The following is a 240,179-nucleotide window of genomic DNA, read 5'->3' as shown; positions in this document are numbered from 1 at the left end:
TTTTCTGTATTTTTTTTATCATTTTGTCTGTCACAGTTGAAGTGTACCTACAATACAAAATTACAGACCTCTCCATCCTTTGTAGGTGAGAAAACTTGCAAAATGACCAGTACATCAAATACTTATTTTCCCCACTGTATTTGTCTCCTGGCCCAAACTCCACAGCCTTATAGGAATAAAGTATATGATTCTATTGAGCTTGAGTCAGGTGACTCATGGACAATGAAATATCGATGTGTGATAGCAACTGAAAAAATACATAATAGTAAAATGTTATAAGGTTACAATGATGATCAGTATTGAGTTCTTTACTTATCATAAGGTTGCTTAAAGAGGTTGTCCCCACTACTTAAATCCAAATTTTAATTTAAGGCAGTCTGTGCTGTATTGTAATATACAAGACCCCTATAAATTTAGTTTTTTGTTTCTGCCTTTCGCTCCTCCTGAATTTCACTTCATTGCCTGGCAGTTCTCTGAGCTTTTTATTCTAACCTCACAGCCAGAGCTGGCACCGCCTGACCTCACTGTCCCGCATTGCCCTCTGCCCGCCCACTACATATTCATTAGCTGTCAGTAATCTGCCCAGCCCCGCCCTCTTCACCGCCAACTGCACACACAATGGCTGTCAGTAATCAGCCCCAGCCCCGCCCTCTGACCGCCAACTGCACACACAATGGCTGTCAGTAATCTGCCCCAGCCCCGCCCTCTGACCGCCAACTGCACACACAATGGCTGTCAGTAATCTGCCCCAGCGCTGACCTCTAACATCACTCCAGTATTGCAGGTGACAGACCAGTGACCCTGCTCCTCTCATCTATGGAAAGCAGCACCATCACTCCACTCCACACCATGTCCACAGGGGTGATAGAGCTTCACATGTCCCCACATTACCCCTGAAGTATGAATACTGTGAAGTGAAAAGTCGATAATGATGTGTGTAAGAGTGTGTGTATGACAATATATATACCTCATAATAACCTCATTATACAGCTGCTGCTGAATCTCATAATACATACCTAAGCTGCTGCAAAACCTCATAATTCATGCCTCATCTCCAGCAGAACCTTATAATTCAGAGCTCAGCTGCTGCAGAACCATGTAAGGCTAGTTTCACAGTTGCGTTCAACGCAGTCCGTCACTATGGAGAATAGCGCAGTCCGTTAACGCACTGCGCTATTCTCCATAGACTTGTATGGACGACGCACTGTAACGCAAGTGTCTGCGTTGCATCCGCTGGACGACGCAGCGTCGTTATTTTGACGCTGCGTCGGGCGGATGGAATGCAGCATGTAACGTTTTTCTGCGCTTGGCGGAGTGTCAAAAAAACGCAATCTGCAGGAATCCGTTAGGCGTCCGTTGTTTTTATAATGGATGCCTATGGTGGCGGATTCCGTTAGAATGCGTCATTTGACGGATTCCGTTAACGCACCTGACTTTACACAACTGCGCATGCTCAGATGTGTAAAGTCAAGGAAAAAAAACTACAACGGACTGCGTTATTTTGTACGATCTGTAGCATGCGTTGTGCCACTATATGCAACGCATCCGTTGCATGCGTCACACAATGCAATGCTACGGATCCCGTTCAACGCAAATGTGAAACTAGCCTAATACAGTACATTCTTCCCCTGCTGCAGAGCCTCATAATTCGCACCTCAGCTATTACAGAACCTCATAACACATACCCCAGCAGCTGCAGAACCTCATAATATACACTAGAGCTGCTCCAAAACCTCAGAATACATCTTAGCTGGTATCATTAGATTAAATTGATAAAATGACTTTTATTTCCACATTGAACCATTCCATGGTTATCTGGAGATAGCGGTATGTAATGTGTGATGTGTGATGCTGAGGCTTCCAATGTTATTTTGCCATAAGATAAGGAACAGGAACCTGACAACTGATTCCTCCTGCATGACTTTCGAGCTGCATGAATCAGACAATGGTTCAATTATTGCAGTCATGTATATTTTATTATGAAATTAAATGCTGCCATGTTTCAGAAAAAACATACATTTAATATTGTCCAGTGACTATGATGACAAGTTCAAGACTCTGGTCCCCTGAGGCTTCTTTCTGCTTTGCTCAGTCTGACAGGTGTCCTCCTTTGTTTGTAATTCTGCAAGTTGATAATGACATGCTGAATCCTAAAGGTGTGTAATATGCGCTCTGTTAGGATTTTGCACTACTTGCTGATTCGAGCAGTTGTCACATGATCACTCATGTGATTTGCAGACTTGCGGTCATGTGATGACTGACGTCTCCTCTTGTTTCAATAAAAAATTAGAACAATGAGAGAAGCAGGAGATGTCAGTTGTCACATAACCATGAGTCTCCAAATCACATGTGATAACCGCTCAAATCAGCATGTAGCACAAAATGTTAACAGAGCGCATATTACACACCTTTAGGATTCCGCATGTCAATGATAGCGTTCACAAAGTCCACACTCAGTTTCCCAGGTCCTGACTGAGAGTCCAGCCCCAGTTCGGTAGGCAAAAAATGTTATCCGCAGCCTTCAGTAGAGTCCACACATTGCTCTCGTCTCACAGCACACTGAAAACCCAATGAACCAATTTCCTTGTTCCCAGCCCTTCTTAGAATTAACCCAATCCTACCTGGCTTTGTTACAATAAATATATATACTGTATATTATACACACACCATGCGATTCGGATACTTCAAGTCTGTGGCTGACTGAATGTAACCTGGCTTCTCTCAATGCACTCCTATTAAGAGAAGTCAAGCATGTCTAGGCTGCACATGACCATAACTATGCATATTGCATACATGCTGCCATATGAACGCCCATGTGCTGTGGGAATTCTAGGGAATCCTCACAACATGTGCACCACATGCTCTGGCTGTTCAGCAGTCCACAGTCACTGCAGACTTTTTTGTCAAGCCTGAACAACCCCTTTAATTCCTCCTATATGGCTCCCCTTGTGTCTCCACAGAGGTTTACTACTATTAAAAAAAACAAACAGTCTCTCACCTGTCCCCGGTCCCACACCGAGTGGCTAGTACCTGTTCCTTCTTTTACTGGCTGGCTCCATATAAATAATATTAATGTACATCCTATATTATGCAAAAGATGTAATATATTAGACAGATAAATAGAGATAAAAATAGATATATAATAGATGAATCGATAAAAGATAGATAGATAGATAGATATGGAGCTTGCACTCCAAGCAATATGGCAAAAAAAAGGTGGTTTATTAGCCCATAGTAGCACCTTTTTTTGCCATATTGCTTGGCGTGCTGCTTCTGTTCATTATTTCTTATCTATGTATGTACAGTTGAAACCAGAAGTTTACATACACTATCTAATAAGACACACATGCATGTTTTTCTCACTATCTGACATGAAATGAGAATAAACATTTTCTGTTTTAAATCAATTAGGATTACCAAAATTATTTATATTTGCCAGATTAATGAGAGAGAGAGAGAGAGAGAGAGAGAGAGAATGAATGATTTAAGGTATTTTTATTATTTCTGCAAAGTCAAAAGTTTACAAACATTTCATTAGTATTTGGTACCATTGCCCTTAAACTATATGACTCGGGTCAAATGACGTGGATATCCTTCCAAAAACTTCTCACAATAGTAGGAATTTGGGCCCATTCCTCCTGACAGAACTGGTGTAACTGAGCCATGTTTGTAGGTCGCCTTGCTCGCACCGGCCTTTTCACCTTAGCCCATAAATTTTCAATAGGATTGAGATCAGGGTTTTGTGATGGCCACTCCAAAACATTGACTTTGTTAATCTTAAGCCTCTTTGTAACATGTTTGGCAGTATGCTTCAAGTCATTGTCCATTTGGAAGACCCATTTCTACCCAAGCTTTAAGTTCCTGGCTGATGTCTTGAGATATTGCTTCAGTATTGCCACATAATCTTCTTTGCTCATGATGTCATCTATTTTTTTTAAGTGCACCAGTCCCTCCTGCAGCAAAACAACCTCATAACATGATGCTGCCTCCTCATGTTTCACAGTTGGAATGGTGTTGTTAGGCTTCAAAGCTTCTCCCTTTTTTCCTCCAAACGTAACGATGGTCATTATGGCCAAAAAGTTCAATACTACTTTCGTCAGACCACAATATATGTCTCCAAAAATTAAGATCTTTGTTCCTGTGTGCATTTGCAAACATTAATCTGGCTTTTTTATGTTTCTTTTGGACTAATGGCTTCTTCCTGGCAGAGTGGCCTTTCAGCCTATGTTGATACAGTACTCATTTCACTGTGGATAATGACACAATCTTACCAGCTTTTGCCACCATCTTACCAAGGTCTTTTGCTTTTGTTCTTGGGTTGACATGAACATGTCTGACTAAAACACATTTATATCTGGTTCAAAGAACTCATCTCCTTCCTGAGCGGTATGATGGCTGGACATTATCATCTTGTTTGTACCTGCGTATAATTGTTTGTACAGAAGAACGAGGCACCTTCAAGTATCTGTAAACTGCACTCGAGGATGAATCAGTCTTGTGCAAGTCCAAAATTCTCTTCCTGAGATCTTGGCTGATTTCTTTTGACTTTCCTATGATGCTACACAAAGAAGCAGTGTGTTTCAGGTGTGCATTAAAATACATCCACAGGTGTGTCTATAATTAACTCACTTGTTGGCAATAAACCAATCAGAAGCTTTCAAAGACATGACATCATCATATGGGCTGTCCCATATTGTTTACAGGCATAGTACTCTTCGTGTGTGGTTCCTAATTGACCTAAAATGAGAAAGGTCTAAACTGATTTCATGTCAGATAGTGAGAAAAACAAGCAGATGTGTCCTTTTTTAGTGTATGTAAACGTCTAGTTTCAATTGTATGTATTTATCTATATTACCTACCTACTTATCTATCTACCTATCTATCTTATTTGGATGGGGGTTTTTTTGTCAGGAAGGCTTTGGACCCAACTTATCCTGGTGCTTCTCCTGCTTTTTTTTTTAGATAGTGTATGTACATAGATAGATAGGTGAGAAAAATGCACTGTGTCTATCTATGTAGAAGCCTTTTTCTTCTTTGTGTTTCAGGGGAACATTGGGTGTTCAGCACCTTCTAATTTTTTTCTTCCAGTACATGAAGCTGTCATGTGACAAGAAGATCCTGGCAAGATCTTAAGGCTTTTATGAAATTGAATGGTGAACAAAGAAGCTTTCAGCTTTATTCTCCACCATTAAGTTCAGCAGTATGATTCTGCTGACAGCTGATTGGACGAATCAGACTAATCAGCTGAGTGATTCCACTGCTGCTTGCACTGTATGTGACTCGCCCACCCCAGGGCTTTGGGACACCCGGTGCCCGGCCGGACTAGTCCAGGGGGTAGTAAGTGGTGGCGGGGCCCGACTCCGTGACCCTGGTGGGGTCAACTAATATGGCTGCTGTGTTGGGGGTGATTATTAAAGTTTGTATTCGTGACCCCACCTGTGGTTTGCGGCTATTAAGCCGTCGCTGCTGTATGGGGCCTCCGGGGCTGGTGGAATGGCAGCTTGGATGGTCCTGCTCCCCACAGGTGGAGCGGTGCCCCGGGGCAACCGTTGGTGCTTATTACAGTTTATGGTGCTGTGAAAGGGTGCAGGGCTACTCAGGACAATGAAAAGAACTTTCTTTTACTTGGCAAAACAGTCCAGTCCTGGGAGACCGTCACAGGTGGTGAAGGGGATCCAGTCGGCCTGGAAGTAACTGGGGTGATCTTCTTGACCAGTCGAGTATTGAGGTCTACTCCCTGTTCTTCCTTCACTTCTACAGGACCCTGCACTTTGGGTTTAGCAATGGCCCTCTTGCTGTTGGGACCGGTGGTTTGTCCCTTTCTCCTAGGATAGGCTGTGCAGGCCCTCTCTGATGCTTCCCTGCTGGGGTCCACACCGGGCCCTGATGATGCAGCGGTACCTTCGGCTTGTTTTGGGGGCCAGGAGACTTGCAGTCCTCCTGCCCTTCGGATTCGGCTGCCAGGAAAGGGTTTTTCACCCTGGCAACCACAGACTCTGTCTAATTCTTCTTCTGTGCCTCTTTACAGCCCTTGCTTTCCTGGGTTGAGCTAACCTAGCTCCAACCCCAGCTCACAAGACTGCACTACTCTACGTCCTCTCTCTCCAAACTTCCCTAACAGACTGCCCTAACTCCTCCCCCAGGTCAGGCTTAAGGAAGTGCTCCCTGGAACTCCAGGTTTAGAGCTCCCTCTACTGGCCTGAGAGAGCAACAGTGTTGGATGTTGGTACTTACTGGCCAATGGACCTCCCAATTACCTCCAGGCTCAGCATCAACCCTTTGGAGGGGCAATACTGTTGTGGCAACCAGATCCTGGGGCGCCACACTCCCCCTTAGTTAAAACCAGTACTCCCGGACTGAGGAAAAACATAAACAAGACATAACATGTTAACATTTCATCCCTTTATGGGAGGCGTATTACTTAAACGTTACACACTTAAATAATAACTATAATGAGTCTAGTGTGGCTCCCTGCCGGGTGTCCATTACACTACTCCATGGGGGACCCACCGTGATAAAATCCCCAACGTAGGCTCTGGGCATACGTCAGAGCATCGATGAACCCATTGTATGCACGCCGGACGGGTTTTTCTTCTGGGGTGTTGAGCACACTGGTGCTAACTACATACAAGTAAAGTTTTGGTCACCCATAGTCCAGTGACCCAGTTGTCCATATACTCAATCACCTAAAACAAAAAGCATTTTATACAAGACATTTTAAATAACTATTTACCCTCTGATAGGTATTCTATTTTCTATTCTCTATACTTTGGAGGGGGTTGTCCCCGGGTGCTACGTTGGGACCTGCATAGTACTAGTGTTTGTTCCTGACTACTTGAAGTGTCTGCTACCTCAGTGTTGCTGGTAGGCCTAACCCTTATAGGTATGTGTGATTGTTGCCTACGGGGTCTGAGATTCACCAAGGGTACGACAGGTTCACCACTGGCAGGGGGTTGATTCTCCTGTTCCACTGCTGGCGTGACATCTTGTGTTGGGACTGATAGTTCTTCAGGTGGATCTGGAACTTCTACCGCTGGTACGACTACTTGCGGGAATGTCAATACTGGCCTTATTTATTTTGGTCCATGTTTTGGGGAATTTTCCAAGTATTGTATCTTCCTCTTTTTCTTGAAGTTGGGGACTTTCTTGAACTTCTTCTTGGATTTTACACCGTTCAGGGTATACCTTTAGATGATCTCTTGAAACTGCTTGATAAGTACTGCCTCCATCTTTGCTTATTAGACACGCTTTGCTGTTGTCAAAATTTGAGGGAATAATTGTGTAGGGCTCATTTTCCCACTGGTCGTCTAATTTGTGCATCCTCTGCTTTTTCTTGAGGACCTGTTCTCCAGGTGCTAAGGGAGTTGCTGGAGCTGTTTGATTGTAGTTCTTTTCTTGTCTCATTCTGGCTTGGGACAGGTTCCTTTCCACACATTCCTGAACTTGGCGGTATTGTTGTTGTCGCTCTGTATTCCAATCATCTTTCTGTTGAGCCGCTTCGGGTGACACAGTTCCCATTTCAAAGTCTACAGGTAACTTGCCAGGTCTTGCTCGCATTAAGTAAGCGGGACTGCAGTTGGTGGAATTTACTGTACAATATGATTGTACAAGTCTACTAGATCTGGCAACTTCTCTGGCCATTGGTTTCTTTCTTCTAGAGGTAGAGTCTTGAGCAAATCAATAACCACATGGTTCATCTTCTCGCATAATCCATTGGTTTGAGGGTGGTACGGTGTTGTTCTTATTTTCTTACAGCCGTACATGTTACAGAACTCTTGGAACACTTCTGCCTCAAATTCAGGACCTTGATCAGTCAGTACTCTTTCAGGATAACCGTGGGGTCGACAAAAGTATGCTTGAAATGCCCTAGCTGCTGTTCTGGCTGTTTGGTCTTTCACAGGCACTACTACCAGGAAACGAGAGTAATGGTCCACTATGGTAAGGGCGTAGACATAGCCTGACCGGCTTGGTGTTCGTTTCACGTGGTCCATGGGCACTAATTCAAGGGGCTGCTTCATTATAATTGGCTGCAGGGGAGACCTCTGGCTATTATCATCTTTTCGCCTCAGGTTACACGGACCACAGTCTCGGCACCACTTCTCGATGGCCTTTGTCGTGTACCCAGTAGAACCGATCACGGAGCAGGACTTCCAGCTTCTTCCATCCGAAGTGTCCTGCTTTATCGTGATAAGCGGCTAGGACTATAGTGGCATCCCTCACTATCTGCCAGACGAGTTCATTGGTTCGCCAGTTAACATATCTGTTGCATAACTTGGCTTTGTAGAGAAACAGTCGTCCCCTCTCTTTCCACAGTTGTTGGGCTTCTTGTGGAGCATCTGGACCAAGATTGCTTTCATCTTGTGCTAGCTTTTCTTTGACCAATCGGATGGCTGGGTCACTGTTCTGGGTTTCTTCCCATTTATGGTGGAGTAATGGGTTGCCCGAGACCTCGTGCTGGCTCAAGCGCTTCCCTCTTACAGCATGCTCACACTGGGAGACACATTGGTGATGGAAACTGTGATGAATCCCAAGCACTGAGTCAGATACAGGCCACATGCCTCCTGCCTGCTCCTCTGGGACCCCGTCCCCATGCCATATGCCCTAAAGGCACCTCCTCTACCTCTCCATTAGCTTCTCGCTTCTCCCTGACTCTGGCGAACTACGCCTGAAAAGTAAAAACGCCCTACCCACGGTAGAATCTGTGGACGTTTAACTCGTCCATACTCAATGGTCTCTCATAAAAGCAAGACCTTGACAAAGGCCTAACACAGGCTGAAACGTTGGCTTGGCTTTGCTCTATTGGTAGTGGCATTTTTTCTTTTTGCTTACAATCCACAAAGAAAAAACTTTTGCATTATCCTTGTATCTGACTGAGTGCTTGGGATTCATCACAGTATCTGTAGATTTTTTCCTTTTATAGCACCTCCCCCATATAACAGTTGAGCCCAGCTTTACTCCTACTACCTTGGTGATGGAAAGCCGGTAACTCTATCCCTTCGAGTTCATCCAGGTCTTCTCCAGACTCGGGTAAGTGAGGCATTCTGGACAGCGCATTAGCATTGTTATTCTTTCGGCCAGCCCGGTACTTGATGGTAAAGTCAAAGTTGGACAGTCAGGCCATCCATCGCTGTTCTAGCGCACCTAGCTTGGCTGTTGCCAGGTGTGTCAACAGATTGTTGTCCGTGAAGATGGTAAACTTGGCCGACACCAGATAGTGCTTGAAGTGTTCAGTCACTGCCCGGACAATGGCGAGGAACTCCAGCTTAAAGGAACTGTAGTTTTCTGGATTCCTTTCTGTGGGACGAAGTTTTCTACTGGCGTCGGCTATCACCTTCTCTCTGCCTTTGTACCTGGGACAGAACAAACTGTTGGCCGTAGTCAGGGCAGGCCAGAATTTCTTCTCCAGTGAGAGCCATCTTCAAACCGGACAAAGGATGTTTCTACTTGACTGTTCCATTCGAATGGAGGACTCTGCTTCTTAGCCTTCTTTGGCTGACCCACCAGGAGATCTTGAAGAGGCGCTGCTATTTTCGTGAAACCGTCAATGAACCTTCGGTAGTAGTCCACCAGTCCAAGGAACTGCCGCATCTCCTTTATCGTGGTGGGTCTTGGCCAGTCCTTGATTACTGTGACTTTCTCTGGATCAGGTGCCACACCTTCTGCGCTGACCACATGACCCAGGTACTGTAGCTTTGCCTTCAGGAGGTGGCATTTTGACGGCTTTATCTTCAGGCCATACTTGGACAAGGACTCAAACACTTCTGCTAAGTGCCTCAGGTGGTCCTTCATAGGTCTTCGAGTAGACTATGACGTCATCCAGGTACAATAGCACTGTTTCAAAGTTGTAATGGCCCAAGCAGCACTCCATCAATCAGTTGAACTCAAAGAGGCCCATTGGTGTCGTGAATGCAGTCTTCTCTTTGTCCGCCTCTGCCACGGGAACCTGCCAATACCCACTGGTGAGATCCAAGGGGGAGAAATAGTTAGCTGATTTTAAAGCTGCTAGTGACTCTTCTATTCTGGGTAGTGGATAAGCATCTTTATGTGTAATGCGGTTAATTTGCCTGTAATCAACGCACATTCTCATTGTGCCATCTTTTTTCTTTACGAGCACTAGGGGAGCTGCCCAGGGGCTACAACTATCTCTGATCACCCCAGCCTCCTTCATTTCCTGTAACATCTCTTTGGCACGCTGATACTGAGCTGGGGGTACAGGGCGGTATCTCTCTTTAATGGGATGATGGTCACCAGTGGGGATTTGATGTTTAACCCCTTTTACCTGCCCAAAGTCTAGGGGGTGTTTGCTGAAGACCCGCTCGTATTTCTGTACCACCCGGTAAACTCCATGCTTTTGGTGTGAAGGGGTGGAGTCGGTGCCCACATGTACTCTTTGGCACCAATCCTCCAGCTGTCCCCTTGGAGCTATTGTCCTCCGCCAGGTCGGACGGGATCAAGGGTTCCATGGTTTTTATGGTGTTATTACTGACAGTGTACAGCTTAGCTACAGTGGCGTACCGGGGCAATTTAGCTTCCTCCTCCCCAACAATTCAGGACGCGGACGGGTACTCTTCCCTTGTGGACGTCTGCTACCCCCTGGCTATCAGGACTCCAGGCCTACTGTCTGAATACACAGGTTCTACCAGGGCCTGGTAATCTTGATCCCTGAGGCCTATTGCTGCCTGACACCATATCAACATTTCACTTCTTGGGGGTATTGCAATGGGGAGGGAGTCACTTACCCTCACACTGCCAATTTCTCCTCCGGCCAGCTCTACTTGCTGCCTCCTCATCAGGGCTCTGATCTCCCTCTGTAGGGCATGCTGCTGCCCGGAGCTGGCAGTTTCAGCCGCCTGCTGCAACAAAATTTTCACTTCGGCAAGACAATTTTCCATCACATTTGTACAATTGTTAGCGATGGGTTAGACTCTTTGCGATCAATATCCACAATTATCATCCCCTGAGATGGCAATTCTACCCGCCCTACTTTAATGGTTACTTCTTTATACCCAATTTGAGGCACGGGCTAGCCATTACTAGCTACAATCATTAAATCATCTGGGCCACGGATAATGTCTGAATCAGCCCAATATATTTTGTACAGTATATAAGGTATGGTTGTTACCCTGGGACCCCGTATCTAGGAGGGGCAGTCAAAGGGATCCATCGAGCACAACAGGAAGGACCGGTCGTCCCTCACATACTTGTTGCGCCAGGAGTCGAGCCGGGACGTCTTACACCTGGGGGTTGGCTCCTAACCCCAGGTTCGGCCCGTTTAAAGGACAGTGCCTTGCGCAGTGGCCCGCCTGGCTGCAGCGGTGGCAGATCGGTTGTCCAGCTGAATCATACACGGTCTGTGTCTTTTCCTCGGGTCAGCTGAATCCTCCTCTGTCGCATCCACGGGACGTCATCTGGACTGGAGGCCAACTCGATTCTTGCAGGCGATGGGGTCACTTGTAGAGACTGCAAGGGCAGCCACAGTCTTGGTCAGTTCTTGGACCTGCTGTCTGAGCTCTGTAGCGGGATCCTTATCCAGGGTCTGCGCCTCAGCCCCTGCAGTGGCTCGGGTTGCAGGCACCACCTCTGGGTATGTGATAGCAAGAGGCCGGAGGGGTACTGTGTCATTTTGTGTGGAGTCTCTCAGTACCCGGATGGCCTGGTCCTTAAACTTTGCAAAGTCCAGGGCAGGGTTCTGCAGGACCAGGATACGCAGCTGTGTCCTTTGAGCATCTGACAGGAGTCCTTCTATAAATTGCTCAGTCAGTAGTTTGTCTTCACCACGTACACTCTCTGGGTCCACCTGTTTAACTGCTTTCAGGGCCTCCTGCAAGTTTAAGGTATAGTCCCGTACGCTGTCTTTAGCCCTTTGTTTGCACCCAAAGAATTTCATTTTTATCTCTGCTGCAGTGCGGGTGTCAAAAGTACTCTTCAACTTAGCCAGTATCTGGGTTACTGTCCCTTTATATGTGTCAGGCCAGGACTTTACTTCACGCTGGGCTGCGCCAGTTAACTGTCCCATTATTATGCCCACTTTCTGGCTCTCAGTTAGAGGGTACACTTTAAACAAGCTGTACAGTCTTTCCCTGAAGTCGCTCAGGGTATGTGACTCTCCGGAGTACTGCGGTATCCAGTCCACTCCCAGGAGGTATGGCATTGTGAGCAGCATAACGGGCGCTGCAGCGGGAGCTGGGGCGACGGCGGCTGGAATCACATTTGCCGGTGCTGCTGCATCTTGGGCTATAGCAGCCCCGTGTTCTCCCTCTGGATCGGACATCTTCCTTCCCCCTTAGTGGACCTTACCAGGCTCCGCTCTTTTCAACATCTCCTCAGAGTCGCGCGGGGTTAACGAACCTCCGCTCTGCTGGCGCGCTTTCTTCGCGCTCTTGTCCGGGCACGCCCACCTTCTTCCTGCGCTCGGCGAGGGTAATGGCGGCGGCAACTTTCACAGTTAAACAGTCTTTAAGCACAATTCTTCAAGGCGCGCAGTACCCAGTGGGACCGGGCACGTAATCCTGTTCGTGACGCCAAGGTTGACTCGCCCACCCCAGGGCCTTGGGACACCCGGTGCCGGGCCCGGACTAGTTCGGGGGGTAGTCAGTGGTGGCGGGGCCCGACTCCATGACCCTGGTGGGGTCAACTAATATGGCTGCTGTGTTGGGGGTGATTATTAAAGTTTGTATTCGTGACCCCACCTGTGGTTTGCGGCTATTAAGCCGCCGCTGCTGTATGTGGCCTCCGGGGCTGGTGGAATGGCAGCTTGGATGGTCCTGCTCCCCACAGGTGGAGCGGTGCCCCGGGGCAACCGTTGGTGCTTATTACAGTTTATGGTGCTGGGAAAGGGTGCAGGGCTACTCAGGACAGTGAAAAGAACCGACACAAACAACAGTCTCTTTACCTTAATTTGCTTTTACTTGGCAAAACAGTCCAGTCCTGGGAGACCGTCATAGGTGATGAAGGTGATCCGGTCGGCCTGGAAGTAACTGGGGTGATCTTCTTGGCCAGTCGAGTATTGAGGTCTACTCCCTGTTCTTCCTTCACTTCTACATGACCCTGCACTTTGGGTTTAGCAATGGCCCTCTTGCTGCTGGGACCGGTGGTTCGTCCCTTTCTCCTAGGATAGGCTGCGCAGGCCCTCTCTGATGCTTCCCTGCTGGGGTCCACACCGGGCCCTGATGATGCAGCTGTACCTTCGGCTTGTTTTGGGGGCCAGGAGACTTGCAGTCCTCCTGCCCTTCGGATTCGGCTGCCAGGAAAGGGTTTTTCACCCTGGCAACCACAGACTCTGTCTAATTCTTCTTCTGTGCCTCTTTACAGCTCTTGCTTTCCTGGGTTGAGCTAACCTAGCTCCAAACCCAGCTCACAAGACTGCACTACTCCATGTCCTCTCTCTCCAAACTTCCCTAACAGACTGCCCTAACTCCTCCCCCAGGTCAGGCTTAAGGAAGTGCTCCCTGGAACTCCAGGTTTAGAGCTCCTCTGCTGGCCTGAGAGAGGAACAGTGTTGGATGTTGGTACTTACTGGCCAATGGACCTCCCAATTACCTCCAGGCTCAGCATCAAACCTTTGGAGGGGGCAATGCTGTTGTGGCAACCAGATCCTGGGGCGCCACATATGCTGCACTGAAGGCTGATGGAAGAGGCATGGAGCGGGGTCCTGCAGAGACTGGGTGGAGTCAGTTCTGACGTTACGACCAGTCTCTAGCAGACAGCAAAACACTAGTCGGGGTGTGACCAGCTTCTCCAGAATCAGGAGAGAGCTGGTCACATTCCTAAATATGGTATCTAGACAACAGGGCAGAATTATAACAGTGAGTGCATTATAAAGGAGTGTATTATAAACTGTCTGTATTATGCAACCTAGGTACACACAGAAATTATAGAGAAAACCCAGGCAACCCCTTTTACTTCCTAAAAGATTTCTACTCTTAAAGTGTAACCATCATTTTAATTTTTATTTCAGAAATTAATAGTACACATAAAAATAAGCAACTTTGTAATATATCTTATCAGAAAAGTTTGCCTCTTTCTTTACCAGAATTGATCAGTCATTATTAAAATTTTAAGTTCTGAGGTAAAATCTGTATTCAGTGAAGACTTTCCCATTACTTAGATAGGAGTTGAGAGCCGCTACTGATGAGACTCTATGTATATAAAAGAGGGAGAGGGCAGAGCTCTGCCTCTGAGGCTGGACTCACACGAACATATGGCATCCAATGCGAGAGCATTGGATGCGATATGCTAATGACCCCCGGCTCAGGCTCTGCCGTGAGCATGAGCCGAGTGTCATGCGACTGTAACCCGATCTTGAGATCAGGTCACAGCTGAGCAGCTGAGGGCAGGTGCAGCGGAGGAGATGAAGGGGTTAATCCCCCCATCTCATCCTTGTCAGCCTGTGCGTATATCGCACTGCTCTGGGATAACATCCGAGTGCAATCCGATGTTTCTCTCGCACCCATTCACTTGAATGGGTGCGAGGGATACAGCTCTAGCAGAAAATCGCAGCATGTTGACGCTTTTCTCGCATCCAGAACTATGCGAAAAAAGCTGACCAACTGCTGTCCCTCATTAAGTAACATTGGTCAGAGTGCAATGCGAGATTTTCTCACGTTGCACTTGTCCGATTTTCACGCTCGTGTGAGCGTACCCTGACTCCTCAATCTGCCTCTAGCCTCTCCCTCGTCTATCTACATCGTCTCATCAGCACCAGCTGCCATCTCCTATCTCAGTAATGGGAAAGTCTTCACTGAACACAGATTTTACCTCAGAATTGAGAATTTTGATAATGACTGATCAATTCTGTGAGAGAAAGAAGCAAAGATATACTGTATTACAAAATTGCTTATTGTCATGTATACTATTGCTTTATGAAATACAAATTAAAACTGTGGTTACGCTTTACTGTAATTGCTGAGAATATTCAGGGCAGATTTCCATTGACAATCATCTGTAAAAAGTCCTACAATTTAGTGGAATAATTAAAAAACCCATCTCCTTCACATGCTGCAGAAAACAATCTATGCAAATCTTAGTGCACAATGCGAATAATGAAATCTGCAGCCACCACCACCCTATCTATTGCAGACATTTTCTTGATTAACCACTTACTTGAATGCAGTAAATGATCACTTTTTTATTGATTCAATATGAGAAGCTAATTCAGACGTTTCAGCTTACTGTATATAGCCGAACTTCCTATTATCATAGGTGTAAAAATGAGTTCTAGAAAAATGTTCGTATGAGTCACTGTAAAACAAACTGTAATAAAATTGGTGCAATTTCAACACATTAAGACAAATGAATTTTCCTGCAAAAATAACAATACCTCATATAGCTGCAATGTGGCTCAGAAGAATTTAGCCTTAAGGCCCCGTCACACACAGAGATAAATCTTTGGCAGATCTGTGGTTGCAGTGAAATCATGGACATATTGTTCCATTTGTACACAGCCACAAACCTGGCACTGATTGTCCACAATTTCACTGCAACCACAGATTTATCTCTGTGTGTGACAGGGCCTTTAAAGGGGTTGTCCCATGAACAAGATTTATTTTAATCCTTAGTTCTTGGAATAATAATAGTTTACACAATTGGATATGATTAAAAAAATCTTCGTGTGCTGAGAACCTTATGTATGTGTCCCTGCTGTGTACTGTGTAATGGCCGTGTCTGACTGTACAGGCAAATGATCTGATCATACCACATCTCCTGGGCCGGGGAGGAAGTAAAAAAGTATACAAACATTACATCTTGGGATAGCAAGTAATTCTTTCTTTGAGGTAAAACATGTTTTTAAAAACAGGCAGAGAAATGTATTACCTCACAAAAATAATCAGCTGTGATCCCATGCTGTAATATCTGTATATTTATTTTGTTTTGTGTCCTCCACTGCCCAGGAGATGTGGTATGATCAGACCATGTCCCTGTACGGTCAGACACAGCCATTACACAGTACATAGCAGGGGTACATTTATAACATGTTTTTTAAACACATCCAATTGTGGAAATTATTTTTATTCCAAGATCTATTGATTAAAATTAACTTTAAAATTAACATTATTTGTGACGATGGCGAAAACCCCTTTAACACCCTCTGAGTTTTTGATTCACCATCAAAGGAATAATTTGAAGCTCCTGGAACTCAAGGCAAAATCTGTAGCAGGGTCCCCAATGTTTATTCGTCATTTATAAAACGGATGTATTCCTATTTAACTGAAACTCTTTTGGGACCCTCAGGCACTGAGTTACAGCTCCGACTATTACCTCTGCGCAACCTACGGCTATCCTTTCGCTTACAGGGAATATGTTTTAGCATTCTAAAGTCCAAAATTGACTTAGGACAAAATGTTAATGCTTTCTTGTATAGATTTACACAAAAGTTATTTAGGTTGTGGAAGGCACACAAGGTTCCATCAAAAGCCTAATGGGCTGAAGAAGTACATAGAACCATGTAAATGAAACATATGACAAGTGAAAGTACAGTATTTAGATTTATACTCACTTTGGTTTCCTTGTACTGACTTCAGCGATCCACCACAATTTCACATATGGTAGTAGAGAGGTCCACACATAGAAAGGCAAAGGTTTTCTTGGGAGGCTACCTTTGCCGAAGGACTATGGGCGGCTTTGCACGTTACGACATCGCAAGCCGATGCTGCGATGTCGCATGCGATAGTCCCCGCCTCCGTCGCAGGTACGATATCGTGTGATAGCTGGCGTAGCGAACATTATCGCTACGCCAGCTTCACATGCACTCACCTGCCCTGCGACCGTCGCTCTGGCCGGCGACCCGCCTCCTTCCTAAGGGGGCGGGTCATGCGGCGTCATAGCGATGTCACACGGCAGGTGGCCAATAGCGGTGGAGGGGCGGAGATGAGCAGGATGTAAAATCCCGCCCACCTACTTCCTTCCGCATATCCTACGGAAGCCGCGGTGACGCCGGTAGGAGATGTTCCTCACTCCTGCGACTTCACACACAGCGATGTGTGCTGCCACAGGAGCGAGGAACAACATCGGACCGTCGCGTCAGCGTAATTATGGATTACGCCGACGCTGCACCGATGATACGATTACGACAATTTTGCGCTCGTTAATCGTATCATCTAGGCTTTACACACTACGATGTCGCATGCAATGCCGGATGTGTGTCACTTTCAATTTGACCCCACCGACATCGCACCTGCGATGTCGTAGTGTGCAAAGCCCGCCTAAATAGAATGAGTTAATACAATACCCAAACTTGATGGGCTTCCATGAGATGGGCATTTACCCAGTAGGCAATCCATTCCTTTTATATCTTGTCTTTGTATTCTTTAAATGTATTACAGTATGTTTATATGTGATTTAGAACTTTATATTTACCCCTTGCAATTTTTCGTTTTTGGTCTTTTGTTTTTTCCCCCACTCCCCTTCCAAGAGCCAAACCTTTTTTATTTTTCTGTTTGATACAACCATGTGAGGGCTTGCTTTTTTGCCGCATGAGTTTTACTTTTGACTTACACCATCCATTTTATCATATGATGTAATAGTAAGTGGAAAATTTTTGGGATATAGAGCTGTGTGAGGAATTAATTTTTGTGCCCCGAGCTGATATTTTTTTATTGATATTATTTTATTGTATATACAATTTTTTGATCACCAGTTATTACATTTTTTTCTGTTCTTACAGAGGGCAAAAAACTACAAGTCTGGAGTTTTGATTTTTTTTCTCTCGTTACACTGTTTACCATTACGCTGTTTTATATTTTGATAGATCAGACTTTTATGAATGCAGCCATACCAAATATGTGTACTTTTTATTTCTTAATTTTTAATGTGGCAAAAGGGGGTGATTTGAATTTTTATTTTTTTTCAAAGACAAAGGCGGGAATAGAAAGCAAGACCCGACCCATATATTCCCTTCCAGTTGCAGCTGTAAATGAAAAAGAAGTGCATTGCTGGAACTTGTTCTTGCACATATTTCTGAAATAAAACATCCAATCTCTGAACAAAACGTAGGGTTACATTCAGCATCCTAGTGCCAGTATAGCACTGGCTTTACTTTATATATGAAAATTCTGCTGGTTGTCTCCCTTTAAGAAATATTAGCCACAATATAGCAAACAACTACTGCATTTGTTCATTACACATTCTGTATCTGAGTTGTACTATTAAAATAAAAGTTGATTTAACCCAGAATCTATTTATCCTCAAGGAATACAATACAAAAGTACGGTATGTAGTTGGGTTTTGCTGTGGCTTTTGCCCCAGGTGCTGGACACCACGGGGATGGGTGCCACTTTGCATTGTTAAAAAAGAGCATTGTGAACGAAATCTTTCCTTTGGATGAAGAAAAGCCTGGGTATGACTAAGGACGTTTCTTTTCATGTAAGCACAGCAAATATTCCAAAGCCTTGTTGGGTAAACCTGGTAATCATGTTTCATCTATTAAATAATTATGGTATGTAAGCAATATGGGAAAAATCTCTTTTTTGGCTTCTTTCATTCCACCCTAAATTTTGTTCTGTAACCTAACCTAAATAAAGATTTTTTTTAAATTAAATTGCAAATATAATGTTCTATTTCTTTAAACTGTGTTGGTTCCAAATCAGATTACAGTGGAACTTCGGTTTGCGAGCATTTCACTAAACGAGCAAAGCTTTCTGTAAATTTGTAACTCAGTTTATGAGCAAGCCTTGCCGTACGAGCAAATACTCACTGCATACACTTCCAGTTCCGTACTTTAACCGCACTCTGACCCGCTCTTGTACTCTGCAGTTCCACACACAAACACGCACAAACATGCACGCACACACACATATTCTGCTCACTTTTCTTTCCGTTCCAACGCCGGCCTCATGGTTCTTGTAGTTCGCTGGTACAAGAAGTCTATCGGGTAACCATCGCGATGATGGAGGAACTTCTGCTGTCAGTCGCTACTCAAAGGCAGTACGCTGGCCAATCAGAGGCAAGCATCTCCTGTCTTTGACGTCAGTGCTCTGGCAGCGGACGTTCCTCCATCGTCGCGATGGTTACCCGATACACATCCTGTACCAGCGAACTACAAGAACCATAAGGCCGGCGATGGAACGGAAGGTAAGGTGAGCATAATATGTGTGTGTGCGTGTGTGTTTGTGCGTGTTTGTGTGTGTTTGTGCGTGTGTGGAATGGCACAATAGGGGACCAGGATGGGACATTGAACAAGTTGTGGAACGAATTGTCTGAGCTTGCATTTATTCCTATTGGAAATTTTGCTTTGCTAGACGAGTAACTTGGTTTACAAGCACAGTCCCAGAACGGATTGTTCTCGTAAACCAAGATTCCACTGTATTGGTATAACTATTTCAGTAGATTGTAACACTAGACTAAAAAAAACACATCTGGTAACATAATACACCAGTCTTAATGAAGGCATTGCTTGGAGTTAGATGCACCAAATTTGATAAAAAGCGTACATCTGTTAAAGAATATGGCACATCTTACAACTGCCGAGCACCTCTGCCAGATATGTTTCTCCAGCACATTTCTGGTGTAATTTATGCTTTTTGTGACATAAATTATAATGAATTTGTTCGGCAAGCTTGGGCACACACCTTGCCACCCCAGGGCACAATATCTTTTCAGAAGGATGCATTCCATAACTTTCCTGAAAAAGAGCTAAATAAACGTTAAAAACAATGAACATATACACTGCAATGTAAAAACAACTTGCTGTGCTTGTGTTCTGAATATTTAGTCTCCTTTAAAAGCTTTAAGTTTCCAAAGACTTGAAGCAGTTAAAAGAAGTTTCCTGATCTTTCTTCAAGTTGTTTATACATATGAGTAAAAAAAAAAGTTACTACAAAAGATGATCGAAAAAATAATGCTTTGATAAAAACATCTCTGGCGCTCATCTGCAGCCACTTCTTTTTGAACAACAAACATTTTGTGGCATTTTAAGCAGATTCAATGCAAGAATTCTGGTGTGAACTGCTTGATAAATCACAGCACTTTTTTTTAAATTTGTTTGAATAATGCGGGCTTTACACGAGACGAGCTATCGTGCGATGCATCGTCGGGGTCACGGTTTTCGTGACGCACATCCGGCATCTTTCACGACATGGTCTTGTGTGAAATCTCCGAGCGACGCAGAATCGCTCACAAATTGTGAGTCGTGTACTCACTGAGTTTTAAAAAATTGTTTATTTAACATGGCGCCGGTTGTTCATCGTACCCGGGGCTGCACATATCGCTCCGTGTGACACCCCGGGGACGATGAACACAGCTTACCTGCGTCCCGCGTCCCGCGTCACCCGCCGGCTATGCGGAAGGAAGGAGGTGGGCGGGATGTTTATGTCCCGCTCATCTCCACCCTTCGCTTCTATTGGCCGGCGGCTGTGTAATGTCACTGTGACGCCGAACATCCCTCCCCCTTCAGGAAGAGGATGTTCGCCGCCCACAGCGAGGTCGATCAGCAGGTAAGTACGTGTGACGGCGGTTTAACGACTTTGTGCGACACGGGCAGCGATTTGCCCGTGACGCACAAACGATGGGGGCGGATACGATTGCTAGTGCAATCGCACGATAGATCGTAATGTGTAAAGCCCGCATTAATGTATAATTGGTAATGTTATATGATGTAGCGACAATAGATATTGTTGATCATTATGGCTTTAAGCTTATATGTGGAGTCAAGACCACTACTAACTATTAACATATATTCACTTTTTGTTTTTTTCCTCAAATAGCTTGCACAATGAGTTTATATCGTGTACAAATACTTTATAGGGAACCTGTCACCAGATTTTTCCCAAATAAAGTACGGCCACACTTCTATGTCCTTATTATGTCTAGAATACTGTATGTAGGTCCCTCTGTATAACGTTAAATATAGCTTATATTATACTCATTTATGAGGCGGTCTGGTCTGATGGGCATCTCTGGTGTTGATCTGGCTCCTCTTCTCTTCTTGATTTGTATGGATGACGCATCCTATGTAATCCACACAGTATCCTCTGTTGCGCTCCTGCACATGTGCACTTCTCTCTGCGCTGCCAAGGGCAGAGAAAGTGTTGTAGTGCACATGCGCTGGCACTCTTTGGTATTTTGCTGCGCATGTGCATTACAATGCTTTTCTCTGCCCTGTATTGTAGTGCATATGCATGGGCGCTCCTTGGATTTTCCCTGCACATGTACATTACAGAACTTTGCTATGGCCTTAGTAGGGCAGAGAGAAGTATGCGTGTACAGGAGCGCGATGCTGCAGACTATGTGTATGACATAGAATGTGTCATCCACACGAAGCATGAAGAGAGTGGACGCGGCATGAAGACCAGCAATACTGGTGATGAGTGGATCCGTGGATGTTCAGGTTCGCCAGGATTCGACCAGACTATAAAAAAAGTTTGATTTGGTAACCGGACTTGACCCGAACATACAAGTCAATGTGCATCCGAACTGTGATGAAAAATGGCTGTAAAATGGTCATAGTAAGGGCTGGAGGGATCCAAAAGTAAGCAGAATGGGGATAAGAGCAGGACAATTGCCCTACAAACAAATGTGGATAAGGAAATGACTTAAATTGGTTCTGTCACCCTAGAAATCATGGTTAAATAGCAAGTAAATGAATAAATGAAAAATTTTAACAGTGACCCCCACAGAGACAGATTTCAGAGATTCTCCACAGACCAACAATTTAAAAAAAAAATACCCATACAGAACCTGTTTTCATAGTTAACTCACACAACCAAGAGTGCCAGAGTTTAACCCCACAGCACAAATTTTAAATATAGGCCTCAACACAGCCTCTTTCCTCAGTTGATCAATGCAGCCAACATTTGCCGAGTTTAACCACAGAGCAACAATTTTAAATATAGGCCCCCACAGAGCCTCCTTCCAGGTGACCCACACAACCAAAATTGCCAGAGTTCACCTGCAGAGTAACAATTTAACTTAATAAAAAAAAAACTTACAAAGCCTCTCTCCACAGTTGACCCACACATCCAAAAAACATTACAAAAATGAATGTTCAAAGCAGACAGTGGTGACTGAATGCTATAGCGAAGAATAATTGAATAAGACTCTGTTTCTACTTATTGGTGTAGCGGTACTGGGGCCATGATTAAGAGGGGACCTGGTCATGCTCCAGTGATAGAAGTAAGGATGGCACCTTGTCCTTGTAGTGGGCATCCAGCAGGCACTTGCTTGGCAGTCACTGCAGCATGTGTGACGCCCTGGCACTGCAGGTAGTCACACATAGGCCCCCGCATAACACCTTCCCTCACCTCGGTTACACACAGACAACCAGAAAACCCTAGTCACTTCCCCCAAGGAAAGACAGGCACACCAGAGGACCAGAGGAAAGGGATCTGGAGAGCCCAGGGCAGGGGAAAAAAAAAAAAAAGAGTGAGTTGGTGGAGTCAGGAGGAAGGAGCGAGCAGTGGAGTGGAGTGGAGTCCAAGCCTCTGCTTTAGCCCTGAGGCTGAACTGATAGGTGTCAGGGTCGGAGCCCGGACACATTGGCTAGGTGGCAGACAGTGGGCCCGTAGCTAGCAGGAAACGGGAAGAATGCTCGGCAGATCCGAGGTGGACCGGGACAGGGTTGGAGCCCGCCGGTACCAACACCGGAGACCCGACCAGAAACCATGCACAGAAGGGGGTACTCAGACCCTGAAGCCAGGACCGGAACCAACGGCCTAGCTAATAAATCAATTGAGGGCAGGATTATAGGTCCTGTCCCAACCTAAGTCCCGAAAGAGACAACCACCCACAGAGAGGGATAGGGCATCCGTCAGAGCCTGTAGATCCCACGGCTCAGCGTCAGCGGGCACGGCTCCCAACAGTATTACCGGGAGCGGACTCCCGAGTTCCAGACCAGGAAGTCCACAACACTACAGCACAGTGCAGAGGGAAGAGATACGGACCACCAGCTTGGGTGGGGGACCAGAATACACCCGGCCGCGGCGGCCGACCACCATCACCTTGGTTAACCAATGGACTTGTCTGACTTCTTTAATCATGAGTAAGCTGAGACTCCCTGGTCTGACCAGGCGGACCGATCCCCGCCATCACCGTCCCCTGCACCAAAGCACCGGGTCCCGGGGCCACCATCCCTACCCACGGAGGAGTTAACAACAAGCTGCCATCCCATCGCCCCGGGTGTCCCACAACAGCAGCGGTGGTGCCACATCTCACCACACACGGTGGGTGGCGTCACAGACAGTTTACTACCATCCCCGTACAAATACGTCCCCTTTTAGTCAGAGTGTCTGCGCGACCCACAGGTCCGGCAGAACCCCTCGAGTCACATTGTGGATCCGGATACGAGCAGCCCCGGCTGCTGGCTCAGGGGCAGCACACATGCATTCGCCCATGTGTGCCAAGCTGCCCAGAGATAACGACAAGCTGTCATCAGTGAGAAGTGTATCTTTGTGAAAAATTTGAAGATTTCCCCCATAGAGAAATAATTTAAAAAAGGCACCTACAGAGCCTCTTTTCAGAGTTCTCCACCATAGTAAACATTTAAGTGTTTTCCCTGAAGGAAGCCGCCGTCCCTGTGCTGCTCAAGCGCCATACTCCTTCACCAAGCAGACCTTTGTGACCTTGGGTGGGGTACATAATACTTAATGGTTTCTTCAGGCCAGTGTCCATCACCCCACTGGCAGTAGTCTTAGACAGTTAGTAACACACGCAACACCAGAGCTTGTTTAGCCAACCAGAAACGTTCACTTTTATTCTTCACACTGTTATCACAAATATGGCCTTCCTTTCCTTCCTTCCTGTGAGTTTGGTGTGCTACTCCTCAACCTGTTTCCCTCCTCTTTCTTGGATCTCATCCTCAAGCTCCGGGGCCTGTGTCTCCTTCCCACTTACTCCGTTCACCTTCATCCAATTCGGAGCTCTGGCGCCTCTCTTGTCAGAATAGTCTCTAAGCTCGTTGGGGCCCTGACTTGCCCTAGCTCCAAGGTCATGTCTGCTCTGTCACTTCCAATTTAACCTTGTGTCTTCCATCCTGTGGCTATCTCAGCCCAACCACTAAGTGGTAACAGTCTTGCTCTAGTGTACCAAGAACCTGCATTTGGCTAGCAGCATAACATATATAATTGGTACAACACATAAAATACATGACATAAACAGTACAGGGGCAAGTCCACCCCCTACAACCCCACAGATAAACTATGTTAAAAAGGCACGTACAGAGCGTCTTTTCAGAGCTGACCCACACAGCCAAAATGTGAAGATTCCACCAACAGAGAAACCAATTTATAAAGGTCCCTACAGAGCCTCTTGTCAGAGTTCCCCCACAGCCAAAATATGAAAAAGACCCATACTGTGTCTGGCCACAGCAGCCAACATTGGAAGAGTACCCCCAAAGACCAATAATTTGTAAAAAAAAAAAAAAAAAAAGGCCCCTAGAGAACCTGTTTTGCAAGTTCCCCTACAGAGCCTAATTTTCAGCTGCTGTTCCATACACTATAGCAGTTGCAGTTAAAAAGCTTGTCAATGTATTTTGGATTGAGCTGGTGATCCTCCAGATAGCCTTGCTATTGACAGACCCATCCCATTTCCCTTTGTGCACCTCTCCAATGCTGTTTATTCAATGTCTCAGGGTCCAGAAGTTTTTCCTTTGACTAAACATTGTTATTCAAAGCAGGCAGCCACGCCTGAATACGACAGCTAAGAATAATGGAATAGCACTCCATTTTGATTGTTTGTTATCAGTATCGGGGCCATGATTAAGAGTGGACCAGATGCAAGACAAAGTGAAGTAAGGGTACCGTCACACTTTAGCGATGCTCCAGCGATCCCACCAGCGATCTGACCTGGTCAGGATCGCTGGTGCGTCGCTACATGGTCACTGGTGAGCTGTCAAACAGGCAGATCTCACCAGCGACCAGTGACCAGCCCCCAGCCAGCAGCGACGTGTGGAAGCGATGCTGCGCTTGGTAACTAAGGTAAATATCGGGTAATCAAGCGCTTGGTTACCCGATATTTACCTTGGTTACCAGCGCACACCACTTAGCGCTGGCTCCCTGCACTCCTAGCCAGAGTACACATCGGGTTAATAAGCAAACCGCTTTGCTTATTTACCCGATGTGTACTCCGGCTACTTGTGCAGGGAGCCAGCACTGACAGCGTGAGAGCGGTGGGCGCTAGTAACCAAGGTATATATCGGGTAACTAAGCAGAGGGCTTCGCTTGGTTACCCGATATTTACCTTGGTTACAGCTTACCGCAGGCTGCCAGACGCCGGCTCCCTGCTCCCTGCACATTCAGATTGGTGCTCTCTCGCTGTCAAACACAGTGATGTGTGCTTCACAGCGGGAGAGCAACATCCAAAAAATGAACCAGCTCTGTGTGTAACGAGCAGCGATCTCACAGCAGGGGCCAGATCGCTGCTCAGTGTCACATGCAGCGAGATCGCTAATGAGGTCACTAGTGCGTCACAAAAACCGTGACTCAGCAGCGAACTCGCTAGCGATCTCGCTATGTGAGAAGTACCCCTAACTGTAACTACATTGGGCAAACCCATTACTCACTATGTTCAGAAACGGGTGGACACATATTCTTCCACCATGTTGTTAAAACAATGCCTCCTACTACTATGGAGTGTATCAGGTGGTGGTGCTAAATGTTGTGGCGTGCTGAGAAACCTCCTGTGACCGACATGTGTCGCGGGCGGAGGGGGACGCGCTCGCCACGCTCAGGTCCGGGGCTTCTGCTGCTGCTGCTCGAGCGGTGGGCTGGACCCGGGGACTCGAGCAGCGCTCCTCGCCCGTGAGTGAAAAGGGGTGGTATGTTTAGGGAGATTGTTCGTGACGCCACCCACGGGACGTGGTGATGATGGCACCACCGCTGCTGGTAAGGGGTTCCCAGGAGAGATGGTAGGGTGCAGCTGGGATGTTGTCCCCTCCATGGGTAGGGGGGTTGGTGATCCCGGGGCCCGGTGGTGTAACGGGGAGGCTGGATGGCTGGGGTGCAGGGACTGCGCGGCGCGGTGCCGGACGGCACTAGTGTACTCACTCAGACAATCACTGACAGAGTCGCTGGTAAACCAAAACGGCCGGATGGACGGGTCCCGCAGCCGGCTGCAGTGTTGTTGTTGTGCTCTCCCCGGACGGCTGATGGTGGCTGTCTTTCCCTGCACCTGTTTGAATGTTCTGACTCCTGTGGTTGTCCACCGGTAGTCCGCTCCCCGGCGTATAAGTGCCGTAGGAGCCCGTTTTGCCCGCGGGTGCTGGCCCTTGGATCTCTAGCCTGTGGCGGTGGCTGTATATCCTCACGGTGTGGACTGTTGCCTTCTGTCGGGACTTGGTTGTTGGGGAACCCCTGGGGTTCCTGTCACACTCGGATTTGACTATTGACGGCGGCTACAAGCCTGGTTGGGGTCCGATGGCCCTGCCTGTGTGCTTAGCTTCACTCCGCTCCCCGGTCCGGTACCGGCGGGCAGATGCCCGACCCCGGTACTTACGGTTCCACAGAGTTCCGCTAACACCTGCAGATGGCCACCACCATCTGCCAACCTTGCTGTCAGTGCCTGAGCTCCTACCCAGGCACACGCAGTTTGTGACCTCTCACTTTCACCTTCTGAACAAATCTGCTCCTTTTCCCGCCTCCAGGCCTGTGAACTCCTCGGTGGGTGGGGCCAACCGCCTGGCTCCGCCCCACCTGGTGTGGACATCAGACCCTGGAGGGAGGCAACAAGGGTTTTTGTTTGACTGTTGTAACTGCCTAGGGTGTGGGGTGTGTATGTTGGTATGTATGTGACTACCTGGCTAGTCCAGGGCGTCACACATGCACCAGAGTAAGATGTTTAATATGGGAGCATAGTAGGCACAGATCAACCACATTCTCTCGCTGCAGCAACTACACCTCCACTACCTGTATAGCCATGTCTCATATTTGATGCTCTCCACATTGGTGTGTCTATCTTTTCCTAAGGGGGGGGTGACTAGGGTATCTGGTTGGCTGTATGGAACGGTGACGGAACGGTGTAATGCGGGGGCCTAACTGTGACTACCTGGTTTTGCCAGGGCGTCACACTAGGTCACAGAAGTAGGGAGTTGACAGGTTGTGGATGGCTTTGTGGGTCATAGTTAGGGTTTTGAACTGGAGTCATTGGGCAATGGGAAGCCAGTGAATGGATTGGCAGAGAGGAGAGGTCGGGGAGTAGCCGGGGGTTACAGGTGGATAAGTCGGGCAGCATACTTTAGAATAGATTGTAGGGGTGCAAGACTGTTAGAAAGGAGGCCATAGAAAAGGAGGTTGCTACAGTCCAGCCGGGTTTATAATAAGGACATGCGCTAGGGTTTTAGCAGCTTCTTGGGAAAGGAATGTACGAATCCGGGAAATATTTTGAAGTTGGCAGGAGGTGAAGAGGGTTGGATGTGTGGCTTGAAAGAAAGATCAGAGTCTAGAGTTACTCCCAGGCAGCGAGCACGTGGGACTTGGGAAAGTAAGCAATCATTTACATTGATGGATAGGTCGATTGGGGGCGTTGAGTGAGGAGTAGGAAAGATAATAAATTCTGTTTTGTCCATGTTCAGTTTTAGAAATCAAGCAGAGAAAAAGGATGAAATAGCAGACAGACACTGTGTAACTCTGGTTAGTAAGGAGATGATGTCAGGTCCAGAGAGGTAGATCTGTGTATCATCAGCGTAGAGGTGATACTGAAAGCCGTGGTACTCTATGAGCTGTCCCAGGCTGAAGGTGTAGATGGAGAACAGCATTGTTTCCAAAACTGAACCTTGGGGGACACCGAAAGATAGGGGGCGAGATGAGGAAGTGGTGTGAGAGAGGGAGACGCTGAAAGTTCAGTCAGTTAGGTAAATAAATAAATAAATATTTACAAGTCAGATTTATGTATGAGATAGCCATGATTATTGTCTATGAAATGAGGGTAGTCTCATGCTCAAGGATATAGTGGATGGTGAGATATTTAGCCTGAAATTAAAAAGTTGAAAACGTTGTAACCCTTTTGCTTTGTCACTGTAGTTTCAGACATGTAGCATACCTGGCCACAAGCACTTGTCCACCTGTCGGTGGTTAAGTGGACCTTCCCAGTAACTGCGTTGGTCAGAGCATGGGTGATGTTATGGGACACAGACTTGTGTAAGGTAGGGACGGCACACCGAGAAAAATAGTGGCAGCTGGGTACTGACTATTGAGGGACAGCTGCTGCCATGAGGTTGCGGAAAGCCTCAGTGTCCATATGGAAACATTTCCAGGGTAATCTGGAAATGTGCCTGTTTAGTGATTGTGCCTGTAGATGACTGACTGGGTATTTTTTTTTTCATTCCAAGGTCTGGGGTAGAGACAGCTGAACGCTGAGCTTGGACAAAAAAGTGGACATGGTTGTGTAGCGCCCAGGGAAGGGGGTACTCGGTCCCAGGCGGTAACACATGAGAATGTCACTATGGTGGGCGTTGCCCGGTCCCGCGCCCTGGGTCCCTTTTTGTAAGTGGGGAATATTTACAGGGGTGAATAGAGTTAATGTTATGTGATGCCACCTGCGGGTTGCGGTTAAGGATAGAGAACCGCCGCTGCTAAATGTGGGTACTCCCAGAGCTGGTGGTGTTTGCAGCAATGGTGTTAGGTCCTCCGCAGGTAGGGCCGTGCAAGGGAGATGATGAGGGATAATAACGGAGACCACACCAGGTTGTCTTTAACAGTTTCTACTCACTTGGACCCAGGAGTTGCTGGTTCAGGTCCCATGGAGTATCAGTGCCAATGTAGTGACCCAGGTTGCTCTGTCCCCAGCACTCTCTGTTGGTTGGGTCCCCATTGCATGGAGCGTTTAGGGCCCGACTGTCCCTTTTGGGGTACAGTCTCCTTCTCCGTATGGCGGGCAGTGCGGACCCTACGGGGAGGTAAGTGTCCAAAACCCGATCCTAGTTTACTGCTGATGCTCCCGGATTATTTGGTTCTGGAAAGTCCGTGAAGGTGTCCTCACCGGGCAGGTATTTATCAAGCCATGTAGAACTGGCGCCTGATCTAGGGCCCTGTGCCCTGTGCGTGCTCCGGTCCCAACGGTATCTCCGGTACCCGAAATGGCGACCTCTCTCCTGTGCCCCCGAGTCACCGCTGCACGACCCAGCTCAGGCACGTCTGCACATCACTCCTGTGTGCTACACTCTCTAGACTCTCTACTGACTGCTGACCCCTCCAACTGGGCTGGCTAATCCCAGGGACTCATTCCTTTCCATGGCGACCATCCCCTTACATGGTTAACCCTCTATGCCCGGTGTGGAGTGGAGAACTAGGATTTTGTTTGTGCTTTGGTGGTATCGGCACTAATACTCCAGGTCCCAGGGGGTAGGTCCTGCATCAATTAGAGGATGCAGTTCCCTGTAGTGCCCTGAGGGTCTCAGGGACGCTACAGTTGCTGATGGTGGTTGTGAATGTGCAACGACAGGTGCAGAGTGGGAGGCCTGATATTTAGCCTGAAATTAAAAAGTTGAAAACGTTGTAACCCTTTTGCTTTGTCACTGTAGTTTCAGACATGTAGCATACCTGGCCACAAGCACTTGTCCACCTGTCGGTGGTTAAGTGGACCTTCCCAGTAACTGCGTTGGTCAGAGCATGGGTGATGTTATGGGACACAGACTTGTGTAAGGTAGGGACGGCACACCGAGAAAAATAGTGGCAGCTGGGTACTGACTATTGAGGGACAGCTGCTGCCATGAGGTTGCGGAAAGCCTCAGTGTCCATATGGAAACATTTCCAGGGTAATCTGGAAATGTGCCTGTTTAGTGATTGTGCCTGTAGATGACTGACTGGGTATTTTTTTTTTCATTCCAAGGTCTGGGGTAGAGACAGCTGAACGCTGAGCTTGGACAAAAAAGTGGACATGGTTGTGTAGCGCCCAGGGAAGGGGGTACTCGGTCCCAGGCGGTAACACATGAGAATGTCACTATGGTGGGCGTTGCCCGGTCCCGCGCCCTGGGTCCCTTTTTGTAAGTGGGGAATATTTACAGGGGTGAATAGAGTTAATGTTATGTGATGCCACCTGCGGGTTGCGGTTAAGGATAGAGAACCGCCGCTGCTAAATGTGGGTACTCCCAGAGCTGGTGGTGTTTGCAGCAATGGTGTTAGGTCCTCCGCAGGTAGGGCCGTGCAAGGGAGATGATGAGGGATAATAACGGAGACCACACCAGGTTGTCTTTAACAGTTTCTACTCACTTGGACCCAGGAGTTGCTGGTTCAGGTCCCATGGAGTATCAGTGCCAATGTAGTGACCCAGGTTGCTCTGTCCCCAGCACTCTCTGTTGGTTGGGTCCCCATTGCATGGAGCGTTTAGGGCCCGACTGTCCCTTTTGGGGTACAGTCTCCTTCTCCGTATGGCGGGCAGTGCGGACCCTACGGGGAGGTAAGTGTCCAAAACCCGATCCTAGTTTACTGCTGATGCTCCCGGATTATTTGGTTCTGGAAAGTCCGTGAAGGTGTCCTCACCGGGCAGGTATTTATCAAGCCATGTAGAACTGGCGCCTGATCTAGGGCCCTGTGCCCTGTGCGTGCTCCGGTCCCAACGGTATCTCCGGTACCCGAAATGGCGACCTCTCTCCTGTGCCCCCGAGTCACCGCTGCACGACCCAGCTCAGGCACGTCTGCACATCACTCCTGTGTGCTACACTCTCTAGACTCTCTACTGACTGCTGACCCCTCCAACTGGGCTGGCTAATCCCAGGGACTCATTCCTTTCCATGGCGACCATCCCCTTACATGGTTAACCCTCTATGCCCGGTGTGGAGTGGAGAACTAGGATTTTGTTTGTGCTTTGGTGGTATCGGCACTAATACTCCAGGTCCCAGGGGGTAGGTCCTGCATCAATTAGAGGATGCAGTTCCCTGTAGTGCCCTGAGGGTCTCAGGGACGCTACAGTTGCTGATGGTGGTTGTGAATGTGCAACGACAGGTGCAGAGTGGGAGGCCTCTGCGCCTGAGTCCTGGTCAGGGGATTAGTAAGGACATAGTACAGGAGAAGAGGCAGTAGTTTCATCTACAGACACTGATTGAGGACCCAGGCAGTTGGGTGCTTTGATGACATGTGCTTGAGCATGCTGGCTTTTGGTCAGGTCCCTGCTGATCTTGGTACGGCACAGGTTGCAAACTACTGTTTTTTTATTGTCTGCACTTTTTTGAAAAAAGCGCCTAACTAGGGATCACCTAACCCTTGGCCTTGGAACTTGCCAAATATGGGTGTTGTGGGGAACAGTTGCTTGCCTTCTCCCTCTGGCCACCCCACTGCATCTTCTTGCATATTGCGATGCTGTGGATCCCTCTCTCTGCGCTGCTGTCCTCGCTCTGCATGGCGCCTTCCCAGATTGGGTCAGTGACTTCCTAATACACCACCTCATCTTCTACTTCCGCACTCTGGTCCTCCTGACTTGTTGATATAACAACATCACTTGTTGGCAATAGTGTCTCATCATCATCTAACTCTTGAGACACTAATTGCCATTCCACACTGTTGTCTTCTTGCGACCATGGCTGCTCAAATATTTGGGTATCACTACACACGATCTCCTCATATTCAGTTCCCCATCCTTTACCACACACTTTGCACATATTAAATAAGGTAGATGATATATGCCTGCAAACTTTATGGTATTAATAGGGCTTGGGAATAGAATAGATGTGGCCCTGAAAATGACTTTTGGTTTTAGGGTGCATCAGCAAGGACTATAAGGCTATAATCCCTGCCTATATGCCTGTAATCTTAACCTATTCCTCATCCAGTGTTTAGCCCTACAGTGAATGCAAGTAACTGGTATTAATAGGTAATAGAATAGATGTAGACCTGACAAGGGGCTTTTGGTTTTAGGATGCAACAGCAAGAAGGCTATCATCTTTGCCTATATGCAGATAATCCTAACGTATCTGTAACGTCCTGGTGGTGGATTCACTGGGCCGTGCACTGGACTCCTCCAGTGAGGCAACCCGGAGCTAACCCCTATACAGGGACTGTCCGGTCACCCCGCCAGAGGGCCTTGATGCACGATAGCCGGAACACTAGGGGTACGAGTCCTTCAGGGATCTGCAGGGAGTGTCTCTGAGTCCAAAAGCACCGTCGGCAGGATGGATGGCTGGAACCGTGTTCAGGTGCCGGGTAGGAGCAGCAGACTGGGGTCCGGGTCCAGTTGTAAGACCTAGTGAGCCGTGCAGGCGGATGTACCAGGTATAGTCGGGGATTGGTGACGGGTATATCCTGGCGGGATGGCGGAATGCTCAGCAGATGGTCACTGGGACACCTCCTGGAGAACCGGCAGTCAGGACCAGCGGACGGGCTCTGTGGACGAGATAGTGTTAACGGAGAGACAAAGTACAAGGGGACCTGAGCATCTAGCTCTAAGAACACGTTGATCAGGCACCGCCCACCAGAAAAGGGAAGTCTTATATACCCTGTACCTGTATCTTGTCATATCCTGTTCCCGGGATGCTGGCCCTTTAAGACAAGGTGAGTGAGCACGCGCCCTAATGCGCATGTGCGAGGCGCAGGTGCCAGAGGCCAGTACAGGATGCTGTGAAGGAGATGCAGGGGAGCCAGACAGAGTGTCCTGGATCGCAGGGGGACGCCGGAGCCGGCGGACGGGAGGCACAGAGGACGCAGAGGAGGGGGAGTGAGAGGGGCAGCCGCGGGCAGGAGAACCCCGGGCTGTGAGTGGTAGGCGGCGCCGGGGACCAGGGAGCGTGATAGTACCCCCTCCCTCACGCCCCCCTCCCCGCAACCGGGACAAGAAGTCGCGCTATCAGAGGAGTACCTACGTTCTCCCGGAGTTCTCAAGAGCGGTCTTCGGGACCGTAGACCTCCCAATCAATAAGGAAGATCTGCTTACCCCGCACGATCTTCATGGCCACTATATCTCTTACCGCGTACACATCGTCGTCAGCAATAGGAGGAGAAGTACCGGCATCAGAGGAGAAGGAAACAAGGACGACTGGCTTGAGTAAGGAGACGTGGAAGGAGTTCGGGATCCGCATCGTGGCTGGGAGCTGCAGTTTGTAGGAGACCTCGTTGATCCTCTTGACGACCTTGAAAGGACCGATGTACCATGGAGCCAACTTGTAAGATGGAATCTTCAACCTGACGTATTTGGAGGCAAGCCATACCAAATCCCCAGGAGAAAAGCGAGGAGGGTCAAGGCGTCTCTTGTCCGCGTGTTTCTTCATCTGGGCGGAAGCAAGTTCAAGGGAGGTCTTGACAGAACTCCATATAGCAGAGAAGTCCCTGGACGGGGCATCTGCAGTGGGGACATCTGAGGTCGAGGATACCGGTAATGGAACAGAAGGCTGAAGACCGTAGACAACATAGAAGGAACAACTGGAGGAGAATTCACAGACGTGATGGTTATGGGAGAACTCAGCCCAAGGGAGAGGTGTGGACCAGTCGTCATGATGAACATTGACGTAGTGTCGAAGAAAGGAAGTCAGGACCTGGTTGTTACGTTCCACTTGGCTATTCGACTGGGGATGGTAGGCCGAGGGAAAGTCCAGAGATACTCCCAGATGTTTGCAGAGCGCCCTCCAAAAGCGCGAGGTGAACTGAGTTCCCCTGTCGGACACTATATGTAAGGGAAAGCCGTGCAAGCGGAAGATATGCTGGATGAAGGCATCAGCGAGCTCCTGAGCAGAGGGCAGTCCGACCATGGGGACAAAATGAGCCATCTTCGAGAAACGATGCACCACGACCCAGATGACCGTATGTCCGGAGGACAAAGGCAAGTCTGTGACAAAATCCATAGCTATGTGTTGCCATGGAACGGAGGGAATCAGCAGAGACAGGAGACGGCCATAGGGCAAGTGCTTGGGCGTCTTGTTCCGGGCACAGGATGAACAAGCGGAGACAAAGGAGACGACATCTCTGCGGAGAGACGGCCACCAATAGTGACGGACAATAGCGCTCCATGTTTTCTTCTGACCGGCATGTCCGGCCACTTTTGAAGAATGCCCCCATTGAAGGACTTTAGTTCTGTCGTTCTCCGTGACATACGTCTTCCCAGGGGGTATCTGTGTCAGAGTGATGGGAGCCACCGGGATGACCTTACTGGGACAGATGATGGATTGGTTTGTCTCTTCTTCTTGTTCCACCGGAACAAAGGATCGGGACATGGCATCAGCTCGCACGTTCTTGTCCGCGGGCTGTAAATGGAGTTGGAAGTCAAATTGGGCAAAGAACAGGGACCAACGGGCTTGTCGTGGGTTCAGTCTTCGAGCAGATCGCAGATACTCCAGGTTCTTATGGTCGGTGTAAATAATAACCGGGTATACCGCACCCTCCAACAGGTAACGCATTCCTCCAGAACCAGCTTGACAGCTAGGAGTTCTCGATCGCCAATGGTATAGTTGCATTCAGGTGCCGAGAAGATCTTGGAGAAGAAGCCGCAGGTGACCATCTTCCCGGTAGATGACTTCAGTCCTTCGGGTTGGCCCCCTTCTTGGTCAAAGCGGTGAGAGGCGCCGTCAGAGCAGAGAAGTGAGGGATGAACTGGCGATAATAGTTGGCAAAGCCTAGGAAACGTTGGATGGTTTTCAGTCTGGAAGGAGGAGGCCACTTAAGGATAGAAGACACCTTCTCGGGATCCATCGGCAAGCCCGTGTCGTAGATCACGTAGCCCAGAAAGGGAAGGGACGTCCATTCAAACACACATTTTTCGTACTTAGCGTACAGGCGGTACTCCCTAAGCCTTTGAAGAACGAGTCGTATGTTCCTTCTGTGGGTCGGCAAGTCCAGGGAGTAGACCAGGATATCGTCCAGATATACGACCACACAGACATAGAGAAGGTCCCTGAACACGTCATTCACCAGTTCTTGGAAGACAGCCGGGGCGTTACAAAGACCGAAGGGCATCACACAATACTCGTAGTACCTGTCATGGGTGTTGAACGCAGTCTTCCATTCGTCTCCCGAGCGAATATGGACCAGGTTGTAAGCTCCGCAAAGGTCTAGCTTGGTGAATATACGGGCCCCCCCTGAGCCGATCGAATAGCTCTGGGATCAGAGGTAGGGGATATTTGTTTTTCACGGTGATCTGGTTCAAGCCCCGGTAGTCGTTGCAGGGGCGTAAGTCACCTTCTTTCTTCTTGACGAAGAAGAAGCCTGCTCCAGCAGGAGACGAGGACCTCCTGATGAACCCCCTTGCCAGGTTATCTGCAATGTAGTCCCACATGGCCTGAGTTTCAGCAGGAGACAAGGCATAGATCCGTCCACGAGGAGGAGTAGTTCCGGGTAACAAGTCGATGGCATAGTCGTAGGGTCGATATGGCGGTAATACCTCTGCCTAATTCTTGTCAAAAACGTCCACGAATTACCAATATGCGTAAGGCAGTCCCAGTAGGGACTCCGGAACCGGAGGCTGAGGTACGGGCCGTACGGACTGCAGACAGTTCTCATGACAAGACGGGCCCCAACGGGTAATCTCTCCAGAACGCCAACTGACGACAGGTTCATGTATTCGTAACCAGGTCAAGCCCAACAGGAGCGAGTGAGACATTTTCGGGAAGACATATAGAGCAATCTTTTTGGTGTGCAGAGCACCAATACGGAGTTCCACGGGTTTGGTGATAAACAACACGGAGTCGGATAGGGGTTTCCCATCCACAGAAGCAATCACAAGGGGTTTTGCAAGCGGGATAACAGGTATCTGGTACTTGTCCACCGTAGCCTGTTGGATGAAGTTGCCCGCTGCCCCTGAATCAAGATACGCCTCTTCCGTGAACCAGGTCTCCTCCGTCGTCACTTGGACAGTCCATGTAACTGGGTCTGAGAGAGTTCCGGTACCTAGGGTGGCCTCTCCTACCAACCCTAGGATTTGGAGTTTCCCAGCTTCTCGGGGCAGGAACAAAGCAGGTGGGTACCGCTTCCACAGTAGAAGCACAGGCCCTTGGCGAGCCGTTCTGCTCGGCATTGCTTGGATGGTCTCAGTGGATCTATTTGCATAGGTTCGTGAGTAGAGGTGCCGAACGGCACCGACTGAGAGACGGTGGACTTCTGTGGAGTGGAGGTGTGACGAGTCGGTCGCCTCTACCGGGATACTTCATTGGACCGTTCCTGGAAATGGAGATCAATCTGGGTTGCTAAAGATACCAGGGCATCCAAGGTAGGAGGAACATCACGACCGGCCAACTCATCCTTGATGCGACCGGAGAGCCCCTCCCAGAAGGCTGCTGTTAATGCCTTGTTGTTCCACCCTAGTTCAGAGGCAAGCGTACGGAACCGGATGGCGTACTGGCCAACCGTTAAACTCCCTTGGCGTAGCCAGAGAAGCGAAGAGGCGGATGAGGAGGTACGTCCTGGTTCGTCAAAGGTGTTACGGAAGGCCTCCAGGAATTCCCGGATGTTGGTAGTCACTGGATCTTCCTTTTCCCACAAGGGATTTATCCAGGCCAATGCTTCACCCTCCAGATGGGACATCAGAAAGGCTACCTGTCACAAACCACCGGGGGGGTCACTCAGAAATCCCCCGCGCTGGCTACCAGTACGTCACAATCGGGGGGTAACAAGTGGGGGTCACCCCTACTTTATACCTCCCGACCGACAGACAGAGCACGTGACGCGCTCTCTAGCGCCCCTCTTATAGTCAGGCCAATTATGGAATTGCCCGACAATAAGCAAGGAGGCCGCTATACTACTTATGCCGATTATTGAAGGGTCCCCGGTGAGAGGAGGGTATATATTCCCCCGACCTCCGCGGGCGGAATATATAATATCTTCCCGAATCTCACTGGCCTCCCCACAATAATCCTTGGCACAACTCGCTGCCACCAACCGCTTCACGGTAACTATTAGCCGAACACACAGACGTGGGATTCAAGATCGAGATAACAGAACAGCCCAAGATTAATTATATAATTTAATCGCCTAAAGCACACTAGAACTACAATATATACAATAGGGAATCTACAGAATATACATATGTCAGAGTACAGTTACAGATAAAGCATGGTTTACAAACAGATATGCAATTCAATCAGTTACCTTGTGTGTCTGGCCACAGGGGGGCGCTGTAGACCAGGTTTCTAGGATTCTTCCTCACAGGTCTTTCCCAACCAGGCCCCCGAGCAGAAGAACGCTGGAAAATGGCCGAAGTAGGGTTATCAACCTGGGCAGATCCAGGTCCCCTCCTACCTTAGTGACCTCACAGGGAAGCACTGCCACTCCCCCTGCATGGATCAGAATTATCCAGCAAAGGGGATTTTGGCTATAACTTTGCCTGGGAGCGTCGTAGGCAGACGCCAATGCTCTCATTGTGACAGTTATGAATTTAGCTACAGAACGAGGGGACTCATGACCTGTCTGCCAGTTCCCCATTGGCTGATATCACGCCTGGGGCATTTCCCAATGTCCTGTTCCCATAAAAAGGGGGTGCCGGCATCGTCCACATGCGGAGACACCATTTTTATGGTTGCCATATTTATCGGAAATATGGCTTGCGAGATATGAACCATTTTTTACTGGAGTCGTTCTGTCTGGCTATTTCCATAGCCTTGCTAACTAGCTAGCAGCTCCTACTACAGGGTGACGGCAGGGAGTCATCCTGTGTCCATTGTCCTAAAGCCACCTAATTTCCATATCACAGGACATGGCCATGGATTTGTTGCTAAACCAGTTGTGTGAAGGGAAGGGGGTAGTGACACCAGGAGAGGGCTTCCTGACATGACTTGAATGTCATGATTTATCGTCATATCTCCGGATTTACCTCACACCTCCCCCCTTTTGAGGGCGCTAGGGGGCAGCACACTCCGGTGTTCCCCCGTGCGCCCGTCCGCGACCTCTCCTTGTCGGGACAGCCCGTCTGCGTTACCGTGGTCACGGCCCCTTTTGTGGCGAATGGTGAAGTTGTATTGCTGGAGCGCAAGGCTCCATCGCAACAATCGCCCATTCGTCCCAGAGACGGTGTGCAACCAGCTGAGGGGGTTGTGGTCCGTCTCCACGATGAAGTGGCGCCCGTATAGATAGGGTTGCAGACGCTGCAGGGCCCACACTATGGCCAGGCACTCCTTCTCCATCGTGGAATAGGCAACTTCCCTTGGTAACAGCTTCCTGCTCAGGTACAAGACTGGGTGCTCTTGGCTCGCAGAGTCCACCTGGCTGAGCACCGCACCGAGGCCGAAGTCACTGGCGTCGGTCTGTACTACAAACGGCCGCGTGAAGTCGGCTGCCTGTAGCACGGGCGGGCTGGACAGGGCGTCCTTTAGGGCCCGGAAGGCTGTCTCGCAGTCCATTGTCCAATCGACTGCAGAGGGCAGCTTCTTCTTGGTGAGGTCCGTCAAGGGCTTTGCCAGGCTACTATAGCGTGGAACAAACCTCCTATAGTACCCGGCGGTCCCCAAGAAGGACATCACCTGCTTCTTGGTCCTGGGGGTGGGCCAGGATGCGATGGCTTCCACTTTCTCAGGCTCGGGCTTCAGTGTTCCCCCGCCTACCCGGTGACCGAGGTACTGGACCTCGCTCATGGCCAGCTGACACTTTCCCGGCTTGATGGTCAAACCTGCCCGGTGGATCCGCCTGAGCACCTGTGCTAGATGCTCTAGGTGGTCCTCCCAGGTGGGACTGAAGACGGCAATGTCATCCAGGTACGCGGCCGCGTACCCTTCAAGTCCCTTGAGCAGGGTGTTGACCATCCGCTGGAAAGTGGCAGGGGCATTCCTCATCCCGAATGGCATCACCGTGGACTCGTACAGTCCAAATGGGGTAATAAAGGCAGAGCGTTCCCTGGCCTTGCGAGTCAGGGGGATCTGCCAATATCCCCGGCTCAGGTCCATGATGGTCAGGTACTGAGCCCCGGCCAACTGATCGAGCAGGTCATCGATGCGTGGCATTGGGTACGCATCGGCGACCGTGACAGCATTGAGTCCCCTGTAGTCCACGCAGAACCGAGTGGTTCGGTACTTCTTAGGGACGAGGACTACAGGCGAGGCCCAAGCGCTGTTGGATGCCTGGATCACCCCCAGCTCCAGCATCTCGTCAATCTCCTGGCGCATGTGTTGCTGCACCTCCAGGGAGACCCGATATGCTGAACGCCGGATCGGGGGATGATCCCCAGTGTCCACGTGATGGACAGCCAAGTCAGTCCTTCCGGGCTGGTTGGTAAACAACCCCCGGAAGGGGTGTAGGGTGGCCCACAGCTGGGACCGTTGGTCCTCCAAGAGCTGGTGGCCAACCTCCACATCCTCAATGGATCCGCCTGCCCTAACCTGGGCTAGCATATCCAAGAGGGTTTCCGCTTCTCCCTCCTCGGGCAGGTTGCACACGGGGAGCGCACATGCCTCCCGCTCATGATGTGCCTTCATCATGTTCACATGGAAGGGCTTCCGCCTTCCACGGGCAGGGTCCAGGGTGACCAGGTACGTCACAGGGTTGAGCTGCTGGTACACGAGGTATGGGCCTTCCCAGGCTGCCTGAAGCTTGTCCTGTGGTACGGGGACCAGTACCCACACCTCTTGACCCACTTGGTAGGTCCTCTCACAAGCGTTCTGGTCGTACCAACGCTTCTGATCAGCCTGGGCTTGAGCCATATTGTCGTGTACCAGTTGCGTCAAGGCCTGCATTTTGTCCCGGAAGCGCATGACATACTCGATAACCGACACTCCAGGGGTGGCCAAATCCCCTTCCCAAGCCTCTTTCACCAGAGCCAGGGGGCCCCGCACACGTCGCCCGTACAGGAGCTCAAACGGTGAGAATCCTGTTGAGGCCTGTGGAACCTCCCGGTAAGCAAATAACAGGTGTGGGAGATACCGCTCCCAGTCACGCCCATGGGAGTCGACCAACATCTTAAGCATCTGCTTTAAGGTGCCATTGAACCGCTCGCACAGGCCATTAGTCTGTGGATGGTACGGGCTGGCCACCAGATGTCGCACCTGGACTTGCTTACAGAGGGCCTCCATCAGCTGGGACATGAATTGGGTCCCCCGGTCGGTGAGCATTTCCTGGGGAAAACCCACTCGGGAGAAAATCTCCAGCAATGCGGTGGCCACCTTGTCAGCCCGAATGGACGACAAGGCCACTGCTTCTGGGTACCGGGTGGCATAGTCCACTACCGTCAGTATGAAGCGTTTCCCGGAGCTGCTGGGGATGGCCAGCGGGCCGACCAGATCCACAGCCACCCTCCTGAAAGGCTCATCGATGATGGGCAGAGATACCAGTGGGGCTTTGGGGCGTGGCCCCGCCTTCCCCACTCTCTGACAGGTTTCACACGAACGGCAGTAGGCAGCCACATCGGCCCCCATCTTTGGCCAGTAGAAATGCTGGTTTAACCTGGCCTTGGTCTTAGCGATCCCTAGGTGTCCGGCCATCGGAATCTCATGTGCGATCCGCAACAACTCCGTCCGGAACGGATAGGGTACCACCAACTGTCGGTCCCTGGGCCACGCCTCCGGTGAACCCTGCTGGACCGTGGCCCGGTACAGCCGTCCTTGGTCCCAGACCACTCGCTCCGGGTCCGAGTCCGAGGGAGGCTGTGCCGCCTGCTCCTTTAGAGCTTTCAGGCTGTCGTCAGCTTCTAACGCTGCCTGAAACTCCTGACTAGATGTGGCCAGAATCGACGAGACTGTCACATCTTCAGTCAGTACCCCGGGACCTGTGTCCTGGCCTCCACCTGACTCGGCTGCCACTTGGTCAGAAGGGGAAGAGCTATCGGACCTCCGGGAGGCCCCTTGGCTTCCAGCACTCCCACTGCGGGTGACAGCGGCCACAGCCGCTGCGACCGTGGGTCGTGCCTGCTCCTCCTCCGTTCCTGACCAAGTCGCCGGTTCAGGCAGACCTACCTGGCTTCCTGACACCCCGGTTGTGGGGGAACCATGCACCGAGATCTTACCTGGGAGCACTTCCGCTCCTGGACCGGCCCCAATCTCACCTGCCTGTTCCCCTCCTGCAGCAACAGAACCCCGCTGTGAAATCTCTGGGGACCCCACATTTGCTGTGGTAGCCCCCACCCCACACACTGGTCCTCCCCCTGCAGCACCCTGCTCTCTGCTTATCCCTGCAGAGGGCAACAGATCCCAGCTCACAGGCTGATTACTTGTAGAGGCATTGTCACACCTTTCTCTGACCCCCTCCCATCCTGTCACAGCTGCAGCTGCGTGTGTGTCTATGGTGTCTGTGCAAGCAGAAATATCAGAGTTCACTCCCTCCTCCCTTACATCATTCATAGATAACACATTAACATTGTCAGGAGTCATGTCAGCACTGGCTGAAGGTTCAGCCTTTGGGGCGGGGCCAAACTGGGAGGTTATTTGCCCCAAATCTGTCCCAAGTAGCACGTTTGCAGGGATCCGATCAGTTACCCCCACCTCCCTCACCCCTCGCCCTGCGCCCCAGTCCACATAAATGTCAGCAACAGGCAGCGCCGGGTCAATGCCTCCAATCCCGGAGACAGCGAGGGTTTTTCCAGGGATCAAGTCTTGGGGGGACACCATCTCAGGCCGCACCAGAGTCACCTCCGAGGCGCTGTCTCGCAGTCCTATGGTCACAGACTGGCCGACGGTGACAGGTTGGAAGCTGTCCAGGGACCTACCACCACCCCCACCCACACAATACACCTTGGGCGGCCCTTGGGACGGGGACGGAGCCGGGGCCTTGGGACGCTGAGGGCACATGGCCTTGAAGTGTCCAGGTAGGTTGCACTGGTGGCACCGTCTTGGTTCTGCCACGGGCCTGGAGAGGGGAGTTGAGGGGGACACCCCCTGCAGTCTAGGGGCAGGTGGGGCAGTCGCAGAGTTCATCTTACCCCCTCTCCAGGTGCTGCTGGTGGCTGCTCTCCTGGCTTCAGGAGCCCGATTGTTGGTGTAGTCATCTGCCAGGGCAGCTGTAGCCGTGGATCCCTTTGGCTTCTGGTCTCGGATGAACTGGCGGAGATCCTCAGGGCAGTTCCACAAGAGTTGCTCCGTGATGAACAAGTCCAGGATCTCCGGTCCGGTGGAAAGCTGCAGGCCTTGGGTCCAGTGGTCGGCAGCTCGGGCAAGTGCCCGCCGGTGGTCAGCCCAGGAGTCCTTTGGTCCCTTCTGCAGCGTCCGGAACTTCTTGCGGTAGGACTCCGGGGTGAGGTTGTACTGTTGGATCAGGGCCCGCTTGATGGTGTCGTAGCCCTGATCCGCCTCAGCAGGCAAGTCCCCAAGGATATCCAGGGCCTTACCCCTTAAACGGGGGGTCAGGTATTTGGCCCACTGGTCCTTGTTCAGATGATGCTGCAAGCAAGTCCGTTCAAAAGCAGTCAAGAAAGAGTCCAAGTCTCCATCCTTCTCCAGCACTGGGAAGTCCTCAACACGGACCTTTGGAAGTTTGGTGTCTGGAAGGTCACGGGTGGCTGATGAGGGCCGGAGCTGAGCTAGCTGCAGCTGGTAGTTACGCTCTGCCTGGCGCTCTTCACGCGCTGCTTGCCGCTCACGCTCGGCCATGAGTTCCTTGTAGCCCTCCCGGTCTCCAGCCTGGCGTAGGGCCATAGCCATTTGAAGAAGGCTATCCGAGCCTCCCAGGCTCGGTGGAATGGCACGTGGTGATCTGCGGCCCGCTGCGGAGCCTGGTGCTTCACTGTCCATTGCAGAGCGGAGGGCTGGCGTCTGGCTCGTTGAGGACCCTTGGGCGAGCTGCTCCTCATCTTGTCCAGCAGTGCCCGGTTGTGCAATGTCCTCTGCAGAGCTGTTTTCTGGCGTCGAGCTCCTGGAGGACTCGTGGACAACCTCCTCATCGTCTCTGGCCTGAGCATCGGCCATTCCTTTGGCTTTGCTCCTGGTGCTCTCAGCCATTCTTGCAGACTTTTGGTCACTGACACAGAACTGACACCTGATGCCTCCACACACCTTACAGTATCTGCACTCTGACACTCTAGTGTTGAGCTAGTCTGAAGACCCCAGCAGCCACAGCTGCTGCAGGCAGTCTTTAGTGTCTGGGAGTATGGGTCTCACACTCACACACACTATTATCTCGATCCCACCGCTATGCCACCAATATGTCACAAACCACCGGGGGGGTCACTCAGAAATCCCCCGCGCTGGCTACCAGTACGTCACAATCGGGGGGTAACAAGTGGGGGTCACCCCTACTTTATACCTCCCGACCGACAGACAGAGCACGTGACGCGCTCTCTAGCGCCCCTCTTATAGTCAGGCCAATTATGGAATTGCCCGACAATAAGCAAGGAGGCCGCTATACTACTTATGCCGATTATTGAAGGGTCCCCGGTGAGAGGAGGGTATATATTCCCCCGACCTCCGCGGGCGGAATATATAATATCTTCCCGAATCTCACTGGCCTCCCCACAATAATCCTTGGCACAACTCGCTGCCACCAACCGCTTCACGGTAACTATTAGCCGAACACACAGACGTGGGATTCAAGATCGAGATAACAGAACAGCCCAAGATTAATTATATAATTTAATCGCCTAAAGCACACTAGAACTACAATATATACAATAGGGAATCTACAGAATATACATATGTCAGAGTACAGTTACAGATAAAGCATGGTTTACAAACAGATATGCAATTCAATCAGTTACCTTGTGTGTCTGGCCACAGGGGGGCGCTGTAGACCAGGTTTCTAGGATTCTTCCTCACAGGTCTTTCCCAACCAGGCCCCCGAGCAGAAGAACGCTGGAAAATGGCCGAAGTAGGGTTATCAACCTGGGCAGATCCAGGTCCCCTCCTACCTTAGTGACCTCACAGGGAAGCACTGCCACTCCCCCTGCATGGATCAGAATTATCCAGCAAAGGGGATTTTGGCTATAACTTTGCCTGGGAGCGTCGTAGGCAGACGCCAATGCTCTCATTGTGACAGTTATGAATTTAGCTACAGAACGAGGGGACTCATGACCTGTCTGCCAGTTCCCCATTGGCTGATATCACGCCTGGGGCATTTCCCAATGTCCTGTTCCCATAAAAAGGGGGTGCCGGCATCGTCCACATGCGGAGACACCATTTTTATGGTTGCCATATTTATCGGAAATATGGCTTGCGAGATATGAACCATTTTTTACTGGAGTCGTTCTGTCTGGCTATTTCCATAGCCTTGCTAACTAGCTAGCAGCTCCTACTACAGGGTGACGGCAGGGAGTCATCCTGTGTCCATTGTCCTAAAGCCACCTAATTTCCATATCACAGGACATGGCCATGGATTTGTTGCTAAACCAGTTGTGTGAAGGGAAGGGGGTAGTGACACCAGGAGAGGGCTTCCTGACATGACTTGAATGTCATGATTTATCGTCATATCTCCGGATTTACCTCACACTACCTTTGCTTGATCAGAGGCAAAGAGGTGCGGAAGCAACTTGAAGTGCAGCGAGCATTGATTCAGAAAACCTCTGCAGGTCTTGGGGTCCCCGGAATACCGGGGCGGAGAAGCTAAGCGAAGTTTCGAGGTCGCAGAGGAAGCTCCTACGGAAGCCGCTGCCGTGGTCTGAGTCGACAGGGATGTGGCTGTTGCTCCAAGAGTATTCAGGCGGGTGTCCACTGAAGACATAAAGGCCAGCATGCGAGATTGGGTTGTTGTACCAGTTCTTGCTGTAATCTGGCCAGCTGGGACGCTAGTGCTTCGGCGGAATCCATGGCCTGATCGATCTGTAACGTGCGTCACGGGTAATTTGTTGCCCGTGGCGCACAAAGTCGTTTACCCCCGTCACACGTACTTACCACCCGAATGACCTCGCTGTGGGTGGCGAACATCCTCGTCCTGAAGAAGGAAGGACGTTCGGTGTCACAGCGACGTCACACAGCGGCCGCCCAATAGAAGCAGAGGGGCGGAGATGAGCGGGACGTAACATCCCCCCCACATCCTTCCTACCGCATTGCTGGCGGGACGCAGGTAAGCTGTGTTCGTCGTTCCCAGGGTGTCACATGGAGCGATGTGTGCTGCCTCGGGAACGACGAACAACCTGCGCCCAGAAGGAGGAACGACTTTATGAAAATGAACGATGTGTCAACGAGCAACGATAAGGTGAGTATTTTTGCTTGTTCACAGTCGTTCGTAGCTGTCACACGCTACGATATCTCTAACGATGCCGGATGTGCGTCACGAATTCCGTGACCCCTACGACGTACCGCTCGATATATCGTAGCGTATGACGCCACCCTAAAGGGTGCTCTACACGCTGCAAAATTGCTAGCGATAGCTAGCGATGTCGTGCGCGATAGCACCCCCCCCGTTGTTTGTGCGAAATTTGGTGATCGCTGCCGTAGCAAACATTATCACTACGGCAGTGTCACACGCACATACCTTTTCAGCGACGTCGCTGTGACCGCCGAACAATCCCTCCTTCAAGGGGGAGGTGCATTCGGCGTCATAGCGACGTCACTGCGGCGTCACTAAGCAGCCGCCCAATAGCAGAGGAGGGGCGGAGATGAGCGACCCGGCCGGAACATGCCGCCCACCTCCTTCCTTCCTCATTGCCGGTGGACGCAGGTAAGGAGATGTTCATCGTTCCTGCGGTGTCACACATAGCGATGTGTGATGCTGCAGGAACGACGAACAACCAGCGGCATGCACCACCAACGATATTTGGAAAAGGAGCGACGTGTCAACGATCAACGATTTTTGATGTTTGAGTGATTGTTGATCGTCGCTTCTTGGTGTCACATGCTGCGATGTCGTTAACGGCGCCGGATGTACGTCACTAATGACGTGACCCCGACGATATATCGTTAGCGATGTCGCAGCATGTAAAGCACCCTTTAGGCTATGTTCATATAGTGCATTTTTTCTGAGCTTTTTTGTCTGGTTTTATGCAAATACATGCTAATAAAAAGCTGCTTTTTACAATACTCCAAAAACCGAAGAGATTCCAGAAATCTCATGCACACACTTTTTTTTTTCCTGACTAAAATGGAAAATTGCTGCATTTTTGCTGCGTTTTTGAAAGAAGCACGATGTCTATTCTTTCAGCGGTTTTGCTGCTTTTTTTGACCATTGGCAACAATGAGAGTGAAAGGCAGCTGTTTTTTTGCTGCGTTTTTGCGGCTTTTTTGTTGAATGAAGCTAACTATATTTAAATATATTGTAGACAAATTACACATCAAAAATGCATCAAAACACGCAGCAAATAGAAATAAATGCAGCAAAAACGCACTGTGTGAACATAGGAAAAATGTAAATTCCATCAGAGAAAAACACTAAATGAGCCAATGTGGGAGGGAGAATCCACAATTAGCTAGCAGCAGCTCATCAAGATCATAAACAAGAAAGAAAACTTGAGCAGACATGCTGAACTATATTCAATATTTACAGACTATGGTAATGCCAATATGAGAGACACTCACATATAAAGCCTTTCAAAATATATATTTAATACCAAGTAAGTCATCAGAGATACTGCCTTCTACGTTCCCCCATGATGAAGCTGCCAGTTATGTGCTAAAGGCCGTGAAACGTCCGTCGAGCTTTCTCTACCACCAGACCTTGGTAATGCTTTCTGCACTATGCGGTTAATGTTTCACTCATGCCTAAATTGTTTATATTCCATGTATGTCTTCTTGATCCCTTCATATAAGAAATACGCATGCTACATGACCACTGATGTTACTGGGCATTTTTTCTATCGCCATTTGGCATTATTTTGGGATCTCTGATGACTTACTTGGTATTAAATATATACTTTGAAAGGCTTTATATGTGAGTGTCTCTCATATTGGCCTTACCATGGTCTGTACCCGATATTAATAGTTTTGTTGTCCTCTTTTTCCTCTTTTAATACCATCTCATGTTTTAACTGTGTTTACATTTTTGCACTATGCACTTTAGAATTTTCTTAATAAATATTGAATATAGTTCAGCATTTCTACTCACGTTTTCTTTCTTGTTTATGACTGTGTGAACATAGCCTAAAGCGGGCATTACACGCTGCAACATCGCTAATGCGGAGTCGTTGGGGTCACGGAATTCGTGACGCACATCCGGCCGCATTAGCGATGCCGTTGCGTGTGACACCGATAAGCGATTTTGCATCGTTGCAAAAACGTGCAAAATCGCTAATCGGCGACACGGGGGTCCATTCTCAAATCTCGTTACTGCAGCAGTAACGAGGTTGTTCCTCGTTCCTGCGGCAGCACACATCGCTGCGTGTGACGCCGCAGGAACGAGGAAGCTCCCCTTACCTGCCTCCCGGCCGCTATGAGGAAGGAAGGAGGTGGGCGGGATGTTACGTCCCGCTCAGCTCCGCCCCTCCGCTGTTATTGGGCGGCGGTTCAGTGACGTCGCTGTGACGCCGCACGGACCGCCCCCTTAGAAAGGAGGCGGTTCGCCCGTCACAGCGACGTCGCCGGACAGGTATGTATGTGTGACGGGTGTGACGGCTGTTGTGCGACACGGGCAGCGATTTGCCCGTGTCGCGCAACAGATGGGGGCGGGTACCCACACTAGCGATATCGGGACCGATATCGCAGTGTGTAAAGTAGCCTTTAGGCTACAATCCCTGTCTATATGCCTGTAATCCCACTTATCCCTCCGCCAGCAGCTCTCTCTACACTAAATGCAGAAATCAGCAGTATTAATAGGGAACAGAATAGAATGTAGCCCTGACAAAGTATACACCTATGTCACCTTTTGATGTATACATCTTGTGGTGTAAACGTTTGTAATGTACATTTTTATTTTGTATGCACTTGCACTTTTTTTGCACCCACAGCTGTGTGTACTGTATCTGTTGTCTGTCTTCTTTTAATGCATATCTAATACATTATTGTTTTTATCGATAAAAACATGATTTTCCAGATACTTGTGAGAACCCTTTCACAACCCCCCCAATTGCCCCATAATTTCCCTCATTGCCCCATAATGTCCCCCATAGCTCCATATGACCCATTGTTCATAATGTCCCACACAGCTTCATAATATCCATTATAGCTCCATAATGTCTCCCTCTGCTTCCTAATATCCCCCACTGCTCCATAATGTCCCCATAGTTGCATTATGTCCCCCACTGCTCCATAATGTTACATACAGCTCCACAATATCCCCCACAGCTCCACAATATCCCCCACAGCACCACAATATCCTCCACCTCTCCATAAAATTCCCATTGCTCCATTATGTCCCCTGGAAATTAAGACCAATACTGCAACACATTTTATCTTCAGCTCCTCCTGGTGCACTTACCAGTCCCCGCTACATCCTCTGTGGTCTGGCAACAGCAGCAGTGGAAACTATCATACCATTGTGGAAGGCTGTGGTGTCAATCACACTGTTTGGGAAGTTGTGGAGTCCATCATGCTATGTGGAGACCATCATACTGTGAGGGGAGCAGTGGTGACCACCATGTGGAGTGGGGGCTGGGTTCAACATCATACTATGTGGGGGTGCTAGGTTGAGCAACATACCGTACTGTGTTGTGGTATGTGGGGCCATCATGTATAGGTGGAGTAATTTGGGAACATCATTTTGTATGGGGTCACTTTTTGGGATGTCATACTCTATGAGGGCCATGGAAAAGGTTCCAGAAAATGAGAAAACTAAGGGGTTTCAATATGAGTATTATTTCTATAGGGTGCTGTATAACTGTAAGGAGGCACAAGTGAACATAATTACTATGAGGAATATTGCTGTGTATAGGCACAGAGGGAGCACTTTTATTGTGTGAGACATAATAGAAGGGCACTACTACTACATAGGGCACAGAAGGGGCATTATTACTTTCTAGGGAACTGGCTATAGCCCTGTATGATTTGTGTTGAGGTGGGAGATTGTGAGGAGGGCCATGGAGAAGCAGTAAGCCAATGTGGCCTCTGTATTACAAGCAGAGGTCATCATGGTCTGGGCTGAATTAAAAAGAAAAGGGAAAATGAATGACTACAATCATGAAGAACATCATTGATGACAATCTGTATAGTATATGTGACGCCCTGGGCAAGCCAGGGGTCACAGGTCATAACACCACCACACCCTACACCCCAGTTAGGAACACCAAAGCTAACCCAAAAATCCTTGTTGCCTTCCTCCAGGAGCTGATGTCCACACCAGGGGGTGGGCCAGGCGGTTGGCTCCGCCCACCGAGGAGTTTACAGCTCTGGAGGCGGGAAAACCAGGCAGTCAGCTCAGGGAAGAGCTTGAGTCAAGTTAGGGAAGTGAAGGAGTAAACAGTGAAGTGAAAGTAGAAGGAAGTGAAGTGGTAGAGGAGCTTAGGAGAGAAGCTGAAGTAAAGTGAAAAGTGACAGTTTGTAAAGCCTGAAGTTGGTCCGGGTGTGTGCCCCGGGCTGAGAGACAGCAAGGTCAGCAGACGGCGGTGATTGTCCGCAGGGGTGACTGCTCGGAGGTTGCTGGAAGGACCGCGGACGGGTGGTGACCCGGCGGTCTGGAGCAGTGTACAAGGAACAGTCAGCACCAGGGCAGGGGCCTTTCGGATCCCGGCAAGGCTAGGAGTCGCCATAATTTGCCAAATCCGTCAGTGAAGGGGACGACTGTCTCCCAACAAACAAGTCCCGATTGAAGGCAACAGTCCGACCGTTAAGGGGAGACACCGCCAAGGCACCAGTTTCCCAGGGCCAGCGCCTGCGGGCAAAGTAGGGCTCCTTCGGCCCAGCTTGAAGCCGAGGAGCGGGTTACCGGTGGGAACCCATCGCAACCATCATCATCTTAGGTGCAGGACAAAGGGACCGTCACCGTCAACTACTGGGGAAAAGCAAGTGCAGCCGTCCGTGGGAACCGTCTTTCCAGCCATGTGTTTTACCGAGAACTGTGTCATCGTCTCAGGCTGAGTGAGTACCACAGTGCCGCAAGGCACAGCGCTGCCCCCGCGTCCCTGCGCCCATCAAGCCCTGCATCTCCCACCTCATCACTGGGCCCCGGGATCACCAACCCCTACCCACGGAGGGGCAACACAACAACTAGCTGCGCCATATCATCATTCCCGGGATCCCCATACAGAGCAGCGGTGGTGTCAACAAATCACCACAACCGTGGGTGGCGTCACGGACAATAAACTATATCCCAAAACCCAATCCCCTTTCACTCAGGAGGAGCGCCGCTAGAGTCCCCGGGATCCGGCTCATCGCTCGAGCCACCGAGCAGCAGCAGGCCGCAGCAGCCGCAGCAGCAGCCGGACCCGAGCAGTAGGGAGAGTGCGGCGTCCCCTCCTCCGCCCGCGACAACTTGGCGTCACGAACAGGATCTTACCGCTCTGCCATCTGGTAGAGGTGCGCCTTGTTACCGCCGGAAGTATCCGGCTGAAAAATTTCAGAAGTCGCCATCTTTGGCGCGAAAAGTTCCCGCTCGAGCGTCTTCTCGAGTAGCAGAGGCGCGAAGGCCAAAACCCCGCCCCAATAGAGGAGGGGCCGGAAAGAAGCTAAGGGGGACGGAAACAAGATGTCTGCGCCCGACGGAGCCGCTGGAGGAGCGGTGGTCGCAGCCGCATGTAACTAGCGCTGTAGCGTGCAGGGACGCCACGACTCTGCTGAAACACGTTCCTGGATCCAGAAGCAAGATGTGCCAGAAGCTCCAGGCCCAAGTCCACTTCATGCTGGTGAAGTGGACGTCGGAGATGAAGGGCCCGGCCGCAACCGTTTGGGCATCCGAAGTGGAGGTGGTCTCAGAGGAGCGGGTAAGTGACCCACGCCCCTATGTCCCCGAGGGATCGGTCGATACGGCTGAGGGGCCCGGCCTGCTGCCGTCCACCACGCTACCTCCCTCACTGCCCATGCATGCGGCCAACGCCCCGACCGACCCATTACCCCTGCCACCGGTAGCGGAGCCCGCAGCATCTGTGGGAGAGGGCCCAGACATGCGGCCCCCGGGCCTTACCTTTACCATCGCCCTGGCACCCGTCCCGGCTTCCATCCCAGCCGCGACGGAGATGATGACGGCCCCAGCAGTCCGCCCGGCCGCAGCGGAGGCGATCCTCGATCAAACGCCAACACCGCAAGTCACGTTGACTGCTCCCAGGCACCGGGCCTCGGCTGAGGCACGGGGGGGATGTAGCTGCCAAGCGGCAGAGCAGGCCACGTCACAGCAGGGTCCCTCATTACTGAAGGTGCCGGTCGTAGCCGACACGGAGGGACTCTGGCTGGGTCCGTCCCCCGCACACGCTGAACAGGAGCAAGCAGAAAGTGCTCCAGACTGGGAGCGGCGGCAACAGCAGCTGCGCAGGGAGATCGATGCCCGAGAGGGGTGTAGAGCGGATGTGCATGCCCGCATGTATATGGAAGAAGATCGCCTGCAGCGAGCTACCATTGGGGTCCAGAGCGGTGCACCATGTGAAGGTGGCACTAGAGCCCCACGAGTGGGAATGGACTGTTGAGCCGCAAAAGGCAGCGGAGTGCCACTGCACAGTCCCCGTTGGGACCACAGGTGTGTTTGTTTGAAAGTTTAAAGTAATGATAAGCAACAATGGAACCGAAGCTTCATCTGATTAACCGTGATTTGCAACCGGCCGTTGCCGGCACCATTGTCCCCGTGGGGACCGTTTAAAAAGTTGCATAGAGAACTTTCCATGGACAAGCCCATGAACTTGCAGGGCAACCACAAACGTTGGTGGAATGTAAATAAGTTGTTTTACCGTTACCGTTTCCGCAGTGCCGCCTCCGGAGAGGCAGGTTGGAGGGAGGGCCCGCAGTAGAGCCGGCTGGGGCCCAGCCACCACAGGAACCGGTGGCTACCCTCTGGAGGGGAAGGACAGATCCCGCTCGGGTAACTTGTGCTGGACTTGGGTCAAGGGGTGCTGCTTGGGTTTTAGGGGCAGCATCAAGGCCAGGTTACTTGGGTGGGAGAGAGCGGAGACCGTAACCGTAAACCGTTTGCAACATTTAAGTACTGAACCTCCCGATGTGGGATGATGTCATAAATTGTATATATGTTACCGTTTTACCTTTTATATATTTTCAGAAAATAAAACCGGTGTTGGACGGGCAGCCCGCGGACGGTCTGCATTTTGCTAAGGGGGAATGTGACGCCCTGGGCAAGCCAGAGGTCACAGGTCATAACACCACCACACCCTACACCCCAGTTAGGAACACCAAAGCTAACCCAAAAATCCTTGTTGCCTTCCTCCAGGAGCTGATGTCCACACCAGGGGGTGGGCCAGGCGGTTGGCTCCGCCCACCGAGGAGTTCACAGCTCTGGAGGCGGGAAAACCAGGCAGTCAGCTCAGGGAAGAGCTTGAGTCAAGTTAGGGAAGTGAAGGAGTAAACAGTGAAGTGAAAGTAGAAGGAAGTGAAGTGGTAGAGGAGCTTAGGAGAGAAGCTGAAGTAAAGTGAAAAGTGACAGTTTGTAAAGCCTGAAGTTGGTCCGGGTGTGTGCCCCGGGCTGAGAGACAGCAAGGTCAGCAGACGGCGGTGATTGTCCGCAGAAGTGACTGCTCGGAGGTTGCTGGAAGGACCGCGGACGGGTGGTGACCCGGCGGTCTGGAGCAGTGTACAAGGAACAGTCAGCACCAGGGCAGGGGCCTTTCGGATCCCGGCAAGGCTAGGAGTCGCCATAATTTGCCAAATCCGTCAGTGAAGGGGACGACTGTCTCCCAACAAACAAGTCCCGATTGAAGGCAACAGTCCGACCGTTAAGGGGAGACACCGCCACCGCCAAGGCACCAGTTTCCCAGGGCCAGCGCCTGCGGGCAAAGTAGGGCTCCTTCGGCCCAGCTTGAAGCCGAGGAGCGGGTTACCGGTGGGAACCCATCGCAACCATCATCATCTTAGGTGCAGGACAAAGGGACCGTCACCGTCAACTACTGGGGAAAAGCAAGTGCAGCCGTCCGTGGGAACCGTCTTTCCAGCCGTGTGTTTTACCGAGAACTGTGTCATCGTCTCAGGCTGAGTGAGTACCACAGTGCCGCAAGGCACAGCGCTGCCCCCGCGTCCCTGCGCCCATCAAGCCCTGCATCTCCCACCTCATCACTGGGCCCCGGGATCACCAACCCCTACCCACGGAGGGGCAACACGACAACTAGCTGCGCCATATCATCATTCCCGGGATCCCCATACAGAGCAGCGCTGGTGTCAACAAATCACCACAACCGTGGGTGGCGTCACGGACAATAAACTATATCCCAAAACCCAATCCCCTTTCACTCACGGGCGAGGAGCGCCGCTAGAGTCCCCGGGATCCGGCTCATCGCTCGAGCCACCGAGCAGCAGCAGGCCGCAGCAGCCGCAGCGGCAGCTGGACCCGAGCAGTAGGGAGAGTGCGGCGTCCCCTCCTCCGTTGACTGCAGAGCACTGGTGTAGAACTGATATTACCATTATTTGGTCACTGTATGGTGATAATATCAGTCCTAGTTCAGTGGTTTTGGTTAATGATCAGTATGGTGCGATTATCACTACTGGATGTGCTGGTGATATTTGATTATGCTATGGGGGTATTTGATATACTGCAATATTATTATTGTGGGGTTATTATTATGTTTTATATAGCATTATTATTGGAAACATTTGTCTTGTAGTAAATCTTGAGTAATATAAGTATTAGAGACCCCAAATTGAAAAAGGAGACAGAGCCGAAATGGGCCTGTGTGCTTCCATATGCTGGCGTTAATTTTAGTCCCAGTCTGTCCCCGGTGGGGACGGTCCTTTCAAAAATACAATACTGTTTGTTTTTATGTCTGAAATTTGTTATTACTGCTCTCTATTGTAGTAGTCATACACAGCCTGCTTGTGGCAGTGACTCTTCACTATTTTCTAGCTGCAAAGGCTTTCAGTGATTCACACATTAAGTTTGGAGGCAAGATGACACCTTCTACGTAAGTCTGGAGGAAGGGGGTGGCTAAGATAAAAAAACACTTCCTTCTTACTAGACTATCGAGCTGCAATTCTTTCATGTTGCTTGTAAGTATTTTTTCATAATTATTAGGAAAACTGTATAATTAATAATGTAATTTAACTTTGTTAATATAAGATTAAGCTTTTCTTGTATGCTGCGTGAATATGTGATAAGTGAATTGTATATAGTAGGAACATGTACAGTCATGTTTACCATAGCCATAGCTATCTAGGAACCAATCCTTGGTAACTTGCAGGTGTTTTGCATATACGGAGCAACAGAGCAGGTGAGTTAGTGCTGGAAGACTACATACAAAAGTAACTGTACACACGCCATGCACTACCAGACTAGCTCCCTACCCAGTACATGAGTACAAGTACTTACATTGAATATTATGCATGTGACTTTAGCTTGCGTGAGTGATATTCCCTCTGTTCTATGCCTTTTGAACTCCGTATTAATAAGATTTATTTCATGATCTCTAGGGCAATCAATATAGCACAGCCTTGTACGGTGTACTCAGAGACTTCTTTACTAATAAACATGCAGACCCTTAAAGGGAACCTTTCACCAGATTTAAAGTAGAAAAAAATGCAGCTCACCACTATGGTATCAGCTGCTTCCAGAGTAAATCACTTGATCCAGCACAGAGAGACCCAGGCAGAGGGATCCACAGCAAATAAATGAAATAAAAAAACTCCAGCGGATCATAGACTTGGATGAAGTAAAATCTTACATCTTTATTTGTGCAGGTTTAAAAATCCACATCGCAGGTGGTATCCACAGAATCAGGATAGTATTAGATTATATCATCCAATGCATTTCATGTTTTCTGTGTGGGCGTTTGCATGTTTTCTGTGGTATCACGGCCCTGTGGGCGTGATACTATGAACTTACATCAGCGACGTGACTGTCGCTACTTGAGATCCCAAGCATGGGCACTTACCATTCCCGCAGCCTTGTTCTCTGGGTGCTTGCTTCTCGTCTTCAGACCCGCTCTGGGCGTGACCGAAACCGCAGGAGTTTTCTGAGCATGCACAGAGCATGTCTGAAGACGATAAACAAGCACCCTAATAACAAGGCTCTGGGACTGATAAGTAGGCATGGGATCTCAAGTAGTGACGGTCACCTCGCTGATGTAAATCCATGTTGTCACATCCACGGAAAACATGCAAACGCCCTCAGGGCGATGAGACGCCCATGGGGCTACAGGCCCTGCTCATTTACATAGGGTAAACATAAATAATAAAACACATTTTTATATATTCACATTACACATTAATAAAACACAGTGATGGGTAGGAAGGGTTTAATAACACACACATTACACTGTTTGTAGGTTAGAATGCATAAATGACCTGACAGGTTCCCTTTAAGGGGTCTCGGTGCAATATTTGGACCTGATCCCCCCTATATGTTGGTTAGTTGTACGGGCCCTTGTGGCGTTCTAAATCCTATAAAGACATTCGAGTTGCCCTCCTTAACATTATGTAGCAATGTATCCGATCTTGGTTTAATGTACCCCATCCTGGGCTCTTGGTAAATATGTCCCCATCCAGGGGAGTAACGATCGCGGTCGCAGGGGTCGCCACTGCGACCGGGCCCGGCCCTTCAAAGGGCCCGTCCTGGACCTCAGCACTTAGTTCAGCTGAATGTGAACCCGAGTACCACATCCAACTGACGTGTTGCAGCACTGAACCCAGTCTGGACCCTGTGCTGCAAACTGCGGCGGAACATGGTCACTGCAGCCGCTCTGAAGAGAGTGTACCCTCCCTCCTGCATGTCATCGCTCTGTAGTCGGCACTAGCAGGAGCGGAGGCTCCAGAGGACACAATGGAGCTGTAGTGAGTACTGGAGCTCCCTGAATGATTTCTCTAGCCTCACTGCCCTCTTCTGACCTCATATTTACCCCTCACAGATGCACTCTCTTGCCCGCTCCCTCACTCCTCTCTTCCACCTATCCTCTTATTTGCCCCTCACACCTGCACTATTTTGCCCCCTCCCCACTCCCCTCTTCTCTCCTTCACCTATCCTCCTATTTGCCCCTCACAGATGCACTCTTCTGCCCCCTCCCCCAAAGATGCACTCTCCTGCTCCCTTCCTCACAGATGCACTCTCCTGCCCCCTCCCCCACTGCCGCCCGATGATGCCTCATTGCTGTCCTATGATGGTGGCCTAGCCTCCTCATCTTCATGGTTTGCTGCCAGACATCCAACTTTCTTATTTCTTTGTGTATACAGTGTGTTTAAAAATGCAGACATATACAGTATTTAACATAAATATATAACAAATACTAGCTGTAGTACCCAGGCGTACTGTCTCTCTGTCTCTCTCCCAGTCTCTGTCTGTGTGTCGCTGTCTGTCTGTCTCTGTCTGTCTCTTTCCTTGTCTGTCTGTGTCTATGTCTCTGTCTGTCTGTTTCTATCTCTCTGCCTGTATTTGTATCAGTCTATCTGTCTCCATCTCTGTATCTGTCTGACTCTCTCTATCTCTGTGTCTGTCTCTATGTGTGTGTCTTTCTGTCTCTCTCTTTCCCCGTCTGTCTCTTTCCCCGTCTATCTCTTTCCAGGGCTGTCTGTTTGCCCGTCTATCTCTTTGCCTGTCAGTCTCTTTCCAGGTCTATCTCTTTCCAGGTCTATCTCTTTCCAGGTCTGTCTCTTTCCAGGTCTGTCTCTTTCCAGGTCTGTCTCTTTCCAGGTCTGTCTCTTTGCCTGGCTGTCTCTTTGCCTGGCTGTCTCTTTGCCTGGCTGTCTCTTTGCCCGGCTGTCTCTTTGCCCGGCTGTCTCTTTGCCCACTATCTCTTTGTCCGGCTGTCTCTTTCCAGGGCTGTCTCTTTGCCCGTCTTTCTCTTTCCCGGTCTGTCTCTTTCCCGGTCTGTCTCTTTCCCGGTCTGTCTCTTTTCCGGTCTGTCTCTTTCCTCGTCTGTCTCTTTCCTCGTCTGTCTCTTTCCCGGTTTGTCTCTTTCCCGGTCTGTCTCTTTCCAGGGCTGTCTCTTTCCAGGTCTGTCTCTTTCCCCGTCTGTCTGGTTCCCGGTCTGTCTCTTTCCAGGTCTGTCTCTTTCCCCGTCTGTCTGTTTCCTGGTCTGTCTCTTTCCCTGTCTGTCTATTTCCCTGTCTGTCTCTTTCCCCATCTGTCTCTTTCCCCATCTGTCTCTTTCCAGGTCTGTCTCTTTCCAGGTCTGTCTCTTTCCCCATCTGTGTCTTTCCAGGGCTGTCTCTTTCCAGGGTTGTCTCTATCTCTGTCTCTTCGCCCGTCTGTCTCTTTCTGTCTCTCTCTATCCGTCTCCCCACTGACATCTTATTACCTCACACATAAGCTTCTTATACTAAGTTTATTTTGTTCCTATAGCAACCACTAACAGTTGCTATTAATAGCCTATAGCTTGCAGCTCCACTCAGTATAAGGGAGGCAGGATTTTTGGAGAGTAACTGTAAAGCGCTGGGTTAAATTTTCCCGCCCAAACATAGTCTATGACGTTCACTGAGTCACATGGAGTGTCTGTGTAAAATTTAGTGATTGTAAATGCGACAGTGCGGATTCCTTTAGCAGACATAGACACACACACACACACACACACACACACATACACTCAGCTTTATATATTAGTGTGTATGTCTGCATTTGTGTGAATAAGTGACTGTGTACATGCGACATTTTAGTGATAAAATTCAGACATTAACAAGCATAAATAATACTAAAAGCACCAAAAAACCCTCTAAAAAATGGCAAAACTCGTGTACCATTAAAAAAACAACTACCATTTTATATGCAAAATGAATAAATCTATGATGTTATTTTTAGCACAAATATTCACAGAAAAAAAGGTGAATGGGGCAATATACAAGGACGGAAACATATAGGAGGATGGGGGACAAAGATACAAGCATGGGATGGGAAAACTGGATGCTGATGGAATAAGGCTCTTTCCCTCGGGACCCAGCTTATGCATTCTTTGCTATAAATTTGTGCCTGAACCCCACTTTCCCATGCTCTACTAAACATCTTTCCCTCAACACCCAGCTTTCCATGTTCTATAACACAACTTTCCCTCAGCATGCTCTGCTATACATCTTTCCTTCAGTACCCAGCTTTCCTATGCTCTGTTATCAAGGGCAAGTTGGATGCTGAGGTAAAGATGTACAGCAGAGAATCGGAAAGCTGAATGCTGAGGTAAAGATGCATAGCAGAACATCGGAAAGCTGGGTGCTGAAGGAAAGAGGAATATCAGAGCATGGGATAACTGGGTGCTGAGGAAAATATGTATAGAAGACCATGGGAAGGCAAGGTGCTGAGGGAAAGATCCGAGTGTCAGCATAATTATCCTGTACTCCGAGCTGGGGGGGTGAGAGGAGAAGGGGGAGGGCGGGTCGGAGGGTGGCCCAGGTCAAAATTTTGCACCTGGGCCTATTGAACTCTAGTTACGTCACTGTCTTCATCCTAATCCCCTTCCTGGTTTATACTGTATGTCACCATCCTGGTATACAAGTCCTTATCCTAGGCCCCTTCCTGATATATATGCCCGAATCTTGGTATACATGTCCCCATCCTAGTATATATGTCCCCATCCTCAGGCACACATCCAGCTGAAGCAGGCGCTGAGGCTCAGTGGGCTCCACCACCCCCGGACCTTTGTGACCGTGTTTGCTCCACCCCGTGTGTCTTTTTAGGACTATCCAGTCTCGCCTGAGCTCTTGTGCTCCTGACACTGATTTAGCATCTGGGATTGAAGAATGTACACTATTTAGTTATACAAGGTTTGTACATCACTGGTAAGGCTACCATCCTGCATCTGAAGTCGCTATAATCCTGTCCTAGGTACTAAACCAAAAAGAATTTCAGATAGAGATCTATTTTATCTCTGGCTACTGTGGATAAGAGTGTTAAAACTTAAAACATAACCTTTATTTTATGATATTTAAAATGACAAACACATGTCCACCGTGTACAATAAAGCCAATCCTCATTTGAGGGGACACTTGAATAATATTAAGAAATATATTGTAAGAACTAATCAAATGTGAGTAGCCACACTATCATGAACCCAATCAGTCAGATGTCTCAGGCAGAATGAAGTTATACATAACCCTGGGAAGCAGGCTCGGACTGACCCAAAGGAGAGTAGAAGGATCCTCTGGGGGGGCCTTTTGCAGTAATATGTCACTTACCCCCCAAACTGATCAGTAGTTGTCACAATACACTTGTTTCACTATGTACAGACAAAGTAAGCATCTCATCATTCATTTTACACATTGCTCAGTATATTATTATATGGAAACATAGGTAAATTTGTGAATGTAATATTTGCATTAAGTTGATCAGTGGGCCCCCAGAGTCAATATTACTATTGGACCCCTGCTGCCCCAGTCTGACACTGCTGGGAAGGACCGGGGCCAATTTAGCTAGTGTCTCAGTTAGAAAAGGGGGATACATAACCATAGGGATACCGAGACACCAATCTTCCTGACTATTTTCAATGAGAGCTGTATACCACTATAATGTTAGGGTCTTATTGAATAGGAATTAGTCTGGGTAGTGCAGCACTACTAGTGCTGCAATAATTTGGTCGAGCTGTTATAGTTATCTCCCTTATACGAAGGGCTGAAGTGTAATAATTTCTTGGTTTTTTTTTAAATTAATAAATGGCTCATGGTATACAGCTTTCATTCAGCAAATTTAGGAAGAATGGGGTCAATCTGAATTTGGCACTGGTTATGTATAACCATTTTCTGACTCAGATAGGACGTAAATTAGCCCTGGTCCTTCCCACGGTTTTGTATAACTACAGTATATTTTGCCTGAGACACCATGACATATTAGGTTTATGATAGCATGGCTCCTCAGATTTGATTAGTTCTTACAATATGCTTATTATTATCCAAGTATCCTCAAATTATGATTGGGTTGGATAGGTTTTATTGTTTATGGTGATATATTTGTAATTTTAAATATCATTGAATAAAGGTTATGTTTTAACACTATTGTTCACCTAAGCCAGTGATATTGTTTAAATATACTGGACATATTGAGTCTTATAACGTGTTTTTCCAAAAATAAGACACTGCCTCATTGTTTTTTTGCTCCTAAAAAGCGCTAGGGCTTATTTTTGGAGTATGTCCTATTCTTGGAGAAACATGGTTGGGGTATGTTTACCCCCCAAAAAAGCAGACCCCCCTTCTCAGGAGACTTAAACTTACCAGACCCCGGATGTCTGCGTGGCTCCCAGGTCTTCCCTGTGATCTCTAATGGGCACTCCTGGCAGGTATGCTCCACGCCGTCCTCCCCTGCTTCTGTCCAACACTCACATACAGTATATCAGATCACACTCATACAAACACACATCAGATCACACATACAATCACTGATCAGATCACACACACACTTCAGATCACATACTCATACATACACTTATCAGATCACACACACAATCGCCGATCAGATCGTATACACACACACACACACACACTCACTAGTCACGCACCACATCTGGGGGTACAGAATGCCTCCGGCCACAGGGAAAGATGGATCGCATTGCTGTAGGACTCGGTGGTTGAACGCATCGCATGTCCTGTAAGCATTCCATCCGCAGGTCCTTGCGTTCCACCGCACTGCGGTTCAGGATCCTGCCGGCCAGAAGAAATCAGTATTGCTGGATGTGGTGAGTGTATGTGTACGATATGATGTGTATGTGTGTGATCTGATGTGTACGGGTGTGAGATCTGATGTGTGTAGGTGTGCGATAACTGCAGGTCTTGCCGCTCGGCGTCTGGTGAGTCCGCTTTCTACAATAAAGTGTCCTGCAGTATCTTTAACTTTTTTAGCTGCATGAACACTTCATTATTGAACCACAGCTAGGGCTTATTTTTGGGGTAGGGCCTATATTTAAGCCTTGCTTCAAAAATGCTGAAAATCCTTGCTAGGGCTTATGTTTGGGGGAGATCGTATTTTTGGAAAAACACAGTAGGTCCTCAAAAGTGAGACCTATTTTCTACTTTACTGTATCTTATTAAGGAAAAAATTAAAAACAAGTATTAAGTCCATGGCTTGCCATTCTCCTCCTTTCCTTCTGGATTTTTCTTCATCAGGGAGGGACGATGAAGGTAGATACAGTGCCTTGCGAAAGTATTCGGCCCCATTGAATTTTTCAACCTTTTCCCACATTTCAGGCTTCAAATATAAAGATAAACATTTTAATGTTATGGTGAAGAATCAAGAACAAGTGGGACACAATTGTGAAGTTGAATGAAATTTATTGGTTATTTTAAACATTTATAAAAAATAATAAACTGAAAATTGGGGCGTGCAATATTATTCGTCCCCTTTACTTTCAGTGCAGCAAACTCACTCCAGAAGTTCATTGAGGATCTCTGAATGATCCAATGTTGTCCTAAATGACTGATGATAATAAATATAAGCCACCTGTGTGTAATCAAGTCTCCGTATAAATGCACCTGCTCTGTGATAGTCTCAGTGTTCTATTTAAAGCACAGAGAGCATCATGAAGACCAAAGAACACAACAGGCAGGTCCGTGATACTGTTGTGGAGAAGTTGAAAGTTGGATTTGGTTACAAAAAGATTTCCACAACTTTAAACAAGCCAAAAAGCTCTGTGCAAGCGATCATATTGAAATGGAAGGAGTATCATACCACTGTAAATCTACCAAGACCCAGCCATCACTCAAAAATTTCATCTCAAACAAGCAGAAGACTGATCAGAGATGTAGCCAAGAGGCCCATGATCACTCTGGATGAACTGCAGAGATCTACAGCTGAGGTGGGAAAGTCTGTCCATAGGACAACAATCAGTGGTACACTGCACAAGTCTGGCCTTTATGGAAGAGTGGCAAGAAGAAAGCCATTTCTCAAAGATATCCATAAAAAGTTAGTTTAAAGTTTGCCACAAGCCACCTGACAGACACACCAAATATGTGGAAGAAGGTGCTCTGGTCAGATGAAACCAAAATCGAACTTTTTGGGCACAATGCCAAACGATATGTTTGGCGTAAAAGCAACACAGCTCATCACCCTGAACACACCATCCCCATTGTCAAACATGGTGGTGACACCATCATGGTTTAGGCCTGCTTTTCATCAGCAGGGACAGGGAAGATGGTTAAATTTGATGTGAAGATGGATGGAGCCAAATACTGGACCATTATTGAAGAAAACCTGTGTAAGTCTGTGTGGTGCCCCTGACCTGGTCAGGCACCACTGAGTACTGCACCCACGCTGGGTGAGTACAAACAGGTAATGCCAAAGGCTGAGTAGGGTGTGCACGTACAGACACATAGTGACCAGGCCTCACACACGTCATAGAGGGGACCCCTGGGCAGACCCAGGAGGGGGCGTGGCCTCCACATCTCAGCTAGTGGTGAGTGGAGAAGCTGGAAGCTAGTGAGGCAGTGGCAGTGAGTCAGAGAGAAGCTGTGGAGGAGGACACACAAGCCGAGTCTGAAGCAGAGAGCGGGCACGCAGACACGGTAGTCAGACCCTGCAGGTGTAGTGGTTGTTGGCGGGGGAGTTCGGTTGCCACACAGTCAGCCTGAAAAACACCTCAGGAAGAAGCGAGGTGGTTGAGTACGGGGACTCCTGATAGACCAGGCACGCACAGGGATAGGTCCCTAGAGCCATACATGCATTTAGTGGTCTGCTATAACCTGCCGGTGAGGGCACTCGAGGTGTCTCACCAACAAATACAAAGTCTGCAGCATCAGCAGCAACGAGGGAGCCCATAAGTGAGATAGGGCGAGAAGCCATCTTTACTTGGTCCACGCTGCCAGCAAACGGGCCAGAAATGGGAGAAAAGGCAGTTGCGACTTCCCTGGATAAATCCCATATACTTCAAGTCGGGGGTTATCCGAAACAAAAAGTGCTAGGAAGGCGAGCATACAGTCACCTCTATACCAGCCTGAAGGATACCTGGTTCTCCCTGGTCCATCTCAGTATCGCCCGGGTTACCTCACAAAACCAGCTGAATGTGAGTAAATAAGTTGAAAGACATCCTTGGACTGCGACTGAGTTATTCTGCGACCTATAGTTCCATGCACATACACCCGAGCCCCTGGGGCCAGCCTCACTCTCTGGAAGCCATAACACCAGACTGCAGACACAATCAGCACCAGACTCTCGTTAAACTGCAGTGGCGGTCCCCTATCACCCTGACCGCAAAACCGAGAGTGGCGTCACGACTCCTATGAAAGTGAACCTGACATACATGTTGTCGAAAGGGTTCCTACAGAGAAGTCCCCGCAGTGTCCCACAGGCGACTGCTGCAGCGCTGTGGTGGGCGACTCATCTGCAAAAGACCTGAGACTGATTTGTCTTTCAACAAGACAATGATCCAAAACATAAATCAAAATCTACAATGGAATGGTTCACAAATAAACGTATCCATGTGTTAAGGGGGCTTTACACGCTACGATATCGTAAATGTTTTATTGTCGGGGTCACGTCGTTAGTGACGCACATCCGGCGTCATTAATGTTATCTCAGCGTGTGGCACTTATGTGCGACTTAAAACGATTGCAAAAGTGGCAAAAATCGTTTGCCGTGGAGAGGTCGTCCTAAACCAAAAATCGTTCAACGCTCATTAGCGATATTGTTCCTCGTTCCTGTGGCAGCACACATCGCTGTGTGTGACACCGCAAGAGCGATGAACATCTTACCTGCCTCCACCGGCAATGCGGAAGGAAGGAGGTGGGCGGGATGTTTACGTCCCGCTCATCTCCGCCCCTCCGCTTCTATTGGATGGCTGCCGTGTGACGTCGCTGTGACACCGCACGACCCGCCCCCTTAGAAAGGAGGCGGATCGCCGGCCATAGCAACGTCGCAGGCCAGGTAAGCCGTGTAACGGGGGAGCGAGATTTTGTGCGCGACGGGCAGCGATATGCCCGTGTCGCACAAACGATGGGGGCGGGTACGCACGATAGCGATATCGTTACTGATATCGCTACCGTGTAAAGCCCCCTTTAGAATGGCCAAGTCAAAGTCCAGACCTGAATCCAATCGAGAATCTGTGGAAAAAGCTGAAAACTGCTGTTCTCAAACGCTCTCCATCCAACCTCACTCAGCTCGAGCTGTTTGCAAAGGAACAATGGGTAAGAATTTCAGTCTCTCGATGTGTAAAACTGATAGACACATACCCCAAGTGAGTTGAAGCTGCAATCACAGCAAAAGGTGGCGCTACAAAGTATTAACTTAAAGGGTCCGAATAATATTGCACGCCCCAATTTTCAGTTATTTATTTTATATAAAAGTTTAAAATAAGCAATAAATTTCATTCAACTTTACAATTGTCTCCCACTTGTTGTTGATTCTTCACCATAAAATTCAAATTTTTTATCTATATGTTTGAAGCCTGAAATGTGGGAAAAGGTTGAAAAATTCGAAGGGGCCGAATACTTTTGCAAGGCACTGTATATGGCACTTTAAATATGTGTGGGTCAGTTTACATGTAATCACTATACCTCTTTTTCTAGTTACATCCTTGAGTCCCCCATTTTTATATGATATTTGAGATTTATCTGCATTTGCATCTGTCACTTCAAACATGTAAATGTTATATACTTTTGCGAGACTCTATTACATTATTGTGACATATCTACATTCCTATTGCACCCCTACGTAAGAAGTGTCATCTGCCCAACCACCGCTCCCCTAATTGCATGTTTTTTACTTTTTATTTGTTTTTATGTGTGATCACCAAAACCCCTTTGTTGTTCAATAAAATATGTTTGCACATTGAAACTCCTATTTCTCCTGTCTTTATATTTCCATTATGGAGTTTGTGCCTCCGACAGAGTGGCCCAAAGGTGGCACTCATCTGCAATTATGGATGATATGGTGTTATGGAGATTTGCTTATTTAATCTTTATTAAAATGTCAACACAAATTCAAACAGAATTAAAAACATGTAAAACCACATTAAAAAGAAGCAGCCAATGGAGTACACATAATGAGGTACAACAATAGGTGAACAACAGCATTAATAATAAAAAGGTACACCATAACAAATGAAAATAACACAAGTACTGTGGTTTTAGCCTATAGGCTCCTTCACACACGACATCGCTGAGATTGTTGCTGAGTCATGGTTTCTGTGACACAGCAACGATCTTGCCAGCGATGTTGTTATTTGTGACATCTACCAATGATCAGGGCCCTGCTGTGAGATCGCTGCTCATTCCTGAATATTCTAGTTCATTTTTTGATCGTTGGTGTCCCGCTGCGCCACATACATCACTGTGTTTGACGCCGTAGCAACGACGAGCGACCTCGCTTACGACGCTGAACCCAGCGACGTGGTCGTGTTTTTGCTGTGTATTTTAACAACGCCCTCTCAACTCCGATTGGTGGTCACAATAGCATTGCGATTGGGTGACTTGCCGAAGATGGCAACGTAATAGTGATTCCATTCTTTGTTCCATTCTTTGTTCCTAAGCATTTCAACACGCGGTTTGCGGTAGCGACTTTGTCTGCTCCTGAGGTATATTAGGATTATTTTCTCTTTGCATGTAATAGCATTTGATCTACACTATGCAAGTCTCTTTGCAAATAACCTTGCTATTTAATCCCGTTTGGAGCATTGTACCCATTGACCTGACTATCCTTGTTATCTAGGTGCATATCAGAGTGACATTATTATTGAATATGTTAGGAGTCTTTTTGGCCAGTGTACAAGCCATATGTGTGTGTATTTCTACTGCCTATTTTTCTGAAATAAACCCCCTCTTTTGTGTCCTCGCCAAACTACCTCATATTCTACACAATTGTATTATTAATGTTTGTACTATTTATATAAATGAATAAAATATATGAATTTTACTGATTGGTTATGGCATTTTGTGCCTTGTTTTTTAAAATATCTGTGCATCTGTAGAATACTGCCCTGATGGCGGCCCTGACCTCCACCCAGCCCATTACCCCGCTAATAACTGTATGCAGAATTCATTAAAGCAGGACACAAGTTTGAAGCAAAAGAATATTTTTATACAATCAAATCAAATAAACAGTAAAATAAACACTACGTCATTTGAAATCATTACACAAAATAAACCAACAATCAAACTACAAATCTTGATAATATGACGCAGAATCTCCATATTGTTGCCTTGACAAAGTAAACAGTTGTGAAGATTGCGGTACTATGGGATACTGCGGGGGGCCAAGCTGGAGGTGTTGCAGAGGTTCCATCCTCCTCCTCGGCGTGCTGTACACTTGTGCCCATGAATTCTGCTGACATGGATCACAATCGTACACAGAAGACGAGTTGGTCAGTTTCTTTGCTGCAGCCTTATTTAGCACCTCCATCATGACCCTTTCCGCATGCATGCGTTGATTTTCATCCAGCTTACGGAGTCTTTCATCCGCAAACTGGGCAAATCCGCAAATGGCAGGTTTGTTCTGCTGATCCATTATATGTTTAGCCAAAGCCAAGAGATATGGTGAAGGCGAGGTGGTGGCCTTCCTTTTCCTGCCTGAGGAGAGCCGCCGAAGTAAAGCTTCTTCAGCAGTCTCCTCTGAAGTCCTGGCGATGTCGTCATCTCTGCCACATCTTGGTGTCGACAAAGCTTCACAACGATCCTGCGGGAACAGAAAAATCATGTTAAAGCAAAACCCAAATATCACGAGCAGCAGTCACATGGGTATACATGCCCTGGAAACTAATGTGAGGGGCAGGCTAGTACTACAGTATATGAAATGTCATTAAACGGTATGAAAATTGAGTGGGGTGAAACTAGTAAAGAAGTATGCGTATCTGAACTGGAAGGGATAACTTTTGAAATCTGCAACATTAATCATAGAAAACCAGATTAACTATATTCAATTGAATTATGCCATGTACATACAAAGTTTCAGTGGTATTTATAGGGAAGCAAATAAGGTACTTACATCTCCAACTGGGGTGTCAGGCCGGATTTCAGGCTCTTCTTCCTCACCTAATGTCACCATGCAACCTTGATCGTGGGTGCGAGCAGCTGCGGTCTCCCTCGGAGGAGACTCGCACCCCCGCAGATCAGGACCCGCTGCGTCCAGGACACAGTGAGTCCTGATCTGATGATGAGCACATACTCTAAAAGCTGCTTTACACGCAGCAACATCGCTAGCGATGTCGCTAGCGATCGCACCCGCCCCCGCCGTTCGTGCGTCACGGGCAACTAGCTGCCCGTGATGGACAATATTGGTACTGCGTGTCACACGCACATACCTTACTAACGATGTCACTGTGGCTGGTGAACAACCTCTTTTCTAAGGGGAGGTTCGTGCGGCGTCACAGCGACATCACACAGCGGCCCACCAATAGAAGCGAAAGGGTGAAGAGCTGCCGCATTATCGACACTCCCACCTCGTTGCCGGAGGACGCAGGAATGCTGTTGTTCGTAGTTTCCGGGGTGCCACACGTAGCGATGTTTGCTGCCTCAGGAACGACGAACAACCTGCGTCATAGAAGGTCAATGACATTTGGAAAATGAACGACGTGTCAACGGTCAACGATATTTGAGGTAAGTGAGAACGTTAGCAGTCGCTCGTACATGTCACACGCAACGACGTCGCTAACGAGGCCGGATGTGCGTCACGAATTCCGTGGAGGCCGGATGTGCGTCACGAATTCCGTGACCCCAGTGATATCTGGTTAGCGATGTCGTTGCCTGTAAAGCGGCCTTTAGAGTATGAAGGTCTGGAAATAAATGATGTTCAATGCCACTACTGGCACCACCATCAAAGGGGCCCTGATGTGAAAAAGAGACCTAGATAATGAATCAAGTATAACACATAAGGAAAGAATCCGTCTCATCTAGCAGTGGTGGAAAAAATGAAACATATAACCAAAGGAAAAAAAAATACTTATCAAGGTAAATAAGGAGACAATGTGCTATAAAAAATAAGGCAGCGTGCCCCCACGCGTATCACCACAAAGCAATGTGGCTTTCTCAAGGGCTGGGTTCAGAGTAAGAGAGTTGAGCTGAATACCTCCATATATATATTTTATTATCAGGAAGTCAAGACATGTGGGTTAAAGTATCTTGTGTGGTGTGGTTAAGAGGTTATGACTCAGATAAGTGAACAGGTGATGGATCTAATCATCTTATATGCCTTTGTTTTAACGCTGAAGATATACCCAAAAGTGTGAATGCGCGGGAATATACTTAACCAAGCTATGAATGTGTGATTGTATCTATTAACCATCATAAAAATTGACAACTTTGGGCTAAAAACATTTTAGTGGTAAAATAAAAATGTACTTATTCTTTTTCACTACCCAATGGTATAAACTTCTGTGAGACACATGTGGTATCAGCATGTTTGTGCCACCCCTGCAGCAATCGAACTCCTCGGGTCCGGGGATGCCGTGGCTTGAGGATCTCTGGACCAGGGTGCTTTCGGCCTCTGGAAAAGAAAGGGGAAGTATTTATAGAGGATAAGTGTTCGTGACGCCACCCGATGTTCGCGGTAAGGAGAGTGCCGCCGCTGCCGATGGGAGTACGCGGGGAGATGGAGTGGGGCAGCCAGATGGTGATCCCTCCACGGGTAGGGGAGACTCCGGGACTCTAGACATATAATTGGCGGGTAACGTTGTGCAGGCTGTGCGGGCTGGCAGGACGCAGGGAGTGCAGTGTAATCACTCAGGCTGTGTAGATGTTGGTGCAACCATTAAGCAGACTCTGATACAGAAGTAAACCAAGTCTCTGGGTTCCGCTGCCACTCTGGGGAGCTCGTCCGGGAATCCGTCGCCGCTGGTATTGCTTAGTGGCCCAGAGCCTGCCTCCATGCACATGTAGATAGATGTTTCTGAGTGACCCTTCGGCCTGAAGCGGTCAGGGTCCTGCGCCCTATATTTAAATAGGGGAGCTGTGCTCTCGATGGTTGAAATTTGGGATTTCAGTGGGTCACATAAGCTGGAAAGCCCTATCCCCCTCGTTGTGTTGGTGCCTTTGAGCTCTGAGCTCTTGGGGAAAGTTCATAAAGAGACTATCCTGATCTAGGGTCCTGTACCCCACCGTGCTCAGTACTGGTCTGGTTACTGGACTTTCCGGTACCGACCGTTCTCCAAAGCTAAGTCTGGGCACCCTTCTCCAATACCCTGCCACTGGGTCTCCGACTCCTCCGGTCCCAGACCCCCGTCTGCGACCCAACCAAAGTCACCCAGGGAGCTACAACTCCCTCAGCTCCTCACTCTTTGAGGGCTACTCTAAGGGCGGCTTTGCACACTACGACATCGCAGGTGCGATGTCGGTGGGGTCAAATCGAAAGTGACGCACATCCGGCGTCACCTGCGATGTCGTAGTGTGTAAAACCTTTTTGATACGATGAACGAGCACAAAAGCGTCGTTATCGTATCATCGGTGTATTCTCCGTCATTTCCATAATGCTGGTGCAGCGACAGGTACAATGTTGTTCCTCGTTCCTGCGGCAACACACATCGCTGTGTATGAAGCCGCAGGAGCGAGGAACATCTCCTTACCTGCGTCACGGCTGCTATGAGAAGGAAGGAGGTGGGCGGGATCTTTACATCCTGCTCATCTCCGCCCCTCCGTTGCTATTGGCCGCCTGCCGTGTGACGTCGCTGTGATGCCGCACGGCCCGCCCCCTTAGCAAGGAGGCGGTTCGCCGGCCAGAGCGACGTCGCAGGGCTGCTAAGTGCATGTGAAGCTGCCGTAGCGATAATGTTCACTACGGCAGCTATCACAAGATATCGCACGTACGACGCGGGCGGGGACTATCACACTCGACATCACAGCATCGGCATGCGATGTCGTAATGTGCAAAGCCCACCTAAGGCTAACTATGTCCCTCCCACCAGTCTGTCTGACCCCTAGGCAAGTGGCTCTTTTCCAGCTAGACCACCCACTGGTGTGCCTGACAGGGTGTGGTGCGAGGTGTGGTTAGGATTTCAGTGCTGATGGAAGCAATACCAGTAGTTAGGATCCCAGAATCATGGGGGATGAGTTCTGCACCATAAGATAAAGGAGTGCAGTCCCCTGTGACACCCTGATAGAGTCAGGGGCGTCACATGTTCACTGCACTCCCAGATGAAATCATTGAGGGGTGTTGTTTGTGAAATGCGGTTACTTATTGGGGGTCTGCTTTTCTATCACCTCAGGGATTCTGCCAATGGGACATTTCACCCTCAAACCATTCCAGCAAATCTGCACTGAAATATGACACTCCTTCCCTTCTGAACTTATCATTGTGCCTCAAAAGCAGTTTTCAACCCCATATGGGGTATTGGCGAACTCAAGAGAAATTGTACCATTCATTTTTTCCTATTACCCTTTTGAAAATTAAAACCTTGGGGCCAAAACAACATTCTATTTTCAAAAATGGGAAATTTCATTTACTCAGCCCAATATTATACAATTCTGTGAATCGCCTGAGGGTGAAAAAAGTTCACTATACCCCTAGATAAATTCCTCGAGAGGTGTAACCAAAATGAGTTCACTTGTAAGGGTTTCTGCTGTTTTGTCATGTCAGGGTCTCTTCAAATGTGACATGGTGTCCGCAAACTATTCCAGCGAAAATGAAGCTGCAAAATTCAAATAGTGCTCTTTCCTGTCTGAACCCTGCCGTGTGCCTGAAATGTAGTTTCCCACCACATATAGCATAACGGTGTATACAGGAGAAATTGTTGCACAACAAATTGTAATTGTATGGTCTATTTTCTCCTGTTTCCCTTATCAAAATTAAAAGTTTAGGTTCAAAGCAACATGCTTGTGGGAAAATGTATTATTTTTCATTTTTCCGGCTCAATGTTAAAAAATTCTATGACGCACCTGTGTGATCAAGGTGCTCACCCCATATTTAGATGAATTCCTTCAGGGGTGTAGTTACTAAAATGATCAAATTAGGGGCTTGACAAACGAGACAAGCGCCCGCTATCTATTTCAGCCACTTTTGCAATTAATATGGTGCTTCTTTCCTTACCAACCCTGCAGTATGCCCAAACAGTAGTTTTCCACCACATATGGGGTATCGGTGTACTCGAGAGAAATTGCAAAACAAATTGTCCAGTCCTTTTTCTCCTGTTAGTCTTGTGTAAATTAAAAAAAAATAGGGAAAAAATGTGATGCCCCGGACCCCAGGGGTCACAGGTCACAACATTCATCACATACACCCCCACACTAGAAAGGTACCATCAGTCAACCACAAAGACCTGATTGCCTCCCTCAGTGTTAGACACGCCCCCCGAGGAGTCTGCTGGCCTATGGCAGGAAGACAGTTCAGACAGTAAGTTAGTTCAGACGGTCAGTGCGGACAGACAGTTCAAACAGTCAGGCAGGCAGACGGCAGTGGCCGCCTGCAGGATACCGTGATAACGACCAGCGGAACCGTAAGGGACCGGGACAGGGTAGTGGCCTGCCGGAACCGAACCGGGGAGCTAACTGGATACCGGAGCACCAGGCAGGGTACTCAGACCCCGACTAGGCTATATGCCACCACCATAGTCAGATTAACTGATTGCGGTCTGAACCTCAGGGGTTCATTCCCACCAAAGTCCCGTTTGAAGGCAACAGCCCAACCCGTCCGTATAGTAGCCACCGCCAGAGGCCAGAGATCCAAGGGCCAGCGTCTGCGGGCAACAGGGGCTCCTACGACACATACACGCCGGGGAGCGGACTACCAGTGCCCAGGCACAGTGGTCACACTACAAACACAGGTGCAGGAGAAAGGCGGACACTGCCAACCCGACTAGGAAGCTGCAGCCGGCTGCGGGCCCCGTTCATTCCTCTATGTGGTTTAATCATGAGTACAACAGTGCCATCAGGCACCGCACCGCGCTGCACCACAACACTGCACCCTGCACCCCTGCACACAGCCCGACCGGGCCCCGGGACCAACATCACCTACCCACGGAGGGGTCAACGCCTAGCTGCGCCACTACACCGCTCCCGGGAGTCCCTGTACCTTCACCACAGCGGTGGTGCCCACCATCACCACAACCCATGGGTGGCGTCACGAGCAATCATCCTAAAACCAAATACTTGCATCCCCCGTGTGTAACGCCAACCCCCTTGCAGAGCGATGTGACCCCCGGGTCCGTGAGAGGCTCGAGCCACCACCCGTAGAACGCGAGCACGGATCCGAGCGGCTTGGCGGCCGCAGCCAAGGCCGCGGGGCGGTACAAAAGCAACAAATTTTATGGGGAAATTTTTTTTTTTTTTCATTTGCACAGACAGCTCTACTTTATTAAATTCTGTGAAACAGCTGTGAGTTCAAGGTGTGCACCACACCTCTAAATATATGCCTTGAGAGGTGTGGTTTCCAAAATGGGCTCACTTGTGGGGGGTTTCTACTGTTTATGTAAATCAGGAGCTCTGCAAACATGACATGGCATTCATTATCTATTTCAGACAATTTTGCACTCCAAAAGTTGAATGGTGCTCCTTCCCTCCTGAACCCTGCCATGCACCCAAACAGTAGTGTCCTACCACATATGGGGTATCAGTATATATCATGTATCAGCTATCCTACTCTCTATATAGCTCTCATCTATCTATCTATCTATCTATCCGTCTATCTATCTATCTATGTATATACAGTATGTATATATATTATATACATATATATGTATATATATATAATATATATATATATATATATAGATATATATATATAATAAAAGGAATACTTAAACAAGGATTTTGTATTTTGAAGTTCCCTTTATTTTTTTGAGCAGCATATATATACTGCTCAAAAAAATAAAGGGAACTTCAAAATACAAAATCCTTGTTTAAGTGTTCCCTTTATTATTTATATATATATATATATATATATATATATATATATAATTTTTGCACATATTTAACACTTAAAAATTTGTAATTCTTTGAATGAATTTAATTCTAGTCTGTGTCACAAGGACGGCACACAGATGTCACACGGATGCCATCTGTGTGCTATATGTGTTTTTCATAGATCCATTGACTTGTATAGGTCCATGTGATCCATCCTGCTGTGAAAAAACAGACATTGCCGCCATTTGGATCATACGGACACATTTGTGGTTCACAGGGACACAGTCTGTGATAAAACATGGAGAGGAGAGAATAAACATATTTTAAAGAGTATGTGTGTGAATGTGTCTCTGAGATGTGTGAAAACGGACGCTAAATGTGCAGGAAACACGGACGTGTGAAGGGGGCCTGAAGGAAATATTATTTGTGAAGCAGTCTTGTATGCTGTTGACAGACCTTGTGAGATAATGGTGCTTTAGAAATAAATAATAAAATAATATTTGTAGTCATCCAGCTTTGTTAGTTCTAACTACCTGACCTTAGTCGGATATTTGTATAATTCTACGTGATCTTTATTTCAGGTAGAAATTCTCTATAGAAAATGTAAAAACTATTTCCTTGTTGACGAAAAAGACGAAACGCCTGTTTCCTGTGGATGTCACATGTTAGTTCTGTCCTTTTCCAGCACTAGAAGCTGTCAGTGTATGGTGGAGGGACATGTCTGCTGTTTACTGACCCCGCAGGTCTGTGAGTATATACCAGCTATAACATAGGGTCTTTGTAGCCTGAACTTTGCACTTCTTATCTAAGACCATAAGGTTATACTGACTACTATAGTAGCACACAGCAGGGTGAAAGGTGATAAGTGATACTTTTTGCTTAATAACTTTCTACGGCTTGTTTACAAACTATGGCTATATTATTATTATGCTTTAAGTATACAACATTTTATTATAATGTTTTTTCTATACCATTGTAATAATTCCCTTATTACATTGTTATTCATACAATGACTAGTTCTGCAATATTCAATGCTCCAAGAAAACCTGTATGTTATGGAAGCATATATTATATAATATTTATTCACAATGAAAGTCAGCAACAGCAGCGTACATTGTTTTTTTACAGTTTCTTATATTTTTTTGCATACAAGTGGCAAAGCATGGTGTGAATCGTGTTAATGCATATTTTTTGAGGGAGGATTAATGTTTTTATTTGGGATAAATATATAATTATCATTAATTATAGTTCAGTAATTTTATTTAGCATACACAGAGATAAATTACAATAAACAGCATGATATGGAGAGAAAAAAAATGAAATGAAAAGATTAGTCCAACTTTTAAAAAATTCATTGGCTATGATCCACATGGCTCCAATGCTGGTTGCACTGGTGGTCTAAACGGGACAATAGGAGATTAGCCCCTCCTGGCCACTGAGGCTTCTGAACCTCAGTGAGGTGACGTCATAGTTTAGCACAGAATTGTAGGTATCAGCTTCATTTTTAAATTACTGTACCCTGCCAATTTATTTCAGCAGGTTCCTCTTAATTTTCTCTCTAAGCCTAAGGCCGGCTTTGCACACTAAGACATCGCAGGTGCGATGTCGGTGGGGTCAAATCGAAAGTGACGCACATCCGGTGTCACTTGCGATGTCGTAGTGTGTAAAACCTTTTTGATACGATGAACGAGCGCAAAAGCGTCGTTATCGTATCATCGGTGTATTCTCCGACATTTCCATAATGCCGGTGCAGCGACAGGTACGATGTTGTTCCTCGTTCCTACGGCAGCACACATCGCTGTGTGTAAAGCCGCAGGAGCGAGGAACATCACCTTACCTGCGTCCCGGCTGCTATGAGAAGGAAGGAGATGGGCGGGATATTTACATCCTGCTCATCTCCGCCCCTCCGTTGCTATTGGCCGTCTGCTGTGTGACGTCGCTGTGACGCCGCACGGCCCGCCCCCTTAGGAAGGAGGCGGTTCACCGGCCAAAGCGACGTCGCAGGGCAGTAAGTGCATGTGAAGCTGCCATAGCGATAATGTTCGCTACGGCAGCTATCACAAGATATCGCACATACGACGGGGGCGGGGACTATCGCGCTCGGCATCGCAGCATCGGCATGCGATGTCGTAATGTGCAAAGCCGGCCTAACTCTAAGCATTTTTCCCTATCCAAGTCTTATCAAGCCTGATATCTATTGTAGAATGTATAGAGTTTATCTTGCTAAATCTGGGCTCTTATTCAATAAGGTGTTTTTGTAGTTTTGGTATTTTCGCAACTGTCCCGGCCAGCTGCACCAAAATGGGCAGAGCATGGGCTGGATGGGGCGTGGCTATGCCCTCCCCCCAAATTTGTTAAAATTTATGCACCTTTTGTAGCATGACTTTTGTCAGTAGTGTACTTCAGCCAGTTAAAGGGAACCTGTCAGCAGAATTTTTGCAATTAAACTATAAGATTCCCCTTCTGCAGCTCCTGGGCTGCATTCTGGAAAAGTTCCTGTTGCTACTGTGCCCCTTTGAGACCTAAATAAACACTTTATAAATTCTTACCTTTTTGTATGCAAATGTGTTTTTATGGTCATGGGAGCGGGTTGTATTTCGTCCGTTATTTGCACCCCTGCCGCTGTACGCCATCCCCCATTGCTCATTTACATACATGAGGATGCCCCCTCATGTAACTGTGTCCTCCCAAGGTCTTGCGCATGTCCAGTGGCACTTTCGCGGGACTGAGCACTGTGCAAAGCGTGACCGCTGGTGAGCTGATTGCGCAGGCGCGAGATTATTGGCAGGGCTGTGATTGTCATCAGCAGCGTCATCCAAGTATCCGCCCATAATCTCGTGCCTGCGCTTTTCCCTCTGCCTCCACCGTTATGCGCAAGCGCTGGCCATATGAACCACGTTACCTATTACCCATCTTTCCCTGGAGCTAGAAATAGATGGGAGGAGCAGCACACCACCGATCAATAGAAGAGATGCGCTTGGGCATAACAGTGGAGGCAGAGGGAAAAGCGCGGGCACAAGATTATGGGCGGGTACTTGGATGACGCTGCTGATGACAATCACAGCGCCGCTCATAATCTCGCGCCTGCGCAATCACCTCTCCAGCGTTCAGGCTTTGCACAGTGCTTAGTCCCGCGAGAGTGCCACTGGGCATGCGCAAGACCTCGGGAGGACACAGTTACATGAGGGGGCATCCTCATGTATGTAAATGAGCAATGGGGACGGCGTACAGCGGCAGGGGTGCGAATAACGGATGAAATACAGCCCTCCCCCGTAACCATAAAAAAACATTTGCATACAAAAAGGTAAGAATTTATAAAGTGTTTATTTAGGTCTCAAAGGGGGCACAATAGCAACAGGAACCTTTCTAGAATGCAGCCCAGGAGCTGCAGAAGGGGAATCTTTTAGTTTAATTGCGAAAATTCTGCTGACAGGTTCCCTTTAAGAGATATGCCTAATTTATTAAATACCCCAAAAAATACAAGAGATTTTCTTAAAAATATATTTTTATTAATATTATTAATCAAAATTATTTAAAAATACATAAAAACATGTGCGGTAAGTCAGGATAAATACAGTAGATACAGGACTTTGTATTAAACACGATATACATTGAATACAAAAATTCAGCAGAAAAAAATATCTTTCTTAATCTAACCATTCATTGCTTGCTAAATAAAGGTATAGTTACCCGTGTAAATACAGCCACTGTACAGAGTCCCCCTGACGCGTTTTGCTACAGCCTCATCATGAGGGGTGTAAGATGAAGCTGTCGCGAAATGCGTCTGGTAGACTCTGTACAGTGGCTGTTTTTACACGGGTAACTATACCTTTATTTAGTAAGCAATGAATGGTTTGATTATATACTACATGTGTTCAGCGTTTTTGTGAGAGGAAAATATGTGAGTGTAGCTCTTCTTTTGGTTTGATTTATTTCAATTCTGGATGCCATGGAGTAGCTTTGCAAATTTTTTCTTAGAGTGGGAGTTTAATGAATTTTGTGTCGGGTTTGCAATATTCTCTCTACTGATACTATTTAATCTTTGAGAAAAAACAGGATAATTGTGGTATACTCCGCGCTGCTGTACAAAGAAACACTCCTAAAAATTAAAGCAATGTGGATGGTTTATTATACACGTTTCGAAGAGATATCCCCTCTTCTTCGTCAGGAAAATCCACCAAGGAAGAAGAGGGGAATATCTCTTTGAAACGTGTAGATTAAACCATCCACATTGCTTTTATTTTTTTGAGTGTTTCTTTCTATAGCAGCGCGGAGTACACCACAATTATCCTGGTTTTTGTCTTGCTTCTGCCTTTGGCTCGTGGGATCGGCTGCAGCTGTTATACAGTATGTCTCTATACTGGTTGTGTATTCTCACAACCATTCTAGGTGAGCGGTTTTCCTATTAAGAAGTCAATATATTTTACACTGCTAAGACCTTTTGCGCTCCTTATATCCATAGCTTGTTCCTGACTATTTAATCTTTAGCATTTTTCACTTTATTAGTATTGAAGCAGTTGCTCATTAATTATTGTATGATTCTTTACTTGCACTTTAATATTATGAATTTTATTTATACATATCAGTTTGGACATAATATGCACACTCGACATTTTGATATTATAGCTACAATCTTGCCCCATATTTTGTGTCTATAAAATTATGCATGTCACCTTATTTTGATATAGTTCAATTAACAATTTATTATGGCCCCTATATTTCAACATTTTGATTTACACCCAAATCTAAATCAAAACTACGTTTGAATTGTGTATATTTAAGAAAGAGATTTCCCTATATACATTTTTTTCTGCTGAATTTTTGTATTCAATGTATATTGTGTTTAATACAAAGCCCTGTATCTACTGTATTTATCCTGACTTACCACCCATGTTTTTATGTATTTCTAAATAGTTTTGATTAATAATATAAATAAACATATATTTTTAAGAAAAACTCTTGTCTTTTTTGGGGTATTTATTAATTTATTGAGATTTTATCTATTTTTGGCCATTTCTTTGGGTAAAAGGCCTAATTTATTAAGTGGTGTAGACCTCTTAATGAATTAGGTACATTGTGCTTCAGCTTTTCCAATCATTAAGATTGGGGCATGCAGTGCAACTGTGACGCCCCTGGACTATCGGGTAGTCACAGGGTATTGCACAATCTGCCCTCCCGTGCAGTATCCGCCTCCTCCTTGGTTGTGGGTCTCAACTACATGGTGTTGCCTACATCAGCTGATTAAAGTCCTAAGGTACACTCTGCACCACACCCACCAGACACACCAGTGGACGGCCTGATTGGAATAGGGTCGCCCATTTGGGGGGTTGGTAAGGGGAGGTTAGAAGTGTCAGTGAGTGGAGAGTCGAGTATGGGAAGTGAAGGAGAGAGGAGGTCAGGAGCCGGGCTCCTTGGAGACACCTAGGTAGCAGACGGTCGTCTGGACCTGGTAGGAGCTGGACCCCTGGTCGCAGGGGATCATGACAAGGGGCACGGAACTGTCGAGGAGGACAGCCGGCGGCCTTGTACTACCACCGGGCTGGGACCAGGGCATGACGGGGTACGTGAACCCTAGGTTAGGGAATAGCTTCAGGCAACCTGATAATGTACCCGACGAGAACGGAGCCTTCAAGATCCGCTTCTCCGCCCGCTCCAAAATCGGGGTACTAGCGCAACGAGGGGGATAGGACTTTCCTCAAAAACGGTCCAGAAAATCCCAAGCGTGAACCCTGAGAGCAAGCTCCCTCAGTTAGCCATACTGGGGAGCGGGACCCGACTAGTTTCATGCTACCTGGGCCAACCAAAAAGTGAACTAAGGGCCAGGGAAAAGGTCACAGATCATCAGGCAACACCATCGGAGACGGGACCCAAACGTGCTCCCCTCAGCGGCAGCGGTGTCCAGAACTTTCGTTTACCAAGTTGTCGGTGTCAGCTTTATGGACTGAGTGAGTACGCAAGTGACCCTTTCACCCCCAACAGCACTCCCCAAAACCATCACCGAGTCCCGGAGAATTCCCCCTACCCGTGGAGAGTTCTAACACCAGGCTGCCCCACTCCATCGCCCCCGGGTACTCCCAACTGCAGCGGTGGTACTCCACATTACCACACACCATGGGTGGCATCACGAACTCTAAACACCATCCCCTGTAAATACCCCCTTTATTTGAGTAGCCGCACGACCCCCGGGTCCGGACACCCCTCGAGCCAGCGCGGATCTGGATCCGAGCAGCCCAGCTGCTGGCACGGGGGCGGCACACTACTTTTAATGAATCAGACATTTGAGTTTATAGCATCTTTATATATCTTTGATTCCTTTTTTAATTTGTGCTATATTTTTAAAGGGAACCTGTTACCAATTTTTTGGCATATAAGTTGCGGCCACCACCACCAGGCTCTTATATACAGCATTCTAACATGCCGTTCCTGCGCAGGCGCACTACAATACTTTGATCTGCCCTGCCCACTCGCTGAATGTCGGCGAGTGTGGATGACGTCGGACGCGTCATGCACCGCGGCTAGAGAAAAAGGAGGACGAAGATGGCCGAAAGAGGCGGCGCTGGCAACGGAGAACAGAGATGCCCATCTGGCCAACCGAGCGACTGTTAGGTAAGTATTATAAAGTGTTTTTTATGTTCTCACAGCGGCCTGGGCTTTTATATACAGCATGTTAGAATGCTGTATATAAGAGCCTGGTGGCGGTGGCCGCAGCTTATACGCCAAAATAGTGGTGACAGGTTCCCTTTAAGGTATACCATATTTTAGATAGTGTTTTTGGAAACTCTATGAAGAAACACTACTATGAAAAAAAACATGTTAAATCTGTGTGTGACTCCAGCATGCCTATTGAAACTTGATACAATTTATGCCAACTTTCTTTCCCTCCACAGTATCCAGAAGATTAAATACTTAAATACTACAATCATGAACTGTCAATGGAAATAATTGGCCCAGCAAAAAAAATATTTTTTATATATAATATATAAGCAATGCATAATAAAAAATAAAATATATAAACATTTTAAATCGAGTTGTCCACTACATGGACAACCCTTTATTACATCAAGTAGTCCCCTTTCAAAAATAGAAATAAGATACCTCCTGCAACGGCATCCATCCAGCGACATGCGACATTACATGCCATGTGAGCTCTGCAGCCAATCAGCAACCGTTACTGGGCTGATGGCATTCACTTCCTCCTCTGTTCGTCCTATGGAAGTAAGAGCACAGCGGCCCATTAGCGGCCACTGTTTGGCATAACTATGTAAAAAAAAAACAAGAGGCCCGATGCCGATATCACTGGAATGGCACCAGTAGATGAGGATCTGTTATTTTTATTTTACCATGGGCACTATAAGTATATTTTTTTTTTTAGGTAGTGGACAATCCCTTTAAGTAAAGTTCAGTTCAAGTGCACTAGTGTACCCAACCACCCCCTTACATACTGTATATGTGAATATGACTCAGCTATGACTTTGCATGAACAATGTTGTTTGTGTAATAAAGGAGCACTGAAATACTAAAGGTCAGACCTCAGCGATAATGATGATTTATCTAGAGGGAATGCTTTCTTTGCAGAACACTTTAGTCCTATTAAGTGTGTCTTTATTCGCTTCTATATTTGCAGGTTTGAGGTTTCACTGTCTCGTTACATGTGCCACTGCCAATCATTGAGTGATGCAAAGGCAAATCTGGTGTCACCATTATCATTGTACAAACTGCTAAATGGTTTGGCATAGTTTTTAATAAAGGGGTTTTGGGTGATTGTTGGTGTCTCACTTCTGGGACCCCTATTGATCACTTAGATCTAGATCCTTGTCGTGGTGATCTTTGGAGATATTAGGGTGTATGTATGCTTGTAATTTGCAATAAGCTCTTAAAGGCATAGCCATATGAGAGGAAGTAGTGCATTATAGGAATATTGTCATAGCCATGAATAATGACATATAACAATGTCACCGTTAGGTGCAACTTTACAACCGGTTATGCTATATACAACCATTATATTCCTTCCTTATGTGAAATCCTGTTACTATAAATAGGCAGCCATGGGCAGTTCTTCTGCATGCCACCGTGCAACTAACTGTTGGATACAGTGAGTATATTTATAGAATATATATCTAGAATAGTAAATTTGTAATAATACAATAACATTCATATTATAAGGATGTAAATTATTATTTGTGACTGTGTTAAGTGTGATAAAGGCGTGGGGGGGGGGGATCTGATTGATGTGGCCCCACTGCTGGGTGTCCGGATGGTGCTAGCAAACAACTTTCCAATATCCAAATTTAAAAATTAGTAATATACTGAGATTCTGGAGATTCCTCTATATATGAGAAGACCTGATTTGAAAGACAGACCTAACAAACCTCTCCTGACTTTTAGGGATTTTTGATCCATTAGTAAGGTACATTTGGAGGTACAGAGACATGGGTAGCCATGACCCCTCTTTTGAAACTCACCTCCCCACACACTTTTTCTCTTTCCTTTTCCCTTCACCCAAGTAGTGTTTAGCCCTTATCAACTATAGAACTTGAACTCAGACTTATCAGTCACTATAGCTGTGGCTGTGGTAATTGTCTTACTGGTTTCTCAAAGAAATTATTACAATTTTTCTTCTGTATCTATTATGTTGGGACCTAGATTATTGTTAGGGGAATTGCTGGATACCTGACTCAATTTAATTTCTGTCCATTTAATGTAAAAAAAACAACCAACTTTAGCCCTTTTCTAATACATTTCAGTGCAAATGAAAGTAACACAGCCGCAAGAAGGGACAGTATACTGAATTTACATCAGTACTGACAACCAGCAGGGCCGGGACAAGGGGCAGGCAGGGTGAGCACCCGCTTATGGTGCTACCTTCTGCGGGGCGCAAATTAAAAAACACTGACATTGCTGAATGCCTGCAGCCTCCCAGCACGTTCCTACAGACACACAGCACACTGATGGCTGGGGTGCAGGGACAATGATTTGTGTCAGTCACTGACAACTGTCACCGCTCAGCCCTCTCGCTTTTCCTACACCCTGGCGGTCGCTCCCTTCATGCATTCAATTATATTTACATCTATCAGACGGGAATTCAGTTCATGTAAACGCTGCCCAGGACAGGAGCACGGGAGCTCTAATTCGCTCCCTTCTTCACCAGGAGCTCCATCAGAATGCAGGCTACTTCTCGCCTGCACCCTGCTGGAAACGGCACATGTAGGGGACATCGGGTGGCAACACAGAAGAGTAAATGGCAGCAACAGTCTGCTGGAAGACTGGATTAGGTGACTATAAGCATTTTGTTCCTTATATTATTTGGCCATTAAATGTTGGACATTACAAAAGGGGGCTGTGGGTGACATTATATGATGGGCTGTGAAGGACATGATATGAAGGACTGTGGGAAACATGATATGGACTCTGGGGGACATGATATGAGGGGCTGTGGGGAACATTGTATGAGGGGCTGTGGGGGACATAATATGAGGGGCTGCGGGGGACATTATATGAGGGGCTGCAGGGAACATTATATGATGGGCTGTGAGGGACATCATATGAGGGGCTGTGAGTGATATTATATGAGGGGCTGTGGGAAACATTATTTGACGGTTTGTGGGGGACATCATATAAAGGACTGTGGGGGACATTATATGATGGGATGTGATGGATATTATATGAAAGGCTGTGAGGTACACTATCTGAGGAACTGTGAAGGACATGATATGAGGGTCTGTGGAGTACATCATATGAGGGACTGTGGGGGACATTATATGAGGTGTTGTAGGGGTCATTATTAGAGTTGAGCGCGGTTCGCGGTTCGAGGTTCTCCAGTTCGAGGTTCGAGTGATTTTGGGGGCTGTTCTAGATCGAACTAGAACTCGAGCTTTTTGCTAAAGCTCGATAGTTCTAGATACGTTCGAGAACGGTTCTAGCACCAAAAAGCAGGGCTTTTTACAGCTACTGTGTGCAGGAGCCATCGCTGGCAGCCTGCCACAAGCTGGTAACCAAGATAAACATCGGGTATCCAAGCAAAGCGCTTTGGTTAGTAACCCGATGTTTATCCTAGTTACGTGCAGGAAGCCCACACTTCCCCGCTCAGCTCGCTCCGCCCCCTCCTGCCCGCAGCATGTACACCCGTATACACACACACACATACACACACACACACACACACACACTGCACTCTGCACACATGGTCCCGCTCGGCTTACCTGCGGTGATGAAGTCCCGACCTCAGCGCTGTCACTGTCCTTCATGGCCGCCGCTTGTCACATCACCTTCTCTCGCTTCCGACCCGAGACTGACTAGCGGTGACGTCACGGGCCTCTCGCGATGCTTGGCTGTGAAGGCGGCGGTCATTGAACTCAGTGACAGGTGCTGTCGGCAGTGCTGGAGATCAGCGCAGGTAATGTACCTCGCTGACAGCAGCACTTGTCATCCCCTGCAGTGACCTGGGCTGACCCATTGATGTTAGCTCAGGTCACTGCATTGCTCTCCCAGCCAATGGGGAACATTCTGCTCTTCATTGACTGAGACAGTGTGGATCGTCATGGCAACCCCTTGGATTACACCAGACCTGGATTTGTTTTTCTTTCTAATAAATTGGTTAAAGAGGGAATGTTTTGGGGAGTGTTTTTTCAAATAAAAATGTGTTTGTCGTCTATTTTTTTTTATTACTGACTGGGTTGGTGATGTCGGGTATCTGATAGACGCCTGACCTCACCAACCCCAGGGATTGATGCCAGGTGACATTACACATCTGGTATTAACCCCATATATTACCCCGTTTGCCACCGCACCAGGGCGTGGGATGAGCTGGGGCGAAGCACCAGGATTGGCGCATCTAATGGATGCGCCACTTCTGGGGCAGCTGCGGCCTGCTATTTTTAGGCTGGGGAGAGTCCAATAACCATGGACCTCCCTAGTCTGAGAATATCAGACCCCAGCTGTCTGCTTTACCTTGGCTGGTGATCCAATTTGGGGGGGACCCTACTTTTTTTGTGTAATTATTAATATTTATAAAATAATTATAAAAAAGAGCCTGGGGGGACCTCCACATTGGATCCCCAACCACGGTAAAGCTGCCAGCTGTGGTTTTCAGGCTACAGCCGTCTGCTTTACCCTAGCTAGCTATCAAAAATGGGGGGACCCAACGTCATTTTTTTTTTAACTATTTTTTAAATAGAAAAAATTAATGGGCTTCCCTGTATTTTGATTGCCAACCAAGGTAACGGCAGGCAGATGGGGGTGGCATTATTTATTTAATTTAAAATAACAGCATGGGGTGCCCTCAGTTTTGGATTACCAGCCAAGGTGAGGTTGCCAGCTGTGGTCTGCAGGCTGCAGCCGTCTGCTTTACCCTAGCTGGCTACAAAACTAGGGGGAACCCTACGTCATTTTTTTTTTTCATTTTTTTTGGCTAAATACAAAGCTAAGCACCCCTTAGTGCCACATGAAAGGCACCAAAGGGTGCAAAATTACAAAATGCAGGAGAGTGGGACATTATGTGTCTTTCTGCCATTATAATGACAGAAAAGACTGATATGAAGTGCACAAGCACAAGAAAATCACCAGAGCGCTCTACGCTGTGAAAAGCAGTAGAAAATGGCACTGGAGTGAACATGTGACCGCCTCATGTAGGATGAAGCTATGGATCCTGGGTAAATTTATGCATTTACCCTCCTTCAGTTTTTTTGCAGTACACAAAAAAAACGGAAGGCACACGGATGACAAACAGATGACATACGGACCGTCTACGGAACGGAAACGGATGCCACACGGATGCACCCGTGAAAAAAAACGGACTGTTTTTTGCAGACCGCACAAATGGATCGGTCGTGTTAATGTAGCCTTATTCTGATCTGCCGTTTATAAACAGCAGGCAGAAATAAGTGAATAACGCCCCCCGGCGCCAGAAAATCTCCGGGGTTTCAGGGCTTGCTGAGACCCTGCAGATCATGATTCAGGATGGTTTTTCCGGTCCCCGCTCACGTGATCACAGGTATACACCGTATACCGATGATCACGTTACAGTAAATGACAGCGCCGGTAAAAAATTATTTATCTCCCATCTGGCATGAACAAACACTTCTTCTCCACTTTTTCTCCACCTTTTCTCCACCTTTTCTCCACTATTTCTCCACTATTTCTCCACTATTTCTCCACTTTTTCTCCACTTTTTTTCTCCACTTTTTCTCCACTTTTTCTACATTTTTTTCTACACTTTTTCTCCACTTTTTCTCCACTCTTTCTCCACTTTTTCTCCACTTTTTCTCCATTTTTTCTCCACTTTTTCTCCACTTTTTCTCCACTTTTTCTCCATTTTTTCTCCATTTTTTCTCCATTTTTTCTCCACTTTTTCTCCACTTTTTCTACATTTTTTCTCCACTTTTTCTCCACTTTTTCTACATTTTTTCTCCACTTTTTCTCCACTTTTTCTCCACTTTTTCTCCACTTTTTTCTCCGTTCTTTTTCTATGGTCGGTCTACCCATTAGCTCTGCCATGCATAGTGTAGCTCTACACCTACTGAACATGTTACTTTATGATTGACATCTCTTTCGTACCAGAGCTGTCTAAGCCTACTCTGACCCCATATTTGTCATTACTATATTGTCCTTGTACTGTATTATGACATTTGTATCATGTGTTTCATTTCTTGCTGTGTTGCAATTTTTTTGCTGCATCCCAATTGTACCTCTACATTGTTCGAGTTTGTTATTGTTCTCTCACTCTTATGTGATACTGATTATTGTCATTTTTCAGGATTACATGCAGATAAGTCCAATCTGACGAAGGCTCAGGCCGAAACGTCATTTGTAACTTGTTTTGGACAAAAACATATATGCTTATGAAAATTTTTTTTTTCTTAATACGGACCAATAAAGAGTGATTTTGCATTACTATCCGTTGTGACTTACTGACTTAGTCTGGGAGATTTAGAGTGCCGAGGTTACTCACTAATTTTATCTATTATTACCTCTGAGCACCGATATACCAGTGAGCAGAGCTTCCTCTACAGTAGTTCTCCTGATTAGGCATGCCCTTACCTCATGAGCAGGGCATTGCAGCTTTGGTAGCAACCATTATGACATGGACTCTGCTGCTGTGGACCCGGGGAGAGTGAGTGCAGATTCATTGCACCCACACTCCTCACATGAAGGGTCCGCACTCCTAGAAAATGGGGGATACGTTCCCTGAGTGTCTCCCCCCCATATTCTAGACGGTCCAGAGTCGTCGTGGGACCCCTTTATTTTTTTTCTTACAATAAATTGGTGAAAGAGGAAATGTTTTGGGGACTGTTTTTTCAAATAAATTTCTTTTGTCGATTTTTTTTTTTTTTTTTGTTAGTACTGACAGTTTATGATGTTGGGTATCTAATAGACGCCATGACATCACAAACTGCTGGGCTTGATCTCAGGTGACTTTATAGCTAGTATCAACCCGATTTATTACCCTGTTTGCCACTGCACCAGGGCACGGGATGAGCTGGGGTGAAGCGCCAGGATTGGCGCATCTAGTGGATGCGCCACGTCTGGGGTGCCTGCGGCCTGCTATTTTTAGGCTGTGAAGGCCCAATAACTATGGACCTTCCCACCCTGAGAATACCAGACCACAGCTGACCGCTTTACCTTGGCTGGTGATCCAATTTGGGGGGGACCCTACTTTTTTTGTGTAATTATTAATATTTATAAAATAATTATAAAAAAAAGCCTGGGGTGACCTCCACATTGGATCCCCAACCACGGTAAAGCTGCCAGCTGTGGTCTTCAGGCTACAGCCGTCTGCTTTACCCTAGCTGGCTATCAAAAATGGGGGGACCCAACGTCATTTTTTTTTTTAACTATTTTTTAAATAGAAAAAATTAATGGGCTTCCCTGTATTTTGATTGCCAACCAAGGTAACGGCAGGCAGATGGGGGTGGCAACCCATAGCTGTCTGCTTTATCTGCGCTGAGAATCAAAAATACCGCGAAGCGCTACATCATTTTTTTTAAAGATTTATTTTTACAGCACTGTGATGTCCAGCAATCAAAATACAGGGAAGCCCATTTTGTTTTTAGTTATTTAAATAAATAATTAAAAAAAATATATATGGGCTCCCGCTGCATTTTTTGTATTGCTAGCTAAGGGTAATCCAAGCAGCTACTGGCTGCGCTAACCCCCACTGCTTGGTGTTACCTTCACTGGCAATGTAAAATCCAGGGAAGCATTTTTTATTTTTTTTGCCAAAAAGCTACAAAAAAAGGACGTGAGCTTCGCCATATTTTTGTATGCTAGCCAGGTATAGCAGGCAGGTGCTGGAAGAGTTGGATACAGCGCCAGAAGATGGCGCTTCTATGAAAATGCCATTTTCTGAGGCGGCTGCAGACTGCAATTCGCAGCAGTGGGGCCCAGAAAGCTCAGGCCAACCTGTGCTGCGGATTCCAATCCCCAGCTGCCTAGTTGTACCTGGCTGGACACAAAAATGGGGCGAAGCCTATGTCATTTGTTTTCTAATTATTTCATGAAATTCATGAAATAATAAAAAAAGGGCTTCCCTTTATTTTTGGTTCCCAGCCGGGTACAAATAAGCAACTGGGGGTTGGGGGCAGCCGTACCTGCCTGCTGTACCTGGCTAGCATACAAAAATATGGCGAAGCCCACATAATTTTTTCAGGGGGCAAAAAACTTCTGCATACGGTCCTGGATGGAGTATGCTGAGCCTTGTAGTTCTGCAGCTGCTGTCTGTCTGTATGGAGAAGAGCAGACAGCAGCTGCAGAACTACAAGGCTCAGCATACTCCATCCAGGACTGTATGCAGAAGTTTTTTGCCCACCAAAAAAATGACGTGGGCTTCGCCATATTTTTGTATGCTAGCCAGGTACAGCAGGCAGCCACGGGCTGCCTCCAACCCCCAGTTGCCTATTTGTACCCGGCTGGGAGCCAAAAATATAGGGAAGCCCATTTTTTTTAATTATTTCACTTATTTCATGAAATAATTAAAAAACAAATGACGTGGGCTTCGCCCCATTTTTGTGTCCAGCCAGATACAACTAGGCAGCTGGGGATTGGAATCCGCAGCACAGGTTAGCCCGAGGTTTCTGGGCACCTCTGCTGCGAATTTCAGTCCGCAGCCGTCCCAGAAAATGGCGCTCTCATAGAAGCGCCATCATCTGGCGCTGTATCCAACTCTTCCAACAGCCCTGGAGCCGGGTGGCTTGTTGGGTAATCATGAGTTAATACTGGCTTTGTTTTACTAGCCAGTATTAAGAGAGAGGGGAGCCAGCACGATCTGAAAATGGCATGCATCATATAAAAAGTGCAAATTCACAGATTTATTCCAACTGTACTGTAATATAAATGAGATTTTTAGCAAATAATTGATCAATTCTTTGAGCCACCCCTGCCAACGTCACGGCAAATCTCAATAGGGGGTCCTACTCTATATTCTGTATTTCATGTGCCATGCGGCCTCCTAGATAAAGTTAAAAGCAGAACCATAATGGAGCACACATACCTGTAACCTGTATATATAACCGCTTCTATGTTGCAAAAGAGGCAATTGTGGATAGAGGCCAGCCCAGGTCCCAGCATGTGGAGCAAGCTCTACACATACCAGGACTATATCAGATCTGACCCTCCCAGTGCCAGACAGCAACCATTGATAAAGGCGGACCAGATCCAAGTATGGTGCTTAATTAGCAATGCCTGTGGAAAGGGTGAGGCAACTGAATGTGTACAGCTACCAACAGGAGGAATACATTGCAAACCAAGATCAGGCGTGCATAGCATGGTGGTGACCAGCCACCAGACATTTGTAGCATAACTACAACCAAACAGAGAGAGAGGGGAGCCAGCACGATCTGAAAATGGCATGCATCATATAAAAAGTGCAAATTCACAGATTTATTCCAACTGTACTGTAATATAAATGAGATTTTTAGCAAATAATTGATCAATTCTTTGAGCCACCCCTGCCAACCCTGCCTTTTTTGCAGCATGGAAGCGGCTATATACAGGTTACAGGTATGTGTGCTCCATTATGGTTCTGCTTTTAACTTTATCTAGGCGGCCGCATGGCACATGAAATACAGAATATAGAGTAGGAGCCCCCTATTGAGATTTGCCGTGACGTTGGCAGGGGTGGCTCAAAAAATTGATCAATTACTTGCTAAAAATCTCATTTTTATTTTTTTTTTTATTATAGTACAGTTGGAATAAATCTGTGAATTTTCACTTTTTACATGATGCATGCCAATTTCAGATCGTGCTGGCTCCTTTTTCTTAGCCAGTATTAAGCCAGAGATTCTTAATGTCAGGCACGTTTGACCCGGCCATTAAGAATCTCCAATAAAGGGTTAAAAAAAAGACACTACACAGAGAAAAAATACTTTAATAGAAATAAATACACAGACACATTAGAGACTCCATCTTTATTACCCCCTGTCAGCCCAATAAATGCCCAATAAACCTTGATGAGCTGGGGCACCTCATCCTCACTACAATCCTCACTAGTGTAGTAGTAGTGACGATTGTAGTGAGGATGAGGTGCCCCAGCCCATCACTTGATGAGCTGGGGCACCTCATCCTCACTACAATCCTCACTAGTGTAGTAGTAGTGACGATTGTAGTGAGGATGAGGTGCCCCAGCCCATCAAGTGATGGGCTGGGGCACCTCATCCTCACTACAATCCTCACTACAATCGGGAAGCAGCGTGCAGCCTTCACTCCGTGAGTGATCAGTGCTGCTAGCGGTAACAGCGGTAACGCTGACAGACGCGTTACCATAGCAACGGTGCTCCCGGAGCCGCGGTTAGCGGTGACGTCACCGCTAACTGCATTGCTATGGCAACGGTGATCTCCGTTAATGACCGGCTGTGTCAGCCGGTCCCTAACGGAACGGGGAGTCGACCGTGTGCTAGAGCATATCGCCGGTACACGGCGATACACAAATGTGCACCGTGTACCGGAGAGATGCACTCGCAGGTCCTACATGACGCGTCATAGTCATGTGACCAGTCTGTAGCCAATGAGATAATAGCCACGTGACTGGTCACATGGCTATTTTGACGTCACGATAGTTGCCAGTGCCGGTCACCGGGAGGATTCAGCGATCATCGGATGGAATAGCGGCAGGAGACAGAGGGATCACGGGGACCAGTAAGTGTTATGGCAATGTTTATTTACTGTATGTGTACATTTATAATGCATTTTTATGTGTTTGTGATTGCCTCCCATTATAGCCTATTGGTTCGAGTTCGGTTCGTCGAACGTTCGACGAACCGAACTCGAACGGGAGCTCCGTTCGGCGAACCGCCCTCGAGCGAAACCGCGACCGGTTCCCTCATCTCTAGTCATTATATAATGGGCTGTAAAAGACATTATGTAATGGGCTGTGAGGGACGTTATATGAGGGGTTGTGAGGGACGTTTTATGAGGGGCTGTGAGGAACATTATATGATGGGCTGAGGTAGACATGATATGAAGGACTGTGGGGAACTTATATGAAGGTCCTTGAGGGACATTATATGAGAGGCTGTGAGGGACATTATATGTGGCGCTGTGAGGGAAATAATGAGGTGCTATGGGGGACATTATATAAAGGGCTGTGTGGGGCATTATACCTGGGCTGTACAGATGATACTGGTTAGTGCAAAGTTGGGAATATACTGTATGGGGTGTTGTAGGAGACATTATACTGTATATAAGTGGCTCTGGAGGCCATTATACTGTATTGGGTACTGAAGGGACCATCATACTGCATTGGGGCTGGGATGGTGACCATTCTATATAATGGGGGACTTTGGAGGACATCATACTGTATGGGTTGCTGTGGTGACTAACATAGCATGTAGGAGGACAATGTGAGGATGGGGTACGTTTTGGAGTGGGCAGTGTGGTGGACTGTATGAGGGCATAGAGTGAAGAGTGTCCACAGAATGGATATGGAGAGGAGACAGCATTAAATATGGGCACAGTATGGAGAGAGCTTAGTATGGTGGGGGGGCAGTATGGAGATGTAGAGAGTGTAAGGGAAAATAGGAAAATAGTAGAGCGGGCACAGCTCTGGTATAGGCTGTGGCTCATAAGGGCAGACGGTGTGACAGTTATAGCTAATAATGACAGCCAGTGTTGTAATTATGGCTCATTAAGGCAAACAGTGTGGAGGCCATATACCATAAAAGGCTTATTTAGATTATAGTATGGACAGTTATTTTTGTGCAGAGGGCATTTTAATAATACTCTTATTTTTAAGAGCACTGTATCAGGAAGTGCTGTAGCTGACCGGAGAAGAGGGAAGTCTGCAGAGATGTGCTCTGGATGTGAAAAGTCATCATGGAGTCTGGATAAGATGGAAACGAAAAGAAAAAGAATGACTCAGAGAAGATGTCATCTAAAAGTTACCTGGGTGTAAACGTTTGTGTGATCCTACCTGAATATCATTAGTCCTGTGGTTCCTGTTTGGTCCACAATCTGCAGATGACTGTTAACAACAACTCTCAGTATCTACTTACCATTGTTAAGGACATACTGGGAGCTGTAGGTTTATGCAGTACAAATGTGAATGTGGCTGACTTGACATTACAATTAATTGCTGTACTAAGCTTGGTTCTTCTAGTCATGTGCTAGTGGTGGTTCTGGTTATGTATTTCTGTACTGATGAAGGCTCTGGCGCTGTATTCATGTACTGAAGGTGGTTCTGATGATGTAATTATTTACTGATGATAGTTCTGGTGCTGTATTCATGTACTATTGATGGCCCTTGTGTTCTATTTATGATGATGATTTTGGTTTCGTATTTATATACTGATGATTGTTCTGGTGATAAATACATTAATAGTACCATTATCACTCCAAGAATACATCACCAGCAGTATATCAATACAACAACAGAACCACTATCAGTACAGGAATAAAACACCAGAACCACCATCAATGGAGAAATACGACACCAGAACCACCAGCTTCTGACATTCTATTTATAGCAATAAAGTCAATTCATAAAAGGGATTATCTAGGTTTTTGGGAGATAGGTTTGTATTTATTTAACAGTGGGGTGCCATGATCATAAAACAAGAAAAAAAGCTATATTCAACCCAAGAATCCACTCCACATGCCAGCGTTGGCACTCTAATGTTCTCTACTTATGCAGGCGTCACACGAGACGATCTATCGTGCGATCACATGAGCGATCGTACCCGCCCCCGTCGTTTGTGCATCACGGGCAATTAGTTGCATGTGGCTCACAAAGTCGTTAAACCCCCGTCATACGCACTTACCTGCTGAGCGACGTCGCTGTGGGCGGCGAACATCCACTTCCTGAAGGGGGAGGGACGTATGGCGTCACAGCGACGTCACAGTGGCCGGCCAATAGAAGCAGAGGGGCGGAGATGAGCGGGATGTAAACATCCCACCCACCTCCTTCCTTTAGCATTGCCGGCGGGACTCAGGTAAGCTGTGTTCATCATTCCCGGGGTGTCACACGGAGTGACGTGTGCTGCCCCAGGAACGATGAAAAACAGGACGTGCGATATTTAGAAAATGAGCGACTTGTCAGTGATGAACGAGAAGGTGAGTATTTCTGCTCGTTCATAGCTGTCACACACTACGATATATCAAGCGATGCCGGGTGTGCGTCACGACGTGACCCCGCCGACATATTGCACGATATATCGTCTCGTGTGACGCCCGCATTAAGCTCAAGCGATGACCACAACCATCATTCACCTGACTGCTGCATCCTCTAATTGGTTGCAGCGTCAGGAGACTGGTGGTGTGGTGGTCAGAACTTAATTTGTTCCAGTCCAGTGAAGAAAATCAATGCGGCAGCACTAGAATGGGAAGTGTATTCCCAATTTGAGTATCACTTATTTTTTTTCTTTTATCACCATCACTACCTTCCTGTAAATTAAAAAAAATGCTTGAAAACCACATTAAGTACTTGGTATTTGCATCAATATTTGTAAGCCAAAATCAGAAGATCTACAGAGATAAAATCTATAATTGAAAGATTCACAGCTGATTTTTGGAGCCTAGTTTTGGCTTACAAATACAGAAGAAATTCTCATCTAAAACACCATCCTGTCATAGGGTCGAATTCAGACATCCATTTTTTTCTTATTTACAAACAATTAGCAGCTTTTTATCAGTGTGCTGGATTTAATTTTCTTCACTTAATTTTTTTTGTGTGTGTTTTTGCCATCCATGAGTCATCTGTTGTTTCTTATATGCAAAAAAAACTGATGTAGGTTTTACAAGTTCCTCCAAGAATTTAGTCAGTAAAAAACGAACACCACACAGATGCAACTTAGATGCTCCTGTCTATTTATTTTTTTTGGCAGACAGTCACTTGAATAGGCAACATTAGTCTCAAGATCGGACCAAAGTAGGATGTCTTCAATTTTAATGTAAACTATAGATTACATACACTATAGTTTAAAATTTTAGGGTCACTTAGAGATTTCCTTATTTTTGAAAGAAAAGCACATTTTTTTTCAATGAGGCTAACATTAAATTAAACAGAAATACACTCAATACATTGTTAATGTGGTAAAAGACTATTCTAGCTGCAAACGTCTGGTTTTGAATGCAATATCTACATAGGTGTATAGAGGTTAACAACCACCACTCCAGTGTTCTAAGGCCATGTGTCCACGCTGCAGAAAATGCGCGGATTTTGCCGCGGATTTCTCGCGGAAAAGCCGCGGATTTTCCGAAAATCTGCAGCAGCGGCACTTCCAAGCCATTTCAATGGCATTTTGGAAATGCTGTGTCTATGCTGCAGATTTTTCCGCGGCGGATTTGCCGCGGATTTTGATCCGGAAAAATCTGCAGCATGTCAATTATTGTTGCGGATTTTGATCCGGATTTTGGCTATAGAATGGGGAAAAAAAAAAAAATACGCATCAAAATCCGCGGCAATTCCGCGGTAAATCCGCGGTAAATCCGCAGCAAAAAAAAGGTGCGGATTTGCTGCGAAAGTCGCGGATTTTCATGCAGAAAAATCCGCAGCAACATTCTACCGTGGACACATAGCCTTAGGGTACATTGTGTTTGCTAGCTGTATTAAAAGGCTAATGGATGTTTAGAAATCCCTAAAAAACCCTTGTGCAAGTATGTTAGCACAGCTGAAAACAGTTTTGCTGCATAGAGAAGCTACAAAACTGACCTTCCTTTGAGCTAGTTGAGAATCTGGAGCAATACATTTGTTGGTTCCATTAAACTCTCAAAATGACCAGAAAAAGAGAACTTTCATGTGAAACTCGACAGTCTATTCTTGTTCTTAGATATGAAGGATATTCCATGCGAGAAATTGCCAAGAAACTGAAGATTTCCTACAACGGTGTGTACTAATCCCTTCAGAGGAGAGCACAAACAGGCACTAACCAGAGTAGAAAGAGAAGTGGGAGGCCGCGCTGCACAACTGAGCAACAAGACAAGTACATTAGAGTCTCTAGTTTGAGAAATCGATGCCTCACAGGCCCTCAACTGGCAGCTTCATTAAATAGTACCCGCAACACACCAGTATCAACGTCTACAGTGAAGAGGCGACTCAGGGATGCTGGCCTTCAGGGCAGAGTGGCAAAGAAAAAGTTATATCTGAGACTGGCTAATAAAAGGAAAAGATTAATATGGGCAAAAGAACGCAGACATTGGACAGAGGAAGATTGGAAAGAAGAACATTTGTAAGACGCAGAACAACTGAAAAGATGCTGGAAGAGTGCTTGACTCCATCTGTCAAGCATGGTGGAGGTAATGTGATGGTCTGGGGTTGCTTTGGTGCTGGTAAAGTGGGAGATTTGTACAATGTAAAAGGGATTTTGAATAAGGAAGGCTATCACTCCATTTTCCAATGCCATGCCATACCCTGTGGCCAGCGCTTGATTGGAGCCAATTTCATCCTATAACAGGACAATGACCCAAAGCAAACCTCCAAATTATGCATGAACTATTTAGGGAAGAAGCAGGCAGCTGGTATTATATCTGTAATAGAGTGGCCAGCCCAGTCACCAGATCTCAAACTTATTGAGCTGTTGTGGGAGCAGCTTGACTGTATGGTATGCAAAAAGGGCCCATCAAGCCAATCCAACTTGTGGGAGGGCTTCTGGAAGCATGGGGGGAAATATCTCCAGATTACCTTAGTAAATTAACAGCTAGACTGCCAAAGGTCTGCAAAGCTGGAATTGCTGCATAGGAGCATTCTGTAACGAAAGCAAAGTTTGAGGAAGAAAATTATTATTTCAAGTAAAAATCATTATTAGTAACCTCGTCAATGTCTGGACTATATTTTATACTGATTATGCAAATCCTTTGAGATATAAAAGTATCATTTTTCATGGAAAAGACAAAATTGTCTGGGTGACCCCAAACTTTTGAACTGTAGTGTAGGTAAGCAAAAATGTGGGATTATGCAGTTTTTTTCAATTCCAATAACAGATTGCTATGTTTTCTTATGTTCTCATTTAAAAAAAACTTCTCTTTTTAACTATCACATACGGATTTTGCAAACAACAAGTGTGAAATTACAAGCATGATGAACAAGAAAAATCTTTAATGTATCCAAAAATGAACACAATTTTAAATATATAAATTTATTGAACATTCGTTCTGTAACTTTCTTTCTCCTTTTACTTTTCTTTTCAAAGCTTCCTCTGATAGCTTTTCTCTCATAGAAGGCCTGCAGATCTTCTCTGTGTAGCATCCAGCAGTTGTCCACCATCACGGTCATGAACCATCTACCCTGGTATCATCGTTAGATCTGCTTGATATGCCAATGAAACCTTTCTCCTTGCACTTCGCTTACATCATCAAGGTTTTCAGGAAAGTAGTCCAAATGGGAATGTAAAAAATGTAACTTCAAATTCATCAGACAACCCAAGGCTTTGAAATGTTTAAGCATGTTCTCCATGATGGACTAAAATTTTGGATATTTGTTATTACGTAGAAATTTCTTTACAACTTCTTTAAAAGAATCCCAAGTTATTTTCTCAATAGCTTTCACTTTTGTTTCACACCTGATTTCCTTCATGAGTTTCCAAATATCGGTCCCCACAAAAAAAGCCTTCCTTCAGCTTTTCTTCTGATATTCACTGAAACTCAGTACATAGGTACTTAAAAGTCTCTCCATCTTTCGGTAGAGCTTTCACAAACTGCTTCATTAGTCCAAGCTTAATGTGGAGTGGTCGCAGGAGAATTTTAGTCAGTTAAACTAAACGTTCTGCAACTATATTCTTGAAACCAGGTTGGAAAAATGTTCTTGTTGGCCAACTTTTTTGTTTCCAGTGATGAGTCCTATCCTAGCTGTCCCATTCACACAGAAAAGCATGGGTACTTTGTGTATCCTTGCTGCCAAAGGAGCAAAGAGACAACTTTTAAATCACCACATATTGACCATTCTTGATCCTCGTAGTTAAGATTCTTGAGAATACAGTCTAAATTCTCATAGCTTTCTTTCAACTGTACAGAATGCCCTACAGACACTGAAGCATACTTGCTGCCATTGTGCAGTAGCACAGCTTTAAAACTTGTTAAGAAAATCTTCTCTGCCCATAGGAGCTAATCAAAGCAGAGCGTCCATTAATTTGTAACCAATCTAATAACACCAAACTCATCCACCAAAGGTCATGCAAATGAGACAAAGTATGGCACAACAAAAAGCCTATGGAGTCAGTGTTTATGAAAAAAATGTATGTGATGGAATTTTTTACTGTGTTCTACTATTGAAAGTATCTAAATATCACCTATTACTTTTCAAACAATTTCATGCTTCCAGATCTGTATGTCACGGGGTGGCTGGGGATAGAGGACCAGGGCTCCTAAACTGGTCCTGAGGCTAGGGGGAACTTAGCTGTCCCTGATACCAGGGATACGTCTGATGGTCATGATGTCTAGGACGCTTTCCTACCCCAGCTCCTGACCAGGCCTGATCTAGTATCCTCTCTCTCCCTGCCCCAACGAGAGGGGGGGGCCGGGACAGGAGTATGTAAACACCAACAGTGATAGAAAAACAGGGGAAACAAAACTATCACACAGCACACTCACACAGAGTAATCAGACAACAAGTGACATGGAGGAAAACTAAAGCAGGGAGGAAATAACCAGATGACAGGAGGAATCCACTGCATACTAAGCAACACGCAGTAAATCACCAGACTGGAAAACAACAGCATACGGACCGGTGTAGCAGAAAACTATAGTTGTAAAAGGAAGACAAATTCCTCTATCTTAAAAAGGCACGTAGTACCTGTGATAGGTCTCCCGCAACATGTGATCAAAAAGGTAACAATCAGGCTAGCAGAAATTAAATCCTTCTAGACCAATCACTAATGAGCACACAGCTGGTCAATACCTGAGCCTATCTGTGCAACTCATAAGCACCAGAGAAACCAGAGAAAGTATAGTGAGGAGTGTCAAGAGTTTATGGTCTGAACAGTGTCTGATGCCGCCATGATACTCAGCGTGTCTAAAGCAAACTGCCTTGTGACACTGTGTTATGAATAGTCCTATACACTACAGTGTGTCATTATGCAATCAGTAAAAAACACATACTGCACACGTATGTCAAAAAATGAATCTGTGAATGAGACCTCAGGAAAACTCTTCAAATTGAATTTAAGAAATAGTGCCAGCCAGGTTTCATAACTAAATGACATAAAATTGCCCGTATTTATCAACAAATTGATAAAAGATAATACCTCCAGCAAATAATTAAAATGCCTTTCCTCTATACATACATACAAAAGACACAGTTTTTTCTAGGAATCAATGTACCTAGAACAAGTACAGAAGAACTGAAGAAAAATATGTCTCTGTGTGCATTATATATTTAAAAATCCAGGGGGTGCTGCTGACTTTACTCCCATCAATTCTAAATCGAATCCTCCTACAACTGACTTACCCTCCCATGTAGGAGCTTTCCTTTATGATCTCTTTCTATCGGGACCAATATACTTAAAGTGCATCAATCACCAGTATTTTCGTATATAACCTAAAGCCAGTGCTATACTGGCACTATCAGGCTGATTCTCTACATACCTTTAGTGGTCAGTTCGAATGTATAGGTTTTGAAATCCAAGAAAGTAAATAAAATTTATAAAATCATCAGCTTCTTGAGTGACAGCAGATGAGGATCAGATAATATCTGGAGGGTATTCATAGTTATCCCCCTCCCCCTGTTAGAATTGGCATAAGGATTATACATACGTTTCACTTTTCACTAGCAGGACCTGTGTGAGGTTATACCCATGTGACCAGAAGGGGCTGAGCGTCAGCCAACAAATCTGATACCACGAAGTAACATTTTTCTGTTGTCTGAGGCCCCGCCTCTTCTGGTCACATGGGTATGACCTCACACAGGTCCTGGAAGGGAAAAAGTGAATCATTTGTATAATACTTATGCTAATTCTAACAGGGGGCGGGGATAATTCTGAATATATTATCTGATCCTCAGCTGCTGTCACTCAAGAAGCTGCAGATTTTATAAACTTTACTTTATAGCACTGGCTTTAGGTTATATACGAAAATCCTGATGATTGGTTCCCTTTAACCCCTCCTTTTATAAGTACATAGGAGCAGGACCTTTGCATTACTGTGGCTTGTCATCAGAGAATGAGCAAAAAAATCTTAACATTGACTCCGAAATTGTCTGTGGCTTGTCACAGATTGTCTGACAAGCACAAGAAATCTTGTTTGGATGGTGTAGGTGCCCAACACTTCAACTAGCATGTGGAGCTAGGTAATAAAATCTTTCTCACTGTGCAGGAGAGAAAGAATTGGCAATATCGTTCATTATAGTATCAAACCATTCTGTTTTTATCCTGGTAACAAAATAAAATATCTCAATAACTTAACAGCTACTTCACTGCTAGATGAAGCACAAATCATGGATTGATACTTGTAGGCAGGGCCCTCACTTCTCTTGGTAATACGTTGATTTATATGTTACTTTGTAATGTCTTATTTTGTTTGTACATTTTCCCTCTGAATTGTAAAGTACTATGGAATATGCTGGTGCTATAAAAAAAAAAAATAATATTAATTATTAGAAAATCAAATGCCTCAAATGACAAATTGCACAATGACTATAATTGTTTTGGAACTCCAGCCTTCACACAAGAACTATCCAAATGACTGCTGAAAATATACTTGAGATGCAGAAATAAAAATGCTTTAGATTTGACCACCTAAAAATTTTTGGGGTAGCCAATGCAATTAAAACATTAGGGCTGATCTTACACCGCTTGCTTGTGTGATATCAATGGTTTTTGGTTGTTGGAAGCACTCAATTTCTACCTACACATAGCTATTTATTAATCATATGTCACACGAGACCAACATTTTTGAGAAATTATAGCTACAATTAAGCTGCTTGGTAAAGGGAGCCTGTCAACAGGATGAAATATTCTTAACTGTCTATATGGGTATGTAAGTCATAGGAAGCTGAATAAAATGATACCCTGATATTTGCGATCTGATGTCTTGTTTCAGAGACATCCACATTTTCCTTTTATTTAATTGAGCTGTTCAGATCTATGGGCTGGACACAGATCTCCCTGAGAAACCAGTGTGAGACATGTAATGACTGACTGTGCTTTCCTGATCTCACTGCAAAGCTGTGTGTGATTATAACTAACACAGTGCAGCATTAAACACATCTGTAGGTTGCTCTCAGCTGCTTCCACTTCCATCTCAAGGCAGCCAGTGTTGCAGTACAGCAGAGCTGTGAGAGCTGCAGCTGCAAACTTGTTCTAAATAGACGAAGTTCAGTTTTGCTGTAATGTGTTAGTTACATGTCTCACACTAGTAACGCCACCTTTTATTTACAATAATCTTTGGAGGAAGATTTTCCTGGAGATCTGTGTCCGGCCCAAAGCTCATTTACATATTAAGAAAATGTGGATGTTTCTGAAATAAGACATCAGATTACAGATAAGATATCATATTATTCTGCTTCCTATGACATACCTGCCCATATACACTGATTAGGGAGGATTAATCCTACTGACAGATTCCCTTTAAATCCAATAACCATATTGTCTATGAATTTAATTTAGGATTCATCCATGCTGCTGCCATTTTAATTGTATTATACTTAGAACAAGTGTTTCAAACTTACATGATTCCTAATCATAGCAACTGTTATAACTCAAGTAGGCAGTCAAGTGTGTGATCTTTAGTAATGTTTTTATACATACTAAGGGGTACTTTGCACATTACGACATCGCAAGCCGATTTAAGCGATGCCGAGCGCGATAGTCCCCGCCCCGTCGCACATGCGATATCTTGTGATAGCTGCCGTAGCGAACTTTATCGCTACGGCAGATTCACAATGCACTTACCTGCCCTGCGACGTCGCTCTGGCCGGCGAACCGCCTTCTTCCTAAGGGGGCGGGTCTTTCGGCGTCACAGCGACGTCACACGGCAGGCGGCCAATAGAAGCAGAGGGACGGAGATGAGCGGGACGTAAACATCCCGCCCACCTCCTTCCTTCCGCATAGCCGGTGGAGGCAGGTAAGGAGATGTTCCTCGCTCCTGCAGCTTCCCACACAGCGATGTGTGCTGCCGCAGGAACGAGGAACAACATCGTACCTGTCGCTGCAGCGACATTATGGAAATGCCCGACACTACACCGATCATACAATTTCGACACCTTTGCACTCATTAATCGTAGTAAAAAGGATTCATATACTCCGATGTCGACAACGTCGCCGGATGTGCGTCACTTTCGATTTGACCCCACTGACATCGCATCTGCAATGTCGTAGTGTGCAAAGTACCCCTAAGGGTTATGAATTTATATGAACAGGCAAAAAATGTAAAGAATTTTTTTAATATCTATGAAGGGTGGCTAGAAATTGTTTGTTTGACCCTTTTCAATCTTGACATCTATAATGCTGGAATTTTTTATTATTATTATTATTATTTTTTTTTTTTAAGTTATTACTGGATTAGGAAATATTGTAACCTAACTTAATATTATCTTCATTTACAGAAAGAAAATCAATGTGATTGTCATGGACCCCTTTACTGAGAAGTTATTTGAGATTAGCAAACAGTTTGATTCTGGTAACAGCAGCGAACTGGCCTTCTTGTGCAAAGACCTCTCACGGAGATCATGTAGTGGAAAAAAAGACATTGATATCTTCATATTTTTGCAGCAAATGGGCTATATAGATGAGAACAATACACGTCTTATTGAGGAGCTGCTATTTTATTTAAATCGATATGATCTACTTCTAAAACATTTTCAGTTAAAACCGAGCACAATGAAGGAGAGGCTGAAGGAACCAGGGATGGCCCAAATTTCTCCTTACAGGTGAGAAAGAAAAAGAACTAGTACTTCAGAAAGGGCGCAAAGAGTTACATTTACCATCAAAATATATATCTACAGTAATATATAACAGAAGCAAATCATTGTAAGAATCTAAAAGGTATACACTGTTATTGTGGTGGTAATGCTGAAAGTAAACACACAAACCAAATACAAATATAGAAGGAAAAAGAAAACAGAAACCTTAGAATAGCAAAAAAAGAGTAGACAGTCGAGGACAGAGGTCTCAAACATGCGGGCCGCATGTGGCCCTTCAGGATGCTTTTTACGGCCCACAGGCCAGTGAACCCAGTAATGATCGTGGCCAGTGCAGGGGCGCAGCCGTCAGACCTTTATTTCAGATGAATGTTTTACCGGCGTTGCGGTTTCAAGTTCTCTCTGCACAATTCTGCCGCCGGCCAATAAGAAGCAGGGAATTGACATGTATGACCTCAATTGCTTGCCTCTAATTGGCTAGCAGCTGCTATAGAGAACTTGACTCTGCGCGGCGGCAAAACATTCATCTGAATGTCAGATGAAACTCTGAAAGTGACTGCGATCATTACGAATTCTACTTGCCTGCGGGCTGCATGAAGCAAAGAGGACGCAGAGGGAATGGAGGACGGTTGAGAAGAAAGATTTGGTGTGTGTGTCTCCTGCTGAGGCTGCACAAGTGTGGGTGTGTGTGTGTGTGTGTGTAATGGCACAATAGGAGACCAGGATATATGTGTGTGTGTGTGTGTGTGTGTGTGTGTGTGTGTGTGTAAGAGAGAAAAATGGCACAACAGGGGAACAGTATGGGACATTGCTACAAGAAGAGGATATGCATGGGCATATTACTACAGGATGAGCACAAGGATGGACACATTACCACAGAATGGGGCACATTACTAAAACAGGGGCACAAGAATGGGGCACATTACTACAGGATGGGGACAAGGATGGGCACATTGCTACAGGATGGGGACAAGGATGGGACATATTACTACAGTAGGGGCTCAAAGATGGGGCACATTAATACAGGATGGGGACAATGATGGACACATTACTACCGGATGGGGACAAGGATGGAACACATTACTACAGGATGGGGATCAGGATGGGCTCATTGCTACAAGATGGAGACTAGTATGGGCACATTACTACAGGGTGAGGACAAGGGTAGGCACATTATTACAGGATGGAGACAAGGATGGGGCACATTACTACAGCAGGGGCACAAGGATGGGGCACTTTACTACAGGATGGGGACAAGGATGGGCATATTACTTCAGGATGGGGACAAGGATGGGCATCTTACTTTAGGATGGGGACAATGATGGGCACATTACTACAGGATGGGGTCCAGGATGAGCACATTACTACAGGATGAGGACCAGGAAGGGGCACATTACTACAGAATAAGGACCAGTATGGGGACATTTGGGGACATTACTACAGGATAGGGACAAGGATGGGGCACATTACTACAAAAAGGGGACAAGGACAGGCACATTACTTCAGGATAGGGTCAAGGATAAGCATATTATTTCAGGATGGGGACAAGGATGGGCACATTACTACAGGATGAAAAAAACATGGGGCACCTTACTAGAGGATGAGGACCAGGATGGGGACATTACTAAAGGATGGGGACAAGGATGGGGCACATTACTACTAGAAGGGGACAAAGACAGGTACATTACTACAGGATGGCAACAAGGATAGGCACATTACTACAAAATGGAGACATTACTACAGGATGGTGACAAGGATGGGTACATTACTACAGGATGAGGACAAGGAAGGGGTGCCTTACTACAAGAAGGTGACAAGGATGGGAACATTACTACAGGATGGAAATAAGGATGAACACATTACTACAAGGAGGCAAGGATGGGCACATTACTACAGAATGGGGAGTAGGATGGTGCACATTGCTACAAGAAGGGGAACAGGATGGGGGACATTACTAAAAGATGATGACCAGGAAGGGAACATTACTACAAGATGCTGGTCAAAATTACTATATGTTGCTAATTGTAAAACTTTATTACAAACAAAAAATGTTCAAAAACAGTGATCCAAAGATGTATAGAAAAAAATATGGTACCAATAAAAATGTCATTTTGTCCTGAAAAGAATGCAGCCTTCCAAATTATTTTTTTTCTATTTGAGGCCCTTATACCCAGCTGAGTTTGAGACCCCTGGTCTAGGAGAAGAGCAAATTTCCCAAAAATACTGAAACCACATGATGCTATTAAAACAAAGTCCTCCTATATAATAACCAATGTACAATACTGATACTTGTCCAACAGCTGGTCCTTGAATAGCGTTATAGACACTAGAGCTATATTACTGCTTATAAGGTTGTGGTAGATGCCTAATTTATTTATTTTACTCATTGTGCAATTATTTTCAATAGCATTTTACAGACATCATTATCATTGTCCCCATTGGGACTCGCAATTTAAATGCCCTACCACTAAGTTTTTGGAGTGTCATGTGCACATGGTCTTTCCCTAACAATGAATTGAATACACTTTATTTATTTACTTAACATTTAGATTTAATATTTTAATCTTCTGGCTACATATTTTTGTAGATTAGTGTTATGGTTTCCCCTCCCTATATATAGCCTATGGCTTATATTTTTCCTTTGACCAATTTGCTTGCTGCAGCAACATATATTTGATATATAGCCTCAATAATTAGAACAATTGGCATATAATTGGTTTATACGTTACAGAGTGACTGCAGACTTTCCTGAGCCTGGAAAACTCCTTTAACCATTTCACCCCTGGGTGATTTTCCATTTTTTGTTTTTGTTTTTTGCTCCCCTTTTGTCCGAGAGCCGTAACATTTTATTTTTCAGTCATTATTGCCATATGAGGGCTTGTTTTTGGTGAGACAAGTTGTAGTTTTGAATAAAACTATTAGTTTTACCATATAGTGTACTGCAAAACTGGAAAAACATTCCAAGTGTGGTGAAGTTGCACGATTGTTTTGGTATATTTTATTCACCATGTTCAATATATGGTAAAACTGATGTGTTGGTTTGATGCCTCACATCGCTAAGTGTTTACAGATGGCAAACATGTATACTTTTATTTTTATCTAAGGGGTTAAAAAAATTTCAGAAGTTTGTCGAAAAAAAGAATGACACTTTTTGCGCCATGTTCCGAGACCCATTTAATTATACCATTTTTGTGTGGATGCGATGTTTTGATTGCCTGCATATACTGCAAATGTTTGCGGCGGCCAAAAAAACGTAATTTTGGTGTTTGGAATTTTTTTTCTCACCACGCCGTGTACACATGTCATCATATTAATTGATTGTATATTTTGAGAGATCGTGCATTTCTGAGTACTGCGATACCAAATATGTGTATATTTTTTAAATTTTTTAAGTGTTTTATTTTCACTGGGGTGAATAGGTGCTGATTTGAAATTTTAGGTTTTGTTATTTCATCATGTTTTTAAAAACTTTTTTTTACATGTTTTATTTATTTTACTAGTCTCCCTAGGGGACTTTATCACTTTACTGTCTGATCTCCTGCTCAGTTCTGTTGATTAGAGCTGCACAGCACTAATCATCAGAAATGCAGCATCATGAACACAGCGTACAGGAAATACGTCATGATAGCGACATGAGTCGTCACATAACCCCAAGCTACCATGGCAACCATCGGCTTCCCCATGATCGCGTCACGAGGCTTCCGATGGTGGCGGGAAACAGCGCGATCCCTGCTGCAGCCATTTAAATCGTGCTGTCCCATTTTGACAGCGCGACCTAAGTGGAAAGCAGGCACAGGTGGATCACAGATCCTGTTTAAATCAGCAGATGTGTCGCCAGGGGTTAAGGGATACCCAGAACCGGGCCAAGGGGTCGCTTCTGGAAAGGGGATCACGGTGTCGTGACCCGGTCTGTGCTCCCTGGTTCCACAATAAAAAGGGGGGTTATGTTCGTGACGCCACCCATGGAATGTGATCAGAGATGACCACCGCTGCTGCAGAACCTCCGGGGGTGATGGAAGGCAGCTTGAGATGGGACGGCTCCCCACGGGTAGAGCCTTTTCCCCGGGGCAGTGTTAGTCTATGGGGGGAGTGCAGGACACGAGCACAATAAACAGGCAGACTCACGGTTTTGCAGTTTCTTTGTCTTTTACTGATGATGGTATTCAGCAGAGTACTGTCCACGGAGTCTGTGAGGGGTTCAGGGTTTCTCCCACCCAGCCGGGCCGTTTTGGCTTCCTTGCCTGCACTGTGTGTCTGTGGCCCTGCTGCTGTGTGAACTATGCAGCCGGCTCTGCTCTGCTCCTAGGTACCGACCTGACAGGCAACTCGAGTCCTTCCTTGTATGTTCCTGAACTCTGCGTTTGTTGCTGTGTCTGTGGTACAGATAGAGAATGTGGAATCCTCACTTCTCTGGTGTTAACTGTACAGTATGTAACCTGCAGTCTCGGATCCAGCATCCGTTCTGTGTGCTCCACTGGGGTGAGCTCTGCAATGCTCTGCCTCCCAGGAATGTTCTCTGTGTAATCTGTCTCTTTCCCTCAGACCCTCAGCTAGGCCTGGAATTGGTCAGTGGATCCTGAGGTGAGCTAAAGCCAGCTTCCAACCTGCAGATCCTTTCTCCTCAGTTCTCTGCACTGAACTTCCAAACTGAAACTACTGACCATTTCCTCCCCCCACCAGAATATACAGGGAAGCAGCTTGGTCTCCCCCTTCTGGCCAGGAGGTCTTGGTGTTGTGTGTGGGGAGTTAACCCTTTGTGTTGTTACTGTGGCAACCCTGGGGTGCCACACAGACATGTGTGGGGATCACCGCCAGCTCACCGCAGCAGCTGGCGGTGATTACCGCTATACGACCAAGGACATACCAGTATGTCCTTGGTTGTAAAGGGGTTAATTAATTAATGGTATCACAATGCTTGAGCACTCGGTACTCGAAACAGGCAGGTTGGATGCAAGGGCTTGACTCGATTACTGAGTATGATGGAAGTCAATGGGAAATGTGAGCATTTTTCCTGATGCCCCATATAACTATGAGGATTGAAGAATAAATAGTTATGACTCTTGGAGGAAGGGGTAGAAAAAATGAAAGCACAAAAATGTAAAATTGCCAGTCTTGCAGGGTCTAATATACTCTTCAATTGTGACGCCCTGGCAAAACCAGGTAGTCACAGTTGGGCCCCTGCATAATACCTTCCCTCATTAGGCAACACACAGCCGACCTGAAACCCTAGTCACCCCCCCTTAGGGAAAGATAGACACACCAGTGGGCGTGACCAGGCAGTTGGAACACGCCCACCTAGGGGTCCAGACAGCCCAGGGCGGGAAAACAGTCTAGTCTAGTCTGAAGTTCAAGTGGAGAGGAGTGTGGGCTGGAGCTAAGTGTAGCTCCAGCAGGAGAAATCCAGATTGAACGGGACCAGGGTAGGAGCCCTAGTGCCACTGGCTAGGTGGCAGACGATGGTCACCATCAGCAGGAGACGGGAAAACGGCTTGGTGGGACCGAGGTGGACCGGGTCAGGGTTGTAGCCCGCCGGTACCGACACGGGGAACCGACCCGGAAACCGTAGCACAAAGGGGGTACTCGGACCCTGAAGCCAGAAACCGGAACCAAGCGGACTGGTTAATTAACCGATTGAGGCCAGGACTAGAGATCCTGTCCCACCCAAAGTCCCTCATAAAAGACAACAGTCCACCGATTAGGGATAAGAGGTTACCGCCGGGGCCCATAGATCCCACGGGCCAGTGTCTGCGGGCATGGCTCCTTAGGACACATCCAGCCGGGAGCGGACTCCTACGTTTCAAACTGGGAAGTCATTTCTCCTTAAAACAGTGCAGAGGACAGAGATAGAGACCACCAGCCGGGTGGGTGGGGGACCCTGAATGGAACCGGCCGCGGCACCGGCCACCATCACCTTGGTTTACCAGAGACTCGTGTGTTTTACTAACAGTGAGTGTGGCGCCCTGGACTAGCCAGGTAGCCACAGACAGAACACACACACACCCCCACACCCCCAGACAGTTACATTAGCCAGACACAAAACCCTTGTTGCCTCCCTCCAGGGTCTGATGTCCACACCAGGTGGGGCGGAGCCAGGCGGTTGGCCCCACCCACCGAGGAGTTCACAGGCCTGGAGGCGGGAAAAGGAGGAGTTGAGTTTAGGAAGTGAAAGTGAGAGGTTATAAACTGCGTGTGTCTGGGTCGGAGCCCAGGCACTGACAGCAAGGTTGCCAGACGGTGGTGGCCGTCTGCAGGAGTTGGTGAAACTCCGCAGAGCCGTAAGGACCGGGGCTGGGCGGTGGCCCACCGGTACTGGACCGGGGAACGGAGTGAAACTAAGCACACACAGGCAGGGCCATTGGACCCCGACCAGGCTTGGAGCCGCCGTCAATAGTCAAATCCGAATGTGACAGGAACCCCCGGGGTTCCCTAACAACCAAGTCCCGATTGAAGGCAACCGCTCACACCGTGAGGATATACAGCCACCGCCACCGGCTAGAAATCCAAGGGCCAGCGCCTGCGGGCAAAACGGGCTCCTCCGGTATCTATACACCAGGGAGCGGACTACCCTTGGAAAGCCATTGGAGTCAACACAGTACACAAAGGTGCAGGGAGAGACAGCCACCATCACCTGTCTGGGGAGAGACACTGCAGCCGGCTGCGGGACCCGTCCATCCAGCCGTTTGGTTTACCGGAGACTTTGTGCCTCTTTTGCTGAGTAAGTACACCCGTGCCATCCGGCACCGCGCCGCGCTGTCCCTGCAACCCTGTACCTCACCGACCCTGCCTCCCCGTCACACCACCGGGCCCCGGTACCACCAACCCCTACCCACGGAGGGGGAAAACAACATCCCAGCTGCTCCCTACCATCGCTCCCAGGATCCCCGTCACCAGCAGCGGTGGTGCCCATCTTCACCACAACCCGTGTGTGGCGTCACGGACTAACTCCCCAAACAAACCAACCCCCCTTTTCACTCACGGGCGAGGAGCGACGCTCGAGTCCCCGGATCCGGCCCACCGCTCGAGCCACCGAGCAGCAGCAGCGCCGAACCCGAGCGTTAGCGAGCGCAGCGCCCCGCCGCCCGCGACATGAGTACACCAGCACCCCCTGTGGTCGCTATCCCCCGCACCGAGCCACCGGGTCCCGGGGCCACCATCCCTGCCCACGGAGGGGTTAACAATTTGCTGCACAACATCTCCCCCAGGTGCCCCATAACAGCAGCGGTGGTGTCCCACCTCACCACACACCGTGGGTGGCGTGACAAACTTATTACGGCCTAGCCCATAAATCTACGCCCCCCCCCGTTTATTCGGCATGTCTGCGAGACCCCCGAGTCCGGAGACCCTCGAGCCACTACCCCAGCAGGCCCGGATCCGAGCAGCGCCGGCTGCTGGCACGGGGGCGGCACACAATCACCAGCTTCTGCTGTATTCAGTACCATGCTGGTCCTCTTCAGAATCAGATGATCACAATTCAGACTTTCAAGATCACACTGGGGTTTATGTGTGAGCTGAAAGTCTCTTTTACAATGTAAGGCCCCCTTCACACGTCCGTGAAAATCATGCATGTGTTTCACGGACGTGTCAAAGGTGCGTTTTCCCCTCCGTGAGTCGTGTTTATGACACTACGTGTGTTCTCCGTGTGTTATCCGTGATAACACACGGAGAACGAGAACTTTCAACTCACCTGTCCCTGGCGTTGCTGTTCGTGGTGCTGAACTTCGGTCTCCAGCCCTGCCGACTCCCCGCTGCAGCTGCTTCCGCCGCAGTGAAGTAAATATTAAATGAGCATAATGAGCTGCGGTCGGCAGCAAGTGACAGCAGCGGCAGAGACAGGAGGGCTGGAGAAGATGAGTAAAGATTTGTTATTTTTTTTTTCTCTGACATGTGTATTTTCTCCGGCACGTGTCACACGGGACCGCATCCACAGTACATCCGTGTGGTACGTGTGCGGACCGTGTGACACTCGTGCTGCCGAAGAAAAACAGACATGCATCCGTGTGGAGCACACGAGCTCACGTCTGCTCCACATGGAGGCACGGGCCAATGGCTGCACATATGCGAGCACATAAACCCATTGATTTTAATGGGTTTACGTGTGTCCATGTCTCCGGTACATGCGGGCACGGATCTAGCACGTACCGGAGACACGTGTGTGTGAAGGGGGCCCAAGTGTGTGGAGCATCGTTCAGGTGCTCCATGGCCTTACATTATAAAAGTCACTTCCAAGTCATACACAGCTCTTTGGAATCCAGAAAGTCTAGTCTAAATCACTGTCATGAGACTCAGAGGAGTGGAACAGCGCTGGTTACTGAAGAAGACAGTGCTCAGTGGGTATGTTAATGTACTGCCACTACACTAACACTTATGTAGGTTTGATAAAAAGAAAAATTTAAAGGGAGACTTCTAAAAACAAAATAAAATAAAAGCCCAAAAGGGATCAACCCCTGTGTGTGTGCTGTCAGTCAAGGAGCAGGGAGAGTGATCACAGCACCGCTTCAATGACTAAAAGAGAGTGGCTGCAGTGACAATACTGTATAACATCATTTTTTCCCTGCACCCAACTTCTTGTTATAAAGCAGGCCTGCACAACATACAGCCAACGGGCCGCAAGCAGCTCGCCAAAGGATGTTATGTGGCCTGGAGAGAACTGGAAGGCTCCAGCTACAACCTCCCTAAATTCAACTTTATTTGGGTTTTTCAGTTAAATATTTCAGTGATGGGACTGGGGAAAAGCATGACCATTGAGGAAGGATTCTCCAGTCGTGCTGTATGTGTGTTACCCACCAATACCATCTGTAAATAATACACGAACTGCATGTGACTTGGTTTAAAATTGGCCACAGCAGCCTTTATTACCTATTATTTACATACTAACACAAGGGGGCGCCGTCCAACGGGCGACCCCAACAAATAACAATAGGTAACACAGTAACCAATACAGTAAATATACAACCCTGAGTAGGCCCAGTCCAGGAACCACTTCTCACCCCAGTATCCCTGGCCGCAACACACCGACCCAGAGATGAGGTATTAATCACCTACGGATTAACCCCCCAACTTTGCAGAACCCCGTGCCTGCAACATCCCGGAACCTGGAGCCACCATACCAAGATGGTGTCTCTCTGTCCAGTTACCATTGCCTTCAACCGCCTCTGGACCAGACCTACCCCCCGCTGCTGTGACAAAGAAACAACCCAGACCAAATTCCCCTCGGCATTAAACACAAGGGAGGGTGGGCGGGGATCGTTCCATATCCGGAAGTCAAGAGAGAGGGGGTAAGTCAAAGTCCTTTACTTACACCCCTCAATTGTCCCACCTCTTCCTCCAGGGAACTCCTCCTACCCACCAATCCCTTTACTCTGCCTTATAAACAAACCATTCCTGTTTCCATTAACCCCATCACTCCTTCCCTTCCCTCTAGTCATGTCGCCCCTCCACCCTATGGGTTCCATGGCTTTCTTGACCATTGAGGAAGGATTCTCCAGTCGTGCTGTATGTGTGTTACCCACCAATACCATCTGTAAATAATACACGAACTGCATGTGACTTGGTTTAAAATTGGCCACAGCAGCCTTTATTACCTATTATTTACATACTAACACAAGGGGGCGCCGTCCAACGGGCGACCCCAACAAATAACAATAGGTAACACAGTAACCAATACAGTAAATATACAACCCTGAGTAGGCCCAGTCCAGGAACCACTTCTCACCCCAGTATCCCTGGCCGCAACACACCGACCCAGAGATGAGGTATTAATCACCTACGGATTAACCCCCCAACTTTGCAGAACCCCGTGCCTGCAACATCCCGGAACCTGGAGCCACCATACCAAGATGGTGTCTCTCTGTCCAGTTACCATTGCCTTCAACCGCCTCTGGACCAGACCTACCCCCCGCCACAGGACAGGGCACGTGACTCCTTACGTGGCCTGGACCCGCCACACACCAAAAGCTTGTACCACACCTCCACGCAATCCCAGCGTCCACAAAACAGCACCAAGCACGTGAAGATGCACCCCCATCGCATCCCCAAAACCACCAGTTCAGCGCCACCAACTTTTGGCGCCGCCCCCCCAATAAGGCTCGATTGATACTGCCTATCGCACGAGCCACACGCCATTCCAACCTGGTCACACTATCAAAACTACCCCACGATTAAGCTCAGGTATGTCTTACACAATGCAACAACCAACAATTTTTTTTTTTTTTAAAACATTCATAAATAACTTCTCGAGATACCAAATCGCTGCCTCCAATTTACTGGACCAGTACCATCGACCCGTCCAGACCCAACTGGCAACATTCAGGCGAGCCTCAGACCGTCGAGGCCCCGAGAACCAACGAATGCCCAAATATCCAAATGAGGCACACCCTCACCACAAAAACCCAGGGGTTATAAACCCACAGATAACACCAACCTGTTACGCCAACCCATTCCACTCCCAAAAGACTCAAATGCCCCCATTGCCTTAACCCGATAACAACTGAGGCCAAACGTAACACCGAAACAAGAGGACTCCCACCTCCCAATACTTCTCACAACCCCTTTTCTGAGCCCACCGAGGGGCCTCCGTGGCAGCCCAATCCAGAAGGAATACGACCCATAGTATTCCGGGCGCCCACCCCCGCCACCTGCAATCAAGTCTGCAGCACTGCCACAAAATGGTACCTTAACAAACGCGACACAATAATGAGCCTGGGCGCCCTCACAACATAATTCCGCACCCGGGACCGCGTATAACAACACCAACCTTCACCACCCGCCTAATCTAATTCGGTGAGCGACAAAGCCGGCGCTCAACCCACTGCACCACCTCGGACACATCCTCCAACATCCAACCTCCGCTCTTGACCGTAGATGGGCTGACCAACCCCACAATCTCAAAGCCCCCCAAAAGGCTAACACAAACCGTTTTGGACAAGGGAAACAAAAACCCGCTCGTGCTCAGATGAACATAGGCACCACAAACCACTCACCAAACGCTGCCACAAAACAACGGAGACGGACCCTTGTATCCCGCTCCCTCACACCCTTACGACCAAACCCTTCAAGGCCTGCCGCGCCCTAAGATCCTGCGAAAACATCTCTCCACATCTAATCCTTAACAAGACAGCCACAGCCGCCACCCTCTGCTCCACTGCGGACGCCGGCCTAGCAGCCTGAAAACCGTTACTCACCACTGCCAACGCCACCATCAAATACTCCACCGGGCCTTCCTCACACATTGTCCCAAACGTTATCCGCGCCACCCATACTTCTGAATATCAGCCCCAAATAACCTCAGTCACTGGGCACCGAGCCGCTCCCCAACACAGCCACACCAGACTCCACAAGCCCTCCGGACACACCGTGCCCACCTCGTCTGCTACCCGGCCTCAACTCCCGAGACCTGCAGAACTGGAAGGAAACACAGCAGCTGCTATTCCCTTGGCGAACCCCAGTACTGGTTGCGCCACGCATAACATTTTTTTTTTTTTTTTTTTTTTTAAAACACATCCAATTGAGAAACCAACTGTCGCAAGTACGCCACCCTTGGCCCCAGGATTAGCAAACCAACTATTAATCGAATTCTCCACCAACTGATAGCCAGAATGACAGCACACCTTCCTCTTGGAAAAAACTGCCAACCTCCACCACCCGACCACTACCACCGATTGGAAGCGCTACCCCACAATGCCCAACCAGAAAACAACTGGACCCGCTGCCTCCGAGTACCGCAGCTACGTTCCATCAGGTAGCACCTTACCCAGCCACAATCCGCGGCCACTAAATCGCCGTAAGAAAAAACCTCCTACACCATCAGATCATCATTGATCTCCCTCGTGACCACACACAAAGGATCCGATGGCTGCACCCTTGGCGCAGCCATCGCCAGCCGTCCAGCAGACACGCACCCCAGCGGCGTAACTCTGCACCCGTGGTTCGACCGCCCCTGCAAAGACTGCACCGCCTGAAACCGCACCGTCTTAGCTGACCTAACTGCCTCTATCGCAGCCCATAGGACCACACCATTACCCACGAATCCTACCCCTCTGACCATAACATCAAACTTTATCCCCACAAACCGTATCACTGGCGTTGGACCCTCAGTCTTCGCCTGCGCCAACAGGCCCAAAAGAGTATCCACCACCATCTGTAATAAAACAATCAACCTCAACGAATCATCAACCCGCCAACCCGATGTAAAGAGAATCAACCTATAATGAATAAGAGGTGTAAGCTGGGACACACCACGCACAAACCACTCCACCAAGAAATAACCGCCTCCAAAGGAACATAAAATGGGACAACAACCCATTAGCACCCACCGATCAACATAATAATAACTCCCCTCCCCACCGCAGCACCAGAACTGCTAGCTAGCAGGGTGGACCAGTAACAACCTAAATGCCGCCTCCAAATTCGCCTTTGCCATCAATGCTCCCCGGCTCACCGCCTTTACCAAATCCCACCCTCTGTCAAACGACACATAATAAACCGCCGACAATTCTGGAGCCAAGCAGGCATACACCGATGACTCCTCCAGATAAGATACGTTTTGAACAAGCCGAAATATATACATCTATATACGTCTCATTTCCGGCACTACCCCCCAACAGAGAAACCCAATCGTGACAAGGAGGGCCCCGAATGGCCCACCCATCCTGCCCAACACCACTTCCTGACCCCTCTTTCCACTGACAACCACCAGGTGTCCCCTAGCCCAGCGCAAACTTCCAATAAGGAGGCAAAGATCCACCAATATAAATAGAATGACGCAGAATTACTATGTTCCTTACCACAACCCAACACTTATGCTTAAGACAACCGTCCGCGCCAAATCTGCACCACCCATCCTTCTATTCCCCCCAAAAAACCCTCATCGTCCGTGTCGCCGGGGTTCCAAGCCCCGAACAGCCAACTACCCCCCAAAAAGGGGGGGGGGCTGACTAGGAGCCGCCATCCACTGCAGCCATAAGGATGTGCCCGTATGATCCTACCGCATACTGGCACGCAACACCTTCCCTTGCTGAAATTACTCGGCGTACTGAAGCCAGACTAAACCGCCATATGACCTAACAAGCCACCCCAAATGGATCCATATAACCGAACCATGCCGAACCAATTACCCAATTCCTTCCCCCGATACCCTTGCCAAAAAACGCAAATGCCCGCAGCCACGTTGCAAATGTACGAGGGTGAGCCTCCACCGGCGCTCCCCTCCCTCTACTTATCCTTCCTGGAATCACTTGGCTTAACCTAATCCAGGTGAAACTGTTCCCGGGGGAGCAGCGAAACTATTGCTACACGTTCCCCATTCAAATCTTATCCCTCACATCCTCCAGCAAGTGAGCCCCCCCAGCGGGCCTTTGAAGCACCCATACCTCTCACACTTGGCCACTGTCAGCCAGACGCACCACCTCATCCCCCTCTTCGTTCCTCACCACTCACTCTGTCACAGCCCTTGCCGCCTCTGCCCGAAAATGCTCCCCTGCCGCCTCATGCGCCCTCACTCTGCCTGCCGCACCTGCGCCTACTAACCACCGATCCCGTCCATGCCGCCGGCGGCGCATGCGCACTCTCCACAACCGTATACACCACTTCAGTAAACCCCATACCTGGTCAAAACACCAACCCACTTGGCGCTGCCGTGTCCGCAGCCGCCCCCCCCCCCAGCCCTGCCAAATCCACGGCCGTCTCACCCGACCGCGACCCGGCATATCCTGGAATAAAAATCACGCCATCCGGACGTCTGATTCATCCGTCGCTGCTTCCTCCTCCTCCTCGCTGGAGCCGACCGCCTCTTGCTCATGTAATGCAGACGCCGCCGAAGCGCTGCCACCACCACGGCCGTCCTCCTGGTACGCCGCGTGGGCACCATCCTCCAAGCTCCATCTTCTGTCCCGCGGCGACAACCCCGGAAACCGTCCCGTCCTACGGGCTGCCACCGCGGGCCTTATCTTCTGGCCTGACCCCCCCTTGCTACCTGCAAGGACAGGGGGTACCTGTGGCCCGACCCGCTGCCAGCAGACTCCCATCCAGAGCCGCCAGCCTCCTGCCCTCCTGGGCCCAGAAGGCATCCGTCCGCCGGGCCCTCCCCCCCTTGGGGGAGACCGCCGCTGCCGGGAGCTGCACGCCTGCTCTGGGTGACCAGGCGGGGACCGCAGGGCCCCCGCCGTCACCCCCACGTACCGACGCCTCCCGGGCATCCGTCGCACCATGCTCGCCTGCCCTGGTGCCGGACCCCTTGCTGGCTGCAGCCCCCCGGCCCCCCCCCCCTCCACCCGCGGGGGGGGGGGGTTACGCTGGCCTCCGTCCTCGCCGGGCGCTCTCCTGGCCAGGAGCCGCCGCATCCAGCCCTCCTGGGCCCCATGAAAGCCTCTGTCCGCTGGGCCCTCCCCCCTGGGGGAGACCGCCGCGGCCGGGAGCTGCAACCTGATCTGGGTGACCAAGCAGGAACTGCAGGGCCCCTGCCGTCACCCCCACTCACCGACGCTTCCTGGGCACCCGTCGCCCCAGGCCCGCCTGCCCTGGTGCCGGACCCACCACTGGCTGCAGCTCCGCGGCCCCCCCCCCGCCTTCCGCAAGGGGTAAAGCTGGCCTCTGTCACCGCCGGGCGCTCTCCCCGTCCGGGAGCCGCCGCATCCAGCAATCCAGGCCGCGGCTCGGACCGGAAGTAGGCCGCAGCCAAGCCACGCCCCCCTCCCGGCTAACGCGGCCCGGACGGAGATTCCTCTCGCGGCCGGAGCAGCAGCTGAGTACTGCCCTGCCCACGTCCTACCGCGGAGGGTCCCCGAAGGGGCTCTCGCATCTCCTCCTCGCTCCCCCCGCACACGGCAAGTACCTGAGATATGAGGGAGGGGGGACGCCGCCCGCAGCTGACAGGGGAGCGAGGGGAAAGTGCCAACGGGTAACCCCCAGCAGCCAAGACGTGGGACCGCGCTGCCAGGGGCCCGTGCACTGCCATGATGAATCCGCTGCTCTCGGGTAGCAGCCATCCTGTCGCACGTCCGGATCGTTCCATATCCGGAAGTCTGGTGATGTGAGGGGCTGGGGAACCTCCATCATGACGTCCTTGTACAGATCTTTGTGTCCTTCTAAATACTCCCACTCCTCCATGGAGAAATAGAAGGTGACGTCCTGACACCTTATAGGAACCTCTCCAGTCAGATCGTTCCATATCCGGAAGTCAAGAGAGAGGGGGTAAGTCAAAGTCCTTTACTTACACCCCTCAATTGTCCCACCTCTTCCTCCAGGGAACTCCTCCTACCCACCAATCCCTTTACTCTGCCTTATAAACAAACCATTCCTGTTTCCATTAACCCCATCACTCCTTCCCTTCCCTCTAGTCATGTCGCCCCTCCACCCTATGGGTTCCATGGCTTTCTGAACTTGTCATCTGATACACTAATGTGCAGCAGTTTGATGAGGTCATCACGCCATGCTGTGACCTCATCACACTGCTGCTGTCGCAGGCGCCGAAGCGCAGAGGAGGCAAGGATGCACCAATAAAAGTTAGAGCTCTATGGGGAGTCAAAGATTAAATACTATTGTAGGTGGAAGAGATTGCCGCTACTATGAGGCCAAATAATAGGACAATGGCGGAGAGATTTGTGAAGGACACATAGTATGCAGATGCAGAGGGGCAGGGTGTGCGCAGGGTAATATTACAGAGAGAAACTATGTAGGAGGAATATCATGAAGAGAAGCTGTGTGCGGCGGGGAAATTATGAAGATGAGCTGTGGGGCAAATTATGGAGAGGAGCTGTGTATGGGGTGGAATTTTATGAAGAGGAGCTGTATGGGGTAGAATATTGTGAGGAAGAGCTGTGTATGTGTGTGTGTGTGTGTGTGTGTGTGTGTATGTGTGTGTGTGTCTGTGTGTGTATATGTAAAGAATTATGAAGAGGAGCTGTGTGGGGGGAATATTATGAATAGCTGCTGTGTGAGGGGAAAACATTATCTAGGTGAGCTGTTCGGGTGGAAATTATGGAGAAGAGCTGTGGGGGGAATATTATGGAGATGAGCTGTGTGGGGAAAATTATGGAGAGAAGCTGTGTGTGGAGGAGAGTACAGAGAGAAGCTGTGTGGGGGGGATATTATGTTGAGGAGCTGTGTGAGGAGGGAAATTACGGAGAGGAGCCATGTGGGGGAATGTTATGTAAAAGAGTTATGTGGGGAGGTGAATTACAAAGAAGAGGTGTGGGATTGGGGAATTACGGAGAGGAGATGTGTGTGGTTACATTATGGAGAGGAGCTGAGTGTGGAAAAATTATTGAGAGGAGCTGTATGTGTGGATATTATGGAGAGGAACTGTGTGTGGGGGAAATTACAGAGAGGAATTCTGTGTGGGGGAATATTATAGAGAAACTTATGGAAAGGTGCTTTGTGAGGGGGATATTACGGAAAAGAGCTGTGTGGGAGGGGAATATTATGGAGAGGAGCTATATGGGACAACATTATGGAGAGGTTCTGTGTGTGGGATATATTATGGAGAGGAGCTATGTGAAGGAACATTATGGAGACAGGCAGTGTAGAGGTGGGAATATTACAGAGAGGAGTTGTCTGGGGAGACATTGTGGGAATAGGCAGTGTGGGGAGAAATTATTGAGAGGGGCAATGTGAGAGGGATATTATGGAGAGGAGCTATGTGAAGGAACATTATGGAGACAGGCAGTGTGGAGGGGGGAATATTACAGAGAGGAGTTGCCTGGGGAGACATTGTGGGAACAGGCAGTGTGGGGGAGAAATTATTGAGAGGGACAATATGAGAGGGATATTATGGAGAGGGGTAGTGTATGGGTAATATCATGGAAAGGAGTGGTGTGGGGAGGATATTATGGAGAGGGACAGTGTGGGGGGGATATTTTGTGCAGGAAGCACAGTAAGGGGAAATTATTATTTATTCAGGGGAGATATCTTTATTAATGGGGCAGTATAATGATAATTTATTTTTAAGGGCATGGTTTTAGAATGTGCTGCTGAAGGTGGGGAAGAGGGAAGTTTGCAGAGACGAGCTATGAGCAAGAAGTCTAATTATGGCATCTGTACTCCGTTGAGACAAAAGAGATGGGAATGATCAGAGATGTCAACTATAAAGTACCTCAATGTGAATGTTTAATTGTCAGTCTTACTGCATCTCATCAGTCCCATGGTTCCTGTATGGTCCACAGTCTCATAATGGCTGGTAACAACTCGCAGTACTGAGAGTTGCAGTTTTACAAGGTACAAGTGCTCCAAAAACTCAGTTTAAGTTTTGGTGTGTTCACATTGATTTTTTGGAGCAGAACCTTTCAAAATCCTTCTCAAATACTCAAAACTTGGTTCTACTGATGTAATCATATGTAAATACCCCTTTACATTTTTTTTTTGCGCCCCTTTGGTTTGACTTCAGGATAACAATGTGGCCAATGAACCAAAAAATGTTGAGCACCCCTGTTGTAAAGTCTCATATGTTTAAGATTGTTTTTACCATTTCCACTATTTACCACTATGGCTGCCGATAAATACTATTTTTTTTCTGACAATTTCTCTTTAACACTATTTGCATCTTACTGACAAGTTGTTTTACTTCATTGCTTTAGATGTTTACTCTGCAAGCTTAATAACGTTATTCCAAATAGTAAACTTGAGGAAATCAAAAGGAATATTACACTCATTCCTAAAGCTACAGTGGAAAAGGTAGAGGTAAGGAACGCTTAATACTTTTTGATTACAAGAATATTTAACAGCTGGAATATTGTTAGAATCTTGTACTATTCCATTGGCTGTAGCTTAAGTCTATGCCCAATTTAACTATCTAGAAACAAAAAATAGTTCAAATTATAGGACTTTAATGTCCTATGCGGCGAATTTCTCAAAACTCAAACTATGAACCGAAACGGCGCCAAATAGGCCATTAAAGTCGTATAATTATAATTTTCACTATTACTATTCAGGTTAACAGTGGCGTAACTAGAGTGTGATGGACCCTGGTGCAACATTTGAGCCTGGTCCCACCCCCCCATATGTTTGTCAGATGCATGGGCCATTGTAGCATTCTAAATCCTATAAGTTTCTCCCCCTCCCCATTCATTGTGTAGTAATGTCCCCCATCCTGTACTAATGTTCTTCATCCTGGGCCACTTCCTGGTAAATATGTGCCCCATCTTGGTATATGTCCACATCATGAACCTATCCTGGTATATGTCCACATCATGGCCTCTTCCTGGTGTATGACCCCATCAAGGATATATCCTAGTATATATGGTCCCATCCTGGTATATATGTTCACTATCATGGCCGCATTCTGGTATATACATATCCCTATCATCACCCCATCATGGTATATGTCCCCATCATGGCCCCATCCTGGTATATGACCCCATACCCTCATCATACCTATATCCTGGTATATATGGCTCTGTCCTGATATATGTCCCCATCATGGCCCATCCTGGTATACATGGCCACATCCTTGTATATATGTCCCCATCATGGCCCTATCCTGGTATATATGTCCCTATCATGGCACCATCCTGGTATATATTGTTAGGGCCAGATGGACGGGCAGACCCGGGAGGTGGATCCACTGGGCCGAACTCCCCGATGAGGGAAAGGAGTCCGGTAGCCGGAGCACTTTAGGTAGCAGAACAGTCCGTGCACTGGAAGACAATGGAGAAGTCCCTGGGACCACGAGGTCACTGATGGTGGTCCGGGTGACGGAGCTCAGGTTCGGAAGCCGTGATGATGTCAGGCGGGGTCCGGAACCGTTGGAGCGAGATGACGGGTCACCGCAGGGAACCGAGATGGTGCGGACTGTCAGGATGGCAGATGGGCAGCGTTCGGGGTTCGAGACACAGCAGGACCAGATGGCGATGCAGGATCGGCTCTAGAAGACAGAGAGGTAAGTATCTCACAGAACACAAGGAGACCTGACTCCTAGCTTGGGAAAACACGAAGAACAGGCCCCGCTCCCTTGGGCATTAACCCCCTATATACCCTGTACCTGTGTGCATCATTTCCTGTTCGTGGACACTGGCCCTTTAAGAAAGGGTCAGTGACCGCGCGCGCGCCCTAATGCGCATGCGCGCGGCCCGGGTGCCAGAAGCCAACACAGGAAGCTGAGAGGAGGACGCAGCAGAGCCGGCCATGGACTGGGAAGCCGACGGGCGCCGGGAGCGGGGACCAGGGGGCCTGGGAAGCCCTGGGACTGGAGGCTGGAGAGCGGGGAGCGTGGCAGGTGAGCCGGGGAGCGGAGCAGAGGACCCGGGGAGCGTGACAGTACCCCCCCACGCCCCCCTCCCCGCAACCGGGACAGGAAGGCACGGATCAGAGGAGTGCCCACGTTCTCCCTGGGCTCCCAGGACCTATCCTCAGGACCATACCCTTCCCAGTCCACCAGGAAGAACTGTCGACCTCGTACGGTCTTCATGGCCACGATATCCCTTACCGCATAGATGTCGTCCTCAGCAATAGGGGGAGGAGCCGGACTGGCGGCAGCGGAGAAGGGACCAAGGACAACCGGCTTGAGCAGAGAGACGTGGAAGGAGTTGGGTATCCTCATCGTGGCCGGGAGCTGCAGTTTGTAGGAGACCTCATTGATCTTGCCGAGGACTTTAAATGGTCCAATGTAGCGAGGTCCCAGCTTGTAGGATGGTATCTTCAGTCGGATGTACTTGGAAGCAAGCCAGACGAGATCTCCCGGAGAGAAACACGGAGGATCCAGACGTCTCTTGTCCGCGTGTCTCTTCATCCGCAGGGATGCACGTGCAAGGGACGCCTTAACTGAGTCCCAAATGGTAGCAAAGTCACGGAGCACTGCATCAGCAGCAGGGATGTCCGAGGAAGAGGATACCGGCAATGGGACAGACGGCTGAAGTCCGTAGACGACATGGAAGGGAGAACTGGAGGAGGACTCACTGACGTGGTGATTATGGGAGAATTCAGCCCAAGGAAGAAGCGTGGACCAATCGTCATGATGGGCGTTGACGTAGTGACGTAAGAAAGAGGTCAATATCTGATTGACCCGTTCCACTTGGCCGTTCGACTGAGGATGGTAGGCCGAAGAAAAGTCCAAAGTCACTCCCAGATGTTTACAGAGAGCCCTCCAGAAGCGGGAGGTGAACTGAGTTCCTCTATCGGACACGATGTGTGATGGAAAGCCATGCAAGCGGAAGATGTGATGTATATAAGCGTCCGCGAGTTCCTGGGCAGAGGGCAGTCCAGCCATAGGAACGAAATGGGCCATTTTAGAGAACCGATCCACCACGACCCATATGACTGTGTGTCCGGAGGACAATGGCAAGTCCGTAATAAAGTCCATCGCTATGTGTTGCCAGGGAACTGAGGGTATGGGCAGAGGCAGAAGACGGCCATATGGCAGGTGTTTGGGAGTCTTGTTCCTGGCACAGGAGGAGCAGGCAGAGACAAAAGAGGCGACGTCCGTGTGAAGGGATGGCCACCAGTAATGACGCACAATCGCAGTCCATGTTTTCTTCTGACCTGCATGACCGGCTGTTTTCGAGGCATGGCCCCAGTGTAACACTTTTTGCCTGTCAGTCTCAGAGACATAGGTCTTCCCAGGCGGTATCTGGGCCAGGGTGACAGGAGCCACTGGAATGATCTTACTAGGGCAGATGATGGGTTGGGATGTCTCTTCCTCCTGCTCCATGGGCATGAAAGACCTAGACAAGGCATCAGCGCGTACATTCTTGTTCGCGGGTCGGAAATGAAGCTGGAAGTCGAACCGGGCAAAGAACAAGGACCACCTGGCTTGCCGTGGGTTCAGTCGCTGAGCAGTCCGCAGGTATTCCAGGTTTTTGTGGTCCGTGTAAATAATGACGGGGTACACTGCTCCTTCCAGAAGATAGCGCCATTCTTCCAGAGCCAGTTTGACCGCCAATAGCTCTCGGTCACCGATGGTGTAATTGCGTTCAGGCGCGGAGAAGCTCTTGGAGAAGAAACCGCAAGTCACCATCTTCCCGGAGGAGGACTTCTGCATGAGTACTGCTCCGGCTCCCGAGGAGGAGGCATCCACCTCCAAGGTGAACTGGCGGTTTAACTCTGGACGGTGGAGTACAGGAGAGGAGGCAAAGGCTCGCTTTAGAGAGCCAAACGTGGCGTCGGCCGCAGGTGACCAGTCCTTTGGATTAGCCCCCTTCTTGGTCAAGGCGGAGAGAGGAGCAGTCAGAGCCGAGAAGTGAGGAATGAACTGGCGGTAATAGTTGGCGAATTCCAGAAAGCGCTGGATTGCCTTCAGTCCAGAAAGGGGAGGCCAGTTGAGAACGGAAGAGACCTTCTTTGGATCCATCTGCAGTCCGGTGTCGGTGATGAGGTACCCCAGGAAGGGGAGAGAAGACTGTTCGAAGACACACTTCTCGTACTTGGCGTACAGACGATTCTCTCTCAGTCTTTGTAGGACCAGTTGCACGTTCTCTCGGTGGGTCTGGAGGTCCGGAGAGAAGACAAGGATGTCATCCAGATATACCACCACACAAACGTAGAGAAGGTCCCGGAACACATCGTTCACTAATTCTTGGAAGACTGCTGGTGCGTTACACAGGCCGAAGGGCATCACGCAGTATTCATAATGCCCATCGCGAGTGTTGAACGCGGTCTTCCATTCATCCCCTGAGCGGATACGGACCAGGTTGTAGGCACCCCGAAGATCCAACTTGGTGAACACACGAGCTCCTCTGAGTCGATCAAACAATTCGGGGATGAGCGGCAGGGGGTACTTGTTCTTTACGGTGATTAGGTTAAATCCCCGGTAGTCTATACATGGGCGTAGGTCGCCCTCTTTCTTCTTTACGAAGAAGAAGCCTGCTCCAGCAGGAGAGGAGGATCTCCGAATGAATCCCTTAGCCAGGCTCTCTGTGATGTACGTAGACATGGCTCTTGTTTCGGCTGGAGACAGTGGATATATCCGTCCTCGAGGTGGTGTAGTTCCCGGGAGCAGGTCAATGGCACAATCGTAAGGACGATGTGGCGGAAGTACTTCGGACTCCTTCTTATCAAAGACGTCCACGAAGGACCAATAGGCTGAAGGCAGTCCCGGTAGGGACTCGGGAACCGGAGGTCGCCGGATAGGTTGTATGGTCTTCAGACACTTCTCATGGCAAGAAGACCCCCATCGAGTGATATCGCCAGTGCCCCAGCTGACTGAAGGCTCGTGTGTCCGCAACCAGGGAAGGCCCAGCAGGATTTGATGTGACATATGTGGGAGGACGTAGAGAGCGATGTTCTCGGTGTGCAGAGCACCGATACGCAGTTCAAGCGGCTTGGTGATCCAGGAGATGGTGTCAGAGAGGGGTCTCCCATCCACAGAGGCAATCACAAGAGGTTTGGCGAGTGGAGTAACAGGCACCTGGTACTTGTCCACCGTGGCCTGCTGGATGAAATTGCCTGCTGCCCCAGAATCGAGGTACGCCTCAGCCGTAAACCGCGTCTCTCCCGTTGTCACTTGCACAGTCCATGTAACCGGGTCTGAGAGAGTCCCAGCACCTAGGGTGGCCTCTCCTACCAACCCTAGGCTTTGGAGTTTCCCGGCCTCTCAGGACAGGCGCGTAGCAGGTGTGTGCTTTCTCCGCAGTAGAAGCAGAGACCCTTGGCGAGCCGCTCTGCTCGACGTTGTTCCGACTGTCGCACACGGTCGATCTGCATGGGCTCATGGACGGAGACGCCTGAGGCCGTTGACTGGAGTACGGCGGGCTTCTGTGGAGGAGAGGAATGCCGTACCGGACGTCTCTCACGGGACACCTCTTTGGACCGCTCCTGGAAGCGTATGTCCACTCGAGTCGCTAGGGTAATCAGGGCGTCCAGGGTGGACGGTACGTCACGTCCAGCCAGCTCATCCTTGATTCGACCCGAGAGTCCTTCCCAGAAGGCGGCGGTTAGGGCCTCGTTATTCCACCCGAGTTCTGAAGCCAAGGTGCGGAAACGGATGTCGTATTGACGCACCGTCAGAGTTCCCTGACGTAACCGGAGAAGAGATGAAGCAGACGCGGAGGCGCGTCCGGGTTCGTCAAAGGTGCTGCGAAAGGCCTGTAGGAAGTCCTGGAGGTTCTTGGTCATAGGGTCCTCCTTCTCCCACAAGGGGTTCATCCACGCCAGTGCCTCGCCCTCTAGGTGAGACATGATGAAGGCGACCTTGGCTTGGTCGGAGGCAAACGAATGTGGCAGCTGCGTGAAATGGAGGGAGCATTGGTTTATAAACCCCCTGCAGGTCTTGGGATCTCCGGCGTACCGGGGTGGTGAGGCCAAACGCAGTCTGGAAGCATCCGAGGAGGCTGCCACGGGAGCGGGGGCCGTGGATTGACTAGTGGAGGCCCGGGACGCTGAAGATGTGACCGAGGCTTGTAGCGTGTTCAGGCGGGCGTCCACGGAAGTCATAAAGTTCAGCATGCGGGTCTGGACTTCACGCTGGCGTTGGAGTTCCTCTTGCAAGGCCGCTAGTGCTTCGGCGGGATCCATGGCCTGTTCTTACTGTTAGGGCCAGATGGACGGGCAGACCCGGGAGGTGGATCCACTGGGCCGAACTCCCTGATGAGGGAAAGGAGTCCGGTAGCCGGAGCACTTTAGGTAGCAGAACAGTCCGTGCACTGGAAGACAATGGAGAAGTCCCTGGGACCACGAGGTCACTGATGGTGGTCCCGGTGACGGAGCTCAGGTTCGGAAGCCGTGATGATGTCAGGCGGGGTCCGGAACCGTTGGAGCGAGATGACGGGTCACCGCAGGGAACCGAGATGGTGCGGACTGTCAGGATGGCAGATGGGCAGCGTTCGGGGTTCGAGACATAGCAGGACCAGATGGCGATGCAGGATCGGCTCTAGAAGACAGAGAGGTAAGTATCTCACAGAACACAAGGAGACCTGACTCCTAGCTTGGGAAAACACGAAGAACAGGCCCCGCTCCCTTGGGCATTAACCCCCTATATACCCTGTACCTGTGTGCATCATTTCCTGTTCGTGGACACTGGCCCTTTAAGAAAGGGTCAGTGACCGCGCACGCGCCCTAATGCGCATGCGCGCGGCCCGGGTGCCAGAAGCCAACACAGGAAGCTGAGAGGAGGACGCAGCAGAGCCGGCCATGGACTGGGAAGCCGACGGGCGCCGGGAGCGGGGACCAGGGGGCCTGGGAAGCGCTGGGACTGGAGGCTGGAGAGCGGGGAGCGTGGCAGGTGAGCCGGGGAGCGGAGCAGAGGACCCGGGGAGCGTGACATATATCCCTCCATCATGGACCCATTCTGGTATATATGTTCCCATAATGGCCCCATCTTGGTATATGCTCCCCTCATGTCCCCATCCTGGTTTATATGACCCCATCATGTCCCCATCCTGATATATAGCACCCATCCTGGTATATAGCCCCCCCATCCTGGTATATATTCCTCTCATCCTGTTATATAGCACCCTCATCGTGGTATATAGCCCCCTCAGACTGGTATATAGCCCTCCATACTGGTATATAGCCACCCATCCTGGTATATTACCCCCTACTGCGCCGCACATGGTAAAAAAAAAAATAATACTAAACGATTGTTCTTGCCTACCCTGAGCTGCCCCATGAGCTCATGAACTTCATTGGTGGCTGAGCACATCGCAGTGCAGGGACCCGATGGGTCTCTGTGCTGCGATGTATTTCAGCTGGATACGTGCCCTTGGAAACAAATCCATCTGAATCAGGGCTAGAGAAGGTGGGCCCCCTGCACCCCTGGGCCCAGTCGCAGCCATTACACCCCTGCAGATTAGGCTTATGCCTTGGAAGCTTTGCACCTCCATGTCACATTTTTTATATATACTGTGTGCGTGTTTGTGTGTGTGTGTATATTATATTTTTATATACAGTGCCTTGCGAAAGTAATCGGCCCCCTTGAATTTTTCAACCTTTTCACACATTTCAAACATAAGGATAAAAATTTTAATGTTATGGTGAAGAATCATCAACGAGTGGGACACAATTGTGAAGTTGAACAAAATGTATTGCTTATTTTAAACTTTTGTAAAAAATAATAAACTGAAAATTAGGGCGTGCAATATTATTCGGCCCCTTTACTTTCAGTGCAGCAAACTCACTCCAGAAGTTCATCGAGGATCTCTGAATGATCCAATGTTGTCCTAAATGACTGGTGATGCTAAATATAATCCACCTGTGTGTAATTTAGTCTTCGTATAACTGTATCTGCTCTGTGATAGTCTCAGTGTTCTGTTTAAAGCACAGAGAGCATCATGAAGACCAAGGAACACAACAGGCAGGTCCGTGATACTGTTGTGGAGAAGATTAAAGCCGGATTTGGTTACAACAAGATTTCCACAGCTTTAAACATCCCAAGAAGCACTGTGCAAGTGATCATATTGAAATGGAAGGAGTATCATACCACTGCAAATCTACCAAGACCCGGCCGTCTCTCAAAAATGTCATCTCAAACAAGGAGAAGACTGATCAGAGATGCAGCAAAGAGGCCCATGATCACTCTGGATGAACTGCAGAGATCTACAGCTGAGGTGGGAGAGTCTGTCCATAGTACAACAATCAGTCGTACACTGCACAAATCTGGCCTTTATGGAAGAGTGGCAAGGAGAATGCCATTTCTCAAAGATATCCATAAAAAGTGTCGTTTAAAGTTTGCCACAAGCCACCTGGGAGACACACCAAACATGTGTAAGAAGATGCTGTGGTCAGATGAAACCAAAATTGAATTTTTTGGGCATAATGCCAAACGATATGTTTGGCGTAAAAACAACACAGCTCATCACTCTGAACACGCCATCCCCACTATCAAACATGGTGGTGGCAGCATCATGGTTTGGGCCTGCTTTTCTTCAGCAGGGACAGGGAAGATGGTTAAAATTGATGGGAAGATGGATGGAGCCAAATACAGGACCATCCTTGAAGAAAACCTGTTGGAGTCTGCAAAAGACTTGAGACTGGGATGGAGATTTGTCTTCCAACAAGACAATGATCCCAAACATAAAGCAAAATCTACAATGGAATGGTTCACAAATAAACATATCCAGGTGTTAGAATGGCCAAGTCAAAGTCCAGACCTGAATCCAATCGAGAATCTGTGGAAAGAGCTGAAAACTGCTGTTCACAAACGCTCTCCATCCAACCTCACCTCTCCAGCTATTTGCAAAGGAAGAATGGGCAAGAATTTCAGTCTCTCGATGTGCAACACTGATACAGACATACCCCAAGCAACTTGCAGCTGTAATCGCAGCAAAAGGTGGCGCTATAAAGTATTAATTTAAAGGAGCTGAATAATATTGCACGCCCCAATTTTCACTTTATTATTTTTTAGAAAAGTTTAAAATAAGCAATAAATTTCGTTCAACTTCACAATTGTGTCCCACTTGTTGTTGATTCTTCACCATAAAATTAAAATGTTTATCTTTATGTTTGGAGCCTGAAATGTGGGAAAAGGTTGAAAAATTCAAGGGGGCTGAATACTTTCACAAGGTACTGTATATATACATACATATATATAAAACTGGTGCTGTTTTTTTTCCTTATTCTACCTGCAAAACATATGATTTTTTTTTATACTCCAGAGTTTATTGGATGTTTTTAACGAATTGGAAAAAAAAGATTTAATCAATGAAGATAATGTTGACTACCTGGAGGAAATGTCTCTTTATTTGAAAGAGGAAGAGTTTAGCAAACTCATTTCAGAATATCAAAAGAGAAATGCAGGTAATCAATACTTTATGAGCACAATTCATTTCTTCAACATACAACACATTATAGTGGACAACAAAATGATTTCCATGGAACCGAGTCTGGGGTGCTCCTTTACTTAGCTGAACATTCTCTTTAGGAGGCAGAGGTTGGACGCAGGGTCAGGACGATTGGCAGGCAGCACACTCCTATGGTGCTACCTCTTGCCTCTCCAAGGGGGGCACGCTTTGGGGAAAAACAAAACTCACATTGCTGAATGCCTGCTGCCATCCACCACTTTTCTCCAGGCACAGGCATTCAGCACACTGACGGCCGGAGCACAGGCACTCAGGTGAGCAGTGTCAGTGAGTTACTGACACTGCTCACCACTGGTCGTCGCTCCCTCCCTGCACTAAATTGTGTTCGCGTTTATAGGAACCATCACCAAAGGAACCATCAGTCAAGCAGGAGGAGGTGGCACTGGGTGGAGAATAGAGATGGAGTGACTGCGGCTTCAGATAAGCCTCATTTGTATATAAGTTCAAACCAATCAATTTAAATGCTGCAATTATAGCAACCTGCAGAATAAAGTTAGCATATTCCATTTCATGGAATAAAATCAAAGCTACAAAAGTAGTGGCATTTTTCTATCTTTACTACAAAGGCTCCACTTAAAGGGAACCTGTCACCAGTTTTTTCCCTATTAAACCAAAAGTATCACCTTCTGCAGCTCCTGTGCTGCATTCTATGAAGGTGCACCTTGTTGCTGGCCCCCCTTGCAGATCCCAAAAAGAACTTTATCAAATCTCACCGTTTCCTATGCAAATGACTTGTGCTGGCCAGATGGGCTCCTGTCCCTCCTACTGCCACTGTTCGTCATCCTTCTGTCATGATTTACATGGATGACGATGCACCTGTCATCGTCCATGCTGCTGGTGAAGTCTCGCGCAGGCGCAGTTCGCTGTGCCCCTATCTCGGGCCTGAGCAGAAAGTTTCCCTTGCCAGTGATGTGCGCGAGATTATGCGCGGCGCTGTGCATGACCTCACCAGCGTCATCCTCGTACCCACCCACAATCTCGCACCTGCACAAATACATCACCGGCGCAGCGAGGGAAACTTTCTGCTCAGGCCCGCAATAGAGGCACAGCGAACTGTGCCTGCGCGAGACTTCAACAGTAGCGTGGACGATGACGGGGGCGTCGTCATCCATGTAAATCATGACAGGAGGACAGCGAATAGCGGCAGGAGGGGATACAGGAGCCGAAATAGAACCCCCCCATCTGGCCAACACAAGTCATTTGCATAGGAAACTGTGAGATTTTATAAAGTTCTTTTTGGGGTCTGCAAGGGGGGCCAGCAACAAGATGCACCTTCATAGAATGCAGCCCAGGAGCTGCAGAAGGTGATACTTTTGGTTTAATAGTAAAAAAAACTGGTGACAAGTTCCCTTTAAGGGTCTATTTACACAAACCAACTAGACTCCTCTAGTTTCTAGAGGAACGATTGGAATGATAGGACCGCCGATTGATAGACCTTTACTGATCGTTTAATAGTCTGTTTACACAGGTAAACTAAAGAAAGCAGTGCACACTGATCTACCGTATATTAGATCTCTCAGTGCACATAGACTGTTGTTATTGGCAGCAGTATTATCATCAAGAATGGTGCTCTTTTGCGCTGATCGATCATTTTGCTTATTTATGAGGTGATCTGTTTGCACAAGATTATAGTAAAATACGGTAAGTGTGAGTAACAAAGCTCATTCATATATTAAGAAAAGAGGAGGGCACCAACCCCTGGGATCACCCCTGGCACTAGAAGCATGTGATCAGAATAAGGGCTGCTTCTCACTTGCGAGTTTCTCGCAGTAGAGCAATGCGAGAAAAACTCGCATTGGAATCGGACACATGTTAGTCAATGATTCAGCTCGCATTTGCAATTTTTTTCTCAGTCCAAATTGGACTGAGAAAAAAATCGCAGCATGCTGCTTTTTTGCGAGTTTCTACTGCGAGTCTCTCCAATGCAAGTCTATGGGAGCGTGTAAATAATTGGATGTCACAGGACAGCACTCACACCATCCCAGTGACATCCGATTTTCTAAATACATTTCTCGCATGTTTCCTAAAACACTGGAAACGAGTGATATCTCACAATGTCTGTCAATCACTATTCTCTGTCAGTCGGTCTCTCCCTCTCGGTCTCTATTCTCTCTCTGTCGGTCCGTCACTATCTCTGTCCCTCTCTCACAGTCTGTCGGTCATTTTCCCCTCCTCTCTCATACTCACCGTTCCCCGATCCCCGGCGCGGCGCTGCCCGGCATTCACACTTTACTATTTTGAAAAAGCCGGCCGCTCATTAAACAATCTCGTAATTCAGGATGGTCCAGCGTCGCTTCCAGCTCTGCTGCATGAAGGTGACAGGAGCTGCAGCAGACACCGCCGCTCCTGACAGCTCCACGCAGCAACTGAGATTAGTAGCGCGATCAGCTGAGCTGTCACTGAGGTTACTCGCGGCCACCGCTGGATCCAGTGGCGGCCACCGGGTAACCTTAGTGACAGCTCAGCTGATCGCGATACTCACCTCAGTTGCTGCGTGGAGCTGACAGGAGCGGCGGTGTCTGCTGCAGCTCCAGTCACCTTCATGCAGCAGAGCTGGAAGCGACGCTGGAGGTCCGTGGATTACGCCGGACATGGAGGGCTTTTTGGGGCTTATTAAATTGGTGAACCAGGGAATTTGTTAATGTTTTTTATTTCTAATAAATTATTTTATCAGGTGTGTGTGTGTTTATTTACTGTAAAGTACAGATTAATCATGGAAGGTATCTCGTGGAGACGCCTGACATGATTATTCTAGGATTTAGTGGCAGCTATGGGCTGCCATTAACTCCTTATTACCCCGATTTGCCAACGCACCAGGGTAAATTGGGAAGAGCCGGGTACAGTCCCAGAACTGTCGCATCTAATGTATGCGGCAATTCTGGGCGGCTGCTGACTGATATTGTTAGGCTGGGGGCTCCCCATAACGTGGAGCTCCCCATCCTGAGAATACCAGCCTTCAGCTGTATGGCTTTATCTGGCTGGTATTAAAATTGGGGGCACCGCACGCCGTTTTTTTTAATTATTTAATTATTTATTTCACTGCACAGTATAGACACGCCCACGGCTGCTGTGATTGGGTGCAGTGAGACACCTGTCACTCAGCGTGGGGGCGTGTCTCACTGCAACCAATCATAGGCGCCGGTGGGCGGGGAAAGCAGGGAATACGAGATTGTTTAATGAGCGGCCGGCTTTTTCAAAATAGTAAAAGCCGCCGGAGCAATGTGAATGCCGTGCAGCGCCGCGCCGGAGATCGGGGATCGGTGAGTATATGAGAGAGGGCTGCTCAATTCAGGGCTGCTAATCAGGACGCGGCACAGACAGAGCCGCAGCATGACAATGAAGTCGGGTGAAGTTAACCCGAGTTCATTCTGATCGTGCGGCTCTGTCTGTGTCTGCTGTCATCTGCCATTCAGCTCTGCTACATGGATGTCTATGTCTGCTGTCAGCGGCCATGTAGCAGAACTGAATGGCAGATGACATAGTAAAAAATACGCATTACACACGCATTACACACGCATTACACACGCTGGTAAAATCATTAATTTATTCAGAAAAAGCATCGCACTTGCGTTGCACTCGGACCTAACGTGAACTAAAATCAGCCGAGTTTTTTTCAGCCCAGTCGGACCGATTTTACTCGCATAGATGTGTTTCCAGCCTAAGGAGAAAAGAAGTGCCATAAATGAGGGATCACCAAACAAATAAATCAATAATTGTAAATAAGTTTATTACATATCAAAAACATTTTTATGTCACACAGCACCTATGGTGTGAAACAACCATAGCCAAACCATTAAAAACGGTTAACGGTGATCCCCTGGACCTCTGATTCAGCCATGTGTTTTGTACCATCATTTTCTAGCCCCAGTTACTATGGTGTGCACGTTTTGTGAGTACAGCCTGGGATATCGGCGTCTGGGGTGAGAGATTTCCCATGGTCCTCAAATTTATCTAGGGCATGCTATCAGTATGCTCTAAATCCAGGATTATTGTGCACACTTGCATCAGCACAGCCTGGGGTGTTGTCTCCTGGAGACGTTGGGGTCTCTTTATTTTTTACTAGGCTGTTTCATCTTATAACATCATGGTTTATCATGACCTTATGTCTAGCTGTGACTAGAGCCTAAACACACCGTAACTATTTGGAAAAATCTAAACGCATTTATTGTAATGTATTTTTTGCTAATTCATTGTGTGTTTTGTATTTCCTTAAAACATTTATTGTGTATTGGTTTTATATACTAGCCAGCTTATTCAATTCTGGTCCATTTTATATTGGGGATCACCTGGTTTTCTTGTGTGCTTTTCCAATTTTTAAATGTTTTTAATGGTTTGGCTATGGTTGTTTCATACCATAGGTGCTGTGTGACACCAAAATGTTTTTGATATGTAATAAGCTTATTTATAATTATTGATTTATTTGTTTGTTTGGTGATCCCTCATTTATGGCACTTCTTTTCTCCTTAAGGTGGCTTTACACACTGCAACATCGCAAACGACATCGCTGTAACGTCACCAGTTTTGTGACGTTACAGCGACCTCCCCAGCGGCATTGCAGTGTGTGAAACCTATCAGCGACCTGGCCCCTGCTGTGAAGTTGTGATCGCTACAAATCGTTCAGGACCATTCCTAGGTCCTTTGTTTCCCGCTGTGCAGCATGCATCACTAGAAAGTTTCAGTGTGTAAAGGGGACTTTACAGCGACTTCCCTTTCAAATAGCAGCTTTGACACGTCCCCAACAACCAGCTAGGTCGCTCTGCAGGTCCGGATCGCTGTTGCGTCGTTGGCCAGGTTTGCCTGTTTGACAGCTCACCAGAGACTTTGTAGCGATCCCGGCTAGGTTGAGATCGCAGGTTGGATCGCTAGAAAGTCTCAGTGTGTAAACCCAGCTTTATTCTGATAAAAAAAGCTCATTCACAATTATCTTGCAGTGTAAATGCAGCTTTAAAAGGAATCTGTCAGCAGGTTTTTTGTCACGCTTGCCGCCATGTGATGGTACTGCGGCGAGTAGAAGTGGACCCACTGGACCACAGGGGGACCCCGGACCCACCCTTTTCGTGGGAGAGGCTTGCCTAAGCGCCCACTGCAAAGTGGACGCCAGGTGCTACTCCCAGCGCAGTGATCGGGACTGTGGCAGCTAACCCCCAGGGCAGGGCCCGTCACTGGAGTAAAAAACCAAAAGAGAAAAACTCCTAAAAAAATATTTTTTATTCTAATCAATATTAAAATCATAGATATAAAAAACCACTGCTCATCCAGATTTACTACAGTGATATATTACAGTGGGTGTGATAGGGTGATAGACTCGAATGGTGGGGACAGTGTTAATAGTTTCCTGTTCTCAGGGTAGGGGCAACATTAGTAGTTGCACTAACTGACTTAGATAAATCAATACGTGGTTTGGGGGATGGACTATCTATCCCTCCCTTTCTCCTACCTACCAACGGAGGTGTACCATGAGTTTTTGGGTACCCCCCGCTCCACGTCGTCTCTCCCTAATATCTCCCTTCGGACTAGTTGCTCAGACCCGGGAGACCCACCACCAAGGAAAATATGTGCAAATAGTCACAATACATAAAAGTAGTTAGATATATACAGCTTATACTAGCTGAAAAATAGTTAGATATATACAGCTTTTTCTGGATATTAGATAGATCTCAGATCAAAAAGTTAGTTCATATATATATATGGGTATAGAGTCCCAGCAGGGAATAACTCATCTGCCGAAACCATCAAGTATTCTATCCCAAAATTGGTTCATATATACATAGAGTCCCAGCAGGGAATGACTTATCTGCCGAGACCATCCAGTATTATGTCTAAGTGAATGGCGATCACAGATACAGTGTGGCATCAATCGCCCTTTGTGGGGTACTCGGTCTATAAGGAGACGCCGCCTCTAGTGTCCTGCAGGTCCCATGGTATCAGCCAACAAATCATGATGTTATGGGACCTGCAGAATATTGAGAGCAGTGTCTCACCACGGACGGAATACCCCTATTAAGGGCGATTGATGCCACACTGTCTATGTGATCGTCATTCATTTAGATATAAGTTGATGTTATGGGACCTGCAGAATATTGAGAGCAGTGTCTCACCACGGACTGAATGTCCCTACTATGGGCGGTTGATGCCACACTGTCGTTGCGTCAGCCTTTAAGATATAAGAGATCTAATCCGGATCAAGTCCCCTGATGAACCCCTGAAAAAACACAGGGGGAAAACGCGTCGGGATAGAATACTGGATGGTCTCGGCAGATAAGTCATTCCCTGCTGGGACTCTATGTATATATGAACCAATTTTGGGATAGAATACTTGATGGTTTCGGCAGATGAGTTATTCCCTGCTGGGACTCTATACCCATATATATATATGAACTAACTTTTTGATCTGAGATCTATCTAATATCCAGAAAAAGCTGTATATATCTAACTATTTTTCAGCTAGTATAAGCTGTATATATCTAACTACTTTTATGTATTGTGACTATTTGCACATATTTTCCTTGGTGGTGGGTCTCCCGGGTCTGAGCAACTAGTCCGAAGGGAGATATTAGGGAGAGACGACGTGGAGCGGGGGGTACCCAAAAACTCATGGTACACCTCCGTTGGTAGGTAGGAGAAAGGGAGGGATAGATAGTCCATCCCCCAAACCACGTATTGATTTATCTAAGTCAGTTAGTGCAACTACTAATGTTGCCCCTACCCTGAGAACAGGAAACTATTAACACTGTCCCCACCATTCGAGTCTATCACCCTATCACACCCACTGTAATATATCACTGTAGTAAATCTGGATGAGCAGTGGTTTTTTATATCTATGATTTTAATATTGATTAGAATAAAAAATATTTTTTTAGGAGTTTTTCTCTTTTGGTTTTTTGCTACGATTACTCCTATCAGTATATGGTAGTTTTGGTTATAAAGCCGTCACTGGAGTAGACAGGACTGAGTCTCAAGTCTAAACTGGGACCACAAGGAGGAATAAAAATCCTCCAGAAATTAAGCAAAAACTCACAGACTAATGGCAGAAGATGTAAACTTCCCAAGGCCAAAAAGACTAATGAACTGACAGGATGCAGCTAGACCTCCATTAAATGGAGACATCACAGGTGCAAAGGAAGATGGTAAAATTGCACACTTGTGGCTTGCATAAGTCACTGTTCCCACATGCAGGTTCACAGTATCTGGTATGCAGCCTATTAGTTACGCCTCATACCAATAGATGCAAGCGAGCTGCGCCAGTACTATATATGTGCACCATGCAGGGACAGTGAGTATAATATGCAAGGCCTAACATAAAGAGGCCTGGCTGCATCCTGTGCAAAAATGAGGATCCGTGACGTGGATTGTGGGCTTTCCATACTATGACCATATTACCTACCAATACCTCATATATTTATTTATTCTTTTGCACAGAATATTTTATACATGTGTGAACACTGACCTATGCAAGCCACAAGTGTGCAATTTTGCCATCTTCCTTTGCCCCTTGATGTCTCCATTTAATGGAGGTCTTGCTGCATCCTGGCAGTGCATTAGTCTTTTTGGCCTTGGGCAGTTTACATCTTTTGCAATTAGTCTGTGAGTTTTTGGAACCACAAGGGTAGCAGAGGCAGATGGCACAGTCAGGGCAGACTGACAAAGTCTCTAGCGATATTTGGAAAGTATAGGTTTGGCTCAATTGGAGTAAATGGTGCTAAGTAGTCAAAAAAGCAACTAGTAACAAATAGACTACATGTCAGGCTGCTGCTAGGGGGAGCTGGAGTCCTGCAGGGAAATACACTACACGGAGCTGAATAAGCCAGGAGGGGAACTCCCAGTGTGCTGAGCATCAGCCAGAAAGCAGATGTGGGGGATGGTCAGGCAGGCCGGATCATACACAGTACGGTGAGAAGAAAAACCAGAGGAACGAGCAGAGACAGGGTCGAGGTCAGGCCGAGGTCAGTACCAGAGTAAGCAACCGAGTGGGGGGGTAGGAGAAGGGGGAACAACTGGGGCTATTGTGGGAAGGAAGAAGCTGTGACAGAGGAATGGCAGAACGACTAGGGGACGGAACACATGCAGAGATCAAGGAAACAGAAAGGGGACGGATCAGGATCACACTTACAGGGACCAGCACTCACAGGCAAAGCAGCGCTAAGCTTATAACCGGCGCTGGTTCACCGGAGATGACAGTATTTAAAGCATCCAAGCTCCGGAAGTGAGGCACGGGAGAAGGCTCCGCCCCTATCCATGTGGACGGGGAGGCGGAACCGTGACACTATAGCACCTAAAGTAATAAAGAAAATAGTAGTGTTTTTTAGTACTTTAATGGTGAAAAAAAGGTTACAGAAAAAATTCCATGGAGTATTTGTTTTAACGTTTCGACCCAATGTTGGGTCTTTCTCAAGGGATTTTTATCTGTATTAGTGAAAACAAACAGTCAGTGTCAGAATATGCATAGTGTACATAAAGAAACATGAAATCAAAACATCAGTACACAGACTGCTACATGGGAATGATTGCAAATAAGTTAGGACAAGTACTCCCTGGATTTTTTTCTGTTAATTTTTTTCCACCATTAAAGCATTAAAACACGACTCCTATTTTCTTTATTACTTTAGATGCTACAGTCTGTTTCCAAGCCTGGTACCACCGGAGTCGCCAGGGTAGAGGGCACGGCCAGGACGGACTGGCACAGTCTATGGTGTGGCATGGGTCACGAGGATAGCTGAGGCTATAGGCACGGCTGGGGCGGACAGGGACACAGGCACACTCTCTGGTATGACAAGGGCCATCGGGATAGATGAAGCTGGAGGCACAGCCACGGCGGACAGGCACGGATACTGGCACCAACCGGACAGGATGAGATCCAACAGGACAGGACAGACAGAGGAACCTGACAACTAGCTAGCTGGAGTACTGGACACTGACTATGGCATTGATCAGGCAACTCCCCTAGTGGGAGCTTGCTCTAAATACCCAGTGCCTTTAAGCAATAGGCTGGGAGGCACTTCCTGGGAGTGGCGCACTGGCCATTTAAGATTAGAGCAGTGGTGCACGCGCACTCAATGGAGCACTCCCAGAGATGCGGTGACTCACCCACAGTCTCTGGGAGGCAGGGGAGGAGAACCCACATGGATGTAAGTCAAAGACGCATGGCAGCGTGCAAGGACCCGGACGTGGCGGTGAGTCAGAGCGTGTTCCTGCAGGAAAGCAAGGAGTGCAGGGACACAGCATTACATTTTTGCCATGTAAGCTGAAGCCAGCATGCTGCAAGGCTTAACACAGAAAGTTCTGGCATGCCTGTTTTATCACAGTCCAATCTTTTATTTATTTGCTATGTTAATTTTAACAGCAGGACCTTTAATATCACAGAACTAGAAACTCAAGTTCAAGGAGGTCTGGAACGCCCCCTACTGTTATTGACACCTCACTGTCAATTTTTAATCTCTACTGTAAGCCTGGTTTAAGTGTGGCGCCCTGGACAAGCCAGGGGCCACAGAGAACAACACCCACACACCCCACACTCCCGGTCGGGCACACCGGGGTCAGACACAAAACCCTTGTTGCCTTCCTCCAGGGGCTGGTGTCCACGCCGGGGGGTGGGCCGGGCGGTTGGTCCCGCCCACCGGGGAGTTCACAGTCCTGGAGGCGGGAAAAGTAGACAGATTAGTTTTGGAGGTGAAAGGGAGAGGAAGGAAAGTGGTAGTGGAGCAACTAACTGACAGCGTCCGGGTGTGTGGCCCGGGCGGTATAGCAAGGTTGGCAGACGGTGGTGACCGTCTGCAGGAGTGGCCTATCGGAGTCTACCGTAAGGACCGTGGACGGGCGGTGGCCCGGCAGTACCGGACCGGTACGCAAAGAGAAGTCAGCACCATCTGGCAGGGGCTTACGGACCCCGGCAAGGCTAGGAGTCGCCGTGAATTTGCCAAATTCGTTAGCGAAGGGGACCTCCTGGGTTTCCCAGCAGCCAAGACCCGACAGAAGGCAACAGTCCAACCGAGAGAGGGAAACACAGCCACCGCCAAGGCTACCGTTCCCAGGGCCAGAGCCTGCGGGCAAACGGGGCTCCTCCAGCCCATATCCAAGCTGGGGAGCGGGTTACCGGTGGGAACCCATTGGAACCATCTACCGTACATAGGTGCAGGGAAAGGCAGTCACCATCAACCTGCCGGGAGAAACAACACCGCAGCCGTCTGTGGGACCCGTCCATCCAGCCGTGTGTTTTACCGAGAACCGTGTCCTCATCATTGGCTGAGTGAGTACCACCATGCCGTGCGGCACAGCGCTGCCCCCGCGACCCTGCACCTCACCAGGCCCTGTAACCCGCCTGCCATCCATCCCTACCCCATCACCGGGCCCCGGGACAACCAACCCCCCTACCCACGGAGGGGAGAACTAACAACCAAGCTGCTCCCTGTCAACGCTCCCGGGATCCCCGTCTAGAGCAGCGGTGGTGTCACCAATATCACCACAACCGTGGGTGGCGTCATGGACAATATCCAAATCCCCACAATCCAATCAAATCCCCCTTTTCACTCACGGGCGAGGAACGCCGCTCGAGTCCCCGGGATCCGGCCCACCGCTCGAGCCACCACCGAGCAGCGGCAGCCGCAGCAGTAGCAGCGGCCGGACTCGAGCAGTGGGAGAGCGCAGCGTCCCCTCCTCCGCCCGCGACAACTTGGCGTCACAAACAGGATCCTACCGTTCTACCAACTGGTGGAAGTGCGCCTTGTGTGACCGCCGGAGGTGTCCAGCCGAAAAATTTGGAGAAGCCGCCATCTTGGGCACGAAGAATTCCCGCTCGAGCGTCTCCTCGAGTAGTAGAGGCGCGAAGGCCAAAACCCCGCCCCTGTAGAGGAGGAGCCGGAAAGAGACGGAGGGGGACTGATGGCGTCTGGCCGCATGTAGCCCGCGGCTATAAAAGCTGGGACGCCAGGACCCTGCGGCCATCTTGTTCCTGGGAGAGGCCGCCAGCAAGATGTATATGCCGTCCCGTAGCACCGTAGCCCCCGCGCCTGGAACCGCTGCGTGGGTGGAGATCCGGACCGCGCAGCTCCAACAACGGCTGCAGGTCAAGATGCAGCTCCTCTTGGAGGAGTGGGAGGCCGACATGGCAGAGGTTATAGCGACCATACGGAGACGCGAAGAGGAGGGAGCTTTCGAAGGGAGGGTGAGTGACCCACGCCCCGGTACCCCTAGTGGGTCGGTCATCGTGGCTGCGGGACCCGGTCTGAATCCGCTCGCCCTGCTACCTCCCTCGCTACCCGTATCGGCTGCGTGACCCCGCCACTAGGCCCGCTACCCCCGCACCGGTAGCGGTACCCTGCATGTCCGCCCAGGCAGATCGACCTGTAGCCGGAGCCCGTGACCGACCGGAAGTGCTGCCATGGAAAGTCCAGAAGCCCGAGCCGGAGGCATTTACAGAGACTTCCCCCGAGCCGGAGCCGACAGGCCGCTCCGTGCAGAAGGCCCAACGGAAGAAAGCCCCTGTGCCCATCCCCCACACCTCGGCTGAGGTTGCGCCGGGTTGCCGCTGCAAAGCAGCACCCCAGGCCAAGTCACTGCGGGACCTTCCACCCAGATTGCCAGTGGTGGGCAGTGTCCAGAAGGTCTCGCGGGGCCCGACCCGTGCGCCAGAGCTCGCAGCAGCACCGTATTGGGACAGGGAGCCGACACCGCTGGGCCCGGAGATCGCGGAAAGGAAAAGGAAGAAGGCAGAGATGGTAGCCCGTACGATCCGGGAGAAGGAGAGCCTCCGCCAAGCGACCTTCTGTGTCCGGGGCCCCCTGTATAAAGGGCAGGTGAGGCGGTTTGATGTCCGCCGGGGCTATGGCTTCATATATGAACCGGGCCTGAAGGCCGAAGTCTTCATAGCATGGCGGGATGTTAATGCCCACCTGCCAGAGGAGCACCCAGGCCGTAACCTGATGCCGGGCGACTTGGTACAGTACACCCGGCACTGCGGGGAGAGGGGGTGGTTTGTGCTGGATGCCAAGCTGAGGGGCAGCCAGGAGGCCCGGGTGTCTATCGCGTCCCCTCCCCCAGCCGACACCGAAGAGTCGGAGTAAGGGCAGCAGAGTACCGTTGCAGTTGTTCCCCGTTGGGACCATAAAAGTACCGTTTGAAAAAGAATGAAAAAGAAAAATCAACCGAGAAGAGTCACCTGATTGTCAGCTTGATTAGAACCGGTCGTTGCCGGCAACTGGTCCCCGTTGGGACCCCCTTTTCAATTTATGCGTAGAAACTACTACGAACAGGCCCGATAACTAGCAGGGCAACCACAAACTTGTGGCATGTAAATAATGTTGTTGTGGCTTACACCGTAACCGCCTCCGGAGAGGCAGATTGGAGGAAGGGCCCGCAGTGGAACAGGCTGGGGCCCAGCCACCACCAGAACCGGTGGCGATCCTCTGGGGGTTTCAGGGGTTCCCCATGGACGTGGGTCCCCTGAAAAGGACAGAACCCGCTCGGGCAACTTGTGCTGGACTGGGGTCAAGGGGTGCTTGCTGTTTGCTTAGGGGCAGCATCAGGGCCAGGTTGCTTGGGTGGGAGAGAGCGGAAGCCGTAACCGTTACGCAACGTTTAAGTAAGAGTACCTCCCGATGTGGGCCGGGCGGTTGGTCCCGCCCACCGGGGAGTTCACAGTCCTGGAGGCGGGAAAAGTAGACAGATTAGTTTTGGAGGTGAAAGGGAGAGGAAGGAAAGTGGTAGTGGAGCAACTAACTGACAGCGTCCGGGTGTGTGGCCCGGGCGGTACAGCAAGGTTGGCAGACGGTGGTGACCGTCTGCAGGAGTGGCCTATCGGAGTCTACCGTAAGGACCGTGGACGGGCGGTGGCCCGGTGGTACCGGACTGGTACGCAAAGAGAAGTCAGCACCATCTGGCAGGGGCTTACGGACCCCGGCAAGGCTAGGAGTCGCCGTGAATTTGCCAAATTCGTTAGCGAAGGGGACCTCCTGGGTTTCCCAGCAGCCAAGACCCGACAGAAAGCAACAGTCCAACCGAGAGAGGGAAACACAGCCACCCCCAAGGCTACCGTTCCCAGGGCCAGAGCCTGCGGGCAAAAGGGGCTCCTCCAGCCCATATCCAAGCTGGGGAGCGGGTTACCGGTGGGAACCCATTGGAACCATCTACCGTACATAGGTGCAGGGAAAGGCAGTCAACATCAACCTGCCGGGAGAAACAACACCGCAGCCGTCTGTGGGACCCGTCCATCCAGCCGTGTGTTTTACCGAGAACCGTGTCCTCATCATTGGCTGAGTGCTGCCCCCGCGACCCTGCACCTCACCAGGCCCTGTAACCCGCCTGTCATACATCCCTACCCCATCACCGGGCCCCGGGACAACCAACTCCCTACCCACGGAGGGGAGAACTAACAACAAAGCTGCTCCCTGTCACCGCTCCCGGGATCCCCATCCAGAGCAGCGGTGGTGTCACCAATATCACCACAACCGTGGGTGGCGTCACGGACAATATCCAAATCCCCACAATCCAATCAAATCCCCCTTTTCACTCACGGGCGAGGAACGCCGCTCGAGTCCCCGGGATCCGGCCCACCGCTCGAGCCACCACCAAGCAGCAGCAGCCACAGCAGCAGCAGCGGCCGGACCCGAGCAGTGGGAGAGCGCAGCGTCCCCTCCTCCGCCCGCGACATAAGCGGGGACAGCTCTCTAGACCCAGCTACATGACAAAATCTAAAAAATTCTGATTGTGCCAGAACAGCTGCAGCCAGTAATCTAAGTGATACATCAATGGATTCAGGATTTCTTTGCCTACATCATGCTGTTTTTTGATGAGGTAGAAAAACCTGCTGACAGATTCTCTTTAAGTAGTGAAAGTATTTCAAGGATGAGCTAAAGAAATAAGATAGATATGAGGTCAAGTTGGAGTGTAATGTCAATGGGTTTTCATGGTTCATAATACTCATAAATATAGAAAATATTTTATATTAGTCTTTATTTTTACTTGATTTGCACTTTTATAAACTGAATAAAAATATCCATTTTACAATTAGGGTAACAAAAAGTGAAAAAAGCAGAGCCTCTGTATACTTTTCTGATGTACTATGTTGCGAATCACATTTTATTTTTTTATTTGTTTGCTTGAGACAGAAAAAAATACCGTTTACTCATTATGGGAAAATATAAATTAGTAAGCAACTACCTAAAAATGACTCACTTTATATCCACAAAATAACTATTACTAAATTTTTAGTTTCTTTCCTTTTAGCTGTTGTTTCAGATGTAAGAAATACAGATGAACACAAAAGCCCAACTCACAAAAAAGAAAAAAATGAGGTAAAACATACACTGTTACTCCTGGGAAACTTTACTTCTCAACTCATTTGTCATGTTTTTTCCGCCTAAATTTGTTTTACAGCTAAAATTTATGTGCAGAAAAGAGGGGGTGGTTTAATTTTAAAAATTGTTTTTGCTTGATTTATTTTTTGTAACTTTATAAAAATTGACAAACAAATTCACTTCTTTGGGCCATTGAATGTTAAATGTAATGGTGTATTTTTAGAAAATATGGAGTCCAAGAGTTTGGGATTTGCTTTTTCTTCTTACTGTTCCAAAGCAGTTACTAAAATAAAATGTTACATACACAATGAGATATTTTTGAAAAATTTGTTTCAAAATAAGTTTTAATAAGTTAAGTATGATAAAATGAAGTACACGCTGGAAAGCTTCCAAAGATACATCTTCACGGATTTCATTTGGGTAGACTTTTTGGAATTACTTTTTCTTTTTGCAATAAAAGGTATAATCTAGGGCAGTGATGGCGAACCTATGGCACGCGTGCCACCAGGGGTACGCAGAGCCCATTCTGCTGGCACGCGTGGTGTCGCCTGATCCTGCCGCTTTGATCTGCTGGTGCAGTCGCGCCGGCAGATCAAAGCTGTGTTGGAGCGGAGGAGACATTTCTCCTCGCTCTGACACTCCTCCTCCCTCAGGCTGCAGGTGTGTTGCCCAGGAGACGGAGGAGCGTCAGTGAGCGGCGCCGGCGTAATGAGGTCTTCTGGCCGCGTGGGAACTGAGGACTCAGTGGCGCGCAGCGGTGGAGTGTGTGCAGGAAGGTAAGTTGTGTGTTGCTTTTTTTTTATTTTTTTTATAACTCGTGTGCGGCTGTGCCAAGGTGGGGATGGGGGGGGCCAGTGCCAGCGCCAGCATGGGTTGGGAGAGAACACACATGCCAGCATGGGGTGGGGGAGGGGGAACACACATGCCAGCATGGGGTGGGGGAGAAACACACATGCCAGTATGAGGAGGGGGAACACACATGCCAGCATGGGGTGGGGAAGAAACACACATGCCAGTATGGGGGGGAACGCACATGCCAGCATGGGGGGGAACACACATGCCAGCATGGGGCGTGGGGGGACACATGCCAGCATGGGGGAGATGACATGCATGCCAGGATGGGGAACAATGCATGCCAGGATGGGAAAACATGCATGCCAGGGTGGGGAAACATGCATGCCAAGATGGGGAAAACATACATGCCACGATGGAGGAAACATGCATGCCAGGATGGAGGAAACATACATGCCAGGATGGAGGAAACATGCCACGATAGGGTGCATTTACCAGGAAGGGGAACATTTACCAGGAAGAGAAACATTTACCAGGAAGGGGTACATGCTAGGAAGGGGGACATTTACCTGGATGGAGGTACATTTACCTGGATGGGGGTAAATTAACCAGGATTGGGAACATTTACCAGGATGGAGGACATTTACCAGGAATGGGGTACATGCCGGGATGGGGGAACATTTACAAGGATGGGCAATATGTCAGGATGAGGTACATTTACCAGCATGGAGGAACATGCCAGAAGGGGATACATTTACCAGGATGGAGGACATTTACCAGGATGAGGTATATTTACCAGGATGGGGCCATGATGGGGCCAAATATACCAGAATGTGGGAAATATATATCAGGATGGGGGACATGTTTACCAAGAAGTGGCCCAGGAAGGGGACATAACTACACAATGAAAGGGGAGGGGAGCAACTCGTACGTCTTTATGGGATTTCAAGATGTTCAGACTTTGAAATGTAGATGTGGATTACAGGAGAAATCTGATTGCATTCCATGCTAACATCTCTGTCTAATATGCTGCAATTTTTTCCAGAAAGATCAACTGCTGTGTCTGGAAAGGGCTCAGCTTCAGGCCTGCAACACACATCCGTGCCGCCGGCACGTGTTTGTCATTTTTTGCATGTACCGGCGGCACGGAGACACGTTAAGCAATGCTACCCTATTGTAGCAGGCACACACACGTAAAACCACACGGAACGTATGTCCGTGTGCGTTTGTACGTGTGTGCGTTTTTCTAAACGCTGACATGTCAGTGTTTTCTCCGGCAGCACGGGTGTCACACGGCCCGCACCCGTACCACACGGGTGTAGTGTGGATGCGGTCCCATGTGACACGCGCCAGAGAAAACACACGTGTCAGTGGAAAAAAACCCAAAACATTTACTCACCTTCTCCTGCCCTCCTGTCTCTGCCGCTGCTGCCACTTGCTGTCGACCGCCACTCATTGTTCTCATTTAATATTCACTTCACTGCCTGGCAGCAGCGGGGAGACAGCAGGGCTGGAGCCGAAGATCAGCACCACGGACAGCAGCGCGGACAGCAGGAAGGACCACGTGAGTATGTAAATTACCGGTTCTACGTGTGCTATCGTGGATAGCACATGTAGAACACACGTGGCCCGCACGTACCAGAGACACGTACTTACCTGCACGCAACACGCAGGGGAAATACGTGTCTCTCGGCACGTGCGTGATTTTCACGTGAGTGTGGCAGAGGCCTCAATGTGTGGTAAGCATGCATGAGTGTGATGCCCCCTGCTGAAGAGAAGACTGCAAGGCTAAGGTTAAAATCAATTATTTACATAATAGGATTGGTTGGCACTTCGGAAAAAAAATTGGGTTTAGGGCTACAGTTTGGGCACTCGGCCTGTAAAAGGTTCGCCATGACTGACCTATAAGCATACTCTGCTAAGATTATTGGTGATGGCTGCTAGGTCATGTATCTCTTTGAGATGGAAGTCTGACACTCAGTGGGGAGTGTCCATTTGGGTTTCTATGGTCAAAGATCACATGCAGATGGAGGATATGACATCCCCTAACTATGACCAGTATGAGCTCTTTTATAGGACCTAGTTTCCGTGCCTGGACTTTAGATATTCAGAGGATTATGAGGTGCTGATGACCAGAAGATAGGATATTTTGGGTGCTGAAAGCCTGTGCCCTCGGGGGTGGAGTCCCCCCCCCCTTTTTTCCCTTTGCTTTCCCTGGATTCCCCCTGTGTCCACTCTAGTAGTCCCCAGTATGCGTGTTTGTGTTCTTCTTTTTTTTTTTGTTCTTTCCTTTTAACTGCCGCCTTCTTTTCTTCTTTTTTTTCTTTTATTTCTTTTTCTTTCCTTTTCTCACAGGTTATATCCTTTATAGTTTTATTAAAACTTAGTTCCAGACTTGAACTTGTGGTGGGCCGATTCTGACTATCAGGCTCTGAGGCATATATTTCAGATTATTTGATTTTGTTGTACCTGTATATTTGATTTTACGGTTTGTTATCCACAAGTTTGTGGATAAATAAAGAAAAAAATTAAAAAAACCTATTGAGAAAAAGTTGAGTGGGTTGAATAAGGTCTTGTGCACACGGTGTAGTTTTTGATGCATTTTTTGGTGCAGTTTGTGACCCATATCTGCATGTCTATCCTTATGCACTCTTATGAAAAAAGGGAGTGTCGTAAACCAAAATGTATAACCCTTTTAAAAAACTATTTTATTCATACTATTTAAAATCCACAAACCCTGTGCAAATTATAAAGGAAAAAGATAGAGAAAGGGAGGAGGTAAAGTTCTTACCCTATTCGATAACCCTCCCTCCTGTCCACTACCTACCGCAGGGGTTGGCACCCTAAATATGCGAAAATGGCGCCCCCACTCAGCGGTGGCTGGCCCTAAAAAATCCCTAGATAGACCCTCAATATAGTCATGAAAAATAGATAAAGTAAGGGGTCATGGGAGGGCGCATTCAGACTTAGTGGACAGAACAACTGGAACACATATACCCGACCAAGGCCCGGACTAACTATTAAGTTTCTGATGTACCCTGGAATGATTTTTGATCAGATATAACCTAATAACTAGGATAATATTGACAGGGACCTGGAGTATCCAAATTCACTCAATAAACAAGGAAGGTACTCCAACAACACATTGATATGCATATTAGATAAAGTGCATAAGACAGTGCTAATTGCAATATAATGTATAAGGATCAGACACACACTGGCTCCTAGGGCTATCTGGCGTCACCAGTCCAACGACCCAAATGCCCCTGGTAGCCGGTCTAGAGATAAGGTGTCATTGCAGTTTAAAATACACAATGCATATCAATGAGCAACCGGATAAAGCACCCGGGTTAGTCCATAAAGTAATGATCAGGCACTTAGCTCGTTAAGGGTCATATGAATGTCCCAGAAATGCCCTGGAGTCGCCTCGACGCGTTTCTCCGGCCACGGATCATCAGGAGGCTTGATGTTTAGCTTGCCAATCGTTTTCAGGACGGCATGAATTCTCAACTTGATGGCTAAACATCAAGCCTCCTGATGATCCGTGGCCGGAGAAACGCGTCGAGGCGACTCCAGGGCATTTCTGGGACATTCATATGACCCTTAACGAGCTAAGTGCCTGATCATTACTTTATGGACTAACCCGGGTGCTTTATCCGGTTGCTCATTGATATGCATTGTGTATTTTAAACTGCAATGACACCTTATCTCTAGACCGGTTACCAGGGGCATTTGGGTCGTTGGACTGGTGACGCCAGATAGCCCTAGGAGCCAGTGTGCGTCTGATCCTTATACATTATATTTCAATTAGCACTGTCTTATGCACTTTATCTAATATGCATATCAATGTGTTGTTGGAGTACCTTCCTTGTTTATTGAGTGAATTTGGATACTCCAGGTCCCTGTGAATATTATTCTAGTTATTAGGTTATATCTGATCAAAAATCATTCCAGGGTACATCAGAAACTTAATAGTTAGTCCGGGCCTTGGTCGGGTATATGTGTTCCAGTTGTTCTGTCCACTAAGTCTGAATGCGCCCTCCCATGACCCCTTACTTTATCTATTTTTCATGACTATATTGAGGGTCTATCTAGGGATTTTTTAGGGCCAGCCACCGCTGAGTGGGGGCGCCATTTTCGCATATTTAGGGTGCCAACCCCCGCGGTAGGTAGTGGACAGGAGGGAGGGTTATCGAATAGGGTAAGAACTTTACCTCCTCCCTTTCTCTATCTTTTTCCTTTATAATTTGCACAGTGTTTGTGGATTTTAAATAGTATGAATAAAATAGTTTTTTAAAAGGGTTATACATTTTGGTTTACGACACCCCCTTTTTTCATAAGAGTATATTGATTATGGCCAGCTTTCTAACAGGTCCCATAGACATCAATTCCTGGGTCGAAGACGCGAACCAGGCATTCTGCACGAGAGAAATCCCAGAAGGTGGGACAGGGATCACCTCCCTGAAAACGAAATTTAGTGATCTTTATTCATCTTACAAGGAGTATACGAAATCGTGGTGGGAGATTAAGGCTCTTGAAAACTACCTCAAAAATAGAATTGTCCCTAAGGGCCTAAGAATTAATCTCCGCCCATCCCCCCGTACCTCAAATTCAAAACTCCTGGAGGCTTGGCAGAAAGAATCCATAGAGTCTTCTCTCAGATTTATGACCTTATTGGTGCAGGAAGAGAAGACACTGTTGGAACAAGCCACTACCAAACTAAATTTGGACATTGAAGGTATCCTTAAGTTTAAATCAGATCCTGAGTTTAACAAAAGAGAGAGTGCCTTACAGGTCTCCGTAGAGAAATATCAGGGGTACATTAAGGAGAGGAAACACTTACAATTCCAAAGAGACCTTAGGGAGTTTGCTACGAACCAAGCCTACAATTTTGTAAACCCAGCCCAGAGAGATACAGACATCTCCTCCTCTGACCAAGAGATCTCAGACACCGAAAGGGCGGTGGGGGAGACTTGGTTTGGCAACAGAGGTAAACGGCAGAATAGGAGATGGAGGCGAGGAGGGAAGAACACCTACCCCACAAGGGACCCTATAAATACAAGATCTTATGGGCAGGAATCATGATCTTCGCATGCATCTACCTCTGCAACATCAGGTGGAACAAAGGCACCATCTTTTTTAGAACAGGGGATACCCCGGGGACACCAATTGAGGAACCGGGTGAACTAACCACTGAGCGGACACAGAGTGGAGGGCTAAATAGGAGTCAGATCATTAATTTATCCGACTTTACACCAAATGAGAAACAGTACAAGATTTTGAAAAAGGGGCTTTCATTCGTGCCTACGAACGATTATAACTGTTTCCATTGGGTTAAAGATTTACAACTCTTCGGGAGAAAACTGAAATGGAGAAAATTTTTTCTCAATAATGACAGGGAGAGTTGTAGAAAGCTGGGACTGACTGATGAGGATATGGAGGGATTTCAGTCACTCCTAGGACTCCTACAGGAACAGGATTTTGATCACAATACTGGGTGTGGCCCTTTCACTAGGCTCAAGGCTAAGAGTACGAGGATGCCTCCACAAGGCGATACCACCAACATAGATCTCTGTTTAAACCTTGTGGAAAGGGACCTCAAAAAGATTCCCCGTAGGAATGATGGTCTAGATCGTAATCTCACTGACGATGAATTTTCAGCACTACAAGATCTTGAGAAAAATGAAAGTGTAATAATAAAGCCTTCAGATAAAGGAGGTAATCTCGTGATTTTAAGTCATGAAAGATACCTAGGGATGTGCCATCGTGTCCTCAGAGACAGACACACCTATGAAGTACTCTCCTCCAATCCTCTAAATGGGTATAAAACATCTCTGCTTATGATATTAGAGGAGGCAAGAAGGATTGGTCTATTGACTAATAGTGAATTCGATTTTTTGAAACCTACTTGCCCGGTGATGCCGACTTTCTATGCCTTGCCCAAGGTCCACAAAGGGCTTGAGGTGCTGAAGGGACGACCTATTATTTCGGGAGTGAATTCGTATACCCAAAACAGCGGTATTTATATTGATGAAATCTTGCGTCCCTTCGTCACCTCGCTTCCGTCGTATACACGTGACACAGCCGACCTTTTGGGTAAATTGGATGGTGTCACAGTTGGAGAGGACGTCATATTGGCTTCCATTGATGTAGAGGCTCTCTACAGCAATATACCCCATACATTAGGTTTGAAGGCGACTGAGTACTATCTTAACACACGAACCAGGGAACATAGAGACCACAATCGATTTTTACTGGAACTACTGAACTTTGTATTGCATCATAACCTCTTTAAATTCGACGGTAAGTACTTCCACCAGCTCAGGGGGACAGCTATGGGGAGCCCTTGCGCTCCCTCGTATGCTAACCTCTTCCTGGGCTGGTGGGAAGAAACCGTCGTCTTTATGGATGGGGACCACTGGTGGCAGTCACATATATTATTATGGTCAAGATATATTGACGACATCTTTGTTCTGTGGTCGGGTTCCAGCACCTTGTTTACAAGGTTCGTGGAGTCACTTAATGTAAATGAACTGAACCTCCATTTCACCTATGAGGTGGACATGAATGAGTTGCCATTCTTGGATGTAATCATCAAAAAGGAGCCTAATGACGTCCTCTCCACCAGTACTTACCGCAAGCCCACGGCTACGAATAGCATTTTAAGATGGGATAGTCATCATCCATTCCCATTAAGAAATGGTATTCCTAAAGGTCAATATCTTCGGCTGAGGCGGAATTGCTCAACCATGGAGACCTATCAGTCCCAAGCTAAGGACATGACCAGACGTTTTGTAGACAGAGGTTACCCTCCTAAGGTACTACACTGTGCCAGAGTGCATGCAGAGAAGAAGGATAGGATGGCACTTCTGCATGGCTGTGGCAGGAAGAGAAAAGAGGAGGATGATATTACCAGGCTAATCGGCACATTTGACTGTCAAAATGAAAGAGTCCGCAGAGTGCTTAATAAACACTGGGACATCCTGACTTTGGACCCCGATTTGAAGCACATGATTTCAGATAAACTGAGCATCACGTACAGGAAGGGCAGATCCCTCAGGGACAGATTGGTCCACAGCTGTTACACCAGACCTAAGCCCCCCGGTACGTGGTTGGACAGGGGCATATGTGGTTTTTATAGGTGCGGTGACTGTTCATATTGCAATTCAATGAAACCTGCGAAGTGCGTGAGGAGTGCAAGGAATGGGAAGGAATTCTTCCTAAGGTCCTTTGCTAACTGCAAAACGACAGGAGTAGTATATGTGGCCACCTGTTCATGTCCTATGGACTATATAGGCAAGACAAAAGGGAGCTGCGCAGGAGGGTGGGAGAGCATCTCGGTGACATACGCAACAAACGAGACACCTCCTTGGGGAGGCACATGAACTCTCATCATGGGGGTAACATACAAGAAGTAACGTTTCAGGTCCTGAAGGTGGTCAAGAATAATCCTAGAGGTGGTGATCATGATAAGGCCCTTCTAAGAAAAGAATGTGAATGGATTTTTAGAATGGAGTCTGTACACCCTGGAGGTCTGAATGAGTAGATTTCATATGCCTGCTTTCTTTGAAGCCTGGGTTGATGTTATTGCTCCCTGTGGTCTGTTGGTCTGAATCCCGTAATAGGGAGGTAACGAGTTAATCTATGCTACAAGAATATGTGGCACTAACAAGAATTAGTGTCAGGAGTGACCAACCTCCCTCTGCCCTTTCCCCCTTCCCCCCCACCTTCGCTTCACGTGTACGCCCGGACCCCCTCCCGTCCCTCCCCCTCTCTCCCCTTCCTTCCATCCAGAGGATTTTTACCCCCTCAAGAGAATCCCCGTGTTTATCTATGCTGATAGTAATCAGTCAGTATACAAATATTATGATGGTGGGGATTGTTCCTCCACTAGGATTATGACGACTAAAGTACATCCCGGAGAGTTAATCTGGATCATCCTGACTTGCTGATACCGTGCAGGGTGCACACTAGTCTAGAGATGTGATACACTCATCTCCTGCTTTCCCTGACAGTAACAACAGGTGACGTCACACTGGGTGAATGGCAGAAGCGTTTTCCCCATCCCCACATCGCATGAGTGGCCGGCCTGCCATCCAATTGGCTGTGGATGTCTATAAAACGCCACTTCCGGTTTCGCCGAGTGACGCCGCTTCCGGTTCCGCCCCGTGACGCGAGTGTGGAATGCAAGCGGCGTCCAAAGGCGTAGGCCACCGACCTCCTATCTAACTGGCCGTGGATGCCTGCAGGATGTCACTGCCGGCGTCGCTGTGTGGCGCCGCTTCCGGTTCCACCTCATGATGTGGGGGTGGAACGCAAGCGGCGTCCGATGGTGGAACGCATCAGGGGGGCGTTCCCTGACTTTACACGCGACCCTGGCATACAGTTATCATGAATGTATTAAAACTCATTTGTATGCACAGATATGGTCCTACCGGAGGTATTAGAGACACAGAGGTGGGGTGAATATATCCGATTGGGGACTCTATCTCACTATTAGGTTGAGGGAGGCTGGGGGTGGGCGTGGAGAGGAGGGGGGGGCGTGGTGTGTGGGAGGGGGTGGGGCGGACGGATTGGCCGCTGGTGGGGGCGGTTCACTCTTGGCAAAAGTTAAAAGGGGACCTCAGTTTATCAGGTCTCCCCCTATATCCAGACATCATGCCGTCCTGAAAACGATTGGCAAGAGAAACATGTCTATCCTTATGCCAGCAAAGTCAATGAGAATTCTGAAGTGCTGTGCTCATGGTGTTTATTTTTTCCTTGCAGTTCTGGGTGCAGAAAAAAATCTGCATGTCAATTATTGGTGCATTTTTGTTCCTGCATTTTTTAGCCATTCCAGCCATTGATTTCACAAAAAAATGCAAGGTACAAAAACGCACCCAATACAACCCCAAAAATGCATACTTTTTTGGTGCGTTTTTCTGCCACAAGGTGCATTTTTTGGTCCAGAAAATTTCTGCACCAAAATCTCAGCGTGTGCACATACCCTAAAAGTATTCAAAACAGGTAATATGCAATTTTGTTTAATATGTAATATGTTTTGTTTTACCTTAGCTTTCGTGTCCGTTTTATGACATGAACAATATGAAACGTGGGATTTGCCTTATCATAAGTAATTATGACTTCAGTAAAGCAAGAGAAAATCCTGGTCAGCAAGACTTTAATGACAGGCAAGGAACCCAAAAAGATGAAGGTAAGAATGACGTGAGCAGGGGATTAGTAACGCTATACATGCATACATCTTTCTATTGTTTAGTGTGTTTATAGTAACTGAGGCTATTTCCAAGGAACGCATTCTTCTTCTTCTTCTCCATGCACAAGTTATGTCCTCGGGTGGTAAATATACACAACTACAGACATACATTTCCTTTTTGGGACAAGTCCAGCTTCCTGCCGACACTTTGTTCTTACTTAACAAAGTGTATTGCTCATCTTTAAAATAAAAGCTGTTTGCATCGGCTCCTCATCTTCCCACCCACAGGGAATTACCTTAGGTGAAGTGACGTCACCACCGGACAGGACTGCATTCCTCATTTCACATCCGTTCCTGTATCAGCCTGTTCACCAATCCCATGCTAAGCATCCTCCTCCGGACCCTTCTCTGCTGAAGTCGTCTGTTTATGGTCAGAACTAGCTTCTGATGTTGACCATACATGAGTCCATCCATTTCCTCAAATCATACTGTCTCACATTTGATGTTCTACTTCGGAGTTAAAGGGTTTTTGCACTACTAGGACAACCCATTCTGATTCCACATGTTTCCCCAGATAAAATAATAAAGCCTATATTAACCTCCTGTACCGGCGCCCTTCCTGCAGTATCCAGGCTCGAGATGCCGGGGGTCATATGGGGTTGTGATGTTATGTGACACGTGCTCTTCAAATCGCTGCAGAAAATGTCCGTAGTGAAAAAAAAAAAAAGCTGATTCCATGCGCTCTGCCTGCAGCTCCTGCCATAGACAGAGCAGGAGCTGCCGGCAAAGCGCACGGAAGAAGTGACATGTCACTTCTTAGAACGCGCGCTCCGGGCAGCAGCCAAAGCGGTGCGCTCTAAGACGCCACGTGCGCACGGCCCCTGCACAATCTCCATAGATTGTGCAGAGGACGCAGGACGCATGCAGTTACGCTGCGCCGCAGAGCGCAGCGTAACTGCATGAATTACGCACACGTGCGCACATAGCCTAAAGGTGTTTTTTACGTTATACAGAGCGCCCTGGGTACTGATATACAGCATTCCAGAATACTATATGTCGCGGGCGGAGGAGGGGACACCGCGCTTTCCCACTGCTCGGGTCCGGCTGCCGCTGCTGCTGCGGCTGCTGCTGCTCGGTGGTGGCACAAGCGGTGTGCCGGATCCCGGGGACTCGAGCGGCGCTCCTCGCCCGTGAGTGAAAGGGGGTGAATTGGTGGTGGGGATTTGGTTATTGTCCGTGACGCCACCCACGGTTGTGGTGATTTTTGGTAACACCACCGCTGCTCTGTATGGGGATCCCGGGAGCGGTGACAGGGAGCAGCTGAGTTGTTAGTTCTCCCCTCCGTGGGTAGGGGTTGGTTGTCCCGGGGCCCAGTGATGGGATTGGGGATGGGTGCTGGCAGGCCGGTTGCGGGGCCTAGTGAGGTGCAGGGTCGCGGGGGCAGCGCTGTGCCGCACGGCACGGTGGTACTCACTCAGCCTGAGACGATGACACAGTTCTCGGTAAAACACACGGCTGGAAAGACGGTTCCCACGGACGGCTGCTGTTGCTTTTCCCCGGTAGTTAACGGTGACTGTCTCTTTCCCTGCACCTAGTACTTCTGTTGGTTCCAATGGGTTCCCACCGGAAACCCGCTCCCCGGCTTGGATATGGGCCGGAGGAGCCCCTCTTTGCCCGCAGGCGCTGGCCCTAAGAAGCTGGTGCCTTGGCAGTGGCGGTGTCTCTCTCATATGGTTGGACTGTTGCCTTCAATCGGGACTTAGTTGTTTGGAAACCCGGAGGTTCCCTTCACTGACGGATTTGGCAAATTCATGGCGACTCCAAGCCTTGCCGGGGTCCGAAAGGCCCCTGCCAATGGTGCTGGCTTCTCCTTGTGTACCAGTCCGGTACCGCCGGGCCACCGCCCGTCCATGGTCCTTACGGCAATTCCGATAGGCCACTCCTGCAGACGGTCACCGCCGTCTGCTAACCTTGCTGTCTCTGTCCGGGGCACACACCCGGACGCTCTCAGATAGTTGCTCCACTACCACTTTACTCCTCACACTCTCACGTCCAAAACTAATCTCCTCTCTTTTCCCGCCTCCAGGACTGTGATCTCCTCGGTGTGCGGGACTAACCGCCTGGCCCACCCCCTGGTGTGAACATCAGCCCCTGGAGGAAGGCAACAAGGATTTTTGGGTCTAGCTTTGATGTGCCTAACCGGGGTGTAGGGTGTGGTGGTGTAATTACCTGTGACCCCTGGCTTGTCCAGGGCGTCACATTCCCCCTTAGCAAAATGCAGACCGTCCGCGGGCTGCCCGTCCAACACCGGTTTTATTTTTTTTTTATTTATTTTTTTTTTAACTGTAAAAAATATAAAAGTGTAAAACGGTGACAGACATACAATTAAAATAACATCTTCCCACATCGGGAGGTACTCTTACTTAAACGGTTTCAACGGTTTCAAACGGTTACGGCTTCCGCTCTCTCCCACCCAAGCAACCTGGCCCTGATGCTGCCCCTAAGCAACAGGCAGCACCCCTTGACCCCAATCCAGCACAAGTTACCCGAGCGGGATTTGTCCTTTTCAGGGGACCCACGTCCATGGGGAACCCCTGAAACCCCCAGAGGATTGCCACCGGTTCCTGTGGTGGCTGGGCCCCAGCCTGCTCCACTGCGGGCCCTTCCTCCAATCTGCCTCTCCGGAGGCGGCAACGGTTGGAAGCTGCAACAACACATTATTTACAAGCCACTAATGTTTGTGGTTGCCCTGAAAGTTCTCAGGCATGTTCATAAAGAGTTCTTTATGCAACTTTTTGAACGGTCCCCACAGGGACAACGGTGCCGGCAACGACCGGTTTCAATCAGCAGTTTAATTAGATGAAGCTTCAGTAATCATTTTCATTTTTCAAAACTTTCACAACTTTACCACTGTGGTGGTCCCAACGTGAACAACTGCAGCGGGCCTCCGCTGACCTTGAGACGGCTACCACAGCAGGGGTTCGGCCCACTCAGGGACCGAGCGGTACATGGGGTTCTCCCTCCATCGGCAGTTCAACCCCGAACCACTGACAGCCGTTAGGAACGGTGGCGGAGGCAGCGTACTTGGGACCTCTTCTTCCATCAACAGCATTCTCTCCGGATCCCCGGCCGCGGCGCTGATGTCCGTCTCCCACTGAATCAGGGCTGGTTCTGGGGTTTGGGTGGACTGATCGCGACGCGGCACGGCCGCAGCGGCCCCTTGCTCACGGGCCCCCACTACGGCAAGCATTCTGCGCATCTCCGCCTTCCAATCCATCAACTGCTGCAGGCTCTGAGCCCTTACCTTCAAGCAGAACCGACTCAATTCCCGCTCTAGCCACTCAGCGGTCCCGGCGGGGAGCTCACCCGGGCCGCAGTCTTCAAAGGCTACTCCTCCTCTTTTTCCCCAGAGCTTGGATGCCCCGGTAGCGGGTATTCCCGCGCTCCAATTTGAGGACGCCGCCATTCCTCCATCCGCGTCCCCCTTAGCCTCTTTCCGGCTCCTCCTCTATCGGGGCGGGGTTTTGGCCTTCGCGCCTCCACTACTCGAGGAGACGCTCAAGTGGGAACTTTCCGCGCCAAAGATGGCGGCTTCTGAAATTTTCTGGCCAGACACCTCCGGCGGTAACAAGGCGCACCTCTACCAAACGGCAGAGCGGTAAGATCCTGTTCGTGACGCCAAGTTGTCGCGGGCGGAGGAGGGGACGCCGCGCTCTCCCACTGCTCGGGTCCGGTTGCCGCTGCTGCTCGGTGGTGACTCGAGCAGTGTGCCGGATCCCGGGGACTCGAGCGGCGCTCCTCGCCCGTGAGTGAAAGGGGGTGAATTGGTGGTGGGGATTTGGTTATTGTCCGTGACGCCACCCACGGTTGTGGGGATTTTTGGTAACACCACCGCTGCTCTGTATGGGGATCCCGGGAGCGGTGACAGGGAGCAGCTGAGTTGTTAGTTCTCCTCTCCGTGGGTAGGGGTTGGTTGTCCCGGGGCCCAGTGATGGGGTTGGGGATGGGTGCTGGCAGGCCGGTTGCGGGGCCTGGTGAGGTGCAGGGTCGCGGGGGCAGCGCTGTGCCGCACGGCATGGTGGTACTCACTCAGCCTGAGACGATGACACAGTTCTCGGTAAAACACACGGCTGGAAAGACGGTTCCCACGGACGGCTGCTGTTGCTTTTCCCCGGTAGTTAACGGTGACTGTCTCTTTCCCTGCACCTAGTACTTCTGTTGGTTCCAATGGGTTCCCACCGGTAACCCGCTCCCCGGCTTGGATATGGGCCGGAGGAGCCCCTCTTTGCCCGCAGGCGCTGGCCCTGAGAAACTGGTGCCTTGGCGGTGGCGGTGTCTCTCTCATATGGTTGGACTGTTGCCTTCAATCGGGACTTAGTTGTTTGGAAACCCGGAGGTTCCCTTCACTGACAGATTTGGCAAATTCACGGTGACTGCAAGCCTTGCCAGGGTCCGAAAGGCCCATGCCAATGGTGCTGGCTTCTCCTTGTGTACCGGTCCGGTACCGCCGGGCCACCGCCCATCCACGGTCCTTACGGCAACTCCGATAGGCCACTCCTGCAGACGGTCACCGCCGTCTGCTAACCTTGCTGTCTCTGTCCGGGGCACACACCCGGACGCTCTCAGATAGTTGCTCCACTACCACTTTACTCCTCACACTCTCACGTCCAAAACTAATCTCCTCTCTTTTCCCGCCTCCAGGACTGTGATCTCCTCGGTGGGCGGGACCAACCGCCTGGCCCACCCCCTGGTGTGAACATCAGCCCCTGGAGGAAGGCAACAAGGATTTTTGGGTCTAGCTTTGATGTTCCTAACCGGGGTGTAGGGTGTGGTGGTGTAATTACCTGTGACCCCTGGCTTGTCCAGGGCGTCACAGTATATATAAGAGCTCACTGGTGGTGGCTGTAATCCAGGTGACAAGGGAAGAGTTCTGCCCAGCGCAAGAAGGAGAGATACGTCAGTAAATTTCCAGGTGCTTTATTCTGCTTGGTTTCCAATAAAAACGGTCATATAAACATATGAACAGTTAAGACATAGTCCTCCATGGATAATGACACAACAGCGACGCGTTTCGGCTACTGGAGTGTAGCCTTTGTCAAGTGGCTTTACTATGTGAACTGAGTCCTCTTTATACCCATACATGAAAAAGTTCTCCAAACAAACAGGTGTAGGTTCTTGCTGAAATCCTCAGAATTAACCCATGATCCACTGGCTCAAGATGTATCACAGCACATTACAGGTACATGGGTTCAAATACAATATAAAAAAATATTGTATTTGAACCCATGTACCTGTAATGTGCTGTGATACATCTTGAGCCAGTGGATCATGGGTTAATTCTGAGGATTTCAGCAAGAACCTACACCTGTTTGTTTGGAGAACTTTTCCATGTATGGGTATAAAGAGGACTCAGTTCACATAGTAAAGCCACTTGACAAAGGCTACACTCCAGTAGCCGAAACGCGTCGCTGTTGTGTCATTATCCATGGAGGACTATGTCTTAACTGTTCATATGTTTATATGATCGTTTTTATTGGAAACCAAGCAGAATAAAGCACCTGGAAATTTACTGACGTATCTCTCCTTCTTGCGCTGGGCAGAACTCTTCCCTCTTCATTATACACAGGTAACAGCACCTGCAGCCCGAGCAGCAGAAGGAAATCTGAGCACATGGAATGGGTGAGCTGAAAGTTTCTCTTTTAATCCAGGTGACAAGTTCCTAATGCCGGGCAAGTCCTATCTTACAACCTATACTTACATTCCGATTATTTACATTCCTAACTCTGCTACATTTTGCTCTATACTATCACTTTACATTGTTATCACTCTATACATTATATATACTTGTGTCTTCAGGGGCAAGAATCCGACCATCTAATTAAATCACCCCAACATTATGCTGATTACATAGCAAAAACCTGGTGGCAGATTCCCTTCAATGTGAAAGCCCATTTGAGTCTCTACTGCCATGGCAATCCATCAGCAATCTGTAATTGTGTCATACATTGCTTGTGAGGTGACTGAATAAATTCCATTTATTCTGACTCATGGTTACATAGGACGTGATGGCCCCTGAACTAGCCGTTTTCTTCCTAGGCTATTCATATTTTCCGTACTCACGTTCATATCGGTTCCTCAGATAGTTTCACTCAGCCACAATCTCACTGTAAGAAGACTCCATTAAAAGATGAATATTTTAACTGAAATCTTGTACTGATGATAATCAAGCAGGTAAAAAGAGTGATTTTCTCCAGAGAGCATACCGCATGTTACATATAAGATGGCTGCTACAAACACTATATGGAGAAGAAGGGCGGGGAAGGCTGACACAACAAAGCTACAGGGAGGAGGAAGGTACAAAATACAAGGAAAGTCAAAGCTTCTACCTAGGAACAGAAAGGCAATACATAGCAATGAAAACAATGAACAATTCCCAAGTCGTGGGACATGACACCCTTCCACTGTCTAATCACCCAGATACTGCAGTCTCTATGTGTGGGGAATCTAAGTGGTTATATGGCCAGGATATATGGATTCTGTGATCCTGGCTGTAAGTCGCTGTCAGTTGCCTACACACATGAAGCTGCGCTCACTACTTTAGCACAACAATGTACATTTTAAGACAAGATTTTTGCTACGAAGTGAAAACGCAGAGTAAACACACTGTGAGTGTGGAGATTTCATAATTCTTGGCAGGGGTTATAGTACTGTAATGGAGAAGGAAGAGTTTTGCAAAATTCTGTAGATCTCAGCTTGTATTTTTGGAAGCCTTGATGTGGATCCCTTGCCAGAGGGAGAGGAGGCAACAGAAGAAAAAATATGAAGGTGCATGAGATCTGTGCTTCTCCAGGACACATAAAATAACTTCCTGAATGGTTGACCCAGCTCAAATGTGGCTCTATATCAATGGGTGAAAAATTTATAACACATTTCTTGATATTTTCAAAGAAATGCTCCACTGATATCATACTAAGAAGAAAATAGTTCATTTTGGCTAGGACCTGTGACTCTTTCCCTACGGCTGGACTCACACGAGCGTATGGCATCCGATGCGAGAGCATCGGATGCGATATGCTAATGTCCCCTGGCTCAGGCTCTGCTGCGAGCATAAGCCGAGTGTCATGCGACTGTAACCCGATCTTGCGATCGGGTCACAGCTGTGAAGCTGAGTGCGGGCGCTGCGGAGGAGAGGGAGGGGTTAATCCCCCCATCTCTTCCACTGTCAGCCTGTGCGTATATCGCACTGCACTGGGATAACATCCGAGTGCAGTCCGATGTATCTCTCGCATCCATTCACTTGAATGGGTGCGAGTGATACGGCGGAAGCAGCAAAACGCAGCATGCTGCCGCTTTTCTCGCATCCAGAATCTGGATGCGAGAAAAGCTGACCAACAGCTTAACCTCATTGCCTAACATTGGTCAGAGTGTGACTCGCCCACCCCAGGGCTATGGGACACCCGGTGCCGGGCCGGACTAGTCCGGTGGTAGTCAGTGGTGGCTGGGCCCGGCTCCGTGGCCCTGGTGGGTGTCAGTTGAATATGTGGCTTGAATTAAAGTTTGTGTTCGTGACGCCACCTGTGGTATGCGGCTACTAAGCCGCCGCTGCTGTGTGAGGCCACCGGGATGATGTGATGGCAGCTATGGTGGTACTGCTCCCCACAGGTGGAGCAATGCCCGGGGCACAGTTGGTGCTTGTGAATGTCTATGCAGAGGAAATAACTGAGGCGACTTCAGAGGTGCAGTTCAAGTTCTTTTACTCACAGTTTCCGTCACAGTTGCAGGGACCCTCAGACTGCTGGGACCACTGTCAGGGACCTCCGTCAGTTCTGGATGATTCAGAGCGTGAAATCCGGTTCCCTCTCTTTAGTGTCTCTTTTTCTGCTGTCTTCACTAGCCTTGCCTTAGGTAGATGGACTTGGCTTGGCCTCCATTACAGCCTCCAGGCTGGGGGGTCACCTGTCGGCTGATTACCCCTTTTCTGAAGGTCTGCTCTGGGTTCTGGCCCTGGGAGCTTGCAATTCCCTGGGCCTCGGTTTTTACTGTCTGGAGACTGTCTTTTCACTCCTCCAGTTTCTAGGGACCGTCCCCTGTCACAGCTAATCACTCCACCGATGTCACCGTGGAACGGGCCACCGCAGCCTGCAGCTACCCGTAGCGCCTCTGGGCCCTCGGCAGCGGTACCCAACAAGGACTGCTCGTGGTACCTTACAGGACTACCCGCGGCCCTGCGACCCTTTCCTTCCTTCTCGTCCTACATGCTCACTCCTCACTCTCCCACTCCCTGAGCGAACTGACTAAACTTGACCTTCCCTTCTCTATCTACTCTCAGGTGGCTCCTCCCACCTCCCCAGTTGCTAGGCTACCACCCTATGGGAGCAGGGATGGGTCTTACAGCCCCTCTCAGCATGCAGCATGGGAGGGTTGCCTGCCACTTTCCCTGGTCCTGTGTGTCCCTAACAATGGGTGTAGTGTGAATTTACCAGGAGACCGGAGTTCACTCTCTTCCTCTCCCAGAATAGGGCATCACACCGCAGATGGGGTGCAATGACCTGTGGCGACGGAAGCCTCAGGGGCGCCACACTCCCCCACAGCAAATCCCAGCACGTCCTCGGGCTGAAAAACAACAAAAACAAATGGGAGAACTGCAAAACATTTTTGGTATGCAATAACATAAAACAGCAAAACATTTCTTCCCTTTATGGGAGGCACATATCATGAACGTTGCAAACTTCTTATAAAGAAAACTCTAAGTGTGCACTTCCAGTCCATTGCACGGTTCAGGCAAATCCCCCATAATTCTGGTAGGGGGCACAACGGGTGCAACTAATTACATTTTTGGCTACTACAAGTCCAGTAGCCCGTCAGTTCGTTTCAAACAAACAAAGTAACATCTTCGACCAGCCATTAAGTCCAATGGCCTGGTTGCATCAGACAGATCAACAACATACCAGCCATTAAGTCCAATGGCCTGGTAGGACATAAAACACATACACCACACACCAGCCACTAAGTCCAGTGGCCTGGTATGTCAGGACACCTAAACATTCACCGGGGCCCACATTCCAGTTCAGTGGCCCGGTAGCACATAACATGGGGGGGGGTGACGTCTTCACAAAGAATCAGGGGCAGCACAGCAGGAAAGGGTGTCATCTTCGAAAAGAATTAGGGGCAAAACACGAGGGACTTCTTCAAAAAGAATGAGGGGCTATGTACAGTTTGGCAGCTCTTCATCTTCCTTACTCTCTAGGATAGATGTCAGGATCCCACTCCGGCATGGCTCCTGGCAGCAGGTACGCTGATGAGATCACCGTCTGGGTCCCTTGAGCACTGGTCCCTGACCTTCTGCGCCGTCCCGCAGCCTGGACTGGAGTGGGGCTGCCTGTAAGCGTTGCCCGGCGCTGCTGCAGGGGGCTGCTTGTCTGCAGGGGGCTATTGCTGTGGTCTCTGGGGCCCTGCTTTGGCCGGGCGCCCTGCATCACACGCGCCATGGAGATCTTGGTCTGTGTCTCCTGGGTAACTGTTGTGGGCCCGCTGCAATGTTCTGCGGCCTGGGTCTGTCTGTCTGGAGGGCTGCGGCTGCTGCTGGCAGGGGAATCACTGCGAGATGGCATGGCGCGGCGCCACTCCGGTTCCTCCGGGGCCGCTTCTTCCTGCATAATACGCACATGCAGCGCATACCACCCACGGTCTCCCATCAGCCGGGCATACTCCACCACATCCCCCAGCTTGGCATCGCGTCCTGGATGGCCTCTGGGCAGGTGCTCCTCAATGTCTCTCCGGGCCACAAATACATCCTTGCCCAGACCAGGCTCCCGGATGAAGCCCCAGCCATCTTTTTGCCGAAAATCAACTATGGTGCCCCGTCGTACTGGGCACTCGGTCCCTTTCAGGGCCTTCCTGACTTCCTCCTTAGAGGCCAGATTTGCGACTTCTCGGGCCCTTCTTTTCTTCTCCCAGAGTTCCCGCTCCCGCTGGTACTCGGCCACCAGCCTCTGGCACGTCAGCTCATTGGCCAGGGGAGTTTCCTTGGGGCGCAGCGGCCGCTGCAGTCCCCTGGTCTCTATGGGCGCTGCGTCCCAGTTCACTCCCGGGGATGCCATTCCCAGGAGGTTCACAGGGGGACTCGGCAGGGGGCCCACTAGCGGTTCGGGGGTCATCCCACCCCAAGCTCCGTCCGCGGGGGTCTCAGGCAGGCCTCCGGTGCCCCACCGGGCGTCCGCAGGGCAGACCGGAAAGGCCAGAGGGTCGGTGAAGGGGCTAAGCGGGGGTTCATGGCGGGGCCCTGGGTCTGGACTGGACGGGGTCTCTGGTTGCTCACCCTGCACTTGCTCCGCGGCATCCATCCACCGTTCCAGATCCTCCGGCACCCTCGGCGTCTCTCTCCGCTGGTCCGCCTCCATGCTGCGCAGCCTCCGGGCCAGAGCTCGCACTTCTTCCTGGAGCAGGTCCAGCTTGCAATCCTCTCTGCCGGCTCCTGGTGCACTCCGCTGCAGCTCCTCCGCCATGCTACCGTCCTGGAGAAGGCTGCCTGGGACACTGCTCGGGTGCTCGACCACGCCACTCGGCTGCACCCTTTCTCTTCTTGGAGGCGGGGCCGGGGGCTGCACGAGCAGCTGGCGCCAGACTGGCGCCCAGCCCATCATGGCCGGCACCGCTCCGCTTGCTATAAGGTACATTTTCGTTTCTTCGGGTCTGGTTTTTAAACTCTTTCGGCCAGTCGGCCAGCTTATTTGGTCACTACTTCCTTTTCTTCCGTTTTCTATGGCGGGCACCGCTTCGCGCGCTTTTCTTGGACAAGGGGGCGGGGCTTCTCTTCACGCCCTTTCTTCTTGCACGCCCCCCTTCTTCCCGCTTTCAGCAGCGCTAATGGCGGCGGTTTCTCGGCAAAGTACACAGTTCCTCAGGCGCACAGTACCCGGTGTGACCGGGCACGAAATCCTGTTCGTGACGCCAATGTTGACTCGCCCACCCCAGGGCTATGGGACACCCGGTGCCGGGCCGGACTAGTCCGGTGGTAGTCAGTGGTGGCTGGGCCCGGCTCCGTGGCCCTGGTGGGTGTCAGTTGAATATGTGGCTTGAATTAAAGTTTGTGTTCGTGACGCCACCTGTGGTATGCGGCTACTAAGCCGCCGCTGCTGTGTGAGGCCACCGGGATGATGTGATGGCAGCTATGGTGGTACTGCTCCCCACAGGTGGAGCAATGCCCGGGGCACAGTTGGTGCTTGTGAATGTCTATGCAGAGGAAATAACTGAGGCGACTTCAGAGGTGCAGTTCAAGTTCTTTTACTCACAGTTTCCGTCACAGTTGCAGGGACCCTCAGACTGCTGGGACCACTGTCAGGGACCTCCGTCAGTTCTGGATGATTCAGAGCGTGAAATCCGGTTCCCTCTCTTTAGTGTCTCTTTTTCTGCTGTCTTCACTAGCCTTGCCTTAGGTAGATGGACTTGGCTTGGCCTCCATTACAGCCTCCAGGCTGGGGGGTCACCTGTCGGCTGATTACCCCTTTTCTGAAGGTCTGCTCTGGGTTCTGGCCCTGGGAGCTTGCAATTCCCTGGGCCTCGGTTTTTACTGTCTGGAGACTGTCTTTTCACTCCTCCAGTTTCTAGGGACCGTCCCCTGTCGCAGCTAATCACTCCACCGATGTCACCGTGGAACGGGCCACCGCAGCCTGCAGCTACCCGTAGCGCCTCTGGGCCCTCGGCAGCGGTACCCAACAAGGACTGCTCGTGGTACCTTACAGGACTACCCGCGGCCCTGCGACCCTTTCCTTCCTTCTCGTCCTACATGCTCACTCCTCACTCTCCCACTCCCTGAGCGAACTGACTAAACTTGACCTTCCCTTCTCTATCTACTCTCAGGTGGCTCCTCCCACCTCCCCAGTTGCTAGGCTACCACCCTATGGGAGCAGGGATGGGTCTTACAGCCCCTCTCAGCATGCAGCATGGGAGGGTTGCCTGCCACTTTCCCTGGTCCTGTGTGTCCCTAACAATGGGTGTAGTGTGAATTTACCAGGAGACCGGAGTTCACTCTCTTCCTCTCCCAGAATAGGGCATCACACCGCAGATGGGGTGCAATGACCTGTGGCGACGGAAGCCTCAGGGGCGCCACAAGTGCAATGCGAGAATTTCTCGCATTGCACTCGTCCGATTTTCACGCTCGTGTGAGCGTACCCTACAAATGATGTTGGGGAAGAGATTAGGATTGTTTTTCATCAGTATGCCAGATCTAATTTTCATTGCATGCATATCTGTTTTTTTACCATCAGTGTAGCATGTGTGTGTGTATTCTGATCTCAGTACATTTTTGTGTGACTGGGTCAGACAGGATAGGAGTCATCACTGCAGCAAAAAATGTTGGCTAGCAAGAACAGTTTTGCAACCTGGATTTGAGATAGTTGCAGAAAGTTTAGTTAAGCCACTAAACTTCTCCTCGGACAACAACAAGATAGGAAGGGCACCACCCAATGGGATCTCCAGGTATATGGAAGAGAATATGCAAAGAAGAAAAAAAGATATACCAAAAAAGGGATCACCAATGCAAATAAAAATAAGTGAAAAACAAGACTTTTTATTATTGAAACACTGTGGACATATCACGGCTCCAGGGACAGGCAGGAGCACACAAACAAACAATTAAAAACATTTAAAAAGCCCAGAATGACATAATTCCCCAACACGCCAGCCTCCAATATGTTATAACAATAATATAAAGTACCCCTCACAGAAAATAAGAGTAGACAATCTCCACAAATGGTAATGTATAGGTAACACGCTTCAGGGCAAGGCAGATTTAGATCAAAGATAAACATGCATAAATAATAATAATAATTGTGGCCATCTGAACTATTTATTGATATAGTAAACCTCTGACACATCACTGGCTGTACCCAGAAGGATTTATCAGGGTCTATTCTATTTTACATCAATACCTGTTGATATATGGCTTACAATCTGCATATTTATGCATGTTTATCTTTGATCTAAATCTGCCTTGCCCTGAAGCGTGTTACCTATACATATTACCACTTGTGGAGATTGTCTACTCTTATTTTCTGTGAGGGGTACTTTATATTATTGTTATGATGTGAAGCCCCACAGGTGTTGTGTCGGTGCATTACCTTCAGGGACTCCACTCAGCTGGATCTTGTCACAGGTAGGAGATCTTCTTCTTGTCGTGACGCCACTCTCAGTATTGCGGTCAGTGGGGACCGCCACTGCAGGTTGAGGGACGCCTGGGGCTGATGGTGAGTGCAGTTAGTTGGAATAGCCTCCTGAGAGTGAGGCAAGCCCCAGGGCCCTGTGTAGGTGCGTAGTACCACAAGGCGCAGAATAACTCCACACAGGCAGAATGTCTTTCAGGGGTTTTACTCACAGTTGATGGCAGGGTGAGTGACCCGGGCGTAGCTGGGATGAACCAAGTGGGAACCAGGTGTCCTTCAGGCTGACTTGTGAGGGTGACTACTAACTCGCCTTCCTTAGCCCTTGGTGGTTTGGGGTAACCCCGACTTTGAGTCCCTATGGGGGTCACCCAGGGAAGATGCTGCAGCCTCTCTCCCCTTCGTTTGCCGTTTGCTTGTCGCCTGGACCAGGCCACTCCAGCTGCTTGCCTCCTGTGACCTATGGGCCCTAACTGTGGCTACGTGGCTGCGGCTTTTGTGGTGTTGTGGCGTGGGCTTTGAGAGCCCCACACCGGCAGGTTTAGCAAAAGAAGGCTGGATCTATCTCCGCTCCGGGATCTGCCGCCCGTTTGGGCCTGGTTCTCCCTAGCAGTCTCCTTACTTCCCACTCTGTGCTCTCTCTCTAGCTGGAGATGGGTTTCGGGTAGCACTCCTAGGTGACCGTTCTCCCCCGTCGGTAGCCACTGCGCGGACGCTGTCAGACTACAGCAGCCCAGGGGAAGGGGTCAGCTCTCCTCGGAGCTCCCTGGACTCTGCTCTGAACCGGCTCACATCTGGGACCTTCACTGCTGCTCCTGTCAGAGCTTCACTTTCCTGCTCCTCACTCCTCCACACTCTGCTTCAGACTGTTTACTCCTCCTTCTCTTTTCCCTTTTGTGCCTGCCTACGCCACCTAGCAACCAGACTCTCTTACCACACCCCTTGAGAGGAGATGGAGGCTTTTGGCCCCCTCCACTATTCCAGTGGAGGTGAAGGCTTTTCCCCCTCCTGGGATCCCCAGGGGTCCTCTCATAGGTACATGTGTGAGACCTGATCACTATGCGCCTGTGTAGTCACACCTCGGTCAGCCTTCTGGATTACCTGTATTGTACTGTCCCCAGCATGGGTGCAGTACTCAGTGGTGCCTGACCAGGTCAGGGGCGCCACAATAACATATTGGAGGCTGGCGTGTTGGGGAATTATGCCATTCTGGGCTTTTTAAATGTTTTTAATTGTTTGTTTGTGTGCTCCTGCCTGTCCCTGGAGCCGTGATATGTCCACAGTGTTTCAGTAATAATAAAAAATCTTGTTTTTCACTTATTTTTATTTGCATTGGTGATCCCTTTTTTGGTATATCTTTTTTTCTTCTTTACTAAACTTCTCCTCCTACCACCCCACATTAAGCTTGGACTGATGAAGCAGTTTGTGAAAACTCTGTAGGAGGGTGTTCGGTGCCCTACAAGCCTCCTAAAGATGTCATGGTTAATATATGTACAGTACAGACCAAAGGTTTGGACACCCCTTCTCATTCAATGAGTTTTCTTTATCTTCATGACTCTGAAAATTGTAGATTCACATTGAAGGCATCAAAACTATGAATTAACACATGTGGAATGAAATACCAAAAAAGTGTGAAACAACTGATAATATGTCTTATATTCTAGGTTCTTCAAAGTAGCCACCTTTTGCTTTGATTACTGCTTTGCACACTCTTGGCATTCTCTTGATGAGCTTCAAGAGGTAGTCACCGGAAATGGTCTTCCAACAGTCTTGAAGGAGTTCCCAGAGATGCTTAGCACATGTTGACCCTTTTGCCTTCACTCTGCGATCCAGCTCACCAAAACCATCTCGATTGGGTTCAGGTCTGGTGACTGTGGAGGCCAGGTCATCTGGCATAGCACCCCATCACTCTCCTCAAATAGCCCTTACACAGCCTGGAGGTGTGTTTGGGGTCATTGTCCTGTTGAAAAATAAATGATGGTCCAACTAAACGCAAACCGGATGGAATAGCATGCCGTTGCAAGATGCTGTGGTAGCCATGCTGGTTCAGTATGCCTTCAATTTTGTATAAATCCCCAACAGTGTCACGAGCAAAGCACCCCCACACCATCACACCTCCACCACCATGCTTCACAGTGGGAACCAGGTATGTAGAATCTATCCGTTCACCTTTTCTGCGTCGCACAAAGACACGGTGGTTGGATCCAAATATCTCAAATTTGGACTCATCAGACCAAAGCACAGATTTCAACTGGTCTAATGTCCATTCCTTGTGTTCTTTAGCCCAAACAAGTCTCTTCTGCTTGTTGGCTGTCCTTAGCAGAGGTTTCCTAGCAGCTAATTTTACCATGAAGGCCTGCTGCACAAAGTCTCCTCTTAATAGTTGTTCTAGAGATGTGTCTGCTGCTAGAACTCTGTGTGGCATTGACCTGGTCTCTAATCTGAGCTGCTGTTAACCTGCAATTTCTGAGACTGGTGACTTGGATAAACTTACCCTCCACAGCAGAGCTGACTCTTGGTCTTCCTTTCCTGGGGCAGTCCTCATGTGAGCCAGTTTCTTTGTCGCATTTGATGGTTTTTGGCACTGCACTTGGGGACACTTTCAAAGTTTTCCCAATTTTTCGGACAAACTGACCTTAATTTCTTAAAGTAATGATGGCCACTCGTTTTTCTTTACTTAGCTGCTTTTTTCTTGCCGTAATACAAATTCTAACAGTCTATTCAGTAGGACTATCAGCTGTGTATCCACTAGACTTCTGCACAACACAACTGATGGTCCCAACCCCATTTATAAGGCAAGAAATCCCACTTATTAAACCTGACAGGGCACACCTGTGAAATGAAAACCATTTCCGGTGACTACCTCTTGAAGTTCATCAAGAGAGTGCCAAGAGTGTGTAAAGCAGTAATCAAAGCAAAAGTGGCTACTTTGAAGAACCTAGAATAGAAGACACATTTTCAGTTGTTTCACACTTTTTTGTTAAGTATTTCATTCCACGTGTATTAATTCATAGTTCTGATGCCTTCAATGTGAATCTACAATTTTCAGAGTCATGAAAATAAAGAAAACTCTTTGAATGAGAAGATGTGTCCAAACTTTTGGTCTGTACTGTATATTTATGGGAAATGTTAGTTATGTGTGTGCTTTTGGGCGCAATGTTTTCCAGCCACCACTAGGTATCACCGGTCCCTTAGCTGTAGGGGAGAGCTTAGGGCTGAAGTGAAGTGGCAAGGTTGAGAGAGTTAAAAGAGAAGAGGCCGGCCCACAGTAGGGGTTAAGGCAGTAAGAGCTTCCTGGTTTTGGTCAGATAGGGACACAAGTGAGTAGAGTGCAGAGGTTGTACCTGTGGGAGTGTAGTGTGAGAAGTCCAGTGTGAATTTGGCCAGACCCTCAGGGTCACCTCAGAAGTCCGGACCAAGTGGGAAAAGAAATTCTTCAGTAGCCTGGGTTAGATGTAGAGCACTGGCCGTCTTCAGAAGTTGTGGTCCTTGGCTCTAGTGGGACTTCTGAGAATCAACTGACTCCAATAGGACTGGTATATGTGTGAGGTAACATAGACCTGGGTGAACGGGTCGGCATAGAGACAGTCGTGAAATGAATCCCTGTTGGAGGGGACACGGTTAGAGCCATGTGGGACTCTATTAATTCCTTGTCTACCACTGTGGTGTTACCGGGAGAGGAAGACAGTCCTATAGTAGTCGGAGGGATGTGCAGTCTGCAGAAAAATGTGAAAAGAAACTAAACTGTAACAAGCTTGTAATGTTGAAGCTATGTGCAGTGAATGTGTTCCACAGAAACTGTGTGAGTTCTTCAGTAAAGAAGTGTTAAATGTTACTCCGTGTCTGAATTAACCCTAAAGAAGTGGGGTTGTGGTGTCCCATGTCGCACTGTGGAGGTGACAGGGGTACAGCTGAGAAAAGAAGCAGGGCTGCTTGGAAGTGGCGGCTTGCCTCTGCCCACGACTACAGACCCCTGCTACCCTCACAGCTCTACCGAAAGAAGAACAGACTTTTAAGTACCTGTGTACAAAGTTTAAATGCCTATTCGAAGCAAAACTTGAGAAGAACATTTTTGTGGGGCTGGATTATCGGAAACTCATGAAGAACAACGTGTTTGAATAAAAAATTAAATCTGTTGAGAAATATCTTGTGATTCTTTTAACCCCTTAACCCCCCCTGCGATTTCCTGTTTTTCGCTTTATTTTTTTTCCTCCCTTTCTTCCAAGAGCCATAACTTTTACATTTTTTTGTCAATATAGCCAAATGAGGGCTTATTTGCAGGACAACTTGTACTTTTGAATGAAACCATTAGTTTTACCATATAGTGTACGGAAAAACTGGAAAACAAATTTCAAGTACAGGGAAATTGCAAAGAAAGTGCAATTGCACAATTGTTTTTTGGATTTTCAATTTGCCATATTCACTAGATGGTAAAACTGACCTGGCATTATGATTCCCCAGGTCAGTATGAGTTTGTAGATACCAAACTTGTCTAGTTTTACTTTTACCTAAATGGTAAAAAAAAAATTCAAACATTTGTAAAAAAAAAAGAACAAAAAAAAAGAATAGCGCTTTTGTCGTAATTTTCCGAGACTCTTAGCTTTCTTGTTTTTCAGGATCTGAACTGAAGAGAAAATGTCCAAACCCAAACAAAAAACATTTGCAGATTTATAGTACTTATTATTTTGTTATTGAATTGCGAAGACAATGCATTTTGTTGTGAAACTGATTACTTTGTCAGGAAAACCTAATTATATAATTGTATTTAAATTTTATTTACAAACTACAGTATATTTAGGGAATAACTAGTGTATGAATTGCACACTTCCCTTATTGCTGCATTCAGAAATTATAAAAACAGAAAAATACAAGCTTCTCTTCCCAAGAAATCAACATAGCTGTATGTCTCAACAGCAACCATAGTCGTTATTTTATACCGTGACATGTACCCCGAACGGCTGTTAAAGATCAGTTAACTTAATATACACATTCTTCTTTTTTTGTAGAATCACTTTCCATCATATTTTCCAAACTTGGTTTTGAAGTTCATAGAAAAAGAGACTTAGAGGGAGAAAAGATTTTTCAGACCGTCAACTCGTACAAAGGAAACAACCATGGAGAAAGCGACTGCTTTATATGTTGTGTTCTGTCACACGGGGACAGAGGAACAATCTCTGGAACAGATGGGCAAAGTGTGCCCATAAGAGATCTTACATTTTGTTTCTGCAGCTCGCAATGTCCTACATTGGTCGGAAAGCCCAAATTGTTCTTTATCCAGGCATGTCAGGGTAAAGAACATCAGCAGCTAGTCTCTTTACAAACCGATGCATGCATTGATTCCGAAGGCTGCAATTCTTCAATGGATCTTATCCCTGATGAGCCAGATTTTCTGCTGGGAATGGCTACCACATTGCATTGTGTATCCTACAGGCATCCAAAACATGGCTCCTGGTACATCCAGTCCTTGTGTGAACATCTACATAAAAGCTATGAAAGGTAACATTTGAATTTTGTGTTTAACATGTTATATATTGAACTGCACCATCTTTAAAACTATAATAATAAAGTATGAAAATAAAGGTGTTCATATCTGTTAGATTAAGGGAAACTTTCTGCAATCTTTTGTTATGTAATATGAGAGCAGCCTGATATAGTGTCAGAAAGCCTATTTCCAGTGTTGTATCACTTACTGGATAGCTTGGTGCAGTTTTAATACAATCCCTTATTTCTTTCTTGTAGCTATAGCAGTGGACATAATGTTGAGCCCTGAATAACCTCACCCACAACCCTCTGATTGACAGATTCCTGCGTACATTATGAATTGTCAGCAAGCTGCTAATCAGTGGTGGGGGCGGAGTTATACAAATTAAGTTGACTGGCTTCAGTGTGAGACCTAGTCAGACAGTGATAATCTCCTGCTGTTAAAACATTCATTGAATTTAAACTACACCACACAGCCTAATAAGTGAAATCAGGCTCTCTTGCCCTATATTGTGCTGCTCTCAAATAGAGAGGACCGACTCTGAAGTTCGGTATTTGGTATGAACTCAGACTTTTCCAAGTTCAGGTTCGGAGTTTGGATGCTCTACGAATGCAAACCATTGTGCGAGCATCGCTGTGATCCTGTGTGCTCGGGGGTCAGCACAGTGTGAGCCGCTTCCAGTGTTTGATCCGCTCACAGTGGGGATAGCAACAGCATGATCAGATGTAGTGTACCCCCCCAAAAAAAAAAATGGAAAAACCCCACCCACCTGTCCCTGGAAGTGATCTGCTTATGGCTGGCTGCATCTGGGCAGAAACCCGAACTGCCAATCAGGGACTTCAAATGAAGTTCAGGTCATGTCCACTGTCTAAGGGGTGCAATAGGAGTAAAATTCCTTTGTAGATGCTGCAAAACTATGAGATATGCTCTTTTGTGCTTTTTTTGTGGGTGGGGGCAATTAACACTTGTGCTATGGGGCCCCATCATTTCTAGGTATGCCCCTGACTATATCTACAGGTAGATAGCGTCTTTGGAGGTGCAGGTTCCCTTTGAGACTGTCTAATGTAAGTTTACGCTGTCTAGATATTAGACAGGATTAGTAAATCGGCCTATTTCTTACTCTATAGAGATCAACAAAATTAAATTTATGAGACAGTCTCTTCTACAGCAAATGAAACATTTGTTACAGATGAACAAATACAGAAAAGGAGCAAAATGTGCCATTTTAAAAAGCTTGTGTAAACAAATGGTTAAGGAACTTGTATGAGATTAGAAAAACTACGTAGTTTCCTTTTTCTGAAAGCTTCATGTTGTAAATGAGCAAAGCTATAGTATCTGCAATATCATACACAGTCCATAAACAACAGTAGTGCAGTCGCTTATTTTTTTTTAATCTTAGAATTCTTCTGAAATTTTTTTAAAGATCATTTTTATATTTGGATTTTCTTCGAATTCTTCATTGTGTATAGATCATGTTTTAAACAAATATTTAACCTTATTTCACTAATCAGTAAACGTCTTACTATTTTCTAGCCAAGAAGATATCATTTCAACTCTAACAAAGGTAAACCATGAACTGAGCCAAAAACAAGCCGACAACTTCAATGCCACACAGATGCCCCAGCCGTGGACAACACTAACCAGAAAACTGGTCTTCAATTAACTAATCGATTTCTACAACCGATTGCTGGAGAGACGATCCTATTGCTGCTTCATGTGATGGCATATGCCCTGATGATGCCTGCCTAGACTCCCGATAGTTCTGTATATAATTACTAGAAGGTGGCCCGATTCTACGCATCGGGTATTCTAGAATTTACGTATTGTGTAGTTCATGTATGATTTTTGTTATATATATATATATATATATATATATATATATATATATAGATGTTGTTGTGTGTAGTTACCAAGTGTTTGTGTAGGGGCTGTACATGTTCTGGGTGTTGTCTGGGTGTGACGGGGGGTGAGAGCGGTGTTGTATGTGTGTTGCGTGTGTTGCGTTGTTTGTGGAGCGCTGTGTGTCTGTAGCGTTGTGTGTGTGTTGCGCGGTTTGTGTGTGTGTGGTGTGTTTTGGGGGGAGGTATGTTTTGTGCAATGTGTGTGTTGTGCGGTATGTGCGTATATTTGTGTGTGCCGCGGTGTTTGTGTGTTGGGTGTTGTGTGTGTGCAGCGTTGTCTGTGTGTGTGGGTGTCTGTGTAGGGCAGTTGTTTGTGGTTCCCAGTGTGTGTGTGTGTGGTGTGTGGTGTGTTGTGCAGTGCGCGCGCGTGTGTGTGTGTGTGTGTGTGTGTGTGTTGGGGGAGGTGCGCACTCCCAAACGTGCTCCATCCCCCATGCAGCGCACTCCCCATCGTGCTCCATCCCCCATGCAGCGCACTCCCCATCGTGCTCCATCCCCTATGCTGCGCACTCCCAAACGTGCTCCATCTGCCATGCTGCGCACTCCCAAACGTGCTCCATCCGCCATACTCCGCACTCCCCATCGTGCTCCATCCCCGATGCTGCGCACCCCCCCATCATGCTCCATCCCCGATGCTGCGCACCCCCCCATCGTGCTCCATCCCCCATGCTGCACCAGCATCAGCCTCTCTGCCCCCAGCATCAGCTTCTCTGCCCCCAGCATCAGCCTCTCTCCTCCCAGCATCAGCCTCTCTCCTCCCAGCATCAGCCTCTCCTCTCTGTCCCCAGCATCAGCCTCTCTCCTCCCAGCCTTCCCCAGCATCAGCCTCTCTCCTCCCAGCCTCCCTCCTCCCACCCTCCCCCAGCATCAGCCTCCCCCAGCATCAGCCTCCCCCAGCATCAGCCTCTCTTCTCTCAGCCTACCTCTCCCAGCCTCCCTCCTCCCAGCCTCCCTCAGCATCAGCCTCCCTCTCCCAGCCTCCCCAAGCATCAGCCTCCACCAGCATCAGCCTATCTCCTTCCAGCCTCCCCCAGCATCAGCCTCCGCCAGCATCAGCCTCTCTCCTTCCAGCCTCCTCCAGCATCAGCCTCCCTCTCCCAGCCTTCCCCAGGATCAGCCTCTCTCCTCCCAGCCTCCGTCCTCCCAGCCTTCCCCAGCATCAGCTTTCCCCTCCCAGCCTCCCTCAGCATCAGCCTTCCCCAGCATCAGCCTCTCTCCTCCCAGCCTCAGCCTCTCTCCTTCCAGCCTCCCCCAGCATCAGCCTCTCTCCTTCCAGCCTCCCTCAGCATCAGCCTCCCCTTCCCAGCCTTCCCCAGGATCAGCCTCTCTCCTCCCAGCCTCCTTCCTCCCAGCCTCCCCCTCCCAGCCTCCCTCAGCATCAGCCTTCCGCTCCCAGTCTCCCCCAGCATCAGCCTCCCCAAGCATCAGCCTCCACCAGCATCAGCCTCTCTCCTTCCAGCCTCCCCCAGCATCAGCCTCTCTCCTTCCAGCCTCCCTCAGCATCAGCCTCCCATTCCCAGCCTTCCCCAGGATCAGCCTCTCTCCTCCCAGCCTCCTTCCTCCCAGCCTCCCCCAACATCAGCCTTCCCCTCCCAGTCTCCCCCAGCATCAGCCTCCCCAAGCATCAGCCTCCACCAGCATCAGCCTCTCTCCTTCCAGCCTCCCCCAGCATCAGCCTCCCCAAGCATCAGCCTCCACCAGCATCAGCCTCCCTCGTCCCAGCCTCCCCCAGCATCAGCCTCCCCCTCCCAGCCTCCCCCAGCATCAGCCTCTCTCCTCCCAGCATCAGCCTCTCTCATCCCAGCATCAGCCTCTCTCCTCCCAGCATCAGCCTCTCCTCTCTGTCCCCAGCATCAGCCTCTCTCCTCCCAGCCTTCCCCAGCATCAGCCTCTCTCCTCCCAGCCTCCCCCAGCATCAGCCTCCCCCAGCTCAGCCTCTCTTCTTCCAGCCTCCGCCAGCATCAGCCTCTCTCCTTCCAGCCTCCCCCAGCATCAGCCTCCCTCTCCCAGCCTTCCCCAGGATCAGCCTCTCTCCTCCCAGCCTCCGTCCTCCCAGCATCAGCTTTCCCCTCCCAGCCTCCCTCAGCATCAGCCTTCCCCAGCATCAGCCTCTCTCCTCCCAGCCTCAGCCTCTCTCCTTTCAGCCTCCCCCAGCATCAGCCTCTCTCCTTCCAGCCTCCCTCAGCATCAGCCTCCCCTTCCCAGCCTTCCCCAGGATCAGCCTCTCTCCTCCCAGCCTCCTTCCTCCCAGCCTCCCCCTCCCAGCCTCCTTCAGCATCAGCCTTCCCCTCCCAGTCTCCCCCAGCATCAGCCTCCCCCTCCCAGCCTTCCCCATGATCAGCCTCTCTGCTCCCAGCCTCCTCCAGCACGCCGTGCTCCTCTGCCGACACTCACACACCCGATCGCATCCACTCACACACACCCGATCGCATCCGCTCACACACACCCGATCGCATCCACTCACACACACCCGATCGCATCCACTCACACACACCCGATCGCATCCACTCACACAAACCCGATCGCATCCACTCACACACACCCGATCGCATCCACTCACACACACCCGATCGCATCCACTCACACACACCCGATCGCATCCACTCACACACACCCGATCGCATCCACTCACACACACAGACACTGACGATATCGCACATATGCGCTCACACTCAAAACATCCGGAGATACCACATGCCTCTAGCCATGTGATCCTCCGTCAGGTCCTGGAAGGTCACAACAGCACAGTATCGAGGCCGAGAAGCAAGCGATATCGCCGGATGCTGTGAGTGTGTGGATGTGATGTGAGGTGTGTGTGAGGTGTGTGTGAGGTGTGTGTGAGAGTGAGTGTGATCTGATGTGTGTGTATGTTTGTGTGTGTGCTGTTATGTGTGTGCGTGTGGATGTTCCGCGGCAGCAGGAGCTTGATGCGCTTGTAACCATGCGAGCATGGTTACCAACGTATCCACACCACTCCCGTGCGAGCGGGGGCCGGGGCGGGGGTGGGGGGGGGGGTTGGGGGGGTTACAGTACTCACCTCCGTGACAGCCGTGTCAGTTCGAGGAATGCGCGGGGGGGGGGGGGTGGAGTGGGGGGGGAGTACAGTACTCACCTCCGTGACAGCCGTGTCAGTTCGGGGAATGCGCGGGGGGAGGGATGGGGCGGGGCTAGAGCTAGCGTGCATTGCGTGAGGGGGGCGGGGCGTGGCGGGGCCGAATTGCCAATGCCTGCAGGGTGCCGGGGCGAGAGGCCAATCTGTGGGGGGGCCGGAGCCTGGGCGAGCGGCTGGCCAATCCGTGTGGGGGCGCAGCCTGGGCGAGCGGCCAATCCGTGTGGGGGGGCGGGGCCATGGCGAGCCCAGCGGCCAATCAGCTTTGTGTCACCGTAAGGACACAATTTTGGAGCATGACAGACAGACAGATAGACAGACAGACAGACAGACAGACAGACAGACAGACAGAATAAGGCAATTATATATATAGATACTTTTTCTTCATACAGTTGTATTGGAAAGTGCTGCTAATTGGGTACGGTTAAGGGGCGGACATATCATTGGTGCAACCTGTTCAGCTGCACAGGAACCTGAGAGGTTTGGGTGCCCATTTCTACCTCCAAAGCAGGTTGAATTGTACACTATGATGAGCTATTGGACTGTAAAGGGTCCATATACTGTTCTTGCACAAGGGCCCTTTTCTGTCTGTGTCCACAGGTGCTACTGTTTAATTACCTTAATGTGTGCTAAATGGCCACTTGTCTGATTACTGAAAGTCTATGAGCACATTAGGCAGATAGTTTGGATCTTACAGGTACATCTGCCAAACACTCATTGTAAATGTGGTATGATCAGTGTAAGACGCCACCAAACTTCTCCAGGAAAAGACATTGGAAATCTATTATAAGCAAGACAAGTCTGTTTATTGCCACTATTGTATATTTTGTTACATATTTGGCTTGGCATATACAGTGTGTCAACCCATATCCTGTCCACCGCCATTAACTTGATAACGGCGGCAGCTATAGGAATAGAAGTGGTGTCTAAGTATAGTAAAGTAGCCATGTGCTACGCAATGAAACCACCTATTGCGCCACCTGGTGGAAAACAACGGAGTTAGCATTGTTATCTCGAAAACAGAACGAGATAGAGAAAAAAAGTGACTTACAAAATTGTAGGGCATCATCAATTCAATATGAATCGACACCTTGCATACAGAAATGCTATGATATGAAACCCATCACCCCCCCACCCAAAATATTGAATGCTGGTCATGCATATGGCGCTCATTTAACTTTAATGCTCAAAGTGGCCACCATCAGCTGCAATGCACATCTGGACTCTGGACAGCAGACTGTATCTTGCTGCACGTTGTGCAATATGGTAGGTGACACGTTTTCTCAAGCATCTGTGATACGTCGTCGTAAGTCCTGCAATGTTGGTCGAGGGGTTGCATACACCTGCTGTTTGATGTGACCTCACAGAAAGAAGTCCAATAGGGTCAGGTCAGGTGAGTGTGGAGGCCACTCCATGCAGCCACCATACCCAATGACTTGTAGGAAGGTCTCCATGAAGTATCGCTTCACGTCCGCAGCCTTGTGGGTTTTACACGTTCTAATCATAGCATTTCTGTATGCAAGGTGTCGATTCGTATTGAATTGATGATGCCCTACAACTTTGTAATTCACTTTTTTTCTCTATCTCATTCTGTTTTCGAGATAATAATGCTAACTCCGTTGTTTTCCACCAGGTGGCGCTATAGGTGGTTTCATTGCGTAGCGCATGGATACTTTACTATACCTAGACACCACTTCTATGCCTATATCAGCTGCCGTTCTCAAGTTAATAGCGGTGGACAGGATATGGGTGGACACACTGTATGTACTGTAACTATAATGTGAAATACTCTTTTAAATGGGAGATTTGTGCTTGTCATACACAATAATTAATCGTGCTGATGCTCAGATGTATCTTTTCTGTTATGTTGTTTTTAGACTTGAATTAACTTTAAAAATAATATATAAAGATTTGCAATAATATTTCCCATGTAATTTGTGTTATTAGGCATTTAAAAAAAATGAGGGCTCATTAGCAGCTAATATTTGGCAATAATCAGCTAAATAAGTAGTTAGTGAACAATTATTTCCCATTCAAAACATCTTGCCAATCACTCAAAGCGCTCATTGGTTTGGTGATTGGATTTTTTATGCATGACAAAAAAAATCATTATTGTGTATTTCTGATAACATGGATTATATACAGGGAAAGAAGGATCATATAAGGAATTTTTCTGACTCCATCATTGGTTGTCAGCCTGTGTATTGACTTGACAGGGTTGATCGGTGCTCATTAAAGACCCAACATTGGACACTGTAAATGGGCCATAATTTTGCAAGAATTATGTGAATTTTATATTAATAAAGCTTAGTTAATTGGTTATGCCCTTTTTCTAGTTAAGTTATCAGCTATTCTTATGATGAGTGATAACCTGCAGGTCAGTGGAGGTCTGACTGCTGGGATCCCTACCAATCCAGAGGAGGGGACGCTATAAGACTATAACTTTCCTACATCCATGAACTTTTCATTACTAACAAACTTCCCTTCCTTGGCATCACTGAAACCTGCCTCACCCCCTCTCCAGTGCCACCCTCCGTTACTCTCCCCTCTTTTGAGGTGCACTCCATCTGCATCTACTCCCCCTCCAACCTCCAACTGGCTGTCATTTATCACCCCCAGGTCCAGCCACCACCTTTCTTGACCACTTCACCACCTGGCTACTTAATTTCCTTTCTACTGACGTCCCCACCATCATCATGGGTGACTTTAACATCTCCATTGACACTTCCCACTCAGATGTCTCTAAACCTATAACACTCACTTCCTCCTTCAACCTCACTCAATGATCCTCCACAGCTACTCACAAAGATGAACAGACGCAGAACCTTATCTTCACCCGCCTCTGTTCCCTATCTAACCTCTCAAACTCACCTCTTCCCTGTCTGACCATAACTTACCAACATTCTCTTCCCTCTTCTCAACTAGCACTCAACTCCACTACACAAACCTACAAACCCTCACAGAAATCTCAAACACCTTGATTTTCATTCACTCTCTGACTCCCTTTTTCCTCTTGCTGACAACGTTTCTTTACACAATGCAGATGCTGCTGCCACTCTATATAACACCACAATCTCTGCAGCTCTTGAATCGGCTGCGCCCCTCACGCATACCAAAGCCCAACAGGCAACCCTGGCACACAAGCCTAACTAAAGAACTGAGACAAGCCTCTAGGAAGATGTAAGAGATCCCATTCCACTGAGCACTTCATTGCATACAAACAGACCCTCACCAATTTCAAGTCCATATTCACTGCTGCAAAACAAACCTACTTCTCATCTCTCATATCCTCCCTGTCTCACAAGCCTAAACAACTATTAAACACTTTCAATTCTTTCCTCCGTCCACCGACACCTCCTCCCTTTCCTATTATCTCAGCTCAAGATTTTGCCTCTTTCTTCAAGCAAAAAATCAAAAACATCAGAGGAATCTTTGGCTCTCACTCCCCCCAGCCCTTCCCCATAACTACTGAGCCATCCTCCTCCATAACCAGCTTCTCCACATAACAGAAGACTAGCTCTCCTCCTTTCTCTCCACATCACATCTCACCACCTGCACACTTGACCCGTTCCCGTCCCACTTCATCCCCAACCTCACTGCAGTCTTCATCCCAACCCTAACCCATCTATTCAACCTATCACTAACAACTGGTATCTTCCCCTCATGCTTCAAATATGCCTCAATCACACCCATCCTTAAAAAGCACTCCCTTGACCCTTCCTCTGTGTCTAGCTATCGACCCATATCACTTCTCCCTTATGCCCCAAAATTTCTGGAACTTGCATACAGTCCGTTCTCACACTGAAGCAATAAACTGCATACACTAGTAGTCTTTTTAAGCAACAGAACTTTACTAGGTTTCTTCTCAATAACATGCACAAGATTCATCTTCTGCACTTCACTTTTGATCTGCTCAGCATTTACAACAGTTATCTTCTCAGCTTTCCTTCTCATCTGCTCAGTATCGACAACATCTATCTTCTTCACTATCTGGGCACCATTACTGGTCCCATTTGGGTTCCCTCCAAACTCCACTTCCTAATTCAATTCAATGGCCAACCACTTTCCTGGCACCTGAGCTAACAGTGAAGTTTGATCACACATCATGGTGTGGGTTTGTTTTTCAACATACAGCAAACTTCCTACGATTGAAGGAAGGATGAATGGTTAAATGTAATGAGACATTCTTGATAAAAATCTTCTGCCATCTAATAGGATGATGAAGATGAAATGAGGGTGGACATTTCAGCAAGACAATGATGCCAAACACAGAGCCAAGGAAACTTGGTTTCCGAGAAAGAAAACAAAGCTGCTAGAATGGCTCAGGTACTCACCTGACCTGAATCCAACAGAAAATTTATAGAAAGAACTAAAGCAAAGAGCTTATAGAAGGAGCTCATGGAACCTTCAGGATTTAAAGATTGTTTATGTAGAAAGAAGAAATGGCACTTCCTTGTAGGGATATCAAGAGAAATAGGGGTGCTCTTCAGGTTCCAAAGCCGTACAATGTAATTAAACAAGGCACTCCCAAGCTTGAAAGTGAGGCAAGTTTATTCAATGTGCATGAAAAATAACGTTTTCGGTCAACTACGGACCTTCCTCAGTTGCACATTAGTGGAGTGGACTGGAGGCATAGGATGGCGTGAAGCGCCGTATCCATCGCTGCATGGGGGCTGCCATGAAATGGGGCCCCCATTTAATTACATTAAAGATTGTTTATGTGAAAGAATGGGCTAAAATCCCACCTGAGCAAAGCATACAACTAGTTTCTCCATACAGGAGGTGTCTTGAACCTATAATTACCAACAAATTCTTTTGTACAAAGTATTAAATCAATTTCAAAAAGCATGTTCAATACTTTTTCCGTGTCATTTTTCATTATTACTGATAACTTATTTAAGTTTGCTTTCTTTGCCTGTGTGGATTGGAGAAATTCATGTCAATAGCACCTTTAGAAATATATTTACTTAGAAAATTGGTGGTATGTTCAATATTTATTTCATCAGCTGTATATAACCCCACCATGTGATGTATATGCCCAAACATCTCCTGTGATTTATACGCCCCAGCATGTCCTGTGATATAGACCCCTCAGCATATCCTGTGTTGTATATGCCCCAGCTTCTCCTGTGATGTATATGCTCTAACCCCTCCTGTGATGTATATACCCCAGCATCTTCTGTGATGTATATGGCCCAGTGTCTCCTGTGATGTATATGGCCCACCCATATACATCACCCACTGTGATGTACATCACCCACTGTGATGTATATTACTCAGCCTATCCGGTGTATCCTAGTGTCTCCAGTGATGTATATGTCCTATCCGCTCCTGTGATGTATATGCCCCACCCTCTCCTGTGATGTATATGCCCCAGCATCTCCTGTGTTGTATATGGCCCAGCCATGTCCTGTGATTTATATGGCCCAGCCATCTCCTGTGATGTATATGAACCAGACTTCTCCTGTGATGTATCTCCTGTGATTATATGGCCCAGTTTTCTCCTGTGATCTATATGGCCCAGCTTTCTCCTGTGATGTATATGGCCCAGCCTTCCCCTGTGATGTATATGGCCCAGCCTTCTCCTGTGATGTATATGCTACAGCCCCAGCATCTGCTATGCAATGTATATGCTGCACTCCCAGAATCTTCTATGTCAGTGTATCCTAGGTGATGTATATGCAACAGTGCCAGTGTGTCTTATGTGATGTACATACAGCAGACCCAGTGTATCCCATGTGACATATATACAGCAGTGAAACACCGTGTGACAATAGTGCTATAAGCGTTGGTGCCTCTGGAATAGAGAAAATCTAACAAGGGCAAGCTAGTGGCTTGGCTTCACCAATTGGTGCTGAAGTGCCTGTTTTAAATTTGGCATCCCATTTCTTAACTGTGATCTCCCAATGTCTGCGACATATCACCATGAATATCCTTTGTGGACTTTTCTTGCAAAAACAAGAATTTTATCACTCCTCTGCTCTCAGTTGCAGTGAATATCGCATTAGACTCCGCCATTTAGATTTCCCGCGTGCGTAGAACACTGATGCCATAAGATTCAAACACAAAATTTTGAAAACATATATTAGACACAAAAGGCTTTCATGTGATGTAACATTTGTTACCATAGAAACAAAAAAAAAATCACAAAGCCAAAGACTTATCAGCAGCCCCTCGTAATTCTCGGATTTAAGGTAAAAGCTTGAAAATTGCAAAGTTTTAAATTTGTTTGCTAAATTTTTAATATTTTCACAAATATGCACAAAAAATATCGTCTTAAATTTACAAATATCATTAACTACAATATGTCACAAAAAAAGAACAATCTTAGAATCACTGGGATCCGGTGAAGCGTTTCAGAGTTATAACCTGAAACAGAATTGAAAAATAATGGCCTGGTTATGAAGCTAAAATCCATCCTCTGGGGTAAAGGGGTTAAAGTGTTTATGTGCTGCCGCCGCGACAGCCCACGGGCTGCTCGGATCCGGATCCGCAGTGGTTCGAGGTGTCTCCGGACCCAGGGCCGGCTCCAGGTTTTTGTGGGCCCCGGGCGGAAGAGTCCCAGTGGGCCCCATCCACACGCAGACACACATACGTACACATACATATACATATTTAACGACAAACTCACAAAAATACATATAGAACTGACACATCTATACAGTCATATACACTGACATACATAGATACACATCATACATGCATACAGACAAACACACACAGCTCTGCTGGATACATACATACAGACACAGCGCTGCTACATACATACACACATAGCTCTGCCACATACATACACACATAGCTCTGCTATATACATGCACACATAGCTCTGCTACATACATAGCTCTGCTACATACATAGCTCTGCTATATACATACACACATAGCTCTGCCACATACATACACACATAGCTCTGCTACATACACACATAGCTCTGCTATATACATGCACACATAGCTCTGCTATATACATACACACAGCGCTGCTATATACATACACACATAGCTCTGCTATATACATACACACCTAGCTCTGCTATATACATACACACATAGCTCTGCTATATACATGCACACATAGCTCTGCTATATACATACACATAGCTCTGCTATATACATACACATAGCTCTGCTATATACATGCACACATAGCTCTGCTATATACATGCACACATAGCTCTGCTATATACATACACACATAGCTCTGCTATATACATACACACCTAGCTCTGCTATATACATACACACCTAGCTCTGCTATATACATACACACCTAGCTCTGCTATATACATACACACATAGCTCTGCTATATACATACACACATAGCTCTGCTATATACATACACACATAGCTCTGCCACATACATACACACCTAGCTCTGCTATATACATACACACATAGCTCTGCTATATACATACACACATAGCTCTGCTATATACATACACACCTAGCTCTGCTACATACAGACAGAGACAGACACGCGCGGCTCCGGGGGGGGCATAAATCGGGGTTGGGGAGGGCACATACCGCTCAGGTCACGGTGGAGAGGGGGCCCACACAGCGCCGGAGGGACACGCTGTGCTGGGGGTCGCTGGCTGGCACTGCAACTCTCATCTGTGGGACTGAGCAGGATGCCGGTCTGTAGCTCCGCCCACAGATGAAGTTCAAACCAGGAAGTCTGCGCGCCTTAAAGAGACGGCGCCGCAGATTCCTGCCGAGGACTGCGGTCCCCGGAACTCGGCCCGGGGACCGCAGAACTAAGGAGAGTGGGCCCCGGCCAAGGTGCACCAGAGCTGACGAGGCCGAGTGGGCCCCCCCGGCTCTCCAGGGCCCCGGCATTTGCCCGGGTATGCCGGGTGCTGACGCCGGCCCTGTCCGGACCCGAGGTTGGGTCGCGCGGCTACTCGAAAATAAAAGGGGGGATGGAAAGGGTGGATTTGGATAATGTTCGTGACGCCACCCACGGTTCGTGGTAAAAATGGGGATACCACCGCTGCTGTGTTTAGGGGAGATGGGAGCGCCTGGGAGCGATGGAATGGCAGCAATTGATGTTAACCCCTCTGTGGGCAGGGGAAGGTATCCCGGGGCTCGGTGAAGGCAGGCTGGGGACCTGTTGGGAGCAAAGGGGCACCACGTACTCACACAGTCCAGAGATGCTGACACGGACACCGGGTAAACCAAAGTCTTGAACGTCCTGCAGCCTTAGTCCAAGCACGGTGGGTCCGTGCCCTTTTGGCATTGCTGGTAGGTCTGAAGCCTTGTCCCTTGGCACTGTGTTTACACTTGGTGGCTCCCTTTCGCCTAGGACTACTTGGGTCCCGCTCACCTGCGTGGCTAGCAGGGTGAGCTTGCTCTCAGGGTTCATGCGTGGGATCTTATGGACAGTTTTGGGAAGTCCTATCCCTATGGTTGCGTTATTACTCTGGAGCGGGTGGAGAGCGGTTCGTGAAGATTTCATTCCAGGTTGGGTGAATTACTGGGCTGCGTGAAGCTACTTCCCAGCCTAGGGTCTGCGTACCCCGTCGTGCCCAGGCCCCTGCCCGGCTGTAGCACAAGGCCGCCAGTGTGCCCTCCGTGGCGGCATCGTGCCCCCTGTCACTACTCCCTGCGACCGGGGTTCCAGCTCTTTCCAGGCCAGACCAATGTCCGGCACCTGGGACTGTTACAGGAGCCCAGCTCCGCAGCGTAACCTTTCCTGTCACCGCTCACTGGCACTTCTCTCCAACTACTCCTCTCTCTCTCCTGACACTTCTGGCCCTCCTTGTACCATCCCTCCATCTGGGTGGCCCTATTCCCCTCAGGCTACCCAATGGGTGTTTGGTGGGTGTGGTGCAGAGTGTTCCTCAGGATTTGTGTATACCTGTTCTTAGCAACACCAAAGGGACAGGACCCGTAACCAAGGAGGAGTGGGTACCATGCAGTAGGGCACATTGCACGGCACCCTTGTGACGACCTGATAGGCCAGGGCATCACATTTACAAAACAATAAAATAATAATAATGCCCATTTCCTGATAACTCATGACTGTGTATTCAATAATTTCCAATCTTTATACCAACTAAAAATATTTGTCACTAGCTCATTTTAAGGGATGAGTACACTTCTGCAAATATCTGGGTAACGAATGGGCTAGGTATGCAATAAAGCCGTATAAAGTGTGATATTATAAAGTCTATACACACAGACTTTGTATTTATGAAGGAAGGAATTTCCATATAGAGCCATTCTTCCGATACTAAAACTTACTGGTAAATTTATTCCGGCAGCTAAATAGGAAAGGATTCTTGACAGTTAGAGCAACCAGACCGTGGAATGCCCTATTGCAAGAAGTAGTAATGACAGATACTATAACCAGGGCCGGCCTTAGCCTGAATGGAGCCCTGTGCAAAACTGCCCTTTGGTGCCCCCCCTACTGATTTTGTACCCAGTTTCCAGGAAACAAACGAGGACCAGAGCCCATTTTTTTTTATATCCTAACAAAATTGATTTTTTCAAATGTACAATAAAGTCCTCCAGATTTGTGCTGGAGAATCTGATTCTCAATCCACATTAATTCCACCACATCTCGTACATGCTGTATGCCTGGATATTACATTATGGATGGTACATATGGATCCCCCCAATGGGGCGCACATGTATCTGGAGAATGAGGTGCTGCTGCTCTTTGTGGAGAGATGATATAAATTCCTATACACTTAGAGCGGCGCAGGTCGTGGCCCCATTGGTGGGATCAACATCTACTATACAAATCCTGAGGATAAATGTACCGGATGATAGCAGACAAGGCACCATAGAGCCGGCGGCCAATGCTGTGTGTACGCCGGACCAAAAAGTCCAAAATACAGATGTTAAAGGGGAATGTACGAAATTAGAAAAAAATCTCTGCTTTCTACATAATAAAGAGTCCTCAGGTTATATGTGTCGCTGCCTCTCAGCTAAAATGACCTGAACAGACTGAGGTGCAGTACCACATACACACCATAAGAATGGGGGGCGCTGTGTATGTGTGACTGCCTCTCAGCTAAAATGACCTGAACAGACTGAGGTGCAGCACCACATACACACCATGAGGGAGGGGCACGGTGTATGGAAGAACTACGGCATATATATTGTAATCCCTTTATTTACCAGACTGGGCACACCCCATTTGGAAATGCTGCAAATAATTTTGTTGGAAAATTTGTAAGATAAATCCACACCGAATAATGTAATATTCTCTAGAACTTCATAATGCACACCTCAGCTGCTGCAGAACCTCAAAATACACACCTGAGATGCTATATAACCTCATTATACACATCTCAGCTGCTGAAAAATCTCATAATTCACCTCAGTTACTTCAGAACCCCATAAGACACATCTCAGCTGCTGCAGAACCCCATAATACACACCTCAGCTGCTGCATAACCCCATAATACACACCTCAGCTGCTGCAGAACCCCATAATACACATCTCAGCTGCTGCAGAACCCCATAATATACAACTCAACGGCTGCAGAACCCCATAATACACACCTCAGCTGCTGCAGAACCCCATAATACACATCTCAGCTGCTGCAGAACCCCATAATACACATCTCAGCTGCTGCAGAACCCCATAATATACGACTCAACGGCTGCAGAACCCCATAATACACACCTCAGCTGCTGCAGGACCTCATCATACACAACTCAGCTGCTGCAGAACCTCATAATACACCTCAGCTGCTGACGATGCATTACATTGATAGAATGGCGTTCATAACAACATTAAGGCTAAGTTCACACAGGACATCTTTTGTAGCATTTTTGAGGTCACACAGATGCCCCTGCATGCATTTCCTCCTCCCAGCAAAGTCTATGGGATTTCTCTTTTGCTGTCCACACTGGTCATCTTTTGTTGGCTGCATCTTGGCTGTGTTTTTGAAGATGCAGCATGTCAGTTCTTTTTGCGTTTTCGTTTTTGAACCCTTCCAGTCAATAGATTAGACTTAAAAACCGCATTGGGCAAAACGCGGTAAAAATGTGTCAAAAACACATTGCGTTTTTTTATGCATTTTTGCCGCGGTGCGTTTTTGGTGCATTCTTGGGACAAAAACACTGCATATTTGTGGTATAAAAGATGCCCCGTGTGAACATCCCCTAAACCATTCCATGTGATGTGCAGACGGCAGTGACGCCATGTAACATATGAGACTCCACTGTTATTTTCTACCAGGTGAGGAATCTGACAGCTGATTCCTGCACGCCCCCCGCGTGGAAGGAATCAGAGACCGGCTCCATTATTGCAGTCGTGTATATTTTACTCTGATGCTTCCACATTTCAGATAAAACAAATTTTATCTCTGCCGAGGACGATGCAGTCAGATGAGGAGCCCGGGAGGTCAGTGCCCAATGGCGTCTCCCTGCTCTGCTGCACATTGACTGGTCGAACCCACAAAATGTGTAATACACACTGTTAGGATTTAATTTGCCAATGAAATCACTCACAAGTGATTTGCAGACTCGGGGTCATCTGCTGAATGACGTCTCCTCCTGCGTCTCTCATTGTTATCATTTTCAATTTGAGAGAAACAGGAGGAGACGTCATTCGGCAGATGACCACACATTGCAAATCGCATGTGAGTGATCAGGTGACAACTACTCGAATCAGCAAGTGAAATCCTAACAGAGCGCATATTACACACCTTTAGGATATGGCAGGTCAATATTCAGAATTACATTACATTACACACTATACGTGACATGTACAGGGCATATGTAGGGTGTATAATCTAATATATAAAGCTGAGTGTGTGTGTGTGTGTGTGTGTGTCCGTCCGTCCAATAAAGGAATTTGCACCGTCACATTTACAATCACGAAATGTGACCCAGGGAACGTCACAGACTATGTTTTGATGAGAATTTTTAACCCCGCACTTTACAGTGATTCGCCGCAAAAACCTGCTTACACTAAAATCAATGGCGCTGGGAACTACGGGTCATTAATAACACTGTGCACTGCTCTGTGCACGGCTTCCGGTCGGGTCCCCGATGTCGGTTCCAGCGGGCTCCAACCCTGCCCCGGTCGACCTCGGTTCTGCGAGCTGTCTTCCCGTCTCCTGCTAGCTACGGGCCCACTGTCTGCCACCTAGCCAATGTGTCAGGGCTCCGACCCTGACACCTGTCAGTTCAGCCTCAGGCCTATAGCACAGGCCTGGACTCACTCCACTCCACTCCAAAGCTAAACTTCAACTCCTGTTTTTCCTGACCCGGGCTCTCCAGACCCCTAGGTGGGCGTTTCCTTCCGTCTGGTCTCGCCCACTCATGTGCCTGTCTTTTCCTGGGGGAGGTGACTAGGGTTTCTGGTTGGCTGTGTGTAACCTAGGTGATGGAAGGGTGTTATGCGGGGGCCTAAGTGTGACTACCTGACCCGTCAGGGCGTCACAACAACACCTCCGCTCACACTGCACAAGTGACCAAGGCAAAACTGGCAGAGCTAGGTTTGCAGCTGGTTGACCACCCACCTTATTCACCAGATCTAGCTCCCTCCAACTATCATCTGTTTCCAAACCTGAAGAACTACCTCAAGGGTATCAAATTTCACACCATTTCTGATGCCATGGCTGGTATGGATGTCTGGTTTGAGGCACAACCGAAATCCTACTTTTTTGCTTTTTTGCTAGCCATACAGAACCTAGAATACCGATGTAAGAAGTGTGCTGACATCAGTGGAGAGTAAATGGAATAAATGTAAAGTTTCATCATCCTATCTCTTTTTTTTCTTGGTAAATCCAAAGACTTATCAGCAGCCCCTCCTATCAACGCAGGAGTCTTTCATAGCAATCAATGGGCACAGTGATCAGGTGTAGTATCCGCACTGCGGCCGGTGATGGTGTACATTGCAGCAGCAATAACTTGCTAATAATTTCCTTCTGCAGCCAGAGAATGGTCAGGAACCAGGGCGGCATGTGCACTTCATTGTGGGGAATTTCATAAATGAAATATGTGACTATTGTACATGTTGTAGTGGAAAAAAGGAACAAAAAAATAAAATTAAACAAAAAAAAAATGGGGGAAAAAAAGTGTAAGTCCACCTTTTTTTTTGAGAGGGGGGATAAGGGGGGGGCGCATGGAATAAAGAATCTTGCTCTTACAGAGTTTACTCTGTGGTAAAATTTACCCAGAAAAATTATTCTCCGGGTCAGAGCAATTATGGCGATAGCAAACCTGCAAAGATTCTTCTGTTTTATTGTTACTGAAATCACTTTTTGCATTTACAGCATTTATTACCCCATAAAGCTGACCTGGCACTGCTGCTCCTCAGCCCAGTACGGGTGCAGAAATACCAAAATTAGGAGAGGTTTCAATAATCTAGTCGTGAAAGAAAAATGATGATCTTTATAAAATAGAAAAAATTGCTTTGTGTCGCCATTTTCTGAATCCCAAAAACTTTTATATTTTTCCATCAATGGAAATTTGTCAGTTCTTGTTTCTTGCTGGTACAATTTAAGTGTTAGGGCGGCTTTGCACGTTGCAACATCACACGTGCGATGTCGGTGGGGTCAAATCGAAAGTGACGCACATCCGGCGTCACTTTCGACATCGTAGTGTGTAAATCCTAGATGATACAATTAACGAGCGCAAAAGCGTCGTTATCGTATCATCGGTGTAGGCTCCGACGTTTTCATAATTACGCTGCCGCGACAGGTACGATGTTGTTCCTCGTGCCTGCGGCAGCACACATCGCTGTGTGTAAAGCCGCAGGAGCGAGGAACATCTCCTACCTGCCGCCGGCGGCTATACGGAAGGAAGGAGGTGGGCAGGATGTTTACATCCTAATCATCTCCGCCCCTCCGCTGCTATTGGCTATTCAACCACCACAACAGCGGCCACTACACAGTACCAGCACTCAGTGAGAGGAGCTGCGCACTCACCTCCCACTGGCTCCCATATGTGGACTGGGAGCAAAAAAAGGGGCTGACCCCTCTTGCAGTCTCCTGCTGATTAAAATCACCTGTGCCAAATGGGGGGAGTGCAGATCCAAGCAAAAAAAGAGGGGGATAGAATGTTGTATAACATGCTATAAAGAAAAAGACATGGATCGCACATCCCAAAAAAATACAATGATCTAATGCCGCTAGGCAAAAAATTAATAAACAGAACATGAGGTTCTTTTGTTACCATTCTGATCAGATTGTATTAAGCCCCCTGCCACTTCACGGCAAACCTCTTGAGCGGGTCCCTAACCTAAACCTTTATAGAGCGGCACTGTGCACCAACCACTGCTGCAGCGACAAAGCACCAGCAGGGCAGGCGACCTGGTGCCTCACAGCACCCATGCTGCAAGGCAAAGCCCCCAAGGCTCCAGGCCGCACTGCTCCACTGGCACGAAACCACCACAACAGCGGCCACTACACAGTACCAGCACTCAGTGAGAGGAGCTGCGCACTCACCTCCCACTGGCTCCCATATGTGGACTGGGAGCAAAAAAAGGCTGACCCCTCTTGTAGCCTCCTGCTGATTAAAATCACCTGTGCCAAATGGGGGGAGTGCAGATCCAAGCAAAAAAAGAGGGGGATAGAATGCCATCGACTCCTTTCCCATCATCACTATCTACGAAAGGAACACGTTGTCACCTGGCGACCGGAGTACAAATTGATGGAGCGGACTCCGGTGGTGACTTAAAAGCCGTGTGCGACAATGATGCAAACCTGGGTGCGGCCCTTTGTCAGGGCAATGTGACACACGTGCCTTGTATGGCTCACGTGTTGAACCTGTTTGTCCAGCAATTTTTAAACCACCATCCCGGCCTATAAGGCACTCTGCAGCGAGCACGCTTGCTGTGTGCTCACTTCCACCATTCACACCCAGCAGCTCAACAACTTGCATCGCTCCAGAAGTCTTTCAGTCTGGCGGTTCACCGCCTGAAATGCGATGTGCCGACACGCTGGAAATTGAATCTGCACATGTTGCAGTGTCTGTGGCAGCACCGGCGAGCCCTGCTGCAATAGTTATGACGTAAAGCCTGGGCTAAAGAGATCCAGAGGTGGGGCAGATCACGCTGCTGGAGTGGTCTCAGATCAAGGACCTATGCACCCTTCTTCGAAGTTTACAAATGGCGACGAAGATGTTTGGCGCTGACGTTGGCATCATTGGCATAACAATTCCGGTCATTACATGCTGGAGCACACTCTAAACAGCATTCATAGTCAGGTGGTGGGACAAGAGGAATGGGAGGAAGTACAGGAGGAGTCATATGCGCAAGAGATAACAACATCTACAAGGTCCAGACGGTCAGTAGCACCAAGGCGGCAGGCATGGGACAGTGGGGGAGATGGATTAACAAGGGCGCATAGTATCAGCCTAACTGTTGAGGAAGGTGTAAGAGCCCAGTAAGAAATGGAGGACGAACTGGTGATGGGCATGGAAGACTGAGCAGATGAGGAAGAGCTTGCTCACATTTCGGTTGTGCGAGGTTGGGGGGAGAGGGCAGAGGAAGGAGGCATGATTCTCACCTCTCCGCAACCAACACAGCAAGGACTTGTTCCTCCTTGATGCGCAAGACACATGAGCGCCTTCTTGCTTCACTACCTACAACATGACCCTTTGATTGTCCTAATTCGAAGTAATCCTGACTCGTGGTTTGCCACACTGTTAGATCCCCGGTACAAGACAAAAATTGGCAAAATAAATCCTGCCGTACAAAGGGACGCACATATGCAGGAGTATCAGCAGAAGCAGGTACGCAATCTTAGCTCGGCTTTTCCACTAAACACCAGTGCTGCACAGAGTGAATCACAACATTTTGTCATGGCTAGTAGGAAATGGTCTTTTACTTGTCTACATCTGAGGGACCGAGGGCTGGCTGCTGTGCTGAGACAGCGTTGACTATGGTGTCCCTGCAGAGTTGCAAATTAGTAAATATACAAAATGAGTGGCAAAAGGCCATATGCTGGTGGAAAGTGGAACAGGTGTGTTGGAAAGTATAAAAAAGTTTGTGTCCGTGGGTTTGGTGGTTAAGCAACAGTAACATCTGCTGAAGAAACACCATCTGTTACGGGGGGACTGGCAGATTAGGATAAGGTGGTATATATCCCAATCGCCAGTCGGGGTCCACCATGCTCACAGATGGAAAAGGAGATGCTGGCAACACGAAGGTTAGGCGGAGGATACAGAGCTGGGTGGCTATGAAACTAATAGTAGCCTGAACCGAGTTAGATGACACTCGGATCTGGAGACTGGGAACCCTGTTAGCGTCACAGGGTCCACACACCCAGCACAGGAACTCCCAGTTAACAACACAGGGGCCATTGGGTACGCTGTCCGTGTGCGTAGGGGCCACACCTGTGGACACCAGGCGCATCAGCAGCAGCAGCCCAGTTAATGCCACTGGGCTGTACTAACAGGACTGGTAGGACAGGAACTGGTCTTAACCATTCTGCGTTACCAACTGTGGTGATGGCCTGCACCGACGCCCTATCTCTGCCTACCTCTGGCCTAAAGCCGCAATGGGTTCAACACATGGAGGTGTGCTCTTTCTGAGCATAATAGAAGACTGCGCACCTCCTTGTTAGCTCCAGCCCCTTTTATAACCTGGGTCCGCCCCAACCCAGGGTGAACCACAATGCACCTCCTGGAGACAAAAGCAGAGTGACACGTCATCAGTGGCATAACCAGCGGCCTATTTGGAACCGCCACTTCAATGATGACCTCATGGCAGCCACGACCCAAACACCTCACCAGTCATCGTCTGACCAACAATAATGAGGTGACAAGTCATAGGGTCGGGCCTCTGCAAGCCAGTCTGGAGTGGCCTGGCCACGTCATCAGGACACCTGACAGGGCAGGGCCAAAGAGTTCATTCCCGGACCTAGACTCTGATGCAGTAAGTGCCTGAGCATGCTCAGTAGCATGAACAACAGTCTCAGAAAAAAGACTATCAGCTTCAGCATGCTGTCTAGGCACAACACAGGACTGAGACACGGCATGGAGTCCAAGTACCTGTGCAAAGAGGCTTTTCGCAGTAAGTGTGGGAGCATGCGTTATAGCCCGAACTGAGGACTTAGCCTCAGTCAGGAATGTCACAGTCAGGCTGAGCATACTCACTAGGCAAAACAGTGGACTTAGGCTGCGGCTGGGGTAAATCGGCACACGCATGCGCACTAGCCACCTCTCCACACTTAGACGTGGAGGAGAAAGCAGCCAGCTGGACAACCCGAGGCACAGCCCAAAATGGCAGTTGACGCCTGGGCGCAACTGGAACCGCAGCAGTCTGCTTGCGTTTACGGAGGCACTGTTTCGTAACACCAACTACCTGCCAAAATAACAGGTGTACTTCTTCCCGTGGATAATCTATGATCCCTTTTTTCCTGGACACGACCATCGCTAACAAATGTAGATGAGCCAGCAAAACAGCAGCTGCTTCAATGGATCTCAAGTGCTCCATAAAGTGGCCTCTCCTCCACCTCAAGTTCAATATCCCAAATACTACATTCCTCTGTGGTGTCAACCCAATCGCACTTGCTTCCTAACAGCTCTCAAGTTTCCACCAGCCCTGCTGAGTATGGGGTAACAGAGATAGTTGAGTCTGCAGAGCTGTTCAGTCACACAATAGCCTGGGAATCATAGGTCTGCCCCAAAGCTGCAGTGAGTCCAGACAAGGAAATGATCTGTACTGATGCCCAGAAGCTTTATAAGTCGGATCCAGGACCCGATGAAGAAGGTGCTAATCATAATGTACACCCTCATTCCCAAACTGTAAATTATCCTGGTGGAGACAATGGGGAACATGCTGAGGAGACTCAGATACCTGATTGGAACGACAACTTTACTATTCGGTCAGGGGAGGAAGAGCTTGGCTCGGAGGAGTCAGGACAAGGGGAGTGAAAACACACAGGTTGATGATGAGGTTGGAGACCCCACTTACTTTCAAACCAAAGTCAGCCAGACGATGAGGTCAGCAGAGGAGGTGGAGGAGGATGCTACTGATGACGAGGTTACGTTGCGTCTTCCTGGACAGAGACAAAGTACTGGAAGCACGTCAACAACTGAATCCTCAGCCACAACTCTGCCTCTGAGCAGAAGTCGTGGTGGCTCTGCAGGTCACATGGACTGTAAGCCTTGTTTAGCCTGGGGCTTTTTTGACATCGCAAAGGATCACCCAAGTCATGTCATCTGTAAGATTTTTCACCAATCTCTAAGTAGAGGCTAAAAACTCACTACTTAAGGCCACTTTACACACAGAGATAAATCTTTGGCAGATCTGTGGTTGCAGTGAAATCATGGACATATTGTTCCATTTGTACACAGCCACAAACCTGGCACTGATTGTCCACAATTTCACTGCAACCACAGATCTGCTGCAGATTTATCTCTGTGTGTAAAGTGGCCTTTAGAGTACTTTGTCCATAAAGTGTCACATTTGTCACAAGTGTCACATGAATTGATAGCGTGAGGGTGTATTGATCAGCTTTATCCACTGTCAATGCAACATGCTTATTTGCCATTCATTGCATGCATTGTTGCACACTACACACAAGGGGCAGCTGTTTTTTTGCATCTGCCTTTGTCTGGTCACTATAGCAATAGCAAAACAGTCTTCGGCTGTGGACTTGGAGAGCGGAGGAGATGCTGTCTATGAACAGAAGGAAAAGCTAAAGGTGTGTGTTACAGCAAGGAGCCCCCGCGGAAACAATTCGGTCAATTGTAAGGGGAGTCGTGTTGGAGTTTGGTAAGGAGGACCGTAACGCCTGTGAGCAGCATCCTGTGCCACTGACCGACATTCTTCCGGTGCTGTCTATATTGTTTAGGGCTAAGCCACACGGCGAGAAAATCGGTGCGAGTGGAGTGCGATAAAACATCGCATTCCCCTCGGACCAATTCTAGCCTGTGTGTCAGCACACATGGGCGATTATTTTCTCAGCCCTAATCGGACTGAGAAAACAATCGCAGCATGCTGCGATTGTAAGCTGAGTCTCTTTCTCTCGCACCCATTCAAGTGAATGGGGCGAGAGAAAAATCGCACTGCACTCGCGGTACACCGGTGTACTGCTAGTGCAGTGCGAGAATGGCAATAGCCGGCTACGCAGGGAAGAGGGAGAGAAATCCCTCCCTCCCCTCCTGAGTGCCGGCCCGCCCCCCACAGCTGAGGTCTTCTCGCACGAACGGACCTCAGTTGCAAGGACACAGGCATGACACTCGGCTCTGCTGTACTGCCAGCTAGAGTTGAGCGCGGTTCGTGGTTCGTGGTTCTCCAGTTCTAGGCTCGAGTGATTTTGGGGCATGTTCTAGATCGAACTAGAACTCGAGCTTTTTGCAAAAGCTCGATAGTTCTAGAAACGTTCGAGAACGGTTCTAGCAGCCAAAAAACAGCTAAATCATAGCTTGGTTTCTGCTGTAATAGTGTAAGTCACTCTGTGAATCAAACTATTATCACATTTCAGTGTATAGTGTGCGTGAACAGCGCCTTCAGATCACTGCTGTTTCTATAATGGCGATCGCCATTTTTTTTTTTTTTTTCTTGTCTTCCTTCCCTAAGCGCGCGCGTCTTGTGGGGCGGGCCAGCATGTCAGCCAATCACAGACACACACACAGCTAAGTGGACTTTGAGCCAGAGAAGCAACGGCATGTGTGATAGGATCTGCATGTCACATGTCCCTGCATTATAAAACCGGACATTTTCTTCACGGACGCCATTATCTGCCTTCTGCGTCTTTGGTGTCAGACATCACTGTCGCAGCTCCGTCCTCCTGAGTCCTATAGCCGATACAGCTGTATGCGCTGCATACACAGCGTTAGACAGCATAGGGAGAGCACTTTATAGCAGTCCTTTTAAGGGCTCAAACCGGCAGGGTCAGAGTTAAGGTGACAGGTCCTGAAAACAGCGCCAGCGTCTGTGCAGCCAAGGTCAGGGATTTCCTCCCTGCATTTCACCATTAGGAGGGAATAGAAAGGCAGGCTTCCATTCCTCTACCCAGAGCACCACAATCCTGCCACTGTACCCTCTTGTCCTCTGCACACTCCAACTCATTATAACTAAGCCATTATACTAGCAAACACTCAGTGTACCTAGTGGCATCCTATCTGTGGCTATTGGACTTTGCTTTAGTCCCACTAGTGCCAAGACATTTGCAGAGCGCATCTGCCTGCATTGCACACTCCAACTAATTATAACGAAGCCATTATACTAGCAAACACTCAGTGTACCTAGTGGCATCCTATACGTGGCTATTGGACTTTGCTATAGTCCCACTAGTGCCAAGACATTTGCAGAGCGCATCTGCCTGCGTTGCACACTCCAACTAATTATAACTAAGCCATTATACTAGCAAACACTCAGTGTACCTAGTGGCATCCTATACGTGGCTATTGGACTTTGCTATAGTCCCACTAGTGCCAAGACATTTGCAGAGCGCATCTGCCTGCATTGCACACTCCAACTAATTATAACGAAGCCATTATACTAGCAAACACTCAGTGTACCTAGTGGCATCCTATACGTGGCTATTGGACTTTGCTATAGTCCCACTAGTGCCAAGACATTTGCAGAGCGCATCTGCCTGCGTTGCACACTCCAACTAATTATAACTAAGCCATTATACTAGCAAACACTCAGTGTACCTAGTGGCATCATATACGTGGCTATTGGACTTTGCTATAGTCCCACTAGTGCCAAGACATTTGCAGCACGTCTGCCTGCGTTGCACACTCCAACTAATTATAACTAAGCCATTATACTAGCAAACACTCAGTGTACCTAGTGGCATCCTATACGTGGCTATTGGACTTTGCTATAGTCCCACTAGTGCCAAGACATTTGCAGAGCGCATCTGCCTGCGTTGCACACTCCAACTAATTATAACTAAGCCATTATACTAGCAAACACTCAGTGTACCTAGTGGCATCCTATACGTGGCTATTGGACTTTGCTATAGTCCCACTAGTGCCAAGACATTTGCAGAGCGCATCTGCCTGCGTTGCACACTCCAACTAATTATAACTAAGCCATTATACTAGCAAACACTCAGTGTACCTAGTGGCATCCTATACGTGGCTATTGGACTTTGCTATAGTCCCACTAGTGCCAAGACATTTGCAGAGCGCATCTGCCTGCGTTGCACACTCCAACTAATTATAACTAAGCCATTATACTAGCAAACACTCAGTGTACCTAGTGGCATCCTATACGTGGCTATTGGACTTTGCTATAGTCCCACTAGTGCCAAGACATTTGCAGCACGTCTGCCTGCGTTGCACACTCCAACTAATTATAACTAAGCCATTATACTAGCAAACACTCAGTGTACCTAGTGGCATCCTATACGTGGCTATTGGACTTTGCTATGGTCCCACTAGTGCCAAGACATTTGCAGCACGTCTGCCTGCGTTGCACACTCCAACTAATTATAACTAAGCCATTATACTAGCAAACACTCAGTGTACCTAGTGGCATCATATACGTGGCTATTGGACTTTGCTATAGTCCCACTAGTGCCAAGACATTTGCAGCACGTCTGCCTGCGTTGCACACTCCAACTAATTATAACTAAGCTATTATACTAGCAAACACTCAGTGTACCTAGTGGCATCCTATACGTGGCTATTGGACTTTGCTATAGTCCCACTAGTGCCAAGACATTTGCAGAGCGCATCTGCCTGCGTTGCACACTCCAACTAATTATAACTAAGCCATTATACTAGCAAACACTCAGTGTACCTAGTGGCATCCTATACGTGGCTATTGGACTTTGCTATAGTCCCACTAGTGCCAAGACATTTGCAGCACGTCTGCCTGCATTGCACACTCCAACTAATTATAACTAAGCCATTATACTAGCAAACACTCAGTGTACCTAGTGGCATCCTATACGTGGCTATTGGACTTTGCTATAGTCCCACTAGTGCCAAGACATTTGCAGAGCGCATCTGCCTGCGTTGCACACTCCAACTAATTATAACTAAGCCATTATACTAGCAAACACTCAGTGTACCTAGTGGCATCCTATACGTGGCTATTGGACTTTGCTATAGTCCCACTAGTGCCAAGACATTTGCAGCACGTCTGCCTGAGTTGCACACTCCAACTAATTATAACTAAGCCATTATACTAGCAAACACTCAGTGTACCTAGTGGCATCCTATACGTGGCTATTGGACTTTGCTATAGTCCCACTAGTGCCAAGACATTTGCAGAGCGCATCTGCCTGCATTGCACACTCCAACTAATTATAACTAAGCCATTATACTAGCAAACACTCAGTGTACCTAGTGGCATCCTATACGTGGCTATTGGACTTTGCTATAGTCCCACTAGTGCCAAGACATTTGCAGCACGTCTGCCTGCGTTGCACACTCCAACTAATTATAACTAAGCCATTATACTAGCAAACACTCAGTGTACCTAGTGGCATCCTATACGTGGCTATTGGACTTTGCTATAGTCCCACTAGTGCCAAGACATTTGCAGCACGTCTGCCTGCGTTGCACACTCCAACTAATTATAACTAAGCCATTATACTAGCAAACACTCAGTGTACCTAGTGGCATCCTATACGTGGCTATTGGACTTTGCTATAGTCCCACTAGTGCCAAGACATTTGCAGCACGTCTGCCTGCGTTGCACACTCCAACTAATTATAACTAAGCCATTATACTAGCAAACACTCAGTGTACCTAGTGGCATCATATACGTGGCTATTGGACTTTGCTATAGTCCCACTAGTGCCAAGACATTTGCAGAGCGCATCTGCCTGCGTTGCACACTCCAACTAATTATAACTAAGTTGCATTGTCAGGGATATTTATTCTTTATTATTCTGCTGTTAATAAAGCTAGACCACCACTGCAATCTTCATCACCTCTCAATTTTTACTACCACATTTTCAGTCCACAATCTTGTCGCAATCAACATGAGTGGCAAAATGACAGATGCTGGTGGAAAGGGGAAGAGGCGTGGTGGAAAAGGCAAAAAAGGTTTTGTCCGTGGGGAAGGTGGCAAAGCTCCATTATCATCTGCTGAAGATAGACCATCTACCAGCAAAAGTAAGATGTCTACTACTTACCGTGGACAATCCGATGTGCTCCCTTTTTTACGGACACGAACAACAGGAAGAAAGGTAGATGATGGGCAAAAAAGGAAAATGCTTGAATGGATCTCAAGTGGTCCAACAAGTGCCCTCTCAGCCACTTCAAGTACCGCATCCAAAAAACACCAGTCCTCTGAGTTGTCATCCCAATCACACTTGATTTCTCCTAGCTCTGAAGTCTCCATCAGCCCTGCACAGTATGGTGGAACTGAGATGGCTGAGTCTGCAGAGCTGTTCAGTCACACTATAGCCTGGGAATCAGAGGTCTGCTCCCAAGCTACAGTGAGTACAGAACAGGAAATGGTCTGCAGTGATGCCCAGAACCTTTGTGACTCTGATTCAGGCCGTGAGGACCAAGTTTCTGAGCATAATGTTGACCCTTTGTCACAAACTGTAACACCTGTGGTTATAGACAATGAGGAACATACTGATGAAGATGAGACGCAGATACCCGATTGGGATGACAACTTAAATATTCGGTCAGGGCAAGAAGAGGCTCGGTCTGAGGGGGAGGGGAGTGCAAACACAACAATTGATGATGACGTTCTAGATCCCACCTACTGTCAACCCCCAGTCAGGCACTCGAGGAGGTCAACAGAGGCGGTGGAGGAGGATGCAACCGACGACGAAGTTACCTTGCGCCTTCCTGGACAGAGTCGGAGCACTGGTAGCACGTCTACAACTGCATCCTCAGCCACCACTCTGCCTATGAGCATTATTCGGGGTGGATCAACAGGTCGCATGGCCTCTAAGCCTTGCCTAGCCTGGTCCTTTTTTGACATCGAAAAAGATCGCCCAAATCATGTGATATGTAACATTTGTCATGATTCTCTTAGTAGAGGTCAAAACCTCAGCAGTTTGACAACTTCTTCCATGAATCGTCACATGAATAAATATCATAAGTCCCGGTGGGAAGCTCACCGTGCTGCAATGCGGCCTAGCGGAGCGAACCATCCACCGCCCGCCCCTTCCAGTGCATCCGCGCGCTCTTCATCTTCTAGGACTGTGGGGACAGCTGTCACACCTGTTTTTCCACGCAAAACTTCCACCACTGTAACCGCAACAGGCAGTTTGCTTGTAAGGTCGTCAGTTGGTTTGGAAGGGGAAACAAGTGAGTGTGTACAGCTCTCTCAGACATCGATAGCACCAACGTTGGATCAAGGCAACATCATGTCTCCGCCTGCACTTTCCTCACAAACCTGCATTTTTCCAGGGACACCCTACTCAACACCGTCTACACACAGCAGCCAGATCTCTGTCCCTCAGATGAGGTCAAATAAAAGGCCACTTCCTCCGACCCATGACAAAGCTAAGAGGTTGACTCTATCCCTCTGTAAGCTGTTGGCTACCGAAATGCTGCCTTTCCGCCTAGTGGACACACAGGATTTTAGAGACCTTATGTCTGTCGCTGTGCCCCAGTACCAGATGCCTAGTCGCCACTACTTCTCTAAGAAAGGTGTGCCCGCGCTACACCAGCATGTCGCACACAACATCACCGCTTCCTTGAGAAACTCTGTGTGTGAACGGGTGCATTTCACCACCGATACTTGGACCAGTAAGCATGGACAGGGACGTTACATGTCGCTGACTGGGCACTGGGTAACTATGGTGATAGATGGTGAAGGGTCTGCTGCACAAGTCTTGCCGTCCCCACGACTTGTGTGTCAATCCTATGTCTGTCCAAGTTCCGCCACAGCTTCTGCATCCTCCACCTCATCTGGGTCCTCCACCTCCGCCCCAAGCCTGCCTGGTCAGGCCACCAGCGTTCTCACTGCGCAGAAGGAATCACGCACCCCTCATTACTATGCTGGCAGCAGAGCGCAACGGCATCAGGCGGTCTTTGGCTTGACATGTCTTGGGAATAAGAGTCACACAGCTGAGGAGTTGTGGTCAGCTCTGCGGTCCGAGTTTAATAAATGGTTGTCTCCACTCAACCTGCAGCCTGGTAAGGCCGTGTGCGACAATGCTGCAAACCTGGGTGCGGCACTTCGCCTGGGCAAGGTGACACACGTACCTTGTATGGCTCACGTGTTGAACCTTGTCGTCCAGCAATTTTTAACACACTATCCCGGCCTAGATGGCCTTCTGAAAAGGGCACGAAAACTGTCAGCTCACTTCCGCCGTTCAAGCGCCGCAGCAGAGCGACTTGCATCGCTCCAGAAGTCTTTCGGCCTGCCGGTTCATCGCCTGAAATGCGATGTGGCGACACGCTGGAATTCAACTCTCCACATGTTACAGCGACTGTGGCAGCACCGCAGAGCCCTGGTGCAATACGTCATGACGTATAGCCTGGGCCAACGAGATGCAGAGGTGGGGCAGATCACCCTGATGGAGTGGTCTCAGATCAAGGACCTATGCACCCTTCTGCACAGTTTCGACATGGCGACGAATATGTTTAGCTCTGACAATGCCATTATCAGCATGACGATTCCAGTCATTTACATGCTGGAGCACACGCTAAACACTATTCGGAGTCAGGGGGTGGGACAACATGAAGGGGAGGAACTACAGGAGGATTCATATGCGCAAGGGACAACAACATCACCAAGGTCCAGACGTTCATCATCACCAACGCAGCAGGCATGGGACCATGGGGGACAGGGATCGACAAGGGCGCATAGTAGCAGGCGAAATGTTGAGCAAGGTGCAGGAGAACATGAAGAAATGGAGGACGAACTGTCCATGGACATGGAAGACTCAGCGGATGAGGGAGACCTTGGTCAAATTTCAGTTGAAAGAGGTTGGGGGGAGATGTCAGAGGAAGAAAGAACGGGTAGCACCTCTATGCCACAAACACAGCGTGGACTTGGTCCGCATGGCTGCGCAAGACACATGAGTGCCTTTTTGTTGCACTACCTCCAACATGACAGTCGTATTGTCAAAATTAGAAGTGATGATGACTACTGGATTGCCACACTATTAGATCCCCGGTACAAGTCCAAATTTTGTGACATAATTCCAGCCATAGAAAGGGACGCACGTATGCAGGAGTATCAGCAGAAGCTGTTACTCGATCTTAGCTCGGCTTTTCCACCAAACAACCGTGCAGGTGCAGGGAGGGAATCTCCCAGTTGTAACTTGACAAACATGGGACGGTCTCGTCATCTTCAACAGTCTACCCGTACCAGTAGGACCGTATCTGGTGCCGGTAACAGCAATTTTATGGAATCTTTTCATAATTTTTTTAGACCCTCTTTTGCAAGGCCACCAGAGACAACAAGTCTGACACATAGTCAACGGCTGGAGAGGATGATACAGGAGTATCTCCAAATGAACATCGATGCCATGACTGTGCAACTGGAGCCTTGCTCCTTTTGGGCTTCAAACCTAGAAAAATGGCCAGAGCTCGCAACTTACGCCTTGGAGATTTTGTCGTGTCCAGCTGCCAGCGTTGTCTCTGAAAGTGTATTCAGTGCTGCTGGGTGTGTGCTGACAGATAAGCGCACGCGTCTGTCCAGTGACAATGTGGACAGACTGACGTTCATCAAAATGAACAAGTCATGGATCCAGAAGGAATTTACTACCCCTGTGTCATCCTGGGGAGAGTAAATGCTTGTTGATTTGGAATGTGCTTGATGCAAATCAAAACATCCTGTTTGCAACTAGGGCACAAGTGCTGCCACTGATAAGGTGTCTGTGTGGGGCCCAATTTTTGGAAAAAAGGGAGACTCCGCTTGGAGTAACCCTTGCTTACATTGTTTTTAAAAGAAGCCAAGATGAACAGAGCTGGGATCAGGAAAGACTTTGCTACCTACCCCGGTGTCATCCTGGGGACGGTTAATTATGGCGTATTTTTGAATGTGCTTGATGCAAATGTAGCTGTGAAGTGTACAACTAGGGCACAAGTGCTGCCACTGAATGGGTGGGTGTGTGGGGCCCAATTTTTGGAAAAAAAAGGGAGACTCCGCTTGGAGTAACCCTTGCTTGCTGTGTTTTTAAAAGAAGCCAAGATGAACAGAGCTGGGATCAGGAAAGACTTTGCTACCTACCCCGGTGTCATCCTGGGGACGGATAAGAATGGCGTATTTTTGAATGTGCTTGATGCAAATGTAGCTGTGAAGTGTACAACTAGGGCACAAGTGCTGCCACTGAATGGGTGGGTGTGTGTGGGGCACAATTTTTGGAAAAAAAGGGAGACTCCGCTTGGAGTAACCCTTGCTTACATTGTTTTTAAAAGAAGCCAAGATGAACAAGTCATGGGTCAGCAAAGACTTTATCTACCTACCCCGGTGTCATCCTGGGGACGGATAAGAATGGCGTATTTTGGAATGTGCTTGATGCAAATCTAGCTGTGAAGTGTACAACTAGGGCACAAGTGCTGCCACTGAATGGGTGGGTGTGTGTGGGGCCCAATTTTTGGAAAAAAAGGGAGACTCCGCTTGGAGTAACCCTTGCTTGCTGTGTTTTTAAAAGAAGCCAAGATGAACAGAGCTGGGATCAGGAAAGACTTTGCTACCTACCCCGGTGTCATCCTGGGGACGGATAAGAATGGCGTATTTTGGAATGTGCTTGATGCAAATGTAGCTGTGAAGTGTACAACTAGGGCACAAGTGCTGCCACTGAATGGGTGGGTGTGTGTGGGGCACAATTTTTGGAAAAAAAGGGAGACTCCGCTTGGAGTAACCCTTGCTTACATTGTTTTTAAAAGAAGCCAAGATGAACAAGTCATGGGTCAGCAAGGACTTTATCTACCTACCCCGGTGTCATCCTGGGGACGGATAAGAATGGCGTATTTTGGAATGTGCTTGATGCAAATCTAGCTGTGAAGTGTACAACTAGGGCACAAGTGCTGCCACTGAATGGGTGGGTGTGTGTGGGGCCCAATTTTTGGAAAAAAAGGGAGACTCCGCTTGGAGTAACCCTTGCTTGCTGTGTTTTTAAAAGAAGCCAAGATGAACAGAGCTGGGATCAGGAAAGACTTTGCTACCTACCCCGGTGTCATCCTGGGGACGGATAAGAATGGCGTATTTTGGAATGTGCTTGATGCAAATGTAGCTGTGAAGTGTACAACTAGGGCACAAGTGCTGCCACTGAATGGGTGGGTGTGTGTGGGGCACAATTTTTGGAAAAAAAGGGAGACTCCGCTTGGAGTAACCCTTGCTTACATTGTTTTTAAAAGAAGCCAAGATGAACAAGTCATGGGTCAGCAAAGACTTTATCTACCTACCCCGGTGTCATCCTGGGGACGGATAAGAATGGCGTATTTTGGAATGTGCTTGATGCAAATCTAGCTGTGAAGTGTACAACTAGGGCACAAGTGCTGCCACTGAATGGGTGGGTGTGTGTGGGGCCCAATTTTTGGAAAAAAAAGGGAGACTCCGCTTGGAGTAACCCTTGCTTGCTGTGTTTTTAAAAGAAGCCAAGATGAACAGAGCTGGGATCAGGAAAGACTTTGCTACCTACCCCGGTGTCATCCTGGGGACGGATAAGAATGGCGTATTTTGGAATGTGCTTGATGCAAATGTAGCTGTGAAGTGTACAACTAGGGCACAAGTGCTGCCACTGAATGGGTGGGTGTGTGTGGGGCACAATTTTTGGAAAAAAAGGGAGACTCCGCTTGGAGTAACCCTTGCTTACATTGTTTTTAAAAGAAGCCAAGATGAACAAGTCATGGGTCAGCAAAGACTTTATCTACCTACCCCGGTGTCATGCTGGGGACGGTTAATTATGGCGTATTTTTGAATGTGCTTGATGCAAATGTAGCTGTGAAGTGTACAACTAGGGCACAAGTGCTGCCACTGAATGGGTGGGTGTGTGCGGCCCAATTTTTGGAAAAAAAAGGGAGACTCCGCTTGGAGTAACCCTTGCTTGCTGTGTTTTTAAAAGAAGCCAAGATGAACAGAGCTGGGATCAGGAAAGACTTTGCTACCTACCCCGGTGTCATCCTGGGGACGGATAAGAATGGCGTATTTTTGAATGTGCTTGATGCAAATGTAGCTGTGAAGTGTACAACTAGGGCACAAGTGCTGCCACTGAATGGGTGGGTGTGTGTGGGGCACAATTTTTGGAAAAAAAGGGAGACTCCGCTTGGAGTAACCCTTGCTTACATTGTTTTTAAAAGAAGCCAAGATGAACAAGTCATGGGTCAGCAAAGACTTTATCTACCTACCCCGGTGTCATCCTGGGGACGGATAAGAATGGCGTATTTTTGAATGTGCTTGATGCAAATGTAGCTGTGAAGTGTACAACTAGGGCACAAGTGCTGCCACTGAATGGGTGGGTGTGTGTGGGGCACAATTTTTGGAAAAAAAGGGAGACTCCGCTTGGAGTAACCCTTGCTTACATTGTTTTTAAAAGAAGCCAAGATGAACAAGTCATGGGTCAGCAAAGACTTTATCTACCTACCCCGGTGCCATCCTGGGGACGGATAAGAATGGCGTATTTTTGAATGTGCTTGATGCAAATGTAGCTGTGAAGTGTACAACTAGGGCACAAGTGCTGCCACTGAATGGGTGGGTGTGTGGGGCCCAATTTTTGCAAAAAAAGGGAGACTCCGCTTGGAGTAACCCTTGCTTGCTGTGTTTTTAAAAGAAGCCAAGATGAACAGAGCTGGGATCAGGAAAGACTTTGCTACCTACCCCGGTGTCATCCTGGGGACGGATAAGAATGGCGTATTTTTGAATGTGCTTGATGCAAATCTAGCTGTGAAGTGTACAACTAGGGCACAAGTGCTGCCACTGAATGGGTGGGTGTGTGTGAGGCCCAATTTTTGGAAAAAAAGGGAGACTCCGCTTGGAGTAACCCTTGCTTACATTGTTTTTAAAAGAAGCCAAGATGAACAGAGCTGGGATCAGGAAAGACTTTGCTACTTACCCCGGTGTCATCCTGGGGACGGATAAGAATGGCGTATTTTGGAATGTGCTTGATGCAAATCTAGCTGTGAAGTGTACAACTAGGGCACAAGTGCTGCCACTGAATGGGTGGGTGTGTGTGGGGCCCAATTTTTGGAAAAAAAGGGAGACTCCGCTTGGAGTAACCCTTGCTTGCTGTGTTTTTAAAAGAAGCCAAGATGAACAGAGATGGGATCAGGAAAGACTTTGCTACCTACCCCGGTGTCATCCTGGGGACGGATAAGAATGGCGTATTTTGGAATGTGCTTGATGCAAATGTAGCTGTGAAGTGTACAACTAGGGCACAAGTGCTGCCACTGAATGGGTGGGTGTGTGTGGGGCACAATTTTTGGAAAAAAAGGGAGACTCCGCTTGGAGTAACCCTTGCTTACATTGTTTTTAAAAGAAGCCAAGATGAACAAGTCATGGGTCAGCAAAGACTTTATCTACCTACCCCGGTGTCATCCTGGGGACGGATAAGAATGGCGTATTTTGGAATGTGCTTGATGCAAATCTAGCTGTGAAGTGTACAACTAGGGCACAAGTGCTGCCACTGAATGGGTGGGTGTGTGTGGGGCCCAATTTTTGGAAAAAAAAGGGAGACTCCGCTTGGAGTAACCCTTGCTTGCTGTGTTTTTAAAAGAAGCCAAGATGAACAGAGCTGGGATCAGGAAAGACTTTGCTACCTACCCCGGTGTCATCCTGGGGACGGATAAGAATGGCGTATTTTGGAATGTGCTTGATGCAAATGTAGCTGTGAAGTGTACAACTAGGGCAAAAGTGCTGCCACTGAATGGGTGGGTGTGTGTGGGGCACAATTTTTGGAAAAAAAGGGAGACTCCGCTTGGAGTAACCCTTGCTTGCTGTGTTTTTAAAAGAAGCCAAGATGAACAGAGCTGGGATCAGGAAAGACTTTGCTACCTACCCCGGTGTCATCCTGGGGACGGATAAGAATGGCGTATTTTTGAATGTGCTTGATGCAAATGTAGCTGTGAAGTGTACAACTAGGGCACAAGTGCTGCCACTGAATGGGTGGGTGTGTGTGGGGCACAATTTTTGGAAAAAAAGGGAGACTCCGCTTGGAGTAACCCTTGCTTACATTGTTTTTAAAAGAAGCCAAGATGAACAAGTCATGGGTCAGCAAAGACTTTATCTACCTACCCCGGTGTCATCCTGGGGACGGATAAGAATGGCGTATTTTTGAATGTGCTTGATGCAAATGTAGCTGTGAAGTGTACAACTAGGGCACAAGTGCTGCCACTGAATGGGTGGGTGTGTGTGGGGCACAATTTTTGGAAAAAAAGGGAGACTCCGCTTGGAGTAACCCTTGCTTACATTGTTTTTAAAAGAAGCCAAGATGAACAAGTCATGGGTCAGCAAAGACTTTATCTACCTACCCCGGTGTCATCCTGGGGACGGATAAGAATGGCGTATTTTTGAATGTGCTTGATGCAAATGTAGCTGTGAAGTGTACAACTAGGGCACAAGTGCTGCCACTGAATGGGTGGGTGTGTGGGGCCCAATTTTTGCAAAAAAAGGGAGACTCCGCTTGGAGTAACCCTTGCTTGCTGTGTTTTTAAAAGAAGCCAAGATGAACAGAGCTGGGATCAGGAAAGACTTTGCTACCTACCCCGGTGTCATCCTGGGGACGGATAAGAATGGCGTATTTTTGAATGTGCTTGATGCAAATCTAGCTGTGAAGTGTACAACTAGGGCACAAGTGCTGCCACTGAATGGGTGGGTGTGTGTGGGGCCCAATTTTTGGAAAAAAAGGGAGACTCCGCTTGGAGTAACCCTTGCTTACATTGTTTTTAAAAGAAGCCAAGATGAACAGAGCTGGGATCAGGAAAGACTTTGCTACCTACCCCGGTGTCATCCTGGGGACGGATAAGAATGGCGTATTTTGGAATGTGCTTGATGCAAATCTAGCTGTGAAGTGTACAACTAGGGCACAAGTGCTGCCACTGAATGGGTGGGTGTGTGTGGGGCCCAATTTTTGGAAAAAAAGGGAGACTCCGCTTGGAGTAACCCTTGCTTGCTGTGTTTTTAAAAGAAGCCAAGATGAACAGAGCTGGGATCAGGAAAGACTTTGCTACCTACCCCGGTGTCATCCTGGGGACGGATAAGAATGGCGTATTTTGGAATGTGCTTGATGCAAATGTAGCTGTGAAGTGTACAACTAGGGCACAAGTGCTGCCACTGAATGGGTGGGTGTGTGTGGGGCACAATTTTTGGAAAAAAAGGGAGACTCCGCTTGGAGTAACCCTTGCTTACATTGTTTTTAAAAGAAGCCAAGATGAACAAGTCATGGGTCAGCAAAGACTTTATCTACCTACCCCGGTGTCATCCTGGGGACGGATAAGAATGGCGTATTTTTGAATGTGCTTGATGCAAATCTAGCTGTGAAGTGTACAACTAGGGCACAAGTGCTGCCACTGAATGGGTGGGTGTGTGTGGGGCCCAATTTTTGGAAAAAAAGGGAGACTCCGCTTGGAGTAACCCTTGCTTGCTGTGTTTTTAAAAGAAGCCAAGATGAACAGAGCTGGGATCAGGAAAGACTTTGCTACCTACCCCGGTGTCATCCTGGGGACGGATAAGAATGGCGTATTTTTGAATGTGCTTGCTGCAAATCTAGCTGTGAATTGTACAACTGGGGCCCAACTGCTGCCACTGAATGGGTGGGTGTGTGTGGGGCCCAATTTTTGGAAAAAAAGGGAGACTATGCTAGGAGTCACCTTGCGGTGTTTTACATGATTTTAGAATGGCGTGCCATGCCTATATCTGTGTGTCCTCCTCTTTTTCCTTGTCCAGCTGTTTTGTTTTCGCATGAGTATATGTCCTTGTCACTTTCCAATGTGTTTGAGTTGTTTGTCACCTTTTGGACACCTTTGAGGGTGTTTTCTAGGTGTTTTACTGTGTTTGTGATTGCCTGCCATTGTTTCCTATTGGCTCGAGTTCGGTTCGTCGAACGTTCGACGAGCCGAACTCGAACGGGAGGTCCGTTCGGCGAACCGACCTCGAGCCGAACCGGGACCGGTTCGCTCATCTCTACTGCCAGCACGAGCCGAGTGTCATGCAAGTGGATCGCAGTAGTGCCCGTGTGGCCCCAGCCTTACCGTGAGAGGAGCGTAAAGTCTGTATTTATGGCAACTGGACACCATAGTGTGACGCCCTGGACTAGCCAGGTAGTCACAGACATAACACCACACACACATCCCCTTCCCTGGATAGTTACACCAGTCAACCAAAACCCCTTGTTGCCTCCCTCCAGGGTCTGATGTCCACACCAGGTGGGGTGGAGCCAGGCGGTTGGCCCCGCCCACCGAGGAGTTCAAAGGCCTGGAGGCGGGAAAAGGAGTCAGATTAGTTTTGGAGGCGAAAGTGAGAGGAGTAAAACGTCTGCGTGTGCCTGGGTAGGAGCCCAGGCACTGACAGCAAGGTCGGCAGACGTTGGTGGTCGTCTGCAGGAGTTAGCGGATCTCTGCGGAACCGTAGGACCGGGGTTGGGCGGTGGCCCACCGGTACCGAACCGGGGAGCGGAGTGAAGTTAAGCACACAGGCAGGGCCATCGGACCCCGACCAGGCTTGGAGCTGCCGACAACGGTCAAATCCGAGAGTGACCGGAACCCCAGGGGTTTCCTAACACCCAAGTCCCGCTAGAAGGCAACAGTCCACACCGTGAGGATATACAGCCACCGCCACAGGCTAGAGATCCAAGGGTCAGCGCCTGCGGGCAAAAGGGCTCCTATGGTACCTATACGCCGGGGAGCGGACTACCGTTGGGAAACCATCGGAGTCAACACAGTCTACACAGGTGCAGGGTAAGACAGCCACCATCACCTGTCCGGGGAGAGCAAAGACACTGCAGCCGGCTGCGGGACCCATCCATCCGGCCGTTTGGTTTACCAGAGACTTTGTGACCTTCTGTCTGAGTGAGTACAACAGTGCCATCCGGCACCGTGCCGCGCTGCCCCTGAAACCCTGCACCCCAGTTATCCAGCCTCCCCGCATCATCACCGGGCCCCGGGATCTCCAACCCCTACCCACGGAGGGGACAACATCCTAGCTGCTCCCTGCCATCGCTCCCGGGATCCCAGTCACCAGCAGCGGTGGTGCCATCATCACCACGACCCGTGGGTGGCGTCACGAACTATCTCCCTAAACAAACCACCCCTTTTCACTCACGGGTGAGGAGCGCTGCTCGAGTCCCCGGGTCCGGCCCACCGCTTGAGCCACCGAGCAGCAGCAGCAGAAGCCCCGGACCCGAGCGTAGCGAGCGCGTCCCCTCCGCCCGCGACAACTTGGCATCTGCGAACAGGATAGAACCAATCTACCAACCGGTAGAAGTGCGCCTTGCAGTCCCCGCCGGCGGCGTCTGGCCGAAAAATTTGAAGTTCCGCCATCTTTGGCGCGAAGATTTCCCACTCGAGCGTCTTCCCTGAGCAGGGAAGGTGCAAAAACGAAGCCCCGCCCCCCAGCAGAAGGAAGTGCTAGAAAGAACCAAGGGGGGGCGGGTGAGGACCTGCCTGATGTAACCGCAGGGATAAAGAGCAGGGACGCCAGGACTCTGCGATACATCCGGTTCCTGGAAGCACAAGCGCTGACATGTCCGTCCCGTCCGGCCATGCAGAGATCCTGGAGCCCACGCCAGGAACAGCGGCGTGGGTGGAGGCCCGAACCGCGCAAATGTGCTGCCGCCTGCAGGCCCAAGTCCGATTTTTGATGGAGCGGTGGGTGGCTGAAATGGAGGAGGTAGCGGCGGCCGTGCGGAGACACGAGGTGGAGACAGTGCTGGAGGAGCGGGTAAGCGACCCACGCCCCTGTGTCCCTGAAGGACCGGTTGCTGTGGCTGAGGGGCCCAGTCTGCGCCCGCTCACCCTGCGGCCTCCCCCGCCACCCGCATCGGCTGTTGCCGCCTCGCCACTAGGCTCGCTGTCCCCGACACCAGCAGCGGAACCCAGTCCGTCCGCCCTGGAGGACCAGCCTGTAGGCGTTGTCTGTGAACGGCCCGCATCCCTCCTGCTGCCATGGAAGATCCCGCGGGAGGTGCCCGTCCGCGAAAAGAAGCCGTCGGCCCCGGAAGCGGCTGCACCCGAGACCGTCCCGGCCCCGGAAGTCCGTCCGGCTACTGGAGAGGTTGAAGCCATGAACCGGAAGGCCCAGCGGGTGAGGCCTGCTGTCCCTGAACCCCACTCCTCGGGTGAGGCTGCGCCGGGTCGTCGCTGCAAAGAAGGAGCCCAGGCCACGTCACCGCAGGACCCCCACAAGAGATTACCGGTCGTGGCCGGTGTGGGCGAAATCCAGCGGGGTCCAACCCGCGCGCAGGGGCATGCAAACGCCCCTTACTGGGACAGGGAGCCGAGCCAGCTGGGCCAGGAAATTGCCTCTAGGGAGCAGCAGAAGGCCGAAGTGCTGGCACATGTGATAAAGGAGAAGGACAATCTTCGCAATGCCACCTTTCGGGTGCGGGGCCCGTTGCATGAAGGCAAGGTGAGGCGGTTTGACCCTCAGCGGGGATACGGCTTCGTGTACGAACCGGGCCTGGAGGCCGAGATATTCGTGGCCCGCCAAGACGTGAACTCTCACCTGCCAACTGGTCATCCTGGTCGCGATCTACAACTGGGCGACTTAGTGACTTACACCCGACATTGCGGGGAGAGGGGCTGGTTTGCCCTGGATGTCAAGCAGAGGGTAGGCCGCAGTGCCCAGAGGCGGTCCCAGTCCCCTCCCCCACCGTGCCGTCCAGATGTTGAGTTGGAGGAGGCCTATGAGGAGGGTGACCTCAAATAGTGGCAGCGGTCCACCGTTGCAACCCAGTTGTCCCCGTTGGGACCCTCAGCACCCTGTTTTCCGTTGAATGAACCCTAATCAATCTGAAGTCTCACCTGATTGCCGTCCGTTGTAAGACAAGCTGTCCCCGTTGGGACCATCAATGTGATTACCCAAAACAGCCCACTTGAGAAACTGCTCATGGACAAGGCCAAGTACTTGCAGGCCAACCACGAACTAGTGGTCTTGTAAATAGTTTGTGGGCTGTGATCCGTTGCCGCTTCCGGAGAGGCAGATTGGAGGGAGGACCCGCAGCAGAGTAGGCTGGGGTCCGGTCACCACCAGGACCGGTGACCATCCTCCGGGGGTCAGGGGTCCCCCTGGACGTGGGGTCCCCTGAAATACAAGCCGGGTGCGAGACACCGTACTCGTTCCCGCTCGGGCAGCCTGGACCAGGACTGGGGTAAAGGGGTGCTGCCCATTTCTTAGGGGCAGCATCAAAGTGTAGATTGCTTGGGTGGGGGAGAGGTGGAACATGAACCCGTCCGTTTTAATAAAAATGTTTACCGTTTGCAACGTTAAAGTACCGAGCCTCCCATAAGGGAAGAATGAAAAAAAATGCATATGTTGAATGTCTACATGTTAATTTATATTTTGCAGAAACAAAATAAAACCGGTGATGGACAGGCAACCCGCGGACAGTCTGCATTTCACCAAGGGGGAATGTGACGCCCTGGACTAGCCAGGTAGTCACAGACATAACACCACACATCCCGCTCCCTGGATAGTTACACCAGTCAACCAAAAACCCTTGTTGCCTCCCTCCAGGGTCTGATGTCCACACCAGGTGGGGTGGAGCCAGGCGGTTGTCCCCGCCCACCGAGAAGTTCACAGGCCTGGAGGCGGGAAAAGGAGTCAGATTAGTTTTGGAGGCGAAAGTGAGAGGAGTAAAACGTCTGCGTGTGCCTGGGTAGGAGACCAGGCACTGACAGCAAGGTCGGCAGATGTTGGTGGTCGTCTGCAGGAGTTAGCGGATCTCTGCGGAACCGTAGGACCGGGGTTGGGCGGTGGCCCACCGGTACCGAACCAGGGAGCGGAGTGAAGTAAGCACACAGGCAGGGCCATCGGACCCCGACCAGGCTTGGAGCTGCCGACAACGGTCAAATCCGAGAGTGTCCGGAACCCCAGGGGTTTCCTAACACCCAAGTCCCGCTAGAAGGCAACAGTCCACACCGTGAGGATATACAGCCACCGCCACAGGCTAGAGATCCAAGGGTCAGCGCCTGCAGGCAAAAGGGCTCCTACGGTACCTATACGCCGGGGAGCGGACTACCGTTGAGAAACCATCGGAGTCAACACAGTCTACACAGGTGCAGGGTAAGACAGCCACCATCACCTGTCCAGGGGGAGCAAAGACACTGCAGCCGGCTGCGGGACCCGTCCATCCGGCCGTTTGGTTTACCAGAGACTTTGTGACCTTCTGTCTGAGTGAGTACAACAGTGACATCCGGCACCGCTCTGCGCTGCCCCTGCAACCCTGCACCCCAGCTATCCAGTCTCCCCGCATCATCACCGGGCCCCGGGATCACCAACCCCTACCCATGGAGGGAATAGCATCCTAGCTGCTCCCTGCCATCGCTCCCGGGATCCCTGTCACCAGCAGCGGTGGTGCCATCATCACCACGACCCATGGGTGGCGTCACGAACTATCTCCCTAAACAAACCACCCCTTTTCACTCACGGGCGAGGAGCGCTGCTTGAGTCCCCGGGTCCGGCCCACCGCTCGAGCCACCGAGCAACAGCAGCAGAAGCCCTGGACCCGAGCGTAGCGAGCGCGTCCCCTCCGCCTGCGACAATAGTACCCGGGTACGGTAGGCTGGGACCAGACAGTGATGCATGCACGCAACACTTTGTTTTCTTAGCAAAACATATATCTGTTCTGGTTAGGCCGACTATATAGACAATAAGACTTGCTGCCTCTGCACTGTCAAATTGTCACTTACAGTTAAACTCATAGAGGGACAGCGACACATGTTTGCATTGAGTGTTGCTTTACAGGATTTCCAGGACTGTGTTGATGAGCTGTTTGGTTTGCATTCACACTGTAAAGCTGGGGTCACACTAAACGACAGCGACAACGACGTCGCTGTTACGTCACCATTTTCTGTGACGTAGCAGCGACCTTGTAAGTCGCTGTTATGATCGCTGCTTAGCTGTCAAACACAGCAGCCGAAGCAGCGATCATAACGACAGTGCTGCAACATGTGCAGAGAGCAGGGAGCCGCGCACACTGACCGCTGGCTCCTTGCTCTCCTAGCTACAGGACACATTGGGTTAATTAACCCGATGTGTACTGCAGCTACATGTCACAGTGCAGAGAGCAGGGAGCCGCGCACACTGCTTAGCGCTGGCTCCCTGCTCTCCTAGCTACAGTACACATCGGGTTAATTACACGATGTGTACTGCAGCTAAATGTGCACAGAGCAGGAGCCGGCGCTGGCAGCGAGAGTGGCGGAGGCTGGTAACTAAGGTAAATATCGGGTAACCACCTTGGTTACCCGATGTTTACCTTGGTTACAGCTTACCGCAGCTGCCAGATGCCGGCTCCTGCTCCATGCTCGCTTCATTTCGTCGCTCTCTCGCTGTCACACACAGTGATCTGTGCGTCACAGCGGGAGAGCGACGACCAAAAAATGAAGCTGGACATTCAGCAACGAGCGGCGACCTCACAGCAGGGGCCAGCTCGTTGGATGTCACACACAGCGACAGCGACGGGACGTCGCTGCAACGTCACAGAAAATGGTGACGTAGCAGTGACGGCGCTGTCGTTGTCGCTGTGTGTGACACCACCTTTATCATCTGCCTTATCTGTGAGGCTTCAGCTAACAAGGGTATTCGGGGGGGGGTAATGGGTTTTGTCTATTTTTAGGTAGATAAGTTGTAAGCTCTTGTGATGTGACACTGGTAAGTTGTGTTCGCACACACACACACGCAAACACACACGCACACACTCAATTACTCCTGCTTCGCAGAGGGATTACCAGATAGTAGGCAACTCTTTAGACAGTCCCTTGGTTAGGAAAAAGTTGGTGAGCATGGGGTATAAATCGCCATTACAATTGTCGCAGCATAGGGGTGTAGGCTTTTGGAATTGTGAATAGGTTGTTCTGTTCTTTCAGTTTTATGAATGGTTCTTATTGTTCGTTTTGGGAAAGTAAAACAATCATTTATCAACCCAACTGTCTAGAGTCCTTTTCCTAGTGTGTGGTTTTGCTGTATACTGGGAAGCCCACCCTGTTCACTACTTTAAATTATTATTATTATTTATTATTATAGCGCCATTTATTCCATGGCGCTTTACAAGTGAAAGAGGGTATACGTGCAACAATCATTAACAGTACAAAACAGACTGGTATAGGAGGAGAGAGGACCCTGCCCGCGATGTCTCACAGTCTACAGGGAATGGGTGATGGTACAATAGGTGAGGACAGAGCTGGTTGCGCAGTGGTCTACTGAACTGAGGGCTAATATAGGTTGTAGGCTTGTTGGAAGAGGTGGGTCTTGAGGTTCCTCTTGAAGCTTTCCACGGTAGGTGAGAGTCTAATGTGCTGAGGTAGAGCATTCCAGAGTATGGGGGATGCACGGGAGAAATCTTGGACGCGATTGTGTGAAGAGGAGATAAGAGAGGAGCAGAGAAGGAGATCTTGTGAGGATCTGAGGTTGCGTGCAGGTAGGTACCAGGAGACTAGTTCACAGATGTAGGGAGGAGACAGGTTGTGCATGGCTTTGTATGTCATGGTTAATGTTTTGAACTGGAGTCGTTGGGTGATGGGAAGCCAGTGAAGGGATTGGCATAGTGGCGAGGCTGAGGAGTAGCGAGGGGAGAGGTGGATTAGGCGGGCCGCAGAGTTTAGGATAGATTGGAGGGGTGCAAGAGTGTTGGAAGGGAGGCCAGAGAGCAGGAGGTTGCAGTAGTCAAGGCGGGAGATGATGAGGGCATGCACTAATGTTTTTGCTGATTCTTGGTTAAGGAAAGCACGGATTCAGGAGATATTTTTGAGTTGTAATCGGCATGAGTTGAAGAGGGCTTGGATATGTGGCTTGAATAATAGAGCAGAGTCGAGGGTTACTCCAAGGCAACGTGCTTGTAAGACTGGGGAGAGTGAGCAACCATCAAGTTTGATGGAAAGGCTTGTTGGAGGAGATGAGTGAGGAGGGGGAAAGACAATGAACTCTATTTTGTCCATGTTAAGTTTTAGGAATCGCACAGAGAAGAAAGATGAAATAGCAGACAGACATTGTGGGATTTTGGTTAGTAGAGAGGTAATGTCAGGTCCAGAGACGTAGATCTGTGTGTCATCGGCATAGAGATGATACTGGAAGCCGTGGGACTCTATGAGCTGTTCCAGGCCGAAGGTGTAGATGGAGAACAGCAGGGGTCCAAGAACTGAGCCTTGGGGGACACCGACAGATAGGGGGCGAGATGAGGAAGTGGTGTGAGAGTGGGACACGCTGAAAGTTCGGTCGGTTAGGTATGAAGAAATCCAAGATAGGGCCAAGTCTGTGATGCCCAGAGATGAGAGAATCTGTAGAAGGAGGGAATGGTCTATTGTGTCGAAGGCAGAGGACAGGTCCAGTAGGAGGAAGATAGAGTAGTGTTGCTTGGCTTTGGTGGTTAGTAGGTCGTTAGTGACTTTAGTTAGGGCAGTTTCAGTGGAATGATGCGGTCAGAAGCCAGATTGTAGCTGGTCAAAGAGAGAGCAGGATGAGAGGTATGAGGACAGTTCAAGATGGACATGTTGTTCTAGTAGTTTTGAGGCATAGGGGAGAAGGGATATGGGGCGATAGTTTTACACAGAGGATGGGTCAAGGGAGGGCTTTTTGAGGATGGGTGTAATAGAGGCATGTTTAAAGCATGAAGGGAATACACCAGTTGTTAGTGATAGGTTGAAGAGATGGGTTAGGGCTGGGATGAGGACTGCGGTGATGTTGGGGATGAGGTGGGATGGGAGCGAGTCCAGTGCACAGGTTGTTAGATGTGATCTTGAGAGTAGAGTGGAAAGATTGTTTTCTGTCATGGCGGAGAAGCTGGATTTGGAGGAAGAAGGCTGAGTAGTTGTGAGAAGTGGCTGTGGTGTTTGTGGGCCAAAGCTTGCTCTGATGTTGTCAATCTTCTGCTTGAAGAAAGAGGCAAAGTCTTCAGCTGAGAGGAGAGGAGAGGGAGGTGGTGCTGGAGGACAGAGGAGAGAATTGAAAGTGTTGAATAGCTGTTTAGGGATATGAGAGAGAGAAGATATGAGGGATGAGAAGTAGGTTTGTTTTGCAGCAGTGAGTGTGGACTTGAAAGTGGTCAGGGACTCTTTATATGCAATGAAGTGCTCAGTGAAATGAGACCTTTTCCATCTGCGCTCAGCAATTCTGGAAGCCCGTCTTAGTTCTTTAGTCTGCCTCGTGTGCCAGGGTTGCCTGTTGATTGTGCGGGTTTTGGTGTGTGTGAGGGGGGCAGTTGATTCGAGAGCTGCAGAGATTGTAGTGTTGTATAAAGTTGCAGCAGCATCTGCATCATGTAGAAATGCAATGTCTGTGAGAGGGAGAAGGGACTGAGAAAGGGCGTGTAAATCAATGTGTTTGATATTTCTGCGAGGGTGTGAAAGTTTGTGGAGGGGGGGTTGCGTACTTGGCGAAGAGAGGGAAGAGAATGTGAGTAGGTTGTGGTCAGACAGGGGGAGAGGCGAGTTAGAGAGGTTGGATAGGGAACAGAGGCGAGTGAAGATGAGGTCCAGCGTGTGGCCATCTTTGTGAGTAGCTGCAGAGGACCATTAGGTGAGGCCGAAGGAGGAAGCGAGTGTTAGAAGTTTGGAGACAGATGAGTGGGAAGTGTCAATGGGGATATTGAAATCACCCATAATGATGGTGGGGATGTCGGTGGAAAGGAAGTGTAGTAGCCAGGTGGTGAAATGATCAAAAAAGGCAGTGGCTGGCCCTGGAGGGCGGTAAATGACAGCCAGTTAAAGGTTGGAGGGGGCGTAGATGCATACGGAGTGCACCTCAAAAGATGGGAGAGTAACAGAGGGTGGTAGTGGAATTGGTGTAAAGGAGGATTGGTCGGACAGGAGCAAACCAACTCTTCCACCATGCTTGCTGCTGGGGCGGGGGTGTGAGAGAGTTGGAGACCGCCATATGAAAGTGCAGCAGGAGAGGCTGTGTCAGAGGGAGTGAGCCAGGTTTCAGTGATGGCGAGGAAAGAGAGTTTATTAGTGATGAAAAGATCATGGATGTAGGATAGTTTGTTGCAGACAGAGCGAGCGTTCCATAGAGCTCCTGTTAGTGGGACTGGGGGAGCGGGGCTGGGTGAATGGGTATGAGGTTTGAGAGGGTGCGGAAATTTGTGTTAGATTGTGGATGAGGGTTTGAAGTGACATTAGGGACGTGGTGAGGAGGACCAGGATTTGGAGAGATATCTCCAGCAGTGAGGAGAAGCAGTGAGAGTGTTAGTAGGTGGGAGCAGGAGAGGCCGTGAGGTGGCCGTGTGTGTCTGGAGACACTAGGTGAAATGTGGAAGAAAATATGTGAGGGAAAGGTGAGATGGGTGGGGAGGATGGAGGGAGAGATGAAAAGTTCATTACTGGGTTTAGGGATCAGAGGGTGCAGTAGAAAGTGAGGTATTATAGAGGTGAAAGTTAAGAGACACACAAACAATGTTTACAGTGACTATGTATGCAGTCACCTTCTGGACACTTCTGGCACAATTCTGGCCTAATTCAATGCATCATACTTATATGGTGCATACTTGTCTTGGTGCAGACTTTTAGTTGGCCCAGTATATACACATACAAGTGCAATCAGCTGTGAAGGGGTGGGGTGCAACAAAAACCCTTTGATCACTCAATCAGATTGCCAGATGCAGCTTCACATAGGCAAAATAAACAAAGGTCATAAAAGTAAGGTGGGGAACAGGGGGTGAGAGATCACAGTGAGATGCTGGAGCATGCCAGGGAGATATTGAAGAAAGAGGGAACAGGTCAGATATATTGGAAAAGTTGGATGGATGAATTGACATACCATGTATTAAAACACACAGCAGAGAGAAGGGGAGAGCAGATCAGTTCATGGGAAAGTTGGATGGATGAATTGACATACCTGTGGGAAGATAGCGCATAAGTCACAGTGGAAACGTCACTATGCTACAATGCGGACTAACGGGGCGGTGCAACCACCGTCTGCCCCATCAATGGCATCTGCATGCTCTTCATCCTCTGTGACTGTGGGGACAGCAGTCACACATGCTTTATCACGCTGACCTTCCACCCCTTTACCCACAACAGGGAGTGTGATTGTCATGTCGTCAGTTGTTTTGGAAGTGGAAACAGCGGGTGGTGTTGAGCTCTCTCAGACATCAAAAGAACCACCTTTGGATGAAGGCAACATTATATCCACGCCTGCACCTTCATCACAGATTGGCTGAACTACCTGCAGTTAAAAATTGTGTAGCAGAAATGGAGAGGAGTGTAGAATGCTGTCACGCTCCCCGGGTCCCCTGCCCTGCTCCCCGGCTCACCTGCCACGCTCCTCGGCTCCCCTGCCTCGCTCCCCGGTTCTTCGGTCCGGTCTCCGCCGCTCCCCGCTCTCCAGCCTCCATTGCCTGCGCTTCCCAGGCGTCCTGGTCCCCGCTCCCGGCGCCCGTCGGCTTCTCAGCCCCAGCCCGGCTCTGCTGCTTCCTCCTCACAGCTTCCTGCTCTGGCTTCTGGCACCCGGGCCGCGCGCATGCGCATTAGGGCGCGCGCGCGGTCATTGACCCTTTCTTAAAGGGCCAGCGTCCACTGACAGGAAATGATGCACACAGGTACAGGGTATAAAGGGGTTTAGTGTCCAAGTGGGCGGGGCCTGTTCTTCGTGTTTCCCAAGCTAGGAGTCAGGTCTCCTTGTGTTCCTGTGAGATACTCACCTCTCTCTCTTCTAGAGCCGATCCTGCCTTGCCATCCGGTCCTGCCGAATCCCGCACCCCGAACGCTGCCTATCTGCCATCCTGACAGTCCGTACCATCTCTGATCCCTGTGGTGACCCGTCATCTCGCTCCAACGGTTCCGGACTCCGCCTGACATCATCTCGGCTTCCGAACCTGAGCTCCGTCACCCGGACTACCATCAGTGACTCCGTGGTCCCAGGGACTTCTCCATTATACTCTTGTGCACGGACTGTCCTGCTACCTGTAGTGCTCCAGCTACCGGACCCCTTACCATCATCAAGGAGTTCGGCCCAGTGGATCCACCTCCTGGGTCTGCCCGTCCACCTGGCCCTAACAAATGCACATGTGGTGTACCGTGCTTGACAGCAAAGAAACCCTAAGGTACTATCCCAGACAATTTTAGTACACCCCTGAAAGTGTCAGCACTTTGGAAAATTAAAATTGCGTAGCAGTAATGGAGAGGAGTGTAGAATGCACATGTGGTGTACCTTGATTGGCAGCACAGGAACACTAAGTTAGTATTCCAGACACTTTTAGGATGGCACAAAAAGTGTCAGCTCTTTGGGCAAACAAAAAAGCATGGCAAAACTGGGCAGGTGGGTAGGGTGCCCGGGTTCTGTGCGTCAGTGGACAGGAAAGGAACACTAAGTTAGTATTCCAGACACTTTTAGGATGGCACAAAAAGTGTCAGCTCTTTGGGCAAATAAAATAGCGTGGCAAAACTGGTCAGGTGGATAGAGTGCCCGGGTTCTGTGGGTACCAGGACAGGAAAGGAACACTAACTTAGTATTACAGACACTTTTAGGATGGCACACAAAGTGTCAGCTCTTTGGGCAAATAAAATAACATGGCAGAACTGGACAGGTGGGTAGAGTGCCCGGGTTCTGTGGGTACCAGGACAAGAAAGGAACACTAACTTAGTATTCCAGACACTTTTAGGATGGCACACAAAGTGTCAGCTCTTTGGGCAAATAAAAAAGCGTGGCAAAACTGGGCAGGTGGGTAAAGTGCCCGGGTTCTGTGGGTACCAGGACAGGAAAGGAAGCCTCACTTTCTATCCCTGCTAATGAAAAAATGCAGCAAGGAATTTCCTGAGCTGAGGAAGTCAGACGTTGTTATCTAAACTTGTACACAGCGTTTGCACAGACCTGCCTAGCAGCTATGGCTATGAACGCCTGGAAATCAGCCCTGAAAAGGGCTGAAATAACCAGCAGTCCCTAATCCCTACAATGCGATGTAGATTGCACTATGTCTATAGCGCACACAGCAGGAGCGGGAGCAGCAGCGTGAGCGGTGACTGTCACCCACACACAGAAGGCAGATAATGGCGGCGACGGGGAAAATGGCAGTATCTTATAAGGCAAGGACATGTGACATGCACAGCCTATGACACATGCACTTGCTTGTCTGGCAAAAATCCACTTAGCTGTGTGTGTGTCTGTGATTGGCTGACTGCCTGGCCCGCCCCACTGCACGCACGGTTAGGAAAAAAAAAATGGCGATCAGCATTATATCAGCACTCAGCAGCAGCACAGATCTAAACCGCATCCCCCCCATACACTATACGCTGAAATTTGATAATAGCGTAAATCACAGTGACTCACACTATTAAAGTAAAAAGCCAGCTAGTAACTAGCTAGGCTTTTTGTTGATTGAACCGTTCTCGAACGTTACTCGAACTGTCGAGCTTTTAGCAAAAAGCTCGAGTTCGATCTCAAGCACCCGTAAAATCATTCGAACATGAAATTGGCGAATATCGAACCTCGAACATCGCTCAAGTCTAGTGGTGAGATGTGACACCACCGCTACTGTTGGGGAGCACCCGGGGGCGATGGGATGGCAGCTGGATGTTAACCCCTCCGTGGATAGGGATGGATGCCCCGGGGCCCAGTGTCTCTGTGCTGAGGATGGTGGCTGCAGGGGCCGGCGAACCCGGTCGGACCGGGGGATGTTAGGCTACTCACTATTGAAGAAATCACACAAGTCCAGTGTAACTAAGGTGCAGTGGCCAGAGCTCCGCGGCCGGGTGTATTCTGGTCCCTCACCGGGGTGATGGTCTGTGTCACTTTCCTCTGAACTGTTTTTAGTTTGGACTTTTCGGTATGGAACTCAGGAGTCCGCTCCCAGAACTACGGGTGGAAGCCTTGCCCGCAGACGCTGACCCTTGGGATCTAAAGGGGCCCTGGCGGATGCCCTATCCCCCCGGTGGGCTGCTGGTCTGCTATTGGGACTTTGGGTGGGACAGGACCTGTAATCCTGTCCTCAACTGGTTAATTAACAAAGTCGGTTGTTCCAGTCTCTGCTTCAGGGTCCAGATACCCCCTCTGTGCACGGTTTCCGGGTCGGTTCTCCGGTGTCTGTACCGGCAGGCTCCTACCCTGTCCCTGTCCACCTCAGATCTCCGGCAGCCGTCTTCCCGTCTCCTGTCAGACACGGACCACCGTCTGCCACCTAGCCAGCTCGCCGGGGCTCCAACCCCGACGGCCTTTCCTCTCTGGCTTCTCACTTGCACTTTACTCTCTCCTCTCTCAACTCTCACTCTCCACTTCAACTCTCACTTGAAACTCAACCTGAACTCACTCTTTTCCCCCCCCGGACTCCATAGACCCCTAGGTGGGCATTTTCTTCCACCTGGTCCCGCCTACTGGTGTGCCTGTCCTGCTTTGTGGGGGTGACTAGGGTTTTGTTGGCTTGGTGTAACCCTGTGAGGGAGGGTGTTGTGCAGGAGTCTATTTGTGTGTGACCACTTGGCAGCGCCAGGGCGTCACACTTTTCCTACCTGCAGATATTCTGTATCTGATGCAAGTGTGCCGTTCCCATGCCTGTAGCAGCCGGGCTGCTCGGATCTGGACCCGCTGTGTGTGGCTCGAGGGATCCTCCAGACCCGGGGGTCACGCGGACACGCCAAATGAAAAGGAGGACGTAGTTGTACTGGCTTGACCGTACTTAGTTCGTGACGCCACCCACGGTGCCTGGGGAAGTGGGACACCACCCCTGCTGTTGTGGGACACCCGGGGGAGATGTAGTGGCAGCTGGATGTTAACCCCTCCGTGGGTAGAAATGGTTTCCCCGGGACTCCGGGACTCAGTGTCTCTGTGCAGGGTATGGCAATGACAGGGGCCTGCGAGCCCGGACGTATCAGGGGATTGTTGTGTGGTGCCCTGGACTAGCCAGGTAGCCACATGAATAACACTCACACCCCCACCCCCGGGCAGAAACACCAGAGTCAGACACAAAATCCTTGTTGCCTCCCTCCAGGGGCTGATGTCCACACCAGGTGGGGTGGAGCCAGGTGGTTGGCCCCACCCACTGAGGAGTTCACAGGCCTGGAGGCGGGAAAAGGAAGCAGATAGTGTTGAGCAGTGAAAGTGAGAGGAGCTACTGCTGGTGTCTGGGAGGGAGCCCAGGCACTGACAGCAAGGTTGGCAGACGGTGGTGGCCATCTGCAGGAGTGGTGGATCGACGCGGAACCGTAGGAACGGGGTCGGGCGGTGGCCCGCCGGTACCGAACCGGGGAGCGAAGTGAAGCCAGCACACACAGGCAGGGCCTGCGGACCCCGACCAGGCTTGGAGCCGCCGTCAAAGGTCAAATCCGTTAGTGACCGGAACCCCAGGGGTTTCCTAACAACCAAAGACCCGTTAGAAGGCAACCGTCCGCACCAGAGGATATACAGCTACAGCCAGAAGCTAGAGATCCAAGGGCCAGTGCCTGCGGGCAAAACGGGCTCCTCTGGCACCTATACGCCAGGGAGCGGGCTACTGTTGGGAAGCCATCGGAGCCAAAACACTACACAGGTGCAGGGAAAGACAGCCGCCATCACCTGTCCGGGGAGAGAGACACTGCAGCCGGCTGCGGGACCCGTCCATCGAACCGTTTGGTTTACCGGAGACTTTGTGTATCGATTGCTGAGTGAGTACACCAGTGTCATCCGGCACCGCGCTGCGCTGTCCCAGCAACCCTGCACCTCACCAACCCTGCCTCCCCATCACCTCACCGGGCCCCGGGACCACCAACCCCTACCCACGGAGGGGGAGAACAACATCCCAGCTGCTCCCTAACACCGCTCCCGGGATCCCCGTCACCAGCAGCGGTGGTGCCCATCTTCACCACAACCCGTGGGTGGCGTCACGGACTCAACCCCCAAACAAAACTATCCCCTTTTCACTCACGGGCGAGGAGCGCCGTGAACTTGGCGTCACGAACAGGATACTTACCGTTCTACCGGCTGGTAGAAGTGCACCTTGTAGCCCCGCCCGCGGTGTCCAGCCAAAAAATTTCAGATTCCGCCATCTTGGGCGCGAAGATTTTCCCACTCGAGCGCCTTCTCGAGCAGAGGAGGCGGGAAAAACAAAGCCCCGCCCCTAAAGAGGGAGTGCCAACAGAGTACCAAGGGGGGACGAATGGCGGCCGGCCGCATGTAGCCGAGGTTGTGGAGAAGCGGGGACGCCAGGACTCCGTGTTAATACCGTTCCTGGAATCCCGAAGCTGCTGCACCACGTCCACCCCGCCTGCACAGCCGGAGACCCCGCAGCCCGCGCCCGCAACCGTGGCATGGATGAGGGCCCAAGTGACTGAGTCTAACCAACACCATCGGAGCCAGATACGTCTCCTGGCGGAGCAGTGGACCACCGAGGTGGAGGCGCTGGTTGGGATCGCCCAAATGCACGAAATGGGAGCCAACGTGATGGAGCTGGTGAGTGACCCACGCCTCCATGTCCCACAGGGACTGGTCGCTGCGGCTGGGAGACCCGGTCTGATCCTGCCCCTTGTACCGTCCCTGCCATCCCCCGTGGGGGCCCCCAGCGCTGACCTACCTGGCCCGCTGTCCCATACTATGGCGGCGGGGCCCGAAGTGCTGATCTCAGGAGGTCCGAAGGTCGGAGAAACGGAGACGGTCGCAGGCCCGGATGCTGCTGCAGTGGGAGGTGATTTGCCTAACGCGGAAGGAAGTGGGGCCCCGGCAGTCTGCCCAGCCCAAGAGGGGATGCCTGCCCAGGAGGAGACTGATAGTGATAGCTCCGGTCCCGATACAGAACTGGTCTCTGAGTCCGAGGAAGCGGGCGAGAGCCTCTCCGACGGCAATGCGCCAGTAGCTTTCTATGTCCCGTGCGGTGGTGGGAACGGATACCGCGTGGCCCTCTCCCACCGGAACTGTTACCGTATGTTTGCCCTGTTAGAGGACGAGGCCACCTCAGAGGAAGAGGTGGAATAGGCAGCAGTCCACCGTTGCAGCCGTTGTCCCCGTTGGGACCCCCAGCACCGTTGTTCCTGTTGATAAGTACTGATCTAACCAAAAAATCACCTGATTTACCATCCGAAAAGAACCGTCCCCGTTGGGACTGGAGTTGTCTCTGTTGTTCTGTTGACTCCATACCCACATGAGGAACTACTCATGAACAGGCCCGAGAACTTGCAGGGCACCCACAAACTTGTGGGTTTGTAAATATGTTGTGGGATGGATGCCGTTGCTGCCTCTGGAGAGGCAGATTTGGAGGATGGGCCTGGAGGAAAGTGATGGCCCAGGCCCGCCACTACCGTAACCGGTGGCGATCCTCCGAGGGTTAGGGGTCCCCCTTGGACGTGGGGGTCCCTGAAGCGACAGCCGGGTGCGAGATACCGTACCGTTCCCGCTCGGGCAGGCTGGACCTGGACTGGGGTAAAGGGGTGCTGCCAATTTCTTAGGGGCAGCATCAGGGCTAGGTTGCTTGGGTGGGAGAGCGGAAGTCCGTCCGTCCGTTATTATTAAAAAATGTAAATATGTTTGCACCGTTCAAGTGACCAGAAAAGTATGCTTATGTTCGAAATGTTTACATGTTTTATCTTTTTCAGTTGTGAAAATAAAACCGGTGATGGACGGGCAGCCCGCGGACGGTCTGCATTTTACCAAGGGGGAATGTGGCGCCCTGGACTAGCCAGGTAGCGACATGAATAACACTCACACCCCCACCCCCGGGCAGAAACACCAGAGTCAGACACAAAATCCTTGTTGCCTCCCTCCAGGGGCTGATGTCCACACCAGGTGGAGTGGAGCCAGGCGGTTCGCCCCACCCACTGAGGAGTTCACAGGCCTGGAGGCGGGAAAAGGAAGCAGATAGTGTTGAGCAGTTAAAGTGAGAGGAGCTACTGCTGGTGTCTGGGAGGGAGCCCAGGCACTGACAGCAAGGTTGGCAGACGGTGGTGGCCGTCTGCAGGAGTGGTGGATCGACGCGGAACCGTAGGACCGGGGTTGGGCGGTGGCCCACCGGTACCAAACCGGGGACTGGAGTGAAGTTAGCACACAGGCAGGGCCATCGGACCCCGACCAGGCTTAGAGTCGCCAGCAAAGGTCAAATACCAAGTGTGACCGGAACCCCAGGGGTTTCTTAACAACCCAAGTCCCGTTAGAAGGCAACCGCTCACATCGTGAGGATATACAGCCACCGCCAAGGGTAGAGATCCAAGGGCCAGCGCCTGCAGGCAAAAGGGCTCCTATGGCACCTAAACGCCGGGGAGCGGACTATCGTTTGGGGAACCATCGGAGTCAACCAAGTACACAGGTGCAGGGAAAGACAGCCACCATCAGCCGTCCGGGGAGAGCACAACATCAGCACTGCAGCCGGCTGCGGGACCCGTCCATCTGGCCGTTTGGTTTACCAGAGACTCTGTCATTGACTATCTGAGTGAGTACACCAGTGCCGTCCGGCACCGCACCGCGTTGTCCCTGCGACCCTGCACCCCCACCGGTCAAGCCTCCCCGTCAACTCCATCGGGCCCCGGGAGCACCAACCCCCCTACCCACGGAGGGGGAAAACATCCTCGCTGCCCCGTCATCTCTCCCGGGATTCCCATCACCGGCAGCGGTGGTGCCACTGTCACCACACACCGTGGGTGGTGTCACGGACAATCTCCCCATACCAATCATTCCCCTTTCACTCACGGGCGAGGAGCGCCGCTCGAGTCCCCGGATCTGGCCCACCGCTCGAGCCACCGAGCAGCAGCAGCGCCGGACCCGAGCGTTAGCAAGCGCAGCACCCCGCCGCCCGCAACAACTTGGCGTCACGAACAGGATCTGACTTACCAGTGGACGTGCGCCTTGTGGTCCCCGCGGGCGGCGTCCGGCAGAAAAATTTGAAGCGCCGCCATCTTTCCCTCAAGATTTCCCGCTCGAGCGTCTTCCCCGAGCAGGGAAGGCGCGAAGGAGAAGCCCCGCCCCCGAGAGAGAAAGAGTGCTACAAAGTACCAAGGGGGGACGGGAAGAAGATGTCTGCGCCCGACGGAGCCGTTGGAGGAGCGGCGGTCGCAGCCGCAGCGGCGCCCGCAGACAGAGACGGGGCAGCCCGTACTCCGGCCGCAGGAGCGGGGCTGGCTGCGGGTCCAGCGGTCGCCCAGGTGATGCCATTCTCTCTGCCCTATGTGCCCGGTGCTACCTGGCTACCGCAGTACGATGGGAAACCTGATGCTTTGCAGGTGTTCTGGAAAAAGATTAGCCCAGTCCTCGATTTATACCCCTTGACGGACAGGCAACGGGCAGCGGTAGTGCTGGGGCAGCTAACCGGCACGGCTGAGCAGGAGACGGAGACCTGGACCGACGCGGACCGGGCCTCGGTGACTATCATTTTTTAGAAACTCCAAACCGCTTTTGAGACCCGCACGGAAGCGGAGCTACGGATGCAGTTTTACCAGTGCTGACAGCGGCCTGTGGATAATATAAGAGACTATGCCTTGCGCCTTCAAACCGCTCTCCGTGCTCTGAAGCAAGTGGATACTATTAAAGAGGTGGACAGCAATAAGATGCTCGTGGAACAATTCTTGCAGGGACTGGGGTCCGCGGAGGACCGCAAGCAGCTACGGCTATGGGCCCTGGAGCACCCGGATCTGGACTTTGCAGTATTGAAGGAGCGGGCCATCAAGGCCCTGCAGCCCCCAGCACCAGACGCCCCCGATGCGGCCCCATGGCCGGCTGAAACTGCTCCCATCACGGTGGCGCCTACTCTCCCGGCGCTACCGGTCCCTGCAGCGCCCGCCGGGATGATGGAGGAGCTGGCTGCCCAGGTCCGCCGCATGGATGGAGACCTAGCCAAGATCCTCGCCGCACTCCAGCTCCCGATGAATGTCAAGCCCCCAGGGAGGATCCAACTCGCTGACAGCCCAGAGGACGTCCCCTGGATGCAGCGGAGAAAGACCAATGACTCACGGTATGGGCCTCCTATTTGTTACAGGTGCAGCAAGCCCAGGCACTACTCTAGGCGGTGTCCGTTAAACGAGCAACCCCTGGGGCCAAGGGCCAATCCTCAGGAGTAGACACCTACGGCCCCCCCGACTGGTGAGACCGGTACGTCGGAGCTCGCCCCATCATCCCTCTGGCAGTAGACGGCATCCCGCTTATGGCCCTATTGGACACAGGATCACAGATACCATACTCACTGTACCAGCAGTATTAGGGCACTGATGAACTTGCCCCCCCTTGATGATAGCCTGATCCTGGTTGCAGCCAATGGACTCCCTTTAACTCAGGTGGGATACAAACAAGTGACCCTAACCGTGGGACGTGCGGAGCTAAAACACCAAGGGATGATTGTGGTGATGAATGAACCCAGTGATCATAACCCAAAAGTAGTCCTAGGGACCAATGTGATGGAGCATTGTATGAGTGAGGTGCTGAGTCTGTTGCAGCAGTTGGCCGCCACAGCAGGAGGAGGCCGACAGAGAGCTGTGCAGCGTGAGATCCGGGCCCTCCTATATCGGCAGCAAGTGAATTCAACGGGTGGAGAGATTGGTGGCGTGAGGGTGATGGATGTGGCCCCCTTGGTAGTGCCCCCCAGAAGTGAGATGATGATCTGGTGCAGGGCAGCAGTAGGTCCTCAAGGGCGCGACTACCCGGCAATGGTGGAACCCATGCCTTCGGAACACTGGCCCACGGTGATGGTAGCCAGAGGGGTGGTTGATGTCAAGAAGGGAAGAGTGCCTGTGAGAGTGCTGAATTATGGGGAGGAATAAGTCAGGCTTCCCCGTTACGCCACACTGGCCAAGTTGCTTACCCTAGACCCTCACACCATTCACGAGGCCACCCCACCTACCTCAGCACCCCCTGTCAGTAACCACATACCCTCCGAACAGCTAGAGACGTGGTGCCAGGAATTACATATAGGCACCGAAACCACACCCATGCATCACAAAGAGGGGGTACACAGGGTGGTACAAGAGTATGGACAGGTTTTCAGCAAACACCCATTAGATTTTGGGAGAAGTAAAAGGGTTCAACACCATATCCCCACAGGCCTACATCCACCAATCAAAGAGAGATATAGGCCCATCACGCAACCACACTACCAATGCACTAAAGACATGTTGAGGAACATGAAGGTGAACAGGGGTCATTCGGGATTGTTGTAGTCCCTGGGCAGCCCCACTGGTGCTGGTGAAAAAGAATGACGGCATCATGAGAATGTGTGGATTACCGGAAGATCAACCAGATAACGCACAAGGATGCCTATCCTCTCCCCCGTATCGAAGAGTCGCTAGCTGCGCTGAGAACAGCTAACTTCTTCTCTACCCTTGATCTTACCAGTGGATACTGGTAGGTGGCGGTCGCCCCCGAGGACCGTGAAAAGACTGCATTTGCTACTCCCATGGGACTCTGTGAGTTCAACAGCATGCCGTTCGGGCTGTGCAATGCCCCCGGAACCTTCCAGCGGCTCATGGAGTGTTGCCTGGGACATCTCAATTTCGAATTCGTCTTGCTGTATCTGGACGATGTGATCGGATACTCCCAGACGTACGAGGCCCACCTGGAGCACCTGAAAGAAGTGTTTGCGTCCCTTGCCAAATATGGGATGAAGCTGAAGCCCTCCAAGTGCCATCTACTGAAGCCTAAGGTACAGTACCTCGGACACGTGGTGAGTGCCGAAGGTGTCACCCCAGACCCCTAGAAGATCACGGCTATCCAAGACTGGCCGAGGCCGACCACCGTGAGAGAGGTGAGACAGTTCCTGGGCCTGGTGGGCTACTACCGCTGCTTCATCAAGGGGTATACGAAGATGGCTGCGCCTATGCAAGACCTCCTCGTGGGACAGACCAAGGGTGGCAGGGCCCCTGGGCCTCCGTTCGTGTGGGAGGAGAAGCATGAAGAGTCCTTCCACCAGCTGAAGACGGCCTTGACGGGAGAAGAGGTCCTGGCGTACCCCGACTACAGCCTTCCGTCCGTCCTTTACACCGATGCCAGCAACGTGGGCTTGGGAGCAGTCCTGTCCCAGGTCCAAGACGGGAAAGAAAAAGTGATCGCCTACGCCAGCAGAAAGCTCCGGCCCACGGAACGAAACCCCAAAAATTACAGCTCTTTCAAGCTGGAGTTCCTGGCCCTGGTGTGGGCAATCACCGAGAGGTTCCGACATTACCTCGCAGCGGCAAAATTCACCGCTTACACGGACAATAATCCGCTAACCCATCTGGATACGGCCAAGCTGGGCACTCTGGAGCAACGGTGGGTAGCCAGGTTGTCTAAATACGACTTCACTATTAAATACCGAGCTGGCCGCAAGAACACCAACGCGGACGCGTTATCCCGGATGCCCCACCTGCCAGATGGGGGGCCAGAAGACGACGACCTCGAAGAAATCGAGTTGCCTGCGTTCCATCGGCCGCCGGTCGAAAAACTATACGTCAAACAACAACAGGTGGCCCTGGACCCGTTACCCAATCAGGGATGGCAAGAAGCCCAGGATCAAGCGCCTGCTGTCGAGCTGGTTAAGACCATGATCGAGCAAGGCTCCTCCGGAATGGATCCGACAGCTCCCTCTGAGGCCCAGTGCCTGTGGAAAGAACGGGCTCGGCTATACCTGCATGAAGGGAAGCTGTATCGGGGGCTGATTAACCTGAAGACTCACGAGAAGGTTCGTCAGCTGGTGGTCCCTCAGGCCAGCGTGCCCAAAGTCCTACAAGCATACAACGATGGCGCCGGCCATTTCGGCTGGAAAAAGCTGGAGCTGTTGCTGAGAGAACGGTTCTATTGGAGTGGGATGCGAGAGTCTGTGGAGGCCTGGTGCCGGGAGTGCGGCCCCTGTGTGCTGAGAAGGAAGGACAACACCAGCCAAAGGGCCCCTCTACATCCGATCGTCACCCATCAACCGCTGGAATTGGTTGCACTGGATCACGTCAAGCTTACACCTAGCCGGAGCGGATACACCTATGCCTTGACCATCGTCGACCACTACTCTAGATTCATCGTGGTTGTTCCAGTCAAGGACTTGACCGGCCGTAGCGCGGCTAGATCATTCCAGGCCTATTTCTGCCGACCGCACGGCTACCCGAAGAGGGTGCTTACGGACCAGGGCTCCGCCTTTGAAGCAGAAGTATTTCAAGAATTCTGTCAATTGTACGGTTGCAAGAAGATCAGGACCACGCCATATCATGCCCAGACTAACGGGATGTGCGAAAAGATGAACCACCTGGTCCTGGATCTCCTCAAGGTGATCCCGCTGGAAGAGCGAAACCTGTGGCCAGAGAAGCTACCTGACCTGATTGACATGTACAACAACGTCCCCAGTAGTTCTACTAAATGTACCCCTGCGTATCTGATGAGAGCCCGACCGGGCCGGCTGCCGGTGGACCTAGAAATGGACTTGGAAGCTCCCAAGGCCCTTCCTTCAACTACAGGCTGGGATGCCCGACGGCAAATCCAGTACCGACAGGTTCAGGAATACGTGGAGAGGAACCTGTGTCAGAGCCGAACAAAACAGGAACAGCGCTTTAACAAATGGGCCTCCGCCACCCCCTTTGAGCCCGGGGATGTGGTGCTGAAATGGAAAAGAAGAACCCATAAGCTCAATGATCAATGGGAGAAGACCCCGTATGTCATCCAGCCTACTGAATGGGAGAATGAAAAGGCCTATCGGATTAGTCGTGACCAAGGAAAAACCGCGGCTACGGTCTCCAGAGATCACTTGAAAAGGTGTCCACCCCGTTTAAGGCTGACAAATGAAGTTCCAGTCCCGAAACCGAGTGAGAATAAGGAAGGAGAGATGATCCATACAGTGATGGGTGACTTTCCAGCAGACTGGCCGATGCAGAACGGTGCAGTGCTTGTTCCGGTGGTAATGTTCCCACAACCCGTGGAAGAAATGGAAACTGAGAGAACCGCCAGCGAACCGTCTGAGCCAGCGCCCAGGGATGCACCTATGCCCGACCCCCATGGGTCTCCAACAGCCATATCTGTTACATGGGAAGAGGAACCAGCTGCTTTCTCTGTTCCCCTGCCCTCCACTAACGACATTGGGCCCAGAAGGTCCACACGCCCCAACCTAGGTAGGCCCCCACTTAGGTACAGGGAAACTACCATCTAGGGGTGCAAGGTGTTAACCATGTAAATAAGTAAATGAATGAATCAAACCGAGTGTTCACCTGATTGTCGGCCTGATTACCGTCCGTTTAAGACAAGTTGTCCCCGGAGGGACCCTTTGTGTTTTGTTGCTGCATGAGAGACTACTCATGGACAAGGCCGAGAACTGGCAGGCCACCCACGAACTTGTGGGATTGTAAATAATGTTATGGGCTGTTTTCCGTCAGTGCCGCCTCCGGAGAGGCAGATTGGAGGAGGGACCCGCAGCGGAGCAGGCTGAGGTCCGGCCACCACCTGGACCGGTGGCCATCCTCCGGGGGTCAGGGGTCCCCCTGGACGTGGGGTCCCCTGAAGTGCGCATTACCGTACCCGTTCCCACTCGGGCAGCCTGAACCTGGACTGGGGTAATGGGGTGCTGCCCACTTTTTAGGGGCAGCACCAGGGCTAGGTTGCTTGGGTGGGAGAGCGGAAGACAACCGTCCGTATGTTAATAAAAATGTTTGCAACGTTAAAGCTATGCACCTCCCGTAAGGGAAGATTCCTAAATATACATATGTTGAATATTAAATGTTATTTATCTTTTACAGTTGTAAAAATAAAACCGGTGATGGACGGGCAGCCCGCGGACGGTCTGCGTTTTACCAAGGGGGAGTGTGACGCCCTGGACTAGCCAGCGGTCACAGACTGCAACAACATGCACACACCCCCACCCTAGGCAGTTACAGCATGCAAACAAAAATCCTTGTTGCCTCCCTCCAGGGGCTGATGTCCAGGTGGTTGGCCCCGCCCATCGAGGAGTTCACAGTCCTGGAGGCAGGAAAAGGAGAGCAGATAGTGTTTGGAGGTGGAAATGGAAGGAGTAAACTACTGCGGTGTCTGGGTTGGAGCCCAGGCACCTAAAGCAAGGTTGGCAGACGGTGGTGGTCGTCTGCAGGAGTGACGGATCTCCACAGAACTGTAGGACCGGGGTTGGGCGGTGGCCCACCGGTACCGAACAGGGGACCGGAGTGAAGTTAGCACACAGGCAGGGCCATCGGACCCGGACCAGGCTTGGAGTCGCCAGCAAAGGTCAAATACCAAGTGTGACCGGAACACCAGGGGTTTCCTAATAACCCAAGTCCCGTTAGAAGGCAACCGCTCACACCGTGAGGATATACAGCCACCGTCAAGGCTAGAGATCCAAGGGCCAGCGCCTGCGGGCAAAAGGGCTCCTACGGCACCTATATGCCGGGGAGCGGACTACCGTTTGGGGAACCATCGGAGTCAACCAAGTACACAGGTGCAGGGAAAGACAGCCACCATCAGCCGTCCGGGGAGAGCACAACATCAGCACTGCAGCCGGCTGCGGGACCCGTCCATCCAGCCGTTTGGTTTACCAGAGACTCTGTCATTGACTATCTGAGTGAGTACACCAGTGCCGTCCGGCACCGCACCGCGCTGTCCCTGCGACCCTGCACCCCCGCCGGTCAAGCCACCCCGTCAACTCCATCGGGCCCCGGGAGCACCTACCCACGGAGGGGAAAACATCCTCGATGCCCCCTGTCATCTCTCCCAGGATTCCCGTCACCGGCAGCGGTGGTGCCACCGTCACCACACACCGTGGGTGGCGTCACGGACAATCTCCCCACACCAATCATTCCCCTTTCACTCACGGGCGAGGAGCGCCGCTCGAGTCCCCCGATCCGGCCCACCGCTCGAGCCACCGAGCAGCAGCACCAGCAGCAGCAGCGCCAGATCGAGTGTTAGCGAGCGCAGCGCCCCGCCGCCCGCGACATATGCGATGAACGGATTTTCATTCAATCACAATCGCACGTACCTGTCACAGCCTGCAATGTACCTTACAATGCCGGATGTGCGTCACTTACGACGTGACCCCGCCGACACATTGTAAAATACATTGCAGCGTGTAAAGCAGGCTTAAGGCCAAACACAATGAGAGAATCACTGATGCTGATCACCACTGTGTTTTCTAGTTTGTTAGACAATCACTATTTTTTTAGAGGAAATGCTGAACCCCCATAAACCTGAGCGGCCATTAGAAATGTAAAGGTGTAATTTCACCAACATATCTACCATGTCACCCAGGATGAGTGTTATTAGTGACACACACACCACATTGCAGTGTCTCAGTATCTGCTATTTCTCCACTCTCATTTATTATATTATTTAGAATTATTAATAATAATAAAAAATACAAAAAATAATAAAATGCTTTGGCGCCCTGGACAAGCCAGGATGTCACAGATACTGCAACAACACACCCCACACCCCGGCTAGGCACATCAAAGTCAGACAAAAATCCTTGTTGCCTCCCTCCAGGGGTTGATGTCCACACCAGGGTGTGGAGCCAGGCGGTTGGCCCCACCCACCGAGGAGTTCACGGTCCTGGAGGCGGGAGGTTAGTGCAGTTTGAGAGTTGAGAGAGTGAAGTAGTAGTGGAGCAGACTGACCGTGTCCGGGTACGTGGCCCGGGCACATACAGCAAGGTTGGCAGACGGTGGTGACCGTCTGCAGGAGGGGCTGATTGACGTGAACCGTAAGGACCGGGGACGGGCGGTGGCCTGCCGGTACTGGACCGGGGAGCGAAGAGAAGCCAGCACCATTCGGCAGGGCCTACAGACCCCGACCAGGCTTGGAGTCGCCGTAAAACCGGTCAAATCCGTTAGCGAAAGGAACCTCCGGGGTTTCCCAGCAGTCAAGACCCGATTGAAGGCAACCGCTCAAACCGTGAAGGGAAATACAGTCACCGCCAAGGCTACAGTTCCCAGGGCCAGAGCCTGCGGGCAAAAGGGGCTCCCTCAGCATCCATCCAAGCTGAGGAGCGGGTTACCAGTGGGAAGCCATCAGAACCGAGAACATAACACAGGTGCAGGGAAAGGCAGTCACCGCCAACCTACCGGGAGAGAAACCACCGCAGCCGTCTGTGGGACCCGTCCATCCAGCCGTTTGTTTTACCGGAGACTTTGCATTCATCATTGGCTGAGTGAGTACCACTGTGCCGTGCGGCACCGCGCTGCCCCCGCGACCCTGCACCTCCCCAGGTCCCGTAACCCACCTGCCATCCACCTTCACCGGGCCCCGGGACAACCAACCCCCCTACCCACGGAGGGGAAAAACAACATCCAAGCTGCTCCCCATCATCGCTCTCGGGATCCCCGTAAAGAGCAGCGGTGGTGTCACAACCTCACCACAACCGTGGGTGGTGTCACGGACAATAAATTCCCAAAACCATTCTCCTTTTCACTCACGGGCGAGGAGCGCCGCTCGAGTCTCCGGATCCGGCCCACCGCTCGAGCCACAGAGCAGCCAGCGAAGCAACCCCGAGCCGGACCCGAGCGTGGTGAGCACAGCGTCCTCCTCCCCGCCCGCGACAACTTGGCGTCACGAACAGGATCTTACCGCTCTGCCGTCTGGTAGAGGTGCGCCTTGTGCCCACCGGAGGTGTCCGGCCGAAAATTTTGAGAAGCTGCCATTTTGGGCGCGAAAAGTCCCCGCTCGAGCGTCTCCTCGAGCAGTGGAGGCGCGAAAGCTGAAACCCCGCCCCTGTAGAGGAGGAGCCGGAAAAAGACTAAGGGGGATGGATGGCGTCTGGCCACATGTAAGCCGCGGCTATAAAGGCAGGGACGCCAGGACTCTGCGGCCATCTTTGGTTCCTGGGAGAGGCCGCTGCTAAAGATGCTGAGACCGACCGACAACACCGCAGTCCCCTCGCCCGCGCCCGGCACCGCGGCGTGGGTGAGGTACCGGACCGCCCCGCTGAGTAACCGTCTGCAGGCCCGCATGCAGCTCCTCCTGGAGGAGTGGGAGGCTGACATGGCGGATGTGGTGGCTGCTATGCAGAGACGCGAGGTGGAGGAAGATCTGGAGGAGCGGGTAAGAGACCCACGCCCCTGTATTCCCGAGAGATCGGCTACCACGGCTGAGGGACCCGGCCTGCAACCGCTCACCCTGCTGCCTCCCCCGCCACCTGCGTTAGTCACTGCCACCCCGCCACTAGGCCCACTACCCGCCCAACCGGTAGCGGTACCCTGCCCGTCCGCCCGAACGGACCAACCGGCTGCAGACGCTGGGGGCTGCCCTGAACCGCTCCTCCGGGAGCCGCAGAGGCCGCGGCCCCTTAACGAAAATGTATCGGAGGCCCCGGTAGTGATCGCACCAGGTTCCGTGCCCGAGCCCGGGACCGTGGCGTGGATGAAGGCCAGAGTAATTGAATTCAACCAACACCAACAGAATCAGATATGCCTCATGATGGAGCAGTGGACCAACGAGGTGGAAACGCTGGTTGCGACTGCCCCGATGTATGAGATGGGAGCCGACAGGACGGAGCCGGCGAGTGACCCACACCTCCATGTCCCACAAGGACTGGCCACTGCAGCTGGGGGGCCCGGTCCGGTCTCGGCCCTCGTATCGTCCCTGCCATTGCCCATGGGGCGCCTCAGTGTTGACCGACCTGACCAGCTACCCCGTGCTACAACAGTAGAACCTGACGTGCTGAGGGCCGGAAACCCGGAGACTGCGGCAGCTGGCGGCAACCCGCCTGGCGCAGGGACAGATGATAATGACTCCGGCCCCGGCACCGAGGCTGTCTCTGAGTCCGAGAGGGCGAGTGAGCCTCTCCGCTACGAAGGAGGGCCGGTGGTTTTCTATAGCCCGCGCACCGGTGGAAATGGATATTGGGCACCCCTCTCCCAACAGGCCTGTCACTGCATGTTCGAAATGTTAGTAGCAGAGGATGAGGCCACCTCAGCGGAAGAGTCAGAGTGATGGCAGCGGCCCACCGCTGCAAGTTGTCCCCTTTGGGACCACCAGTACCGAGTTAACAGTTTAAATGATAAGAATGAATCAACCGAAGAAGTTTATCTGATTGGAACTGTGATTGAACCGGCCGTTGCCGGCAACTAGTCCCCGTAGGGACTTCCTGCAACCGATGCGTAGAAACTGCTAGGGACAAGCCCGAGAACTGGCAGGGCAACCACAAACTTGTGGGATGTAAATAATTGTTTGGCTTAATCCGTTACCGCCTCCGGAGAGGCAGATTTGGAGGATGGGCCTGGAGGAAAAGGATTGCCCAGGCCCGCCACTACCACAACCGGTGGCGAACCTCCGGGGGTTCAGGGGTCCCCATGGACGCGGGTCCCCTGAAAGAGACCGTACCCGCTCGGGCAACTTGGTTCTGAACTGGGGTCCAGGGGTGCTGCCCACTTCTTAGGTGCAGCATCAGGGCCAGGTTGTTTGGGTGGGAGAAGAGCGGAAGCCGTACCGTTTAATAAAAGACAACCGTTCAGTAACATTTAAGAATGTGCCTCCCGTTGTGGGAAGATTGAAAAATGCTTGTGTTTTCATATGTTTTTACTTTTTTACAGTTAACCAAAAATAAAACCGGTGATGGACGGGCAGCCTGCGGACGGTCTGCATTTTACTAAGGGGAAATGTGGTGCCCTGGACAAGCCAGGATGTCACAGATACTGAAACAACACACCCCACACCCTGGCTAGGCACATCAAAGTCAGACAAAAATCCTTGTTGCCTCCCTCCAGGGGCTGATGTCCACACCAGGGGGTGGAGCCAGGCGGTTGTCCCCACCCACCGAGGAGTTCACGGTCCTGGAGGCGGGAAAAGGAGGTTAGTGCAGTTTGAGAGTTGAGAGAGTGAAGTAGTAGTGGAGCAGACTGACCGTGTCCGGGTACGTGGCCCAGGCACATACAGCAAGGTTGGCAGACGGTGGTGACCGTCTGCAGGAGGGGCTGATTGACGTGAACCGTAAGGACCGGGGACGGGCGGTGGCCCGCTGGTACTGGACCGGGGAGCGAAGAGAATCCAGCACCATTCGGCAGGGCCTACGGACCCCGAACCGGCTTGGAGTCGCCGTAAAACCGGTCAAATCCATTAGCGAAAGGAACCTCCGGGGTTTCCCAGCAGTCAAGACCCGATTGAAGGCAACCGCTCAAACCGTGAAGGGAAATACAGTCACCGCCAAGGCTACAGTTCCCAGGGCCAGAGCCTGCGGGCAAAAGGGGCTCCCTCAGCATCCATCCAAGCTGAGGAGCGGGTTACCAGTGGGAAGCCATCAGAACCGAGAACATAACACAGGTGCAGGGAAAGGCAGTCACCGCCAACCTACCGGGAGAGAAACCACCGCAGCCGTCTGTGGGACCCGTCCATCCAGCCGTTTGTTTTACCGGAGACTTTGCATTCATCATTGGCTGAGTGAGTACCACTGTGCTGTGCGGCACCGCGCTGCCCCCGCGACCCTGCACCTCCCCAGGTCCCGTAACCCACCTGCCATCTACCTTCACCGGGCCCCGGGACAACCAACCCCCCTACCCATGGAGGGGAAAAACAACATCCAAGCTGCTCCCCATCATCGCTCTCGGGATCCCCGTCCAGAGCAGCGGTGGTGTCACAACCTCACCACAACCGTGGGTGGCGTCACGGACAATAAATTCCCAAAACCATTCCCCTTTTCACTCACGGGCGAGGAGCGCCGCTCGAGTCCCCGGATCCGGCCCACCGCTCGAGCCACAGAGCAGCCAGCGAAGCAACCCCGAGCTGGACCCGAGCGTGGTGAGCACAGCGTCTTACTCCCCGCCCGCGACAACTCATATATTGTTTATTTTTTGGGGTGAGGGGTTCAAAATAGATTATTCCAGAATTTTGCCATTAAGCGCTTTGAAAAGTTGCACTTTTTTTTCACAGCGCAGGAGATGTGTAAGAAGTTTGCAACTTTTGGAGTGAGGCTCACGCCAGTTTTCAGATGTTCCTGACTCATTAAAGGATTTTCCCCACAAACAAAGTCAATGTTAATCCATAGATCTTGGATTAATAATAATTTCCACAATTGGACGTGTTTAAAAAAAAAGTTCCTGTTCTGAGATAATCTTATATATGTGCCCCTGCTATGTACTGTGTAATGGCCGTGTCTGACCGTACAGGGACATGGTGTGATCATACCACAGCTCCTGGGCAGGGGAGAAAGCAAATGGGAGTATACAGACAGTACAGCACGGGATCACAGCTTACCTCAAAGAAAGAATAATTTTTGATCCCGTACTGTAATGTCTTTATACTCTTTTGCTTTCTCCCCTGCCCAGGAGCTGTGGTATGATCACACCACGTCCCTGTACGGTCAGACACGGCCATTACACAGTACATAGCAGAGGCACATATATAAGATTATCTCAGAACAGGAACTTTTTTTTAAACACGTCCAATTGTGGAAATTAATTATTATTCCAGGATCTATGGATTAAAATCAACTTTAAAATTAAACTTTGTGGGGAAAATCCTTTAATGAGTCAGAAGCATCTGAAAAGTGGTGTGAGCCTCACGCCGAAGTTACAAAATTATTGCTCAACTCCGATCTATTGATCATAATGAACTTTGCCCATGGGAAAATCTCTTTACGGCCCCCTTCACACGTCCGTGAAAAACATGCACGTGTGTTACGGGCCGTTTTTCGGGTCCGTGTCCCGTTTTTGTGTCCGTTTTTATGGTCCGTGTGGCACCTGTGTGAATTGCGTATGCTAGCCGTGTTTGTGTGTAGAACGTCCGTGTGTGCGTGTGGAATTAACGTGTATGTGTACGTGGAATGTCCGTGTGGAATGTCAGTGTGTGTGATGCACAATGTCGTTTATAAATGTCGGCTGACAGCAGACAGAGTTGCGCGATGAGAATGAACTCGGGTGAACTTCACCCGACTTCATCCTCATACCGCGGCTCTGTCTGTGTCGAGTACTGATTAGCGGTCACCTGTGAAGGATTCACCGGTGACCGCTAATCCCCCGAGTGACTGAAGTTTCCCCCCCTCTCTCATACTCACCGTTCCCCGATCCCCGGCGCGGCGCTGCACAGCATTCACACTGCTGCGGCGGCTTTTACTATTTTGAAAAAGCCGGCCGCTCATTAAACAATCTCCTATTCCCTGCTTTCCCCGCCCACCGGCGCCTATGATTGGTTGCAGTGAGACACGCCCCCACACTGAGTGACAGGTGCCTCACTGCACCCAATCACAGCAGCCGGTGGGCGTGTCTATACTGTGCAGTAAAATAAATAAATAAATAATTAAAAAAAAACGGCGTGCGGTCCCCCCCAATTTTAATGCCAGCCAGATAAAGCCATACGGCTGAAGGCTGGTATTCTCAGGATGGGGAGCTCCACGTTATGGGGAGCCCCCCACCCTAACAATATCAGTCAGCAGCCGCCCAGAATTGCCGCATACATTATATGCGACAGTTCTGGGGCTGTACCCGGCTCTTCCCGATTTGCCCTGGTGCTTTGGCAAATCGGGGTAATAAGGAGTTATTGGCAGCCCATAGCTGCCACTAAATCCTAGATTAATCATGTCAGGCGTCTATGAGACACCTTCCATGATTCATCTGTAAATTACAGTAAATAAACACACACACCAGAAAAAAATCCTTTATTAGAAATAAAAAACACACACATATGCCCTGGTTAACCACTTTAATCAGCCCCAAAAAGCCCTCCATGTCCGGCGGAATCCAGGATGCTCCAGCGTCGCATCCAGCGCAGCTGCATTGAGGTGACCGGAGCTGCAGAAGACACAGCCGCTCCGGTCACTTCCACGCAGCAAATGAGGTGAGTAGCGCGATCAGCTGAGCTGTCACTGAGGTTACCCGCTGTCACTGGATCCAGTAACAGCGGGTAACCTCAGTGACAGCTCAGCTGATCGCTCTATTGCCTTCATTAGCTGCGTGGTGGTGACAGGAGCGGCTGTGTCTTCTGCAGCTCCGGTCACCTCCATGCAGCAGAGCTGGATGCGACGCTGGACCATCCTGGATTCCGCCGGACATGGAGGGCTTTTTCGGGCTGATTAAAGTGGTGAACCAGGGTATATGTGTGTGTTTTTTATTTCTAATAAAGAATTTTTTCTGGTGTGTGTTTATTTACTGTAATTTACAGATTAATCATGGAGGGTATCTCGGTGAGACGCCTGACATGATTAATCTAGGATTTAGTGGCAGCTATGGGCTGCCA

At 49.2% G+C, this 240,179-nt stretch overlaps 1 protein-coding gene across 4 annotated transcripts; it reads left to right on the top strand.

The window, feature by feature from the left end:
- The first annotated feature begins 53,645 nt into the window (after positions 1 to 53,645).
- LOC142245978 (caspase-8-like) lies at positions 53,646 to 172,185 on the top strand. 4 transcript variants are annotated; one of them, XM_075318983.1, is made up of 9 exons: positions 53,646 to 53,680; positions 73,032 to 73,089; positions 100,305 to 100,628; positions 118,187 to 118,289; positions 127,133 to 127,274; positions 141,554 to 141,621; positions 151,471 to 151,609; positions 169,773 to 170,262; positions 171,782 to 172,185. In XM_075318983.1, the coding sequence occupies exons 3-9, from the start codon at positions 100,327 to 100,329 to the stop codon at positions 171,909 to 171,911; spliced, it is 1,374 nt and encodes a 457-aa protein (XP_075175098.1). In that variant the 5' UTR covers positions 53,646 to 53,680; positions 73,032 to 73,089; positions 100,305 to 100,326; the 3' UTR covers positions 171,912 to 172,185. The 4 variants fall into 4 exon arrangements, with proteins under 4 accessions (XP_075175098.1, XP_075175097.1, XP_075175099.1 ...); XM_075318982.1 differs by having other exon boundaries at positions 53,647 to 53,680; positions 72,928 to 73,089; XM_075318984.1 differs by having other exon boundaries at positions 53,647 to 53,680; positions 72,928 to 73,093.
- Positions 172,186 to 240,179: the final 67,994 nt, after the last annotated feature.

This window comes from Anomaloglossus baeobatrachus, chromosome 7, assembly GCF_048569485.1.
Source record: "Anomaloglossus baeobatrachus isolate aAnoBae1 chromosome 7, aAnoBae1.hap1, whole genome shotgun sequence".
In the NCBI taxonomy this organism is placed as follows: Eukaryota; Metazoa; Chordata; class Amphibia; order Anura; family Aromobatidae; genus Anomaloglossus; species Anomaloglossus baeobatrachus.
This window is presented reverse-complemented; position numbering and strand designations above follow the sequence as displayed.

Bases quoted from the DNA above. Each gene is read 5' to 3' on its own strand.
- LOC142245978 (XM_075318981.1), top strand. From the start codon at position 95,082: ATGCCAATGAAACCTTTCTCCTTGCACTTCGCTTACATCATCAAGGTT. The intron at 100,629-118,186 runs GTGAGAAAGAAA...TCATTGCTTTAG, and splicing joins GCCCAAATTTCTCCTTACAG to ATGTTTACTCTGCAAGCTTA. The intron at 127,275-141,553 runs GTAATCAATACT...CTTTCCTTTTAG, and splicing joins ATATCAAAAGAGAAATGCAG to CTGTTGTTTCAGATGTAAGA.